Here is a 288,358-nt window from a genome sequence, read left to right as displayed (position 1 = left end):
ATTGCATTTGTGTAGATAATGGTTTCGTGTTTACTATTCTAATAAAAACCACTTCTCATTATGATAATAAAAGTGCCACAAAGCTGACCTAGACAGTTTCCAAATGATGGGTGAGACAGAATCAAATTATTCTGAAGAGCTTGAGAATATTTACTTACTAGACATGATCCTTCCCTTTCTGTTCATTGATACACTCAACGGTAATCATGGCCCAGGTATTACGTTGAGCACTGACATTTTTCATAAGGATTATGTGGTCCCAAAGGCCAAGAAGCTCAGAAACTCAGCCTCTGTGTATTGTCTGATGAACCTCACAGGATCCACTCCATTGCTGGTTTTATTTATTAAATGGAAAACTATGTGCAAATCCTTGTTCCGTGTCCTCTGGAGGAAACCCAGAAATGAAGGTAGAGTTCCAAATGGTAGGGAATAAACAACAGGTGGTCTGGGCTTTGTTCAAAATGTGAGTCACACCAAAAATGAGTGTGGGTTTTTTTTTTTTTTTTAAGAGTCATTTCCACTCCAGATCTGAATGTATGCTATTCAGCACAAAGTGAGTATTTAATAGCCACCATAATAGCTGTCTATTAAGGCAAAGCTCTATTGAACTGATATTTTTTTTAAGTGTGAGCAGCATTTGCAGGGTTGAGCTGGGAATGGAACCTCTTTCAAAGTCTTTTATCCCCTACAGACAGAAGTCCATCAAATCAAAAGTCTGAAAACCTCTGGTTTACATTAGAATCACTTCTCAAATAGCAATGTCAAGACAGATGAATGATATTAACATCACTTGAAGGTATGTGTTAAGCACCCACACACAAATTCTTTGTGACAGGGCTATGCTGGAAATGATTAGAGAGAGAATGTGAGACCATAGGAAGAAGTGCAGAGTCAGGACAAGCAGCGGAAGCAGGACCATCAAGGAAAGGGCAGAAGGGAAGGATGTGTTGACACAAGCTCCAGGTAAGAAGGTACAAAAGCTCATCACCAAAAAAAAAAAAAAAAAAAGCTCATCACCAGCACCTTCAGAGACTGAAGAAGAAAGTAAAAGCATCACAAGGAATGTCACCTTATTGGAAAGGCCTGCCCTGACCTATGCACCTAAAATAAACATTCTCCTCTCTACACAACATTTTCCATGCATTGATACTGCTATATTTTTCCCCATGATGCTTTTTACTACTTGACGTTATTTTATGTGCTATGAATATATATTTGTTTATCTTATGTTTTCAGTTACAACATAAGCCCTATGATGTAAGGAACCTGGTCTTTTTCACTGTTGTATCTCTAAACCTAGAGCAGTGCTTCGCAATTGCAAGCACTCAACAAAATATGTATTAAATGCACTAAATGAATGAAACCAGTAAAGGGATTTGAGGAGAAGAAAAGGCTAGTACAAGTTTAATATTATAGATGAAATGAATAAGGATGGGGAAGAAAGAAAGAAAAGAAAAGTGGAATATTTTATCAAATTTCTTGAGATTAAAAAGATAGAGGAGATCCTAAACTCACCCTGAATCCAATCTAAGCAGCCTAGAAGCACTGTGAAACGTTTGTGAGCGATCCCATGGACTGTACTCTGCCAGACTCCTCTGTCCATGGAATTCTCCAGGCAAGAATACTGGAGTGGGTAGCCATTCCCTTCTCCAGGGGATCTTCCTGACCCAGGGGTTGAATTTGGGTCTCCTGCTCTGCAGGCAGATAGTTTACCATCTGAGCCACCAGGGAAGCCCACGTTAGAATAGAAGCATCAGATAATTCTCGAGGAGAAAAACCAAGCCCTTGATTCTGGGTAAAACGGCTCATAGACTGCAAAGACCCTCCAACCCCACTCATCATAGCAACTTGACTTGCCCCAAGGGGGCATCAGATCCTCCTGGGAAGTAGAGGGGGCATCGAGTGTCACTTGGAGGACTTCCCTGGTGGTCCAGTGTTTAAGAACCCACCTGCCAAAGCAGGGGACACGGGTGTGATCCCTGTTCCAGGAAGATTTCACATGTTACAGGGCAACTAAGTCCATGTTCCACAACTAATTAGCCTGTGCACCCTAGAGCCTGTCTCTGCAACAGGGGAAGTCACCACAATGAGAAGCTCGTACACCACAACTAGAGAGTAGCCTTTATTGCACAGCAATAGAGACTCAGTGTAGCCCCCCGCCACCGCCCCCAAAAATGTCACTTGGGAGCTGTTCAAGAAAAGAGGCACGCAGAATTAATAAGGGGGAAATGCTTTATAAAGTTAGTGACTAATCAGAAAAGAGAACTTGATTAACCATCCCTCCTACCGCCCCCTGGTCCCTGCAGACAGTGTCTCATTGTTGGGATTATGTTTACTCAAGAAAAGACAAAGCCTCAGCTGAGTCTGTGGTTGTGCACGCCTAGTAGTTATTTTACCAAATGTCTTTGTGCCGGCAGGAGTGATGCGCTAGGGGCCAGTTTCGGCAAAAGATAAAGGAGCGTCTTGTGACTCCACCAAAAAGAAAAGGCATCCCCAAACACCTTCTCCATCAGAATCCTGCGTTAATTTGTTCTTGCCTTGTGTATTGGCAGTGTACTGGCAGCGTGCTGACTGCCAGCCCTTAATCATTCTCAGACCAAAAGGATATACACACAGCAGAATGTTTCTTTCCTGAAAACAAAATTCAAACACAAGTTGATTTGGAAATGGGGGTTACCTCTGAAGAGTGAAGGGGAAAAGTGAGGGACACTTTATTATTTCATGAAAGCAATAACATGATAAAATTTGTTGCTTGTTTCCTTGCTTTATTTGTTCTACTTAATATTTTTGAAACTGTAATTTTATTTTTTAAAAGTGATGCATTTGAGTACTTATTTTACTTTCTTTTTTTTCCATTTGACATTTTGAGTGTACATATTTTTTTAAGTAAATCAGATTATAAGAGAGGATCATGTTAATAAAGGTGATGGCCTTTAGATTTAAAAACTATTTTAAAATATAGCTACTAGCACATTCCACACCAGTCAGAATGGTCATCACCAAACATCTACAAATAAGGAATTCTCTGGTGGTCTCGTGGTTAGGACTCAAGGCTTTCACTTCTGGGGCCAGGCACAATCCCCCACCCCAGAGCCTATAAATGATAAATGCTAAAGTGGATATGGAGAAAAGGGAACCCTCCTACAATATTTGGTAGAAATGTAAATTGATAAAACCAGTATGGGTAAACAGTATGGAGGTTCCCTATAAAACTAAAAATAGAATTACCATATGATCCTGCAATCCCACTCTTGGACATATATCCAGAGGAAACTTTAACTGGAAAAGATGCATGCACCCTAATGTTCATAGCAGCACTGTTCACAGAAGCCAAGACACGGGAGCAACCTAAATGTCCTCTGACAAATGAATGAGTAAAGAAGATACCGAATATACAACATATACAGTGGAATACTATTTGGCCATAAAAAGAGTGAAATAATGCCATTTGCAGCAACACGCATGGACTCAGAGATTATCATCCTAAGTGAAGCAAGTCAGACAGAGAAAGACAAATATCATTATATCACTTCTATGTGAAATCTAAAATAATGATACAAAAGAGCGTATTTACAAAACGGAAATGAACCCACAGACAGAGAAAACAAATTTGTGGTTACCAAAGGGGAAAAAGGCAGAGGGATCAATTTGGAATTTGGGATTAACAGATACCAACCATTATATACAAGACAGAGAAACAAGGACTTACTATATTCAGTATCTTATAATAATCTATAATGGAAAAGAATCTGAAAAAGAATATATATATATATGTATAGCTGAATCACTTTGCTATTTGCTATGTGTCACATCTGAAACATTGCAAATCAACTATACTTCAATTAAAAAAGAAAAAAGATATAACTACCAGTCAGATATGTTTTACAGTACTATATAAATTTTAGCATAGGTGTGTCATAATAATAAGCAATTCTTACTTATCACTATGTCTTATGAACTGTTCTGAGTTCTTTGTTTCATGCTTATTTATTTAATTCTTACAACCTGATGAGGAAAGTACTATTTAATCTTTGTTTACAGATGAGGAACTGGCAGTGGTCGGGGAGGAATGGAGGATGTAAGAAACATCAAAAGTCCTGTGGTTGTTCCATTCATAACTTCACAGTTATAACATAGAGATGCAATGTAAGCTGACCTGGATTCTTTTTTTGAACAATATTTGCTTATTTATTGAGATATTTATTTATTTGACTGTGTTGGGTCTTAAATGTGACACATAATAGGATCTTCATTGTGGCACACAGATTAAGTACACCAAACTTAAGTGTATAACAATGATTTTTTTTTTACACATATATTCACCAGGAAATTATCACCTGATCAAAATACAAAATATTTCCAACACCCCCCAAAAAGGAGTTCCTTTGTGCCCCTTCCTAGTCAAAGGCTCCCCAAAAGGTAACTGTTATTCTCTTATCATCATAGATCAGCTTTACCTGTTCTTAAACTTCACGTAAATAGAATCACTCATAAGTATCAATCTGGGGCTTCTTACACTCAACATTATGTCCGAGAAAGCCAACCATGTTGTTGCATGTATCAGTAATTCGTTCTTTTTTATTGCTGTATAGCATTCCATTTTGGGCTTCCCCAATGGCTCAGGCAGTAAAGAATTCACCTGCAGTGCAAGAGACACAGGTTTTATCCCTGGGTCAGGAAGATTCCCCAGAGTAGAAAATGGCAACCCACTCGAGTATTCTTGCCTAGAAAATGCCATGGACAGAGGAGCCTAGCAGGCTACAGTCCATGGGGTTGCAAACAGACACAACTGAGCACACACGAGTATCCCAATTCTATTATATAAGTATTCTACCATTATTTATCCATTCTTCTATTGATGGACTTCTGGATTGTTTCCAGCTTTTGAAAGTGAAAGTGAAAGTTGCTCAGTTGTGTCCGACTCTTTGCGACCCCATGGACTATACAATCCATGGAATTCTCTAGGCCAGAATACTGCAGTGGGTAGCCTTTCCCTTCTCCAGGGCATCTTCCCAACCCAAGGACTGAACCCAGGTCTCCTGCAATGCAGGCAGATTCTTTACCAGCTGAGCCACAAGGGAAGCCCGTTGTCACAATAGTTGCACAATTCTTTTTCTTGGCCGTGTTTTGAAGCTTGTGGCATCTTAATTCCCTCACCAGGAATTGAACCTAGGTCCTTGGCAGTGAAAGTACCAAGCCCTAACAACTGGACAACCAGGGAATTTCCTTCCAGCTTTTAGTTCTTATGAATAAAACTGCTATGAATATCATTTTCCATGTCTTTTTAAAAAAAAGTGCTTTTATTTCTCTTGGGTGTATACTTACGAGTGGGATTGCTGGTTCGTAGAGTTGATACATATTTAGAGTTGATAGATATTGCCAAACTGTTTTCTAAAATGGTTACATCAGCTTACACTCCCACTAGCAATGCAGGAGAGTTCCAGTTGCTCCACATCCTTGCCAACTCTTTGTCGTTCAGGTAGGTGTGTAGTGGTATCTCACTGTGGTTTTAATTTGCATCTCCCTGTTAACTAAGAATGTCAAGTGGCTTTTCACATCCTTGTTAGCCATTGGGATATCTTTTTTGCAAAGTGCCTTTTAAAGTCTTCCACTTATGTTTTTTAATTAGGTGGTTTGTCTTTTTCTCATTGAATTATAGAAGCTCTTAACACATACTTATTAGGATTCCTTTGTCAAATACATGTAATTTGAGAATAAATTCTCACAGTCTGTCTTCTCTTTTCACTCTCTTAATGGTGTCTTCTAACACCAAGTCCTTTTCAGGAAATAGGTAATAAATAAATTTTATATGACACAAAGAAGGAGAGAGCTTATCTTATTAGGTTATCAACATGTACAGTGTATTATAATTTATGTCAATAACACCAAATTAAATCTATTTCAAATAGGCATTTTACTCATTCAAACATACACTTCAGTATTCATCCCAATTTAATTATGTGCAAGGAAACACACATGGCTGAGATTCTTCCTGTCCTCAAGGAACTCCATGAGACTGACAGGAGATAAGTTGCAATAATGTCATGAGAGAAATGAGAATGGATACATGTACATTTCCATGAGATCAGGCTGGAGTGAATGAATGAACTACTTCTTACTGGGAGACCAGTAGGAAGAACATTAAATCAGTATCACCCAGGGACATTGCCCAGACCCTTGAATGAAACGGAAGGAGGCAAACTTTCCAGAAGGGGCATGGAAGGCATGGAAGGTCAAGTGTAAATATTCTGCTCTCTCTAAAGCACTGATTTCCAATATGTGGTTTTCAGACCATCTGTACCAGACTGACCTGTAGTACTTGTGAAAATTGCAGGTGACTTACTGTCTTTTCTCCTAGAACTTTGTAACTCAAATCTTTGGATGTAGGGCTTTATAACCTGCATTTTAAACACACACCTTTAGTGGTTATGGTTTTTCTTACACCCTTATGTTTGAAAATCACTGATATAGGGGAACAAATAGGATACAAGAAATGGTGCCTAGTACCAGTTAGGAAGAGCCTTTCCTGGAATTTATTGCTGAAGAGTTTGGATTAAACCTAGAGGACCATACAAGGACATTAAAGGGGTTTTTAAAGAGAAGAAATTTTAAAAATCAAGTTGACTCATGCATCCAACCTGGGCTGGTGATCTGTTTCACCCTTGATAATATACTTGTTTCAATGCTGTTCTCTCAGAACATCCCACCCTCGCCTTCTCCCACAGAGTCTAAAAGTCTCAGGGCTGGTGCACTGGGAAGACCCAGAGGGATGGGATGGAGAGGGAGGCGGGAGGGGGGATCGGGATGGGGAATACATGTAAATCCATGGCTGATTCATGTCAATGTATGGCAAAAACCACTACAATATTGTAAAGTAATTAGCCTCCAACTAATAAAAATAAATGGAAAAAAAAATTAAACAACTAAAACCAAAAAATAAAAATAAAAATCAAGTTGAATGATCTTGATTAAATTTACTTTTTTTTACTTCAAGAAGTAGAAAATCATCATCAAGGAGATCTGTATGATCTTCCTGATAGTATTTGAATTATGCCTTGATTAAAAGCCAAAGGAGAAAGTCATGTTCATATTTCTTATTCTAGATCAGGGATCAACAAACTTATTCTATAAAGAGCCAAACAGTAAACACTTTATGCTTTGCAGGCTATGCATTCTGTGTTATACCTACTGAACCATGCTCTAAACATGAATGCAGCCAACCAGTCACAGAAAATAAATATAAATGAATAGGCATGACTGAGTTCCCACAAAACATCCTTTACAAAATCAGGCAAGCCAGAATTGGCCCATGGGAATTAGTAGTTTGTTTTCTTCAGTTCTATAGCTTCTCTTAGTCTAGTTAAAGGCTTAACTTCAAGTTTAACTCACAGCTATCTTCTCCCCTAAAATCATATGCAGCATCTGCCATTTCAAGTAAATATAAGTCTGAAACAAATTATGAAGAAAAAAATTAGTAAAAGCTAGATTGTCATATATTTTTAGAAGAAAATGCCCAATCAGATGAAAATGTAATGAGAAATAAAGGTGAAAAGCAGGGAGACTGTTTTAGTATACAGTTTTTAAAAATTGAGACTTTACCACCAAATATAATGCACGAAAGTTGATCCAAAAATAAAAAAACAGCTACAAAACAGCTTTAAAAATATATATATGGGACATCTGGGGAAGTTTGAATATGATCTACATATTGTGTGCATGCTCAGTCATGTCTGACTCTTTGCAGCCTCATGGACTATAGCCTGCCAGGCTCCTCTGTCCATGGAATTTTCCAGGCAAGACTGAGTTTACATCGCCTCCTCCAGGGAATCTTCCTAACCCAGGAACTGAACCTAGGTCTCTGGCATTGCAGGCAGATTATTAGATGATATTAAATCAATGTTACATTTCTTAGATGAGATTATGATAGTGCATAAATGTAGAGAATGTCTTTGTTCTTGAAGATATGGCCCTATATTTAGGGATTAAAGTGTTGTGAAAAATGGTTCAACAAAACAGAGAGAAAAGGACAAAATCTCATCAAACCACAACTAAGGTTAAGGGCATATAAATTTCACTGTACTATTTTTGCAACTTTTCTGGGGCTTTGACTTTTTAAAAAAAAATAAAATTGGACGAACCAAATATTGCAGAGCTGAATATACAGTAGGCTCTTTTCTCTTTTGGAAATGTGGAAGAAGACTTGTCTATGTCACAAAAGTTAATTCCGTATTAGGATTCTATCCTAAAGTAGTGGAACGCCAATAGACGCATTCATTTTTAGGCCCCGAGTTGTCATTTATAACTTTTGGCTCCTCATTGCCACATCCCCACCTCAGCCCATCCGCCTTTGTTTCCTTTCTTCCCCCAAGTTGCCTGAAGGAGGGGCGGGGGAAAAAGTTCACATTCCAGAAGGGTGTATGAAACTGTGGCCGGAGCACTGCCCCAGGTCTTTTCTGGCAAGGGTGTCCCTTGGTGTGGCCCTAACTCTGTCACTGTTGAGATTTTGAGTCTCTTCTGTGTGGAGTGTGGGAAGGATCGGAATGGGGTGATAGGGGGAGAGCTGCCAAAGGGGACAGAATCATCTGTTTACACAGTTCTCCTCTGTCTCCGGTTTTGAGTCCTGTCCTCTTTTATCTCGCTCTTCTTTCTGGCACAGCCCCAGCTCCTCTGGGGGTCATTTCCGGAGTGGAACCCTTGCAGTCACTGGGCCTGTTTCTGTTTCCTTCCCCTCGGCGGTTACAGAACCTCCTGTTTGAAAATTGCTCCAAGGGGGACAGGGAGGTTGGCAGTTGCAAATAACTAAAGCTTACAAAATGTAGCAGGCTGCAGTGTAAATTTATCCTGAAAAAAAAAAAAAAATATATATATATATATATACATATAAAACATGAAAGGAAAGACAAGTAAAGTGCTGTTTAAAAAGAATAGAAATAACAATAGCAACAGCAAAGGCATGGTGCATTTGAAAAAGCAGGACCTTTACTGTTAGATAGTGAAATGAAAGTCGCTCAGTCATGTCCGACTCTTTGTGACCTCATAGACTTTACAGTTCATGGAATGCTCCAGGGCAGAATACTGGAGTGGGTAGCCTTTTCCTCCTCGAAACAGAATACTGGAGCGGGTAGCCTTTTCCTCCTTGAGGGGATCTTCCCAACCCAGGGATTGAACCCAGGTCTTCCATATTGCAGTCAGATCCTTTACCAACTGAGCTACCAGGGAAGCCTTCACTGTTAGGTAGATCTGAGCTTGAATCTCTGTGATGCCACTAACTGGCAAGATGATCTTGGAAGAATTACTCAACTTCTCTGCACCTCAATCTCCTTACCTCTAAAATGGGACAAATAGCACCTAATTCTTGTCAGGATAAACTGTAGCAATGTAATTTTTGATCCAAAAATAAAAAAACAGCTACAAAACAGCTTTAAAGAATATATATGGGACATTTGGGGAAGTTTGAATATGGTTTACATATTATGTGCATGCTCAGTCATGTCTGACTCTTTGCAACCCCATGGACTGCTGAGAAGCTTCTAGACATGTGAACATTGGTCTAGTATAATTGCTGGTTTGGCCTTAAAGTGACCCTTTATTCCATAAGGATGACTGAGTTCACAATCCAAGCCAGCAGAAAGGGGGCAGTTGGATGTGTTTCCCCAGGGTAAAATGGGAAACCCTTCTTTGAAGTCTTTTTACATTCAAATACATTTAGATATTCAAATACATTCAGGTATTATCAGGGTTTCTCAAAACTGTAATGTGAAGAGGAATCACCTGGGGCTCATGTTCACATGCAGATTTTTATTCCTAAATCTGGAGTGGGGCTGGAGCTCTGAACTTTCATTAAGCTCCCAGCAAAGTTGCTGCTGTGCTTCTCCAAACCACACAATGATGAGAAGACCCCCAGAGTCTTCTCTGGAAGACTGAGGAAGCAGAGCTCTCCCAGACCAGGAGCTCCTAGGACTTCTGCTGCTGCTGTTTAGCCGCTCAGTCCTGTATGACTGTTTGCTTCCCTATGGACTGTAGCCTGCCAGGCTCCTCCATCCATGGGATTCTCCAGGCAAGAATACTGCAGTGGGTTGCCATTTCTTTCTCTAGGGCATCTTCCCCACCCAGGGATCGAACCTATGTTTTCTGAGTCTCCTGCATTGACAGGTGGATTTTTTCACACTTAGCCACCTGGTAAGTCCTCCTAGGACTTCTAGCCGTCTAATTCATCTTTATTCTAATTCTTGTTTCATGGCAGACACTCATTTTAATGCTCTTTTTTTTTTTTTTTAAGTTTTCTTTCTCTTAAATGTGATGTTCTTTTCATGGTATTCTAATGAAGTAAAGCTCTTTTTCAAAAGGAACTAAGACAACATTGTTAGCTGCCCATTGAAGCCTCACTATGGAATTAAATAAACCGTGAGTGTCTCCATGAGCATGAAGGAATGAGTTTTGCTGTGGAAAGATGGGAATGAGAAAGAAAGCTTGGTGAACAAGTCCCCATGTGCAACCTTGACCCCCCGGGTCCCAAGGGTGGGCAGGAGTTCTACAGTCTCTTGCAATTGTGAAAATGAAAAAAAAAAAAAAAAAGGAAAAAGGAAAGCTTCTGAGACATGAATCCTTGAATTTGTGCTTTTAGGCTTCTTTCTTCACTTCTTTCTCCAGCCTACAAGTCAGTGCATGCACAGCCTTCCCTCCTGCAGAGCGACTGGGAGCCCAGGACTTGCCCAGCAGGTTCTGACCCATTCAAGGCCTCCCTTTGTGAGTCCCGGTAGCTCACAGGTCCCAGAGCTTTTTAAACGGCTTGACTTAGCATATGTTTTAATGTCAGGGAGTTGTTAATGCAGGAAAGAGTTGGCTAAATTTCTCATCTACAATCACCAAAAGCGTTTTGAGGGTTGTTTTTTTTTTTTTTTTAAATCAACCAAAGCAACTAATACTTATGGAGAGTCCATTAAAAGCTAAGAATTAGGTTAAGGACTGTGGAAAATCAAGTTTAATGAGACACTCCATTGCCTTAAGGAGTTTTCATTTTATTAAAGGAGATAGACAAACACATTTTAAAAGCCACAAGACATTAATAAATGCTGTAACACTGAAATGAGAAAGAAGGTACAACTAATCAAGAGATTGGAATGATGGAGTCTAGTAGAGTCTGTTTTTGCCTAGTGAGTGCCACAGGGCTTGTTATATAAATGCATAAGTAGTCAGAATAAATGAACTGATGAGTATGAATGAGTGAATGCACGCAGAACAAGACCTTAATTTCTTAGAAAACTCAATCCATTTTTTTCCTGTATTTTTTTTTTTTTTCTTTTTCTGAACTATCATCTGGTAGCCTTACCCCTCATATGGCCCACACACTGCTCTCTATCCTCTCCCATGACAGAAGTTGGGCTTAGAGAGTAAATTACCCCTCACACAGCCTTCAGAGTCTGAAGGGGGATTAAGGGGATGGGGAGTGGGGGGTGGGGTAGGGGGATGCTACTTGTATATTGGTAGCTGTATGCGCCAGCTAGAAACAACTGTTACCAGTTTTCTCACTGGAGAAAACAGGAGGAGGAGGAAGAAACAAGAGACAGCATGCGGAAGGTGCAATCAAGCAAAGGACTGACCCTTTCTGGAACGATAGTTACCCAGCAACATGCCAGTGACCGGTCATGCCCCAGAATCCCATGCAGCTGAATGAGGCCAAAGGCCACTGCCTTGTCCAAGTGGGAAGGTGCCTGCCTGTAGAGTCTGCTCAGCTGTACCTCACTTTAATATCTTCAATAGCAGAGAGATATTCTGGGTATGAAAAACTGGGAAATTAACACTGTGCAGAGTCTGTAGAACTCTATTCCAATGCTTAAACATTGCTCTATTCAATTAGCATTTATGGAGTGCCTTTTCAGTACCCACTCTCAAAACCTGTTGATTGTCTTTTATTGTGACATTGTGTGTGATCAGTAACAGTCTTTGATGAAAATTTGTTAAAGACTTTGAAATGGACAAATTAAGAAAGAAAATGATTTAGATTTCTAGATGTCTTTTTAGTGGAATACTAGGTGTTGTTTTGTAAACTCACCTTTCAGGATTTATCTCATTCTGTAGTGTCTATGCCTTTCATTGCCTTTGAGCTATTTCACAACTCTGTAAGTTGTAGCAATTGATAGTGAGGCCAACAATTCCTGTTCATAGAAATGTAATTTTGTCAAGGTGAATGTGCAATTCGTTCCACCATATGGAAGAGGCGAGTTTTGCTTCTACTGGCAAATTTATTTCAGTGCTCTTGAAGGCCTTTATATGGATCTGTTCTTTGAAATCTCCTTTGAACTGGTTTTTACATTTTACTGTTTCCTCATTAACTGAGTTAAAGAAAGTGTTTGATACATACACATTTTATTTATATGAAAGCCATGATATTATTTTTTTTTAATTATCTTTTACTGTAGGAAAACCAAGATAAGGCATTAGACATTTATACCTTAATGGCAATGGAGAAAATAGATCAAGTGGAATCTTGTAATTATGAAAACGTTTTGTATACAAAATAAGTGTTAAGATTGTATCCACTGAAGCTGATAACTATAAATATAACATGTTCAACCCGGGTAGTTCTAAGACAGAGAACAATTTGGTACCTTTCTTTTTTTTTCCTCAGTGGTTATCAATGCAGTACCATTGGTGTAGAGTAGGAAAAATTTTCCTCTACCCTCTTATTCTAAGTGCCTATGGCCTGCAAATTAAACTGACGAAAGATAGATGGACAGGAGAAAAGGTTTATTGGGCATGGACATTTTGTCACAGAATGAATAAGTGAAAACTAAAAGAAATGGTTAGGCAAGCAGAAACAGACTCACAGGGGAAGAAAACAAACGTGATTACCACAGGGGAAAGGTGGGACTGGGAAATAAATCAGGAGTTTGAGACTGACATGTACACACTACTATACATGAAATAATCAACAAGGACCTACTATATGTCACAGGGAACACTACTCAGTATTCTGTAATAACCTAATGGGAAAATAATTTGAAAAAGAATAGACGTATGTAGATGTATTAATATAACTGAATCACTTTGCTATACACCTGAAACTAAGGCAATACTGTAAATCAGTTATCAGTTCAGTTCAGTCAGTCAGTCATGTCCGACTCTTTGTGACCCCATAGACTGCAGCATGCCAGGCTTCCCTGTCCATCACCAATTTCCAGAGCTTACTCAAACTCACGTCCATTGAGTCAGTGATGCCATCCAACCATCTCATCCTCTGTCGTCCCTGTCTCCTCCCGCCTTCAATCTTTCCCAGCATCAGGGTCTTTTCAAATGAGTCAGTTCTTCACATCAGGTGGCCAAAGTACTGGAGCTTCAGCTACAGCATCAGTCCTTCCAATGAATATTCAGGACTGATTTCCTTTAGGATGGACTGGTTGGATCTCCTTGCTGTCCAAGGGTCTCTCAAGAGTCTTCTCCAACACCACAGTTCAAAAACATCAATTCTTCTGTGCTCAGCTTTCTTTATAGTCCAACCGTCACATCCATACATGACTACTGGAAAAACCATAGCCTTGAGTAGACGGACCTTTGTTGGAAAAGTAATGTCTCTGTTTTTTAATATGCTGTCTAGGTTGGTCATAACTTTCCTTCCAAGGAGTAAGCGTCTTTTAATTTCATGGCTGCAATCACCATCTGCAGTGATTTTGGAGCCCCAAAATACAAAGTCAGCCACTGTTTGCACTGTTTCCCCATCTATCTGCCATGAAGTGATGGGATTGGATACCATGATCTTAGTTTTCTGAATGTTGAGCTTTAAGCCAACTTTTTCACTCTCCTCTTTCACTTTCATCAAGAGGCTCTTTAGTTCTTCACTTTCTGCCATCAGGGTGGTATCATCTGCATGTCTGAGGTTATTGATATTTCTCCCAGCAATCTTGATTCCAGCTTGTGCTTCCTCCAGCCCAGCCTTTCTCCTGATGTACTCTGCATATAAGTTAAATAAGCAGGGTGACAATATACAGACTTGACATACTCCTTTTCCTATTTGGAATCATTCTATTGTTCCATGTCCAGTTCTAACTGTTGCTTCCTGACCTGCATATAGGTTTTTCAAGAGAGAGATCAGGTGGTCTGGTATTCCCGTCTCTTTCAGAATTTTCCACAGTTTATTGTGGTCCACACAGTCAAAGGCTTTAGCATAGTCAATAAAGCAGAAATAGATGTTTTTCTGGAACTCTCTTTCGTTTTCGATGATCCAGCAATTCCTAAGATGACCACTCTAATGCCATGTTAAAAATATAAAATGCCTCAAAACTTTGTCTTTGCTGTATTTGGAGAGAGGAGTGCTCTGTTTTGTGAGAGCCTTCAGCCTGGGCTTCGTTTGTTTGCTGGGTAACCCAACCATAGATTTGCTCTATATTGTTACAGTCAAAAACGTGCTTCATAGATGTTAAAAGTAAAGGCATGTGCACGCAGATGAGTTTGACTCCCAGCTCCACTATTTACCAATTGCATAATCTTGGGCAAGTCAGTTAGTTTCTTTAAATCTCAACTTCCTCATCTTTCACAATGTTCAAAATAATACCCACCTCTCAGGCATCTGCTTGCTGTTCACCAAGCCTCACTTTGAGCACTTTACAAATAAGTCATTTAATCATCAAAATGACAAGTAATTGTGTACTCATGTCAAACCTGAGAGGACTGAGGGACTTTGAATAATTCCCCAAAGTCACTGAGCTGGCAAGTGGCAGAGCCAGAATTTATACACAAGCAACCTAGATCCAGAATTTATGCTTTTCACCACCACAGGATGCTGATAATACTTCTGATGTTCAAGTATCACTTATCACTCTGCTTTGATGTGCTGACAGAGACTAAGGTAATAGTGGGTTATCTCAAAGAGAATTTCTTTCTCAACCCACAGTCTATGTATTAGAATTTATGTCAAGGACCCAAGCTCCTTCTTTATTTGTTTTCTTCTATCTTGATGAAATTGCTGTCAACCATCTAGTTCAGGAAGACTCATCATTAGACACACATTCCATTCGGCCAGAGGGCTGAAGAGGAGAGTCAGGCGTGTGTTCTCCCGGTAACAGTATTCCTCTGAACTCACACATCTTACCTTAGCATACTTTCCATTGCTTAGTATACAGTCATCTAGATAACTTTCATAGAAAAGAGGCTACAAACATATAATCAAGCAAAACGTTTAAAACTTAGAGTATCTGGGTAAAAGGTATACAGGTGTTATCTATACTATTCTTTGCATAACTTTAATATTTTATTTATTTTTTATTGGAGTATAGTTGCTTTACAGTATTGTATTCATTTCTGCTTGCAATTTTTTCCATAAGTTCAGTTTTAAAGTAAAAGTTTTTTTAAAGTCTATTTATGACAGGGAAAAAAAGATATCTACTACTTAGTCGGAATTTAAATTCCAGACCCTATGCCAAGTACCTGTGGCAAAACCTGCAGTTTTCCCAATATCGACTCTTCTCTTCGTCTGAAAAGTAATATAACCCTGATCTGCACAGGAGATTAGAATGTGGAGCCAAATCCTGCCACCTGTTTTATTTAAATGAATTCTGTTGGAACAGAGCTATTTGTTATATATATATATATATTTATATATATTATTATATATATGGAAGGGATTCTCTGGTGGCTCAGACAGTAAAGAATTTGCGCACAATATGGGAGGCCTGGGTTCAATCCCTGGGTTGGAAAGATCCCCTGGAGAAGGAAATGGCTACCCACTCCAGTATTCTTGCTGGGAGAACCCATGGACAAAGGAGCCTAGCAGGCTGCAGTCCATGGGGTCATAGAGAGTCGGACTCAACTGAGCACACACATATATATGAAATATACATTAGTATATGTATTTATGGCTGCTTTTGTGCTACAATGATAAGTAATCTGATCCACGAGGCACAAAATATTTGCTGTCAGGCCTTTTACCGAAAGAGTTGCTGACTCTCATAGTTATCACATATGAGATTTCCACATGTAGCTGGGTCTGTTTCTGGACTTTTCACTCTATTTCACTGGTCTGTTTGATTATGCATGTGCCAGCATCACATGGTTTTAATTACAGAGGCCTTGCTGTATATTTCAATAACAGGCATGCGAGTCTCTCCTTGTAGCTCTTTCTTCTGCCATGTTTTCCTAAATATTCCAGAATGTTTATTTTTCCATATGAACTTTAATTCAAATCAACTTGTTTAGCTGCAGAAAAAAAGTGTTGGTGTTTTTATTGGGATAACATTAAAATTCCAGATTAGGTACAAAACTGATATTTTGAGACGAGGCTAAGAGACCTTCCCCATTTGTTTTAATCTTCTTTTGTGTCTTTCAGGAATGTTTTATGGCTTTCTTTGTATGCATACTCAATGTGCTTTGTAAAGTCTATTATAAATATTTTATATTTTGGGGATGCCTCTGTAAATAGGCATTAAGAAATTTGAGGTTTAAGAAATTTAAATGTTGCATATTAACTTTAAATCCTGCTACTTTTCTGAATAACTTTATTGTTATCTAAGTTTTACAATTAATTATCTAGGGCAGAACTCTCCCATTGAAATATAATGTAGTCACACACATAATTTTAAATTTTCTAGTAGTTAAGTTAAAAATTGTTGAAAGAAACAGGTGAAATAAATGTTAACTATATCTTGTATTTAACCCAAGGTATCAAAAGTATTATTTCAATATATAAATCAATAGTAAAAGCAAAATATTTTTTAAAATTGTATATAGGATATAATCTTCAAAATCCAACATTTTGTATTTTATTTATGTACAGAATATTTCAATATGAATCTTAAGCTTTTATCAGAAATATTTTGTGAGTTTAGATTTCATAACTTTTACAATTGGAAGAGTATATTCTCATATTCAAATTATTTCAAACATGCTTAAAACTTTTCTTGCCACTGAAGTAGTGCCAAAAAATCATTTTCTTTTAATATTTGTGTCCTCACTGGCAAAACTTGTTCTTCCTTAGCAAAACTGATGTGAAATTTATAGCCAAAGCATCTATCTGTTAAATAAATTCACTGATTCTTGTGTCAACTCGGTATCACTAACATCAAATTTTAAAAGGTATTTCATAAGTTGAAATTCAGCCTTGAAGTAAGGAATTAAAATCTCCCCCAGGGGACTCTCACCCAGTGGGGATAAGAATCTGGATAACTACTCCAGCACACCATTGTTCAGGTGGACATTTCTGTGGGCTTTGTGGATTACACGATGTATCCTATTAATAGGTTTCCCTCCTTCCTCAGCTCATCCCCTCACTCTGGCTCCCTGGGATCATCTCCTCCAAAAACAGCCTGCACCTAAGTCCTTATCTCATACTTTCTTTTTCCAAAAGGAATTCAAGAAAAGACAGAGATCTACCGAGTTTGGAGCATAGGCATGTGTAAAATGTGGCATGCTTGTAGAAAAACAAATTAGAACTATCTGATAAGTCCTCAAAATATTATTCTGGGTTTTGATTAAAAAGTGACATCTAGATGTATAAAAGTATGATTTAAATTTATCAAATTAAAAAGGGAGAAAGGCAATGTTAAAAACTGTAGTCTGTTCTGTGGCCATGTAAGAGAATATTTCTTTTTCGGCACATACAGCTTATTCTTAAAAGTTCAGAAAAATATGTATATCATTTGTATATGGATGCAAATGCATATATGCATACATATAAAAATGGTATGAATATATGCATATACATACATATATACAAATGATACATGTAGGTTTCTAAACTTTTAAGGATAAATTGAAGAAAAGAGAGGGAAATAGAGAGTCTGGGGAAAGAGTATATGGGTGTTCCTCATACTCTTTATGGAGATTTTCTGTAATAAAATTATTTCCAGATAAAAAGTTCCAAAAAATCTATTATCAGGGGTCTCCTGGTGGCTCAGTGGTAAAGAATTTGCCTACCAGTGCGGAAGACACGGGTTCGATCCATGATCTGGGAAGATCCCACATGCTGCGGAGCAACTAAGCCTGTGTGTCAGAACAACTGAGCCTGTGCTCTAGCGCCCAGGAGTCACAACTGCGGCCCATGCGCCCTAGAGCCTGTGCACTGCGACGAGAGAAGCCGCTGCAATGAGAAACCAGCTCACCGCAACTAGAGAAAAGCCCGAGCAGTGATGAAGACTCAGCACAGCCAAAAATAAGTAAATTAATTAAATTATTTTAAAAAATCTATTACAGAGTTTCTTTTCAAAAACAGCAAACTTGAGTCATATAGCTTCAGGGTCAGCAGGCTTCTATCTTTTTTACTGCCTACCTATAACAAAGTTTCCCAAAATGCTGACAAGCTAATACTATCGAAGACTCCACATTTAGGTTCACTAAGAAAAAAGAGGAAATATTCACTCGGAAGTGGTTATAAACAGCCACACTTTCCCCCACTTGAAAACAAAAGGTAGTGTTGGCTATTGCCTTTGAAAACTTGGCTGGCCCTTTTCTTACCGTGATGACCTGGTTTACAGAGGCGCTGAGGAAATTCATTAGAAAATGGTAAAACAGCTGAGATTTGGGATTCAAAGGTCATGGGCTGACGTAATTTCTTTCCTGAATTTCTTGGAAATTTTGGTCAGGAAATCTCTTGCTGAGTTAGTAAGTAGACACAATACAGATAAGAAGGGGGAAAGGTCTGTGAATGAACACTGGCCAGCAACTCACAACTGTCAATCCATTCTAACTGCTCATTCGCAGTTTTCCGCAGTCTCTAATCATCCCTGACAAGTCATCATCTGGTCTATGCTTCAATAAGTTCATTATACATGAAACAGCACTATTAATCTGTCTCCTTGTATTAACAACGATGTTCCTGGCATTAATTTTAATAGAAATGTAAAAATTAGAAAGACTTTAATATGTCAGTAGAAAAACTCAATTCATTGAAATTCTGATTGATTAAAACGGGGAAGTTGGATTTATTTATATATACTTATTTGGAAGAAAAAAGTTTATAAATTATCATTAAGCAAAAAAAAAGATTGTAAATTAGTTTACTTAATATTGGTCTGATTTTTGTACAGAAAGCTGTAAACTTGATCCTCACCTGCCCCCCAAAACAATCTAGAAGAATAAATTCCAAACAACTCCAAACCATTAACAGTGCTTTCCTGCAGGGAGGGTGGTGGAAACAACTTATTCCTACTTCTTGTGTTTCTTTGTGGGCAGAGTTTCCCTTACACGTCTGACCTCTGGATGCTAATTCCTTGTTCCACACCTTGGAGGTGTGTGGAAGATATGGTGGGATATGTTTATTCTCTCCAACTCTTATTTCCAGGAAAGGAATAGGTATTACAGAACTACCACTCCTGGGTGGAAGGGGTAGATTGGTAGGTTTGAAGAAACGAACAAGTGTGACTCAGTCACACTATCTCTTCCCCTCTGGAAGCAGACTTCAGCAGAAATCATCCTTCATTTCAGGCTGTAAGTTATGGGGGGTAGACCCTCCGAGGAGAGGAGGCTGTGGTTGTGAACGGTTCCCCCTGACTCACTAATTGGCACCGGTAAGTGCTGTCCTGGGGTTTGGTGTTAGCAAACCTGCAGCTGTCTCCCATCTAGACTACAGCTTCTCCAGTGGATCCAGCAGTAACAAAGCTGATGTGCTATCTGCCTGATTCCTTATTTCTCACTGGTTCTGAACTTGGATGAGTAACAAGTATCATTTACTGGAGGCCCTCGAACATGAAAACAATTTTCTTTTTATTTGTTATGCTTATATATGGTTTGAATATTTTATAAGGATGACATGTTGAGATACTGATATCTTTAGATATAGAGGTATAAAGTCATAAAATCTATATCCTTCATTTTTACCTAATGCATGCACATGCTAAGTCACTTCAGTCATGTCCAACTCTGTGACCGTATGGACTGTAGCCCAGCAGGATCCTCTGTCCATGGGGTTCTCCAGGCAAGAATACTGGAGTGTTTTGCTGTGCCCTCCTCCAGGGGATCTTCCTGACCCAGGGATCAAAGCCACGGCTCCTGGGTTGCAGGTGGATTCCTTACCGCTGAGCCACCAGGGAAGCCCTTTTACCTAATATCAATATTCTTATGTCCTCTCTGATATGTATGGTCCTTTATACTTCAGTTGCTTTAAGCAGCCACATTGCCTTCCAAGCTTAGAGGGGGTGTTTTCCTTGATCTGCTTTCTACTCCCTTGGTATTGGACACTGATTCTCTAGTTCTGTACATACTTTCTGTTATGATATAAACTGCTTAATTTGACTTCTCTCAAGAAGGTCATTGCCTTTCTTTTCCATTAAGTCATTCCTATTCTGACTTGGGAAAAAGCTCTCCCTATTTTTCCAGACTCCCAAAATAATTTTTCTTTGGTGACAGTCTAAGAGTGGTCTCCCAAGAATTTATGGAATGCTTTCTTTATTTTCCACATCACAGACTTCAAATATATAAAATACTATGTCCTCTCAAATCTTTTTCTTTCCAGGCAAAATGTTCCGACTTTTTTAAAGCTATCCATCACATGACATGATTCTGATTCCCTCTAATGTATTGGCGGCTGAGTGGTGAAGAACCCGCCTGCCAATGCAGTAGACGTGGGTTTGATCCCTGGGTTGGGAAGATCCCCTGGAGAAGGAAATGGCAACCCATTCCAGTTATTCTTGCCTGGGAAATCCCATGGACAGAGGAGCTTGGTGAGCTACAGTCCATGGGGTCACAAAAGAGTCAAGTACGCCTTAGTGACTAAACAACAGCAACCATATATTGGCCGGTTTCCTCTACATGGCTCCCGGTTTGTTGATAAACCCCCCAAAAGATGTTAAGTGATGACACCCATGGTGGAATATAGCTCTCTGGGTGTGATCTAACTGGTGCTGAACAGAAAAGGGTCACAACCTACTTGTTCATGGGTGGTTCACTCAGCACAGTGGGGAGAGTGGTGGTTACTCTTCCCATATGCATGATATTGATGATCATATCAAAGGATCCACTCATATTGGGCTAACTATAATATGTAACACATAATCACTTTCATCTATGCTGTTGGTAACACAGGTTCATTCCTGTGTTATATACGTTTCAGTCACTTCCACACTAAGTTATAAACACCCCTATTTCTACTATAGTGATCTTCTCTTCACAACCAAATATCCTTCCTCCTCTGTAGTCTATCGCCACTCGAACCTGGTGACTCTGATCTGAGTAATTTTAAGTTACTCTTGTAAATACCACTAATAACAAAAATCCAATAGTCCCTTTTCAGGCCCAGTACTGCCCTCGAGAATGTTAACACTGACGGCCATCCCCTTGTTCTTGGATTCTAGACACTTCAGTGTTCCAGAAAAACATCTATGTCTGCTTTACTGACTATGCCAAAGCCTTTGACTGTATGGATCACAATAAACTGTGGAAAATTCTGAAAGAGATGGGAGTACCAGACCACCTGACATGCCTCTTGAGAAACCTGTATGCAGGTCAGGAAGCAACAGTTAGAACTGGACATGGAACTACAGACTGGTTCCAAATAGGAAAAGGAGTGCGTCAAGGCTGTATATTGTCACCCTGCTTATTTAACTTCTATGCAGAGTACATCATGAGAAACGCTGGGCTGGAGGAAGCACAAGCTGGAATCAAGATTGCCGGTAGAAATATCAATAACCTCAGCTATGCAGATGACATCACCCTTGTGGCAGAAAGTGAAGAAGAACTAAAGAGCCTCTTGATGAAAGTGAAAGAGGAGAGTGAAAAAGTTGACTTAAAGCTCAACGTTCAGAAAACTAAGATCATGGCATCTGGTCCCATCACTTCTAGGCAAATAGATGGGGAAACAGTGGAAACAGTGGCTGACTTTGTATTTTGGGGCTCCAAAATCACTGCAGATGGTGATTGCAGCCATGAAATTAAAAGACGCTTACTCCTTGGAAGGAAAGTTATGACCAACCTAGATAGCATATTAAAAAGCAGAGACATTACTTTGCCAATAAAGGTCCATCTAGTCAAGGCTATGGTTTTTCCAGTGGTTTTATGGATGTGAGAGTTGGTCTATAAAGAAAGTTGAGTGCCCAAGAATTGATGCTTTTGAATTGTGGTGTTAGAGAAGACTCTTGAGAGTCCCTTGGACTGCAAGGAGATCCAACCAGTCCATCCTAAAGGAGATCAGTCCTGGGTGTTCATTGGAAGGACTGATGTTGAAGGTGAAACTCCAGTACTTTAGCCACCTGATGTGAAGAGTTGACTCATTTGAAAAGACCCTGATGCTGGGAAAGATTAAGGGCAGGAGGAGAAGGGACGACAGAGGATGAGATGGTTGGATGGCATCACCGACTCAATGGACATGAGTTTGAGTAAACTCTGGGAGTTGGTGATGGACAGGGAGGCCTGGCGTACTGTGGTTCATGGGGTCACAAAGAGTCAGACACGACTGACACTTCTGCCTTTCAACTCCCAGAGTGCTTTCAAGGTTCCCTTCCCATTTTAAACAGCTTCTCTTCAGGCTCTCCCACCCAGATATCTGTTATTAACCCACTTAAAACACTTCAATATCTCTTTAGAGCAATGGTTCCCAAGCCAGTTGTTTGTTGGAACCACTTGTGGACCTTTTAAATACAGCTAAGCTCAGGCTCCATCCCAGAAAATTGAATCTGAATTAATAGAGAGGCCTGGATTTAAACCACCAGAGATGACCCCTATCTTTTTGTCCTGCTTCACCTCTCATCCCTATCTAGTGATGTGACCATGTTAAATAGATTTCTTCAACATGAACAGTTTTCTCTTTTAGCTTATACATGCTCAATTTAGGTGTCATCTCCTCTGTGAAGCCTTCCCTAGGTCTACATCTCCAGAGACACCCTATTTTTCCCTTACTGTTCATTTCCTTCGATTTGATAGTGAGACAAAGTTTAGGTTGACTCAAGTTGGTAAAGCTGTAGGCATGGCCAAATTAAAGCACCACTCAGAGTAGGGAGGAGCAGAAGGTAGGGTATGCAGAAGGGGTGGCACTCATATCCCTTTATTTTATTTTTTTACTCATATCCCTTTTAAAACCTTTACACCCGTGTGCACAGATACATAGATACACACACACTCACACACACTTACACACACATTCACACACACACAGAGTGAAGAAAGACCTCAGATTGCACAGAAGGGAAAATAAAGCATTTGAGGAAGAGACTAGGGATATGGGAGGATTGTTTTATAATTAAAGGATCAAAAGAAAGAAGGATGTAGGAGGCTGGGTATAATAGTGAGACAGAACAGCTTGTTTTTTGACAAAGGGCCTGGGGTGACTGAAATGAGAAGTCTCCAGCAGAGGTGGGGGACTCATGGGATTTACATAGGTGATGGAATGAGAGGTGTGTAGTCTGGGCAGTTGTCTGCAGCTTCTCAGGACCAGTTTTTTATTCTAAACTAGGATTGATGTCAAGGTCATTGGTCTGTTGTTTGTGGTCAAATTTCATTCTAGTTTTGAATATTTCTTGTTTTTTGGATTGTTTCAAAAGTTGTCTTGTAATTTCCCTCCTAAACTATCTTAGTATCTTAGTATCAGAAACTAATATTGCTTGCCCTACCCAACATCTATTTCCCATTTACTCCTTAAATAACTTCTTTCCCATGCCATATGTGCTTTAAAGAAACGTGATTCCATCCCCGCCTCCTTATCACAGTTAGTCTAAAGTTTAGAGGGATTCATGCATGGTGTTTCCCAGGCAATTGCAATTGGTTTTTGGGGGAATACCTAACCCAAAATATGACTGGTTAGCAGATAGGGTTTCTCTTATGGACACATAGAAGAACATTTGTAGCTCAATAACCACAGACAGGCATCTCCCAACAAAGAGAAAAACCAAGGGATAAAGCCACTCCTGAAGAAAGCAAAACCAAGAGATGCAGAGACATCAGGCTACTACATCAGGTAAACTTGGATCCTGCCCCACCTCTGAACTCTTTGTTATATGAGAAAATAAACATTATAAGTGAAACCATATCCAGCAATGATTTCTGTTATTGTAGCCATAAGCATCTTTAATCTTCATCTGAAAGTAATTTTAAAAGATTCAATGTCTTAAACTCACTTAAGTGAGATGCTTATCGCCTCAAAGTTTCTTCAGCCTTCTTGAATTTTGGGCTTACTTCTCTCTTTCCAATATTTGTTCTAGAATAATGGTTCAACATTTATTTTCTTATATAACAGAATCCAGAAGTAGGGCAGGATCCAAATTGGGCTGATTCAGTGGTCCAATGATGTCATCACAGGCTTAGATTCTTTGCAGCTCTCTGTTCTGTTCCACTTAAACAGCACATAGATGCGCACACTCATGCTATCACTCAGCTCACAGACTTTCTAGCAGAGTGAGGGAGAACTAATATAACTTCTTCCCAAGGCTTGGAAGGAAGTCAAAACTGATTTTAACTCATCCAGTACAGCAAGTGAGTTGTTAGGGCTTTTAAAAGTATTATTATAAAATAATATGTGCCTCTGAGATGGCCCAAGAATGGGATTCCCAAATGATAGAGCTGTTTGATTTGAAAGAGGAAAAGAAAAAGTGAACTTGTCATCCGGTGTGTGAATATTTTATTGTCCTTGGGAAAAAAAAGTTACACGTCCATTCATCACACTTGTTTGCTACTCTATATCCTTTTCCTGTTCTTGAGAGGAACACAGAATAGTTTTTTTGTAGCCACAACAGAGGCACATCTGTTAGTTCCTGAGAGTTTTATAGAGCAGAAGCAGGAAAGAATCCTTTCCAAATGATCTCACAGTTGACAAAAAGTTATGATTTTGTTTCTCTTCAAGAAGGTGGTTTTTCAGCAATTGAAAGTATAAGACTTTTTAAAAGTGATAATACAGAAGAGATCAACTGACACTTGGCTGATGATTTATTGTCTTTGCCATCACTGTTGGTAACACAAGTCACTTTTAAGGTGGTTTCCCCAAAACACCTAAGGGACAGCTATAAAAACTGCGAACTAATCAGATGAATTAAAATTTAAGGAATAGAAAGTTCAAGTGTTCTTTCTAGTTAGAAACTATAGACCAAGAGTAGAGTATTTCACAGTCAAATTTAGCATACAAACAATCAAGGAAACATATATTTTGAATTATTTGCATGTATAAATATAAATTTATTTATTAACACATTTAAATTATTATTTATTTATTGGCTCTGCTGGGTCTTCGTTGCCACTTGGGCCTCTTACTGCGGCAAGGGGTTAACACTCTCCAGTTACACTGCACCAGCTTCTCATCGTGGTGACTTCTCTTGCTGTGGGGCATGGGCTCTAGAGCACAGGCTCAATAGTTAAGGCACACAGCTTAGTTGCTCCATGACACATGGGATCTTCCCTGACCAGGGATCAAACCTATGCCTCCTGCACTGACAGCCAGATTCTTTACCACTGAACCACCAGAGAAGCCCCTAAATATAAATTTAAATATAAGTTTAAAATATCTTAGAGTCTTCTTTAAGTTGATAAAAAAAATACATTCAGAAACTATGGCTTGTGGAATCACTGCTTCTCTCTCTTTGTATCCAGAGGACTCTGCGATAAGATTAGGCTGTCCTCCATTTGCCTGTGTAAGTTAAACTTCCCCTAATCACTCTCTATCCAATTAACGTTTTATTTTCTTTAGAGCACTTATCATCACTCTGTGAAATGTTCTTATCTGTTTTCTAATTCCACTAGAATGTAAACTCCACCAGAGCAGCCACCTCATCTGCTTTATTTGCTCCTGTGTTCCCAGCCAGTCACTTAGAACATCTGACACCTTTAAGGGACTTGATAAATATCTGTTGCATACATAAATGGATGAACAAATAAATCTTGGTGAAAATGTGTTTTAATTTATATAGGAAAAGAAAAGACTCTGTACAGTATATTCTAAGTAATTCAACTAATTAGGAAAATTTTCCCGGAGAAGTATTATGTGACATTGTTAACAGATAGATATGGTATTTAAAAGCCATTTATTGGAGAAAAAGAATGCTAGATATGTACAGATTCCTTCTTAATACAAAAACATTCATGGCATGATTTGGATTCTTTTAAACCTTTCTAAACTTAAATTTTACTCTTCCTAAGTTGTAAGGTGTTTTCTTATCAAGATGAACAAATTTCAACCTGAGAATATTTGTAATCAGAGATTTCTGACCCTGCCTGAGACCTAAGGCAGCAATCACCAAAAGTATTTCTTCTAATTGCCCTAACTAGCTAACTATTCTTTCACACATAGCCAAAATCTCTGAAATGCTGAAAACTTGCCAAACAGACTTTACCAGTTCATTCAGATTGTATAACACAATGATATAAACTGACTAGCTTTTAAAAAACAAACATCTTTTTCTCATGGTTCTGGAGGCTTGGTGAGAGCCCAGTTCCTTTGATGTTTATTCTGCTGTAAACTCACAATGTAGAAGCATGCAAAGATCTCTCTGTGGTCTCTCTGATGAGATAAACTTACTGATATCATTCATGGTGGCTCAGATGGTAAAGAGTTTGCAATGTGGTAGACCCAGGTTTGATCCCTGAGTTGGGAAGATCTCCTGGAGAAGGAAAGGGCAACTCACTCCAGTATTCTTGCTTGGAAAATCCCATGAACAAAAAAGCATGGAGGGCTGCAATCCATGGGTTCACAAAGAGTTGGACACAACTGAGCGACTAACAGTCACACCACTCTCATGGACCTAATCAATTCCCAAAGACTCCATCTCCTAACACCATCACCTTGGTGGTGAGGATTTCAATATATGCAGTCGGGGGAGACACACACATTCAAACCACAACACAGCTAGATTTAAAGTGAATTGAAATTTCAGGTGTCTAACCTCAAAGCCTGTGTTTTTTTCAACATATAATATTTTCCAGTAGGTCAGAATTTGATGACATGTCAGACATGAAAATGAGATAGAGAGAAGGAAGGATTTAGAATCTTTTGGAAAAAAGAAGCCTGGAATATACAAAATACCTGCTTTTCATGATCTTAGAATGTTTGTAGTTAATCAAAAAGTGAAAGTGAAAGTGAAGTCGCTCAGTGGTGTCCGACTCTTTGCCACCCCATGGACTATAGCCTACCAGGCTCCTCTGTCCATGAGATTTTCCAGGCAAGAATACTGGAGTGGGTTGCTATTTCCTTCTCCAGGGGATCTTCCTGGCCCAGGGATCGAACCTGTGTCTCCCCCATTGCAGGCAAATGCTTTACCATCTGAGCCATCAAGGAAGTGAAGGTCATGTTAATAAGAAACTAGATGCAGTCAGGTATCAGGTAATACCTACAAACAGCATCCATGATATTCCATCCAGGGAGGACCATTTCTATCATCATCATCATCTAACAATTCCAACTGAAGAATCTACTGAAGACAAAGCAGGTGTTATACGAAGGATTTAAACAAGGATTTGAAATAGTAAATTTGATACTCAAAAGATCTCATTTCTTGAGTTAACCACAATTAACTGAAAGCTCAAATGTGTTGACAGTATGTTAACGTGAAACAATTAAGATACTGATCTTTGTCAAGGAAATTTCCTTCTTCCCATTTCCATGCACTAGAAACCAAATGCTTCTAGATTAGTATGGGTTTGTTCAAAATGTATAAAGTGGCAAGAATGCTGAATTAGTAACTGAATATATTGAAATTAAATGGCACATACTTACTCTTTTGCCTTGAACATTTACAGTAATATTTTGTTTCCTCTGTGAGAGTCTTACTGCGTGTAAAATAAGTGAAGATAAAAATGTCACGAAATACAGGAGAATCTATAAGGTTATTTGCAATACTTGTGAAAAGCTTTGAAATGTGGCCTTTAAAAAAATGTAAGTTTTAAAACATTTCATCTAACAACACTTATTTCAAATCTATTCTAGCACAGACCAACATCTGATATAACTACAGCTTTTTTTTCTCAATGTAAATGCAAAAAAAGAAAAGAGAGAGAGATAGCTCCAACTAAAACAAGCCACATAGCTCCAAATTTTTGCTAAGTTCTACTGGTGGCTCAGATGGTAAAGTGTCTGCCTACAATGCGGGAGACACGGGTTCAATCCCTGGGTCGGGAAGATCTCCTGGAGAAGGAAATGGCAACCCACTCCAGTATTCTTGCCTGGAAAATCCCATGGACGGGGGAACCTGGTAGGCTACAGTCCATGGGGTCGCAAATAATCGGACATGACTGAGTGACTTCACTTTCACTATAAAGTCTAAAGGTTTTGTTTGGACTTCTAGCAGGACTGGGAGTATAGAAAACTTTACATGTATGCACAATATCCCTGGTTACCTTTTGCCCAAAGCTAAGATTATCACTTTCCTAATGAATATTAATACTTCCTTTAAAGCAATCTGCTTTACCACCTGTTGTTGAAAACATTCTATTTTCTTTCACAGCTGCTAGAAGATTGTTTATATTCTGATTTCACACAGCTTCTGTGAGTCCTTTGTCAGAAACAAATCAATTCTGTAACTAGATTAATAGAAAATGTTTGTTTATATTCTAAACAATCTGATCAGGGGTGGTTGAAAGGAGAGCTAATATTAGGTTGTTGGAAAAATACTTGTAGTTTCAGACCTTTTTTAAAAAAATCATTTAAAATTTTTAAACCATTATAACTAGGCTCAAACACATCTTTATTATTATCAATCAAAATAGGAACCATTACAATCAACACATTTTTGCCAATGAGAAATAAGTTGGTTTATCCCTTAGTGTAAAAATCCACACTTCAGGATTTGACGACCTCTTGGAAAGCATTTTCTGCCTCCTGCTGATTGTGGAAGCGTTTTCTCTGCAAAAAGTTGTTGAGATGCTTGAAGAAGTGGTAGTTTGTTGGCAAGAGGTCAGGTGAATGTGGCGGATGAGGCAAAACTTCATAGTCTAATTCGTTCAACTTTTGAAGCGTTGGTGGTGTGACATATGGTTGGGCGTTGTCTCAGAGAATAACTGGGCCCTTTCTGTTGACTAATGCTGGTTGCAGGCATTGCAGTTTTGGGTGCACCTCATTGATTTGCTGAGCATACTTCTCAGATGTAATGGTTTCACCAGGATTCAGAAAGCTGTAGTGGAGCAGGCCAGCAGCAGACCACCAAATGATGGTGGTTTGTGACTATGACCTTTTTTGGTGCAAGTTTGACTTTGGGAAGTGATTTGGGGCATCTTCTTTGTCCAACCACTGAGCTGGTCATTGCTGGTTCTTGTATAAGATCCATGTTTTGTCACACATAGGAATCTGATCAAGAAATGGTTCATCGTTGTTGCATAAAATAAGAGAAGATGACAGTTCCAAACAATAATTTTTTGATTTGTGATCAACTCATAAGGCACCCACTTATCAAGCCTTTTCCAATTTGCTTGAAATGTCAAACAACCACTGAATGGACAACGTTAAGTTTTTTGGCAACCTCTCATGTAGGTTTAAGAGGATCAGCTTCGATGATGGCTCTCAATTGGTCATTGTCAACTTCCAATTGGCCGGCCGCTGCACTCCTCATCTTCAAGGCTCTCCTCTCCTTTGCAAAACTTCTTGAACTACCACTGCACTGTATGTTCGTTAGCTGTTCTTGGGCCAAATGTGTTGTTGATGTTGCGAGTTGTCTCCACTGCTTTACAACCCATTTTGAACTTGAATAAGAAAACCACTCGAATTTGCTTTTTGTCTAACATCATTTCCCTAGTCTGAAATAAATATAGAATACAATAAACAAGTAATAAGTCGTTAGCAAAAAAAAAAAAAAAAAAAAAATGAACCAAGAAATGTGCGTCATAATGATGTATAAACACATTTATTTAAGAACAGATTCCAATATCAAATAGTAAATTTCAACAATGCAGAACTGCAATTACTTTCTGCAATGCAGAACTGCACCAACCTAGAACTTGAAGTTTCCAAACTACCACTGGCCAAAAGCCAAATATATCCTGGGACTTCTTAGTGGCCTGCAAGACATAAATTGATCTTGGTTGTAGTCTCAAAGTGCAACCAGGTGCTTTTGGACCCAAACGGGTACATTTCTTGGCCTTCTCAGTTCTGGCAGCATCAGATGTAAGGCCAGGTAGCAGAAGAGCCTGTAGGACTAAACTCTTTACTGTAAGTGATTTGATTCATCTGGGGAGATAATTCAGCCCTCTCTTGGATTTCAGCTGATAATTGCTGTGGCACCATCTTTTATAAGCATGACACTCAAGAGAAAACACATATTAAATTTCAAAAGGCTGTTCTTGGATCTTTAATCTCCATATTTATCTTTGAAAATCATGCTTTCCATGAATATAATAGAGCATCATGAGAAGTTAAATAATATAAATACTGAACTATAAATTCTTATTAGGAAATGAAATGTAGCTAAATTTTTAGTTCTGGAGAAGTATTTTCTGTTTTAATGGAAAGAAAAAGTATGCATTTAGGAAAGAGATATAGAATAGACCCCATCTCAAAATTTGTACCAATTTTTAGGAGACACAGAGTAATTTTTTTTTTTTTTTGACACAGAGTAATTAAAACCCATAGCTAAGCCTGTGCTGTACTGTGCTCAGTCGCTTCAGTAGTGTCCAACTCTTTGTGACCCCCGTGGTCTGCAGCCCGCCAGGCTTCTCTGTCCATGGGATTCTCCAGGCAAGAAAACGAGTGGGTTGCCATGCCCTCCTCCAGGGGATCGTCCCCACTCAGGAATCAAACCTGGGCCTCCTGCATTGTAGACTGATTTTATACCACTGAGTCTCTGGGGAAACCTACATAATTACAAATACATGAATTCAGCCAACAAAGTAAATTCCATAAAAATCAATAAAAGCCTCTTTAGTTTTCTTTTCAATTGCATAGGTGAGATAAACAGTTGATTAGCTGAGGATATTTTTAAATCTCTAATACAGCCTTTTAAATAAATATCTGTTGTTATTTTATTTAATCAGAGAAGTAATACATGTTTATTACAGAAATTTTGTAAAATACAAAAAAATTTGAAGTACAAAATAAAATTATCCACAAAGCCATGTTCAATAATAAAAATCATTATTACATTTTTATTGTATGTCTTTTGGACTTTTCTATGTATAAATTATGTATGTGTTTACACAAAATTGGGTTGAAATTGTATGTGTTGTCATTTGTTTTCTCCCCTTCAATATTATACACAGTTTTCCTTTATTCTACTACATTTAATCTCTTATGATTGATATATAAATCATTGCCAATGTTTTGTTATTACAAATACAGCTGCAATAAATATCTTTGTAAATAAATTTGTACATCTACTTTCCATTCATTATTTCATTAGGGAAATAATAGCACTGGAATTCTAAGATAAACATTTAGCCTTTAAGAAGCATTGAAATAAATTATACTGTCACAAATAGTGATAAGAAGGCTAGTTTGCTTATGCCCTAGCTAACACTGTGTATTATCAACCATCTGTCTTCATATAGACAGAGCATCGTCAAACACATGCAGGAGATGGACAAATACTTGTCCTTCTAAATGGTCCAGAGATTTCCCTGGAGTTTCCCTTATGCTCAATTATAATATGAGTCAGAATCAAGTCTTCAAAAGCAGGACAGAGGGACTATATTGACAAAAATTTGGGCCACCGTGTCCATAATTCCCTTGTCTGACTCATTTGTTCCTGCATATTCATGGCCCTTAGCTCTGAGGCTGCCTTTGTTTCAAGTAACTCAATAAATTACAAAAGTCACATCAGCAGCAACAGAAGTGAGTTGCAACACAGTCCCATGGAGGGCCTTTTTTTCTCTGAAAATTCAGTGTTTTATTAAAGTATATTTGTCTATTTATCCATGAGACTAAAAAGCTGTGATTTGATCAATCTTTCATTACCCACAGCAAAATTAGTATATTTAGAACAAGCAAAATCAAATTAGTTTCCTAAGAAAATTCCAAAGGAATTATACTATCCCAGGCCTCGACAATGTTTTCTATGAAGGACCAGATCATAAACGTTTCAGGCCTTGCCAGCCATATGGTCTCTGGCACAGTTATTCAACTCTGCCCTTATAATATGAAAACAGTAATAGACAATAAGTAAACAGATGAGTGTGGCTGTATTCCAGTAAAACTTTATTTACAAAGATAAGCAGCTGGCTAGATTGGACGCTTAGGCTCTACCCTCAGCAGAGCTTCAGTCTCCCAACACTGGCTCCATCTTACTGTTTGATTATAAAGAAAAAATACACTGAGGAATGTTTGTATAATTATCTCTCCTAAATGAAATCATTATTTATGAAGTGAAATCATTCTTTTCATTAAGATATAGTTTTTATTAAAAATCTGTTAAGTGAGAGGGAGCATGTGAACCCTTGACACTGTAAGAAAGGCCCATAGAAGAGACGAGTCAAAGAAAGAGGCGAAGGCGAAAGGGTTGCCACAGGGTGTCCATTGTCTCACCCAAATAAAACTCAACACTGCAACTCTTCTGAGTTATTGGGTGGGCAAAGAAATTCATTCGGTTTTTTTTTCATGAGATGCTATGGAAAAACGCAAACAAACTTTTTGGCAACTCAATAATTCAGAGCTTACAGATCTTCATAGATAAGAAGAAAGACCCCAAAGCCAAAGCAGAGCTCTACATGGGTGAAAAGGCACAGCCCTATCATCTCCAGTGAAGAGCAGCCATGATCATCTTGATCACTGAGGGGTGAGTATTGGCAGGTTTGGAGCACCTTATCACTTACGGTGGTGCTTATTTGGAGATAGTTTTCAAATCTGAGCTATCATGGCTAATAAGAGTAAATAGGGAAAGAATGACAGAACAGCTTAAAAGTGCTTCAAGAGACCTAAAATGACAGAAGAAATGTTCAAATGGAAAGTCAGAACTAACATACAGCTTAAAGAAAACAACTTAATATAGATGTGTCATGTGGTATATGTTTTTACAGTGTCCTGTTGGCTTTATGAATAAAAAAGCTTATGTATCAAAGGGCTAACAGTTCAAATGTCCAGGGGAGAGTTTGTATTCTTTCCTTCATGACACAAACCCACCTGACAAAGAATTTTAGCCTATGTTCAAGATCAGTGATGATGGTCACAAATACTTTGGTACCTTTCCTGAGAGCTGGGCACTATGCTATCTCAGATTCTCTGACTAGTAGAATACGTGTGAAAGAATGGATGCCCCTTTCTCAGTTTTCGGGCCCAGACCCTAGGAGCCCACGTTTTCTGTCTCTTAAAGGCCAAGTAAGAAGCCAGTTACCCCCTGGAGAGTAGAAGTCTAACTACCCTAGGACAAAGAGAGGTCCTAAGACTACATAAAGAGGGACAAAGGCTCAGCCATGCCATCAAGTTGTCAGCCATGTAGGAAAGTCATCTTGGACTCTCAGGAACAATTCAGTTGCCAGTAAGTTGAGCAGAAGAATCACCCAGTTAAACCCTTGCCAATTTCCTGACTCACAAAGCTGTGAGATACAATAACAATTTTGTTGTTTTAATCCACTCGTTTTGGTGTGCTTTGTAATACAGCAATAGGTAACTTGATTATATACACTAATGACAAACAGCAAAAGATACTTATGTGCATTCTAGCAATGAATTACTTAGCGTTTCTCCCTTTAATTTTTCCAGTTACTTTCAATAAAATACACATCCCCAGTTTTGCCTTTCTGAGTGTCATCGTCTGAGACTTTTATTTCACTTCCTAAACAATGACCTTCACTGAGAAATTTCCAAGATTGATGTTGACACATGATTACCAACTAAAAAATTACTTTTAAAAAATGTTAAAACCTGCCACAGAACCCATGTGAACTAGCAATAGATCTTAAAAATAAGCAATTGACTAAACAGTTGAATTTAGTAATTAATTTCATAACCAAACCCAACTTAATTATTAGAGACAATGATTTCCAATCCCAGTTTTAAATAATGCCAGGCATCATTAATGGATTCAAGCAATCACAAAATTCTCCGTAATATTTCAAAAACTCCTTTTCCTTCATTTCTCATTGGAATAAAAATGTAAAGTATGTCAAGCAACAAGAATTTGGGAAAGGGGTAAATGGTATGTTTCATGCATAAATAAACTCCTTCAGAATGTAGAATATGTACCATAAGAAAATGTAATACTTATTTATGTGCTTTTTTTGTATTCCCATTTGGTAGTCTCGTCTGTATAATTCTACAGCAACATTCTATTCTCCTAGGTAAAGAGCCAGGAAGTTTGTTAAATTGCTGTAACCATCTGGCTTTCAGTCTCATGAGATCTACTAGTTAACTCATGGGAAAATATATTTTTTTAACATGAAGAGAAAGGATAGCTTATGATGAGAATTCTTTTCTATTGAAATTACTTTCTAATATGGGTTGGTGTGGTATAGTATCTCTCAAAGGGGTATACAGGATTTGAATAACTCATGATATTAACATGTGTTAATTGAATTAAAAAGTGCCTTTGCAAAAAAAAAAAAAAAAAAAGTGCCTTTGCAAATAAGCTTAGGGAAATCTAGGAAGGAAATTGTTAAACACATTTCCTTTCCAGAAATTTCTGAGAAACTTGAATGTGCTAAGTGCTACGAACTTCTAAGGAATCCCACTGTGTGCTGAATCGAACTGTGGCATTCTTTTTTGGAAAAGGATTTTGGGGAATGAATGTGAACTGAAACACACTTTGGGAAATACTGGCAGAGTGGGAAGATCTGGAATGTGGAACCCAAAGGCCTTGGTCATAATCTTGACCTTCTACTTACTGATTGAGCAAGTCATTTATCCACTGTGTAAGAGAATAATTATACATACATTAACTGGTGCTTCACAGAGTTCTTATGAGAAATAAATGAAAGATTTTAAGTAAAAGTGACTAATCCGAAGTTTGGTATACAGCAGACCCTAGTGATTGTACGCTGGAGGAATGACTGTCTTTGTATAATAACATCTTTGGAAATGTTATTCACTCAATTGTGTCTGACTCTTTGTGACCCAAAGGACTGTAGCCCGCCAGGCTTCTCTGGCCATGGAATTCTCCAGGCAAGAATACTGGAGTGGGTGGCTATTCCTCTCACATCTCCCTCATTGCAGGCAGATTCTTTACTATCTGAGCCACCAGAGAAGCCCATCTTCAGTTTTTTTAAGGTACTGATGAGAGGAGAGAGGTTCAAGAGGGAGGGGACACGTGCATACGTATGGCTGAATCATGGTGTTGTACAGAAAGCAATACAACATTGTAAAGCAATTATCCTCTGATTAAAAATATATTAAAAAAATAAAAAAGTAAAAGTACTGGTGAGAATTCTGGTGCTGATTTCTTACCAACTTCCAAACCTTTACCCTTCTTGGTAAGCCTAGGTCCAGTTCTCCAAAAATGAACCCCTGCAGCCTCACTATATCTCATGGCAATGACCACAGTACATGACACATTGTCTGCTGAATTGAAGGTCAATTCGATCTTGTTTTCAGACCCATTTGAAAGACAACCAAGCTCAGAGATTTTAAAGTTAATTTCTCAAGAAAATATAAAATGGAGATAAAACCTATCTTAGAGCAGAGGGCCAGTATCAGAAATTCAGAACATGGCTTATTTAATTTCTTTGACCGTTTGTTTCTTCACTTATAAGTAAAAAATAATAATTTCCCCATAGGATTATTTGAAATTATGTATGGTAAGCACATTGTATATTATAGGATATAGTATACAGTTAATAGGAGGCTTTCCAGGTGGCACTAGTGGTAAAGAGCCTGGCTGCCAGTGAAGGGGACACAGAGATGCGGGTTCGAACCCTGGGTCGGGAAGATCCCCTGGAGGAGGAAACGGCAATCCACTGCAATATTCTTGCCTGGGAAATCCCAGGAGCAGAGGAACTTGGAAGGCTACAGTCTCTGGGGTTGCAAATAAGTTGGACACGATTTAGCGACAAAATAACAACAATGTGGTTAATAAACCATTCTACACTGGCATCAAAAGAGATTTTTCATAAAATTATATAACGTTATAACAGGTGATCTGTTAAAGATCACCTCGTCCAATTCCCTCCTTTCTAGAATTAAAAAAAAAAAGCTCAGAGGGTTGAAGTAATTCTGCCAAGGTCATGCTGTTCTTAATGGCAATGGCAGGCAGGGAGTAATAGCTTTCTCCAAATAGTCAAAGGAGAATGGATTTGTCTTGTATGACTTCAGGGGACAAAAGCAGCAGTGGTGAAAGGTAGAGTAGATGATGTGAAGAAGACATGTCTAGAAGTCTCATCGTTCCCCTGTTGAAATGGGCTGCATTCCCCTGTTGAAATGGGTTGCCTCCGGTTGTACTTTCCCCTCTATTTATCTACTGAAGCTAGCTCTAGGAAGATAAAGCAGGCCAGATGTACACTGATCACTCCCTGGGGTATATGCATCGGAGAAGAGTTGTGTGCATCATGGCCTGGCCATAGTCATGACTTAGCTTCATAGTTGACACATTACCTGAGATGAGCCCAGACCTCTGACAGAGCTAGCTCTAGAACTTCTATTTTACAGGAATGTAGGAACCACCATCTCATTGGAAGCAAGGACTTGAAGCTTTGATTTCTCAGTTCTTTATATAAAATTGAGAATATGTCAAGAATATGTCCATACCAAAGGATAGGTTTTCAAGGAGATTATAGGGAGACTAAATTCCTTTAACTAGATTGGCATTGTCACTGGGTGCATATTGACGTTTGACTCAACTCTACTGGATGGTTAACCATAATTTTAGGATCATGTAATTTTCTGTTATCTGGACCAACAACTTTTTATGTGGATAATTGAAAATTGGCTGCAATGATGAAATCTGACCACTGAAGACACACTTGTTGAGCATCACTCTTGAGAAATAATGTGGATTGAGATGTTCCACCTACTAGGCAACCCAAGTAATATTTGCTCATGATGGAAGAAGGTGCTGTCAATCACAATACCCCGAACCAAAAACAACAACAAAGAAAGTCCTCTCTTAGAAACAATCTTAGCGAAACAGGACTGACATTAGCAACAAAAGAGAAGTGAGACGTGATTTGAGGAAGTAAAATAAAGTTCAGTAAAGGCTGGGATATTTCTGTGGAACCGATGAAAAGGGGAACTCCAAGAGATGCCTTGCATTTGCTCAGATCTGGACCTGAGTTTGCATATTTTGTGATTTCAGGGTAGGCTCTGACTAAAACAGCAAATATACTTAGTACAAGTGGTTAATGAGGCCGGCAGTTAAGTGGGCACATCCTGTTACAGTGTGCGTAACAACACAGAGCTGACATTAACCAGCGCTCACCATGGCAGACACTGTGCTGAAAAGTTTCACATGAGTTAACTTGTTTAGTCCTCTTAATAGGCTTCTGATGCAGGTACTATTCTTAACCCATTTTCAGGAAACTGAAATTTAGAAAGATTAACTACTTTCCATAGCTGATAGGTGTCTAACTTTAGGTTTGAATTAATGCTTTCTGATGCCAGATCCATACTCATCATCATAGTGCCCTGTAGGCTACACGGTCATTTCCACTTGTGACATCTGAAATGAAATCCCATCTTGCTGCCTCAGTGCTGCTGCTTTAGCCCCTAAAAAAGCCCATAATTTTCCACCTCTGGTGGCCAGGGCATGACAGGCCTCATTTGTGTTAATCCTTGGAAGAAAACTACCCCCAGATAAGTTCTTTTCCCATCAGGGTCATGATAGTCAAAGATCTACTAAGGATGATTAGCTTTGATCAGAAGTGGCATAAACTGAAATATAATCAGGAAAACTGTCTGACCATTAGTTCATTTACAGTGATAGTTAAGTGTGGTCCTCAGGTGCTGCTGAGAAAACCTCTCAAAGGTCCAGACTATCTGTGGCAGATGTAACTTTCCTTGATACAGGAAGGTTGAGTATAGGACCAGCTCTAAGCATATATAAAGCAGGTGGACTTTCAGGATGCTGAAAAGGGCACCAGCATCCACATTGATTTCCCCTAGAACTGAAAACTCGTCTGAAATTCTCACTACTCCTTTCACATTTTGGTTAGAACATGCCCGTGTTCTTGAAAAGATGAATACATTTATCCATCTGCATCAACTATAGACCAGTGAGATATAATGTTAGAAAAGAGAACTGGGATTCAAGGGAATGAGACTATGGTAGGTAAGTTTTGATGAATAAGACAGCTGGAAAGTCACTACATTGGTTTCCAAACACAGGTCTGTAGATTGAGGTTGGCACAAGGTGAAGTTTTCGTTGATTTATGGTGAAACATGAGCAACAAAGACAATGTAGTAACTTTTCAAATTAAAATTGTAAATTCTGAGGTCATGTTCTCCTTTTTGGATGGTACTATGTCATTTCATTTATGAAATGATTGTGATAGTCGATGAAGGTTCTGCTTTTTCCTTAATGTCTTTACTTAGCAAAATAAAAAGCTAGCCAACTTTTTGTTAATCTTTAACGTGTACATACACATATGCTAAATACTTCACATTCGATATTTTATTCAGTCTCCATGGTGACTATATGCAGAATATACTGTGATAATTTCTACCTTATAGATGAGGAATCTCAGGCCTGGAGGATAAATAACTTACCCAAGATTAAATAGCTACTGAGCAGCAGGAGTTTGATTTGTCCTCCTTATTCCTCCCTTTTAGGGCATGGATACTAAAGCCTTTGTGGGAAGTATGGGTGCTGAAAAGAGAGACAGAAATGTCAGAGGAATGCAAGAAGAGAAGATACATTTCACCTACTTAATTTTACCATGCATGAGTGCTCAGTCATGTCCGACTCTGCTGCCCCATAGACTGTAGCCTACCAGACCCCTTTGTCCATGAGATTTCCAAGCAAGAATACTGAAGTGGGTTGACATTTCCTTCTCCAGATTTGCCCAATCCAGGGATCGAACTTGTGTTTCCTGCATCTCCTGTGCTGGCAGGCAGATTCTTCACCACTGAGCCACCTGGGAAGCCCATAGGCTCCCTAGAACTTTGCTTGCAAAAACATTTCCCCTTAGAGTCAGCATTTATAAACTAACAGCTAAGCAAAAAGAGTCTTAAGGTTTATCTTCTTTTTAGTAAATGAGAAAACTTAGAGGTAGTGTCTGACTTAAAATTCTAAATGCTGGTATTGCACTAGCACGAGAAGTGTTTGCTTAAAGCAAAAGCTAGGACATAGCCATTATTGCCAATGTAGAAAAAGAAATAGAAGAAACCGCAGCCAGATCAAACCAGCAAAGTGTCTGAGTGTGATAAACTCTAGTTCAGTCAACTCAATCATCCATGACAAATGAAGAACCAACAAATAGGAAAAAAGACCCCATAATTCAGTTTATTTCATTTCAGTGTTTTGTATGTAGTAAGCACTCAACAATCAAGTACTAAAAGAATGAATGAATCCCTGATTTTATGTTACTCATTATCACATAGGAAACATGCCTCTTTTCTTGTTCAAGAAATGAACATTGAAGACCTGTGAAGATGCTTAACCATGAGATAACTAACAAAGTTACATTTTGGTCAACTAAGTCCTGCCATTAAATATAGACGTGAAATGAAAATGTGCAAAAATGCGACTATGGACATAGTACATGTAGTGATTAAGTTTTAAGAATGAGTATCATTCATTTGGCTTTTTTCCAGACTCAGTATTTGAAAAAAATTTTATGTTACTGAGTCTTTTTGCCACCAGGATGCTCAGCTAAGTCCAGAATTATGCTAACTTCATGGAGGGAGGTGGAATTCTTATTAACCACAATAACCTTGGCAGATAGCTCTCTTTATGCATGCACTGGAAAACACTTCCAAGAATTAGAAGTAAGACTAAAGGATATGCTCAGCATGTCCAAGTATAGGGTTGGCCACAAAGTTCGTTCGGGTTTTCCTAAAACAGCATATGGAAAATCTGAAAGAACTTTTTGGCCAACTCAATACTTCTGTATCTGTAATTGCATCTCCTGTTGACTAGAAAAATGAGTAAGGAGTCATTTATTTTTTTTTGGAGGGTGAGGAGAACAGAAAGAGAACGGTATCCTGTGGATTCAGTCCTAATGCTGAAGAAGTCCATATAATGCTTTTGAAAGGCAGGCATGGAGGTAGGAACCTCAGAGACTCCCTCATCTACCCTGTAGACCAAGATACAACATATTACAGTGGGAACTCATGTACCATGTTGAGGAGTTGCCCATTAAGGCTTGGATTTGCATGAGAAACATGATCAAACTGAATTTGATTCCTGAAAATGTGTAGAGACAGGTAATTTTCAAGATTCCTTTCATTAGGGATGAAATGAGGACTTGGAATTGTGAGTGATAACCAGTATAGTTCACATGCTCTACTGAATATGGGGCCAAGTGATTCCTTACTTAAACCCCTGTCTCATACTTCACTCATCCCCCCAAATAAATGAGGTATTTGACATCATATTTATTTTTATTGGATTTTTTTTTCCTCCTGAAAATTTCTAAGCCAAGATCTAATTACATAATCTCATGATACATCTACCTTATAGGACATATCAAGGAGAACACTGTTAGACTATATACTAATCAATAAAAACTAGATCTATTTCAAATCAGCAAAAGAATTCTCTTTGGCCTCCAGTGCATAGCACAGGCTTATTCCATAGTGCACATTTCATAAATGCTTATTGCATTGAAAATAACTCCTATGGCAAGGAATTTTTACTTTCAGCTTTTTTGGCTGGATGCAGTTATTTCTTGGCATTTTCTCATTTGAAATGTTTTGAACCAATGAGTAGTAATACTGAGTACCAATAGAATAACAATGGATTTACTTAACTTTTAAGCCATAAAAACTTGCCCGCTTAGCCAGCAAATTCAGTCATTCAGCCTACTGAGTATTTGCTTGCTTTAATGCCAAAATTTCAGCTCCTATTGAGGTATCCATCAGGAGTGTTCCTCTGAAACTATTCTAAAACTATTGACTCTATAATTTTTGCCCTTTGACTCAACATTCCAGTTTGTAAAATCAATGTTGTAGCTGCCTATTCCCTAGAAACAGGTAGTTTTGTGAGCTACCAACTAGATATTACTAATTACCAAGTAGCAATTACATGTAATTGCTCTTACTTTCAATGCCAATGATTCAACATGCAAATGTGTTGGAATAAGTTGTATATTGCAAGCAATAAAGGACTACATTAAAAAAAAAAATTAGTCCCTCAGTTGTATCCGATTCTTTGAAACCCCATGGACTATAGCCTACCAGACTCCTCTGTTCATGGAATTCTCCAGGCAAGAATACTGGAGTGAGTAGCCATTCCCTTCTCCAGGGGATCTGATGTATTTTAAATATATATTCAAATCTAAGACTATCCCAGTAGCATATATTCTCACTCATTCTCAATGACATTTGAGTTGCTTTTCCTGAATGCAAGGTGGAATTATAGCCAGGTACCAGGAATTACTTATGGCACACACGAAGTCTCACTCGTCACTGGTTTACTTATGGGAGTGTGTCACACATATGAATGTCATTAGTCACATGTACCACAGTGGAGAAAAAGGTTGCAAATTCCTGTTCTATAGCCATAGTCTTTTATGGAGAATTATAAGTACCTTTGGGCAACTTGGAGAAAGAAATGGCAACCCACTCCAGTACTCTTGCCTGGAGAATTCCATGGACAAAGGAGTCGGGCTGACTGCAGTCTGTGGATTGCAAAGAGTCAGACACGACTAGTGATTAACTAGTAACTAGTTGGAAAACTTCGGAGAAGGCAATGGCACCCCACTCCAGTACTCTTGCCTGGAAAATCCCATGGACGGAGGAGCCTGGTAGGCTGCAATCCATGGGGTCGCTAAGAGTCAGACATGACTGAGCGACTTCACTTTCACACACTGGGGAAGGAAATGGCAACCCACTCCAGTGTTCTTGCCTGGAGAATCCCAGGGATGGGGAAGCCTGGTGGGCTGCTGTCTATGGGATCACACAGAGTTGGACACGACTGAAGTGACTTAGCAGCAGCAGCAGCAGCAGTTGGAAAACTTACATTTAAACATGTTACAGTGTGATTATTCACCATTATAAATAAGACAAGAGTTTCCCTGCTGAAATTATTTAATAATGCACCTAACTAACCTACATTCCTTAGTCCCCTTTTCTGCCTTTTTCTCCATAGCAATGATCTCTATCCAACATGCTACATATTTCAGTTACCTGTTTCCAATTTTCCTTCTAGAATATAAATACTCCATGAAGACAGGAATTTTTTGTCTTGTTTTCTACTGTTTCCCCCACCTCTAGAATAGTGCCCAAAATAAAATAGACACTCAGTAAACATTTTTTGAATGAATGAATAGTATGGAAAGTTTTGCTCTTATGAAGACACTGCAGTAGTTTTTATTTCTATTTAGACTCTTGCTTTTATTGAAACAAATTTGGATGATGAATGAAGTAAAAACAGCCAACAATCTAAAACACGTTAGTCCAAAAGTAAAAACAGAGCAGTGATAGAAGACAAACCATTGAATATGGTGGTTCTTTTCTCTGCCTGACAAATTAGAGAAAGATACAATATTTTTCAAAGACTTGCATAATATATAAATTCCAAGAGCTTTTGAAGATAGGAGCACTTCTCAAATCAACATCTTTTAAAGGAAAACTAATCAACTGTCAGATTAGACAGTTATATTAGCAAACAAGAGAGTAGTAATTCTACTAAGTAATAAAACATTCACCTGAACTATAGCATTAAGAATGAAAGGATGAAACTAAGATGAATTCATTTTTATTGATCAGCTAGAAGCTAAAAGAAAGTCCCATTTTATTTCACAAAAAATCCTAAACTTAAATAATTCTAATGCTGAACATGAATTGACTCATACAATTGCTTATTTTTAGTTAAACTTGTATAAGTGTGAAATTACAGGCAGTGGTAAGAAATAATACTGAGAAATCCCATATATCTTTTGGTAACACCTTACAAAACTATAGTAGGATATCACTGACATTGATCCAGTCAGTTCATACAATATTTCCATCACCACAAGGAACCCTCAGTAGCACATCTACCTTCATCCTACTCTCAACTCTCCTCTACTCCTGGGAACCACTAGTACCGTCTACATTTCTATAATTTTGTCATTTCAATAATGTTACATAAACACACACATACTACACACATACACACACTTAATTTTGTTCACCTGTGCCATGCAGCTTGTGGGATCTCTTCCCTGATCAGAGCTTAAACCCAGGTCCCAGCAGTGAAAGCCTGGAATGCTGACCACTAGGCTACAAAGGAACTCACAGTAATGTTACATAAATAGAATAATGTGTTCTAAGGTTACAGTTTGCAATTTTGGGGATCAGCTTTTTTCACGCAGCATTTCTTTGGAGATTCATACAGGTTGTTGAATGTATCAAGAATACCTTATTTTTTTTATTAAATAGTACTCCTTGCTACGGATGCATCATAATTTGTTTAACCTTACACGTTAAGTGAAAGTCGCTCAGTTGTATCGGACTCTATGTGACCCAGTATCCTGGTATTCTCTAGAGTGGATAGCCTTTCCCTTCTCCAGGGGATCTTCCCAAGCCAGGGATCAAACCCAGGTCTCCCACGTTGCAGACGGATTCTTTACCAGCTGAGCCACAAGGGAAGTCCAAGAATACTGGAGTGGGTAGCCTATCTCTTTGCCAGGGGATTTTCCCGACCCAGGAATCAAACCAGGGTCTCCTGCATTGCAGGCGGATTCTTTAAAAACTGAACTATCAGGGAAGCCCTGACAGCTTCACATGTTAAAGGACATCTTTAACATCTGGTTGTCTCCAGTTTCAGATAATATGAATAAAGCTGCTATAAATATTCATGTACAGGTTTTCACGTGAAGTCCAGTTCTCTGGGATAGTTGCTCAGGAACACAAATGCTGGGTTGTATAGTAGTTGCATGTTTAGTTTTTAAAGAAACTGCCAAACTGGTTTTCAGAGTGGCTGTACCATTTTACATTCCCACCAGCAATGTATTGAGTAATTTACTTTCTCTGCCTTCTTGCCAGCATTTGGTGTTGTCACTATTTTTTAATTTTAGTCATTCCAGTAGGTAGGTATTTACCTACATTGTGGTTTAAATGTACACTTCCCTGATGGCTTATAAAATTATATATCTTTTCATGTGCGTGCATTTTCATATCTTTTTCATGAAATGTCTGTTTGTATCTTTTGTTCATTTTTCAATCAGACTATTTTGTTTTTCACTATATTGAATTTGGAAAGTTCTTTATATATTTTACATATTAGTTCTTTATCACATATGTGGTTTACAAATATTTTCTTCCAGTCTGGAGCTCATCTTTAACAGGGCTTTCCCCAAGCAAAATTTTTTAATCTTGACAAAGTCCAATTCATCAGTTTTTCATTGATTTATCATGCTTTTGGTATCAAATCTAAGAACACATTGCATAGCCCTACATACCAAATATTTTCTCCTACATTTTTTTTAAGTTTTATAGTTTTAAGCTTTCTATTTGACTCCAAGATCCATTTTGAGTTAACTGTTGTGTATTATGTGAGACTTAGCTCCCTGTGTGTTCTTTTGTTGTCCCTTATTTACAGTACACATATCTTAAATATTTCCTATGTAGAACCACAACAGACAGTGTTATAATTTTTGGCTTCCACCATCAATCTTAATTTAGAACCAAGAGGAGAAAGAAAACCTACTGTATATTTTTGCTTATCGTTTTCTTCTGATGGTCTTTCTTTTTTTATCATTCCCTTCCTGTTTAGAGAACTTCCTTCAGTCATTCTATTAGAATAGGTTTGTTGATGATAAACTCTTTTAGTTTTCCTTTATCTGAGAATTTCTTGTTTTTCCCCTAATTCCTGAAGGATATAAAAACATTCTGGATTAACAGTTCTTCTCTTTTAGCGTTTGAAATATGATATACTGCTGTTCCAACTTCTATGATTTCTGATGACTTATTGGCTATCACTTGAAGTGTTTTCCCTCTACAGTAAAATGCCATTTTCTCTGGCTGCTTTCAAAAGTTTTTATTACTAGAAGCGTAATCTTTCTGTGTGGTGGTGTAGGTTTCTTTGGGCTTAGTTTGTTTGGGGTTTGCTGAGCTTCCTGAATCTACAGGTTTTTGCCTCTTCCAAATTTGGTAAGTTTTCAGTAATTATTTCTTCAAGTCCTTTTTCAGTCTCACTGTGTTTCTCTTCTCCTTCTGGGCCTCTAATGACACAATGTTATCTTTTGTTTTGGTCTCACTGGTCCCTGAGACTCTGATCATTTTTTTTTTTTTAAAATTTATTTTTCCCTTGCTGTTCAGATTGAATAACTTCTACTGCTCTATCTTCCAGCTCATTAATTCTCTCCTCTGTGCCCTTATTTCTGCTGTTGAGTCCATCTACTGTGTTTTCTATTTTGGTTATCATATTTTCCCACGATTTTCTAAAATTACCAATTGGTTCTTCGTTATCTTCCGTTTAATTTCTGAGACTTGTTTATATCCTTCCATCTGTTTCGAGTGTTTTTAATATTTTAATGTTTAATGTTTTAATGTTTCATTGAAGCTTTTAATTATGACTGTTTTAAAGTCTCTGTTAGATAATTTTAATATCGTTGTCACCTTACTGTTGGCATCTTTTGTCTCATTTTTCAAATATGAGTTTGAGATTCACTCAGTCAACTTAATTTCATTCATTATGGAACCTCTGAAAGAATAGTATCAGTTTGAGTTCTTCCCACTCCTTGGTGTGATAAGTCATTTCTAAAAAGTGAAACTTGAATATTTTTGCATTCTGGAGCTTATTTAAACCTGTGCTCAATAATGGCCATATGTGTCTAGTGGCTATCATATTGGACAGTCAGATACAGAACATTTGAACATCTCAGAAATCTACTGGAAAAGGGTGAAATAGACACTGAGCAAAATGGCTGATGATACCACTAAATATTGATTCAAATGCAGGGGAAAGAAGAAAAATATGAGGAAGATAAATAAATGAACCTATGAATAACTTCCCTGGTGGCTCAGAGGTAAAGAATCTGCCCACAATGTGGGAGACCTGGGTTCGATCCCTGGGTCAGGAAGATCCCCTGGAGAAGGAAATGGCAACACACTCCAGTATTCTTGCCCAGACATTTCCATGGACAGAGGAGCCTGGTGGGCTTCTACAGTTCATGGGGTCACAAAGAGTTGGACACAGCTGAATGATGAACACTATGAATTACAGGGATGGAAAAATGTAGATTTATTCACAAGGAAAATCTGCAAAATAAATACCAACTTATTATATCTGCAGAATAGATACCAACCAACCTATCATACCATGGACTGAATTTTTAGCGACTCTAGTTGCATGGGTCTGTCCCTAAAAGAGAAAAAGAATCTCTTTTTCTATGAGCTGATGCAATTTGGAATAGTAAAGCTAATTGTGGCAGCTGAGATCAGTGTGTATTGACCCTGACATTGCATGTTATGTCACACTGAGATATATCTGACTTTAGCAAATGTTGGACATATTCACTCAACATCATTTTATTGACAGAGGGGTTGCATCTACTTCATAGGATTGTTTTTTTTTTTAAGATCATGTGACTTCCTTTTAATTTTATTTATTTTTGGCTGTGCTGTGTCTTCGTTGCTGTGAGGACTGCTCTCTAGTGTGGTGCAGAGGCTTCTCGTTGCAGTGGCTTCTCGTTGCAGAGCATGTGCTGTAGGGCGTGTGGGCGTCAGTAGCTGCCGCACATGGGCTCATGCGGTTCCTGGGCCCCAGAGCACAGGCTCAGTAGTTGTGGCCAGTGGGCTTACTTGCTCTGCGACATGTGGGATCTTCCCAAATTAGGGACCAAACCCGTATCTCCTGCTTTGGCAGGCAGATTGTTTACCACCAAGCCACCAGGGAAGCCCTAGGATTCAACTTTATAAAACAATAAGCTGAAATGATATAGAGATGACTTTGGCAAGAGAGTACAGTTTCAGGGCAGCAAAGCCCAAATAAAGATAAAATATATACAAATAAATGTAAAATGGCTAAAGATCATAAAGATTTTAGAACTAGAGCTTCTTGCTGTATGATTTATTCCACAAGTATTTATCAACTCAAGTTATTAGAATTTAACCACTAATTTCTCAGGTGAGAAACTGAACTACAGAGAAACTGCTTCATTACTTAATGGGAAAACAAAGAAAAAAAAAAAAAAAAACTTAGGCCATTGCATTCTACATCTAGTTTCTTTTTGATTTACATCATGTGGCTATTAAATGTCTTTCATAGTCATGTCAGCCACATAACTTTGGAAAAAAAGAAAACCTTGGACTTTCTGCCTCCATGATTAACTTCTATTTTCCCCTCTCATTCATTCATTCCACATTTATTTACCAAGTGCCTACAATAAGCCAGGCACTAAAGTACATCAGTGAACAAAACAAAGATCTGTGTCTGAACACTTATAATCTAGTGATGGCAAAAAAAAAATATATATATATTATATATATATAAATATGCATATAAATATGTATTTATAAATACATATAAATATGTATATATATATATACACACACATAATAAATTAGGAGATGAAAACTACAAAAAAAATGTAGTACAGGTTAAAGGGGAATGGGATGGGAGGTAAGTCATTCTTAAAGGATCTATTATCACCATCTGATGAAATCTCAACTCTTCTCCAACATCCATTTCAAATGCCACCTCCTCTATGAAGCCCTCCTTAATACCTTGGCTAAAATTTATCTTTTCTGCCATGTTCCTTTAACTCTCCCTATCTCTATCCCAGCACTTAGCATTCTGCCTTGTGTAAGATATAAAAGTATCTTTCTTTTCATTAGGCTGTAATTCCTGAATAAAGAGAATGTGCCTTATTAATCACATCATCTCTTAAAAGAATCATATGTGGTGGTAGGCATAATAAGCATTTGCTTAATAGTGAAGCCTAAATTAAATGAATTGACAAAGACCCAGATTGTTTATAAAAGGTAATCCTGATATTAGAATTCGGAAATATAAATTCAGCATGCAGATATTGGGTGTCAATTTTCTGTCCCTGCTAATTTTATGCCCTTCTGCTCATACCTATGTGGCTAAAGAGAAGGTTTTCAGTTTTGTTGGAGAAAGCCTTTATTTTCTACTCTTGCTGGATTTCTAATAAAACAAATACCACATATTAACAGACTTAACAAATCAAACAAAATAGTGGCATCCTGAAAACCTTAAATTTGTCTTCAGAGCTGTCATGCATTATGCACAATCCATAAATTAACTGTTATACATTAGAATTTAGGCAACTTAACCACACTATAGCCCTTATATAATATCACACACTTCTCTGAGAAAATAAGATTTATGTAAAATTGTCAATCTTCATTTGTTTTTTTGCCAGTCAATTAAAAACACAAATAATCAAGCTATATTCTCTGTTTCTTTCATGAAATATACTGTTTTACATGTCCAAGAACCAGTAGGGCTTGTTGGTTAAGAAATGTATTTCTTACAACATAATAACATACCATCTTGAATGTGCTGTTATAAACAATATTTACTACATTCATAAGTATTGAGTAAAGCATAGAAAGCTAAGAATTTGATTTTGATTACATTCTGTAGGTATTCTAATCAGTAGGTATGAATAAAAGACATCCCCTAAACATTCATATAACTAAAAGTACATATAGTTTTTGCATTTTAATTCTTTTTAAAAATCAGTTTTAGTTAGTGCATAAATGTAAGGTGTTTGTAAAATCTCAGTAATTCAGATATATTGAATTGGTTGAATTAGTGTCACTTTTTTGAATAGAGATGTGACGACATGAAATATTAATGAATGTTCTACTGGAATTGCTAATGATGGATTCTTCTGATGAGGAAGAACTTAAAAGAAATCTCTTTTAAATAAGGGAATGTGCTTATATTTTTGAAATTTTTATTAAACTGAAACATTGATGTTTCTCTTAGAGGTCATTTTTTTTATCTAAGATGCACATATAGTGTACATTTCAGTTAAATTTTACCCTGATGTGCAGGCCATTACTATAGAGGATAATAATTAGAATTTTCATTATTAGAGAAACAGGGATTGATTACTCATTATGACTATTATAGGAAAGCTGATGGGTGGTAAGTGAGGAAGGTAACAACGGTCAGTCAAAGAGAAAATGTGCAGGTCAGAACAGAAGAAATGTTTTAAAAAAAACATAAACGACGAGCATGAACACAAGAAAACATGCCTATACCCACTAGATTCAATGTCTGTTTGGCTTAAAGTTTGGATCTTAAGTGTTAACTCTCTTTTCCCGTGTGAGTACTAAGGTTGTGTGCATGTGTATGTATGTATGTGAAGTGAAGTTGCTCACTCGTGTCTGACTCTTTGCAACCCCATGGACTGTAGCCCACCAGGCTCCTCAGTCCATGGAATTTTCCAGGCAAGAGTACTGGAGTGGGTTAAAAACTTCTATTTAATTAATTTTTTACACAAGGACAGCCAAGTTGCTAAAGTAACTCTTTGTCTTTGAGGCTGTGTGTACTGCTATCAAAACAAGTGATAAATTAAAAAAAATTGTTATGTAAAATTATTTGTTTTAATTTTTTAAGGTTTTGATAATTATTTTTTGTCATATCAACATAAAAAAGTTCCAAGTTTAAATGGGCCAAATTTATAGTTGGTTAACCCTCTTTGGTACAAAATATGAGCATTAATATCTCTTATGATAACTATTTTGCTTAAAATGTACTGTTAGACATATTTCAAAGACCAAGTGTATTTACATATGTGTGCAAAATTGGAGTTTAATATTTGTCAATACCAAATGAACATTTTAGCAAAAAGCTGCTTAAATACACACACATATGTCAAATTTATAAGTTTAGATTTATAGAAATGTACTAGTTTATGAAAAGGATGTAACATGGGGACTTAGAAAAAAATTTTCATTTGGATAAAAATAACAAGAATTTTAATAAAATGTTAACAATGTATAAATTTATTTTAGTTATATTTTTTCCACTTTTGAGTTAAAGTTTTTACTCAGTAGTGCTATTTCTTCTTGCATCTTGTAGATGTTCTGACTTGCTACTAGTTTATCAGCAAACATGAGCTGGGTGTTGTCATGGTAAATGGAAAAAATGTTTTTAATCGGTCCCTATAAGTAGGCCCAGTGCTGTCAGCTGATAAGACAGAGAACAGAAACAAGGTGTCTGTTGAAGTACGAAAAATTAAAAGGTTAAAAAACTACACTTATCCTTTAAGAATGATTTTCTTGAATATTATATTCAGAGCAAAAGGCAAATTATATAACTGGATAAGGTCAACAAAAAGCAATTTATAAACATTATTACTTAAGAAGTGGGTACATAAAAATTTTCCATGTTATCTTGAAATATGCACTAAGGTGGTGTTTGATATTCTCCATGATGAAAATAAATGATAAAAAAATAGCTTTTATATAATATCTATTATAGGAAACCTTTATTTTACTTTTAAACCAAAGTACAAATTTATCTTTGTTTACCCATACACTGATAAATTGCAACTCTTCCCTCATAGCATCTGTCTTTTATTCCTTTTTGTGAATCCAAAATGTAATTTAAAAAACACATTTCAAAATACCAATCCAAAGTGGCATTTATTTTCCAGGTGCTTTGTTTAATTCAATAAGTATTTTTTTGTTCTTTAAAAAATTAAACAAATTATTTATTATTTTTGGCCATGCTAGTTCTTTGATGCTTTGCGTGGACTTTCCTCCTATTGTGGTGAGCAGGGGCTATTCTTCATTGTGATGGACTTGCTTTTCATTGCAGTGGCTTCTCTAATTATGGAGCTCTGGGTCTAGCCACATGGGCTTCAGTAGTTGCGGCCCACTGGCTTAGTTGCTCTGTGGCATGTGGAATCTTCCCAAACTAGGGATCGAAACCACGTCCCCTGCATTTGCAGTTGGATTTTTATCCACTGTGCCACCAGGGAAGTCCTCAGTAAGTATTTAGCACCTATAATGTGCCTGGTATTGGGTTATTTATGCAATGGAAACAAACATAAAAACTGTATTTTATTTGACAGTAAGATTTATATATACTCTGCAATTAAAGGACACAGTATGTTAGCCTTTGCTTGAGGAACTGATCCTGCGGCCATGCAGCACAGCCAAAAAATATCCCCCACAACCAGTATCCTTCCTATTTTAAAGATGAATAAGACTCAGGTGTAGAACAGCTAAGACGCTTGGGATTTCAGACAGACCTGACATTTGAGCCTGGCCTCAACCCCCTAACTCTACCACTTACTAGATTTTTGGCTAAGTTATTCACTGATTTATTCAAAACTCACTATATCTCAAGCATGTTACTTGGATCTGGGTTTTAAGGAAACAGTGTGACACAGTGCCTTTCGCTAAACCTCTTGAACTGCAGCAGAGGGTAACAGGCATGGAATGAAGCCTTTATAATTAAGTGATCAGTGTGGTTCTAGATGTCTGTGAAGAGTCGTGTGGGGGACAAATGAGTCCCTTCTACCTGGGAATGGCAGATGGCAGAGGACAGGAAAGCTTTCACAGGGACATGGCCCTCGAGTTTCATAGAGTCATCCTCTGAATCAGGTGATTGTGAGAAAGAATAAGACATTCTATCTTGTGTGAGCCTTGGGGCCTAAAACAGCTTGGGAAGAAATGGAAATGGTTCAGGGTGGCTGAAGTGAGAGAGCTGTAAGTCAGGCAAAGTAATACCTACTTCCCTTGTGAAAGGATTGAATATACAGTGTTAAGCACAATGCCAGAGACATACTGGATGCTCAATAAATGTTCCTGTTCCTTCTTCAGTTTTTCCATTTATTATATCGCCTTCCAGCTTGAAATTCCATGACTTACCACATTGTATATGTTATTGTATGTTGGTTCATACACTATTTAGCATATTGTATAAATAAATAGTCTCTATCACAGATGACAGAAATGTGGGTAAAATAAGAAGTGAATTTTGATAACAGACTGATGCAAAAGCTGACTTTAGCTTCAACCCTTTCTTTCTCTGTGTTCCTCTATAGTAACTTACAGTGTTGCTTGAGTAAATCGGAATATTGTGCAAATGCAGAGATTCAGCATCAGTTCAATACATGGGGACAGGATTTAGTATCTGTCCATAAGAATTGCCCACCTGCTTCCAAACCCAGAAGAGCAGTTTTTCTGTTTCCAGAAGTTTTGATGATCATAACATCAACCATACTGTCAGGAGATTTGAAGGCAACATCTCATCATTGCACAACCTAGAGACCATGATTTTTGTCCAGAACTTACAGTCAACTCTACCTCAATACACAATCTTTCCTCTCTGCCTCTATTATGGCTGTGTACATGTCTCCCCCACCCTCCAAGAGCGTAAACTCTGAAATCTTGACTTTATTCAACTTTGCATCATCTAGTTACTCCCCCAATACACAGTGCTTTACCCACTGGAGATGTTCAGTGGACACTTGTTAACTTTTCAGTATACCTAGTTAATCAGAAATTGTCACTTATCATAGCAGGGTTCCCTGAACCTAAGTAGCACACTCTTGTTAAGTGAGTGATATGGCCCGAGGGCATAGGAGGGTATCTTATCACCTTAGACTGTAGCAATCATAGTTTATTGTGTGTTTTCAAGGAGAGTCTCCATGGTGTGGTGATTAAGAGCATGAGCTATAAAGCCATACTACCTGGTTTTGAAACCTGTTACTAGTCACAAGACAGACTTTGAATGCGTTAACACATCTCTCTTCGAATTAGTATTCTCCTCTGCAAAGTAGTAGTAATTTGAAGTGTTATTTCATAGTGTTATGAGGAATTACTGAGTTAATATATGCACTTTTAAATAACACTGGTACATTGCAAGTGCCCAATAAGAGTTAGTTGTTATTTTATGCTCTGCTAAGTTTTATATGAATGTAACTGGGAGCAGGGTAGTAACTCGGCCATAGGAGCAAAATACAAAGGCTAACAAGGAGAAGGAGGGCAGGAACATATCCAGACATGTGACTGTAATCCATTTCGAGGACAAATGCTTCCTGGGGCAGCAAGATATTCCTGACATGAGGTTTGAGCCTGAGGTGCTGTCTATCTGGAGGACTGCTCCCCCACCCCCTCCCCAATTCAATGGGGTCAGGGATCAAAGTACCTCTCTTGGTTGTAAAGTTGCCTACTTCTTGCAGTCTTTTTAAAAACCATGGTAAAAGTTATAGGAAAAATCCTATCACAGAAAAATAATTTATGTCACATGAGTCACGTCTCTTATTAAGAATATTCTTGAGCATCTTGGTATTTTAAGCCATGAGAGTGATTTTTCTTACATGCATATATACATATTTTACAGGTATATTAATGACGTTGAATAGTCTTAACAGAGGATTTAAATATTACTGATACTTTAAAAGAATTGCTTTTTAAATGGATATACCCATGTGCATGTGCACATGCACACAGTCATGTCGACTCTTTGGATCCTATGGACTGTACCCCACCAGGCTCCTCTGTCCATGGGATTTTCCAGGCAAGAAGACTGGAGTGGGGTGCTATTTCCTTCTCCAATATATATATGCACATGTTCTTTTAATGAACTTTAGGACTACCTCTTTTGGAAAGCAAAGATACAGGCATAGGTATAAAGTAATTGTTAGGCAGGGAGGATAATTTTTCCTGCTAGTAAAACATAATGAGGCTAATGATGATTGAAGACACATCATCAAAGGAAAACATTGACTCGGGAGGAAAAATGATCAATCAGGCTTTGGACGAGATGACTTATAAAAGTAATTAAGGCACTGGTATGAATAAGCCTTTTGGGATGAGCATACTTTGTTCACGGCAGTCTTTCTTCACATGTCTTTGAGGGCCACCTTAGTGCAAAAAAGAGGAGAATCAAAGTAACAAGAAGCATTATAACTTTCCAGTAGAAGACCAAAATATAACAATAATCTCCCCCACCCCCATCCATTGTCAAACTGATCCATTTGAGGATCTCAGGATGCTTCATTTGGCTACAATGATTTGTTGACTTTATAGGTATACTGTGACATGAAACCTTGCAAGCTGAAACCACCTGCTTTTTAAAAAAGTCTTTGTTATGTGGCTAGTTTCCAACTATTTTCATTGCAGTACAACTACAGACATTTGAAAGATTGACATACATATCTGAGAAACCTGAAATGTAATTTTTTACTTGTATTAAACTATACCTGTGTTAAGACACCTCAATGACAGTGGGTTAGCATGGTCAGAATGTATGGTATCCACAGTTTTTTTTTCCTAGAGATTTTCTAACAGAAAGCCCAAGTGAAAGGAGTGCAAAACTAAGACTAGAATTCTCACTATAGTTTTTCCACTGATGAGTATCTCATTTTCTGCCTACACATTGGTGTAAGGACACTCAATTTTAACTTACAGAGTTGCCAGGATACAATCTGACAGTTAATATCAACATCTTTTGGTAGTGTTTGTAAATGTTGGCATTCTTATTAGTAACACAATGTCTTTAAATTCTTATTTGTCACAGAATATTGTGGAGTAAACAGAGAAGATCAAACAATATTCCTATTTTTTATTATGTGCTTGGTGAAAAGTTAAAGGATACATTGCTTAGTGTTACCCATAATTTTTGAGACGGGGGCCTTTGTCTTTAATTATCAACGTCCACGTCAGAAGTCACGTTATTTGGGTAGACAGAAGTGACTTCTTTTTTTTTAAACCACAGCAATTGTTGTAAATTGGCTCCCAAATTGATCACAGGAGACTTCACTTACTCTTGTATGGTCATCAGGTGAAGCTGTATTAGGCCCAAACTTTGCATGTTAGGCTGACTGCATTTTGTCATTGTACAAAATGACTAAATCTCTCAGTTATTCGACTTGAAAAACTATAATTCGAATACGGTAGGAATGAGACTTCACAGTGAATCCCCACAGTTAGGAGAATGATCTGCTTATTTCTAAATGGAAATCCCCCATTGTCACACCACATCAATGATCTGCATATAAATCTGACTTCCATACAGCTGGAATGTGCTTCAAAGGTCACATCTCTAGATGAAGAATCTTAGTGGGTTATGCAGTAAAAATGCCCCAAATCCAGAGCACTGTGTTGGCAGAAATAGCTTCTCTCGAAATAGCAGACGAGAAAAATAAAAAAGGAAGATTTTAAGCCCAAAAACTTTTGCCTAAGTACATTTCCTAACGTTTCTGCCTGTATCTCATTAAAAAGCTGGATTAAGAAATGGGGGGCGGGGCGTGGTGGGGATAGAACCACAGTACCTACTTTCACAGAAGGTATACATTGGAGTCCTGCAGGCACAATTTATTTGGCCTACACTTAAAACTTGGGAAATGCCGTATTAGTGGGGAAAAAAAAAATCTAGATGTCTGCTTTACAAATGGAACGTTTGGCCACAGTGGGCCTGTATTCATACAGGGTGGTGGTGGCGGGGGTGGGGATGGATGGGAAGCAGGCTTGGTTTGAGAATGAGCTCTGTGATTTCCCATTCCTTACCATTCTGAACGTCTTACACCAACGTTCACTTTGCCTGCCTCACGCCGCAGGCACTGAGATTCCTGCAGTTTATGAAATGGATGCAACGGGTCTTTTTTTTTTTTTTTTATGGGCAAATCTCTTTGTTATGGGGCGGGGGGCCAATGGCTGGTTTGGCTTGCAAACAGTCCTAAATCTGCCGTTTTTCAACGATCTGAGCCTAACCTGCTTTTCCCGAATGGCCCGAGGTATGAAACTAAGTATCCAAGGATGGCCCTTGCAGTCGCAGCTCTGTCACAAGCCAGCCATGTGACCTTGGGCAAGTCCGTTAAACTCTCTTGCCCAAAGGTGATGAAAGGTCTTGAAACGGACTGAATACCTCTTCTGATTACTTCGCAGGGTTGTTGCAGAGCACACACGAGATTCTGAAAGTACTCTTAAGTCATTTATAAACCGCAAAACGCTCTCAGCACAAGCGGCTGTTACCCAGAGTGCGACACCACGGCTTTAGAAGTTATGTTACTGAAATCCGCTCTACTTCTCTGCTGCTCCCACCTCCCACGCTCGGGGTGGGCGAGCGGAAGAAGGTTCTCAGGGGAGAATTTCTGGAAAAACGACTTAGAAATGCAGGGAGAAAAGTCCCTTCGCAGGGGTGAAGTTGTTGGCGGCATTTTTAAGCCCCCGAGTGACATACCAACCTCCAGCGGCGATGGTAGACCTCGCCGCACAGCCAGAGCCAAAACCGGTCCCCTGACCACCTCCCTGCTCGAAGCGGGGACCCCAGGAATCAGGCCTGAATCCTCCCGGCCGGGACCCCAGACCCGGGATTCCGGACCTCGCCCTCGTCCCCAACCCCCACTACCGCCTCCCCCGTCCTCCCCCCTCCACGTGACAAGAGCCGGAACCGTCACTTCCGGCGGCGCAGGCAACGCGCCTGCGCGGGGCGCCTTGCCTCAGTGAGCGGTTGGCAGGGGCGCCGCGCCGCCAACGGCCGCGAGTGGCGGGCGGCGCGGGTTCGGCCGGGGCGGCGGCGGCGCGGTCCAGCGGCCGTGAGGCCTGAGTGGTCCAGCCCACTCCTCGGAAGGGACCGGCCGCCCCGCCCCCTTGGCCCTCTCCCCCGCTGGCGCCCTCCTCCGGGGTTCGCGCTCCGGGCGCCGAGCGCGGCGGCGAGGGCGCCCGAGGCACTGGCGGAGGCGGCCGCGTCGCTCCCGCACTCGGGCCCGCCCCCTCGCGCCCCGCCCCGTCCCCGCCCTCCTCACCGCCCTCTGCGGGAGCCCGGCAGCTGCAGCGGAGCCGCGGAGCGGGCGGCGGGGCCGGGGCAGTGCGCTCGGGGCGCGCGGAATGTGAGGCTCGGCGGGCCGCAGCGCGCACGGACGCTCGGACAGGCGAGGGGCGCTGACCCCTCGCGGACGCCCCGGCCGCGCGCGCCGGGCCGGGCACTCGCCGTCTCGCTCGCCCTTACGCGCGCCCCGCGCCCTCCAGCGCGCCGGCGGGACCATGAAGAAGTTCTCTCGAATGCCCAAGTCGGAGGGCGGCGGCGGCGGCGGCGGAGCGGCGGGTGGCGGGGCCGGCGGGGCCGGGGCCGGTAGCTCGTCCGTGGGGGTCCGGGTGTTCGCGGTCGGCCGCTACCAGGTCACCCTGGAGGAGTCGCTGGCCGAAGGTACGGGCGCCCGGGGAGGCTCGGGCAGGCAGGTGAGGGAGGGCTGGGGTGTGGCGGTAGCTTCTCCCGTTCTCTCCCGCTTCTTTCCGCGCCCTCGCGGCTCACTCTTTCCTGCTGCCTCGGCCAGGCCGGCGGGGGCTCGCGCCTAAGTCGGCTTTTCTCGCCGCCGGCAGCTCTGACCCGTGCACAGTACTTTAAGTGCGAGTTGTCATTTTCACTCCCTCTTGAGGCTGGGAGACAAATAGGAAACATCTTCGCGAGGGCTGCGGTGTCATGATTGAACCAGTGACTCATTAGAGGTTCAGATCGAGCAGGATTGGGGCTCCCCGCTCCGGCTCAGGCGGCTGTCCTGCACTAGCCTCTCCACCCGCGCCGCAGGGCTCAGGACCCCGCAGCCCCGGGTGTTCGCCTGGGTTTGCTCCTGCTCAGTCATCTGTTGAAAAAGAAATTTATTTCTGTGTGCGCGCGTGCTGGAGGTGATGCTTTGCCCCAGATTTCAGTCAGTGGGTTGCCATTGGGGGAGCAGGTAAACTTGAAGCTCGCTTTGTTATTTAGAATCTTCTCTATGAGACCAGTTGCTGGTCATGTCCTTGCAGGACGTCTCTTTGATAGTACTTGAAAAGGCGGTACGAAAGGTTAACTTTCACTTGAGAAGTTTTGTTCATTATCAAAATGTTATGTCAGCAGTTGCAATGCTGCTTACAAAAACGTTTATTCTGTTAAAAAAAAGACAAAGATCCTACACTTTAGTTTTGTGTATCGTGCATAATCGGCTTGTAGGAGATAACTCTTGTTTTGTCGCGTGTTTTATTGGCTTTTGAGTTTTTAATCGCAGAATGATATTACGGAAAAAATACTTAAATATTTCTCAAGAAATCATTTGTTGGTGTGCTTAGCCCCTCACTTGTGTCCGACTCTTTGTGACCCCATGAACAGTAGCCCACCAGGCTCCTCTGTCCATGGGATTGTCCAGGCAAGAATACTGGAATGGGTTGCCGTTTCCTTCTCCAAATTTGTTGGTAAATGGCCCTTTTAAGTTCCAGGATTAAGAGAGAAGAAATCAAAGACAGTAGTTTTGGTTCTCTGAGAGCTAGTTGTTGATGTGGTTTGGAGACAGTAGACTGAGATTCTACTTGTGCTTTTTGAAATGCTGTAAACAATAGCAAATGAGTACAAGAGGAAAAATGGAAGGTTATTGTCTATTAAATACTCTAAAGAGAAAGAAGATTTGAATGGTTCAGGGATGGATGCATTGTTTGGCAACTATTGCCCCTAGTAATGAGCCTGGCTGAACCTTAGACAGGTGGGAGGAGGATCCTTAGCTTGTCAAGTAATAAGTGTATGGTAATGGGTGTTGACAGACAGATTTACTACGCTGTGAAAGTTCCTATCGCATTATTTTACAGGAATTTCAAATGTTTGAGTTGTAGCTTGAGCTGTAGGTTTTCAGAAGACATGGCTGTTAACTCACATGCTGTACTTCTGTCTTTTGAACTGTAGTAACTAATTCAAGTGTGACGAGTAATATTACACTCACTTCATTTCACTAAACCCCAGATGCGTCTTTATTTAATAGAAGGAAATCATCAACATTTCATGAAACTAGACTTCGGATTTGTAGCTTTTGCCACTGCTCCATGCATGTCCTATGATTACTTCTGAGCAAGCTATTTTCAACAGAAAGTAATTTTGGAAAAGGCAAATAAAAAAATTTCAAAAGGGGAGTGCTCAACCACACACAAAAAAATTTAAAAGAAAATTTTTTTCAATCACTAATGTCACTGTTAATGTTCCACTGCCTTTTGCCATAATTTGTCATTTCTCTTGGAAAAATCTGCAGTCAGTCAAGTGTTAGGAGGAAGCAAGCACTGAAAAACTCTTTTGAAAGACTGGCACTCCCCCCCCCCCCCCCCCCCCCCAACATCCCAGCTCCTGGACCTAGGCTTTTGGCCTTCTGTGGAGGGAAGGCTGAGTCCTTGGTCTTGTTCTCTTGTGTATTTCTTCTCTTTCCAGCACACACACAACTGAAATTATCTATATTCGGTTTACTCTTTGATTCTGATGATATATTGTCATTTCATATGCTTCATATCCTCTCTTCTTTCCAAATATGCCACAGTGTAGATGTTTAAGTACAAATGTGGTTTACATTCAAGAATGATCATTCCTTTAATTTACAGATATATTTGCCCAGTTGTAAGATTATGGCAAGTGCTTATGAAAAGGCGTTAGAGTTTAGAGCACCTGAACTGGGGAGAGGTTTAACCATTGAGTGGGAAAAAGGTAGAAGCAAAGATAGCAAAAAACAAGCTTAGTAGGTTTTATGTTTTTGTTTTCTGTCAGTGTTGTTTAAATGGAGCCAGGACTCCAGATGCTCTGTCCTGAGTGTTTTGCCATGCTGCTGCTCAGGATGACTTCTGCAGTGTCTTTGAGTCCTCAGTCAACCTGGTGGGAGGGCTACCTGTCTCCCTCCCCGTGTACATATTTGATTCTCATTATTCATAGAGCTTATGTTCTATAACGTCGTCAACAGTGATTTAGCAAATATGGAATCATTGTGCCTAGGGGAAATACAGTGTTAGGGTACCACAAGTCTCTGTTCACGTTTTTGCTAGTCAGTCAATATAAACTTTGTTTTATGTGTGTTTCTGTTTCAAGACACCTTGTTTAGTATAGTTCACTCATTAACATTGAATTCATGGCCAACAGTACTGTAGTTCGTGCCTAAATGAAGCTTAGCGAACACACAGATTTTCTCTGTAAGGGACATCATAGCCTTCTTGCTCTAAGGAATGCTAGGTGGACAACATTTTGGCACTAAACAACAGAATCATCAGTAAAAACCACAAAAACAAGAAAAACATGACTCGGTATAGACCTTGAAAAGGGCCCTTGCTTACAGTATGAGAGCTGAAAGAAGGCAGAGTAATACCTCTTTGATGGCAGCTGGCCTACTCAAAATTTTTGCCACTGCGCAGTCTGCAAATGACTATGAAAATGCTATTGTTTTGATTTTGGGATATTGTATTGATTTCAGGGATACAAATTTTGACAAGTAAGCATGTTTACAAATATGAACTCAAGTAATGAAGATCAGCTGTATATGAAGATACACATGCACATATATGTTTTATATAGTCTATTATAATTTTAGAAACCTAGATTCTTAGGGGTATACTTATGTTGTGTGTTGGTGTAGTTTCCTTTCTGAAATGTTATACACTTCATATCGTAATCTCTTTTTAGTTAAGAATATATGTGTTGGAAAATACTGAGAACTTGCACCTTTTTAGTTCTTGCTAAAAGTTGAAACAACTGATACGACAGGCATTTTCATGGTTTTCCTCAAAAAACAGTTTTGTTTAGTTTCAGGAATGCAAGTTCAGTTTTAGGTTAGGCTGTAGAAATGAGCTAGAGCTATATGTAAATTTTAGCTTGAAATAGTATCAAATTGTCAAGCACATGTAATTCAGTGTCACCTTCTAAGTTTTTACCAAAACATAGGACCACTTTTGGATAACATGCCTTCAGTCTAGTCAGAAGAATTTAATGTTGATTGATAGTGAAAAGGGTGGGTTCTCCAGTAGGGGACTTTTCGCCTTAAATGTCTTTGGTAAAAAGTGGACTTAAATGGGGAGCAGCGTAGAGGGCAGGACACCATCCATAATTTGTTGACATAATCTAACCATGAGGTTATGGGGCTGGATAGGAATGATATTTTGAATATGATTGGGTACATAGGACTTTCTGACATGGGCATGGGGAAGTGGTGTTGGCACTGTCAGAAATTGGAAAAAAAAATTTACTACAGATTTCTCTAAAAGTATCTTGGTAACTCTTTCAGAGTTAACTGCTTGGAGTAAGGTGAATATAGTCTAGGTGCCAACTAATTCTCATTGTTAATTTTACAGAAATTACATCATTTCTGTAAAATGAATGTAAAGTACTTCTGATTTTGCAATATAAATCAATAAGAAAAATGATGTATTTAAGCATGATGTTTCATGCAGGAATTATCTGTAGCTACCCAGTAACATGTAAGTTAAAGTTTCTAAGAGATAAGAGAGACAGCAGAAGGGGAGGATTTAATAAAGATATCAACAACTGTTCCTATTCCCTATTTATGAAATGCCTTCTTTAAAAAAATGCCAAGCTCTGTACTAGGAGAACAAAACAGATATTTCTTTGGCCTTATGGAACTTATAGTCTAGTGTAGATGATAAAATCAGTCAGGTTAATGTAGTTGGCAGTTTAGATAATTGTTGTGACAAGAAAGCATAGGGTTTTATGAGCAAATAACTGATTCAGTTTATATTGGTGGATTAGGAAGGCCCCTCACTCCCCCCCTTTTTTTTGACGTTTTAGCAGAAATCTGAAGTTTGAGGAGGGTTAAATAAAGGCAGAGGTGTGAAGGTGGGGGTGGTGTGGAGTATGTTATGAAGAGAGAAATTCCTCTGTAGGGAAGAGTTTCAGAAATTGAAGGAAGTCTGGAGCCATCGACCGAAGTGAATGAATCATGTGAAAGAAGGACCAGGATGATATTGGAGCAGAGACTAGGATCTAGGTCTTTGTATGACATGTTGGGCATTTAGATTTTATCTGAAAATGCGGTGGGAAGCCAGTGAAGGAGTTAAATTTGGGCCGTGACATGCTCTGATTTGTGTTTTCGTAAGATCATGGTGTTTGCCCTGTGGTGTTTGAGAGGTATACAAATTAGATGATTAGTTACGAGGGTGGCAGTGGGGACGGAGCCTAATGTTACTAATGCTTGAATGGGAGGACCTGGTGTGGATACATGGAGATGGGTGTTGCAGGAAGTGTGAAGAATGACTTGCTCATGCACCTCTTGGATGGAGGTGCTCTGAGATTGAGATGGGAAGAGTAGAGAAGGAACAGAATTTGGGGGCTGGGGGTGGAGGTTGGAAGAATATTCAGTAATTCCGGACATGTTTAGTTGAGAAATCTGTGAGGAAATACTTGTCAAGTGGGAGGCTGAATATATGGTCTGGTACTCAGCAAAGGTGTTGGGCTTAGAGACAGGTACTTGGGATTAGTGAGCATTTATTTGACTGTTATTTTCAGCTCTGGGATAGGATGGGTGTAGGAGAGCGCGCAGAATGAGAAGGGGAAGGCTGTCATGAAGGACTCCTGTGGATCATTGGTTTCAGACATTAGAGTTTATTAGAATCATTTATTTGGAGAGCTTGGTAAACCACAGATTGCTGAGCCTGACATCCAGAGTTTGATTTTGTATGGCTGGGCAGAGCCCATAATTTTCATTTCTACCAACTTGCTCATCAGTGCAGATACTGCTGGTCCAGGAAGCATGCCTTGAGAACCATGCCTTAAGAGTAGGCAGAGACTGAGAAGACGAAAAAGGAGCTGCCAGAGAGGCAGAGGAATACAGGAGAATCTGATGCCTTGAAACTGAGGAGTGAAGGGAGGGAGGGAACAGTTGTGTCGCTGAGAAGTCATCTTACTTGGTTACATTTTTTGGCCAGGCATTTGTGATTATAATGGGCTTCCCTGGTGGCTCAGTGGTAAAGAATCCTCCTGCCAATGCAGGAGACAAGGGTTCAATCTCTGGGTTGGGAAGATCCCCTGGAGGAGTAAATGGCAACCCACTCCAATATGCTTGCCTGGGAAATCGCATGGACAGAGGAGCCTGGCAGGCTGCGGTCCTTGGTGTTGCAGAAGAGTCAGACACAACTTAGCGACTAAACAGCAAGTTCATGATTGTGCGTGCTCAGTCTTTCACCTCCCTGGTGAAACTTAGCTGTGATTGTTTTCTGGTAAGGCTCTTTGCTCCAGCCACAGGGTGCTTCCCTCCTGGTTCCCGGGTTGAATCTCCTGTTTGCTTTTCACTCTGCGTCTCTAACCCTAGCTTCCTAACTGCTGGCTCTGATCATTCCCTTCTTCCTGTGGACATTTGTAGCTGTTTGCTTTTTCTTCTCTTATCACATTTAATCTTTTGTCTTGAGATATAATTATGTAAGCACTTGGAAACAGGTGATTAATTATTGTTCCTGTCTCAACACCCCTAGCAGATAGTGAAATTCTGGAGGCTAGGACTCTCCATTAATTGTTTTTTGTGTCACAAAAATTGCGTCATCAGAGGCATTCAAATACTTTTCAAAGGAAATGATTTTTCACTTTTTTTTGGGAAACCAGAATTTTTCAGTAGAATTTAGGATCTAATTTGCAAATTAAGAAGTACCAGTGGAGGACTCTTTAGTTCTTGTCCCCTCACAGGTCTTCTGCTTAGGCCTGGGAACCCTGAATTTTCTACTTTCGGTGAAGACAAATTTGCAAAGTGGCATTTCATTTAGCTTCCTTGAAACAGCAAAGAAAGAATAACATGGATGCCCCCTTAAGTCATCTTTCTCTGTTGACATTATATTTTTCTTTATTTAGCAAAAGTGGCCGAGTTAAAAAAAAGAAAAGCATTTTTACATGCCATTGTGAAATTGTTTTATATTCTGCAGTTGGTTTTGACAGTCTTTTTTTTTTTTTTGATGGAGAGTATTTTGAGGACAGGGTCTTATTTATTTATCTCTGTATTTTTAGTCCTGTGCAGTAATTTTCAGTTGTTGTTGAAATTAAACTGTAACACATAGCTAATACCTAGTATGAAAATCAGTAGGTAATGTGTGATATTGACAAGATAATTTGTGATGGTACCTAACAGCGCATGCCAAATCTCTCAGTAAATATGGATTAGTTTCTGGTTCAGATTTAGTTGTAAGCTTTCAGTGAAATTTGATTCTGGCATTGTAGTAACTTGCTTTTACATTAGGTGGTACATTTATCCTGAAGTAAGTGTCACATGTTTGTAAAAATTCCAAATCATTTTGATCAGATGATTATTATATGGCATTCAGCCACATATAATTTGTAGGTTCCTGTTAGTTATATAGAATTTTGACCTTGATAGCAGTATGTGCTTTCCCAATAATGTGAAAGTAATTTGCAGCAAAGGGTGTTACATAGAATCCTGTTAACACATGCTTCTGTTTTGGGTTCTGTTATCATTGTAGGGACAGCTCCTAGGATGTAATTTTGATCACTGATATATTTTCTTTAGATGTGGCAGTTTATTCAAGGACAAGATACTAACACTAAATTTCCAATACTTCAAAAATATGTAGTGGAAATTGTACACCTACCTCCAATGTGTGTGAGCTCAGTCGCGGTCATGTCTTTTGAGACCCCATGAGCTGTAGCCTGCAAGGCTCCTCTGTCCATGGGATTCCTAGGCAAGAATAGTGGAGTGGGTTACCATTTTCTTCTCTGGGGAGCTTCCCAACCCAGGGACCAAACCCACGTCTCCTGCATTGGCAGGTGGATTTTTTACCATTGAGCCACCTGGGAAGCCCATTTATCTCCAGTAAAGGTGCTAAATTTGCACTGATATGTCAAATTTCTGTGATTTTTTAGCTGTAGTCAACTTTGTGGGGTTAGTACTGACATTTTCATGCTGAGCAAATTGGAAAGGTTGTCTTTGGTTATTTTAACAATAATGGGAATAAATTAATATTTGTTACTATCTTTCCATTATGGAGTTCGCAGGAGGGAAAGATAGAAAATTGGTGTTAGAAGTATTAAGGAACATACTAGAAGGTAGAATTGATGTCTGTCCTTACTTTGATTCCTGATCTTTGGTGTTCTTTACTGATCTTGTGTATTATCTGGGGTTCTCTTTTACCCCTTCTCTCCTTGTTTTCTTTTTTTTTCCTTTTGTTGTCAAAACTCAAAGTAGAACATACACATTATTAGAACACATTTGGTAGCTATCAAATGATTAAAGCCTTGATCTGGAATTCTGAAATTAAGAGTATGGACGGCAGTTTCAAAGCTGCACGAGGTTTCATCTGCAAGGGCTTGAGGCTGCTCATTCCTTGATTTTTATCCTGCATCCATCTGGTGAACCATTTATGTACCCACAAGCCACTATTTTTAGGGGACTTGGTTGGGATGTTGAGTGGTTAATGACTGAGCTGTTTTAAATAGTTGGGTGCTTAGTTAATTTGGAGATTGTCTCAGTCTGTATGTATCATCTTTACAGTTGAGATCAGTCAGCACATTTCTGCTAGGTTTCAAGACTTACGAAAGTGGTTGTCAGGCCTTTTCATAGAGGGACTTTGTTTATGGAATTTTAGGTTTGTCCTAGAATTCCAGTAACCTTGAGGGCATAGTTGGGATGTAACCTTTTGAGAGGCACTTTGCAATGGATATTGTTTTAAAATGTGAAATATTTGTTGCTACTAGTTTTCCTGTTTTAAATTTAAATTTTGAAATGGTGCCTTCTTGGAGGCAACTATTAAAAAAAAAAAAAGGTGAAACTTGGGAGTTAGACCATCTGCTAATCCCAGTTAATGCCACTAACTCACATTGTGACATTTTGACCTCAGTTTCCTCAAGGAAAATAATGAAGTGGGTCAAGATAAAGCTGTAACATCTTTTTCTGTTTTGACTTTCGCTGATTCTGCCTGTGTAACTGAATCTTACTGCTCCTGCCGATAAGAGCAGAGCGTGGAAAAGGAGGGCTAATGAGCAGTTTTAGGATTGAGATCGTAATGAAAGGATTGTGTGTAGTTATCATACATTTGTATTCTTTGGCAAATTTCAGTATAGGGTAGCGGTTTATTTCTTATTACATGGTATAAAGCCATTTCTTAATCATTGGAAAAGAGTCTTTTATAAGAAGTTATCTTGTGTGTTAGCCTCAAGGTAGAGGACCAATGCTCAGGTAAAATACCATGGCATTTCAGAGCCCAGTTCAATTTCAAGGGCCTTGGCACCTTAGTTGCTGCTTTTGTCATTTTAATGATTTGTTTTCTCCCAGTGATTGGTCTATATATGTTTTTTGAAGGGTATCTGGAAGTAAAAAAACTCCTTTTACAAATTTTTGCTTAGAAAGAATATATGAGGAAGGGTTATAGTAATATTTTCTCTGAGCAAGTTTATGGATAGAAAGTTTAACTGTGTTACGTGTGAAGAACTAGTTACTTTTTGTTTCCATTGCTGTCAGCTCTAGTTTGGGTCCCTAATACTTCTTAAAGAAATACATTCTCATGTGGACTATTCCTCCCCTTTTAGGCTCTTTACTCATCAAAGCAACTCTTATATTTCTACTAATTTGTTCTTCTGGAAGTGGACTTCTGATTTTGTCACCCTCTTATATGCTTAAGCAAGTGAAATGCAGACTCAGTACTGTGGGATTCAAGGTCCTCTGTAACGTGACTCCAAACCCCTTTCCAGCCTTCATCTCTCACTCCACCCCTGGGTGTATGTCGCTATTGCACATCTGCTTCTGTCTCCTACACTTCTTTTGTGCTTTATCATTCCTGATTTTCAGTTTATGTTGTTGTATTTGCCTGAAGGCAGATACCTGCCTCTCCAGGTCTGTTGAAATTGGATCTTGCAGCACTCATTTAATATACCGTTAATTAATTGCAGTCTTTATTTTTCCATGAAACCCTGTGTGCAACCAAATGAGTGCAGTTACATCTTCCTTTGATGCCTTGTGTAGCAACTGTTTCTCATGTTGCACTTACTTTACATGGTTTTGTTCTATTCCAAGAAAATTCCTGATAAAAAGTTTCCTCTGCTGCAAGATTAAAAGCTCCTTTAAAATTTGGCTTATATTCATCATTTATCTCTTGCAGTGCTATACTTGTGATACATGTAAGAGATTGAGGTATTGAACTGAAAACAGTCCGAAGGCCTGTAAAAATTTATTGTTAAACAGTTGGATAGCAAACTAGACTTGATGTATCCTGTTGTTCAGTTGATATTTAGGAACAGATTAGCCCTATTTTTCAAGTTATGTCCCTTTATAGAAATTAAAATAAGTAGATACATTTATAATGATGTAGGTACAGTGTTGTCTAGATAGATTAAAAAACACAACCAGATTTATTTGTGAATTTCTAGCCTATTTTACTTCTGTTATGATTACACAAATAGTGCATCTTTGTTTTGTGGGTACTGCGTTGCTCTTATTAGGTATGACTCTCAGAAATACTCTAGCCTAAATTCCCCTGACCCATGTCATCTTTAAGAAAGCCACAACTGTGGGACAGAGAGAGTGAGCTGAGGAGGCCTAGTGTATGTGCTCTGAGTAACGAATCTTAAGGAAGTATCAGAGTTGGAAATGATCAAGTGGCTAAGGCTTTCTCTTCAGTGACTGATAGTACCAAGGTTTAATGTGACAGCTGGAATCTAAGAGAAGGAGAGATTAGCAAGAGAGGCATCTCCTTAATGCTTTGCTTGGAGGAACATATGACCATTTCTTTGGAGGACCTCTCTAATTAGTCTGTGATATTGGAGGTGCTCATTTTCTAGCGGAGAGACATTGACTTTTTTTTGATTGGAAAATTTGTAAGCCTTAGCATAAGAGATCAGAGGGTAGCAAACTAAGTCTTTATGCAGTTTTCTTAGTAACTCATCATTACCACCCTTAGCATTCTTGTATTTCTTCTTTGGTTTTCTGGAAGAGAGGTTTCTAACACACTCCTTCCCTTGCCTAATTGCTATATTTACTTGTTTTCCTTAGATTTAAAAAAATTTCTTTTTTGGTGTGCGTGTGCGTGACTTGGCCATAGTTCGAGCTAATGGAGATTTTTACATACTTAACTATTGTCTTTTGAATGAGGTGGTCAGTGATTAGTCTAAATTTTGATATTCATTCTGGAATCATTAAGATATTAGTACTTATAATACAGTAAACTATTTTACTTAATGAATGTTTTCAGGACTAATTTTCTAGGGAGTAGGATTATGCATCACTGACCATGACCCACTTTTTCATTCTCTTTCCTGCATAACAGAATCTCTCCTTCTGAATATTAATGGTCTGTCTGTTCTTTGTGTAACAGCAACAAAAAAGATGCCACTGACTCATGATCAGTAGGACATGGATTTTGAGTTATTTTTCCAGAAGTAGGATGAGTATGTGTTCAGCTCTGCTCAGGTTTTTAATGGTCTGTTTTGTGATCTGTGACAGAAGTTTTTAAGACCGTTAACTAGTGCTGGTGCTGTAGTGCAGAAATGTAGACCTAAAGAGGATTTTGTTTTCCAGCTAGCCTAGTTCAAATCCTGGTGAATAGTTAACCAGATTGTTAAACCTTTGTTTATTTTTTATCTTTTAATAAAATATTATTTATAAAATTCTAAGGATCTCAATCCAAATTGATAGTTTATATGTATGTATTTAAAATCCAGTGAACTAGCTGTTACAGCTTTGTTCTTCAGCTCACTGAAGTGGGACTTGAGAAATGTTGCAAATCCATGGATTGAAAGAAAGCATGTGTTTGTGTATGACATTTTGCCCGTAGTATCATGTTAGAAGTGAGTTTGCAAGGTGCTGTATGAATTCATCTTATTCAGAGTTGGATGTAACTATTTTGATGGCCCATAAATTTCTAGCATGAGAAACTCCTGTTTACAGAGTTAAGGTTCAAATTTGTCCTCACTTTAAAATAGTAGCTGTCTTAATAAAAGCTACATGTATTTTAAAAGGTTATGGTGGGCCATTATGGATATTCTGAGGTCAATTCTGTTGAGTTTTGCTTTTTTGGAAGACTAAATATAGGGATGGAGTGGTGGGTGGCGTACAAGGATCTGCATGAAGGCAAAGGCCTTCCCAGCTTCCTTCAGAGAATATCCCCAGTGGTCTATTAAATGGAGTTGGTGGTGCTGGACTAACAGTCTATCTTTTAAAATGCTAGAGCCTCATTAAATCTCCTGTAATTGCAGCAATTATCCAATTTTAGTTCCCTTATTTAACTGTGAGAAAATAGCGTAAGGGATGAGCCCGAAGTCACACTGTTAGTGTTGGTTGTGGAGGGCAGACTTCAGGTCTCAGGACTTCAACTTAGCACTCCTCCCACTACATGTGGGCTCTTTAATTGGCTCTTGTACACATTCAAATTTTGGCCTTTGGTTGGAGTGGGACTTTGAGCAGACTTAAGGGATCAGAGGACTTTTAATATTCTGGAGGCAGCTGGAGTATTAATGGGTACCTGAGGAGTCTGAGGTGGAAGGAGGTATTCCCAAACATTTTTGAGTTAAAGTTTTTTCACTTTCCTAAGGCCATGAAACCATGTGTTGCAGTTGTTTAAGGTGTCAGAATTAACATTAAAAGGTTTAAAATTACACCTTTCCCCCAAATTAGTCTTATCTCAGTTTAGAAAGATTCAGCCCTGAGTGGAATAATGTGTTTGTGAAGTGTAAAGTAAGATAAAATCACATCACTTTAGCGTCTTCATGTGAATCTAGCTTAGCAATATCTGGGACCTCCTGGTAGGGAGGAAAGAAAGTGAAAAGAAGAGAAACAGATGAATTCTTACCCCCTACCTCCTTCTGTTCCTAGTTCAAGGTTATGGGAACTTTAAAGCTTAGAGTCTAATGTACTATAATATCAAATCCCCTTTTGCATTTCATTTAACCAATTTGTGCTATGTTTATTCAAAATAAAAAGAAAAGACACAGGATCTTTCAAATTTTTATCTTTAGATCGTAGCATGTATACATTTGTCTTAAACCTGAAAATACTACACTTCTGAGTCTTTGCAGGAAATAAGGTCATGTGACATCATACGAATTTTCTTAAAAATGACATGACATGACATTCTGTGATATGTGGCATATTTTTATACACATGCAAGTGGAAAGTTAGAATGGAATGGTCCTTGATCTATGATTTAAAAATATTAAAAGAAAATTTCTTAATATTTTTATTAAACTATGGGATTATCACCATCATTATCAAGAAACATTTATTTAGTGTTTGTATTTTTTTTAAGTAGAGAGGTTTTTTTTAAAAAAATTGAGATAGAGTTGACATATAACATTATATTAGTTTCAGATATACAACATGAGTCCACATTTGTATACATTGTGTTAAGTCTATCCATCACCCCACAGTTATAAACTTTTTTCCCTCTGATGAGACCTTTTAAGATCTATTCTCTTGGCAACTTTCAGATATACATACAGGATTATTAACTATTGTCACATGCTGTACATTACCTTTCAATCACTTAGAGCCTTTTTAAAGGCAAAATACAACCTTGCCCATCCCCCATCTACCTCTAATATGGATCTCTCTTTTACTTCCAACTTTAGACTGTCCCCCCCACCTGTTTCTACTTGTGCCTTATTACTTATTCTATCCAACATATCAGCTTGTTTCTCTCATTTTAAAAGACAAAACAAAAATAAAGCTTTTTCATGGTCCTTTGTGTGTCTTCCTTCCGTCACTGACTTCTGAAAGAATAGGCTTCAGTAATGGTTCTCCAAGTGTTTTTTGTGGGCTCCAGGGGGATGGGTCCTCAAAACGTTTTGGTGGGGTCTATCAGGTCAAAATTATTTTCATAATACTTTTAAGACATAATTGCCTTTTACACTTTATTGGCATTTTCACTGGCAGTTTGAAAGCAGTGGTAGTTAAAACTGCTTTACCATGAATCTGCACAGGTGGCACCAAAATGTATTAGTAGTCATGGTGTTCTTCATGGTCACATGTGCTCAGGTTTGTTTTCTTTTTTTAAAGCCATTTTCTCCTAATGTTTTTGATGAAGATGTAAAAAGTCTTTTCTCAATCTCAAAAGTACGTGTCTTTTTTTTTTCCTTCTGATTGTGGTAAAATATACATGAAATTTACCGTTTTAACTATTTTTAAGTTTATAGTTCAGTGGCATTCACATTGTTAGGCCGTCATCACCACTATTCATTTCCAGAACTTCTTCATCTTCCCAAATTGAAACTCTGTATCCATTAAGCACTAACTCCACATTGTTCCTTTTCCCCAGTCCCAGTGACCACTATTCTACTTACTGACTGAATTTGACCATTCTAACTTCCTCATATAACTGGAATCATACAATAATGGCCCTTTTTCGTTGGTTTGTTTCACTTACCATAATGTTTTCGAGGTTCCGCCACGTTGTAGCATGTATTAGAATTTAAGTCTGAGTAATCCATGAATCCATGAATGGAATGTCACATTTTGTTTAGTCACCATTGGTGGACACAGTTTGGTCATTTCCACCTTCTGACTATTGTGAGTAACACTGCTATGAATATAAGTGTATAAATATCTGCTCAAGCCCATGCTTTCATTTCTTTTTGGTATGGACCCAGAAACAGAATTGCTGCATTATGTATGAAAGATTCTATGTTTAATTTTTTGAGGAATTGTCATCCTGTTTTCCATAGTGGCCAGCTATATCATTTTAAGTTCTCATGTCCTCACCAACACTTGCTATTTTCTGTTTTTTTCTTTTTAAAATTTTATAATGACCATCCAAGATGGGTGTGAAGTGGTGTATCATTGTGGTTTTGATTTGCATTTTCCCAAAGATAAGTGGTGTTGAACATCTTTTCATGTGCTTATTATTGGCCATTCATAAGTTCACATCTTTTTAATATGTGAAGAAATGGGAAGTATACATAAAGCACTTGCTTCATGGTGAAGTATATGGTGGTATAATTGAGGAAAAGCACTTAGGTGATTGAGTTGTGTGCTGAACCTGCTGCTTTTTTCATGGAACACTATTTTTATTTGAAAGTGACTGACAAACTATGGTTATTCATTTAGATCTGGATATTTGGCTCACGTTTTCTCAAAAAATAAAGTGAGACTGTCACTTCAAGGAAAACAAGTGTTATTGACAGTTTGATTTTTCAAAAGAAAATTAGAATTTTGGAGAACTTGTATCTGTTGCTGTGAACTTGATAGCCTCCTACCACTTAAAGGATTTTCTTAGGAGATAGGTGATAATGTTTACAAATACAATTTTTAAAAAGGGTAACATGATTTCTTAAACTCGGTGAACTGTTATTTTCCTAATATATGTTACTAATATAAGATTGACCACTGGATTTTAAGTGTGCAAAAAATTCAGTGATGTGGTTTGAGACACCATGTTGCATGACCTTTAAGAAATGAGTAATTGTTATGTTTTGTTAGAATAGCAGAGAAGAATATTCATAGGTATCTGAAAGGACTATTAAAATAGTCTTTTATCTTTACTTCATTTCAGTCTTATGAGCAGGAGTTGTGATGAGGTGTCCGAGGGACTGGTGACAGAGCAGGGAAGTTTGAAAGGAATATTCCTTTGTACTCGAATGCTGGTTCACATGAGAGTGTGTGTGTGCATGTTCAGTTGTGTCTGACTTTTTGCGACCTCATGGACTGTAGCCCACCAGGCTCCTCTGTCCACAGAATTTTCCAGGCAAGAATATGGGAGTGGGTTGCCATTTCCTTCTTCAGGGGATCTTCCCAACCTAGGGACTGAACCAGTGAACCAGCATCTCTTGCGTTTCCCGCATTGGCAGGTGGATTCTTTACCAGCTGAGCCACCAGGGAAGCCTGGTTCACATTAAGTGTATTAATTTTTTAAAAGTAATTTTGGGGAGCCTTATTCTCTAATGCACTCCTTCTCAAACTCTTAATAAGTATATGAATCACTTGGGTATTTGTTAAAGAGTAGTTTCTGACTCAGAGCATCTGGGGTAGGGGCTGGGGTTCTACATTACCAGCACGCTCTTAAGTGATGCCAGTGCTGCTGTTTCCACAGGTCTCGTTCTCCGTTAGCCAGTCTCCTAGGAGAGGGAGAGAGAAAAAGACACCCTCTGAAGTGATCAAAGCAGTTCATGATGAATATCTGTTTTATTAATGGCCTTCAGATTGATCATTAGGAGACAGCAGGACTAATGCAGGGGTTCTTAAATTTTACCTGGGGTGCTATTGAACAGATTTCTGGACACAAATCCCAGAGATTTAATCTTAGGTTTAGAGATCTTTTGGGAAAACATCAAGTTTAATAAGCATGCCATATAATTCTGTTGTGTTGGGATTTTGATTGGCAAAACTGCCTGTTAACTTGGGGTTGAGCATATTGATAGTATTGAGCATTCCTTTCCAAGAGGATAGCATCTCTATTTGATTGAAGTTATATGTGTGAGGATTACTAGAAACCTTGTTAGATTTTGTTTGAAAGAAATAAAGGAAAGGGGGACATAGTACTTGTTGGGTGCCTGTGGGAAACTTGCCTAGACTGTTTGAAAGGCTGATCTTTATTACATAGGTCCTTTAAGATCAAGGGGGACAGTGCATTAAGTAATTTATGGTTTATGGGGAAATTTTTTAGAACTATTGTTAGTATATATAGAACCTCACCATGGAAGGAAATAACTGGTTTTACTTGTTTCCTTAGCTTTCTTCCTATTGCATTTCTATAAATTATTTCACTTTGAAAAGAATTTGTTCTTAGAAAAGCTGTGATCATATACTTTCAAAGGTGTGACTTTCTAACAGTAGTCTCTGAACAGATTACTTCAGGTGGGAATATTTTTAGGAAAGTTCCAGTGGGTATCTGAAATCTCTTACCCGAGAGTTTCACTTTAGTCATTGTTAACCAGAAATACATATTATTATGCTCTTTCAGATAAAGTATATTCTAATATAAACCTACATGACTTAAAGATCCACAGGCTGAATGAGAAGACTAAAGTCTTGGTATCAGTGCTTTTAAGACAAAACTTGTTTTAATTTTTTAATAGTACTTATTCTGAATGAAATTTTAAATATCTTTATATAGACCATTGTAACAGATAAAAATACCAGTGATAAACATTATAAAGTTATTGCATATTGACATATTTTGTTAGAGACTTCTAATTATCTAGAGAAATTTCTTCTACATTGTCAAATTTAATGTATTCACCAGTTCTTAAGTAGACATGACAACAAACTATGTCCATTTTTAAAGAGAAGGTATGTGAGGCTAACAAAGGTCAGGTACCCTTAGAAGCCAGTTCATACAGTGTAAGGAAGGGGAGATATATACACACACACACACACACACAGTGTGTGTGCCAGAATTTGGAAGAGTTATAGTTGTTGTATATTTCAGTAGAAGTAGTAAAAAAAAAAAAAAAAAAAACTTTTGGATAGCATATTTCTTTGAGAAGTTATAGATACTTTCCTCAGGAAAATTTGCATATATACAAATTGTGCAGATTTCAGAGAGTGTGTATGTATTATGCAAATTACCCCTATGGTATATTCCTTGATTTTTATAATTTAAAGATGTATTCAAGCTTTTGTGTTTTAGTAGCTTAGATAGTAGTGGCTATACATGTATTAGTAGTGGTACTAATACATGAAAATATAAGTCAAAGTATATAGAGAATTCATTTTTCTAACCTATATACACTTACGTGATTTTGGGGAGGAGATTCTGCTGCTGATGCCAATATTTGTGTGTGTGTGTGTCTGCATTTAAAGAGTTTTGTGTACAGTTTCTATCGCTAAGATTGGCTTTTCTCTTAAAAGTGCATAAAATGTTTGTAAGGCTGTGTTCAGCCGTTATCACTGAGTATCGGAAGAGTTTGACCAAATTCTTCCTTAATGTTCTGTGGTCGTTAACAGTATGCACAGATGGGTTGTAGGTGTGCCCAGATGGTTCCCCTCAGTCCTCAAAGTGGCCCTGTTGTGGTTGGAGGTCCCTGCTGGTCAGCAGCTCAGGCTGAAAGCAAACTCTGTCATTCACATCATTTCCCCAGGGCGCTGGCCAGGTGGTTGGGAAGCACTGAGTTGGATAATAACACTGGATGGTTTTCTGTTAGTAGGATAAATACGGATTCAGTCAATGGAATATTAAGCCCAGGGAGTGTTAGAGGCCTGTGAGAAAAATATGCTCCACTCGACCTGACAGGCCTAATTAATCAGGAAATAAATTTGATCTGTCTTTAAAAAGGAGGAATTAACACCACTAGTCTTTCAGTTTGAGTCTTATTTTTGTTTAGTAACATCAAGATAAACCAACTTGAAACTTGTAGAGTGTGCTTTTCTTAGGCTTACACAGAATGTTTAAATATGTATCTGTTTTCTGAGCCAAGGTTTTGCTATCAGGCCTTGAAGTAATAGATACTGGCCCTCTGCTGATACTTTGGCTCCATGGGGTGGTTATTCTCAGCAGTTCCCTCCCCCTTCTGAAGTAATTACAGAAGGCGCTATGTTTACTTGGCACACTTTGAACTCGTTAGACAAAGTGCATGCATAAGCATCAACATGTTAGGGCCAGTGTAGTGATAAGGGATAATGCCAGGAGAAGTTAACATATCCTGTTCAGTACACTCTATCTTCTGTGACTTTAAAGAAGATGTTTCTCTTACTTGTTTTGAATGACTTGGAATTACAATGCTTCCCAGCTGTCTCATGCACAGTCATAACCATTTTTTGTGCTTTTTATTTGCTAACCATAGCTGTTATGTATGATTTTAATTCTGCTTTAATTAACCAGATAGTGGAATGTAGTTATGGATAGAAGTTGTGTAGTGTTAAGTTAGCTTAATTTCTATGTGTTGAAATAAATGGGGTTTGCCTTCTCTCATCATTTCATGTTAATGTCTTAAATTGGAATGGCTTGAACTGCAGCTGTCTTCAAAACTTGGAAATAATGCTATTTTCATTTAATAAAAATATAATTTATATTGTAAATATCTAAAATAAAAAATGGGGAAGAACTCAATTGCTAATGGAATTTAGATTGAATTGCCTTGCTTATCTCCAATAAATATCTGATACTGAAATTATAAAAAAGTTTTTGGAGGATGAGTATGTTTTAAAGACTTTGTAAACCTTTCAAGATAAAGAATCAGCCAGCAATGCAGGAGACCTGCGTTCGATCCCTCGGTTGGGAAGATATCCTGGAGAAGGGAATGGCTACCCACTCCAGTATTCTTGCCTGGAGAATTCCGTGGACAGAGTAGCCTGGCAGGCTATATAGTCCATGAGGTCGTAAAGAGTCGGACATAATTGAGCAACTAACACACACAGTATTTCAAAAGTTTTTTTAAAGAAGAGTTTTCTTTTAGTATTTTTTTTCCTAACGGCAGTTGTCCATAATATTTTAAGATAGAGTTAAAACATCCCATAGAGCTCATTTTCATTTGCCTAGTGTTCATGTTTTACCTGTCCTTTACTCCCCCTCAGTATCTGTGTGATGGATTTATTCACAAACCCGGATTCCCCAAATCTCTATCTCTGGTAGTATACTCCTCCTTGCCTCTGTTGTAGACATGATCTAAAAAACCTGAACTTCTCACCAAATCAACAACTTCCCTGACTCCATTGGAAGGGAAGCCCACTCATGGTCACACAGGTGGGAAACAAGAGATGAGTTTGTCATCTCCTTTCTATAAATGTCTTTTTTTTTGCCTGGACTGTTAAAGTAGCTCTGTGGGGGTGTGAGAGTGTATGTATGAATGTCCCAGTAACCTTGTGTTAATCCTCTTCCTGTATCTGTTTGAGACTTTTTTCCTTCATACTGAAGTTCCTTTCTAATTTGGCTCCATACTGAAATTCCTTTCTAATTGGTCTCTTCTTCTGCCCTTGACTTCTCTTCACTCATCAAACAATGCTGGTTAATTATTATCTTTTATACAAATTCTTTTTTTCCCCCTCTTTTTGGATTGATTAAGGTTCTCTTTATCTTATTATCCCACCTCCCATTAATTGGAAGCTATATATTTTTTTCCCTCTATTTTTTTAGTAGTTGTTTAATAGAAGACTACTTCCCAGGTGGCACAGTGGTAAATAATATGCCTGCCAATGAAGGAGACGCAAGAGATGCCGATTGAATCCTGGGTCAGGAAGATCCCCTGGAGTAGGAAATGGCAACCCACTCCAATATTCTTGCTTGGAACGTTCCATGGACAGAGGAGCCTGGCAGATTGCAGCCCATGGGGCTACAAAGAGTCGGACATGACAGAGGAACTGGGCACCACAATAGAAGATTATAGTTAATATTTCTTTAATGCACGAATATTATGAGAACTGTAGAATGCTCTAACTCCTTCATAGCATCACCATTCTCTCTTCCTGATTTATGATGTCATTGTCCAGGATTTTGCAACTATTGTCTCTTTTCATTATAAATTGTAATTATACTTAGTGTTTTATGTTGTTGTTCAGTTGGTAAGTTGTGTCTGACTTTTTGTGACACCGTGGACTGCAGCACACCAGGCTCCTCTATCCTCAACTATCTCTTGGAGTTTGGTCAAATTCGTGTTCATTGAGTCGCTGATGCCATCCAACCATCTCATTCTCTGCTGCCCCCTTCTCCTTTTGCCTTCAGTTTTTCCCAGCATCAGGGTCTTTTCCAGTGAGTCAGCTCTTTGCATCAGGTGGCCTCGGTATTGGAGCTTCAGTATCAGTTCTTCCAGTGAATGTTCAAGGTTGATTTCCTTTAGGATTGACTGGTTTGATCTCTTTGCAGTCCAAGGGACTCTCAAGAGTCTTCTCTAGCACTACAGTTCGAAAGCATCAATTCTTCTGCACTCAGCCTTCTTTATGGTTCAACTCGCACATCCATACATGACTACTGGAAAGACTATATCTTTGAATATACAGACCTTTATCGGCAAAGTAATGTTTCTTCTTTTTAATACACTCTTCAGGTTGGTCATAGCTTTCCTTCCAAGGAAAAAATGTCTTTGAATTTCATTGCTGCAGGCACTGTTCACAGTGATCTTAGAGCCCAAGAAAATAAAATCTGTCACTGTTTCTGCTTTTCCCCCTTCTGTTTGCTGTGAAGTGTTGGGACCGATGCCATGATCTTTGTTTTTTTAATGTTGAGTTTTAAGCCAGCTTTTTCACTCCTCTCTTTCATCCTCATCAAGAGGCTCTTTAATTCCTCTTCACTTTCTGCCATTAGAGTCATATCATCTGCACATCTGAGACTGTTGATGTTTCTCTTGGCAGTCTTGATTCCAGCTTGTGATTCATCCTGCCCCGCATTGCACATGGTATACACTGCATAGAAGTGAAAAAAGCAGGATGACAATACACAGCCTTGTTATACTGCTTTCTGAATTTTGAACCAGTTAGTTGTTCCACATCCAGTTCTAACTGTTGCTTCTTGACCCACATACAGGTTTCTTAGGAGACAGGTAAGGTGGTCTGGTATTCCCATCTCTTGAAGAATTTTCCACAGCTTGTTGTGATCCACATAATCAAAGGCTACACTAAAGTGTAGTCAGTGAAGCAGAAGTAGATGTTTCTCTGAAATTTCCTTGCTTTCTCCATGATGCAGTGAATATTGATTATTTAATCTCTGGTTCCTCTGCCTCTTTGAAACCCATCTTGTATATCTGGAACTTCTTTGTTCAGGTACTGCTGAGGATGTTGAGCATAACCTTGCTAGCTTGTGAAATGAGCTCAAATGTCTGATGGTTTGAACATTCTTTCTCATTGCCCTTCTTTGGGATTGGAATGAAAATGACCTTTTCCAGTCCTGTGGCCACTGCTGAGTTTTCCAGATTTGCTGACATATTGAGTGCAGCACTTTAGCAGCAGCATCTTTTAGGATTTGAAATAGCTCAGCTGAAATTCTGTCACCTCCACTGACTGTGTTCACAGTAGTCCATCCTAAGGTCCACTTGACTTCAAACTCCAGGATGTCCTCCTCTAGGTCAGTGACCCTGCTGTGGTTATCCAGGTCATTATGACCTTTTTTTGTATAGTTCTTGCCACCTCTTAATCTCGTCTGCTTCTGTTAGGTCCTTACCATTTCTGTCCTTTATTGTGCCCACCCTTGCATGAATGATCCCATGATCTCTCCAGTTTTCTTGATGAGATTTCTAGTCTTTCCCGTTCTGTTGTTTTCCCGTTGCTCTGCATTGTTCATTTCTTACCTCTCCTTGCTGTTTTCTTGAATTCTGCACTCAGTGGGTCTTTCTTTCCCTTTCTCCCTTGCGTTTAACTTCTCTTTTTTCCTCAGATATTTGTAAAGCCTTCTCAGACAGTTACTTTGCCTTCTTGGGTTTCTTTTTCTTTGGGGTGATTTTGGTCACTGCCTCCTGTAGTGCGTCAGGAACCTCTGTCCATGGTTCTTCAGGCACTCTGATTGCCAGATCTGATCCCTTGAATCTAGTCGTCACCTCCTCTGTATAATCATCAGGGATTTGATTTATGTTATACCTCAGTCGCTTAGTGGTTTTCCTTCTTCAGTTTTAAGCCTGAGTTTTGCAATAAGGAGTTCATGATTTGAGCCACAGTCAGCTCCCAAGTTTTGTTTTTGCTGACTGTATAGAGCTTCTCTCCCTTTGGCTGCAAAGAACATACTCAGTCTGATTCAGTATTGATCATATGGTCATGTCCATGTGTAGAGTCCTCTCTTGTGTTGTTGGAAAAGAGTATTTGTTGTGACCATTGTGTTTTCTTGACAAAACTCTGTTAACCTTTGCCCTGCTTCATTTTGTACTCCAAGGCCAAACTTGCCTGTTAGTCAGTGTTTAACAGTTACCTTCTTTTTTTCCCCCTTCTTTTCTTTCTTGTATGTCAGGCTTTCCATCCAGACTCAGCTGCTTTTACTCTGAAACATCCTTCCTTTTAAGTTCTTTTAATCAAGGTCATTTTGATAGCTTGAAAAATTTTTTATTTTGTCTTCATTCTAAAAAGACTCTTACTTGATACAGAATTATAGGCAGATAGTTTATTTCTTTCAGCATTTAGGTATCATTTCTCTGCCTTCTTCCTTTTATTTTTGAGAGGTTGGTAGTCACTCTGATCATTTTTGTGGGTAATCTGCATTTTCTTACTGGTGGCTTTGATATTTTGTTAGTTGCTGTGTTCTTTTACTGTGATAGTGTAAGTTTGGTTTTCTGTTATTGTAGAGTCCTTGAGTTTTCTGAATCTGCTGATCAGTGTTTTTCATCAGTTGTGGACAATTCTCAATGATATCCTTTCTAATAAAGCCTTTTCTCAGTTCTCTGAGGTGATGGATGTATGTTGAATCTTTTCACCGTGTCCTGCAAGTCTCATAACTTCTCTTTCTCATTTCCCACCTTTGACCCTTTGTCCTGCATTTTGTTAATGCCATCATTCTATGCATTCAGGTTCTCTTCCCGGTTCTGCTCCTTCATGTGTATTTCATCTGCAGTTTACCCTTTTCAGTTATTGTATTTTTCATATTAGAAATTCAATTTGTATGATAAAATTGCCTGGTCAGTTTTTTTGGCCTTGTCAATCTTGATAACCTCTTAATCCCTTTTTATACTTTTATTTTCCTATTTTGTTTCTTTAAATCTGTGGAACATTGCTATTTAGTATTCTGTGTTTGGTAATTCCAGTATTTTTTAATCTTTTCTGGTCTCATTGTGTAGTTTGATTGTTCCTTCTGAGTTTTGTTCATGGTGGCTGGTTTCTTGAATGCTCAGTGATTTCCTTCCTTCTTTTAAAAATGTTTGTTTGTTCTGTGCTCACAGTCCGTAGAGTCTCACCAGCTAGAGTTTTTTGAGGTTTGAGTGCCTTCCTCTAGAGAATATGAGTTTCTCTCTACCAGAAGTCTGGGTGTACCCACCTGAGCTATTAATAAATTGTTGGATTAGAATTTTTTTTTCTTGAAAAGTTTCAGGCGGCTCTCCCACTTTATTCAGAGCTGAGGCTAAGGCCGGTGCGTGTATGTCTTTAGCACCGTTTCTGGTTTCTGTGTTACACTGAGGGTGCTTTGTGGGTCCAGGCTTTATGTGGTGGTCCCATCGTGGCCTTCTGCCTTATTCCAGTGTTGACCTTTGTCCAGTGAAGCTTATGGGTTCCTGCATCTTTCTTGTTTCTTTTTGTTTCAAGGGATTCTCTTGATCTGTCTCCATGATTATGTTCTAGCATTTTAAGGACTACTATACTAGGAAACATACTATACTATACTAAACATACTATAAACTGTACTATACTAGGAAACTAGGATCACAGCAAACTGTGGAAAATTCTTAAAGAGATGGGAATATCAGGCCACTTGACTTGCCTCTTAAGAAATCTGTAAGCAGGTCAGGAAGCAACAGTTAGAACTGGACATGGAACAACAGACTGGTTCCAAATTGGGAAAGGAGTATGTCAAGGCTGTATATTGTCACCCTGCTTATTTAACTTATATGCAGAGTACATCATGAGAAACGCTGGGCTGGATGAAGCACAAGCTGGAATCAAGATTGCTGGAAGAAATATCAATAACCTCAGACATGCAGATGACACCACTCTTATGGCAGAAAGTGAGGAATAACTAAAGAGCCTCCTGATGAAAATGAAAGAGAGTGAAAAAGTTGGCTTAAAACTCCACATTCAGAAAACTAAGATCATGGCATCTGGTCCCATCATTTCATGGCAAATAGATGGGGAAACAGTGGAAACAGTGTCAGACTTTAATTTTTGGAGCTGCAGATGGTGACTGCAGCCATGAAATTAAAAGATGCTTGCTCCTTGGAAGGAAAGTTATGACCAACCTAGACAGCATATTAAAAAGCAGAGACATTACTTTGCCAACAAAGGAACATCTAGTCAAAGCTATGGTTTTTCCAGTAGTCATGTATGGATGTGAGAGTTGGACTATAGGAAAGCTGAGTGCCAGAGAATTGATGCTTTTGAACCGTGATGTTGGACAAGACTCTTGAGAGTCCCTTGGACTGCAAGATCATCAACCAGTCTATCTTAAAGGAAATCAGTCCTGAATATTCATTGGACGGACTGATGTTGAAGCTGAAACTCCAGTACTTTGGCCACCTGATGCGAAAAACTGACTCATTCGAAAAGACCCCAATGCTGGGAAAGATTGAAGGTGGGAGTAGAAGGGGATGACAGAGGATGAGATGGTTGGATGGCATCACTGACTCAATGGACACGAGTTTGAGTAAACTCTAGGAGTTGGTGATGGACAGGGAATCCTGGTGTGCTGCAGTCCATGGGGTTTGCACAGAGTCGGTCGGACACGACTGAGTGGCTGAACTGGACTGATGACTAGGAAAGGTGATCTACCTTGAATTTGTAGTCTGTCTAACATGTTACTAGAAGCAGAAATTGTCATTTAAATTTTAATATGGTAAAGTTTATTAGTTTTCATCTTTTTGGTGTTTAACGTAAGAAATTCAATCATACATACCTTTACTTACATTTTCTTTTAAAACTTAATGTTTTATTTTTTAATATTTATATCTTTGTAATCAAGTTTCTACTTGATGTGTTATGGGATAGTGCAGTAATTGATTTATCCTTTTCCCAGTGATATATATGCAGTGTTTCTGATGCCATTTATAAATTTTTTAGATGGCTTTCATGTTTAAGTAGATTTGTTTCTGAGTTTGTTATTCAGTGGTTCTTTGTTTCTATGCTATTACCATATAATCTCATCAGAATTTATAATTTTGATAATTGGGAAAGTGACTAACCCCATTCCTTTTTTTTCCCCCCCCCATTCCTTTATCTTATTTCTTTAAAAAAATTGTTAGCTAGTCTTAGTTCTTTGTACTTCCATGTGAGTCTTAGAATCAGGACATCCAATTCCATGAAAAACTATTAAGGTTTTATTTAAATATATTGAATTTATCAACTCTGTGAGAAATTGAAAACTTTGTAACATGGCGCCGCCTTTTTTTAAATATATAGATATAGAAAGCTGCACTTATTTAAGTTTTCTTTGTCTTTTATTAATGTTTTATGATTTACCTCATACATCTCTCATACATTTTCTAGTTGATTTATTCCTTGGTGCTTTTGTTGGTGATGTTATTGCTATCATAAATTATATCTTTTTATTTTTTCTTTTAGTTGCTCCTGTATAGGAATATAATTACTATAGAATTACTTTCTGATGGACATCTGATGAATCTAAACCTTTGCCTAAAATCCTTCTGTGGTTTCCTCATCTTCTGCAGGACAGAGTTCAAGCATCTCAACGTATGATCTTAGCAATAATCATTCATGATTAGGATTATTTCTGACTCTTTACCATGCCTCACTAATGACTTCATGTTTTGGGACCTGTGTTTCAGCTGTAAGGAGCTAGTTATAATTCTTTGAATTTACTCTGGTTCTTAAAAGCTTTATTGGGATATAATTTACATATAATTTAAATTAAAATGTATGATTTAATGAAGTTTAGTATATTTTATTATATAGATCTTTCTCAACTGAGAAAAGGGATATGTCCCAGTAAACCTATTGTATGTTGAAAATATAAGTTGAAAGCACACTTAATACACCTAACCTATCAAACATCATAACTTAGCCTGCTTTACATTGAACATGCTCAAAATACTTACATTTGCCCACTTACAGTTGGGCAGAATCATCTAACACAAAACCTGTTTTGTAATAAAGTATTGAATGTCTCGTGTAATATACTGAATGGTTGCAAGTGTTTCAGTTGTTTACTGCTGGGCTGACTGGGAGCTGTGACTCACTGCTGTTGTCCTACATCACAAAAGAATGTCCTACTATATAACCCTACCTCAGGAAAATATCAAAGTTTGAAATTTGAAATATGTTTCCTACTGAATGTCTATTGCTTTTGTACCATCATGAGTAAAGTCATAAGTGTAAGTCAGGGCCTGTCTGTATATTTAGTGTATTTGGACCACCACAACTGTCTAATTCTAGACTGTTTTCATCAACCCCAGAGAAGCCCTGTGCTCGCTGTCAGTCACTTCCCATTTTTCCTTCCTGGTTCCAAACCCTTGCAGTCAGCAGTCTGTTTCTTTTCTTTATGGATTTGCCTCTTGTGGGCATTTCATGTAAATGGGATCATATGTAGCCTTTATGTCTGACTTCTTTCACTTAGCGTATTTTCAAATTTCATTCGTGTCTTAGCACGTATCCTATGTCATTTATTTTTACGGCTGAATCATATTACATTCTTTGGGTAATACTACATTGTATTTGTGTATCAGTTGATGGGCATACATGTTGTTTCCACTTTTTGGCTATCATCAGTAATGCTTTTATGAACATTTGTGTACAAATTTTTGTGTGAATGTATATTTTCAGTTTTTCAGGGTATATTTTTAGGAATAGAGTTATTGGCTTGTATGATAACTCCACGTTTAACTTCTTAGGGAACTGCCAGAGTTTTCCAGAGTGACTGTATTCTCTTGAAATTTATGAAGGTTTCCAGTTTTTCTGTGTTTTCACCAATGCATTGTCTTTTTGATTAAAGCCATCCTAGAGGGTGTGAAGAGGCATCTCATTATGGTTTTGATTTCCATTTCCTTAATTACTGATGGTTCTGGGCAACTTTTCCTGTGCTTATTAGTCATATCTTCTTTTGGGCTTCCCTGATGGCTCAGCTGGTAAAAAAATCCACCTGCAATGTGGGAGACCTGGGTTCGATCCCTGGGTTGGGACGATCTCCTGGAGAAGGGAACCAGCTACCCACTCTGGTATTCTGGCCTGGAGAATTCCATGGACTGTATAGTCCGTGGGGTTGCAATGAGGCAGACACGACTGAGTGACTTTCACTTGGGGAAATTGCTGTTAAAATCTTTTGCTCTTTAATTGAATTATTAGTCTTTTATTGTTCAGTGCTAAGAGTTCTTCATAGATTCTAGATACTAGATTTTTATCAGGTGAAACATTTGTAAGTATCTTCTCCTTTTCTTTGGATTATCTTTCACATTTTTTGAGAGTTTCATATTGAATATTTTATTAACAGCACAGTTGTCTTTTTCACTTTAATAGTGTTCTTTGAAGCATAAACATTTAAAATTTGATAAATTTCCAATTTTTTTTTCTGCTTTGGTTGATTGTACTTTGGTGTCATGTTAACACCATTGCCTAGTCCAAGGTCATGATGACATACACCTATATTTTCTTCTTTTATTTTTTGAGCTTTTTTTTTTTTTTAAATGAAGTGATTTTATTTATTATTTAGTTATTTTTTGACCACACTGTGCAGCGTATTCTCCAGCTAGGGATCAGACCACACCCTCTTGAGTTAGAAGGTGGAGTCTTAGTCACTGGATTGCCAGGGAATTTCTTCTGTGTTTTATAATTTTTACTCTTATGTTTAGGTCTTTGATCCATTTTGAGTTTTATGTGGGGTGAGGTGGAAGTCCAGCTTCATTCATTCACATGTGAATATTCAGTTGTCCTAGCACTGTTTATTGAAAAGACTTTTCTCATTCTGTTGTCAGTCATTCTTACTGGATATCAATTGACCATAAATGTATGGGCTTATTTTTGAGTTCTCAGTTCTCTTCCATCGACCTATATGTCTATCCTTCTACCAGTACCACATTCTTTTGATTGTTGTAGCTTGGTAGGTAGTTTTTCAATTTTTTCATTATTTAAAACTTTTTTTTTTGGCTATGCTAGGTCTTCATTGTTGTGTGTGGGCTTTCTCTGGTTGCCACGAGCAGTGGCTACTCTTCCTTGCCATGAGCAGTGGCTACTCTTCCTTGCCATGAGCAGTGGCTACTCTTCCTTGCCATGAGCAGCGGCTACTCTTCCTTGCAGTGTGCAGGCTTCTCTTCATGGTGGCTTCTCTTGTCGCAGAGCACGACTCTAGGTGTGAGGGCTTCAGCAGTGTGTCTCACAGGCTCTAGAGGGCAGGCTCAGTAGTTGTGGCACATGGGGTTAGTGCCCAACCACATGTGGAATCTTCCTGTAACAGGGATTGAACCTGTGTCCCTTGCATTGGTAGGCAGATTCCCAACAACTGTACTACCAGGGAAGTCCAGTAGTTTTGCATTTGGAAAGTGTGAGTGAGTCCTCCAACTTTTTTCTTTTCGAGACTGTTTTTAAGTCCCTTGAGTTTCTATATAAATTTTAAGATCAACTTGTCTAGCTCAGAAAAAAAAAAAGGAGGGGGGACTTGATAGGGATATTGGGAGTTTGTTTTTTCTTTTTTAATGGGGATTTTGGGAGTACTTGGGGAATATTACTGTCTTAAGAGTTCATTCTTCTAGTCCATGAATGAGGGATGCCTTGACATTTATATCTTTAATTTCTTTCAGTGATGTTCTGTACTCTTCAGTATATAAATCTTTCATCTTTTAAATTTACTTTTTCTTTTTTTAAAGATTATTGCTGCTGTTGTCAGTGGAATTGTTTTCTTAATTTCTTTCTCAGATTGTTCATTGCTAGTGTATAGAAATACAATTCATTTTTATAGTAATGATCTGGTATCATGTAACCTGCTGAACTTGTTTATTAGCTCTTTTTTTGTGTGGGTGTTTCAGGTTTTTCTGTATACCAGATTATGTCATTTACAAATAGGTAATTTCACTTTTAAATTTGAATGATCTTTCATTTATTTTTTTTTTACTAAATTACCCTGGTTAGAGTCAGTACCATATTGAATAGAAGTGGAAAGAACAGACGTTCTTGTCTTGTTCCTGATTGCACAGGGAGAGTCTTCATCTTTCTCTCTTGAGTGGATTTTTCACATGGTTTTTTCTTTTTTTTAATCGAGATGATGATGTGCTTTTTGTTTGTTTATTCTCTTAGCATGTTTTGTTATGTGATTTTTATATGTTGATCCAGCCTTCTGCATTCTTGCCCACTTGGTCACAATGTATAATTCTTTACATTCCTGGATTTGGTTTGCTATTCTTGTTGAGAATTTTCACATTTGTATTTATCAGGGACATTGGCTTGTAACTTTTTGTGACATGTTTGGTTTAATAGAATGCTTAAAAAGTGTTTCCTCCACTTGGAATTTGTGAAGGATTGGTGTAATTCATCTTTAAACATTTGACACAATTCACTAGTGAAGCCATTTGGTCATGGGCTTTTCTTGGTTGGATGTTTTTTGATTACTAATGCAATTATCTTTGGGAGCTTCCAGGTGGTGTGGTGGTAAAAAATCCATCTACCAATCAATGTAGGAGACCCAAGAGACTCGGGTTTGATCCCTGGGTTAGGAAGATCCACTGGAGGAGGAAATGGCAATCCACTCCAGTATTCTTGCTGGGAGAATCCCATGGACAGAGGGACCTGGCAGGATACAGTCTGTGTTGTCACAAAGAGTCAGACATGACTTAGTGACTGAGAATGGACGTGGATGGATGGCGGTATCTTTACTTGCTACAGTTTTTTATTTTTTTTGGTGCTAGGTCTTCGTTTCTATGTGTGGGCTTTCTCTGGTTGTGGTGACTTCTCTTCATTGCGGTGTGCAGGCTTCTCATGGCAGTGACTTACCTTGTTGCAGAGCACAGACTTTAGGCACCTGGGCTTCAGTAATTGCAGTTACGGTCCAACTTTCTCATCTGTACATGACTACTGGATAAACTATAGCTTTGACTATACGGACCTTTGTCAGCAAAGTGATGTTTTTGCTTTTGAATAGGTTGTCTAGGTTTGTCATAACTTTTCATATGGGCCATAATTTCCTGTTTCTTTCTATGCTGATGAGTTTTTGTTGAAAACTACATGTTTTAAATGACATAATATGGCAATTCTGGAAATCGAATTCCTCCACTCCGTAGGATTTACTGTTTTTTTTTTTCTTCCATTTAGTGACTTTTCTTTAGTAATTGTGTAAAGCCTGAATTTTTTTTTTTTCTTTAATGAAAGAAAGACTGGTCTTTGCTCTGTTATGTAAATAGTCAGATAATGATAGAACAGATATTTCCTTAAACACCTGGAATCCATAAGTCTTCCAGCTTTTGCCAAAGGACTTTATGTATGTGTTGGCATAAATTCAGTTCTCTCATGCAGTTTACAACTACTTTATGCTGGTCTTCCTTCTTCTGTAGAACCTCAGTGTTCTAGAGAACGCTAGGGCTAGTTGGGGATAATAAGGGCTGAGAGGCTAGGGCCGTCTCAGTTCTTCCCTGGGTGTGCCATTTTACCCTATGTATGTGTGGCCTTCTCAGTTCCCATGAATGTGTAATAGCTTTTCAAAGCCCCCTGTAGACATCTTATTTCCAGTTTTTCTATGCAAATATTTTTGGTCAACTTATTATTCCCAACTTGTGTCACTGCCAAGCATGGCTGCAATGTTATACGATTGCTGTTGATTGTTTTAAACAAGCTCTCTAGTTACAGAACTAGAATGAGTCAGGTTAAATAAAAACAAACCCTGAGAATGAAGCTTTTCCAGAGAGCTACCTGACAGATCTGATAGTGAGGAGTCTTGGGCTTTTTGGTAGCTCTAAGCCTGTTTTATTTCTTCCATTGTCTTCAAGGCTGCAAGGCTTGTTTTTGCATTTACTGTAGTTGTGAGCTTTATGTTTTCAAGACTGCTATGGAACTGGAAGAGAATAATGAGAATAGGACAAGTTGTCACAAAGCTCACTCTTTTTACTGAGATTGTCATTTTTCTTGAATAAAAACTCCTTGAATTGTTGCAAGTCTGTGTAATTTCCTGAGTTGTGAAAATATAGGTGTTGCCAGTTTTTACCAGTGTTCTTATTGCTTTTATGGAGGTATAGATTTTTGAAGGTTCTTAACTTTCTATTTTGGAAGTGTCCCACTTGTTTTTTACACTTGTTTTTGGGGAACTACTACACAGCTCATACATTACTTCTTTCTTCTGCTTAGTTGCTTCAGTCGTGTCCAGCTCTTTGTGACCCTGTGGACTGTTGCCTACTAGGCTTCTCTGTCCATGGAATTCTCCAGGCAAGAATACTGGAGTGGGTTGCCATGCCCTTCTCCAGGGGATGTTCCCGACCCAAGGATCGGACTCTGTTCTCTTATTCTCCTGCATTGCAGGTGGATTCTTTACCGCTGGGCCACCAGGGATGGAGAAGCCAATGGCAGCCCACTCCAGTGCTCTTGCCTGGAAAATCCCATGGACGGAGGAGCCTGGTGGGCTGCAGTCCACGAGGTCACTACCAGTCAGACACAGCTGAGCGACTTCACTTTCACTTCCCTTTCATGCACTGGAGAAGGAAATGGCAACCCACTCCAGTGTTCCTGCCTGGAGAAGCCCAGGGACGGGGGCGCCTGGTGGGCTGCCGTCTCTGGGGTCGCACAGAGTCGGACACGACTGAAGTGACTCAGCAGCAGCAGAGCCGCCAGGGAAGCACTGTTCCTCCTTCAGTGACGGCTCTTCTGGTTTTCCTCCATGTGCTACAGCTTTATTGGTTTCCATATGCTTTGAACGTAGTGTTTTTATCCCACTTGTTACAGTAGTTTGTTTATCCGTATTTCTTACAAGCTTGTGGGATATTTGAGACTACTTTTTATCTCTAGTTCCTGAGAGTTGAAGAATCTCTGGAGATTATCTGTAATTGTTAATATAATTTTACAAATGATACAGGCCTAGAAGGGTAAGAGAGTAAATGCTTAACTAAGTATGTTTCTAAAACCCACTTCTGCTATTTGTGCAGTATATAATCATTATGCACTTAACTATTAATATTATATAGGATTATATAATGTTATGCATTGCTAGATATTTGCAGGTGAAAACAAGTCTATCTTATTAGAATTTCATATATACATGTGAAGTAAGATTAAGAGATGACAAATAAAAGGCTAGTTAATTTTAAACATAGTAGGAGCTTCTTTCTTTCTGAACTTAATAAAAATAGTTTAGAAATTAGTGTATATATATGTATAAGTAATGAGTTTGATTTTTTTGATGAAAATTACAAATAAACGAGTATTTTTATGAAGTAATCTCTTTTTTGTCCATTGATAAGTAATTTTCTTTTAACATGTTTCAGAAGTCATTAAAAATTTTAGGACCATTTTATAAAATACATAGATTGATTTTTTGACCTTTCATGTACTGGCTTCCACATACTGTTTTTTCTTTCCATGTCAAAACATTGAAACCTATCAATAACTTTTATCTAATTTAGTTGAGTAGGTTAGGGGCAGGTTGTAACTATTTTTGAAATTCTGTTCAGTCTCAAAAAGTGGTAAATTTCCCATATTGTAGTTATCAAAAAAAATTTATGATGGGTCTCTGAAGTCTTTTTCAAACTGTGTTAGGGAACTGTTAAATTTTTAGCAATGTTGTGGAAAAAATCAGTGTCAATAACTTTGGTGACAATATTCATATTTTGAGTCTGTTTATATAATGTCTATACCTGCAAAATATAATTTCTTTTGTTTGGTATAAGCTAGATCCTAAGGTGGTGTTAAGTATTGCAGGGAAATGTGTATGGTGGGCTTCTGTTGTGGCTCAGCTGGTAAAGAATCCACCTGCAGCGCGGGAGACCTGGGTTTGATCCCTGGGTTGAGAATATCCCTTAGAGAAGGGAATGGCTACCCACTGCAGTATTCTGGCCTGGAGAATTCCATGGACTGTATAGTCCATGGGGTCGCAAACAGTTGGACACAACTGAGTGACTTTCATTCACATCATATGGTATTAACCCACTTTATCTTACTGTTACCTAACACCCCAAACGCAGGAGTATCACAGTGCTAAATCATTGATTTCTGTTTGTAAGCTTCTGCTTTGGAAACATTTTTTGTGGTTCTTAGTTAATGAGAAGTACATGATATTTGCATTCTATAGAAATAACCTTACAAATGAGGGCTAGCTTCTAAAGCTTGATCCTACTGCTCATGTACTTGATGCCTATGTAGGACTCTCTTAACTACAAACAAAAGTTTACAGTTGAATACATCTCAACTTAGTGTACTAAAAAAAGGAATTTTATTCTTTGAAAGGCAAGAGACTCTGTCCTGAAAGCAGTTGTACCTGAAGTCAATTGAACTTGCTTTGTATATATAATAATCCTTTGGTACCCACAGGAGATTGGTTCCAGGACCACTTGGGGTCACTAAAATCTGAGGATGCTCAAGTCCCTTATATAAAATGGGATAGCATTTGCATGTAACCTACGTACATCTTGTAGTCTTTAAATCATCTCTAGATTACTTATAATACCTAATACAGTGTAAATTCTGTGGGAAAAGTTGTCAGCATGTGGCAAAGTCAACTTTTGCCTTTTGGAACTTTATGGAATTTTTTTGGGGGGCGGGATGTTTTCAGTCTGTGGTTGGTTGAATCTGCAAATGTGGAAGCTGTGGATATGGAGGGCCTACTGTAGTCTATTATATGTTTAAACTTATATTAGTGTTATTACAAGCACCTTTAATGCTTCCACAGACTGTCATCCTATATGACATTATTTGCATATTTATTTGCATGTTGCTTGAAATACAGGTTTCTGCTTCTTCACTAATAATTTTTATATGGTAGAATTCTATGAATAAAATCATGAGAAGAAGAATATGAATATCTTTAAGGCTCTTAATACATGATATATAATCTTAAAGTATGGTTATAGTGGAAATATTTTACTAATTTCCACATCCACCAAGAGCATATAAAAGATTATTGGTTTTAGAGCATCCTTGATGACAAGTTTAATGAGGCTTTACTTTTTAATAACCCTTTTTGTGTGTGTGGGAAATTTTTTTAAGATGCAGGAACACAACTATAGCTAATGATAGATTGATTGAAAACTAAGGTATAAATAAGGATAGCTCTTAAATATATCTCTTTCCCTTTGATCGCTCCTTTGGAGTTTATACTTGGAAATCTAATTGCCAATTCCACATCCCAGCTGAATGTCCAACAGGCATCTCTAACTTAACATATCCCAGACTGAGAACTTACTTTACCCCAAATCTTCCCTGTTGTCTATTAAGAACTGTTAAGATTTTGAGATTTACCTTACTTGTAAGTTGGAACTTCCCTGGTGGCTCAGTGGTAAAGAGCTCACCTCCCAATGCAGGAGATGCAGGTTCAATCCCTGGGTTGGGAAGATCTCCTGGAGAAGGAACTGGCATCCCACTCCAGTATTCTTGCCTGGGAAATCTCATGGACAGAGCCTGGTAGGCTACAGTCTGTGGGGTTGCAAAAAGTTGGACATGACTTAGTGACTAAGCAACCAGTTGAGTTAGCCTGCTATAGTTTCATAGATTCTGGCAGAAGACATGGGAGAAAAGATTTTGGTACTGTAGTATCTGTATCCAGAATACCAGGGTTTGCTCCACTTTCTAGAGCCTCAGTTCCCAGAGCGCAACGTGAAAGGGCCGCGTGATGCCTGTGCACATAGTGGGATTGAATTGAGTTGGCAAAGGTTCAAAACCCAAATGAACCTTTTGGCCAACTCAGTTTTACAGGAGAGGAACACCGAGTTTGGGAACCAGATGTTTTTATAATGGTTATTATATTTGCTCCAGGAGAGTTGGGGGCCAGGTATTATCATTATTATGCTAGGCAGTAAACAAACCTTCCCTTTGCTCCAAAGGGGATACAGGGGATCTTGTCTTCTAAGGCATTACGTAGGCAATCTTGATAAGATCTTCCAGAGCAAAGACAGCCAGTGCCTCTGCCTGCAAATAGGCAGAAATATGAGAGATGCATGTTAAATTGTTTTCCAGCACAGTCTTCTCCATCTCAGTGGTGACTTCATCCTTCCAACTTCTCAGTCCAAAAACTTGGAAGTCATTTTTAGCTCCTATTTTTCTCACATCCAGGGTTATCAAGAAATCCTGTCAGCTCTATCTTAAAATTGTATCCAGGTTTTTTTTTTTCCTTTCATTTCTCACTAGTCCCACTGCCCTGCTCAGATTTACTGTTATCTTTCTACAGAATTAGTGTGGTAGCCTACCAACTGGCTTCCTTGCCTCCAGTGTTGCCTGTCTTCACTGTTTTCCACACGATAGCTGGAGTGGCCATATTGAAATACGAATCCAGTTATGTCAGTCCTGCTCAGTGGCTTCCCATTTTACTGAGAGCAAAAGGCAAAGTCTTTACTCTCATCCATACCCAAGAGCCTCTGTGATCTGGCTCCGTTTTAATCCTTTGACCTCTTTTTTGTTACACTTGCCTTTGCTCATTCTGCTGCAGAAATTCTGGTCCCTTTGTTGTTGTTTTCCGTTTCTGAGTCGTGTCCGACTCTTTGCGACTCCATGAACTGCAGCACACCAGGCTTCCCTCTCCTTCACTGTCTCCCGGAATTTGCTCAGAATCATGTCCACTGGTTCAGTGATGTCATCCAACCATCTCATCCTCTGTCTCCCACTTCTCTCCTCTTGCCTTCAGTCTTTCCCAGCATCAGGGTCTTTTCCAGTGAGTTGGCTGTTTGCATCAGGTGGCCAAAGTGTTGGAGCTTCAGCTTTAGCATCAGTCCTTCCAATGAATATTCAGGGTTGATTTCCTTTAGGATTAATTAGTTTGATCTCCTTGCTGTGCTAGGGACTCTGAAGAGTCTTCTTCAACATCATGGTTTGAAAGCATCAATTTTTTCGGTGCTCAGCCTTCTGGATGGTCCAGCTCTCAAATTCGTACATGACTGCTGGAAAACTCGCTTTGACTATATGGACTTTTGTCAGCAAAGTGATGTCTCTGCTTTTTAATATGCTATCTAGGTTTGTCATAGCCTTTCTTCCAAGGAGCAAGCATCTTTGAATTTCATAACTGCAGTCACCATCGACAGTGATTTTGGAGTCCAAGAAAAGAAAATCTGTCACTTTTCCCACTTTTCCCCACCTATTTGACATGAAGTGATGGGACCCGATGCCAGGAGCCTGTGTGATCTGGCTCTCTTTTAACCATTTGACCTCTTTTTATGTTACACTGCCCTTTGTTCATTCTGCTCCAGGCTTTCTGGTCCCTTTGCTATTTTTCAAACATCAGTAGGCTTCTTCCTTAGGGCTTTTGCACACCTTCTTATATCTTCCTGGAATGAACTTGCCTTGTTATCTCTGTGGCTCATTCCCTTACTTCCCATCTTTATTCAAAGTCACGCCAGGCCTTCTCTAGGCATCTAGCATCTAGATCAAGCATTCCTCCACTGGACACAGTTTTATAGTCTACCATCCATCTCCACTTTAATTTTTTCTTTCCTCAGAATGTGTCATCATCTTTTACATGGCATATATTTTACTTGTATATCTTGTTTCGACCTCTCTAGGACATAAGGTCACAAAGGGTACAAGGGTTTCTCTGAATTACTTACAGTTTTGTTTCCGGCACGTAAAACAGTGCTTGGCACCTTGTGAGCAATTAATATGTATTGTCCAATGAATGAATGATTTACATGGTAAAGAAGTGAAATTCTTTTTTCTAAATTTGTAGTGTATATTAAAAGTCCAGTCAACACCAAGGGAAAATGATGAATCAGTGGTTAATTGCTTTTTATTCATAGAAGATCAATGTAGTAATTGTAATTTGTCAGTTAAAAAACTATTTCCAGCAGAACCAGTTTATTAATGTTAAGTCATTCAATCAGTAAATATTTGAGTGCCAGGCAAGGTGGTAGGCATTGATGATACTGGGATAAGTGAGGTGTATGTAGTTTCTTCCTTATAGAGCTTATGACCCAGTTGAAGGGAGAGGCACTAAATAAGTATAATAGATAGAATTACTGTGATGGGTAAATTTTTAAAAGTTCATGTTGCAGGGGTTGCAAATTCAGATGCCTACACAAGCCAGGTGCTTAATGTAAAAGAGCAAGGTGGGCCAGTACCTCATTGAAACTTTAAGAAGAGAGGGAACGGTGATGAGCCGCAGAGCACATGCCCTGTATGAAGGAGTGGCAACTGACTGACATCATATAGGAATAAAAATCCTCTTGCTCCTCATTTCCACGTTTTTCAAGAAAGACAGAAAAATCAAGATCGTCATCTGAAATATGCCAACCTTCTGAGGTACTGTGCAGTCTAAACCACACCTGGTTTTGACCTACAGGCCTCTTCTGTGTAAGAAATACTGCTTATTAAGGAAGGTATATCAAGAAGAAAACTCTGGGTATTGGGAGGGAGGACATTGTTCCCTCTCAGTAACCCCATTTTTCTTGTTCCTTCTAAATTGTAATATTATTCCCAGATCCTACATAGACTTTTCTCCTGGAGTAACAAAGACAGGTGTGGATATAAAAACATCACACCATGAGATTTATGAGAGAAAACCCCTCTGGCTTCATCTTATCAGCATTGTGTAATTGGACTAGCTGCTTACCTTCTTTCTCAGTGTTAAGTTTATTCCTCATCTGCAGAATGGGCTTAAGTTAAATTGCTTCATAACGTTACGAGAACTAAATGAGATCGTGTACTTAGCAATGCTTTCTGTGTAGTTAGGGCTCTGTGAATGTCGTGCTCTTGCTTTTTCTCTTTCCAACTCCCCCCTCCTTTTTTCTCCAGCCAGTCAATTGTAACTGACTTATTCTTTCATTACCTTGTACCAGATAGTACAAACGGATAAGATAACTTTAGCATGAATTTTAAGTTAGTAATTCTTTTTAGAGATATTTTCACTTTTAAAAATAAAACTCCTGGAGTTCTTGCTTTAACCTAGAGTAATGAAAGTCTGATGTATCACAGGCCAGTGGTCATTGGCTCAAATCCTGCAGCCAAATAAGTGCCTGTTCCACTTAACTTGAAGATAGTTTTCAAATGACATTGTTTTCTTTGGCAGTGGTTGAAACCAGAAGTTGCTGACGGCTTAGTATTTTTTCTGTCTTGTTGACTAGCGTGATGTCTGATGATACACACAATACAGAAAAAGACCATGTGTAACTTTATCCATTCCTCTCATCTCTCTTCATTCCCCAGGGAAACAAACTTGATAGAAGTAAACACTACTAAAGCCCAGACTTTCATAAACATGAAGTGCTTGTGTGTATCAGGATACTGGAACCGTAGGTATCCAAGATACCATAAACATTTTCTGTGGCAAGAGACTTACGGTGCCTTTGGGGAAGTTGTGAGTGTGGCTAATCAGCAGCAGCATTGTTATTCTTGTAAAATAATAATTCTCAGTGGTGGTGGTGGGGTTGTTGGATGGCAAGGGAGAGAGGAATTACTTGGAGAAAAACATCCTGAGACTCTTATTCTTTTTCTTTCAAGTTTATTATGAAAGATTTCAAAATGTACAGAAAGTTTGGAGGAGTAGTACTGTGAATAACTATATGAAAATCATCTAGATTCAACTACTGATAACATTTTATCATTCCATTATTTATACATTTTTTAAAAACGTGGATAATTTTGAGTCAGGACTATGCATTAGAAGAATTATTGTTCATTTTCTTAGGTGGAACAAAGGTATTATATAGGATAGTGTATGTATTTTAAGAATGTATATGTGTTTAAATACTCATGAAATATTAATACTAAGAATAAACTGACATGAATCCACAACTCACTTTCAAGTAATCCACTGCTAGCCAAAAGCACGTTTTATGGTTTCTTTCAAAATAGACTTTAATCAAGGATTATTTTTTGATTATAATCTCATTTAAAATCTAGGATAACCTTACCCCCCTCATTAAAAAAATTTCAGTTTTTTTAAACTAAGAAAATAAAGCGGTTCACCCAGTTCTCCCAATCCCCCGCCCTTCACTTCTGGCAGCTACCAATTTATTCTGTCTGTGAGCTTAGTTTTTTTTATATTTATTTAAAAAATATTTTTAGATTCTACATGTAAGAGAGATCATATGGTATTTGACTTTTCTCTGTCTGACTTATTTCACTCAGCATAATGCCCTTGTAGTCCCTCCATGTTGTTACAGATGGCAAGATTTCCTTCTTTTTCATGGATGAGTACTGTTCCTCTCTGCGTTTGTGTGTGTGGCACAGATTTTAAATCTATTCATCCGTTGATGGCTAAGCTGTTTCCATATCTTGGCTATTGTGAATAATGCTACAGTGAACATGGGAGTACCTGTGGTGTGGTGGTTTAGTCGCTAAGTTGCGTCCATCTATATCTTTTCAAATTACTGTTTTTATTTACTGCCAATAAATACCCAGAAGTGGAATTGCTGGCTTATACTGTAGTTCTATTTTTAATCATTTGAGGGCCCTCCATACTGTCTTCCATAGTGACTGCCCCATTTTTATTCATACCAACAGTGCACAAGGGTTCCCGTTTATCTGCATTCTTTCCAGCATTTGCTGCTTCTCGTCTTTTCGATAATAGATGTCCTAACAAGTGTGAGATGATATCTCATGGTTTTGATTTGCATTTCCCTTGTGATTAATAATGTGAAGCGTCTTTTCATGTACCCGTTGACCATCTGTGTGTCTTCATTAGAAAAATGTTTATTCAAATCTTCTGCCCATTTTCAAATCAGATTTTTTTAAACTATTGAATTGTACAAATTGTTTATGTATTTGGACATTAGCTTCTATCACGTGATTTGCAAATATTTTCTTCTCTTCAATATGTTGCCTTTTCCTTTTGTTTATAGTTTTGTTTGCTGTGAGAACTTTTTAGTTTGATATAGCCCCACTTGTTTAGTTTTGCTTTTGTTGCCTTTGTTTTTGATGTCAGGTTCAAAAAAATCATTGTCAAAACCTATATCAAGGAGGTTACTGCCTGTGTTTTCTTCCAGGAGTTTTACGGTTTCAGGTCTTATGTTCAAGACTTTAATCCATTTTGAGTTAATTATTGTGTACGGTGTAAGATAGTGGTCCAGTTTCATTCTTTTGCATGTGACTGTTCAATTTTCCCAACACCATTTATTGAAGAGACTTTTTCCCATTGTGTATTCTTGTTTATTTTATCATAAATTAATTGACCATGTGTGTCTAGGTTTATTTAATTAATCTGGGCTCTCTATTCTGTTCCATTGCTTAATTTGTCTTTATGCCAATAACATACTGTTTTAATCACTATGTCTTTGTAATATAGTTTGGAATTAAGGAGTCTGATGCTTCCAGCTCTGCCCTTCTTTCTTGAGATTGTTTTGGCACCATGGGAAACTTTTAGGTTCCATACAAATTGCAGAATTTTTGATCCTATTTTTGTGAAAAATGCCACTGGAATTGATAGAGATTGCCTTGAATCTGTAGATTGCTTTGGATAGTATGGATCTTTAAACTGTATTAATTCTTCCAGTCCGTGAGTATGAAGTATCTTCCATCTATTTGTGCCTTCTTCAGTTACTTTCATTAATGTCTTGTAGTTTTCAAGATACAGATATTACACTTTCTTGGCTAAATTTTTTTCTAGGTATTTTATTATTTTTTATGCAGTTGTGAATGGGGTTGTTCCCTTAATTTCTCTTTTGGTAATTCATTATTAGTGCATAGAAATGCAGCATATTTTTGTATGTTGATTTTGTATTCCACAACTTTACTGAATTCATTTATTCTAACAGTTTTTTAAATGAAGTCTTTATTAGGGTTTTTATATATATATGTGTGTGACTCTTTGAAACCTCATGGACTGCAGCCCACCAAGCTCCTCTGTCCATGAAATTTTCCAGGCAAGGATACTGGAGTGGGTTGCCATTTCCTTCTCCAGGGGATCTTCCCAACCCAGGGGTCAAAGCCAGGTCTCCTGCAATATATATATATATATATAAAATATGATATATCATATTATATATATATCATTATATATATATATATATATATATATATATATAAATAATATCATATCATCTGTGAATAGTGACAGTTTTATGTTGAATAGGAATGGTGAGAGTGGACATCCTTGTCTTATTCCAGATCTTAGTGGAAGAGCTTTTGACTTTTCACTTTTGAAGTGAAGTGAAAGTCCCTCAGTTTTGTTTGACTCTTTGTGACCCCATGGACTATACAGTCCATGGGATTCTCCAGGCCAGAATACTGGAGTGGGTAGCCTTTACCTTTTACAGGGGATCTTCCCAACCTAGGAATTGAACTGGGGTCTCCTGCCTTGCAGGCAGGTTCTTTATCAACTAAGCTATGAGTCATCTAATATTATTTTGTTACTGTCTGTTTCTCCTTTTAAGTCTGTTAATATTTGCTTTATATATTTAGGTCTCCTATTTTGGGTGCAGAAATATTTACAAGTGTTCTATCTTGTTGGATTGACCCCTTTTCATGTAGCACCCTTCATTGTCTCTTATTACAGTCTTTGTTTTAAAGTTTATTTTATCTAATGTAAGTGTAGCTACTCCAGCTCTCTTTTGGTTTCCATTTGCATGGAATATTTTTTTAATCCCTTCACTTTGATTCTGGGTGTCCTTACATCTAATGTGAGCCTTTGATAGAGAGCATATATGTTGGTGTTTTAAAAAATTTATTCAGCCACTGTGTCTTTGATTAGAGAATTTAGTTCATTAACATTTCAGTTAACTAGGTGCTTACTGCCATTTCACTATTTTTTTTTTTTTTTTTCATGTTTTTTGTTCTTTGTGCCTGTCTTCTCTTGTTTTCTTTCTTTGGTGGTTTTATAGTTTGATGGTTTTCTTTAATGGTGTGCTTGTATTTCTCTTTATCTTTTCTGTCTGTATTTACTACAGGCATACCTTGTTCTATTGTGCTTTATTTTATTGCACTTCCCAGATATACTGCCTTTTTTTTTTTTTTTTTTTCTTTTTTTTTTTTTTAACAAATGGAAGGTTGGTAGCAACTTCGCATTGAGTAAGTCCATCAGGACCATTTTTTCTAACAGCTTTTGCTCACTTTGTGTCTCTGTGTCACATTTTGGTAATTCTTTCAATATTTTAAACTTTTAAATCATTATTATATTTTCCTTGGTGATTTGTGATCAGTAATATTTGCTCTAAGACTCCCTGAAGGCTGAGATGGTAGTTAGTATATTTTTGCAATGAAGTATTTTTTTAATTAGTGTGCACATTTTTAAAAGACATGATCCTACTGTACTATTAATAAACTATAGTTTAGTAAACATAGCTTTTTATATAATGGGAATCCAAAAAATTTGTATGACTAGTTTTACTGAAGCATGCTTTGTTACAGTGGTCTGGAACTGAATATGCAGTATCTCCAAGGTGTGCCTACATAGGCTCTTTGCTGGGCTTCCCTGGTAGCTCACATGGTAAAGCCTCTGCCTACAACGTGGGAGACCCGGGTTCGATCCCTGGGTCGGGAAGATCCCCTGGAGGAGGAAATGGCAACCCACCCCAGTGTTCATGCCTGGGAAATCCCATGTACCAAGGAGCCTGGTGGGCTACAGTCCATGGGGTCACGAAGAGTTGGACATGACTGAGCGACTTCATTTCACTTACCAACTCTTAACATATGACAACTTATATCTGCAGTAATCTATTTTAAATTGAAAACACTGAAGTTTAATCCCATTGTGAAGCTCAATGTTATTGCTCCCTCCCCTCCACATTTTATATTATTGATGTCACATTTTACATCTTTTTATCTTGTGTATCACTTAACTAATTATTGTAATCATAGTTATTTTTACTACTTTTTTCTTTTAACCATCATACTAGTTTATAAATGACTAAACCTTTACCTTTACTATGTGTTTGTATTTCCAGTGAGACTTGTTCATTTATGTACATTTTGTACTAATGTACTTTATGTACTAATTTACTAATTAGTACCCTTTCTTTTCAGCTGAAAGAAGTCTGTTTAGCAAATTTCTTCTAAGACCCATTTAGCAGTAATGAGCACCTTTTGCTTTTGCTTGTCTGGAAAACTCTTTATCTCTCTCATTTCTGAGTGATAACTTTGCCAGGTAGAGTATTATTGGTTAGAAGTTTTTTTCTTTCAGCACTTTGAATATATCATGACACTCCCTTTGGCTTGCAAAGTTTCTCCTGAAAAATCTGCTTATAGTCTTATTGGAGGTTCTTTTGTACAACAACAGGTTGTTTTTCTCTTGATGCTTTTAATATTCTCTCCTTGTCTTTAACTTTTGACATTTTAACTATGTGTCTTGATGTGGGTATCTTTGGGTTCCTTTTATTTGGAACTCTGGGCTTCTTGGATCTGAATGTCTGTTTTTTCCCGTAAGTTAAGGAAAATTCAGCTATTATCTCCTCAGATAAGATTGCTGCTCCTTTCTGTCTCTCTTTTCCTTCTGGGAGCCCTATGTTGTGAATTTTAGTCTGTTTGATGTTGTCTCATATACCCCTTAAACTATCTCCACTGTTTTCATTCTTTTTCCTTTTTGCTGCTGTGGTTGGTTGAGTTCCACTGCCTTGTCTTAGAGTTGACTGAACTCTTTGTTCTACTTTTGTCCAGTCTGCTGTTGAACCCCTCTAGTGTATTTTTCAGTTCAGTTATTATATTCTTCAGGTCTTTGACTTCTGTTTGGTATTTTCTTATATTTTTTAAATCTCTGATGAAGTTCTCACAGTTCATCTATTCAATTTGGTGAGCATCTTTATGATTATTACTCTTTATCAGATTAGCTACTTATCTCTCTTTCATTAAGTGTTTTTGTTTTCCTGAGATATTATCTTGTTCTTTTATTTGGAACATAGTCCTCTGTTTCTTCATTTTGCTTGTGTCTCTTGTGTTGGTTTCTATACTGTAGATGAACAACCAGTCAGTTTGGAAGGCGTGGCCCTGTATAAGAGATGAACTTTGTGATTCAGTCCTGCCTCAGCTTTTGGTTATCTTTTAAACATCTGTCCTTGTCCATGTAGCCTGTTACATTTTTAATACCCACCAGTAGTTGTGGATGTGCTATGACTTATCATTGTCCCAAAGGGTAGAATCTCAGCACCTGGATGCAGGTTTCCTGGAAGTCGAATCCTCAGACACCAGCTTTTAAAAGTATGCAGATATGTAGAGGCTTATGAAACTAAAAGTGTTAGCTCTGCTGGCCACCAGAACCAGGTGATCTGGAGGTCTCCCCTGAGCAGCAGTGTCAGAAACTGGGACTCCAGATGAGGGAAAAGCTCTTCTCTGGGTGATACCGGTGAGCTGGAGCAGGGCAGAGGGAGAGTGCCAAGATGGCATCCAAAGCCTGTGTTCCTCTGTAGGCCACCAAATGTGGATCAAACCTGAGGAGTGCTCCCTAGGGTGAAGCTCCAGAACAAGTAACGAGGCTGCCTTGGGTGTGCCCATTACCTGCTAATGAAGAAAATGACCTCACTTTGAAACGGGCTTCCCTGGTTGCTCGGTGGTAAAGAACCTGCCTGCCAGTGCAGGAGAGGTGAATTCAGTCCTTGGGTCAGGAAGATTCCCTGGAGAAGGGAATGGCAGCCCACTCCAGTGTCCTTGCCTAGAAGATCCCATGGACAGAGGAGTCTGACAGGCTACAGTCCATGGGGTAGCAAATGAATTAGACACAACTTAGCAACTAAACAGTAACAGCAACAACTTTCCAATAGTTGAGCAACAAAAATCACATTTTATAGTTTCTTCTAAAACTAGTAATTAATCAAAAACGATGTTTTAATTTGATTGTAACGTGATTCTACTCCATTTTTGTACTCTACATGTGGAATACTGTACAAGACAACTAACCAGCGTCAGTATCTCAGACTTTGTCTTACTGTCACTTTGTGTTATTTTCCATATTCTTTTAGCCCCTGTTATCTGTAAAGTGGAATTTAGGCCTTTAAGGTTTATTAGGTTAAAGGTATTTCACAGGTGATGCTGTTTAATTCATTTTCTATCACTTCAGGAAGCATGTAATGTCAATATTAATGCCAATATTAGTGACCCCCAAATTTCTTCTTTGAAAAGAAATGATTTTCCTTTTGATGCTTTGACACCATGTGAATATCCTATTTTTCATAAACATTTCATCTAGAATTTTGCCATACAATGATGATCCTTGCTGAATCAGTTTCATAATATTGTATTTCTCAGCTTTGATGCCTTTCTCCCAATTCCATTGACAATCTCTGTCACTTAGGGAATGAGTAGAGTCCATCAATGTGTTGGGCAAGAAAATGAGTTGAGGATCTCGGTTACAGGAAACAGATAATGGCATCTAATTTTATGTCACTTTTTTGAAGTTGGATTTTCAGTTCTTTGGAAAGAAAATGCTGATTAGGAGCTGAGAGACATAATTAGCAAATTATGTCTGATGAATGACTTCTTGTAGTGATTGGGAAATTTTTTTACTTGTAATCAGGTTATGTCAAATAAATTAGTGTATGTTAAGATTTCAGTTTAGTTCAGTTCAGTCACTCAGTCATGTCCAACTCTTTGCGACCCCATGAACCGCTGCACACCAGGCTTCCCTGTCCATCATCAACTCCTGGAGGTAACCCAGACTCATGTCCATAGAGTCAGTGATGCCATCTAACCATCTCATCCTCTGTCGTCCCCTTCTCCTCCTACCTTCAATCTTTCCCAACATCAGGGTCTTTTCAAGTGAGTCAGCTCTTTGCATCAGGTGGCCAAAATATTGGAGTTTCAGCTTTAACATCCGTCCTTCCACTGAACACCCAGAATGGATTTCCCTTAGGATGGATCTCCTTGCAGTCCAAGGGACTCTCAAGAGTCTTCTCCAACACCACAGTTCAAAAGCATCAATTCTTCTGTGCTCAGCCCTCTTTATAGTCCAGCTCTCACATCCATACATAACCAGTGGAAAAACCATAGCCTTGACTAGACGGACCTTTGTTGACAAGTAATGTCTCTGCTTTTTAATATGCTGTCTAGGTTGGTCATAACTTTCCTTCCAAGGAGTAAGTCTTTTAATTTCATGGCTGCAGTCACCATCTGCAGTGATTTTGGAGCCCAGAAAAATAAAGTCAGCCACCATTTCCACTGTTTCCCCATCTATTTGCCATGAAGTGATGGGATCGGATGCCATGATCTTAGTTTTCTGAATGATGAGCTTTAAGCCAACCTTTTCACTCTCCTCTTTCACTTTCATCGAGAGGCTCTTTAGTTCTTCACTTTCTGCCGTAAGGGTGGTGTCATCTGCATATCTGAGGTTATTGATATTTCTCTTGGCAATCTTGATTCCAGCTTGTGCTTCTTCCAGCCCAGCGTTTCTCATGATGTACTCTGCATATAAGTTAAATAATGTTAGATGTTAGATTTAACAAGGCACTAAAAAATACCACCCCCCTGTCCCCGCCTAGAGCACTTAGTTAATTCAAAAGTGACTTAACGGTTATGTTCTAAACACATTAATTACTTGTCCTCTGTCCATGGCGGTTCTCCAGGCCAGAATTCTGGAGTGGGTAGCCACTCGCTTCTCCAGGGGATCTTCTCAACCCAGGGATCGAAGCCAGGTCTCCTGCATTGCAGGCGGGTCCTTTACCAGCTGAGCCACAAGGGAAGCCTTGTTTTAGAAGGACTATCAAATTGATGAAAGTGACATAAAATATCCTATGCCAAAATGAGTTTTAAAAACTTAAGGTGGAAATCTTTGTTCAAATGTAACAGAATTGTTCTTTAGAATACCTGTATATTTCATATATGATGCTTTCTTAGGTGCAGTGAACAGACTGTGGCATAAATAATGAGGACATTTGTCATCTAGCATGAGAGATCCCAAAGGCTTGTCTAATTCAGTAGCCTGACTATGTTAGTATTCTGGGTCATTTTCTCTCTGATTCTTTTTTCTGTCATAGCCACATATGGTTGTCCTAGGTCTAAACATTATGTTCTTACACTGCAAAATCCAAAAGCTGGAAGGAAGAGCAAGGCCTTCTTCATAAAACTCTCTCCCCCTGCCCCCCTCCCCCGGATGGAAAATCTTTCCTGCAACCCTCAGCAGACTTTCCTATATGTCCCATTAGCATAGTCAGTCTGAAATCAGTTGCTGACAAGAGGAAATGAGGCTCTCCTTACCGCCTTAATACGGTGTCGGTTCGGGATGAGGGACCCGCCCATCTGAGCCTGCTGGTGGTTTGTCGTCACAGGGGAGGGGGGGAGCTGATGGGTAGACAATCAGTAGTATATGCCAGATATAGTGATATGTTGTAGTATTTTCCATATCCCATAGAAGAAATATTCCCATTCAGATACTATTTTAATATTTTAATGTTTAAAAGAGAGACATGTAACCTGAAAAGCATATTATCCTATATGTGCTGGTTTGTGGTTGGTATAGCAAGGCAATGTTTTGGCTGTAATTTAATATATTAGTCACTTACTGTTCTTATTTTTGTCTTGTGTACAGTCACTTTATGTCCCTCTGAGATTAAGCTCCTCAATGATGTTACATGATTTTAGCAGTAGTTTCAAATTCTTTATATTTAATTGGTACTTGTTCTCATAGGTGGCTTCTCAACTGTTTTCCTGGTGCGGGCTCATGGTGGACACCGTTATGCATTGAAGCGAATGTATGTCAATAACACGACAGACCTCAACATTTGTAAAAGGGAAATTACAATTATGGTAAGTGAAAGAGTAATTCCATTTGAAAAACTTGTATCAGCATAACATTAACCAGCTTTTAGGCAAGCTGCTTATGCACATCCTGACAACCTTTGAAGTGTACTCTTTAAAACCACACTTAGGGCTAAATACAGCCAACTCCTACCTCTCCTCCCTTGCTTATAGTAGTTCAACAGGCAGGCTTCTCTGCTTTCTTTTTTTCTATTTAAAATACATTTTAATTATGGAATGTTCTTAGAATAGAAAAATTGAGAGGACTAGTGAATGCCACTTCATCACCTACTCAAGGATTGAAAGCTTACAGATACAGATGAAGCCTTCTGTGTATTCCTCTCCAATGTCATCTTTATACTGTTATCCTAATCCAGAAAGAAGCCCTTATCCTGAATTTGGTGCTTACCATCCCCGTGGGTATTTAATAAAAGTATGTGTTTGTATTCACAGGCAAAACTTAGTTTTGCTTTTCATTTAAAAAATCATGCTGTAGAATTGATTTTTTTCCATAGGTGTGTACTCTAGTTATATGGTAAGTTATATGAATACTAGGAAAAGTGAAAAATACTTTACTAGGCCATTAAAGAAAATTTCAGTAATTCAGTTAACTAGACTAACCAGTTCAAGAAAACTACAGAATAAAAGTTTCCTTTTTGTCTCGAGTTGCTTATTGTCAATGCTCTGGGTAGTTTCTTATTCTTGTTCCCCCCTCCTCCTCCTCCTCTCTCCTGTTCTTCTCTTCCTCCTCCTCATCCGTTCTTTATCAAGTCTAATATGTATATTTAATATTTTTGTTTTATTGTGGCAAAATTCACACAATATAGTTTTTATAATTCACATTTTAAAGTGAACAATTCAGTGGTATTGAATGTATTCACGGTGTTGTGTACAGCCTGCCCCTATTGTTCTAAAGCATTTCATCCCTCCAGAAGGAAACGCCTGCCATGAAGCAGTTACTCCCCATCCCACTCTTGTTCAGGGCTTGGCAACTATCCAGTCTATGTTATGTCTCTGGATTTGTGTCTTCTGGATATTTTATATCCATGGAAGCATGCAGTATGTGACCTTTTGTGTCTGACTTCTTTTCACTTAGTATATTTTTAAGATTCATCCGCATTGTAGCACTTAACAGCACTTGATTCCTTTTTATGGCTGAATAATATTCCATTATATATGCTATGCATGTATTGTTTATTCATCTATTGATGGACTTTTAAAAAACCATTGTGATGGTCATTTGGGCTGTTTCTACTTCTTGGCTATTGTGAGTAAGTGTTGCTATATATATGTGTGTGTGTGTATATATATATATATATATATATATATTTGTTTGAGTGTTTCTTTTCAGTTCATTTGCTATATATCTAAGAGTGGAATTGCTGGGTCCTATGATAATTCCATGTTTAACTTTCTAAGGAACCATTAAACTGTTTTCCACAGCAGTTGAACCATTTTATATTCACACTTGCAGTGTAGGAAGGTTCTAGTTTTTTCACTTCCTTGTAAACGCTTGTTATTGTCAGTCCTCCCCAGCTGCTAAGAGGGAGATTTTCTTATTTTGTATCAACATCTCTATCAACACACATGTGGTTTGATCCTTTTTGTTTTAAGACAGGCGCATTTATACAATATGACTTACCTGAATTCTGCTTTTATTGTCCCTATCCCTCAGCTAGACTAGAGTTGATTAGACTTTGAGACCTGCTTTTTTTCCAGGTAAGGCTGTTAGTCAAAGGGGGAAAAGATTTGCTCCGAGATAATAGGAAACCTTAGACAGTTTTCTAACTTGAGCCCTGATACGTTACTATTATATTGTAATAGTTCCTTCAATAGAATTTGTTTACATTTGAGATATATAAAATGTAGTCATCATCAATCTCAGTTAACACTCAGATCTTATGCTTTGAAAGAAGATAGTTTGGTGAGATGAGCAGTTGTCTTCCAACTGTTTTTGATGACCAGTCCTCCATTATTTATGTTTATTTGTGAATTATTCACATGTTCAACTGCCATTAGCTAACATCTCAAATTATATTGCATAGTTAAAACTAGATTTTTTCCTTTAATGATAGTGGATGTAACTTACTTTAAACTTAAAGACAAAATGAATTTAGATCATTATTGTTTTTAACCTTATTATATATTAATGATTGTTTTATACTAGGAGCAAAGTGTCAGATTTCCCATTTTCTTCTTATTTGCATGTACTCATTCCACTAGTACTATATTTAATCTATAGTTTCTTTATAGGAATCCTATTTAGCTACTTGTTTATTTTTTAGGTTATTTAGTTGAAAGTACATACATTCATAAATTCTTTTAACTAGGTGGATATAAACTGCAGTCTGTTGCAGAGAAAACAGACAAATGAGAGTATAGCTGTTAGTTTAGGAACTAAAAATTCATATTTTAAAATAAAATACAAATTTAAAATACCATATAAAATCTGGTATTTTATTCTTGCGTCCCACAGTGTTATCTTGTGTATTCACTTTTGAAGAGTATTGTTTTGAATGAACAAAAGTGATGTCTTTCTTCTCCATTGAATTTAAAAATGAGCATTCATTAACTTTCTGTCTGTTACAAAATGACAGTCATGTGTAACTAAACTTTCCATTGAAACTGTAGAAATTTTTTTAAACATGTCAGATTCCATACTTAAATCTTACTTTTTGAAATTCTTTAAGTATATTAGTTTAAACTTCAAATCATTAACAATAGATGTTTAACATACATGTTTTCCAGTTTTTAAAATTTTGTTTATTTTTTGCAGAAAGAGCTATCTGGTCACAAAAATATCGTGGGTTATTTGGACTGTGCTGTAAATTCAATTAGTGATAATGTATGGGAAGTGCTTATCTTAATGGAATATTGTCGAGGTAAGTATTTCTCTGCATTTGTTTTATGCCAAAGGAATTTGCTCATAAATTGGGTTATTAGGTGTCTTGGTTTCTCCCTGAGCAGCTGTTACCTAATTGTGGACACTCATTGCACCTCAGCTTTAATTATTTGTCTAATTAAGGAATGCTGTTGAAAAATAATTTATAATATTGTTGCATTGGTGATATGAGCACATGTAAATGGACAATTAGAAAAATGCCTTTGGGTTTAAGATAGGGAATCTAAGCAATCACATTTCCTGATCCCTTTATGTTTCTTTTATGGTCTAACCAAGAAGAACATGCTGTGTCCATATTAGTATTATAGGATTTTTCCAGAATGCTACTATGTTATCCTTGAGCATATTGAATGTAATAAATTTAAAGGATACGTTTTGATGTATAATTCTTATAAATTTATGTGGTCTTTTGTAAATATCAGAAGATAGAAAACCACTTTTTATTTGGATTTAATGTGATATTTTCAAAGGAAAAATTAGAAATTGTAGCATATGCTTAAGAATTATAATCAAAGTGTTGACTTTTTTTTTTGAACTTTAACATGTGTGAAGGGGTCAACTAGTCAATTTCCTGCAGACTTGCCTTCTTCTCCCCATGCACACCTGCCTCCCCCACCACCTCCCCGAATGTAACTGGCAGTTTGGGTTCTAGGGAGACCTGTTTTATATTTAGATTCTCTTAAGACAGCTATGATTGTTAACTATCGTACCAGGAACTCTAGTCAGTTCCTGAAGTTTGGAGGAGGAGGAAGATGGTGATGGTAATTGAAAAAATTTAGTCTTTATTTTACTCCAGTCTTGTAAGAAGGGAAGGACAGAGGAAAATGAAGTGAATCAGTATTATAATATCTATTGTGATATGTTTGTAACTTATTTACATATATAATAGAAACAATTAGATATTTTTGTGATTGTTCTTCCTTATTTTTATCTACTGTAAAACATTATGATCCCTTGAAGGAGACAATACTGATTTTCCTTACTTTCCTAGCGTTTAAGGTGCTAATTCTTAGCTCAATTAGAGTTGACTAATAGCCCTTGACTATTGATAACTTTTTAAAAATAATTGAAGTGAGCATAATCATAACCCTGAATGAGTTTAATTAAAATTGTCATTCAGAAGACATTTTAAAAGGGGAACCAAACGAGCTTCAGTTTTTAAGGAAGTGAGTATTTGGGGGCCAGTGGTACAGTCTGTGGCAGATGAAATTTAATTATCTTGTAAAAAATAAAGTCATATCAGCATTTAAATAAGATGGTAGGTTGCACTGTATGGCATTTTAAATTAAATGGTAATGAGTGCAATCTCAGAGATATGAAGATTGTTGAGGCTAGAAAAATGGTGACTTTTAAAATTTTAATCCTGAAATAGGGCAGAGTATAGAAGTTTTGGTTTAGGGGTTGATACCTGTTTGAAAAATATGTAAAGATTTGGAAGTTACCCACATCTTACTTTAAAAGGCCTTCAGGCTTCAGCAATATTTACTTTTTGGATATGATTTAAAAAATTTTTCATTTAGAATAATTTTACTTTAATGTCTTGTTGTCGCTCAGTTGTGTCTGATATTTTGCGGTCCCATGGACTGAAGCACACCAGGCTTCCCTGCCCCTCTCCATCTCACAGAGTTTGCTCAAACTCATGACTGTTGAGTTGGTGATATCATCCAACCATCTCATCCTCTGTCGTCCCCTTCTCCTCCTGCCTTCAGTCTTTTGCAGCATCAGGGTCTTTTCCAATGAGTCAGCTCTTTGCACTAATGCAAAGTATTGGAGCGTCAGCTTCAGCGTCAGTCCTTCCTATGAATATTCAGGGCTGATTTCCTTTAGGATTGACTGGTATGATCCCCTTGCTGTCCAGGGGACTCGAAAGAGTCTCCTTCAGCACCACAGTTCAAAGGTATCAATTCTTTGGGCTCAGCCTTTTTTATTGTCCAGCTCTCACATCTGTACATGACTACTGGAGAAACCATAGCCTTGACTGTTCGACATTTGTGGGCAAAGTAATGTCTCTGCTTTTTAATACACTGTCTATTTAGAAGACTTTGGTTATGAGTTTCTCCATTAGTAAGTGCGGCTCAGATAGAGCTTTTAGCTTTTTCTGGGAACTTAGATTTTGTGATTCAAGGCTTCTAACCCAAAGATCTCTAAAGGGAAAAAATATTGACTAACTCCTTGTTTAAAGTTTATTCTACTCATTAAAACATTGAAAGTTTGCAAGAGGTAGAATGAATTCAAGGTTATGATTTCTTTAGCTGTGAAATGATAGTTGAATAATGGTGAATGTTGTTGTTCAGTCACTAAGTTGTGTCTGACTCTTTGTGACCCCATTAACTGCAGCATGCCTGATTTCCCTGTCCTTCACTATCTTCTGGAGTTTGCTCACGTTCATGTCCATTGAATTGGTGATGCAGTCTAACCATCTCATCCTCTGTAGCCCTCTTCTCCTCTTGCCCTCAATCTTTCCCAGTGTCAGGGTCTTTTCCAATGAGTTGACTCTTCATATCAGGTGGCCAAAGTATTGGAACTTCAGCATCAATCCTTCCAATGAGTATTCAGAATTGATTTCCTTTAGGATTGACTGGTTTGATTTCCTTGCAGTCCAAGGGACTCTCAAGAGTGTGTGTGTGTGAGTTGCTCAGTCATGTCTGACTCTGTGACCCCATTGACTGTAGCCAACCAGTTGCCTCTTGTTCGTGGAATTCTTCCAGGCAAGAATACTGGAGTCTGTAGCCATTCTCTTCTCCAGGGGATCTTCCCGACTCAGGGATCAAACCCAGGTCTCCTGCATTGTGGGCAGATTTTTTTTCCCATCTGAGCCATCAGAGAAGCTTGAATAATATGAATAAACACCAATAAACCACTTCTTTTACTGTTTAATTTTTGTAGAAAATGAGTCAGGACATCTAACAAAGTATGGAGAAAATTGCTGCATAGTCAGGTGCCTCAGTCTTATATGAGATACTTTGAACAAATTATAACCAAATAGACCTGAATTTTCTGAAAATTGAGGATTCATGGGCAAAATTAATGTTTTTTCCTCTGCTTTAAAGTTCTAAGGAAAAACTAACTATTTCAGAATACATATGAGAATGCTGTTTAGACAGTAATAATAGAAGGAACAAGTGTGTATACACCTTCTTCAGTTCAGTCACTCAGTCGTGTCTGACTCTTTGTGACCCCATGGATTTGAGCACACCAGGCTTCCCTGTCCATCACCAACTTATGTCCATCGAGTTGGTGATGCCATCCAACCATCTCATCCTGTGTCGTCCCCTTCTCCTCCTGCCTTCAATTTCCCAGCATCAGGGTCTTTTCCAATGAGTCAGTTCTTTGCACCAGGTGGCCAAAGTATTGGAGTTTCAGCTTCAGCATCAGTCCTTCCAATGAACATTCAGGACTGATTACCTTTGGGATTTGATCTCCTTGCAGTCCAAGGGACTCAAGAGTCTACTTTAACACACAACTCGAAAGCATCAATTCTTCGGTACTTGGCTTTCTTTATAGTCCAACTCTCACATCTATACATGACTATTGGAAAAACCATAGTTTTGTCTAGAGGGACCTTTGTTGGCAAAGTAATGTCGCTGCTTTTTAATATACTGTCTAGGTTTGTCATAGCTTTTCTTCCAAGGAGCGAGTGTCTTTTAAGTTCATGGCTGCAGTCACCATCTGCAGTGATTTTGGAGCCCCCCCAAAATAGTCTGTCACTGTTTCTATTGTTTCCCCATCTATTTGCCATGAAGTGATGGGATCAGATGCCATGATCTTAGTTTTTTGAATGTTGAATTTTAAGCCAACTTTTTCACTCCTCTTTCACTTTCATCAAGAGGCTCTTTAGTTCTCCTTTGCTTCCTGCCATAAGGGTTGTGTCATCTGTGTATCTGAGGTTATTGATATTTCTCCCAGCAATCTTGATTGAGGGCAGCTTGTGCTTCATCCAGCCTAGCATTTCGCATGATGTACACTCTGCATATAATTAAATAAGCAGGGTGACAATATGCAGCCTTGATGTACTCCTTTCCCAATTTGGAACCAGGTGTTGTTCCATGCACCTTCTTAGACATTACAAAATAACAGACATTCATTTATTCAAACTTGTTAAAGGAAAATTTCAAACACAAGCTTGCCTTTTTAAATTTCCAAACTTTATTTAGGTTAGAATGTTTTCTGAATGAATCATATATTTGTATTCTGAGAATATGATAGTAAACTTTCTCTTAGTATAAAAATTGTCACCATTATGCTATCAGTTATTGTAGTCCACTCAATACTTATTTAATAACTCTCTCAGGGCTTGTTGGTGTGGCTGTTTGACTTTGGTAAGTTACTCTGCCTTGGTAAGTTATCTCTTAACCTGGTTTAGAACATTAGTCCCTTATACATCTCTTTTTCTCTCTTGTGATTCCTCCATCCCCCTGTCAAGAAGATCTTTTCAAAATCTGATCAGGAAGTTTCCTTGATTCTCAAGACAAAATCTTAAATTTCTCTCTCTCTTGTCAGTATCATCTTTATTTTACTCTCTTCTTGATGCTTTCTAGACCATACTCAAATTGGTTCTCTTTAAGTTATTCAAAATCATCAAACTGTTTCCCAAACTAGAGGCCTTTTTACATGTCACTTGCTGTCACTAGGGTGTTCTCCCAAATCTCTGCCAGGTTAATTTCTAGTTAACCTTCAGTTTAAACATAAATAATCACTTCCTTAGACAGGCCTTCTCTGCCAGTCTCTTCTTCCCATCCTTCACCAATTTAAATTTGGGTTTTTCTCATATTATCCTTGTTGTTTGTAACTTTGATAAATATTTATGTGTGTGATTGTTTAACAATTTATCTCTACCTTTAGGTATAAATTTTGTGATAATAGATACTTTATTTTCGTTCACCACTGTTTACCCCCATAATTAGCATAGTTGAATAACTGTTGCTTCAAATTTGTGATGCCATCAGTTACAAGATACATCTTGATTTTGGGATTGTTAAAATGTTAAATTGTTAAAATGTTAAAATCATCAGATATTCTCATATCAAAGATATAAAATGTGAAAAAAAATTATGTCATTGAAGCAACAGAATATGGTGTATAATAAGCATTTTTACGTGAAAATAATGAGAAAGCCAGTTTTCCATTACCTGAGACTGTAAAGTCATTTCTTAATTTCTTTGTCTGTGGTAGTCTTCAGTTATTAAAAATGTCATCAATATTACTTTTTTTGGTTAGCTGGGCAGGTAGTGAATCAGATGAATAAGAAGCTGCAGACTGGCTTTACGGAAGCAGAAGTGTTACAGATATTCTGTGATACCTGTGAAGCCGTTGCAAGGTTGCATCAGTGTAAGACTCCGATAATTCACCGGGATCTCAAGGTAGGAACTTTAGACTCGTTATGGATTACTACCTTTTAAACTTCGGAGTTAAAATGTCCTTGGTCTGTCTTCGTCTAAAGCAGTTCTTGTTACCAGCACTCAGACTGGTCTCTCCGTTCTGTGCTGTGTTCCCTGAGGCCATGTAAAGACTGACTGTAGAATTGAAGCTGTGCTTTCCATGACCCTGACAGCTTCTCACATGGTTGTAGAAGTGGATTTTGTGCTCCCTGCTCTGCTTCTGTTGTACTGAGCAGGCTTCTTTAAAAGGTTTCACGTGAACAAGAATGTGAACGTCACTGACGCAGGTGGGGTGTCTCTCCATACTGTCCTTCCAGCACTCCTCCTGTTTCCTGTAATTCATTTTAAGCATCAAGGAATTTTCCAGAGATATTGGAGCTCACTGTAAATGGGTCTCTTTACTTATTTATTTATAATTTACTACAGTTTTAGGTAATTTCTTATAATTTGGTGGTGATTGTCACTTTAAGGTCACTTTGTCTTTCATATTCATGGAATCTGACCTTTTGTATATGGTACACCTGTTACACTGGAAAAAGTGCCCAAAGGGGATTGAAGATTCCTGAAATTATATTGCTTGAGCTGTCATTACATTCTTTAGAAACATAGGTATCTTCTTTGATACTTGGAACACTAAGATTACAAAAATTCCTCTTCCTGAAATGTTCTATGCCCAGATATCCCAAGGTAAACCTTTCCCCCACTTCAAGTTCACTCAGATTCACTTTCTCAGAGTCCTATGCTTGTACCACCTTATTTATAATTACAACATAACCTTTCCATTTTCTACTTGTTCTACCGTTTATTATCATTTGTCAGTTTCTCAGATACTATGTAATTTGCTTATGTATTAAGACTGTTGTTTTATTTTCTGTCCTCTTCCATTGGAAGGTAAGCTCTCTGTGAGCAGGGATTTCTCTCTTTTGTTATGATGTATCCAAGCATTTAGTACAGTGCCTGGCACATAGCAGAGTCTCAGTAAATATTTACTGAATGAATGAATCTCAATTCTGGCTTATTATTGGGCTTCCCAGGTGGCACTAGTGGTAAAGAACCTGCCTGCCAGTGCAGGAGACATAAGAGAGGTGGGTTTGATCCCTGGTTTGGGAAGATCCCCTGAAGAAGGGAATGGCAATCCACTCCAGTATTCTTGCCTGGAGAATCCCCATGGACAGAGGAGCCTGGCAGGCTATAGTCAATAGGGCCGCAAAGAGTCAGACACAACCGAGCGACTGAGCACTCAGCACAGACGACTGTGAAAAGTGACAATAAAATGCTCTTAAGATACAAGAGAATAGAAGATGTTACTCAGAATATAGGTTGTTAACCATGAAGGCATCTTTTAGGGAAACTTATGCTAAAGAATACAAGCTAAGGTAAGATCACAGTGTTTGACTCCACATCTCTGTCCCTTAATTTGGATAATCAGTGTAGCATCTTTCATTTCAGTTCTTCTGGATATGCAGCTCTTTTACATTTTGCCTAATAATTTGATCAGATGTTTTTTTGCTATTTTAGCTCATTAACTTTTTTAATGTAAAGTTGATGTTTTCAGCCAAGTTTTCCTTGGTTTTAAAACAGACATTGAATTTCATACTATTATATAGACCATATTGACTAGAATTAGTTGTTTTTATGTGTGGAAATTTATTCAAACCTGCTTAAGTAGATATTTTTAAGTAGATTTCTTGTATAAATCCTTATTTTCTACAAGTATGTTTAAAAGTAAACTAAAATGAAGTGGGTTTTGTCATACATTGACATGAATCAGCCATGGAGTTACATGTATTCCCCATCCCAGTCCCCCCTCCCACCCCACCCCCCACCCGATTCCCCTGGCCTCCAACTAATAAAAATAATTGGAAAAAAAAAAAAAGTAAACTAAAATGAAATATAGAAGAAAAATTATAAAGAAACTAATGTGAGTATTTTGGTTGAGTGGAGAGAAATTTAATCACTCATTCAAGGCTATATCATAAAAATAAAAACACTAAAAACGTTAATAATAATAGTGTCATTTATTGTATGCTTACCTTATTTTTGTTGTATTCTAAGCTTTTTACATGTTTTAATACATTCAGCTTTTACAGTTTCTACAACAGTCTCATGTAACAGAGGTCATTTCCCCCAGTTTATAGGTGAGGAAACTGAAGCTCAGAGGGGTTAAGTAAACTGCCCAGGGTACATGTGATAATAAGTGGCACAGTTGGCCTGTGAACCCACACTCTCCTGTTTTAGAAACTGTGCGCGTAACTTTATTTAAGTTTATTTCGACTCTGATCTCTAAGTTAAGACACAAAGTTAGATCTGTGTTTTTCAGTGTAGTATTTTAGATAAAAATGGAATTAGGAGTTAATCAGAGGTAGAATTGAAATGGTTTTTGTTTTTTCTGTAGAAAAACTGAAGTGTCAGAAAAGGAGGAAAATGGAGGTAGGGTATAGACTCACTGCTACTAGCAGTTCTTTTTTATAGAAGCGTTAGAGAGAGGACTTATGGTTACTTGAGGGCTTCCCAGGTGGCTCAGTGGTAAAGAATCCACCTGCTAATTTAGGAGATACGGGTTTGATCCCTGAGTTGGAAAGATCCCCGAGAGAAGGAAATGGCAACCTGCTCCAGTAGTCTTGCCTGGGAGATCCCATGAACAGCAGACCCCGGCAGGCTACAGTCCATAGGATCACAGATAGTCAGATACAACTTAGTGACTCAACATGTTACAACAAAAAGGGTTACTTGGCTCTTGTAAAACTCATCCTGGGATGGAAGAAGCACTCCTGTGTTCTTAGAGAAGCAGTAGATAAAGTAACATGTATTTTTGTTCTGAATCATTTGCCCTTTCTCACAGTTTGAGGTACCTTTTCTCTGTATATACTTGTGTATGTGTGTGTGTGTAGGGTGTGTGTGTGTGTGTGTATGTGTGTAAAACAAGTCCTTTGGTATTTATTGTATAAAAACATTGTTGTAAAAAGACAATTTTCACTTTGAAAGTACTACTAATTATTGATTTTCTTTTCTGAAGGTAGAAAATATTTTGTTGAATGATGGTGGAAACTATGTACTTTGTGACTTTGGCAGTGCCACAAATAAATTTCTTAATCCTCAAAAAGATGGAGTTAATACAGTAGAAGAAGAAATTAAAAAGTAAGTGTTAATTTTTGTTTTGTCTCATGAGAATTTTAGTTAACTTGAGTCTGTGACCAGCTCTGCTAGTTTAAACTTTAGATATTCCATTAATAGATCTCTTTAAGATATTTCTGTGTGATAAAATTGATTAGTTTATGTTTCATCTAGTTCAGTAGGAAATAAATTTTACCACGTAAGCAAAATTTTCATCTACATTGTAAACAAATTAATCAAATTTAACAAATTTGTTAAATAAGCTGTAGTAATTAATGGAATCATTAAAGGGAGTTTGAAGTTATTATTGAGTTCAATTAACCATCTTTGTGTTTATTGATACTGAGTGAGGATTTGTGCTTGTTAGGAAAAATAATTAAACTTTGGCCTCGTATTTACTATTAAGAAATTGATATTATTGCATTGAAAACTGTGTGGAAAACTTGTTACTTAATAATACTGTTTTGGAGAACTCTTTGGTAGAAATATAAATCATATCTGCCTTATATTTTCTTAACCTTGTATTTTCCATGGTTGCTAGAGTATTGTAAGGACTTTCCCCTGGCTTTTCTGTTTTCTAGTTTTAAAAAATAGTACTGTTTGTAAATCTTTGATCATCTTAATAAAATGATACAGAATGCAGAAAGATCTGTCAGAATAGGAGTTTCTAAGTAGCTCCCTTTTCCTAAGTTACTTTTCTTCACTTTCTCACAGATTCTCAGTGGTTTAAGGCTGCCTACGAGCTTTTGTTTGAACTGTGACATGTATTTTGAAATAGGCTCAAATAGAGCTGATATTATTCTGGTCCATTTGTATAAAACTATGGTTTTGTAGACTTGTGTATTTCTACTCAGGAACAGCCTGTGATGGTTATGTTAAGATTCCATAAAAACAAACTCCTTAGGAAACTTATAAACATCTTGAAGAACACCAGAACAATGAATTATTGAATTGGCTTCTTATGGGTATATGTATATACATATAAATTTAAAAGTTACTGAGTTGTGATATATAATGACTGTTACAGAATTCTGCTCAAGCATCTTTGGCTTGCTAGAAGTTTAGTTTTTTGCTGTTAAGATCTGAAGTATAGCTAAAGTTTAGCAGAATTTTACACTAGTGGTGAACGTAATAAGCTCATGGGTTCTTGTACTTAGTGGCTCATAGGAATTAATGGTCTAATTGTTTATTCAGTTAACAGGGCATACAACATATTGGACACTGTTGTTGATGCTATGGTATAGCAGTAAACAAAAAAAAAGGCCTGTCCTTATGTAGTTTACATTCTGGTTTCTTAGATCACGCCTCTGCAGTAGTATCATTCAGAATGTATCACGTTAGGGTGATTTGAAAAAAATAAGATGGTAGAATATTGAGTTTTTAAGATACTTCATGTAAAATAAAACACTTAAAGTGAATCTTAAATTATGTCATAGTATAGGAATTCCTTTGATATTCTAATAATTTCTCCCATGAAATTGAGCAATACTTTATTCTGTTCATAGTGGATTTGGAGTTTTTATACTTGTAAATATTTATTCACCTTATCTTTTAATTCCAAACTACTTATGCTAACAGTTTTGGAAGTGTACTTAATGTAATTAATAATAATTAATTATGACAACTAGATTACTTTTAAAAGAATAATTATAAAAACAAACCTCGAGATTTACTACCATGTGTAAGAAATTATGTTAGGATTCATAAAAACAAACTGCTTAATAAACATATAAATTAATTTTTTGAGAGGGTAGAAGTTTTACTTTTAAATTAGTAGACTAAAATATTTTGATAAGGATATTTTTATAGTCAAATTGTCTTATTTCATTTAAGAAATTCAAGGAAAACCATGTTTCTAGTACATTGTCTTTATTTAATTTTTTCTCTTAAAATTTGTGTTTATGATCACAGATGCAATTGCACTTGTTAAAAACGTGTATAATGCTTTGTATTGTTTAATACTTGATGGGCTTTTAATGAGCTTTTAAAGCAGTATTATTTCTCTATAATGTTATTGAACCTAGAAGTTTTTGTAGTGTTTTATGTAGAAACAATGCAGTATGTCTTTTTTTTTATATCTCCGCTCCATTTTACTTATTTACTGCCAGGTATACAACTCTGTCATACAGAGCCCCTGAAATGATCAACCTTTATGGAGGGAAGCCTATCACCACCAAGGCTGATATCTGGGTAAGGCCAAGAAAGGCTGACATTTTCACTAACCAAATTAACAAGATCTGAATTCAGTTGATTATCTTCCCCCTGTCCTCCACAAGGTTATTTCCTAATAAGTAGAAGAGAGTGGTGGACAGTAAAGCTTACTAATAGCAGAAGAAAAATATTAGCACATATCTTCTTGATCCAGAGATGGAAAACTTAGGTACAAAAAAGCAAGTAAACAGTTTCCACATAATGTAACTTTTTACCACAGTATTTTTTAGAATTTAGATTATATATGACGGTTAAAATTTTTTTGATTTGAGTGCAGTTTTGGAAAAGCTGGCCATAACTCTTAACTGGTTATGCTTATAGTTTTCTCAAGTATTTTAGGATCTTTTTAGTGGAAACTAGCATGAGTAAAATTTTTAAAAAAATTATAAACATACCGTTGACTAACCTCTGTATATTGAGGTTCTTTAGCATCTATATATAGATTGAATTATTGAGGTATAACATGTTTCTATGGCTTCCCTTGTGGCTCAGATGGTAAAGAATCTGCCTACAGTGCAGAAGACTCAGGTATGATCCCTGGTCAGGAAGATTCCCCTGGAGAAGGAAATGGCAACCCACTCCAGTATTCTTGCCTGGAGAATTCCATGGACAGAGGAACCTGCGGGGCTACGGTCCAGAGTGTCTCAAAGAATTGGACACGACTGAGTAACTAACACACACAACATGTTTCTATAGAGTTGAACTTTATGTTAGAGAGTCAATATGTCTTTTGAGGTTATTTCATAAGTAAAATGTGTTTTGTCTATATTTAATAAACTAGCAGGAAACTATTTTAAATGTGAATTCATTTAAATTTAACAAGCATTCAGCCATATCTGCCACCAGTGGCCATATTCGGAACTGAGGAAAAACATTCAGAAGTATTTCTAGAGTTTACAAGAAAAGTCATTTGATTTCATTTTAAAGCATAATATTTAGAAAGCAGTCAAGCGTAATGGGTGAAACAAAATGAATATCTTCTTGGTGCTCCTTTCCTGACCGAATTCTTTTATAGAGATTGGGCAATATTCTTGCAAGGTAATAAAAAAAGAGTATCTACAATATTTTTCCCTCTGTCTACATATTATGCACTTTTTCATCAGTGGTTCTTAAATCTTGTGGTAGTTGAATTTTTAACTGTGTATGTAATTTAATGAGACCACAAATAGGTTTCATTTAGTCAATTTGCTCCTGCTTACAGATTCCCAGCTTGTATAACTCAAATTCAGTTGGCTCTTCTCAGCATTGACATTTGATTCATTAATTGGCTTATAGTAAATAGCTTGTAGTATAATGTAGAAAACAAATTCAGTTGAATCTTAATTTATAAAATGAAGGTATTAATTAGAGGAGGTGATTGTGGAAGTCTTTTCCTGGCCTAATTTTGTGACTATTGTTGAAACCCACATTACCTAAAAGAGTGTTTCAACAGCAGAGGAAACAACAGATTCATATGTTGACTACTGTTTTGAAATCATCAAGGGTTGATTTAAAAAAAGTCTTTTAAGAACATGTTTGTTACCCAGTGTCTTAACAAAAAGGAGGGAGTCTTTGTTGTTTGTTTTTCCCCAAGCTTAAAATTTGTGCCAGGATGGCTAAATTGTCAGCGATAGGTGGCTCAGTGGTAAAGAGTACATCTGCTAATGCAGGAGACATGAGTTTGATCCCTGGGTCAGGGAAGCTCCCCTGGAGAAGGAAATGGCAACCCACTCCAGTATTCTTGCCTGGGAAATCCCATGGACAGAGGACCCTGGAGGGCTGCAATCCATGGGGTCACAAAAGAGTAGGACATAATTTAGCAACTAAACAGCAACAAGTTTAAAATTAATTCCATTTACAGGTTAGTTATATGGAGTGGCATTTCTATAATGGGTAACTGGATATAGCTGTGGGATGACAAATAGATACTCAAAGATAAAAAAGAAGCCAGAAAAATTATCAGAAAACAGAATGTATTTATATGCTTGACTGAGATAGAGTTTCAATTTCCTTGATACCATTTTTATGCTTGTCATAGCTCAGATGAAATGCCTACAACATTTTAGGTGTGAATTTGAGAATATCCAGAAAAAGAAATCAGTTCATATCAGTTAAGAGCTATATTTTGATCTTATTTCAGAGCAGTATTTAGAGAGTTATGATATTGAGGTTAAAGTATTCATTTAGCATATGTATTTTGGAGAAACTTATTTTTTACTTTGAAATTTCTATTGTAGGTTATTTTTATCCTGAGAACTAGGATGCTGATTTTATTGACCAATAGGAAGTTCAGTGAGAGATGCTTCATGTTATCTTTTAATGGGGAAAATGGAAGATGGTAATACTCAACCCTCAGAATGAGGTCATTCATTCCCTCCTGTTTCCTGAACAGTTCTCATTGTATCAAATGGAAAAAGAGGGAAATGCCTTTGGTGTGAAAAAAATTAGGACACCTCCTTGTGTTCACACTCTGTGAAGCAGAGTATTTTAGATTAATGTTTTTGAAGTACACTGGCATTGCTATCTAAAATTGTTACCTGGGAACTCCCACAACATATACTCTAACAAAAGACACATTACTGAAGGTTTGAGTGACAAGATGAAACTGGCTAAAAAGCAGATCTCCTTTGCTTCACTGTCATCTGGGCAGAAGAAAGGTATAATTTAATGCAGACATTACACCATTAATAGTCATTTTTTTAGTGCTGTTGAGGAAGCCTTATGCTCAGTTTGCAGTATAGAAGCTGAAAATAGCTTCCTTAGAGAAAAATGCATCATAAATTTTTTAAAGCCACATTGAACTCGTTACTTCCATTCAGAATCTTTGTAGTTGTATTAGTCACATAGTAAATAATCTAGTAATGTTTTTGAACTAATATATTGAAATTTCTAGAGTCTCTAAACTTGTTTCATTAAAGGACTGTTGTAATATTGAAAATAAAGTTTTGTAAATTAACACTGTTGAACTTAGAAAGGTATTTCTGTATTTTGTGACCTTCGTAGCAGTTATAAAACTAGTGTATTTGTTAATTGGCTTGCCAGGTTGCTGTGTGACGAAAAAGCCAACAAAGGCCAGCTGATGTGCTAATGTTTAGATAGGCCAGATTTCAGTTATTGCTGATGTCATTGTGTAGTAACTACTGGATAATTTTAATCAGTTTAGAGTTAGAATTGTCCCTTACACTCATAACGCTTTGTAGCGACACTTCTTGTGACAGCATAATGATTTCTTGAGCAGAAAATCACATTTTATTACCCCGCCTCAGATTTGAGCTGCTGGCAGTTTAGCTAAAACTTTCCTGCGCTACTTTTCCAGACACAATTTGTGTCTTAGGGTGTTTTGTATTCATTGTCAGAAAGTAGATTTATTGGCACTGTGATGTCTATGAATCCATACAAGCAAAGCAGACAGAGCCCTTTCTTTCTGAATTTTACATACTCAGGTACAAATATGACTAGTATAATGTAGAATGAAAATTGTAGGATTATGTTTAGAAGTAGAGAACTAATTTTTATACTATGAAATAATGACATGTGCTCAGTGAATAATCAGTGTTGATGGGTGTCTGATAAATTTAACTGTGCTGGCTAACTCCTATTTGAAGCTTGGAGTTTTAAAATGTGTTTTATAGTGAATTTTTAAAATATTCTGCTACAAGGAGCTTTGTGCTTGCTTTGTTGGTTGTTACATGCTAGCTGTGTACTAAATATATATTTTCTTTGTGAAAGAAATGAAAATGTAATTTTTCTCCCAAAGGGAACCAGTCACTTCTAATTTTAGTTGTCATTCATGATTTAGTGTTCTATGAGAGCATTAATTCATCCATCTAGCCACACGCATTAATTTAAGTTGTAATTTGTGAAAAGATTGAGTCAGTATAGAAACATTAGGCTTTTGTTTTCTTAATAACATATTTAGTTTTTCATTTGTGGCTTTTTTTTTTTTTTTTTTTTGCTCTTGTGATCAAGTTGGTACTTGAGTTCTGATGATATTCATGCTTCTTTGTTTTCCAGGCCCTGGGATGTTTACTGTATAAACTTTGTTTCTTCACTCTTCCTTTTGGTGAGAGCCAGGTTGCCATCTGTGACGGCAGCTTCACCATCCCAGACAACTCTCGTTACTCCCATAACATACATTGCTTAATAAGTAAGTACTTGGAAATTTACGAAAAGAATTGTAAGGTACTATACGTAGGGTCTGCTATTTCCGTTCCTTTACCTAAAACTAGTCTTTTAATTTCATGTTGTTATAATTTTGTGAAACTGCTATAGTCAAGAAATACATTTAAAAGGATGTTCAGGGCCTTCCCTAGTGGTCCAGTGGTTGAGACTTTGCCTTCCAGCCCAGGGGGTGCTGGTTTGACCTCTGGTTGGGGAGCTAGGATTCCACATAACCTCACCGCCATAAAACCAAAACATAAAAACACAGAAGCAATATTGTAACAGATTCAATAAAGACTTTAAAGTTTATCTACATCAAAAAAATCTTTAAAAAAAGATGTTTATAAGACTTTTATAGGAATAAAAATAGATTAATTACTGATTAGTACATGGATGTTTTTAAGCTCTAGATAAGCTTTTATAGAACATAGAGGTTATGTAATTAAGGAAACTGGAATTTCTGGAAAAACTTTCCAGCATAACATTTCATTATTCAGTCTTTGTACTTTTGAAATCAAAATAACCTGATCTGTTTCTTCTTTAGATCAAACTATTTCTAATTTAAAATTGTAGTTTATTTGCTACATTTTTTACTGTTTATTCCTTGTTGATTATAAAATCAGAAAGCAACCTAAGTGTAATATCAGAAGAAGTAATCTTGTGGACCTTTCATTCCAAAAGAATGCCTCAGTTTTTCTTACAGTCTCTTTTCAGAGTTTTTTCTTCCTTTTTGACAGATCCTGTAACTTAATTTCTTGAATTTCTTGAATATGCACATGGTATAATTTCTGCAAAAGATGATTTGTTACACATTTGGTGATTGACTAACTTTTGTAATTTATGAGGCTCCTGTAACTAAAAAAAAAAAAACCCCAAAACACAGAGCAAACACTCCAAAAGAAAAACAATCAAAATGGAGCATAAAAGGATATATGCTGCTTCACTTGGCAAACTTATTTAAAGCATTATCTTCTTTGTTTCTTTAAAGAAATCCACATTTCTTTAATGTGGATTTGCCCATACATGTTGGGAATTAGAGGATTATGTCAGCTGAACACAAAAAATACACTACTTCACATAGAGTGTATTTCCTAGGTGAGGGGAACCAGAGTAATGGCGTGGGGGAGGTGGTGTTATAACTTACAGGGGAAAGGAAATAGCCCTAAGCTTGGCTGCTTCATTGCCAGCATGAACTTTCAGCTCTAATTGGAGAATATTAAACATGAGTGCTTGTACCTGGGGTTTCCTTCCCAGAGAGGTCTACCTCTCAGCTTTTGTGTAACTCTCTGCTAATGGATGGCCGCCTGAATATCATCCTTTATGGCTCAGAACTGCACTTTTATCTTTATTGGTGGATAACCTCCTAGTCTTGTTTTGATATGTTTTTCTGTCCTTCTGACAGCTTTCAGCCAAATAAGCTACCTGCCTGGGCAGTCCAAGTTACCTTTTCAGATACCAATTAATGTTTTTTTCAGTGTTCTGGTGACTGAGCTATATAGGTTTTCAGTGGTTTGTCCCATCTCTCTTTTCTCCATTAGCCTTGTTATTTTTAGCTTGCCATTTTGCAGAATGTGTATTTTTTTTTCAAAGAGCAAGCATACCTTTTGAGTATATATGAATAAACATCAGACCTGTCAGCCACTCTGTTTTAACCAGTTGCTTTCTTCCTTCATTGCAAAATTTAGGACATCAGAAGCATGAAAGAACTCTGATTAATTGGAATGCTCAAAAAACAGATTGAGGAATTTTCTTTGGCTGTTGAGTGTTCTAGCCAATTGAAATTTAACCTTTCTTTGAAGCTTTTGTTATAAATCACCATATCAGTGGCATGGTTTTGTTGTTAAGTATAATGTTTTTTTATCACAATTGGACTAAGGATTTTATTGAGGATCTTGCAGTGTCTGCTGATTGCCAAAGGTGGGAGATGGATGAAAGAGATGAAGGTGGTCAAAAGGTATAAACTTTGAGTTATAAAGTAAGTCCTGAGGATGTAATATACAGCATGTGACTATAGTTAAAAATATTGTACTGTGTACTGTATATTTCAAAGTTGCTAAGACAGTAGATCTTAAAGAGTTCTCATCCCAAGGGAAAACAATGTTTAATTCTGTGAGGTGATAGATATTTACTATATCTACTGTGGTCACCCATTTCATAATACATATATACATAAAATCATTATGTCACTCACATAATGAACTTCTTGTCTGACCTGGGCTTTCCTGGTAGCTCAGCTGGTAAAGAATCTGCCCGCAATGCAGGAGACCCTGGTTCGATTCCTGGGTCAGGAAAATCCTCTGTATAAGGGATAGGCTACCCACTTTCCTGGTGACTCAGTCGGTAGAGAATCTGCCTACAATGTGGGAAACCTGGGTTCAATCCCTGGGTTGGGAAGATTCCCCTGGAGGAGGGCATGGCAACCCACTCCAGTATTCTTGCCTGGAGAATCCCATGGACAGAGCAGCCTGGTGGGCTACAGTCCACGGGGTTGCAAAGAGTCAGACACGACTGAGTGACTAAGCACAGCACAGCACTGTCTGACTGACTTTACTTAGCGTATATGCTACCCTCATGTTTATCCATGCTGCAAATGGCAAGATTTCGTTCTCTTTTTTTCAAATGACTGAATAATATTCCATTGGTATATATATATACATACACACACACACCTCTCACATTTTCTATATCCATTGACCCATTGATGGACACTTAAGTTGCTTTCATGTCTTGGCTATTGTAAATAATGCTGCAGTGAACTTGGGGGTGCACATATTTTTTTGAGTTAGTGTTTTTGTTTCTTTCAGATATATACTCAGAAGGAGGATTGATGGATTATATCATAGTTCTTTTTTCAACTTTTTGACATACCTCCATACTGTTTTCCATAGTGGCTGCACCAATTTACATTCCCACCAACATTGCACAAGGGTTTCCTTTTTTCTACATTCTCCCAACACCTGTTGGGCTTCCCAGGTGGCTTAGTGATAAAGAATCTGCCTGTCAATGCAAGAAGACACAGGAGATGCAAGTTCTATCCCTGGGTCAGGAAGATCCCTTGGAGGAGAAAATGGCAACCTACTCCAGTGTTCTTGCCTGGGAAATCCCACGGACAGAGGAGCATGGCGGGCTATAGTCCGTGGTGTCACAGAGAGTCGGATGTGACTGAGTGACTGACACACACATGTATATTTTTTAAAAGTTGATTTTATATTTGCAATAGAAGCGAAGTTAATGGGAGTGGTCTTGTGGTGACTAATGATCATTTTAAGTTGGGTAAACGGGTGTATTCTAGCTTTTTTGTCTTTTCTAAAAAACTTAGTAACTTGTTTCACTTTTAGATCAGTTAGACGTGTGTATTCATTAATCCAGCAGTCCCCAACCTTTTTGTTATCAGGGATGGCTTCCCTAGTGGCTCAGACAGTCAAGAATCCACCTGCCAAACAGGGGACCTGGGTTCAATCCCTGGGTCAGGAAGATCCCCTGGAGAAGGAGGTGGCAACTTACTCCAGTATTTTTGCCTGGACAATCCCATGGACAGAGGAGCCTGGTGGGCTATAGTCCATGGGATTGCAAAAGAGTTGGACATGACTTAGAGAGCAACAACAACAACAGACAAACTAAACAGCCTCCAGAAAATGTATTCCCACATGAAAACATGATCTAGGGGAGTTAGAGGTCCTTTTGTTTGCTTGTAAGATGATGTCAATACACCAACAGCCTGGTTACTTAATCATTAGGAGATGTGCCATGCTTAACTTGAGAGAGAGAGTTACCTATACAGATATTGGTTAGAAAACATAAAAGCTCAAATTTATTTATTTCTCTTCAATGCTTCTCATGTACTGTAAAAGAAAAAAAAAATACAGCATTGCCCAGAGGATTACCATTCCTCTCTAGATACTCAGAAAACCTTTCCCAAGATTATGCCATGCCAGGAAAGTGTATTTTCGTATCCTCATTGTTGTGTACTCCTGTAGAATTTCTTCTCCTGAGCTGCATTTTGTTGTTCTGTCACTGGTCTGCACGAAGGCGGGAATAAGACCTGACTGTGTGTCACTCATTGTAGTTTCTTAGGAACATTGTTCACTCAGTGTGAACCATCTTTAGAAAGACTCAAAGGGGAATTTTCTCTTTGCTTTCAATATTAGAAATGGTGCTTTTTCTTAGCACCTGGTTTGTTTTTAAGAATATTGCAATTCATATAATGGATCATGTTGCCCTATTTGTGTTGACAGCTAGAGAGCTAAATTTTTCCAGTTTTGGCCCTGCATTTGTAGAACCAAACATGTAATTTCTTTACTGACAACATTATCCCTCTTTTTTTTTCTTCCTTTTAACCATTATTTTTTCATTAGTCTTAATTTTCTCATATATTAAAAAAGAACTACAGTTTTGTATGCCACTTCAAGTCCTCTATAGGAAAAAGTATTTATAATTAGCTACTATTGAAATAAGATTTTAAAGGACAAATAAACTGAATTGTTAGGATAGAAAAGTTTTAAGTCTATCAATTTTATGTTTCTTGTGATTTGTTTCACTTTTACAAATTACATGAATAAGCATTTATAAAAGTTGGTATAAATGTATTCCCATATCATGTACTATTGTTGCTTCTAAAACAATGTATTGCTATCAAGATAAAATATGATTTTGGAGGATAAAATAAACCTTGTAGATTTTTCAGATCTTTTCTGGAATGAGGTTGAATATCAACTAATACTAGAATTAAATGTTTTGAGCTATTTCATTCTAACAGATGATAAAATAATAAAATATCAATTTTGTAAGTGGTATATGTTAGCCTTTTTAAGTGTATAAAACCAAGTGACGTGCAGAATATAATAAAACTGAGTTCAAAATCTCTCAAATAACTTGTTTGTGCTTAGTGGCACTTGCCATCCAACCATGTTTTTAACCAGGTTAACTTATCATGCTGTCAGCGATGTATTACACATTATTTGTTCAAATATTACCTATGATTGAAAGGAGGATTTAATTTTGACTTGTAATATTACTTAGGATTGAAAGGAGGATTTAATTTTGATTTGTAATATTAAGGTAGTTATTTATATACTTTTAGCTCAACATAATTTTGTTAGCAAATTTCAGAATATTGTCTAATTAATGCTGTAAACTTTATATCACAAGTAGTTTTAAAAATGATTTGAACATGATAAGAATTTAATCAATGAAGCAGAGTTAGAACATGAAGAATACCGTAACAAAATATGGTTTTTTTCATGTATAGGATGGAGTATAAATGTTGGCCTTCTTGTGAAATTGTAATTTAGCAAGTAGTTCAAGAAATGTAGTGGCCATTTTGGTTAGAAAAAAGGTCAGGCCTTTCAAGCAGTGCTGTAGGATTGGTGTGAAAACTGTTCATAATAGAACCGTAAGACTATGCTTGTACTTCTAAACATGTTGTGGATAGCATACTGAAATACAGAACTATGATGAATACTGCTGTCATCCGTGTGGGAGGAAAATGTGTTTTAAGAAAACTACAGTGCCGACCCTGTACTACTTCCCTATACTACTTTGTTAAGTAGACTGTAATGCATATAGTTTAGTCTTCTCTTCATGTTTCAGAAGCCCTTAAAAATTGATATATCTAAAAATATTAGCAGATACATAAAAATTATTTTAGATAATAGTGAAAATAAGGACCCCTACTATAGCCCAGAAATTTTCTTGAATAATTCCCCAGTGTTGACTAAACTCACTTTTTGTTTTGTGTCAGAGTCTCAGAAGAATATTCATATTTGTAATTCATGCTTTCAGTACCGATCTGTCTTAGGACTCATTTATCTTTAGCTTGGGATAATGTATAAAATAACAATTTTTGTATTTTCTATAAACATTCCCAAATTTTACCGGAAGCATCACTAACCTTAGAATGGAAGTATATATCTTTTTAATGTGCCTCTAATTGCTTCTGTGTTCAGTGAAACTTCTTAACATTTTGGTTTATTCTTGTAGGGTTCATGCTTGAACCAGATCCAGAGCGGAGACCCGATATATTTCAAGTGTCATATTTTGCATTTAAATTTGCCAAAAAGGATTGTCCAGTCTCCAACATCAATGTAAGTAGTTTTTGTATTATAAGTAAGTAGGATATGAATTTAAAATCCATTTCATCATGTGTGGGTATATATGCTTTCAGAGTCACTTGTTTCATAACAAGTGATGTAATGGTGTATTTGTAATTAGTATTTTTGATGCAAAGCTGCAGATATAAAGTATAAGTGCTGGGGTGCTCTGGGGAGCTATGGTGGATTTGATGGCACTGCAGGACACTTTACATCATTGAGGGGATCACAGTGACATCTCTGAAATAGCATAGACTATTATTAAGTTGACTATTGAAAAAGCAGGACTGTTAGATTTCTTAGGAGCATGGTTGGGCTGTGGGTGTCATGAAAAATGGCTGAGATACTCAGCATTCTGTAAACTGAGAAAGTTTGGTTGCCCTTGGTGTACAGAGCATAGGCATTATAAATGGAGAGAAGTGGGTTCAGTTCCACAGAACTGGAAAAGGTCAGTTTTCATTCCAATCCCAATGTTCAAAACTTCCACACAATTGCACTCATCTGACACGCTAGCAAAGTAATGCTCAAAATTCTCCAAGCCAGGCTTTAATAGTACGTGAACTGTGAACTTCCAGATGTTCAAGCTGGATTTAGTAAAGGCAAAGGAACCAGAGATCAAATTGCCAATATCTGTTGGATCACAGAAAAAGCAACAGACTTCCAGAAAAACATCTACTTCGGCTTTATTGACTACACCAAAGCCTTTGACTGTGTGGATCACAACAAACTGTGGAAAAATTCTCAAAGAGTTGGGAATACCAGACCACCTTACCTGCCTCCTGAGAAATCTGTACTCAAGTCAAGAAGCAACAGTTAGAACTGGACACGGAGCGACAGACTGAATTGAAACAGTTCCAAATTGAAAAAGGAGTACATTGAGGCTGTATATTGTCTCCCTGCTTATTTAACTTCTATGCAGGGTACATCATATGAAATGCTGGCTGGATGAAGCACAAGCTGGAATCAAGATTGCTGGGAGAAATATCAGTAACCTCAAATATGCAGATGACACCACCCTTTTGGCAGAAAGCAAAGAGGAACTGAAGAGCCTCTTGATGAAAGTGAAAGAGGAGAGTGAAAAAGCTGACTTAAAACTCAACATTTAGAAGACAAAGATCATGGTATCTGGTCCCATCACTTCATGGCAAACAGATGGGGAAACAGTGGAAACAGTGAGAGACTTATTTTCATGGGCTCCAAAGTCACTGCAAATGGTGACTGCAGCCATGAAATTAAAAGATGCTTACTCCTTGGAAGAAAAGCTATGACCAAGCTACACAGCATATTAAAAATCAGAGACATTATTTGCCAACAAAGGTCCGAATAGTCAAGGCTATGGTTTTTCCAGTAGTCATGTATGGTTTTGAGAGTTGAACCATAAAGAAAACCAAGTGCTGAAGGGTTGATGCTTTTGAACTGTGGTGTTGGAGAAGACTCTTGAGAGTCCCTTGAACTGCATGATCAAACCAGTCCATCCTAAAGGAAATCAGTCCTGACTACTCATTGGAAGGGACTGATGCTGAAACTCCAACGCTCTGGCCACCTGATGCGAAGAACTGATTCATTGGAAAAGACCTTGATGCTGGGCAAGATTGAAGGCAGGAGGAGAAGGAGATGGCAGAGGATGAGATGGTTGGATGGCATCACCAACTTGATGGACAGGAGTTTGAGCAAGCTCCAGGAGCTGGTGATGGACACGGAGGCCTGGCATGCTGCAGTCCGTGGGATTACCGAGAGTCAGACACAACTGAGGGACTGAACTGAACTGGACTCAGTTGTCTATATCAGTGACTGGTTTTGTATATTTTGGGAAGTTGCTTAATGTTTGTTACTTTTTCTGTAAAACAAGGATGGTAATTATGAGGATTAGAAATAATAACTGTAAAACCCAGCGTGTAGTTAAGGGAAGATGTATTATAGCTGATACCATTAAAAGGCTTTGAATGTATCTGTTGTCTGCACCCTGTACTTCACTATATCAGATTAACAGTACATGGCAAGTCTGCTAACTTTAATAAAGGTCTAGAATCAAACACTGATTTTTAAGCTTTTTCAACTTGAGTGGCCTTACTTTTTCTTATAGGTTTCCTTTGTATGTAACTTAATCCACTCCACTAAGAAAAAAGAAGGAATTTGGTCCCTTTCCTTTTCATTTTTTGAAATTCTTGTTATGTCAGTGTAATATATTCTTGGTTGAAGCTGAAAGTCATTGCTCACATTCTAGTAATGAATTTTATTTGACATTTGTCTGGATTTTCAGCTTTTCACTCTGTAAACATTTATTGAGTACTTACTGTGACTTTTTTTGAGTAATCATTATAAACTGAACACTACAGAGCAGAAGCAAATGAGTGAAGCCTCTGTTCTTGTTTGCTGGACTTGACAAGCAGTGTCATGAAAATTACCTTCAGTCTGTAAAACAGCACTTAATTCATGTACTTGGTGTTTGCTTCTTTTTCCAGTGTGTGAAATAGTCGTTGTGTGGTCCTTTATACCCCAGATTTACCCATTTGTAAAGTGGTTATAATATATATATGTATTATATAATCTAATATTGTTCTGTTTTCCAAGGGTTTCTCTGGAATACAAATAAGAAAGCGACACTTGAGTGTAACACATAGTGATATTTGCGGATTAGATTGGGCAAATATGTGTCAACAACTTGTAGGTATCTACAAAGTGAAGAGGTGAAGAAATAGTTTCTCACAGACAGTGCTGTTAAAGTTTAAGAATATATTTGCAGTGTTTCAATAAAACTTTCTGCAATTGAAACGAAAACTAAAATGAAATGTTTTATTTTTTTCTTCCAAGAATTCTCCTATTCCTTCAACTCTTCCTGAACCGATGACTGCTAGTGAAGCAGCTTCTAGGAAAAGCCAAATAAAAGCCAGGTAAGCAAAGCTATGCTGAAATTTGAAAAGGCATTTATTAAAAAAAAGCGGGGGGTGGGGGGTGTGGGAAACAGTACTCATTTTTAATCCTAGCAGATGTCATTGGTTAAATAGCATCTTCACCCACAAAGAACACTGTATTCCTCACTGCATGTAGTGTGACATTGAGACAGCAAGTTCAAAGTAAGCCTTTTCGTGTGAGATAACAGGGTTTGACAGTAGTCACACTTGAACTGCTCCCTCTCCGCCTTCATGAAGTGATTGTGTAACTGGTGATGTTGCATTGGGTCATCTTACAGGTGGGACTTGTCATTATTTCATCCCATGACAACTAATTTAGGAAATACTGTGTTTTATTTTACTGTTAGTAATGACCTTTTATTGATTTATGAAAAGAAGAGCTGTATGTAATTTACAATGAATAGTTACAATGGCAACATTTTTAAGACCAATAGAGGAATATTTGTTGTTGTTCAGTCTCTCAGTTGTGTCTGACTCTTTGAGACCCATGGAATATTATAGTGTTTTAAATAATTTTATAGTTATTCACTACATTAATGTTTGATACAGATTATGTAGGTTAAGGCCTAAATCTGAGTAATGGTTGAATTAATGATAACCTTTTCTCCTCATTTTTTTTTTTTTTTTGAGTTTAAAAGTGAGTAGATAGGACTGTATTTTAGATTATCAGGTATAGTTTTATATTTGGGGAGATTTCTTGATCACAGCTGTTTGTATTGTATTTCACTTAGGCAAAGTGTTTTGACATGAAATACGTAAAACCATCTGTCACACACTTGTTATATGCAGGATATAGATGTGGAGGACCCAAAGAAAAAGAAGTGGTGTATTTCTAAGGAGTTCCCATTCAAGTGAAGATACACCAGTGAACAGTTAGAGCCTGCAGGTGATGAGGCTGTGAGCGTGGAGGGAGAGAGGACAGGGGCTCAGGCTGAATCCTCTCCTGGGGGCGGGCGTTGCTGGACTCTTTCTTGAAGGATGAGTAGTCTAGTCACTTGGAGTGACGGGTGGGAAGCTATGACAGGCAGACCTTTCAGGTAAGAACAGCCTTTGTGAGCTGCAAGATGGGAGCATGATAAGGGCACATCTACAGGAGGTTGGGAAATGAAGCTGAGGAGGCAGGTGAATGTCAGTCACAGCAACTTTATTCTCTTGTCATGCTGAGAAATTTGGATTTTGGCCTTTAGGCAGGTGAATTTTCAACCTTGTAGTCAGTTTGCTGTTTGGAACTTGGTTGTGAGATGTGTTAGAAATAATCTGCTATTTGTAAATTGTTGAAATATCAATTGGGAATGACTTAATTTTTAAAAATAGCATCACTCTAAAACTGTTATCTTCATTCATTTGAATTTAAAATACTCTTGAATAGGAGACAAAGGAGTAAAGTTACATCTAACTTGCAGGGATTCAGCATGACTGACTGTCTTACTCATGATATAGCTGGAGTTAACAGCTGCTGTTATAGTTGAATGGTCATTATGAATTATTGTTAGACTTGTCAGCTAGTTTTATTGTTACTTGTCTTTTAAAATAATTATTTTGTCAATGATTAAATCTTTAAGTAAGTATAAATTTTTTAAAAAGCATGAGTCAATTGAAAAATAATGCTTTGAATATCTTTTCACCATGACACAAGCTATAGCTATACACTTGCAAACAAATGAAATAGTTAACAAAAATTCACAGTGCTATTTATAGTATGTTAAACTATATATTATGTATATTGAATAATAGGGTTCATTGATCCTTACTGGTCAATAATATAAATTTCCTTTTTGTTGATAGTATCAGTAAAGAACTTGAAAAATTATAAATGGTAAAGTAAAAAATTAATCTTATTTTTCCATGTGAAAGTCATATTTCCAATGTGGGGGGAAGGGGAGTCTTTAAATAGCCAGTATCATTATTTACATGTTTTAAAACCGTGAATATTATCTGCCTGCCCTACCTTCAATCTGTGAATTTTTTGTTTTACTTCTTAAAAAGTTCCCTTCCATCCCCCAAAATTTGCATCTGCTCTTGGGACTGTTAAACATGTTAAACTTAACGTGATTTGTATCTTCAAGATGGCAGGGTTGAGAATCACTGTCCTGGCAGGTGGAAAAACTGAAGAATTTTAAGAGAAGAGAGAGCTTATATTTTAGGAAGATTGTTCAGGTTAGCAGGAAAGAAAAGAAAGCAAAACAAAAAAAATCAGCTCTGTGTTGGCTACAGTAGTGCGAATGAGGTTTTATAGCAGTGTTGATACCAGTAATTACTCAGTTTTTCGTTTCTGTTAAATTTGTATTTTCACTTTGCCTAATTCTTTTTTTTTTGGGGTGGCATGATACATTTTACTTTGCCTAATTCATCCTGGCATTTTCTTCTCATTTTTTCACAGGCTGCTTAATGTCTTTTACTGTCTGATGAAGTCATATTTATTTTTGTACCTCCAGTTCTCACCTGAGCCTTCTCTAGCCAAGTTAGGTTAAAGGTAGAATAACTCCTCTGTCAAACTTTTGACATTGCTAGTGTTAGTGCTAATTATTTTTTTCTGTGTTTTATTTTTGTGAACATGCGCCATATCTTCCTAGGTAGCCTGTAAGCTCTTTGAAGACTGGGCACTGTCATGTTTGCAGGGTATCAGTAAAGTAATTGTATGGTAGATATTGGTGCATTAGGGAAATAAATGAGGCAACACTAGACTAAACAACTGAGCCACCAGGGAAGTCTGCACAGCTTTTCAATGTGGTTTTTAGAGGTTTGCTGTGCTTGTGTGTGTTGTGAATCCTCTGTGGAGTGATATATAATAAAATAAGAACAAGGCAGGATGAGGCTTTGCCTGTACTACCCACTGAATAAAAAATGGTTAGACAAATGGAAAGACTGTATATAATGTTCCCCCCAGATTGCTTGAGTTTAGAGAGTATAGCATGGGCTTTAGTGCCATATCCATAATTTGGACTCAATAAATACTTTTTTAGATTAAATGAGATAATTGGTTATATGTACATGTGATCTTTTATTGCCTTAAATTTAGTTCAGTTTTCATTGTATCCTCCGCATTCCGTCTAAAACATAAATATTATTTTCAGAAAACTGCCCATATGCGATGTATTTCTATGATTTTCCAAAGTCTTTCTATTCAATTTCACTTCCTTTCTTTCTGAGAAGATATTTGTTGACAGGGCTCCCTCTTGTGGTGTCTACAGATAGAGGAGAGAACGATAAATCTGTGCAGTGGACAGATCTATAGATCTGTTACGGTAGACAGGACTTTCTCTACATGCCGCAGATGTCTGCTTGATGAATCATACATATGCAAAAATTTTAAGTGTCAGGTCATTTGAAAATGTGCTAAGGGAACTTGGTAAAGAGATTTTATTGTAGTCCTTTTGAAAAGTGAACTTAGACCTATTAAAAAGTATGAGTTTTTGTTTTGAATTTATAAAAAGCAGATTTGATAACTGTGAAAGTTAAACATTTTTTGTGGCTTTTTTTGAAAGAGAAGTGTCTTCTCAGATTATATTTAGCGTCTCCTGATTTCCATTTGACCACTCACATCTATGACCTAAACTAGATCCTAGTGTGAAAACTTTTATATAATTTCCATTCAGTGTTTCAAGTCAAGCAAAGATAAAGATTCAAGAAGTTGAAGGTGAGCCGGTAGCTCCACCTGTTAAACATTTTGGTTTCTTTTGTTTTATGTGCCCTAGGACATAGTCTTTCTTTCTTAGGCCGAGTCCAAGCTAAGGAAGACTGTTATTTGTTGTTTATTTTTATGTTTCTGATTGGTTTAGAAAGTTGGCTCTCACTTTTGTCTACAACCTTACTGAGAAGGCTTCTGTGTGTTTATTTTATCTCCTTAAGAGCAATCCTATACTCTTTTTCTGCCGGCTTCAGTGGCAGACTATGTGTGGAAGCAGTCTGGTTTGAGGAAGTTGGTTCATTTTATTTCATTTACTTCCTTATCTATATTAACATTTGATACTTGATAATGAGACTTAGGAAGAAGCCAGGAGGACTAACATGATCATCAATAAATATGCATCTGCTTAAATAGATGCTTCATAAATTAGAAATAATCCCAGTATTTGGAGTGACATGTCTTCTTCTTCTATTGTAGAATAACAGACACCATTGGACCAACAGAAACCTCAATTGCACCAAGGCAAAGACCAAAGGCCAATTCTACTACTGCCACTCCCAGTGTGCTGACCATTCAAAGTTCAGCAACACCTGTTAAAGTCCCTGTTCCTGGTGAATTCGGTAATCAAAGACCAAAAGGTAATACAGCCCTGCCACCCTCGTCCCCTTTATAGTTGATTTACATAAACCTTTTATGGCTTGGTTACCTAGCAGTGTAAATTATTGGCAGACTTATTGTGAAGCAGGTATATTACACAGTACTTTAAGAAACATAAAGCTACTAATGTGTAATAAACTCAGCTAATTATTTTCCTAATGTTCTCAGCAAAGGTAAGTTACTGGCAGTATAAAAGTATGGTATAAAAACCTCACAACTTGCTTATCCCTAGAGTCATCTTCAACTAGTAGGGGTTCGAAGTTGATACTAAAGTTCAAGAGTATAGAAAATTCTGTGTTGTATTGGAAAGGAAGAATTTGAAACTCTAGCCTTACAAAGCATTTGTGTAAAATTGTTTTCAACTAGTATGTTTTAAATTAGAATACTCTTAACGGACTTCCCAGGTGGTGCCGTGGTAAAGAATCTGCTTGCCGATGCAGACGGGATTCAATCCCTGGGTTGGGAAGATCTGCTGGAGTAGGAGATGGAACCCACTGTAGTATCCTTGCCTGGAAAAGTCCGTGGACAGAGGAGCCTGAAAGGCTATAGTCCATGGGTTTGCCGAGTCCAGCATGACTAAACAACTGATCAGTCACACACGATGGTTAAAAACCCACATGTTGAGTCTCTTGAACCTGAATTTCAGTACTGTATCTTCTGTTTTTTTTATAATAAGTGAAGTGAAGTTGCTCAGTCGTGTCTGACTCTTTGCAGCCCCATGGACTGTAGCCTACCAGGTTCCTTCGTCCATGGGATTTTTCAGGCAAGAGTACTGAAGTGGATTGCCATTTCCTTCTCCAGGGGATCTTCCCGACCCAGGGATTGAACCCGGGTCTCCCACATTGCAGGCAGACGCCTTACCCTCTAAGCCAGCAGGGAAGCCGCATATGTATTATGAGAATATAGGATTGTTGTGAGGATTAAATGACTGCTTACTGTAATGCCTGCCACATAATATTCCCTTCAGAAATGTTCACTCTTAACTATTATTACTACTATTAAGTAAAATACATGCTCAAGAAGACAGTATATTATCTGATGTAACATATGCCTGTGGTGATCAGGCATATCCGATGGAGGAATATTCTATGGAAAAGGGAACATAGGGAAGTATGAAGTCTTTATGTCTAATTCCCATTTTACCATCTCTTAGCCTCACTGTTCTCTTTTGTAAAATGGGAAAACAGCTATTCTGTTTTAAAGAGTAAATAACAAGGTGTATTGTATCTTGGAAAATTCTGTTTCATGGTGGGTAAGCATTCAACGTGAATTTCCCTTTTTATACCTTTCTGGGGCGGGGATGCTCTTACCTATCGTGTATTTCAGCCCTTCAGCCAGAGACCACTAGGAACACACTTATATTTGAGTAAATTTGGTTTATTACTCAGAAACCCTGGAAATCTGTGGGAGTATCTCAGTAAGAAGGTGTCTGAAAAAGACTTATGAAAGGGTTTGGGCTTGTTTTTGGTAATTTGGGGGAGGTAGGGGTATAATATCATTATGTAGAAGGAGAGATGGAGAAGCCTCATTTGGAAATGAAGCAACATTCAGTCATATTGGCCAGGATTGAGAGAAGTTTGGTCATTTTTGTGGCTTGGACAATGTTCCTGATTTTGCTAGTGTTGAGACATGATTATGGAGTGGGCTTGTCATGATCCATCACTGCCACAGGATGGCCTTGTCTGATGCTGGTGTTCTGTAAAACTGTTCACATTTATCAGGAGACTCCTCCATGCCATGACAGGGGCAGCGCTGCTGCTTCTTCCATGCTTGCAGTTTAAGTTGGGGGAAAAAACAACCTCCCCCGCCCCCCCCCCCCCGCCCCCATATGTATACATCTCTTAAGATTTCTTTTCCCGTTAAATCTTACATAAAAGTAACACATGAATAAAATTAAAAAAAAAATTCATACAAAGCAGTAATATTCAGAAAACTGTAGATAACTCCATTCTTTTTCTTCCTAGAGTAGACTAGCAACAGTTTGGTGTACCTCCTCCCAGTCCTTTTTATGTTTTTGCATATATAAACACAGATATAAATAATTCATGTTGGGTTAAACACAAATGCATTCATACTAGATACAGTTCTCTACAGCTTGATTTTTCTTAATATGCTTTGGGGGGCCTCCCAGGTGGCTCAGTGGTAAAGAATCTACCTGCCAATACAGGAGACGTGGGTTTGATTCCAGGATTGGGAAGATCCCCTGGAGAAGGAAATGGCAACCCGCTCTAGTATTCTTGCCTGGGAAATCCCATGGATAGAGGATCCTGGCCAACTACAGTCTATGGGGTCACAGAAGAGTAGGACATGACTTAGAGATTCAGTAACAACAATAAACTTTGGAGAGCTATGCATAAATCTGTATGCATGGTGCATATCGTATTTTTATAAACACTTTCAAGAATAATTTAAAAGGAATATGCGTTTTCTTATAATTGTAAGAGTTGTTGCTCAGTCATGTCTGACTGTGACCCCATGGACTGCAGCACACCAGGCTTCCCTGTCCTTCACCATCTCCCAGAGTTTGCTCAGACTCATGTTCATTGAGTCGGTGATGCCATCCAACTATCTTGTCCTTTGTCGTCCCCTTCTGCCCTCAGTCTTTCCCAGCATCAGGGTCTTTTCTAATGAGTTGGCTCTTTGCATCAAGTGGCAAAACGTGCATACAGATTCCTTGTATTTTGTAAACATTTTCAAGAATAATTAAAAGAAACATGCATTTTCTTATAACTGGAAGAGTTAGAAATAGTCGTAAAACTTATCTTCATAGAGATGCTATATTTAAGGCCTGTGGAGGTTTGAAGACATTAACATTGATGAGAAAGAGTCCTCTTTCTCCACGCTCCCTCCTTTTCCCCCTTTGGATTAAATAGTCACATTTGATTTTACAGTAACTTGTTGGAAGAGAATATAGAAATTATTGTATATTACATTTCCTCTTTTTAAGTTGTGTATTTCATCCTCTTGGTTATTTCTGAAGTTTATTTGTAGGGTTTTCCTGTGGTACAGTTTATAAAGCTTATAAATAAATTTCTATTTAGGAGCCAGTGTTAGTAGATTTTCTACAGTAGCATTTATTGAACATCTGTTATATATAAAGTTAATTGGGGTGCTAAAATAAATAATAATAAAGTCTTCACCCCATCTCTCAGGAGTAATAGTTAGGAAATAGCCATGTAAACAGTTAATGTGTGCAATGCCGAGATAAATGTTATAAAACCAAGTGGAAGCTTTAGATGAAAGAACAAGGAGAGATTTGAGATAAATTTTAAAGGATAACAACAGTTGCAGTGCGTGGAAACTGGCATTTTGATTAGAGAATCCTGTCAGCAAACATGCAGACTCAGGATGGAGCATCATACAGTTGAGAAATGTGGAACATTTCAAACTGGCCTGGCTGGTGTGTCCATGGAGAGAGAGCGTGGAAAATGACTTGTTCATGAGTTGTAACTGACAAAATTAACTTTCATGAATACTTTTGCTATAGTAAATAATCCATTTAGACTACATTCATTTGGAAGTTTCTATAAAATAAGGATATAAATGCCTTGGTTAATGAGTACTGAAATGAATGTTTTGAAATCCAACCATTTTATTGAAATCATGAGTTTTTAATTTTCACTCCCTGAAATGGAGCACATTTGCCTTGCAGCGTTGTGTTTCTGCTGGGCAGTGAAGTGAATCAGCTCTACCTTACATGTGTCACCCCTTTTGGACTTCCTTCTCATTGAGGTCACCACAGAGCCTTGAGTAGAGTTCCCTGTGCTGTACAGTAGGTTCTCATTAGTTGTCTGTTTTATTCGTAATAGTGTATATATGTCAGTTCCAATTTTCCTATCCATCCTACCCCCTTGAAATCATGATGATGCTAATGTAAGTTTTTGAAAACCTCTTCTAGGAGCACTGAAGCCCGGAAACGGCCCTGAGGTTTTGCTGGGTCCGGGGCCCCCCCAGCAGCCCCCGCAGCAGCACCGAGTCCTCCAGCAGCTGCAGCAGGGGGACTGGAGGCTGCAGCAGCTCCACCTGCAGCGCCGTCACCCTCCCCAGCAGCAGCAGCTCCTTCAGGACGCTTACGTGCAGCAGGTGGGTCTGCCACTTGAGATGCAGAAGTGTCTGTATCTTTTGTATATATAGCCTCTATAGCTGTGAAGTTCATGCCGGTTGTAAATAGCAGTGAGTTCTCTTTTGTCTCATGGGACGTTGAGCTGTGGACTGAAGTAAACGGTTTGCTCAGTTTCTTGCTTATTAAAGAAAAGGCGTTCTGTGTGCCTTCTGTGAGATGCTTAAGGATGCTCTGTGGAAATAGGCTGCGTTGTGGCTTTATGAAGCAAAGAATGTTCACCCAGTCATTTGGCACCACAAATAAGTATTGCAGTTTATGATGAGTAGTATCTTTTGAGTTACATTTTGAGTTCGTATATATATATAGACTAATAATGTTGTTGAAAAGGTGATATTAAGTTTTCAGAGGTAGCATTGTCTTGGGTTCTTGTTCTTATTTTGATGTTTTTCTTTTTTTGCCTGTGTTGGGTTATATGTGTGTTATGTGTGTGTGTAGGTGTATGGGGGTCGGCATTTAGAAGGGACATAGAAGAAAATGACCTTAAGTTCTATTCTGTCCTTGGCCTCATCAGAACCTGCAGATTTCTAGTGTCACTAAACTATTTTAAATTTAATGACTGTTGTTATCATCCTTCCATCATTTTCTGAACTATTTTTGAGCCAATTATATGCATGACACTTCTTATGGGTGTACTGGTGCCCTGCTCTTGACTGATAGACCCAGAGTGAAGAGGAGTTAAATAGGGGTGCCGTTGGATGGCCAGAAGATATCATTGAAGGGGAGACAGAGGAGAGTGGGAATTTAATGTTGTAATTCCTGCAGACAGATCACTTCAGGGGCTTTCATCAACAAGTAAACAGGTTTAGGTTTCTTCCAGACATCCTTAAACTGTGCTGCAAATTGCTTTTAGTTGCATCTATTATGTTGCATTGATAATTTTGAAACTAGTTCCAATAAGCAGATGTAAGTTACAGTCACTTACTGATTATAGGTATTTCCCATTAGTGTTTGACTATTGAGTACCCAAGTCATTGTTACGGTAGGATCAATACTTCACAATAAAAGGCTATGGAACAAAAACGGCAGGAGTAATATCGTTGAATTTGTTTTTCAAACTGTAGTATCAGCATGCAGTGCAGCAGCAGCAGATGCTTCAGCAGCAGCTGTTAATGCATTCGGTGTATCAGCCACAGCCTTCTGCATCGCAGTATCCTGCAGTGGTAAGTGGTGCATAACTTTTAGAGGTTGCTTTTGGAGTATACACTGCAGTGTTGGAATTCACAGTGTGAATAGTATTTTTTAGAATTTAATAATTCAGAATTAGCTCAATTAATGATAAATATTTTATCAAAGCCAGTTATGTATGCTCAAGCAGTTGTACATTGGGTTGAACCTGGATTTGGCAGATCATAATAGACTGATAGTATTTTTCTCTTGTCTCATAGTATAAGGAGATGACTGCTTACCCAGGATATCTTGTCATATGTTTCATTCATTTGATAAATGTCTATTGAATAAAGAAAAGTAAGAAAGGAAGGAACCCCAAAGGAAAATTGCATTTGCTTCAGAGAATAGTTTTGACATTTTTTTATAGCAACCACCATACCAAATGACTTTAAACTACTGTATTGTTTTTTTCTTAAACTATTTAAAGGAGAATTTTTGAATCCTGCTAGATGAGCCTAACTTTCCAGTTTCTTAAAAATTGAGGTATAACTGACATAAGATTATGTTAGTTTCAGGTAGATAATGTAATAATTTGTTGTGTGTCTATATTACAAAATGATTGCTACAATAAGTCCAGTTAAACAACTTCTTAAATAGATTTATTTCACCTTGTTGTGGTGTTCTGTAGAAGCTGCTCCTTCAGATAAAAGTTGTTTTTCCAGTGTCTGATTTGTTGCCAGTGTGAAAAGGAAGGAGTGAAGTAGCAGGTGCAGTGGAGTAAACAGGCGCGCTGCTGACAGCGCTTCGTGCCCTGAGCGTCGCTGTGTGACGGCATGCTTTGTTTCAGATGCAGCAGTATCAGCAGGCTTTCTTGCAGCAGCAGATGCTCACTCAGCATCAGCAGTCTCAACCACAGGCATCACCAGAGTATCTCACCTCCCCTCAAGAGTTCTCCCCAGCCTTAGTGTCCTACTCTTCATCACTTCCAGCTCAGGTTGGACCCATGATGGACTCCTCTTATAGTGCCAGTAGGCAAGTATTTTTCCACTGAATACAAAGGAAATCATTGTGGGAGTGGGTGTTATCATGGAGTGGAGTCATTTCATCGGTTGAAGTGGCTCCTGAATTTGGAGCCCATCTTTTTGTCGAGTTCCGCCTTTTCTCTTACTAGTCCTCTCTTCTGGTCCCTGTGCGTCTCCATCCTTCTTTCCGTTTTCATCAGTTAATTCTGCTAACTGCTGTCTGCAAGTAAGGCTTAGCAACATCCAGCAGTGTTTAAGGCTAAAGGAAAGGAAAAGGAAAATTATTGTCAAAAGGAAAGCTATTGTGGTGTCTTAGCATAACCAGGACATAAAATCACTTTATTCAGTAGTGATTTTAGAGTGGTACTATTTGTTATGGCAACTGATTTTCACTTTAAGGTTTATTCACTGTGATGATAATAGTTAATATTTATTGAAGGCTTTTTTATTTATATTCTTTGCTTTACCTGTATTAAATCATTTACTCTTCTCAGTAACCCTGTGAGGTAGATACTGCTTCTCCTGTTTCACAGATGAGGAAGTTGAGACCTACAGAGGTCAGGGAACTTGCCCAAGGGTGAACAGCTAGTGACCTTTCTGGAGGTGATTCAGATCCCGTGTGGTCCCTCTCCCAGTGCATGTCCTTATCTACCACCTCCATCATAATAAAATGATCTGCTTTATCAAGTATTTATAAAGTATGAACCAGGCCACTTTAAAATTTTCAGTTATAATTTTTTTTCCTCTTTTAATTTTTACTCTAGGTCAATTGCTGGTAAAGAGGCAGTTGCAAATATGACACATCAGAAGAACATCAGTAACCCACCTGATATGTCAGGGTGGAATCCTTTTGGAGAGGACAATTTCTCCAAGTTAACAGAAGAGGAACTGTTGGACAGAGAATTTGACCTTCTCAGATCAAGTAAGGGACACTTGAAGGCTTATTTTGCTTCACAGTAAAATAACAGCTCTATAATTACTCAGCAAGGCCAAAGACTGTTTTGGAATGGTAAAGAGAAAATTCTTTTTGCGCATTTGAGGGCAAAATTCAGGCCATCTTCTTTTACGTATACTATCGTACTATCTTGTGTGCATTAGAAATCAGTTGCTTGATAGTAGCTATTAAACCTAAGATTACTGATATTATGTTGATTCCTAACACTTAAATACTGCGTATCTTTGAATGTTAATTCAGAAACCTCCAAAAAATGGAAAGTTAATGTTCAAATAAAAAGGGAGACATTAGTATCTTGCCTTACTAATCATTTTGCAGCTCTGTTTTCTTGCACACTCGTTACAAGATTTTGTGGGTCTGAGATGCCCTTTGAAAGTGCCTGAAAGAAACATGGGCTACTACATTATGTTAATGTTTTGTAATGCCCTTTGAATGAGTGGTGACATAAAAGGGCTGCTTTGTTATCCTGGTATGGCAAAGTGAAATAAATTCTTTTCCATCTTAAATCAGATATCTCAATGTTTTTACTTGCAGTCATTGCCTTTTATTAAACTACCTAATACATATGTCAAATCTCGCCATACATATTTTAGAAATTATTTTTTGGAAAAGAGATGCGTGGAGTGTTTTGAGGAGCTTGCGAAACAGTAGCAAAAACTCACTCCTGAAATCAAGATAATTATCAGTTTTCTGAGTCTTGGGTGTGTGTGTGAGCATGAGTGCATGTGCCAAGTGCTTTTCCCCGTTTTGCATGTGAAAAGGTCATTAGTTACAGTTCCTAGTTTCTATTTTGTTTTTAGGTAACTGGCCTTATGAGAACATTTGTTAGGTGAAGTACTTTGTTTCAGATTGATATATATTTTATGTTAAAGCTTATAAATGCCCTGAATTCATGTAAGAATAGTTGTTTGGAATTTAAATTTGTATTTTACTTTTTGGTTATATGATTATGAAAAATTAAATTGATTAAATACAGATATAAAAATGAGTTCTGAGCCTTTAATAAAGGTTTGTTAACTTTGATAAAACCAATCTTACATTTTTTTTCATTAAAAAAATTATTTTTAAACCACAACATTTTTTGTTTGGCATTTTTCCTACAATTTATGTTGAGTGGTCCAAAAAGCAAGGTTTTTGAAAAAGAAAAGTATCTCTTTCCTTTAGGGAGATGGTAGGGAGATATAGGGGGTAACCAATCATTGTAATTTATAGGATTATTTTTAAAGCAAAAGATAAAATATTCATTTTAATGTATTCTGACCAGGATAGTAATTAAGGTTTGCTAAATCAGTATTTTCTACTCTTTGGGTGAAAACTCCTCTTCACACTGTTCTAAAAAATAAATCAGTTTATGGGATGGGTAAAGTATTCACATTATTCTGTACCTTATAAAAATGTTATTCTAAGCTCTCTAGAATTTATGATGACACCAAGTGTTAGTTACTTTGCATAGGGAGGAATGGCATACAGATATTCATGTATACTTTATAAAAATTGGATTTAGTTTGTAAAACGCTTAACCAGCCATTTGCTTTCAAACTTTAAGGTCTACTCACATGTGTAATTTGTGTATGTATTTGAATACACATGTGTATGCCAAAGAGAGTCAGAGTTCACTGCAGTGTTAGTTATGAAAAGATACTAGGTTCCAAATGAAAGTGCAAGAGGAACTTTATCTAAAGGTCAGACTTGGAAACAACTCAGCCATTTGGAAAACCGCCTAGTTGGTCCCTGAGCTGTTGAACTCATTGTCACAAGGATGATTTACTGAAATTAGCACATCGCAGCAGAAAGCATGAATTCTGATAACCTGGCCATGCCATTTAACTAGATCTTTAACTCTGTGAAGTCACTTAACTGCTGTTCACCTGATCATTATATTATAAACTGGTTATAATGATGCTTATCTCATAGGGTTGTCAAGAAGGTTCAATAATGTCTTTCAAGAGTCCTGGCACTCCATAAATGCCACTTCCACTTTTCTTACCTTCTGTGTACGTCTTTGGGGTCTTATTTCCGAGGTTATTTTTCTATAACAAGCATTTTAAAATCATATCTAAACTGTTGGGTTTCTCAGCTGGCAATTAAAAGACAAATGGAAGGGGTTTTGTGGGCAACATGTCAGCAGCCGAAGTGATTTATGACAGCAGGGAGAGCGACTGAATTCCTCAGGCAAGAACACTGGAGTGGGTTGCCGTTCCCTGCTCCAGGCAGTCTTCCCAGCCCAGGGATCTAACCCAGGTCTTCTGTACTGCAGGCAGATTCTTTACCAACTGAGCCACCAGGGAAGCTCTAATAATTGATAGTCACAGTAATGGGGTTCAAAAAAAGTGAAATGTCTTTAACAAAGTTTATGAAGAAATCAGTAATGTATAGAATATAGTTTAGAAAGATTTCCTCCCAGATTTGACTTAATTGTAAAGCTGAGTCATCGTTAGCACGCCTTTCACTCACAAGCAATAAGGTATCTAATGTATGATATACTTGATAAGATTTAAATTACACAGATGGGTCTCTTCTAGAACCTTGAGTTTCAGTACACTAATGGTGGAGTGGAAATTGATTGTCGGTCATTACTGCAAGTTGGTTCCTCTGTCTCTATCAACATTTTCCAAAATGAAGAAATAAATTACCAATGAATTTGAAATACCAAATTTATCTTTTTATCAGCACAGATATTTATCAACAATTTTTCAAAGTCTTTTTTTTAAGATTTTTTATATTTGACTTATGAAAGCTTTCCAGTGAGAAACTGTATACTTTATGTTTGGACCTTAAAAATACTGGCATTGTCCATATAATGATTGTTTAGAATAAAACATTGCCATTTGAAGTTTTATTTTTAAAATAGTATGTGATTATTTATTTTTTAAAAAAGAAAAAAAAGATGTACTGTCTAGGAAATACTCTACTTGTCTGTATTTTGCAGGCAGTAATTCTAAAATTTTGAGATATTAAAATTCTAAGATATTAGTAATTGGTAATTAAAAAACCCGTTTTTTAATCATTTTTAAGAAAACAGTGGACTCCAGCTGGCCAAGGAGGTTAAAATATGAGTCAGATTCTTCTTGCTCTTGCTTTCAGTGTAACAATACTTATGGTTTGGAATTTTTAACCTGTTCCTATTTAAAGACCAAAATATTACATTGAAATTAAGCATTGTTAATAAAGCTAGTCTCAATATTTTTTTAAAATTTAAACTTGTATTTTTCGTGGTCTTTTGTGTCAAAGCATTCAGATTCATATGTTAACTTTAGAAATCTAATTGTTGTAATCTTTAATACACTAAGCACTAATTAGAATATGGGTGTTTGCTTTGGGAAAATTTAACTTGCCTTTGAATAGTTGTGTAGCTCTACACATTATTTAAAAGTAATACTTGATGATATGTTTTCTTGTTTATGAATTTATTGTTTATTTCTGTTTAAAATTGCATCAAAATAAAAGGAAGAGTCAAAGAAACTAAAATCTGTGGCTCCTTTGCATATTCTACTGAATGTGCATTTTTTCCCTCTGAAGCCACAGTATGAAATAGATATTAGTATGAAATACTAATATGAAATACTAATTAGTATTAGTATTAATTAGTATTAGTGTGAAATACTAATATGAAATACTAGATATTAGTATGCAATAGATATGAAATAGATATTAACATCAGTATAAAACATCAACTCTCACCATTTTAACCTGATTCAGACCTATTGCTGTTCTTTTATGGCAGAATGACAGAACTTTTCAGGCATATTAGGATGGTGTCAAAGTATCAGATGTTGACTCTACTTTTAAACATTATTCTTTAACTTTTTTGGCTGTTCAAGCCATTATCCACCCATATAAGCTGTTGAATTAACTTTTTAGAGTATATTCATTTTCTGATGATATTATGGAATATAATTTGATTCTAAAATTTAAAAATTTTCTATTTTTGCCATCTGTATCTATTAAAATCCTTGAAAAGATACTGTCTTCATTCAGCAGAAATATTTTGGGAAGGCAGGAAGAGGTAAGTTACAAATCAAGCTTAAGTTTTACGCTAATGAAAAGAAAACAATTCAGAAAAAGAAAACAAAAGTTCTTTTAGGGGTGACTTGGTATTTGAAAAGTAACTCTACATACCATTTCATTAGTTTTTATTTATATGTAGTTGATAACTTAAAAAATTAATGTCTATTTTTTTATTTTGTGCCCTGGGATTCAGATTATCATGTGAACTTTAGAAATTGAAATGATTTTAAAAAAAGTCTTTCTTGGAAAAATTTATCCTGTTTTGTGGAACAGTGGGAACATGATTCACTTGAATAGTGAGTTTATTCTGCTTTCTGTTTTGAAATAATTGGATACATGAACTTTGTACAGAACAGTATTTTCACATTTTTAATTATGGGGATGCCATATATAAAAAAAATACTACTCCTTCATGGTAGTGTTTGTATTTTTTCATAGTATAAACAGTATTTGTTACTGATTTCCTGAATTAAGGTTACAATGAATATTTTGAAAGAACATCTAAATTGAATTTTCATTGCTTTCCATTTCTATATTGGATTTGAAAATAACCTCTTGAGTTTTGGAAGTTTTATTTGTACATAAATCAGTTGTCAGGTTTGTTGCCTTAAAATATTAGTGTTTCATTCAAAATTTTAAGTAAAAATTTAAATAACCTGAAGTTTCATGTGGATATTAATAGAGTTAGTTTTAGCCATAAAACTGATAATTGTATCATAAAGGTGTTTCAAGGATCAGTTGTCCATAGCAATGATTAAGTATTTTCGAGATACCATAGACTCTAGAGCCTTGCCTTCTCAAACCTGTACTCCCTGGACCAGCAGTATCCTGGCATTTGGGAGCCTGTTGAATTGAGAATCTCAAGATCCATTGCAGAACCATCCAGTGCGAATCTGCATTTTAACAACTCCCCAAGTGTTTAGAATGCACATTAAATTTGAGAAGCTCTGTCCTAAGATTGCTGCTTTAACTTGGGGCTTTTTACCTCACTCTGCAGTTACAAGTCTTTTTAGAGAAGTCTAATTCTATCTGGATTTTCCCTCCGCATCCTGCCATCCCTTAGAACTCACATGAAATCAGGATAGTTTACCCATGTGTGTGTGTCTGTGTGTGCGCATGTGCGTGGACGATCAGTCCTGGCTGACTGCAACTGCATGGACTGTAGCCAACCAGGCTTCTCTGTCCGTGGAATTTTCCAGACAAGAACACTGGAGTGGGTTGCTATTTCCTTCTCCAGGGGATCTTCCCGACCCGGGGCTTGAATCCAGGTCTCCTGCATCTCCTGCATTGGCAGGCAGATTCTTCACTGCTGAGCCACCTGGCCTGGGAAGAAGCCAGTTTACCCATAGAATTCCTAAACATGAAAGGAATAGTCCTGGGAATGCCTAAAATGTCTGTTAGAGTAGAATGGGTCTGATTATCAAGAATCAGAGGATAAAGAGACATTTTACAGAAGTCCAGAAGTTGTCAACTGATAAAGAGCCTGTGTTGTGCAGAGTTTAGGGGCAGGGAACAATCATCACCACTAGGCAATCAGGATACACTGGAATCTTCAAACATACCACACCTGCTCCTGCCTTTGAGCCTCTGCTCTGGCACTTTCTTTGCCTGATGTGTTCTTCCCCAGGATTCCACTTCGGCCTCCTGGGAATCTTTTCTCACCAGGCACCTGTTAGCATCACTCCACTTCACTGTGTTTATTACTGCAACCTGTGCCCGCTCCCTTATTTCCTTTTACCTCGCTCTACATATTTCTCTCTAGCTTTGTTTTTAAGTCTGTATTCCTCATGTTTCTTTCTTATTAGTCGTTCTTCCATGCCAGCATGTGACCTCCATGAGGGCAGGAATCTTTTTGTTTGCTGTTGTATGCCCATGCTCTAGAACAGTGCCTGGCACATAGGAGATGCTCAACTATTTATTGAATGAAAAAAAAAATGAATTCTGTTAAGGCTTTTAATTTAGTAGAGAAATGTCTATATATTTGTATGTATGAGGATGGTTTAACCAAGTGATATGAGAAATGAACAGTAACACAAAATAAATTAAAATATAGTGAATTACATTTTATTGCTATTGAAAAATATGATTTACCTCTTTTATGAATAAATGACTATTTGTATTTTTTCTATGCATATTTTTAGAGAAAGTTTGCCAAATATGTCTCTGTTTAATAATTGGGGTTTAACTTCAGATCTAATATGTTACAAGTTAAAGATAACTGTTGTTTAGATAAGTCAACCTAAGTTATTTGTTAGGTTAATTATATTTAGTGAAATCTAGAACTGTGATTATATTGTTAAACTTGCCTTTGTAGAAACAGATACATATTTAAACTCAGGACTACCCCCTAATACTTAAACAAATGAACTTTGAATCTCATATTTTTTAAGAAGGCTGTTGCTTTGTTTAATTTTCACTTTTATTTGTACTGTGTGCCACTTTTTTTAAAATTTAAAGATCATTTTGTTTTTATTTTATTTTTTTGTTCATCTTATTTTTGCAGACAGGCTCGAGGAAAGAGCATCCTCAGATAAGAATGTAGAGCCACTTTCTGCTCCATATAACCATCCTCCAGAGGATCCTTTTGGTTCTGTTCCTTTCATTTCTCATTCAGGCAAGTTACATATGTAACATCATCACTCTCATTAAAAAAAGCACACAAGAACAACAGTAGTAACAAAGGCAAAAACCCTTATTATAAAATTGAAGTAGAAATCAGATGTTAGTTACAGAAAATAGAACAGAAAATTATTTTAGCCTCTAGCTATCCTAATTTTCCTAATGTTCTTTCCATTGGGTTATTTAATTTGTGCCTTTTGCTGACACGTAAAAATGCTGATTTGCATAGTAGAATATTAACTGTTTCTTTCTACTTTTACCATTGGATACTGTTTTCAACCATTGGATACTGTTTGCATGCATGAAAATATCTCCCCCTTTTATATACTTGAAATACTTTTTTTTTTTTTTTTGCTTTTTTTTGAAATACTTTTAAAGACATTTTATACTTAGCTTTTGCCTAAAAATCCTCTTTTCCTAGTTTATACATGCTCTCTTGTAGCTGCATTTTAAAAGTATTAGTAATCTTCTGTTTGTCACAACTTGTAACAAATTACCTATTCTTTTCTTCTTATTCCTTCTTTGATTTCAATCCAGAATTTAAATATTGTTATTATTCACCTTTTAAGAATACTTGTAATAATATTTTCAAAGTAATTGCCTAGTTAACACTGTTGAAAATACAAGGATGGAATTAGGATCCCACTTTGGCATAAATGGATTTGTGTGTATGGTTATATTATAATGGAAAAACTGAGTTTAATCTTAGAGAAAGGGAGTGCGGTGGAAGAAATCATGCTTTACCAGAAGGTAAAGATTTTGTTTAATATATTCAAGGTAATTGTCTACCATGTTCTTTGGTTCTGTTTTGTTTATTTCTCACTCAGGCAAGTTACATGTGTGACTTCATCACTACCATTTAGAAACATTCATACAGAGAGAGCAATAACAAAAGAAAAACGTGAATGTAAAACCAAAATAAGATATAGGTGTTCAGGATTTCTGATAATGCATCAAGGCAGTGTTACGGCCTTTCAGATTTGGTTATCCAGAACACAGCACAGTAGCTAAGTGTTTGCCTGGAGGGTTTCTTTATCTTCAATTGGGGATGATATTAAATACTTGGTGAGATTATTGAAAGGATTAAATGAGAACATGTTTATAGAGAACACAAAGATCGTCACTGTTGGTTGCTGTTGTGACTGTTGTTATTGGTAGTGTTATTAAATAGTATTTTTACTACTTAGTACTGAATTCCAAAATCTTAAGTGTTCAGTAAGTTTTGTAGCTGCTATCCAGCTAGTAGTAGTACAGAGTTCCAGTAATAATAAGCTAATTAACTACTGAATGAAGTCTTTTCATGAAGTGTAGACCCAGTTTATGAAGCTGTTCCCCCACCAAGGACAGTTTTAACAGTACCATTTCTATTTTTATTAAAGCATTCACTACCAGTATTCAGTACAGTATACACATATACATATCTGTTAAAAGCATATGGTATTCATTCCTGGTCTTGAAATGCGCCCAGCCTTCCTTCTCCCTGAGACATCGTTATTAGTTTGTATACTAACATGGGATGTGTGGCTCTGTGAGTTACAGCATGGAATATCTAATTTTAATAAACACCCTCAACTTCTGAAACATAGAGAGTTTAAACAATTCTGTCAATGAAATTCTAGATTTCTTGTGTTGCATTTCATTTTTAATTAGGTTTGGTGAACTTCCCTTACTCTCCCTAACTGTAACCTACCTCTTGGATCTTGTTATCTAATATGAAGTTAAATTGAATTTAAGGATGGGAAAGGTCACATTGTATATAGCAAATACTTATTGAAAATAAATTATTACAGATTGTCAGTCCAAATGCTGGATCATTGTATAAGCCATGATGAGGTGTATCGTTTATACCTTTAGAGTCTAGTGATTCCTTTTTTTTAAAAATTTTTTTTCTTGAAATTGTTGTTGTTGTTCAGTCACTCATTCGTGTCTGACTTTGTGACCCCATGGACTGCAGCACGCCAGGCTTCCTTATCCATCACCAGCTCCTGGAGCTTGCTCAAACCCATGTCCATCTGGTCGGTGATGCCATCCAACCATCTCATCCTCTGTCATCCCCTTCTCCTCCTACCTTCAATCTTTTCTCAGCATCAGGGTCTTTTATAATGATTCAGATCTTTACATCAGGTGGCCAAAGTATTGGAGCTTTAGCATCAGTCCTTCCAATGGATATTCAGGACTGATCTCCTTTAGGATTGACTGGTTTGATCTCCTTGCAGTCCAAGGGACTCTCAAGAGTCTGCTCCAACAGCACAGTTCAAAACCATCAATTCTTTAGCACTCAGCCTTCTTTATGGTCCAGCTCTCACATCCATACATGACCACTGGAAAAACCATAGGTTGGACTAGACAGACCTTTATTGGCAAAGTAATGTCTCTGCTTTTTAATATGCTGTCTAGGTTTGTCATAGCTTTTCTTCCAAGGAGCAAGAGTCTTTTAATTTCATGGCTGATGCTTTTAATTTCTCCACATATGAATATGAGTTATGCAAGTTATTCCATAATGAATAAGTTTGAGCAACTTTAAGAAATCAAGCACAGTCTTTTATTGTGAGCACTTCCTTGGGATGCTCCCTACCTTCAGGTTCTAATTAGAACTTGTAGATTCTACTGATTCTTGAAGATCAGGAATTTTCCTCTTCTAGAGTTTCAGCAGTGGTTCCTACTGGTGTTCCTACTGTATACACACAGAGGAAACTGAGGCTCTAAAGTGGGGGCAAGTGACTTTTCTAAGGTCAGATAGTTAGAGTCCAGCTCTGGCTAATGCTAAACTCTGTTCTGTAAAAATAGCAAAATGAAACTGTTGCATGAATTTTTTTTTTTAACCAGTGTTCAGTATATATTCTGTTCTGTGTGAATTGTTCCACTTGTAGATGGGTTTTTGATGTATTGTGGAAAGAAGTGAACTCCATGTCCTAGTTCTCCACCATCTTGATTTCCCAAGTGTCGAGTGTCTTGTTCTAAATAAAAACCTCCAGTAAGAGGAGTAACATAATAGAAATGTCAGTTCTATGGCATTTTTAATCTAGCTGGCAAATATTACCCACATCTAGTATGACTCTCTTCTTATACTCGGGCCTTGTTGCTTGGCTCGTGTTCTGAGAAATTGTACAGATTTTGATAAAACCTTCTAATCTAGTAATCCTTGGGTCTGGTGGGGTAGATTGCTGAGAAATGATGGCAGGCAGTATGCTTCCAATTCCCAGTCTCACAGCCCCTCCCTTATACCCTAAATGATGAGACAGCAGAAGGCATGTAATTACAATAGCAGTTTCAAGCCACTCATCCTCTATAATCCGATAGCAAGGAAAAGAACATCAAAATCTTCTTGAAACTGGAAGCTTCTTACATGATTAAAAATGTACCACCTGCTTTATAAGTAAAAGAAGTGTCCTCTCGAAGATGGAAACCTGATTAAAAGAGTGGTAACATGAATCGTAAGATGCAAATATTCCCCTTTCCTCACACTGTTTTGGACGTATTCTAAATATTTTAAGTTTTAAAAATTATTCATATATATTCATATATATAAATATATATGAATATTTATATTCATATATATAAAACTAAAGATAAAATTTATATAAAGCTTCATTTATGTGGTTTAAGAATACATTTGCAATATTTATTTAAAATAGTGTGGCATCAGGACTTTCCTAGCAGTTCAGTGGGTTAAAACTTCACACTTCCAATGCAGGGCGTTTGGGTTTGATAACTGGTTGAGGACCTAGGATCCCACATATCATGTGGCTCAGTCAAGAAATTAAAAAAACAAAAAACAAAATATATATAAATGTATATATAGTGTGGCATTAACTAGGATTTCATTCTTTATACAAGTATTTGTTTAAAAAATACTAATAAGTGTATGAAAGTCTATGAAAATTGAGAAATTTTAGCTTTTGAGTTTGGAATCTTCTTCTTTTGGACACTGAAAGACTCTGATGTCTTTGAAATTTTAATATCTAGAAATATCTTTTTATGAAAATTCAAGCTTGGAATAGATGAATTCATGTTCTTAAATTCATTTGGTTGGTAAGCTTGTTTTTCAGAATCTCCAAATAGTTTTTATCTTGTTCAGTCATTTTCCAGATCACTAGAATCAGATTGGTATGTGTTTTTCACAACTGTTGGCTTAGATGGTAAAGAATCTGCCTGCAATGTGGGAGACCTGGGTTCAGTCCCTGGGTTGGGAAGATCCCCTGGAGAAGGAAATGACAACCCACTCCAGTATTCTTGCCTGGAAAATTCCATGGACAGAAGAGCCTGATGGGCTATGGTCCATGGGGTAGCAGAGAGGTCTGATTCAACTGAGCAACTAACACACTTTCACAACTGTTTAAATGAATGATAAGTACCTTGAAGTCAGGAAGTAATGATATCTTTGTATGCTGTATAATACCTTGTTGAATGAATTCACTATCAAAGTGTACTTTGGTAATCTAATATAAACTTTGTATCACATACCGTAATATTTAATGAGTTTGCACTAGATAAGATGGATTTTATAAATGTTGGGCTCTATCAGGTAAGTTCGATTATTGCCTTTATTTCCTCATTCCGTATATGAGAAAATGGAGACTTTCTTGGATGTCTCTCTTCCATGGATTTTGTAAAGTTGTATGTGCTTTTCATTTGTTGATAAAGCCTTATAGTATTTCTAGAACTTAACCCTATGGTGAGTGAAAGTTGCTCATTTGTGTCCAGCTCCTTGCCACCCCATGGACAAGATAGTCCACGGAATTCTCCAGGCCAGAATACTGGAGTGGGTAGCCATTGTCTTCTCCAGGGGATCTTCCCAACCCAGGGATCAAACCCAGGTCTCCCACATTGCAGGCAGATTCTTTGGCATCTGAGCCACCAGGGAAGCTCAAGAATACTGGAGTGGGTAGCCTGTCCCCTCTCCAGGGGATCTTTGCAACCCAGGAATCAAACCAGGGTCTCCTGCATTACAGGTAGATTCTTTACCAGCTGAGCTACCAGGGAAACCCTATATGATTAAGATATTTATCATAGTGTTCAACAAACACTGTTTGCTGAAATAGAAGCAATACCATTCTCATTCTATTAGTTTTTTGTTTCTTTTTAAAAAAATTTTCAGACATAGGTTTGTAAAGGGGGATACAAAAGAAACATAAGGCAAGCCTGTGGTTATATTTTGTAAAGGATCGGTTCTAAGCTGTACTGAATGTTAGCTGGTGTTGATATTCTCCTGGTAGTTTATAGAATTTACAGAGAGTTTTAAACTAGTGTCACCAGCAGAGAAGTAACTGGGCCTTAAACTTGGACAAGTCATTCAGCTTTTCTCTAATTTCAAATTACTTTTATGTTAAAAGAGATTGGACTTGTCTTTAAAAGTCTCTTCTTGTTTTTTGCTTTCAACATATAGTTGAAACTGAAACAGGATTAAGATCACCAAAAGAAAGAAACAAGGAGAGAAGCGAGAAAGCCAGGGAATGAGTGTCGGTAACGTGGCATATCTTCAAAATGGTAGGAAGTCATGACAGTGACCTGATACAGAAAACAAGGGGAGCATTTCTGAAGATGTGGTTCATAAGACTGAAGGGGAAAGATTGTAGCAAAGCTAGCTTACAGAGCATTTTCACCCTAATGTTACTGTGGGAGCTTAAATGGTGGGAGTTAAGAGATAATGTATGAAAACCCCTCAGCACTTCATTCGCACTCAGGACAGTATTAGTTACTGTCTTCTCCGATTTATTTCTCAGGACCGTTAGTAGTGTGTAGTAGGTACTCCATAATCATGAAACGATGGTGTAAGACGGCACAATAAGCCCTTTACTGAGCACCTACAATGTGCCGGCACTGTTGCAAGCACTTTACCTGTACTCTCGCTTTAATCTCGGCTGCGGTTCTCTGAGGCGGACACTGCTGCTGTTCCTACTTTACAGATGAGGCAACTGAAACGCCAAGTAATACCTGACTCCAGATGAGAACACGAATCACCAAAGGACACTTTGATGAAGGGAGGGAAGTATGCTATATATTTTGATATGGGCACTTACCAAATGGTTAATTTGGTATTTAACTGATTTAGTAAATACTTATTTTATTCATAGTACTAAATAATTGAAGCACCGTCTTGTTAGCTTTGAATTACTGTTTTGACATTTTATACAGAGGTATATTAAGCCATAAAGCAGTGAGAATTTATGTGTGTCAATAGGTACTGGTTCTGTTGACGCTTCGGTGACTTCCATGGTTTGTTTTTTTTTTCTCTCCAATACATGGAATTTCCCCGAGGAGATAAGTTCATATGCCACACGAGAATTTAGACTTCATAAAGTCATTGCTGTTCTTCATACTTTACCTGCATCTGCGTTGTCTGCCTTAGTCACTCACCCTCTTCTCAGGATTTGGCTCCAATTAGATTTTGGCTTGTTTCCAGTAATCAAACCCAACCTCAAAAGATGAGGATTACTCAAAAAGCTGGAATTTTTACAGTTTGTAGTTCCAAGGCACAAAGTGGAGAAAAAAACACCTTGACTGGAAGCCAGCAAATCTACTATATTTAGTTTAAGAAGACGGTGCTGCTAAGAGCCCAAAATAAAAATTAGTCAGTATATGACATTTTATGGTGTATTACCGATATCATTAATGGAGAAGAAGGTAACTGAGATGTGATCCTGAACACATTGTAGACATTTGTTTATGCTTTAAGTACATGTTCCTGGTGGTTATTGAAAATACTGTAACTCACCTTCTACCTACCTGAAAACCAGCCATTTTTACATTAATAATACAAATCTCAGTAAATAAAGGGATTATCAGGGTTTGGGATATTGAATTGTAAAGCAACATATTTAGGCTATCCTTTTGGGAAATTAACTTAAGCCGTGAAATAATCCTGATTTAAATTTTATAGCAAATCAAATGTGTAATATTTGCTCTAACAACTTGGAGAAAGCAATCTGGCACCAAGAGCAAGCAGTAGGAATATCTGAATTTTTTTAATTACAGGAATATGTTTAGGCAAAGAAATAGGTTGAAAAAGTTGATGGCACTCAGCTATGAAGTTACATTTTAAAGCACTATAAATTGTACAGTTGGTAACCAATTTTATAACTTGGTAATTCTTATTTTGAGTCTTTTGTGCCTGTGGAACAGGACTAAAAGTCTTAGAATACATTGAAATTATTTTAAAAAAATTTTCATTGAATTATATTTGAATTACAATGTTGTATTACTTTCTACTGCACAGCAAAGTGAATCAGTTATACGTGTACACACATCTACTGTTCTTTAGATTCTTTTCCTATAAAGACCATTACAGGGTATTGATAGTGTTCCCTGTGCTATACAGTAAGACGTTATTAGTTATTTATTTTATATATAGTAGTGTGTACATGTCAATCCCAGTCTCTCCTTTATCCCTCCCTCCTTCAGTTTCCATTTCTTTCTCTCTCTTTTTTTTATCATTTTGCATCAGAGAGAGGACAATTAAGTAGATGGCTGTTGTTACAGAGAGTAAAACCTTATCTGGGATGGTTGAAACTTGCAGGTTTGGAATTTACCTTTTCCCTAGCAAGGGGTGGTGCAGAGCAGTGACCACTTGTGTTTAACTTTGGGCTTCATGGTGCTTAGTATTTGCATTGCTCTTAGGATGCTGGCGGAGAGGCCTGTTGCTGCTCTTGTCTCCGCACTAGGTTATGAAGGAATGGAAGGATGAAGAAGCAGAGAAACATTTCAGCAGGGTCAGGGTGGGTTATGATCATATGGGAGAAAAAAGGAATTTGGAAAATATTTTTGATTGCTTGTTTTAGCTTTCTGAAGGGGTGACGATAAAAGAAATAAAACCAGTCTACACCAACCAGAAATTTCCCCAGTTGCCCATACTTTTCAGAAATGTAATCTGAAACCATAAAGCCAGGATAGATCATTGCCTGTGTCTTTTCATGTTCTTTTTGGAAGCGTTCCTTTCAATTTCCTATATTGTGCTTTTAACTATAGCTGTTTAAAAACCAGAGATACAGTTTCCAGGATCCAAAATGCACCCTTGTGGTGTGTGAATATACATTTGTTTGCCTGGTTATTTGTTTGGACCTGAGTCACTCTTGAATTAGCCATAGAATTGCACCCTCTTGTATCCTGTCCCTATTCTTCCCTCTCATTTAAGTCTGTTTTCAACCATTGAGTCCAGAAAAGTAGGTGGGAAGTTGGAGTATGATGTGTGAGATTATTGAGTTTTGCCTTGTCCTGGATATGACAGTTAAACACTTTATCAAGTACTTTTGTGTCAGGCACTATTTTAAGTCCTTTCTTTACAATAGTCCTATAAATAGAACCTGTTATTATTGTATTATTCTCTTGTAATATGATAATATGTATTCTTTCATGTATGAGGGAACAGATTAGAGGATTTAGCTGTGGTCTTAGTAGTTAACAGTTAGCCCATTAACTAGGTTAACTTTATTAGCTGTGAATTAATCATGCATAAGGAAGGAATAACAGTAAATCAATAAACTGAAATTATTAGTAAAAACAGGCTTTTTTCTCCCCCTCAAAAGTGCATGATCATAGTTCTATTTAAAATCCAAAATACTAGAAACAGCCTAGAGGTTCATTCTATAGGTTTATAGTTAAATGTTATACATACAATGTTTTATTACATCTCTATCAGAATTACTAATGGACTGTATTGAAACCTGTAAAGATGCTTTAAAAATGGTAAGTGGAAATCCCCACAAATTTATATCCATACTGACGATTTAAAAAGTAGATCTGTATAGCGCTTTACAACAAAGAGATGCACAGTCTGTATTAATGCAACTTTGAGAAGCTGACAAAAGGCAGAGTAGGAAGTAGAAAGTGACAAATGTGTTTTGGAAAGCAATGTTGACAATTTGGGTAAAGGAAACAATTTAGAAGACTAGAATTAATATAAGAATACCCAAAGAAGGTCAGTTGGAGGATCTCTGTCCTGAGGTAAATGTTCCAGAAGACTTCTAGGAACAGAACTCTGTGCCCTAGAAAGGGAAAATTTTCCAGGGGAATTAATAGAGCAACATTTCCCCTGAGTGCTTTGTGCAGAATTGTATATAAAGCTTAATAGGTGTTAATGTGTAAATAAAAGTGTTGGTAGTGAAGGAAATTGGGGGAAACTAGGTATCATTAAGTCACATTCTTTTTGTGTACGACATGTCCGCACCTTTGGTTTGATGGGCATTGTCCAGATGAGTGGTGCTGGTGGTGGCGGGGTTACATTATAAATGTGTACTCAGTTGCCTGAGACCACAGAACTGTTAGGTTCTTATGGGAATAGCATTCTGCACTTTAGGGAAGATATTGGACTGTTCCTGGAGGTGTGCGTGAGCAGGAATGAGGGGTGCATGTTATAGCTGTCTGTGGTAGGCAAGTCACCTGAGGAGTAATATGTTAGCATGTCTCTTAGAGGGACTATCCCACTAAAGATAGTGAGGGATGGTTGCAAGTCTTTACCATTACATTTTTGCTTTGAGATGAAAATTCATGAAAATAAATGCTCTGGCTAATCTAAAAGCACCCTTTTTAATATCAGAAGTCTGCTATATGGAGAAGTCAAGTGAGAATCCGCATTTGACTTGATTTTAATCTGTTAGGATTTAAGATAAGCTTATTATGAATATGTAAAGATACAGCATATAGCTCTTGGCTGGTTTCAGGGAACTGGCAGATGAATAATGCATGAAGATTATGTTTGTGTTTAAGTATAACTGATGGAAATCTCCGCATCTTCTCTCCCCCTCACTAGGTTTCCTCCCCTCTCCCCGCTTCAAGGTTGTCAGCAACCTGCGTGAGCTGACTAGAGCCAGTGGCCACTTCCATTGTCAGTTTACTGGACCTCTTTGCATCACCCAGCCCTGTGGTCAGTTCCCTCCCCTGGGAACACTCTCCTCTTTGAGCTTAGGGGACATGGCACTCACCTGGCTGTGGTCCTCCTGTCTGGCACTTTCCTGTTTGCATTGCAGGTCCTTCTGTTGACTTCTGAATGTTTTATACCCGAGTGATGGATCCCTTCTTGTACTCTCTTCCTCAGCGATTTCCTTCATACTTGTGCCTCTCTCTGTATAGTGATGCCTCCCTAGTCTGTTTTCTCCAGCCAGAAACTAACCATGGTGCCCAAGCCACAGATACTTTGCTCACACTTAAATGTCTCATAGATACTTCAAGCTTTGTGTCCAGACCAAATTCTTGATAATCTCTTCTACTTCCCAGTGTATTCTTGCCTCTTTTCCTCTGTATTAAAGGTATTACCATCCATCCAGAGTTTTCCTCTCCAATTTCTAATTCTGCCACTTCTGTTGTCCCTGCCACCATAACTTCTAACTTGGTGTTAGTCGCTTAGTTGCATCTGACTCTTTGTGACATCATGGACTGTATCCTGCCAGCTCCCGGTTCATGGAATTCCCCAGGCAAGAATACTGGAATGTGTTGCCATTTCCTTCTCCAGGGGAATCTTGCTGACCCAGGGATCGAACCTGGGTCTCCTGCATTGCAGGCAGATTCTTTACCATCTGAGCCACCAGGGAAGCCCAACTTCTAACCTGAATGACAATTTCCTCTCCCTGATTGGTACTTTTGCAGCCACCCCCTTCAGTCTTTTTTCTGTATGGCAGTCACTTAATCTTTATGAAATCTAAATCTGATTATTGCACTTTAAATAATTTATGACAGTTCCCTATTACACAAAACCCAGATTTCTTATCATGGCCTTAGAGGGACCCTCACGATCTGGTCCTTTCCCCTTTCTTTCCCTCCTCTTGAGCAGCATCACCCTTGATCACTGTGCTCTGAGCACACTGATCTATTTTCAGTCCTTCAAACACGCCAGCCACCCCCGTTCTTGACTTGGTCTTCACACATGCCGGAGCTGTTACTGGAGCACCTCTCTGCCTGCCCTTTGGGTGGCTGGCTTCTCCTTACATAACTGGCTTTAACTGTCATCTCCTTAGGGAGGCCTTGGGCAACTGTCCAGCCTAGCTTCATGCACCCTTCCCCCTGCCCCACGACTTAACACCTCTGCTGTCTTATTTCAGAGTGCTAGTCACACTTACCTGGTGGCTCAGAGGTTAAAGCGTTTGCCTGCAATGCGGGAGACCGGGTTCAATCCCTGGGTCGGGAAGATCCCCTGGAGAAGGAAATGGCAACCCACTCCAGTGTTCTTGCCTGGAGAATCCCATGGACAGAGGAGCCTGGCAGGCTACAGTCCATGGGGTCACAAAGAGTCGGACATGACTGAGCGACTTTACATACTCTCTGAAACTCTTGAAGGCAGGGGCCGTGTTTATTTTATTCACCAGTGTTATGCTCAGTACATATCATATAGTAAAGAGCTTCCCTGGTGGCTCAGTGGTCAAGAATCCACCTGCCAATGCAGGAGACATGGGTTCAATCCCTGGGTTAGGAAAATCCCCTGGAGGAAATGACAGCCCACTCCAGTATTCTTGCCTGGGAAATCCCATGGACAGAAGCCTGGCAGCCTATGGTCTGTGGGGTCACAGAGAGTGGGGCTTGACTTAGCAACTAAATAACCAACTACCCTATAGAATGTTTTGTTGAATCAAGAAAATGTGACTGGATTCTAAGCTAAGAACTCTGAAGGCGAAGTTTCTTTTTCTGTGTAGCTTTCTTGATTGCATTCTGAATGTATTAGGTTTGTATGTCTGTAGCTGTGAGCTTACAGTAGTTACTTGTTTTGCTTAACATATATTGATTGATTCAGCACAGCACTAGGGAATGATCTATGAGGTAAATGATAAATAGGACTGTCTAAAGTAGGTGCTACAGTTAAGGCTTGTACGAGGTTCATTAGGAGGACCAAATATAGGTGTTTTTTGAGGGGTGCCTCAAAAGGGCTCTGACATGGGCTAGGTTTTAGAATACAGCCAGGTACCCTGGGCAAGTCAGGTGGGAGTGGAGTGCTAGAAGGGCATTCACGCTGAGGGCCAGTATTACGTGTGAGAGGCTAACAGCACAGTGCTCCTTGATCCCCAGATCTATTAATTTCCTTGGTTTTTGAGAGTAAACCTTAACAGTTTAGATAGCAAGAGAGCCCCAAAACCCTTGTCCACATCTGTTCAGTTCCTGAATTTGAGCAGGGAGAGTTTCAGTGTGGCTATAATGAGGATACCCATGGGAGACATCAGGGTTTGAGGCTCACGGCGTCGGAGGACAGAGGCCAGGTAGAGAAGGGCCTCTGTGTTGGGCTATGGGTGGAGATTTTAGAGAGACACTGAAGGGTTTTCAGCAGTAGCCACGTGATGAGTACTTCGACAAGGTCATTCTGGTGACAGTGTAGAGGATCTGCCTTGAGGGACACGGGACTGAAGGCAGGCAGGCAAGCTGAGAGCCTGCGGAGTTGCTAGGTGAAGATGATGAGAGGGTGGGATCACAGCTGGTGGAGGGGAAGAGGGACCAGACCCCTGAGATTTTAAAAACACTGGTGGGAAGGGGAAGATGGTTTCCAGATTTGTGCTAGTTTGCAGAATTTTGTAGGTGGAGATAGTATTCATTATTCTAGAGGGAACTGGTGAGGAGCACATTTTAAGAGAAAAGATGGTCTCCTTTTAAATTACTGAGTTTAAAGTAATGGTAGAAAAAATATATATATATTCATGATAAGAGTATTAGGTGACTAGGGTAGGTGAGTATGCATGGTAACTATTAGAGATCCAGTCATTACGGTAAAACACTGATTAACATACAAGTAGTTAGGACCCAGGGGAGGACATACAGAGGGAGAAAGGCAGTCAAGGTTAGGACCCTGGGGAACATCTGTGTTTAAGGAGATGTTTGTGAAAGGGAAGTTGCTAACAAATTTGAACAAGATTGAATAGTCAGAGAGGTAGGAAGACAACAGTGCTGACTTTCAAAGAGAAGGAAATAACTCAGATGTGTCCTGGGCCATGAGGACCACCATTTAATCATGGGAAAGTAATAGCCCATCCATCATAAGGTATTTAGTTTTCATGACTAAAGACTATACTTCCAAGCCTAGCTAATTGTTTTGAAAATATCTGATCTTAGAGGGGAAGGGATGAATGGATATGTGATTGGATCAATTCAAATTGTTTACTACTTCTGGAAAATCAATTCAGTACACCAGTGTATTGGGAGGGCCATATATTTTCATATAAACTAACATACTCTATCTTTACTATGTATGTATCCTGCAGTGAAATTGGAGAACACTGTGTTTGATGCATTTTTGTCATCTACCATACAGTAAATATACTGACAGTTAACATTTTCATTAAGGTAGAGTGCTTTTAATACAGGGTCTACTAGTACAGGTATGACAGTTAAAGGAAGATGTGTCCTCTTGGGAAGGCAGATGTCCTTGATACCGTCTCAGTTCAGTAACTGGTCCTCAGCTTGGATCAGGCTATGAGGATGTGCTCATGTTCACCCAGCCTATAAGATACTTATTCACAGTAAAATCCCAGAATGCCAATTTTAAATAGTATAGTGAAACATATCTAAGCAGATAAGCTATTCATGCTTGTTGATCTCCATAGGAAAACTTTATAACAGAGTCAAAATAGAAGCATAAGGTTGGGGTGACTGGGGGATCTGAGCAGGGCAATTGGCTGGATAATCTTATTCTGAAGCTGGGAGAAGAAAATTTGCTTGTGTACCATATTCAGAGTCCTATTGTGGGTACTATAAGACAGCTGTCAGTGGCTGCCTGTGGTGAGTAGGTGGTGTGTAGGGTAGAGACACAAATCTGTCAGTCTGCACTTGAAGGACCTAACCATAAACTAGGGGCCAAGTGCTTTCCGCCAGTGCCTCCCCCGGCACCCCCTCCCCACCCCCAAGCCTAATGACCAAGAACTGCCAATAAGTCTTCCTGTAAGGGAACTGATATGAGCGATCTGTAAGGCTTTGTATTAGTACATGATGTTTACTGCAAATGATTTTTGAGATGCATTGAGATGATACAATTTTTGTTTGAATTGGCAGGTTCTCCTGAAAAGAAAATTGAACATCCCTCCATGAATCAAGAAAACGGCACTGCAAACCCTATCAAGAATACAAAAGGAAGTCCAGTCCCTAAAGACCACCGGACTGGAAAGAAAACCTCAGAGAATTCATTAGTACGTGCTCAAGTGCAAAAGGGGAACGACGAATCTGAGAGTGATTTTGAGTCCGATCCCCCTTCTCCGAAGAGCAGCGAAGAGGAGGAGCAAGAGGATGAGGAAGTTCTCCAGGGAGAACAAGGAGATTTTAATGACGACGACACCGAACCGGAACACCTGGGGCACAGGCCGCTGCTCATGGATTCTGAAGACGAGGAAGAGGAGGAGAAGCACAGCTCCGATTCGGACTACGAGCAGGCCAAAGCAAAGTACAGCGACGCCCCGGGCTACAGGGACGCAGCCGGCGCGGGAGCGGTCCAGGGCCCTAGCGCAGCACTCCTCACGCCCGCCCGCGCGCCCTCGGACGCGGGAGCGGGGACTCCCAGACCCGAGTTTGATGTCTTTGGCGCAGTCCCCTTCTTTGCAGCGCGGGCTCAGCAGCCCCGACAGGGGGAGCTGAAGGACCTCTCTCCGCAGAGCCGGCTTCCCCCCGCGGGGCTCGAGCAGGAGGAATTCGATGTCTTCACCAAGGCTCCCTTCAGCAAGAAGGTGATGGCGCGCGATGCGCACGCCGCCCCGGCTGGCCCCCCCAGCGTGGATGTCTTTGGCTCCACGCCGTTCCAGCCCTTCCCTCCGTCCGCCAGTAAAAGCGATAGCGGCGAGGACCTTTTCGGGCTGGTGCCCTTCGAGGAGATAACTGGGAGTCCGCAGCAGAAAGTCAAGCAGCGCAGCCTGCAGAAACTGTCCTCCCGGCAGAGGCGCACGAAGCAGGACGCGGCCAAGAGCAACGGGAAGCGGCACCACGGCACCCCGACCGGCGCTAAGAAGCCGGCCAAGCCCGCCTTCCGCACCCCTGAGCGGGCCCGCCGGCACAGGAGGGTGGGCCGCCGGGACTCGCAGAGTAGCAACGAGTTCCTGACCATCTCGGACTCCAAGGAGAACATCAGCGTGGCCCTGACCGACGGGAAGGACCGCGGGCACGTCCTGCAAGCCGATGAGGGTCTGTTGGACCCCTTCGGGGCCAAGCCCTTCCACCCTCCGGACCTGCCGTGGCACTCCCCGCACCAGGGCCTGAGCGCCGACCACAACCCGGTCCTGCCCGGGAGGCCCCGGCCGAATTCACTGCACGGCTCCTTCCACGGGGCGGAGGCGCTGAAAATGGATGATTTTGGTGCCGTGCCCTTCACAGAACTCGTGGTGCAGAGCATCACCTCCCATCAGCCCCAACAGCCCCAGCCCGTCGAATTAGACCCCTTCGGTGCTGCTCCGTTTCCTTCCAAACAGTAGAGAACTTCTGACGGACTCGTGGTATTAACTCCTGTTTCAAAGAAAAAAAAAAGTATGAATAGTTTTATGAATTTGAAAGAAGATTTATTTGTATAGCTCTTTATATCATTCATTCTTACAGGTCAATCGGAATAGGCGATTTTTAAATAAACCAAATAGAAAAAGGAAGTATCTGCACAGGGTAATGACTCCACATCTCTTCCACGCAGGCGCAAAGCAAGCGAAGGTGGCAGGTTCTAACCTGGGGTTTCAGCTACCCACCTGACGGCACAGTAGTCTAGGGAGGGCGTGTGGCCCCCGAAAAGGGGCCGGGAGCTGTGGTGTTCTTTTTAAAACAGGAGGTCACTTTTGTGCGCACGTCCCAGGCTCATTCCAGAATCTAGCATTTAAAACTAAGGTTACTTGTATATACACAAATTGCATTTGTGGATTTTTAAAAAAAAATATCTCTTCTAATCCACGTGGTTAAAAAAAAAAAAAAATATATATATATATATATATATATATATATATATATATATATATCAGTTTCTCATAAAGAATGAGAAAGTTATTCGGAGAGTGCAGAGATTTTTGTCCTTACACCTTTCTCTACAAAGAGGAGCCAGAAGTCACTGACTGTTGTGCCTAAAACTGTTTCATTAAAAAAAACAAGTGCCATTAATATGGACTATTACATAGAAGCCTAGAACAAAAACTAGAGATAGCTAGCTGATGGGTGGAAAAGCATAGAGAAAAAAGGAATGATACAGAGGAGAGGAAAAAATGCTCAGTAGTACTTCAGGAACACTTTATGTTCTGACTTTGAATGGCTTCTTGAATGGCTTCTAGCTCAAAACTTTTATCATGCCTCTAGTAAAACAGATTATTGGAAAAACTGGGAGTGAGGACAAAGGTCATAGAGAAATATTATTCTAGGGAAAAATATGTAGCTGAAACCCTGAGTTTCTGAGACGTTTACAATGTAAAATCATGTTGCATTTAATAATGTGCTTTATTAAATAACCACCTTCACCAACTATTCCCCAAGTCGTCTGGTGAGCAGCAGTTTTGGAGTTAGGTCTGAAGGGTGGAGTAGTTTTAATAAAGAGGACAGAAGAACGAATCCCACAAAGCCTTATGGGCAGGCCTTGCACATCCTGCCGCAAGTACCTCTGCACTAATACCCGAGATCTGAGAGTGGCTGTAAGGTGTCAAGGTGATGAGGGGCTAGCATCTCAACTCTGCTAGTTAGCTGATGGTATCTTTAGTGAAAAGAACCCAGCTACCAAATTGCCTTTTGATTTTTATATCACAAATCCTAATTAGAAACTTGAGATTTTATAGAAATTGTTTAATAAGGTAGAAATCATTAATGTGAATACAGTCTGTTTCTCCTATGTCTCCATTTTAAGTTACAGTTAACTGTCCCTGCCTTGCAAGTGAACATTTAGAAGTTTCTAGAACCATTAAAGCTATTTACAGAAAAGGGTAGAAACTCCTATCAGCTGGCACTCTCCTTGATTGCTGTATTTTAAATTAACGCTTTAAGCCCAATTAAAATCTATTTCATCAGTAATCTTATTAGAATCTCAATTATAGTGCCCCAACTGGGATGAGCTATTTGCCTGTTTTCATAGTTCTAAACTTGGAAAAAAACAAAATATCTGTAACTAAACTGTCTGTTTTCTTGCTTCTCTCTTCTATGTTTTAAATCAGATACAGATTTGTGGACAAACAGGGAAGCAATATGTGAATGATGTGTAGCAGAGACACATCAGTCATGACAGTCATTACTGCGTAAATGTTAGAGCCCAACCGCACCAGTTTTACTTGTCCTTGTGCCAAAGGCAAATGTTATGTTTGCACCTTGTTTTTTCTTTCTGATTCTCAGGTTGATTAATACTGCTAATGCAAATGCTCAAGTAGATGTTCTTTAAAACTTTACAAAGTAGATTCAAGTGATACTTTCTTTTAAAAGTGAAGAGTTGATGATTATACATAGTCAATTCATGAACTACAGTAGGTTTGTATCAAACAATCTGTTAATGAAAATCTGTTGGTTGATGTATACACAAGATGCTTCTTTGACTATTTTAGTCCTTATTAGCCTTTGTCTCTGCTAGACCTCATGAGTTTCATAATTTAGAAGGGGTACAGATGAATTAGTGTGGTCCCCTTGGGATGTAAATATGAAATACCTAGAGTCTGTCAGATACCAAGGCCTTGCTTACACTTGTTTTTAATACACTGAGTAACTTTAAATGATTTAGGCACTGACAGATGCTCTGGCTTATAAGGCTGGGTACATTCTAAGGAAACACTTTGACATTTTGTTTAAAATACTGACAGTCATATGTTTGTTATATCACAGTGACTTTCCTCTTGAGATTACAGCCGAGAGGAAACATTTAGTACTTATAGGGGACCCAATGGGATAGAAATGGGGAGATTCCTTTGTGTTCAAGTGGAGGAATTTTCCCAAGGAGTATAGGATTAGGGTCGCTTTCCACTTCCCATCGTGTTTTCCCACTACTGTTAGACTATATAGGTCGCTCTACACAGCTGAGGCCCCGCTAATTCCCTCATGAGAATTATGAGAAGAAAGCTCCCAAGACGTGTGAAAGAGCTTAATGCATGTTTGGCACACAGCACTCGGTCTGGCTCTGTCATGTGATGGTCCAATTCTTGTATAAGGAAGGAACGCTGAAAAGAAATCATGTCTCTATTAATAATCAGTTGTCTTCTGGGCTTCTCTAGCATGTAAAGTCGTCACAACTCTAAACCTGTAATACTTGAACATCACAAAGGGAAGTGAAATATTACAAAGCTAGCGAAAGTCTGAGGCCAAAGTTATTTCTGTCCTAACAGCTTTAATCATGCTTCTTGGTTTTGAATTATCTTTTAAAATGCGGACCATTTGCTTAATTATTTTAATGATACCACTTCAGCAAAATGTTAAGTGTTGAAAAGACCAGCTTCTATGGCCCTGAGAGGAATGTAAGACATTCTGCTAGGACACAAAATTGCTTGGTATATGTGTTTTAGGTGGAGGCGGAAAGGTGGTGGGCTGGGTGAAACTGACTATAATATTTATTCAGAAGTATCCATCAGGAAAGTGTGATTCTTCCACTGATGTGACCTCCGCCGTGTGTGTGCGTGTGTGTGTGATTCTTTCACTGATGTGACCTCCGCCGCGTGTGTGTGTGTGTGTGTGATTCTTTCACTGATGTGACCTCCGCCGTGTGTGTGTGTGTGTGTGTGTGTGTGTGTGTGTGTGTGTGTGTGTGTGTGATTCTTTCACTGATGTGACCTCCGCCCTGTGTGTGTGTGTGTGTGTGTGTACATGCTCGGGCCTAGTTATGCCATTATTTGGAATCGTAGACAGAAGCAGCTTTGGACCCTCCCCTGTTTATCGTGTGACAGGGACCCTAGGCTGGTGTCCCTCCTCTACTCTGGGGTTCAACAGGCAGAGCCCTTTCCTCCTCTCTGCTTGGCTTATTTTAGGTTGTGGTACTTCATATCAGCATTGCGAGAAGGTACACGTGTATTCTTATCACTGGTTCTGAGAAGTTTGGGTACATTTGTTTTAATATATGTAGACTGTGCAGTAAACATTTTCTTCTTTTTTTTTTTAAGCAAAATTACTTATCATTTATCATTTTAGGTCCAATGTTAGGCTGACAGATCTACTGTGAGAATGAGCTGACAGATCTACTGTGAGAATAACATAACGATAGTTTATATGAAAACTTTTATACACAGTGGGGTTTATACATTAGGGTAAATAGATAAACCCACGCTTGCATGCACATGTCACATCTCTCTAGTGTGGAGTTAATGTGAATTTTTACATTTTGAATGGAATTGCAACCACAATCATTGCTAAAAGAACATTCACTCCTAGTGAGGGTTTACAAAAGCCACTAAAAAGAATAAGGTAGACAGATGAAAATGCAAAGGGCCATCATTTGGGGTTATTTTTATTTAAAAATGTATTGTGCTACTTTTGAAAGAGAATTGTTTTTATGACTATGCTCTTTTTGTGATTGAAAGTCATCTAATAGTAAGCAGTATAGTAATAATAATAGGCTACTTTTTAATTGCTGGCAAACAGCTTTAAGTGCACTTTCTTTGATTACACTTCCATTTTTTGTTAAACTTGAATTTTCTGAAGCCTTTTATGTACCACTAAGCAAATAACTTTAACTTTTAATAAACCTGATTTTCATCTTTATTATATTTCTAATTGTTAAGACCATACTTTCTAAAGTTAACTTCAATCCTCAGATACAGCTGGGAAACTGTTATGAAATAGAATCAGTTGCTTTTTTTTTTTTCCTTCCTATATCTAATTAAGCACTAACTCATTTTAGTACTATATTGCCTTTACATTGCTTATTCTTATTGACTGAATCCTATCCCTCATTCACTTTGTTTTGTTTGAAATTTAAAGTTATTTTCTTACTGTATTTATCATACCTACTGTTTTAATAATCTGCTTTCTTTAAATGCAATAAATCCCAAATGGATTGCATATTCTTTATAATCAGTGACTTTGAGTTTTTCATTATTTGTCGTCTTATTAAAACTTTTGGATGCCAACTTCTAGTCAGTTCTTTCATTCACACCACAGACATTTAAGCACCTATATAATAGGTGCATGAGCTAATGGGAGAGAAAAATGAGTAAGATTAGATCTCTGGTCTAAGGAGCTCCCAGTTTTGTTTTTAAGTAAGAAAATACATTCTGTGTTTGTACAACATTTGACCTAGCATCTGTGCAACCAAAACGATCATACAATTTGTTCAGGGATTACAATTACTGATACTTACAGTGATGAAGATAAGGTAAAAACATAAGACTCTGAAGTAACTTTTGAATACTTAGCATAGTTTTTGCATTATATAAAATTTATTTTTTAAACTCTTTAAAAACTGATACCATTTTTCACTGTTAATAAGTATTTTGTTAAATAAAAATAACTTGATTACAGATGTGAGGCTTCGGCATGTTAAACAGAAAACCTATTTATTGGATTGATGGACTAAGTTTGGTGTTGAGATCACAATATTATGTATTAGTCCACAAACTGGAGTTTCAGATTGGTGGCTTGTGGAAAGATTCAACTTATTTGTTAGAAATGCACTTTGTTCCCCCGCCAGAAACTGTAACATTTATCTAAGGTTACATGGAAAAATAAGGGCCCTGTTTCTTTTTAATAAATTAATGGTACAAAGGAGCAAAATATCACATATAAGTTATATAAAATGCATAGTGTGGACTGTGCCACTGTGCAAATTTGGTTATAGTTTTAACTTTAGAGAAGAATATATGCTTCAGTTAGAGCTGTTTACTTTGAGCAAGCTAATTTTGTTTTAAGAAAGTCCAACTCCAGCATTGTATGAAAGATGAAGTTAATCTTTTCCTACTGAAAGCATGAGGTTTTGAAGTTTTCTTTGTTGGCACATTTGAAAAGACAGTCCACTTTTTCTTCAGATTGTCAACGCTACTGAATTTATGTGTGTGCTCTGCAGTGTTTTTGATCCCGGATTTGCAGAGTGTAACTTGACTTCAGTGGCTATCATGCCTGCCCTCTAAGGATGGAAGTTTCACTGTTCACAAGAGACCACCGCCCACAGTGTTACTGCTTCTCCTTCCTGAAAATGTTTTCTCAAAGGTAGTTTCAAGTCTGGTATCATTCTCTCGCTCTCCTACTCAGCAAGTATGGTAAAGAATTTCAGGGGATGTTGGTACCCAATTGCATCTGTACCTCTTTTCGGTATAAACACAGTTATTGTGATAACGCACATACATAAAAGACACTTCTGCCCCTCCCCAAAGAGCTGAGCTGACTCTTCATTGCACATATTCTGGCAGGGGTGAAATTGCCCAGAATGATCATTACAAGTGAATACAGATCTACTCGGCTCACCAGAAATCTAGACGTGCAGGCTATGCCCCTTAATACTTAATGCAGGGCAAGCAAAGATATCTCTAGGTCGGTACCTGCCGAGTGGAGAGTTGTACAGCTTTATGCCAGTCAATGCCAATCTTCAAATCGGTTACTCTGTCCGGGTGGGATGCCATAAGATGGGACACACACTCCCTGAAGCTTCATTCCTGATTCTAAAACATGATTGTGAAGCTGTTATGTATCATAAAGAAAGACAAACAGCACTTATATATTTATAAACCCAGTTTATTTACATAATACACATTTTGCCATGCAGCTCACTGAATTGCTCTTAGTGTAACAACAAAGAAGACAAGCACAATCTTGCTATTTGAAAGCAGTTTTATGTAGAAAGATAATCCCCTTAAATGAGTTAACTACTACCTTACAAATCACTACAGACAATTTAAAACAGCCATGAATAATTTTAAAATGTAAAGTCTATAGGTAAAGAGCTTTTATAGTTTATACATTGGTAAAATTAAAAGCAGTCTTTTTTAGTACTTTAGTACTGTAGCTGAATAGTGTACTTTTAAAATCTTATTTTAATAAATCTACAAAAACAAAAATATACATTATTACAAGGCTCAGATTCATAGGCAATTTTTAAATATTCTTTAATGTTAACAATGTCTTAAAATTTTTGCCAGTAGTGATGTGCACACAGTAGGTGGTCAATAAATGCTGATATACAGAAGTGCTTATAGTTGACAGCAATCCACATTTGTTCATTCCCTACTTTATAATAAGTACATCATAGTCAAGATAAAAAAAGAACTTTCTTACAATATTTAATATTTTCATGAAAAGATGAAATGTTTACAGTGGTATAATTTAGCTCTTTCAGTCAGACCTGTATGCTTTTTAAATTCAAGAAGTCTTAAAATTGGTCATTTTTATCAATCAATTCAGATGTCAAGGATTAAATAACTCATACACTATAACAAAAAAGGACTTTTTCTAAAAATTGGAAAAAAATGAATAATGTTTTTATTTTGAGATTTTATAATTAAAAATGGTGCCAGACCTAAAATAGACTTTTCCTTCATTTTTAAATTAATTATAACTACTCAGTATATTCTGTTTGGCAAAAACAACAAAATATCTATTTAAAAGCAATAGTATCATGTAAGTCAATAGGGATGCTTTAGAGAAAATATATCCTATTTTTCATTTCCCCAAAATCTTCTTTCACTAAGCATACAGATCAAATTTCTGGCCATTTTCTTTTGGCCAGTTCTTTTAAAATAGCCATTTTCACAGTGGTGTTCCATCAGAGTAATGGGTAGAATGGGGTGTGCCCTTAGTCTACTGGGGGGAATTCGCCTTGCTGAGATACTCGCATGGGAATTCATATTCCAGCAACACTACACTGAGAAGGAACACAAAATTTTACAGATGCATAAACTAGGGCAATTAAAGTAACATTCTAAATATTGAATGTTTAAGTGGCATTTTGGGAATAAACTTCACTATCAATCAACACCTCCTGATACTTAGAAAGGCCAATGTTTTAAATATACACCAGTAATTAAAGCAGCTCACGTCAACCCATTCAGAAACTTGGATAATATTTTACATTCCAAAAAACAACATGTTTTTATGAATGACTACTTTAAGGGATTTAACTTATGCATATGAGAAGACCAGAAATCAAGGGTGCTAGGCTGTGGTACAGGGCAGCGAGATCTATTTTTTAATATATACAATAAAGTATCAGACCCAAATGTTAGCTAGTGTGTATCAATACTGGGAGTTCTCAGTGCAATACTAACACATGCATACAGAGAGAAAGGCCAGAACGCAGGTGAATTAGTCATGTCATCAAACGGGGCATCTGCATGACTTTGTTCTAAGGCTTAAGGTTCACTTCAGTGTCAAGAACTGGGCCATCTGGATTCTGTGGCCTTTAAAAAGTAGCACCATGTACCTGGGAATCCCCATCATCAAGAAATTAAGACCGCAAACGCAGAGAGGTGAAAAGTCTGCTGTTACAGGAATTCTGGAGCCCCAAATCTGCCGTCTGTGGGCAGGAGCTCAACTCTTCTATATGGGATTAAATCATAATACTGGAAACCGAAAAGCTTAAATGGCCGATAACTTGGTAATTAGACCACAGAATTTGTCACCTGTCATGTAATTGGTTCTTAGTATGATTTTTATTGGATGGGAAATGACAATGAAAGTTCTTTTCCCTTTCTCAACACCTCTCTCAACTTGAAGAAGAGGTTTTAAAGTTTTGTTCTGGCAAACTAAAAAGTCCAGCACTCCTAAGAAGAGAACCTACAGGAAATAAGATCTGAAGTGCTGGTTTCTCACAAACCAGCCATGGAAAGGCCAGTGATTACTCAGAATCGATCAGCTTGCTTTGAGCACAGGCCATCACAAACGCTGCCTTCATCAGGCACTTAAACTTGATCGTCTGCTCTGTCTTCTGTTAAAGGAACCACACCCGAGAACTCCACTTTGTAACAGAGGTGAACTCTTCCTAAGGAAGTTAAGCTGGTGCTTAGGAAAAGGAGTACTGGCTTCACATTCAGGTTATTCAGATGATTCTTAGGGAAAGCCAACCAAAATTTTCACTTTCTGTACAAGCAGCAAGTTAGTAGTCTTAAGGGCCCACAAAGGAGTTACTATTACTGATCCCCAAGTATATTTTTCCATATTTATAAAATATTACTCATGATATTACCCAATCAGAGGGATAAAGGAAAAACGAATGGGAATCTAAGAAATGATGGGGTCTAGAGCTCCCCATTATATATTGCTTAACAACTGAATACACCCAGGCTGCCATACCTGAATTCACAAATGTGAAACATAGTCAGGACAGGGTTTGCTGTGTCTATACTGCATAACATACACCGTCGACTGATGCCACCAATATAACATCACTACTGCAAGGATGTGCCATATTTGGTGGCTTGATCCGAGGTAGTTTAGTTGTCCTGCAAGGGAAGGCAGAGAGAAAAGAGTACTGATTAGTCTAGAGTCCCCTGGACAGCAAGATCAAACCAGTCCATCCTAAAGGAAATCAGTCCTGAATATGCATTGGAAGGACTGATGCTGAAGCTGAAACTCCAATACTTTGGCCGCCTGATGCGAAGAACTGACTCTTTGGAAAAGACCCTGTTGCTGGGAAAGACTGAAGGCAGGAGGAGAAGGGGATGACAGAGGATGAGATGATTGGATGGCATTACTGACTCGATGGACATGAGTTTGAGCAAGCTCCGGGAGCTGGTGATGGACAGGGAAGCCTGGCATGCTGCAGTCCATGGGGTCGCAAAAGTCAGACAGAACTGAACGACTGAACTGAACTGATTTTGATGTTAAATAAAAATATACTTCCATCTCTGGCCTTGGAAATGTGACTGAGCAGCAAAAAGATTTTGGCAGTCTCAGAAACTGACTGAAATTAATTCAGACCCAAATGTTTTCTAAAAAAAAGATTAATTCATATTGAGTCTGACTTTAAGGTTGTATTTATGAAGAGTACTGGTGAATTTCAGAAATACTATTCCAAATGTCTTTTCAAAATCTAGATGTGGTTAATTTCAGGACTTTGACCTTTTGTCTCCCATGTCTCAACATATATATCTGGTGAGGAAAAGACATCACATGAAAGAAGCAATGGAAATTAGTGCTGCAAGTCATGGAGTTAATTAGGCATGAAGCAGAGACACAGCTGTGTTTGGGTATAAGTCTGTTTGAAGCATTTTAAATTTTAAGCAGGTGTGTAAGGAGACAGCTCAGACCTGCATCTTGTACTATCAGATAAATGGAACAAATAGAAAAATGTAATTAGTGATGCTGAAGCTCTAATACTTTGGCCACCTGATGTGAAGGCAACTGCTTGGAAAAGTCCCTGCTGCTGGCAAAGATTGAAGGCAGGAGGAGAAGGGGACGACAAAGGATGAGATGGTTGGGTGGCATCACTGACTTAGTGGACATGAGTCTGAGTAAGCTCCGGGAGATGGTGAAGGACAGGGAAACCTGGCGTGCTGCAGTCCATGGGGCCATAAAGAGTAGAACATGACTGAGCAACTGACCAACAACAACAAAAAATAGGTTAATTAACGAAGGCTGGTTAGTTCATATATGGGCTTCCTTGGTGGCTCAGATAGTAAAGAATCTGCCTGCAGTGCAGGAGACCTGGGTTCAACCCCTGGGTTGGGAAGATCCCCTGGAAAAGAGAATAACAACTTAGGAGAATTAATTTCTCTCTGGTTACAGTATAAATTCCAAGGAGATTAAATAACTAACAGGTAAGAAGCATAGTGAAAAATAACAAAATACAGAACTATAGAAATTGAAATGTAATTCCTGGTGCATCTATGGTCACATAATGTAAATATTCTCTAACCTCTGTCTTCTCTACCAAGAACAATAATCAGTATAGGGTGTAGATTTTAAAGTGTAAGTCAACAGAATCCTTTCTGTTCTTAGACTTTCATTTATTTTTTTTGGTGCCATGGAATCATTTGACAGCCCAGTGAAGTTCACAGACTCATTTTTAAAGCATAAAATACCGAGGATCATAAACCTGATCAGTTGTAATGCAGATATTACAGATTCACTGAGTTCTGTCCATGGAGAACTTGGGGATCACTGAACCCAACAAATGCCACTGTGATGTTTACATTAAAAAAAAAACAACAAAAAACTGACATGAGCTGAAACTAAGTTCTTAGGTTTGAAAAGGTTTTTGATGTCACAGTATTCACCCACCATCTCCCTACCACAACGTACTTCTCTTTAGAGCCAGGTCACCAGTGAGGACTGACCAGACAAGGTTTCCAAGCCATGCATTCATGAACACCTGACACTATCTATCACTTTTATCTGCAGAGACTTTTCATTTTTCATGGACTCTGTTATCTCCCCTGCACAAATGTACCACACACTCAGCTACACGGGGCACATTTTATGTCAAGCTCATCTTGAGAAAAGTTACATAACATTTGACCATTTATAGGTGTCCTGTATTAGACAACTGAGAACATCTGATCTGAATATTTTAGGGCCTAAAAACATGATGGCTATAATCACGAGTGTAGAGAACTTTCAATAGTTAATTTTCTACCTGTATGTATGTGTTTTCTGAGGAGAATTCTGACCCTGCCTAGAACATGGGTGGGTCTTCAATTCAGGCACATGTCCCAGTTATGTTCCCAAATCCTAATGTTTATACAGAAGTTCTTCTCTGTATTCCATCCTTATTTAAAACTCAGTAGTGAAAGATCACGTGCACAGAAGAATGCCTGAGGTTCTGCAGTCTATTCATTCTCTAGTTCAAGGTTTCTCACCCTTTTTTCTTCCCCAACACAGGTGACAAACAGCACACTATCTTCAATTCACTGTGGAAGAGGTTCTTAACCCAAGAGAGAGGGAGGACAATTTTCAATTTGAACTTAAACAGCTCCCTACTTCCAGCCCCCACACCGAAAAACCACTACTCTCTGTCTCCTGGTACTCTTGCCTGGCGCCCAAGCTCAGTCTACTGCTGGGCTTGCTCCCCTGTCCCTTCTTGAGTCACACACTCATTTGTGAACTGGGGCTGGGGGCGCTGTAGCAAGAGATGCAAAGATTTACTGAGTGCTCACTGCTGGTGAGGACCTGAGCTAAATGCTTCACGTGCACGTTCTCATCTAATACCCAGGAGAGAAAAGCATTACCTTCACATTTCAGAGAAGGAAACTGGCCTGAGAAGTCTTGTGTAACTTCAGTGCATACAGCTAATGAGGGGCTGATGGGGGATTTGAACCTAAGTCATCTGACTTTAGAGCTGAAGCTCCAAAACAAGCAAATACATGCTTTGGAGAACATTATTCTCTTTACCCAGTGTCCTCTTAGTTCTTTTCTATCGGAAGGCTTTTTTACCTAAATTGAAGCAGGGAAATCTGTCCTTAAGTTTCTGGCTTGTGTAAATCTTGGGGACATGAAGATCCTTAACTTAATTTCCTCTCACCACTGGGTGCCAGGAAGCTGAAAGTCAGACTGATGGGCCTTATATATTTTACAGAAACTTACCACACATACTTGTGAAGTAATCCTAAACCTGTCTTATTTTCATTATCCTATTATTTTCCTTTGCTTCTAGTTTTGTTTTATGGATCTCGTACATATAAATTAATTTTTAAATATAAGCAACTTTTGTGGAACAAAACGCTCCACAAAAAAGCAGTGGTTGAGAACTCACTACTGAAATGGGAAGTGAAATGGTGGTAACCCTATCTACTGGACTCAACTTCTATTGGGACAATGAAAGAAAAAGTTTGTGAAAGCCATCTGAGAGTTCAGGTTTTAGCTAACATTTGAGAAAAGCCATTCTATAAACAGTAAATTGGAAAAAAAATCTGTTTTGATGCTCTGACATATATATCTCCACCACTTATTTAGACTAAAGTCATAAAACCATTATAAAAACATATACCTACCTGGAAAATACCTTTCTGGAACTTTGGAAATGTAGAACAGGAAAGCAAGAAGAGCAATCACATACATCACAACTACACGGGGTGCAAAGTCCTGAAAAGCAAAACATAGTTTTTCACAGATCTTGCTACTGTGACTCAACTTCCAACTTACTGATATTATAAATCTAATTAATATAATTAAACACAGAGAATTAGAATTTATAGGTGGGATTTAAGTCTATTAAATCTTACAGTCTCCAGTAATAGAAACCTAGCTCTCAATACTTTAGGAAGTGTTTCATAGGAGTGGAACACAGAGACTACCCTAAGGGTCATGGTGAGCAGCTGAAGCTTCACCAGGGTCAAAGTGCAAAGGGCAGCCAACTCTAATCTACAACGTGGGTGCCTGGGTGGAATACATGCGGGAATGGAGTTACCAGCTGAATAAGCAGAGAGACTAAACAGGGATCTGTGGCTGGAAAAGACCCAAGACGCTCAGCCCAAGAGTGGTATCTGTTCCACCATCCCAGATATATGATTCTCTTGAACACTACTGTGCAAAGCTCTCTTGGAAAGCTTTTCCTTGCCCTAAGAAAATCAGCCAGCTCTAATTTATACACCTTGTTCCTAATTCTGGTTATAAACCTAATTAACTAAGAAGCCATTTAAGAAATAAAAAAAAATGACTTTTCTTCCATCTACATATATTTGAGAATCATCATGGAGCCCCTCTCCCCTAAATCCTATGTTCTCAGACAATCAACCCCAGATTCTACAAACATTCTAGAACAAAGCTCCACCGTACCTCCAGGATTAGCTGTTTGGAACTTTTCATCTTTGGTCAAGTGCCTCTCTCTCCATCTTTTTAAAACTAGACCTTACTGGAGAATTTCTCTGCAAGTCTCCCTTTGTTTCTGCACTGGTATGATCTCTGTTCACATTAGATTTCCATCTTAGAGAACCAGTCTTCCTAAGCCGTATTTCTATTTTAAGATTGCTGAACACAGGAAAGTTTCCCCCACACACCCCCCCATACTTATTTTTTTTCTGAATTTCTTAAAAATCTACTGGTTTAATAGATCTGGTTCTCTTTCTTTTATAACAAGATAAGCTTATGATAAGCTTGAAAGTGAAAGTGAAGTCGCTCAGTCGTGTCTGGCTTTTTGCGACCCCATGGACTGTAGCCTACCATGCTCCTCTGTCCGTGGGATTATCCAGGCAAGAGTACTGGAGTGGGTTGCCATTTCCTTCTCCATATGATAAGATTAAAAAGATGCATTTCCCTCATCCCAAAACATTCACTTCTGTGTCAACAATTATTCACTTCTGGTTAGGACTGAATCTATTAAGAGAGTAGCACTTCCCCATTCTATTTTCTGGGCATCAAAACTGTCACAAAAATGATGTTTTCAGATACCAGGATCACTGAAGTTACTCATCACCACTATCACACCTTTATGCCAATTTTTTAGTCTTATAAAGAAAGCATCACCTTCACTCTCAAGTTGGCAACACAGCCAAATCATATCACTCAATTCACTACACCAGACTTCCTTTCTTTTTAGCTTTGTATGCAGATGATTTCCACCATGCTGTTACCAATAGTATGTAGGCGTACCATTAGTCTCTTCTCTTCTAAAAAAATATAATTCTTTTGAATAAAATCTGCATTTAAATCTCCACATTCCAAAGGTCCCACTGCAACAAGTATATGCAATTTCTTCTAGATTTCTCAGCATAATTAGGTTACGTTAAAAATTCTCGTTTACTCCCTAGCACATACTTAGAGCATTTATATACAAATCTCTAAGAATTTAGGTCTAACTTCTAACTCCCTTCTCCAGAATGCTGAGGAATTCTCACTGAGGCTCTTCCTTATGTACTCCAATTCTCCCCATAACAACTAATGGTCTTTTATTTCTCAATATATTTTCCTTGAGGGGTAGAATATGGTCCCATGGCTCTGGCTGTCAAGAGATTTTCAAATCTCTATTACTAGTCTCAATCTCTGAGCTAAATCCACACCCGATCTCCACATTAACATCCCACAGGTACTGCAGACTCAAGAGGTCCAAGAAGAAATCCTTCCCAACTCCTCTTCCACAAACAAGCAAATCAGCTGCTCCTCCTGGCACTGACCTTGCCCCAGCTGCCAAAGCTGGAAACTTAGGAGTCCTCCTTTACAGGGAGGACTTGGATATTTACATTCCAAGGTGAACAGAAAGAAAGTTAAGAACGTATGATCTTACAGAAATACATCTCAGAAGAAAAGAGGAATTAGAATCTATGCTGCAGAGTATGTTTTATTTATTTATTAACATATAGATGTGAAAAATTACTGCATCATTATGCAATTATAAATGACAAAGACCCACCCGCTTGGCCAGAGTACACTACTTTACCCAAAGGAATGAAATTAAAAGGACAAAAAGAACAGGAACATACTGACCACACTCAGCATACCTGAACTATAGGAGCACCGATTCCTCCATTGAGCCACACCCAGTGGAGAGTAGGGATGACTCCATACCCGGAAACAGAACAGAAGATGATAGAACGGAGCCTCTGCCACTGCTGCGTGAGGTAATTGGGATGGATCTGAGCAAAGAACACGGCCAGGATCATAGCAAGCACGGTGATCAAGTATACTTGACGCCAATACTAGAATGAAAGGACATCGCATTTTAATTGTCGTTGACAATAAGGGAAGGCAATGAGCAATTTTTTATTTTGGCTTCTACGGGACACATTCCAAACTGTATTTATTTTGGTATTTTCACTTCCAAACATGATTACCTTCCTTCCTTAAAACAGCGTACACTGCACACAGTTTTCAGGTCTCTTAGGATGACAAACCAGGCCCCAAAGTGAGGTGGTAAAGAACACATTTATTCACACAAAAGCATTCTCTGAGTACCTATTATATGCCAGGGGCAACTGAAGCCCTGTGGAAACAAAGACACTTATGACCTGAGCTCGCTCAGTGGGTGAGCTCACAGGCTATGAGGGGGCCAGATGTGTAAAGAGATAATTATAATCAAAGGATAAGGACTGCAGTTGAGTTATGGAGGGAGCTCTCGAGGAAAAGGCAGTGCGATGGAGCAAGGCAGCTTTGTGAAGGGAGCCTGAAAGGCAGACACACTGGTGGGCTATGTATTTGTAACTTTTCCAAGCTGGCGCTGAAGGAATAGCAGAGCTCTTGAAGAAAAAGATGATGTGGTTGTTTTTCAAACTATCTTATTAGAATAACTCTGACATCAGTGTAAAGAAAAAGAAAAAAAAAAAAAAAAAGAGGTGACAGGAAGCTAGCTAGGAGGGTATTAAATATTTGATTCAAGGAGAAAATAGCTTGGACTGTTGCTGAACAGGAAGACAGATGTGAGCAGCAGATTCAGGAGACATTTTTGAAATAAACTAAAATCTTAATGGTTGATTGTCTATGGGATAGGGCAGCAGAGGATAGGTCAACTGTCTGCTGTAGAAAAGGCGGCGCAAAGAGCTTCTACGAGTGGAGCAAAAGAACAAAGGTGATCCAGCATGAGGGGGTGTGTGTACTGGGGGTAGAAAATGGTGAAGCATGAAATATCATTCATTTCAAAATATGTCAAGTGTGAAGGACTTATAGAATATTTAGGTATCTAAACGAGAGGCTGAAAAGCAAGTCCTGAAGCTCCTAAGTTGTTAGTTGTCCTCACAACTCAGTTAGGACAGAATTCTTAACCTGGGCTCCAAGGACTTCTCTGGGACCATTACAACTTCCTGAAACTCACATGTCAAAATGACTGATCAGTCTGTGCCCAAATGCATATTATCTGGGATGGGAGGGTCCATAGTTTTCAATCTCATTCTCAAAGCAGCCTGTGTTCCTTAAAAGGTAAAGTGTCATTAGAGCAACTGAATATTTGGTTAAATGATGAGATAGCAGAGTTAAGAAAACAATTTTTCCTTTAACTGATTATGGACTGTATTAGCTCTAACAGATTTTTGTTTTTTTCCTCTTTAATCTACCTTGGAGTTCTGGTTCTTCTGAAAAAAAAAAAAAGATTTACAGTTGTCCCACTAGTCTATTTGATTATCAGATATGCTTGGGAAGAGGTAAACAAAAAACCGGTTTCAGAGAAATACATAATAAGATCAGCAAAATACTTCTAGTATTACATACTCAAAAGCCTATTTTTAAAGATGTCAACATTTTCATGTAAAACAAATAAGTTGTGAAAGGTGAGCAGACATGCACAGTTTACTACTGAAACCAAACTACTTTACAACAGAGTAAATGACATATATATTTAATTATATGCTTCTATTCCAACGTAATCAGGCCTGAAAAACAAATGGCTTATGAATAAGTGGCTACCATTAATAATGTTCTTACATTCAAACCATATCATGATTTTTCACTTTGCTAGTTTTATACTTCAGCATGTTGCCATTTTTCTCTATTATTGTGGAGTGACAAAGATCCTACTTAAGAATTCCCAACAATCAAAGGACTCCTGAGCTGCAGCCCACCCTCCAGGGAGTGAAGGCTGGGGGTACAGTCTGGACCCCCATTCCGCAGGGAGGGCTCGGGCAGAACAGACTCATCCAGTGACTAGCAGGCCCACTGCTCCTGGGAGAGTGGCTCAGTTTTGGCTCTGAAAGGATAAAAGGAAAAAAGGAAAAGAGAAAATAGTGTGGTGGGGGGCAGGAGAAAGAGAGGCAGGTTGACGGGGCCTTTCTGAATGGGAGGCCTTAGACTGACTGGGCCCATGGAAGGTTCAGTTGCCTTCTTGACTGAGACATGAGATGAGGGAGTTGGCCAATATATTTAGGTCAGCTGCTGTATAATTTGATCACTGTGTTTCAAATGCTGCTTACCCAAGGCAAAAACTGACTTTTGTAACTTTAGGCTCAGAAAGCAGCGCTGATCAAGAATTCAGAGAGTAGTAGCAGCATTAGTCGCTCGGTCGTGTTGGACTCTTTGCGACCCCATGGACTGTGGTCCGTCAGGCTCCTCTGTCCATGGGATTCTCCAGGCAAGAATACTGGAGAGGACTGCCATTCCCTTCTCCAGAGGCTCTTCCCAACCCAGGGACTGAACCCGGGTCTCCTGCATTGCAGGCAGATTCTTTACTGTTTGAGCTACAAGATATGTTAGAATTCAGAGTAGACACGTTTATTAAAAACACTCACCACCCATCTGGTCTGTCTCTAGGTCTGACTCTAAATATAAGACTAAGGAAAGGAAAATATATTTCTTACGTAAGAATATGGGTCAACACATTGACAGATATACTTTCCTCTTCACCACGCCCCCCCGCACTGAGAGAGGAGTAAAGGATAAGAAGGGAAAATGGAAAGCAGTAGCTAGCTTGAAAATTTTAATGAGTGCTAACTTGGTCTTCAACTCCAGCAACACAAAAATAAAAGATGTGTAATGTGCGTCTGAGGAATCGGGTAGCTATACGGTTTTAGAAGGGAAATAGTAAAATTTAATGTTTAAGTTTCAGAAGATAGCATATACATATTTTCCATGGAAAATCAGTAAAAGGAGTAGGAACTGATAACAGATGTTAGAGATCATGGGGCCCTTTTGAAAAATGAGTTTATGCCTCCACTAGACTTTATTGTTTCTTCGAGAAGTTAATTATGTGTCTACTCATGAGTTCAAGGGAATCATGGAAAGATAAAAGATCTATACCTGAAAAGGAATATGTAAAATGTTTTTAAGTTACTTACATTATTACAATAAAATGCATAAAATACGCCGGAGACATAGCAGCCCAGTATTCCAATAGAAATTCCTGCATAATCTAATGCCATCCACCTCCGACAGGTTTTTTCTGATCGGTGGCAGGAAAAGAGATGATAGCCCACAGAGCAAAGCATACAGACCTATTGGGGAAAATAAAGCAAATTTCATCAAAGTGAAACAGACAAAATGATAAAATCAGCTCACTCATGACGTTCAGGGAGTGGTCAGGTGAAGCCCAGGTTTTCAGCCAAACAGACCTAGACATGGACCCTGGCTTTGTGCCTATATGTCATTTTCTTAAGCCTCAGTTTCCTCATGGGTAAAATGGGACAAAAATCATAAAGAAAGAAATCTATAATGATAGCTATTTTTATAAGATAAACAATTTAAATGAGTAGTACAATAGAAGGAAATCTATCTACTACATCTTATTTTGATACAAGAATAAGTTTCCTTTTAAAAGCTGCTTACTACAGAAGATATGTCCTTAGAAAGAAGAAAAAAAAAAAAAAAACCAAAACACCATGGAATTTGATGATGTAAAAAAATAAGCCCTACCCAGTCAATCTATGCTCCAGTGATAGCCACTGATAACATCTTTTATGTGTCTGTCCATACATTTTCAATGAATATATCAAACACCTCATGAAATAGAAGTCTATACACACATACATACAAGAACACATTTTAAATTAATCAAACGAAATCATATTGTATAGCTCGTTCTGCTATTTGTTTTTTTCCACTTAATATAAGACCTTTTATGTCTGTATGAGACTTCATTGTACAGAGTTTACTTTTAAGTTAAACACGGCTTTGGTGAATTCAAGGAAAAATAATTGTGACTTATGCTGACTATACGTTGCCAAATTGAGAGCAAAGCTTATCTGATTCAATCAGCTGCTCTGAAGACTGATAAGGTTTCTATAGCTGAACTCCCTCTAGTCATTAAATACCAGGTGCATGTCATGCACTGGGGATACAAAGATGAAGCCTCTGCTATCAAAGAGGTTTTTTTGGACAAGTGAACAGATGGTGATGTTGGAAGTCCTGCAGGAACGGTGCAGAGCACAGTTAGAAAACAGGAGGGAGGAACTGGGCCTGTGGGCGCATGTGTGCACCCGTCGGAGGGAGCTGCGGGAGGAAGAGGGTTCCTGTTTCATCAGAGGGCTCCCCTGAGCCGCACCTTCATTGCCCTGGCGTTCATCAAGGACAGAATCACTGGTGTGCACAGGTTTACTGGTGGGACCACAGCAAAAGCAGCTATTCAACACAGCACCCTGAACGACGTCACGCGGTCTTCTTCATGCTGTGATTAGGACAAGTCCTACACATCAAGGAGTTTTAACTTCAATATGATGGACTCTATGTGATACTACTGAAGATTTTAAATGCACCTTTACAGAAAGGTTGACATGAGCGGTTACAGCTCTAGCCTTAGGAAACAATGACTAGAGCCTAGACCAAGGCAAGGACAGTGGGGATGGGGAAAGTGGGCCAGGTAAACGGTCATCTAGCCATTCTATGCAGTTCCCAGGTGGTGCTAGTGGTAAAGAACCCGCTTGCCAATGCAGGAGACGCAAGAGGTGTGGGTTTGATCCCTGTGTTGGGAAGGTCCCCTGGAGAAGGAAATGACAACCCACTTCAGTATTCTTGCCTGGAGAATCCCATGGAGAGAGGAACCTGGTGGGCTACAGACCATGGGTTCCAAACAGCTGGACACAACTTAGCGACTAAAAACAAACAACAATATACAAACCAGTCCCCACAGCCTCAATATCAACGTTCAAAGCAAGGTTCCTAACTAGAGTCTCATTTCTTCTGCTATCTAAAATCTTTAATGCTCTGTGGCTTTGGCTACTAAACTGCAAGTCAGAGTGCACCTGACTCAATTAAACATAACTTTAAGAAGTTATGTTTTCTATTATCCTTGAGATAAAAGGATAAATCCAGAGAACATGAAGGGGTACCTTCTCACTGACTGGAAAAGATCTCATTGCCACAGTGCTGAATGACATAAATAGTAAGCGGAGTCGATGCAGCTCAGAAGGAGGTAGACAGAAAGGTAGGCAGGCAAGAGTGAGGCAGGTGTGCATTCACAAACATCTGGAGGGATTTTAACCCAAATGTCCAACGTGGAAGTGGAATTTCAAATGACTTTTTGTAATACTTTCTTCCAAACACCACTTGTTTGCTCGAATTTCTATATGAGTGTATCTTATAGTAATAAAAAGAAAGTTAGTAACAAGGAAGTTAATTTCATTGTGAAAAGGAAAATAAAAGTGAAAAGAGAAAAATAACAGTATCAAGTGGAAAGGATTAATAAAATATATGGTATTCATAGAGGACATGTGAATTTTTGAAAAGTTAACCTAGACTAAGTATGTTCTGTTTTGAAAGGGACATGTTGTTAGAGTTGCTTAAAAAAAAACTGGCTGAAAAATTATCTGACATATTGAGTATGTCTGTTTTCTGGAAACTTTCCTTCTGTGGAATATCTCACTTCATCCAGGTAGACATAATCAGAGCGTTATGTCTACATCCTTGCCATAATAACCAGATACCGTGGGACCTGGCCCCTGCCTATCTCTCCATCCTTGTTCTCCACTTTCCTAGGGTCTAACACAAACAACACCACCTACAAGTCCAGAAAGTGCTAAGCTGTCTCCTGCTTCCGGGCCTGTCCACACATTTTTTAGGCTTCAATGCCCTGCCTCACTCTCCCTTCTGTGATGCGATCTTGATGACAGGCTGGCTTGTTCTGCACCAGATTCCCCATAACTGGCTTAGTGCCTGGCTATAGACAGGAGATATGAAAAAATATTTCTTGAAATGAATGCTAAGGATCTGAATCTTGGGAAAGGCATTCTCAAATTCTATTTTTCTCTAAGACAGAAAGACTTCTGGGAAAGTGCAAAGCCCCTAAAATTATACTCTACTATTCAGAATGGACTCTGTTATCTTGTTGGTAGGAAAGTATGAGCATTTAAAAAGCACAGCAAAGAGAAAAACATGTTATATATCTTTAAAAAGTTAAATGTACATCAGTATTAATACATACAGTGATGATTTACCATGCTGCCTGCTGACTCGAAGAATCCAGGGAAATCGGGTGAACAAGTTATAAATATAATATTATAAAAATAACAAAAATGGTATTTGTAAGTAGGGCAGGCATGCTCATGTGACTTCAGCAAGCTGTGCTGTGTGTACCAGAAAGATCACCGCACTAGCAGTTAGGAGGACAGGACTTTACTGTCCTACTGAAGAGCCTTGAGCAAGTCACTCTAACACTTTAGGCGTTTCTTCATTGGCAGGAGTTTTAATTATTTCATCTTCTCAGTTTTGCAATGCAGTGCTTTCTTAAACCACAATGAAAATAAACATATATTCCCTGAACTAACATCAGCTGGGGCTGGGAGGATAAAGGGCAGGCCAAGGGTCAGAGGAAAGCTTGTGGGATCCTCAAAGGAGATAGTATCCAGATAACTAGCAGTAGAGCATAAACCAGTTTTTCTGATTATTGATTATAAGAGCATCTTAGTCTACAGTGTGCGTGTGTGTTAGTCCCTCAGTCGTGTCTGACTCTGAGACCCCATGGACTGTAACCCACCAGGCTCCTCTGTCCATGGAATTCTCCAGGCGAGAATACTGGAGTGGGTTGCCATTCCTTTCTCCAGGGGATCTTTCTGACCCAGGGGTCAAAGTCGGGTCTCCTGAATGGCAGGCAGATTCTTTACTGTCTGAGACAGGTAAATAGATTCATTTCCATTTTAAAAATGGAGATAGGTTTTTAAGAGATGTTTAGGCTCCAATTGGGACAAAAGTTAAACCTGAGAAAGAGTATTCTGAAAAAAATACTTAAAAGAAAAAATAATTTCCTAATAATAACACAAAAATACAGAGTATTCTTTCCCTCAAAGAAATTAAAAATCTTATTCTAGAAACTAGAATTAGAAGAAAAGGGAGAGGGGGATGTTTCCATTGTGTTTCTTAATCATTTAAGTCCAAAGTTTTGAGTCAGATGATGAAGGCCTGAAACTGATTAATACACAATGAAAGCAACAACTGTGTGGCTGACATGGATTCCCCTTTCAGGGCAGCTGCAAGTTAACTGCTGGAAGCGCTGGCCTATGTGTGGGGGAGGAAGGATGATACTTTTTCTTTCCATTTTTATCTTTATCTGTACTTTGCATTTTTTTTTTTAATTTAAAAAATATCAACTGGATTTTGGTCCGTATTAGCTTTCTTCTTTAGAAACTCCTGTTTGAAAAATTATTTAAACATAACTTTTAAAGGCCCTTTTACAGATTCCTGAAGAAAAGTGAAAGTTCTGAGGGACTATCACATGTTAGGTCAATGGAGGAAATGACACAGAGAAGAAACTGAAAGTATTTGAAATCAGGAAAGTGCAAAAGGCCCAAAGGAAATTAACATTAAAGTGAGAGAAAAGATTAATATCAGCAAAAGGAGGCATCAGAATTAAGACAATAGGGAAACAAGTACAAAAGTCATAGACCTATAAAAGGTGAGAAATGTTCCCAAACAAGTTTTCAGCACACAATAGGGTTCTGCTTCAGTTGGCAAATAGAATACAATCAGAGATTTCTATCTCTGTGTTAATCCTATAGCACAGAAGTCTAGAGAAAGGAAGAAAAAAGAAAGAAATTTTCTCAATCTTTAAAACTTGGTGGATTTCATATACACTCTCAGAAAAACATACTTTGGGTGCTTATATTAGGAAATCGAATAAGCTAACTTATCTGCTACTCTGGGGCTCTTTGAAGCAAGTGGTGGGTGTGGAGTAAGGTCACCTGCCCAAGCCTGTCTGACCAAAGTTCTCTTTATCAATAATAGTGCTTGTGAAATGAGACTTACCTGGAAGCAGAAGAGACAAATAGAACAAATTACAAAATCTTCTCTGGATGCACTTGCTGAAGGTAACACAGATGTCATGTCATATATTCCCAGCGTGAAGAAGAGGAAGAAACCCAGCAAATGACTCCAGATGTTTACTGTCTCATTAGATAAAATGAACAAACTGAAAAAAAAAAAACAAACAAACAAACACACACACCAAACATGCAGCTCAGATTCAGATCTGCTGGTTCAGTGGAGGCATTTATAAGGGTAGGGACAATTTGGTTGGTGGCGGACGTTATCTAATACTTGCTACTTTAAGCCCTTAACTCCATCTTGGCCTTTCTAAATTTAATGTACCATTTAGTTTAAGTTTTTCCACAACTCCATCAATCCTGGGATCTTACAGTTTTTTTTTTTTTTTTTTTTCCCTTCTCATCTCTTATTATATTTACCATTTCAGTTATTTATGTATAAATTCCATCTCATTCTCCAGCATATCAACTCCCTGACAACTGGCACCATTCATCTTTATGATACCACTGTTCTCAGCAAAGGGTCCTGCTCAGATCAGATGCAGAAATAAACGTATCTACAGAAATAAACATGCAGATTAAAACTGGGTGCTAGCTAACACAGTCTGACATTCAGTAATAGGTATTTGAAAACCTGCTAAGCTTAAGCACACTTTAAAATACCTTTTTAGTATATACCGGGTTTCCCTGGTGGCTCAGATGGTAAAGAACCTGCCTGCAACAGGAGAGACCCAGGTTCAATCCCTGGGTTGGGAAGATGCCCTGGAGAAGGGAATGGCTGCCTACTCCAGTATTCTTGCCTGGAAAATTCCATGGACAGAGGGACCTGGCAAGCTACAGTCCATGGGATCACAAAGAGTCGGACACGACTGAGCAACTAACACTTTCACTTTCACTTCAGTATATATAACATGCAAGTGCAAAGTTAAATGGACTTGAGAGAAGCAGGACAAATACAAATGGATCCTCCAGAGATGTCCTTTAAGACAGGCATGCTGCAACAACTTTGCTGAGGCTGTTTTGAAACCAAACTAGTTTCCAGGTGGCATGAGTTTATTCTTTGTTGGAATAATAGGTTACTTTTACTATCAGTACTAGTTGCCCTCTTTCAATATGCCCTAACTGGTTTCAGTTTAAATAGGGCTTCCCAGGTGGCTCAGTGGTAAAGAACCCACCTGCCAATGCAAGAGACTTGGGTTCCATCCCTGGGTCAGGATGATCCCCTGGAGGAGGAAATGGCAACCCACTCCAGTACTCTTGCCTGGGAAATCCCAAGGACAGAGGAGGCTGGCAGGCTACATTCCATGGGGTTGCAAAGAGTCAGGTATGAGGGAGCATGCACGCAAACGTATAACTCTAACAGAATTTGCAGCAGTCACCATGGTTCCCATTTTCCCATGTCATAAACATCCTGGAGTCTCACACAATCAAACGCTCATCAAGGATAGAATGGATCTCATATCATTAATGTCAGGCTTTATCCTGTACAAGCTCCAAGTATAAACACTACTTATATTGGGGAGGGGGAGAAGAGACGCAGGAATGTGAGGAAACATAACTAAACCCAGGACTATCTGACAGCCAATACACATCCGTTACACCTCAGAACTTTTCATGTGGTAAAACTCAGTGTAAGCTGGTTAAGTGAGCAGAGAGGCACAATCATGGCATGTTCCTTCCAACTAACAGAGTACTGGCAGAATAGCTGTGACATACTAAACCCCTCCGTATATCTATATAGATAGAGACATACAGCTGGCCCTCCGGGCAGCTAAAAGAAGAGAGGGCAAAAGCTGAGCCTGGAAAACACCAAGCTGGTAGCAAGGACACTTAGATGAACATCCCTAGGAGTGGATCTACTCTTAATCAATGAGAAGTTAGACACATACTCTGATCAGCTGCAAAATCAACAATTTCTTCATCATCATCTATCCGGCTTCAAATTTGATGTTCATGGTGTTAACAAGTCACCACTTACTGAGTGTTTATTATGTGCCAGGCTGGATGTAGTATTTACATACACAGGGACTCATTTAATCCTTACTACTTTCTGAAGCAGCTTCTGTAAATACCCTCACTCTTACAAAAGGGGAGAATGAGGCTGGGAGAGGCTAACTTTTGTTCAAGGTCCCATGGTTCTGAAGTGGCTGACCTGCATACTCAAGTCTTTTTCACTCAATGGCCTGAGATCTAAAGCACTATATTTCCACTCCTTGATCTATGGGATTTGGACCCTAACATAAGAATGCAGAGGTGGGTTTAAAGCTATTATTTAAGATAATTCATTACCCCGCTCTATCCATGTGGAACTTCACATCCACAGCAGGGGCTAGCTCTGATTTCTTGTGTAATACCTTATGCAAAGAAGGTGATGGGGAGGAAATGGCACTCAGGATTCAAACTGTCTAATGCCGTGGGCCATTCATTGAAGCCAAGCAGAGATGGACAGTGATGTCATCTTACTTTAAAGGCAGGGTAAAGGACAGCGGGAAGACGGTGCCAAAAAGAAGATCAAGCATCAAACATGTGGTTGCTCCTTGAGCAATTCAATAGCTCACATTCCAGCAGTGGGGTTTGTCACTACACTGACCTAGAGCTAGCCAACATCAGTATGTCAATTCTCCTAAAGTGGGGTCCTGAAATGAAGTACATATAGTGAGTTTTAGGGCTTCCCAGGTGGCTCAGTGGTAAAGAATCTGCCTGTCAATGCAGGAGATGGAGGTTTGATCCCTGGGTTGGGAAGATCTCCTGGAGAAGGAAATGGCAACCCACTCCAGTATTCTTGCCTGGAGAATTCCATGGACAGAGGAGCCTGGTGGACTCCAGTTCATAAGATCACAAAAGAGTTGTATATGACTTAAAGCCTGAGCATGCAGGCAAGTGAGTTTTAACAGAAATCTAGTCTAAGAACTAGAACACTAATTTTTCAGTTTTGTTTTCTTTTTAAACCCAGGCTTTCAAGGGACTCAACTTTAAGAATGTAGATGATGAAGACATTCCTTTTTTAAAGATGTTTCTATAGTGCTCTAATGGAGGGCAGCACCCCGTTATAGGCCCCCTTTGCTATAGTGCTTTTCCCACACAGCGTTTTTCACAATGGTTATTACATAAGAGTGTAATTAGCTCTTTAATGTGTCACCCAGGCTAGACTTCAGTAGATTCATGAGAACAAGGGCCACACCTGCGTTCCTCTGTAGGACCTGGTAGGGAGACTGGCAGGGGCTCCATACTATCTACTAAATGCATGAATCAGGAATTTTTAAAAATTTATATGCCCATGTGAACTTGTTTCCTATTATACCGGCATTTACCTGGCTCCAAATATCTGAATTTCCATAGGGCTGCCTTAAAAATAAACAAACCTTAGGTATACACAGGAGCAAGTATGTCCTGGCCATTGCCAGTGGGGTCGATTCCAACATGTACCCCCAATAAACGCCGAATGGAATAAAGGATGGGAACCTTTTGTAAACAGCAAAGCCCCACTGGAGTTAGTGATTATGGTCATTGTTACCGTCATTAGTCCATGGATCAAGTACCCCGGAGGGGGAGAAAGAAAGATCACGAAGAGAGGAGAGGTGGCAGATAAGGATGAAAAGGATGGAGCAGCTAGGGAACAAGGGGCGCGGAGAACAGCGGGGAAAGCAGCAGGCGGACCAGACAAAAAGGGTGTAGAGGAGGAGGAGCCGCCGGCGCGCCCCCCTGGCGCACCCAGCGGAGGCGGCCAGTCTGTACCTTTTGATACACAGCCTGGAAGGCAGGTAGGCCCGGTAGCCGTCGGTGATGTAAGGGTTGTCCTTGAGGGACACGGGGATCTGCTCGTAGGTGTAGAGGCGGATGCCGCGGGGCACCAGGACGGGCCAGTACTGGTAGCTGCCCAGCTCGATATAATGTGCGCTTTTCAGTAGCTTCTGATGCATCCTTCCCGGCCGCCGCCGCTCCCCAACCGGGGAACTCACCCAGGCCCCGCCTCCCCGGGGAGGGGGCTTTGCCGCCGCCGCAGCCCCCGCCCCGGAGCCCGCGGACGCCGCGCGAGGTCCTACGGCCCCGCCGCTGCCCAGGCCCGGCTCCGCGAACTGAGCGTCCACCGCCGTCAGCGCCCCGGCGGACCGGGCGGCGTCGCAGCCCTCTCTGACGTCAGCACGCTGCTGCGGGCCCCGCCCCTCGGCCCTGGCTTCGATCGGGGTGGCTGGCGACGGGAGGGGGCGTGGTTGGGGAGTGTAAGGGGCGTGGTTATGGAGGGGAGGGGGCGGGGCCGGGGTCCGCGTGGGCGCGCATGTGTGCCCGGGAGGCGGGTCTCCGCAGGGGCTTCGCTGCCGGAGCTTGTAGGCAGCGTCTGCTTATCGACAAGAGTGCGAAGCTGTATAGCAAGTACAGCTGGTTTTTTCTTATTCTCTGTTTAATTAGAAGCAATATGTGTTTCATTCTGAAAATCAAGGAGAAAAGACTAACTGGAACAAAAATAAGAACTAGAAGTAACTCTCACCGGTTACTTTATTCTTGGAATCTCACACACTTGGTGTCAGAAGGGACCTTCGAGGTTTTCTCGACTAAGGTCAGTCTTTTGAAGTAGTTGGAAATAGAGAAATCTGATGTACATAGAATTTCACCAAAATCGAGCGTACACTGAGCCGTAAAGAAAGCCCTAACACATTCAAAGCACCAAAATTTTCTCTGACCGCGGTAGACTTAAACTAGAAATTAGAAAACGGAAAATCCCCAAATGTCTGGAATTGAAACAAACGCTTCCAAATATTTAGTGGATTGATGAAGAAATTGCAATGGAAATGAGAAAATCTAGTGAAATGAATGATAAAAGGTGGAATATATCAAAACTTGGGGTGTAGCTTATACAATGCTTAGAGCAAATGTTATATCTTCATCACCGACTTTGAATTATGATGCAAATGCTTAGTCATAATGGCAACTGGAGAGAATGTCAGTTTTGCATCCATGTATGTAGAATCGTTAGCCTGTGTTTTGCTACATGTATGGTAACAGTCACTCATGATGCCTATTATTTGTGTATTGTTATTGTGCAAGTAATATTAGTTGATGTTTGAGAGGCAGTATGGTTTACTTGTAACTTCTAGGCTTTGAAGCCTTTCTGAACTACCTGAGTTTGAATTCAACCATTTGCTAGCTATGTGTCCTTGTACAAGTATTTAACCTCTTTGTGTCTCAGTTTTCTTACTAGTAAAATAAGGATAATAACAGAACTTTGTGTTGTAAAGGTTAAATCAGTGAATCCATAAAACACTCTTAGAAAATTGCCAGACATACTGTTAGCCCCAGCAAACTTTTATCTATTGTTAGGGTTCAAGGGGAGATATATTAATAGATAAAACTGGAAAAATTTAGATAAATCCTAAATGGACTTAAATATCGTGTAACAGGAAACACTGAGAATCTTCTTTAAGCCATGAAGCTAAAACCGATATTTAAAAGCTTACTCTGTGGCCAGCACCTTAGCTCTGCTGAAGTTTTCTGTGTATTGTTGGTATTCAGTCGCTAAGTTGCATCTGACTCTTTGCAACCCCATGAACTGCAGCCCACAAGGCTTCCCTATCCTTCACCATCTCGTGGAGTTTGCTCAAACTCATGTCCATTGAATCAGTAATGCCATCCAACCATCTCTCCTCTGTCACCTCCCTTGTGGGAGGCTCTTCTGAATATATTCATGCTGGTGCCACATGAGATTACTATGTGGTCACCGCTGACCCAAAGGTGGATCAGTGGCCCATGAGATGTCGTAACGCAAATGTCCATGCAAGTGTCATGGAAATTAGCTTTCTTCAATCAGTTTCTTTCTTGGGAATTTGACCTGGAGATGTGGGAAGAGTGCTTGCAGCCCGGTGTTTGAAACAGAAGTAGGAAGATGCCCAGAGATCATCAGAGGCAGAGGACTGTATCATGGTAATGGTGGGACCACTGGAGTGAAGAACTAAGAATGGCAGCTCCTTTTATTGTCATGAGACCTGCCACAAAATGACTTCTGGACTGACTTCAATAATCTATAACTCATGTCAGTTCTCTCTAATTAAATAGCTATGTGGTTTGATTTTTAAATTAAGCCTTCTTTAATACTAAATACTTAACCCCCCCCCCCCCCCACTTTTGAAGTGAATGGACAAATATGAAAAGATAGGTATAGCAACAATCTATGTCTGAATCCTAGAGAGAAAAAGAAGTCTATGAATTAAAAAAAAAAAAAAGGAAAAAGTTCTTTCACTCAGGTCTGTAAGGCAGGGGACACAGGCAGCTCTGCATTGGAGGCACTTCTAACAGGGAGGGGAGACGGCACAGCTCCCCTCGTGTGGCAGTGGATTTTTAGTACTTTGAGGACTCTGGCTCTTTAGTTATGATGCTTGATAGAAGGCTTCAGTGGCATGCCGGATGGAGGAATAACGCCTGGTGGGGACACCCAGAGCTGCATCTAGCTGAAATCTCAGTGCCCTTAAGGGACAGGATGGGAAATTGTATCACATGGGTATTTGAAGTTTCGGGAAACTCAGATTGTGCCTTATTTTACAGGATGACTTTCTGTGATCTGGAATGGGGAGATGCGGGGGCTCCATGAAGCATTGTGGATAAGTGAGATGTTTTTTCCTTTCCTTCCCTCCTTCCTTCTTGTATATTCTTACAAACCTAGACAGTGTATTAAAAAGCAGAGACATTACTTTTTTGTAAGTGAACGGGTTCACTTAAAAATGAAACATGGAATCCACTTAACAGAAAATAATTTTATCAGGCAGCATATAAATTTTTTATCCTACTGGAACCTGTGAATATGACCTTATTTGAAAGAATGGCCTTTGCAGATGCAATTAAATTTTAAGATTTCAAGAGGAGATCAACCTGAATTGGACTGGGTTCAAAATCTGTGATGCCACCATCATCACCATCTTTTCCAAGTCTCTGTCAATAGGTTCTTTTTAGTGCTATTTTGCTGACTTATCTGTAGTACTTAATTGCTCACTAACTTTCCTTTTCTTTCCTTCTTCAGTTTCAGTAACAATGCTCTCCCGGTTTTCTTATTTTTCTTAACATACTATCTTAGTCTCTTTTGTAATCACTTCATTTGTCTGTTGCATAAGTATCCTTTTTTTTTTTTTTTTCTTTTTTTGCCACACTATCATATAGTATCTTAGTTCCCTGACCAGAGATCAAACCCATGTCCCCTGCACTGGAAGTGTGGAGTCTTAACCAGTGGACCTTCAGGGAAATTCCTAGATCCATGTTCTTAAGGGTTCTGCTCTTAATCTTTTTTCTTGTCCCTTTATATACTGTAGTTAAACTGTAATTGTCTTGATTTAATATCCACATATATCCTATTAATACCACATATATGCTATTACAATGCCAGGACCCGATTTTCATCCTAAGTTATATACCAAAATATCCAGTTTCTTATTACATATTTCCACGTGGATGTGTCTCATGACACACACTGCACCCAGGTCAGGAAGATCCCCTGGAGAAGGGCATGACAACCCACTCCAGTATTCTTGCCTGGAGAATTCCATGGACAGAAGAGCCCAGTGTGCTACAGTCCATGGGGTCGCACAGAGTCAGACATGACTGAGCAACCAACACGTTCACTTCTCAACACTTTCATGATTATTAACTAGGGATGTCTGTTCTGGGCTGAGAAGCAGCATTCTCATCCTATTCATCTGCAGTCATGCCTTTGAGTCTTCCCTTATCACACTTATTTACCATATACTGTTGGATTATGTCTCTGTTTAGTATCTCAGATCTACCCTTTTCCTGCATTCCTGTTGTCACTACTGTGAAGTGAAGTGAAGTGAAGTGAAGTGAAGTGAAAGTCACTCAGTCATGTCTGACTCTTTGTGACCCCCATGGACTATACAGTTCATGAAATTCTCCAGGCCAGAATACTGGAGTGGGTAGCCTTTCCCTTCTCCAGGGGATCTTCCCAACCCAGGGATCGAACCCAGGTCTCCCACATTGCAGGTGGATTCTTTACCAGCTGAGCCTCCCAGGGAAGCCCAAGAATACTGGAGTGGGTAGCCTATCCCTTCTCCAGGGAATCTTCCTGACCCAGGAATCGAACCGAGGTCTCTTGCCTTGCAGGTGGATTCTTTACCAACTGAGCTTTCAGGGAAGCCCTGTGGTTTTTTTTTAAATTTAATTTTATTTATTAGTTTCTTTGGCTGTGCTGGGTCTTCGCTGCAGCATGCGGGCACGTCTCTCGTTGCAGCTCACAGGCTTGTCTTGGGGACCAGGGCTCTGGGGCACGTGGGCTCAGCAGTTGTGTTGCACAGGCTCTCTGGTTGTGGCATATGCGCGACTTTAGTTGTGGCGGGTGGGCCTGGTTGTCCCGGCAGCATGTGGGATCTTAGTTCCCCGAGCAGGAATCAAACCCACATCCCCTGCTTTAGAAGACGGATTCTTAACTACTGGACCACCAGGGAAGTCCTGTCACTGCTGTAGTTTAAACCTTTATCACGTATCACTGGCTACTTCTGGTTCCCACCATCAGCTCACAATTCAGTCTGCACCTCCATGGCCTTTAAAAGCTACATCTTATTTATTGCTATAAACAGACAGAGAGACAGACAGACTTATAATCTCTAGCTATACCCTACAGCATATACTTCAAGCTTTTTAAAATAATATATCTCAAGACCTGGACCGTGCTTTAGGACTCACATGAGCCTTGTCTCTCTCGGCAATTTGACCGGCCAGACACAGGATATACTGACCTTCATAGTTTCCTAAAGGCATCACGTTGTTTCCAATCTCCTTGCCTTGGCACTTGCTGCTCCCTCTGGCTGGAATGCCCTTCACCAATTTCTCCCCTTTCTTTGCCAGAATACCTCCTAGTAATTTTTCAAGCCTCTGCTGTAGCATCACCTTCTCTGGAAATCTTTTCATTTACCCTATTCCGTGTATAGGTTCAGTGCTTTTCCTCTGGGTCTCCTTGACGGATATGCAGAATAGAGAATGGAATTTGCCACAGGACAGTGGAATCACCTTCTTTCTTGTAGGTATTTAGTGTCCTTTGAGGAATCTTTATTCTTTCTGCAGTTCCAGTGCCTTAGGCGCTCAGTATCTTTGTTTTCAATCAACTTTTTTTGGAGACTGGTGAAGACTCCCATGCAGTTGTAAGAAACAATAGCATTATTTCCTTCAGTGATAACACTGGTTTATAATATCAAAGCCGTGCAGGTATGGAATGGTTCCATCTCCCCAGGGGTCTCTCCTCTTGTCTTTGAATGCCACACCTACTTCACTCTTATTCTCACCCTCTCCTTAACCTCTGGCAACCCCGAATCTGCTCTCCGGCTAAGTAATTGTGTCATTTAAAGTATATTATATAAATGGAGTCATACATTGTGTAACCTTTTAGAGTTGCCTTTTTCAACTCTGGGTAATTCCCTGGCAATTCATTCAGATTGTTTTATACAGCAATAGTTTGTTTCTTTTTACTGTTGAATCGTACTCCATAGTATGGATGTACCACCATTTGTTTAATCAGCCGCCAGCTGAAGGACATCTGGGATTTTTCCAGTTTGGGGCTATTACAAATACAGCTGGAGGAACAATAGTATACAGATTTTCAGGTAAACATATTTTTTTGTTTACTGGCGTAAATGCTCCCGAAGGCAGTGTTTGACATGGTCATATGGCACTTGCATGCTTATATGGAACTCCAAACTGTTTTACAAAAAAATTTAATGGATAAAGCAAAGATCTAATAGCATTGTTCAAAATCTTTAAAGATTAGGATCAAATAAATCTGTTTTTAACTAATTGCACAATCAATCATATATTAGTCACAAGGGCAATATTCTAAGTACACTGAAACATACTGTGGAGCAGAAATCAATAAAGCTTAAATGTGATAAGCTTCTTCATTACTCTCAGAGTCAGGGTTTTTATCCTAAACTGTTTATAGCAATAGTGAGGTTAAATTTCTCACCAATGATGTGTACACATTGCACTATAATGTTTAATCTCTAAATGGCTGCTCTTTGAAAATTACATTTAAAAGCCCCCACAAATGATCAACAGTTTGTTAATCACTAATGTACATTAAATGTGTAACCACAAAGCCCTTTATATTTTTTTTCTATTTTTATTGTGTTCCACTGGATACCATAAAGGTGCTACCTCCTTGATAGCATTCTCATTTCATACCAAGTCTGTCTTTTCATTTGAAGTTCATATCCGGGGCTTAGAATAATGTTTTTCAGGTGTCATGGAAGGTGCTTGTGATTTAGACCCAGATGGACATGAGGCTGAATATGAACAATGTCACTTGCTGACAAGTTTCAGAGTCTCTCCTGGCTTTTATTTTCCTCATCTGTTAGGTGAAGATAATTCTAAGCAATCTACCTGATTTGACAGGGCTCTCAAAAGAGACGTGAAATAACGTGTACAAAGTGTACTATGTAAACAGCATCATTACTATTCAGTTCCTTTGTCTTATGGCATTAAAAAAAATTTGGATTTATCTTTTAAAAACTTTTTTGTTGAAATACAGTTGATTTATAATATTGTGATAATTTCTGCTATACAGCAAAGTGCCTCACACACATGCATTCTTTTTCATATCTTTTCCTTTATGGCTTTTTACAGGATATTGAATATAGTTCCCTGTGCTATAGAGTAGGACCTTTTTTATCCATTCTATATATAATAGTTTGCATCTGCTAATCCCAAACTCTTTTATGGCACTTTTAATTTCCTGAGGAATAAACTACTAAGGTTTATTTATACACTTTGTTCATATTGTCCAGGAGATATGAGAGTAAGTTAAAAAAAATCAAATCCAAGGAAATATTGATGGGTAGCTGGTATAATCTGCTAAAGGGCCTTCTTAATATTAAAGGTGGATATTAGTATGAAGAAAAACAATTATGTACCATTGAAAAAGTTGACTTCTTGGGACACAAACCCTATTTTCATATTTCTTTACTTCTTTTTCTTGTTAATGAATATACATCCACTATAATTCAGTTCAACTAAGTGAAGGAATTGTGTTTCTTAATTTGGACTAATCTATTTTTTATTTTGAATAATTACATGCTATCAGAAACAAGATCACCACTGACAGAGCCAAAATTTTAAACAAACACCCACTTGGCAAATGGCCAAGAGCCCAGATCAAGAACTGCTTGGAGTGATCATGATGTATAACACGCAGGAATAGTAGCTTTCTGATCATTTTGTATCTGATTTGAACTGATATCTTCGATAGTGGTAGCCGTTCCACCTGACTGCTTGCTCTGCAGAATTTAGGAAAATAAGTGTAATTGATGAAAAATGCAAGTTGACCTCATTTTGTATTTTTCAATGGCAGCTTTGCAGTACTCTGAGGGGCCTCTGTGGTCATAAAGAAGAATGAGAGAGACATTGACCAGGAACAGAAAGGAGCTACTCTACGATAAAAAGTGATTGGGTGTTTCAACTCTATTGAGGCTAATGAGGAAATAGATTTAAACAGTGGCATTAAACCAAAAACATCAAGGTTTGAGTCTGTCCTTTGGCAACTAGTTAGCACCTGGGTGAGATAGGACTGCATCACTTGTCTCCATGAGCCCAACACAAAGGTCTAAATGATTTTAGTCTTCTTCAGGAAGACCCCATTAAAATGTGTGTTCAGATCACCTTGGTGATAGGATCCATTAGCCTTGACCTGGAGTAGTTTACCAGGTCAGCTAGTTTCTGCCTAGATTGGAGCCCTGTGAAAATGAAGCACAGGAAGTTTAGTATTGTTGAAAGTGAGGAAGATTATGGGAAATTCCTGGTATCAAGTGCTTATAAGGAAAAACAAATGAGGAGCTAAAAAAAAGAGGTGGGAGACAGGGAAAAGGAAGCAGGAGCCCCCTGGGGTCTTGCAGGATCAGCAGACTGGAAACTTTTCAAAAACAGGAGATACGTCTAGTTCCCATTGTACACCATGCTAAATACCATAGACTAAAGACCAGAGTGCCTGGAACATAGCATGTGCTAAGTTGCATCAGTCGTGTCCGACTTGTCCCCATGGACTGTAGGCCGCCCGGCTCCTCTGTCCATGGGATTTTCCAGGCCAGAATATTGGAGTGGGCTGCCATTTCCTCTCCAGGGGGTCTTCCTAACCCAGGGATCAAACCCAAGTCTTTTAAGTCTCTTGTATTAGCAAGTGGGTACTTTACCTAGTGGTAACTGAGAAGCCTGGAACATAGTAGGTACACAACACATGTTTATTGAATAGATATTCTAAAATTGTGCTCAGTTGCTAAATTGTGTCTGAATCACTGTGACCCCATGGACATAACCCGCCAGGCTCCTCTATCCATGGGATTTCCCAGGCAAGAATACTGGAGTGGGTTGCCATTTACTCCTCCCGGACACCTTCCCATTCAGGGACTGAACCCACATCTCCTGCATCTCCTGCATTGGCAGGAGGATTCTTTACCACTGAACCACCTGGGAAGCCTGTTCTAAAATTGGGGTGTGTGTCTATTCTGAAAGGAGAACTGGAGCTTCTTAGATTGAATTTATATACCTAACAAAAGTTTGCCTGAGCCTGGCCCTGCTGGAGATTGTCGAGCCACAGTATGGATAGGCGAGGTTATGGAATTCTTTCAGTAATATCTTTAGAAACAAGACAAGATTCTTGTCTGGAAGGGTTTCTATGAAAAAACAGAAGAATGATCAGAATCATTTGACTAACCTCTGACTCTTTTCATCTTTGAGCTTTTTTAATTTTCGTTTTTTAATTTCAAGAAGTGCAAAAATGCATTTACGACCAACATGACCATCTCGCAGATGACAGCCATCATTTGTTGAGAGTCTGTTGTATGCCAGGCAGCACGCGAGTGTGAAACCTGTACGTTGGCGGAACTGGCTGATTTTTGAGAGTTCCTGTGGGTTCTGCCATGTAGTGACCCAGTACTCCTGCAGGTGTCAGCCTTTCCCTGCAGAATGTTACCCACTGAGTCCTTGACTTGAGCCCTGTTCTGAGATAGGGCTGAGAAAACAGTGGTTTTTAAAGTTGGTACCCTAAGGTTAAAAAAAAAAAAGAAAGATTTATTTATTATCTATATCTGAGCTGATTTCCTAAGTATGAATCAGCCTGACAGTTAGTAAGTTAAAATTAAAAGTTAAGAAAGTTAGTTGCTCCGTGGTGTCTGACTCTTTGTGATCCTGTGGACTGTAACCCACCAGGTTCCTCTGTCCATGGAATTTTCCAGGCCAGAATACTGGAGTGGATTGCTATTTCCTCCTCCAAGGAATCTTCTTGACCCAGGGATTGAACCCAGGTCTCCTGCATTGCAGGCAGATTCTTTACCATTTGAACCACCAGGGAAGTTAAATTAACAACACTAAAAAAAAAAAAAAAAAAAAAAAAAAGAAACCTTGATGATTAAATTCACATACTTTTTGAATAGCTTTGCAGTTTGACCTTATCTTTCGCTTAAAAGAAGGTAATTTGTTGTACTATTTTCTTTAGGAAAACTGAAACAAAGACTTTTTTTGAAAGGCAAGCTTCAGCTCAGAAGATCAATGAAAAGCTTCTGGCCTCTGCTTATGCCTCATTTTGAACTGTCCTCTCCACCTCATTTATGACTTTTCCCCCTTTTCTCGGAAGGGCTGGTGTGACTGAGCTTGGGGAAATGACTGGTCAAATCAGACTGGTTCCTGGGTGGAGGCACAGTTCATCAGCCTCACTCACTTCCACCTGGGCCTCAGCTTGTCCTTCCAGCAGGTGCTCATGCGTGCATGAACGGTCACTCAGTCGTGTCCGACTCTTTGGGACCCCATGGACTGTAGCCCACCAGGCTCCTCTGTCCATGGGATTTCCCAGGCAAGAATACTGGAGTAGTTTGGCATGCCCTCCTCCAGGGGATCTTCCCGACCCAGGGATCAAACTCACGTCTCCTGCATTGGCAGGAGGATTCTTTACCAGTTGTGCTTAGATTTATGTGTGTGTGCTAAGTCGCTTCAGGCATATCTGACTCTGCAACGCTATGGACCCACCAGGCTCCTTGGGCCATGGGTTTCTCCAGGCAAGAATACTGGGAGTGGGTTTCCATGCCCTGATCCAGGAGATCTTCTCAACCCAGGGGTTGAACCCTTGTCTCTGACATCTACCTGCATTGGCAGGGAGGTTCTTTACCTCTAGTGCCACCTGGGAAGCCCCACGCTCAGAGTATAGCCCTTCAGAGACATGCCAGGACAGGATGGAAGAGTGAAGCAGAATTAGCAGCATGCCCAGAAATAGCCATTTTAAAATGACTACCCCATGGTATTTACAAAAACACTCTTCTAGGCTTCCATCACTTTCTCGTTGCTTCTGGGCAAACGCGCAAAATATTTTTACCCCTGCAGCTCTGGTGAGTGTGTCATACACAGTGACAGCATCTGATTTTCTTGTACACTTTGGAAACATTTAGAGTTTCATATCTCAGAGCTGTGGAAATTTTACCTCTTCCATCAGACCCCTGGGTCCAGTACTAAGGCAATACTTCTTAGACTGTGGTCTGTTGATCATGTGCATCTGAATCTAGGGGATGTTAGTTAAGGGAAAAAAAAGAAAAAGCAAAGTCTTTGACTTATCTCTCTCCAGAACCATAGAACCAGATTCTCTGGAGGATGTGCAAGAAATGATATTGATTTTTTTCCTGCACTGAAGTTTGAGAAGTACTCAGAAGCAGTGCAGGGCTTCCAGATGGCTCTAGTGGTAAAGAAATTGTCTGCCGATGCAGGAGATGCAAGAGATGCAGGTTCAATCCTTGGGTCAGGAAGATACCCTGGAGAAGGTAATGGGACCCCACTCCAGTATTCTTGCCTGGAAAATTCCATGGGCAATGGAGCCTGGTGAGCTACAGGCCGTGGGGCCGAAAAGAGTCAGACACGACTGAGTGACTGAGCTCACGCCCCAGAAGCAGTGCTCCCAGGAGCCATCAGTTCCTTGAGCCCAGATTACAGGTCTGATTTGGTCCTAGGTGCTCACCGCTATCCCTGTTCCTGTGGGTATCTTCAGAGCTTTCCCCCATTCCTTTTTCTCAATTGAAATTTATCCCCAGAGTCCTTATTCACTAAAGATGATCTGAGAATCTCCCAGAACTCAGTGGTTGAATAAAGCCCCCACTGCTAGTGTCAGGGAAACCTAAATTCCAGCATGTTTATGCTAGGTGAAGCCTGGCACAGTCAGGACCTTTTCTTAACCTTTTTCCTTTTCTGCCTCATTTGTCAGGTGGTATTCTTGACAACCCTTCTTCTCTTCTGTTCTTTACTGAGTAAGAAATGATCTCTTAAGATCTGATCCTGTGTCCTTCTTCAGCGACAAATTCAAATCCACCAGGGAAGTGGTTGATCGGTCACAGAGTTCAGCACTTATTGCCTTGCTCTCTAATTTGTTTCCTCTCAGCTTCTTGGAAGTAATTTTTATCTTTTTTGTATTCTTGGCATCCAGCCTAGTGACTTGGACATTGTAGGTGCTTCCTATGTGCTGACTCACAAAACAATGTTTCAAAAATCCCACTCTCACTTCTATCTCTAAATCAGTGTAAACCAAATGTTAATAATAAGAAACTCCTTGAGGATAAGGCCCAGGGATGCTTCATCTTTAACATGAAGAAATGAATCTATGAATGGAAATGCATGTCTTTCATGTCTGTTTCCATGTATCAATTTGAGATACTATGATAGGGAACTCTAAGGGGAGGGGCTTTGTCTCACTCCTGTCCAGTTCTTGACATGATATCTAGCACATAAAAGCACTTGCTAAATGTTTGCTGAAAAGAACTTCAAGAAAATCCCTAGGAATCCCTTTCCATGAACTCATGTGGTACGGAAAAGTTACCCTCACTTTTACAGATGCACCTGGAATGTTCTCCCAGCCAGAGTTAAAGGACTTTCCTGGGTGTTGCACAGGGTAGAAATGGATTCAAGACTAGAACCCAGGGTTTCTCAGGTCTTTGGAGGAGCCATTCTGCAGCAGAACAGAGAGATGGAGTGCTCTCCTGGGTCACTGGCTGGGGAGCTTCCCAGTGAGGATTTGAAGATAGTTCTCACTTTCCAGAAATGACCATTCAACACATACGTATCATCTTTCACAGCTCAGATGGTAAAAATCCACCTGCAGTGCAGGTGACCAGGGTTTGATCCCTGAGTTGAGAAGATCCCCTGGAAAAGGGAATGACAACCCACTCCAGTATTCTTGCCTGGAGAATTCCCTGGACAGAGGAGCCTGGTGGGCTACAGTCCACGGGGTCGCAGAGTTGGACACAACTGAGCGACTAACGCTTTCACTTGGTTTCATTTTCTACCAAGCAGTTTTGCTTGCCCATTCTCTAGCTGTAGTCTAGGCAAAGAACCTATGAGGTCTTGTAAAGATGAAAGTTCATTGTATGATATCTTTAATATGTGCATTACTCTGTCACCAGTGGAAAAAGCCCATCTTTTTGAGCAGGTTGTAATGTAGCATATAAGTGGGTAGAGGGCAGTGCTGGAATACAATATATATGAAAGAGGCTGAATTACAAAAGAAGTGACTCAGGCAAATGTAAGGGGTTCTTTGGAGTCAGTTGATTTAGTTTTCTTGCTCTGACAGCATTCACTACTAGCACCAGCACCAGTATTAATGACCATCTAGTTCATGGTTGCTGAGTGACAGCATTGATTTTTTGAACCCAAAGCTTTCCTGGTGGCTCAGATGGTAAAGAACCCACTTGCCAATACAGGAGGTGCAGGTTCAAGCCCTGGGTTGGGAAGATCCCCTAGAGAAGGGAATGACAACCTATTCTAGTATTCTTAGTATTCTTGCCTGGAGAATCCCATGGACAGAGGATCCTGGAGAGGTGCAGTCCATGGAGTCACAAACAGTTGGACATGACTGAGTGACTAAGCATGTGCTACTGATTTCTAGTTCAGTATGTTTTTTTATTACACCATAATATGATTTCTTTGAATAGGTTTTGTTTGTTTGTTGAAAATAATTACATATTTTTCCAGATTACAAGCCATAGTAAAATTATCCTTATAAAATTCAAACTTAGAGACATGGATATTTAAGATGGTAAAAGTTTCTATTTTCCCAACTTCCTTCCATGTACAAATAAGGATAACAGTTCAGTATTTATTCTTATATGGGCTTCCCAGGTGACTCAGTGGTAAAGAATCTGCCTATGAAGCAGGAGATGTGGGTTCAATCCCTAGGTCGGGAAGATCCCTGGAGAAGGAAATGGCGGCCCACTCCAGTATTCTTGCCTGGGAAATCCCATGGACAGAGGAGCCTGGTGGGCTACAGTCCATGGGGTCTCGAAGAGTCAGACATAACTTAGCAACTAAATAACAACAACAATATATTCTTATACTTTTTCTTATGTATAAACATATATATATATTTAATAGAAATAGAAACATATTATGGATACTTTTTTCCATTGGAAGGTTTGTGCAAACTAGACCAAGACTTGCTTGATGCATATTGGACTAATATGTTTATGCACAACTTTTTTGTGCTTACCTTTAAATGCTGGTCCTGCATCCTCTAACAATTGTTTTTCTCCTGTTCTTTTCTAGATTAGCATCATGGTGATTTTAGCCCTTTTAATTTGTAACACATGGTGTGATTCAAACCACTGAGTCTTAGCATCTGTCAATGATAAGATCATTCTTTTTAGTGATATAAGGATGGTTGCCAATAATGTGGCAGAATTTGGCTTTTCATTGTTGTGTTATTAATGACTACAAAAAAGAGTTCGTGGGTAAAATTGTTTTTTTTTTTTTCCCCTACTTAAGCTTTCAGTTAGTAATCTGAAATCTCTTTTAGATTTCTGCACAAAGTTAAAACTAAGGTGGCTTTGGATTTTCCAAAGCAAAACTATTTTTCTCTGTCCCCCCAATTTTATTCGAAGTCATTTTATGTAGGACTGGCTGGCACTACTCCCCCACACCTGGGCATCTTGTAGGCTGCAGTCATCATGATGGAACAGGGCAGACTGGCATGAGCAGTGGCTGGGACCAACGTGGATGGAGCCACACTGGGGCCACTGAGGGCTTGGAAGACCTCGAGTCAGGACTACCTTTGTGAAAGAGCAGTGATAGCCCCTGCTGGTTCTAACTCAAGGGTATGTTTCTTTTCTCTGAACTCTCTTTTACTCTGTTTAGAACTATTTATTTTTCATTTCATTCCTTTTAATGCTGATTTCATATTTATTTTTTATATAATTTATCTCTCTAGCTACATATAGATATATATTCTGTGACTATAGTAGTATGTATTATATATACACACATACTTTATTACTGCAGTATTACTTGTTCATAATTTATCAATTAGGAAATACACATTTTTGGTACTGGGTATATGTGCTCAAATTTTTTTCCTGATGGTTGTGTTCCATGAATGCTCAGTCGAGTCTGACTCTTTGTGGTACCATGGACTGTGCCTGGCAGGCTACTCTGTACATGGAATTTTCCAGGCAATAATACTGGAATGGGTTGCCATTCTCTTCTCCAGGGGATCTTCCTGACCTAGGGCTCAAACCTGCATCTCCTGCATTGCAGGCAGATTCTTTACCTCTGAGCTACCAGGGAAGCCCTTTCCTGATTGTGGTGTATGACAAAAAGTATTTGAGACCAGTGTACAATATTATGAATTTCTCATGGACTTGGATCATTTAGTTTCTTATTGATATCCCTAATTGCTTAGCACAGTGTCTGGCATATAATAGGTGGTTAATAAGTATTGTTGGCTGGCTGGCTTGCTGGATTGATGTATACATTAATAAATCATGTGAGTGTTTCTCTTTTTGAGTAGATGGTTATCTTAAGTTACCATTTAGTAAATACTTTGGGTACTAAGAACACATTTGGGGTGATCAAACAACTAGATGCTGGTAATTGATCTAGAGGTTATGTTTGCATGAATTAAAAACTTATTCAGCTTGCCGCATTTTTCAACAATCTACCAGACTGATTGATTACCACAAAATAAATGGTGAATATAATTGAGAAATTTTATGTAACTCTGTTCCCCAGGATTCATTACTGTTAAATATTATCAGAATCCTGTCTAAGGTTTATCAAATGATATGATTTCCACAACCATCTATGTTTCTTTATATGATTTCTTTATATTTCTTTGCCCTTTGGTGAGAAAATCATGTGGTTAGAACAATACAGTGACGTTATCAGGGATGAAGAAGTAGGGGGAGAAGAAAAGTCCTTAAAAGGGTTTCGTGGGGGACTTCTCTAGCAGTTCAGTGGTTAAGACTTAGTGTTTCTAGTGCAGGCAGCAGAGGTTCAATCCCTGGTCAGGGAACTAATCCCACATGTGGTGTGGTATGGTGTGGCCAAAAATAAACAAACAAAATTTTTTTAAAAATGAAAGGTTTGAATTTAACAGCTAACTATTTATGATAATACAAATAAACATTTTAGTTAAAAAAGGTTCGTGTGGCTCATATTCAACTGAAATATTGACCCCCCCAACATTAGTCTTCTCACCCCCAACTCTTTAAGGTAACAGTGAGGGGATTCAGGGTCAATGCCAAGTAACAATGTCCCCAGCTCAATCTTCATACCACCTCTCCTGTGGCTGATTCTTTCCTATGTTGCTGTCATCCTTGATATTCACTTTTACAGCAATGTAAACAGAGCCTAGTACATGGTAGGAACTCAAAAACTTTTGTGTGTGAAGCATATCTTCTCTGTGTAGTTTGTGCCCATGTATATACAGATGTACCGTGTCTTTGGTGGTGGAGGTGTTAGCCACGTGCCAGCCAGGGCAGAGCTGGGAGGGGACCAGGATCTCCACATCCCTCAGCCACGTGGCTCGGTCAGGTGGTTCTGCTCAGCACCGCCTGTCTGCCTGTTGGTGGGGGAATGACGGTTGTCTTCTTCAGCCTTGTCTTCTTTGTGTCCTCTTCCTCTGTGCAAACAGATAAACAGAGAAAAAGGATTTGACTCTTCTAGGTACCTTGAATTAGCGGAATCAAACAGTATTTGTCTGCACCTAATATATTCCCTGCCTAATGTATTGCCTAGTGTTGAAGAAGACTCTTGAGAGTCCCTTGGACTGCAAGGAGATACAACCAGTCCATCCTAAAGGTAATCAGTCCTGAATATTCATTGGAAGGACTGATGCTGAAGCTGAAGCTCCAGTACTTTGGCCCCCTGATGCGAAGAACTAACTCATTGGAAAAGACCCTGATGCTGGGAAAGATTGAAGGCAGGAAGAGAAGGGGACAACAGAGGATGAGATGGTTGGATGGCATCACTGACTCGATGGGCATGAGTTTGAGCAAGCTCAGGGAGTTGGTGATGGACAGGGAAGCCTGGCGTACTGCAGTCCATGAGGTCACAAAAAGTCAGACATGACTGAGCGACTGGACTGAACTGAATGTATTTCCTGGTGGCTCAGATGTTAAAGAATCTGCCTGCAATGTGGGAGACCCAGGTTCAATCCCTGAGTCAGGAAGATCCCCCGGAGGGGGGAATGGCATCCCACTCCAACATCCTTCCCTGAAGAATCCCATGCACAGGGGATCCTGGCGGGCTACAGTCCATGGGGTCACAAAGAGTCAGACACTACAGTGACTAGCACTTTCAGTGTATATTGGAAGCATTTTTAGGGACTTCCCTGGTGGCTCAATTGGTAAAGTATCTGCCTGCAATGCAGGAGATCCATGTTTGATCCCTGGGTATCCAAGTTCCATCCCTGGATCAGGAAGATCCCCTGGAAGAGGAAATGGCAACCCACTCCAGTATGCTTGCCTGGAAAATTCCAGGAACAGAGGTTCCTGGTGGGCTAAAGTTCATAGGGTCCCAAAGAGTTGGACATGATTGAACAACTAACAATTTTCACTTTTTTTAAGGTGAACTTAATATGTGTTCTCTTCATAGATGATACCTTCTTTTTTTTTCCCCATGTGCTATGTAGTACATTCTCATTAGTCATCCACTTTATATATAATAGTGTGTATATATGTCAGAAAGTACTTTAGCAAATGCCAGGGGCTGGGGGATGGGCGGTTGGGAGGGGGAATGGGGAGTTTGTGCATAATGGGTGGGGACGGAGTTTCAGCTTAGGAAAATGAAAAATTCGGGATGTGCATGTCGTTGAGAGTTGTTCTATCTTGTGAATGTACTTAATGCCACTGAACTACACAGTTAAATATGGTCAAAATAGTGTGTTTTATATTATGTGACTTTTACCACAATAAAAAATTTTAAGAAATAGACAAAAAGACAGGTTGGATACTGTAATAAACCCTGTGTTTTTTCCATTAGAATTTTCACATCAAATTCAGCTTGGTACGTTGCTGACATTCTCTTAATTGTGCATGATTTTTTTTTAATGACATGGGTCAAATAGAAGGAAATACGAATTTCTGTAAATGTGGGCATATTTTTGAGTCCACCTATGAATTATTTGAATGTATAGTTTTTGTTAATAGGACCATTTTCTGTGTCTTGCTCTTCTCTCCTCCTTTTGGCCTGGCTCAAAATCGCATATTAGATGTGAATGCCCTCTCTTAGTGCTATTACCATGATATTCCCAATCAGCTTTGCAGGAGAAGAAAAGCACATTGAGGCAGAAAAGTTTCTGCTAGCAAGTGAGGGAAAGTTCTTCATACTTTCTTCTTTTTATTTTAACTCAAGTTAGTTCATTTTTCTAAAAAGGTTTTAAAAGTCAATTTTATGTGTCAGTGATTTTCCTTTATTAGTGGATGGTTTTAGCACATGTTCAGATACACCTGTCTTTTATGCTGGAAGAAGATTCTAAATTTTCCTCAGAGCCATAGTAGAGATATAGTTTATTAGTCAAGATCTGGAATATACAGTTTTTAGCCATTACTTTTTTCTTTATTGATTGTGATTGGTACAAACTGTAAGCCACAAACTCAGGCAGACAAAAGATATAATTTCATTTTTCTAAAGCTTGCTTAACTACTATTATAACCTGTAACTGAGTTGAACCCTCTGTGAAGATAGGGTGTTTGCAGATACAATTGACTTACCATGATGTCATATTGGATTAGTTGTTGTTTTTCAGTTGCTCAGTTGTGTCTGACTCTCTGCGAACCCATGGACTGCAGTACACCAGGCTCCTCTGTCCTTCACTATCTCTTGGAGTTTGCTCAAATTCATATCCACTGAGTTGGTGACACTATCTAACCATTTCATCCTCTGTGGCCCCTTTCTCCTTTTGCCTTCAATCTTTCCCAGCATCAGGGTCTTTTCCAGTGAGTTGGCTCTTCCCATCAGGTGGCCAAAGTATTGGAGTTTCAGCTTCAGCGTCAGTCCTTCCAATGAATATTCAGGACTGATTTCCTTTAGGATTGACTGGTTTGAGCTCCTTGTGGTCAAAAGACTAGGGAAGCTCTAATAAGCAGAGTAGAAGATGTGAACACAGAGAAGTAACGTGCTTGGAGGTGGGGAGGGGAAGAGGCTGGAGAGATGCATCTACAAGTCAAAGAAGGACAAGGCTTGCTGGCCACCATCAGATGCTGGAAGAGGCAAAAGAAGATTCTTCCCTGGAGACTTCAGGCCTGCTGACATCTTAATTTCAGACCTTTAGCTTCCAGAACTGTGAGAAAACGTTTCTGTTGTTTTAAGTTACTCAGTTTGTGGCAACTTGTTATGGCAACCAAGGGAAACTAATAGTCAGCCTCTTTTTAAAGTTGGAATAGCAAAATAAATAAATAACCTTATAAAATGTGGGAAACTCCTTCTCTTTTTCTGGAGCTGCTTTAAGTAGCAGCAAGATGTGGTGTTAAAGTGGGGACTCTCAGATCCTTGCCATCACCAAGCCACACTGGTGTCCCTGAACCATCTCCCAGTTGGCCTGGTTCCCATCAGTGCTAGTTTCTGGTTGCTGCAGAGACTTTGGTCCCAGCTAGTGGCCCCTTCTGGTCTGCCACTTTCGCCACTGTTTCCAGCCCACTCTCGAGTGACCAGGAATCATGCTGTTCTCGCCAGGCCATGCTGTGGTTTATGAAGGTGTACTGTGCCCTTATTTCCTCTCTGAGATGTTAACATCTTGCAGGACTTTACTAGGACAATAGATTGCAAATCCCCTTTGTCCTTGTAGGTTTTACTACCCACAAAGATGTTTGTAGGTTTTACTACCTCTCCAGAACTGGGCACATGGAATGGCTCAGAGTTTATTACTAATGCAAGTTCTCGTTATTGAGGATTATTTTTCTAGCCTACTTCAGTTCTTGTTCATTCTTACAGCTTCCTCTGAGATCTTTTGTCCATGTCCTGCTTCTTTTTAACCCCTCTAACAGGCTCAATTCGGAGACGGCAGTGGCATCCCACTCCAGTACTCTAGCCTGGAAAATCCCGTAGATGGAGGAGCCTGGTGGGCTGCGGTCCATGGGGTCGCTAAGAGTCGGACACGACTGAGCGACTTCACTTTCACTTTTCACTTTCATGCATTGGAGAAGGAAATGGCAACCCACTCCAGTGTTCTTGCCTGGAGAATCCCAGGGACGGGGAGCCTGGTGGGCTGCTGTCTATGGGGTCGCACAGAGTTGGACACGACTGAAGTGACTTAGCAGCAGCAGCAACAGGCTCAATTAGTGACTCTCTGCTGGAGGTAATCTTCTCCCCCGCGGTCATTTAAAAACGTCTGGACACATTTTTGGTTGTCACAAGTGGGGAGTCGCAGGGTTGATACTATCATCAGGTGGGTAGAGGCCAAGGATGCTGCTGAATGCACAGAACAGTCCCCAGTCCTTCCCAAGTCCTCTTTCATGTAAGTAAATTATTTACATTAAAATATAAAATATATAAATGCATAGCATTTATTGGATCTTCTGAATTTCTTAGATAGCCAAACTACTGAATTAGGAGGAAAAAAAATCTACTCTGGACCTCGGCCTTTTTTGATTGACTAGAGGATGTGAGAGTTGGATGGTGAAGAAAGCTGAGCACCGAAGAATTGATGCTTTTGAACTATGGTGTTGGAGAATATTCTTGAGAGTCCCTTGGACTGCAAGGAGATCCAACCAGTCCATCCTAAAGGAGATCAGTCTTGGGTGTTCATTGGAAGGACTGATCTTGAAGCTGAAACTCCAATACTTGTGGCCACCTCATGCGAAGAGTTGACTCATTGGAAAAGACCCTGATGCTGGGAGGGATTGGGGGCAGGAGGAGAAGGGGATGACAGAGGATGAGATGGCTGGATGGCATCACTGACTCGATGGACGTGGATTTGGGTAGACTCTGGGAGTTGGTGATGGACAGGGAGGCCTGGTGTGCTGCGATTCATGGTGTTGCAAAGAGTTGGACACGACTGAGCGACTGAACTGAACTGAACTGAGAGGTGTTCAGATGACTTGTGTGACAGTGCTAAGTCGCTTCACTTGTGTCCAACCCTTTGCAACCCTGTGGACTGTAGCCCTTTAGGCTCCTTTGTCCGTGGGATTCTCTGGGCAGGACTACTAGAGTGTGCTGCCATGCCCTCCTCCAGGGGATCTTCTGACCCAGGGATCAAACCTGCATCTCTTAAGTCTCCTGACTTAATCAAGTGCATATTTTAGCTAATTCATGCCATTCTCAGAGGAATGTTGGGCTGAGAATGTATGAACATGGATTCCAGTATGTTTTTCTTACCAGCTACTTAAGCAGGGAACTTCACACCTCTGGGCCTCAATTTCTCATGTGTTAGAGATTTAAACTTGGTTATCTCTGAAACTCTTTCCATTGAATTTTTCCCTATGATTTAGGAATAGATTGTGAACAGAATTAATTTTTTATTGATAGATTTTAAAAGTACAAATAAAATTCATCTTGTTTTCATGCTATTTTTGTAAATATGGGGATTTCTATTTGTTCAACAAAATTTATTCTCTTCTTCTTTCACATGCCCAGGAATTAGAGTAAAAGGATAAGTTTCTATAATGAAGAGATCCACAAATAATACAGTGACTCTAAAAAACTAAGATCAGACCACATTTCCCATATTCCCTTGTGTTTTTATGTGATTAAGTTCTCACTAACAGAAGGTAAAGAAGGGTGAGGTGTCTAAACTCTGACCCCAGTCCTGAAGTCAGTGGGGTACGCCTCTTTCATGCCCTCGCTCTTCCTCCGACTGGAATCCCAGGTCATCCAGCTTCAACCATACCAGGTAACAGTGATGCCCAGGAGGATGATGAGATAGCAGAATGAAAGGGGTCTGGAAACTCAAATGATGGAATGGAACAGACTGTCCCATCAAAATGCATTTCTGTCCTCAGAGCAGCTTAATGGAAGACAAATGGCTATTAACTGCTGGGCGTTTTTATTGGGCTTCCCAGGTAGCTCAGGGGTAAGGAATCTGCCTGTCAGTGCAGGAGCCGTAGGAGACGTGGGTTCGATCTCTGGGTTGGGGAGATCCCCTGGAGAAGGAAATGGCAATCCACCCTAGTATTCTTGCCTGGGAAATCCCATGGACAGAGCAGCCTGGTGGCCTGGAGTCCATGCAGTTACAAAGAGTTGGACATGACTGAGCAACTGAACCTGCAGGCGTTTTTATTATAGCAGCATAGCTTTCAGCCATAATAAATAGAGGAATTCTCCACATAATGACTAAAATAGCAAATTTCAAAAATGCTGTTATACCCACTATGAGGTGCTAGCATTGACTCTGAATATTTCATCACCAAAATGTAAGTGAAACATTTTAGAGCAAAGAGAGAATGTGGACACGATTAGGTCTGTCTTATTCATAATCTCTTTATTTTTGTCCCCTGACTCTGTACCATTTTCTCTTGTGAGTACTGTACTAAATAATCCTCATAGTCTACTTTGAGTTAATGTTTTCTTGTGTTAAACATGACCTCTGTGGTCAGAGAATTATCATTTTCTCTACCTGCAGTTGCACAAGTTTTAGGCTTAGTGTATTGTCTTTCCTACCATACAGTTCTTATAGCTCTCTCATTTTCTGGCCTTAATGCATGACTGATGTAGGGCATGTGGCTATCGCCCATTGTGTCTAGCACAATTGTCTACTATAGCCGTTTGGAAAGAATGCCAGGGAAAGTTTTCTTCTTTATGATGTAGGAAGGCGGAAGCAGAGGTAAAGGGGACTGGTGGTTTAGATCACCTTGGCTTTTACTGGGAAGGCAACAACATCTTGCCAGTATTCCAAAAAAATCACTACCATCTCACAAATGTTCTCTTTGGCTATTTTCATTGTGACTCCTCTGTAAATTATAATATTTGTAATTATTAAGTATTAGTTCAAGTGTTCTCCTAATTCTAACTCTGAACCATTGTCATGTTGAATGAGAATTTCATGTTTAACTATGCATATTAATTGATATGTTGGGATAGATATTCATTGAATTATAAGATCATGTATAAGAGAAAGACTATAAATTGAGTATTTAATTTTATATATGTTCAAATGGACTTTCCAGGTGGCGCAGTGGTAAAGAGTCTCTTTGCTTATGCAGGAGATGTGGGTTCCATCCCTGGGTGAAGAAGATCCCCTGGAGTAGGAAATAGCAACCCACTCCAGGTTTTCCAGCAACCCACTGGGAAATTCCACAGAGAGAGAAGCCTTGTGGGCTACAGTTCATGGGGTCTCATAGAGTTGGATGTGACTGAGCATGCATGCATGTGTGTGTTCAAATATGGAAAAATAGATTAGTCTTTCTCCCATTGATTTTTTTTCTGTCTTAAAGGCAAAGTTGATTAGCTCAACCATGGCCTAAATGAAAATGGCAGTGATCATCTTATCAATCTTTATCTTTATCAATCAATCGTTCCTATCTTTCTTTAAATGGACTTATGTACTTGGCATAGGATGGCTTGCAATATGACTGCTATTTGAAATGAATATCCTTCTAAGGTTTGCAAGGTGATTTGGGTTAGAATGTTAGTTCAGTGACTTTTTTAAAAAATGAACTTTCAGATATAACTTCCCCTAATATCACTTCTTGGCAAATAGGTGGGGAAACAATGGAAACAGTGACAGACTTTATTTTCTTGGGCTCCAAAATCACTGCAGATGGTGACTGCAGCCCTGAAATTAAAAGACATTTGCTTCTTGGAAGAAAAGCTATGACTAACCTTGACAGCATGTTAAAAAGCAGAGACATTACTTTACTGACAAAGGTCCATCTAGTCAAAGCTATAGTTTTTCCAATAGTCATGTATGGATGTGAGAGTTGGACCATAAAGAAAGCTGAGTGCCAGAGAACTGATGCTTTTGAACTGTGGTGTTGGAGAAGACTCTTGAGAGTCCCCTGGACAACAAGGAGATTAAACCTGTCAATCCTAAAGGAAATCAGTCCTGAATATTCATTGGGAGGACTGATGCTGAAGCTGAAGCTCCAATACTTTGGCCACCTGATACGAAGAATTGACTCATTGGAAAAGGCTCTGATGCTGGGAAAGACTGAAGGCAGGAGGAGAATGGGACGACAGAGGATAAGATGGTTGGGTGGCATCACTGACTCAATGGGCGTGAGTTTTAGCAAGCTCTGGGAGTTGGTGATGGACAGGGAAGCCTGGCGTGCTACAGTCCATGCGGTCGTAAAGAGTCGGACACAGCTGAGCGACTGAACTGGACTGAATAATTTTAAATTGATTCTTTGGAAAGAAAACTTTGTGCACGTTTTAACTTGCTGTTAGTTCATGGGGGCCTACATGATGATTTTTGTTTTTCAAGTGACACAGTGAGACTACTCCATACTTGCTTGCTGTGACTTCATTTGGATTTAACTGGGAGACCCATCTTTCTTCTGCTGCTCTGAGTAGGCAGCTGTGGCTGGTTTCACAGGAAGCAAATCCCCAATAGGGAACTTTCTGGAGTTGCTGCCTTTGCGCTGTGCTCCCTCTGTTTTGATACACTGAGCAAGGAATGTTGATGAGACATGAGGCAGAACAGCTTGTTCCTCCACAGCTATTTTGACTTTGCAATGCTGGCAGTAGTAAAAAGAAAAAAAAAAAAAAGTTGAGTGTTAACTAAGCAAACACATGGGGCTTGGAAGAAGGCTAGGGAACAGCTAGGCTATTCTTGGTATCAAGAACCCTATTGCTTAGGAACTTTGAATTCCAGTTCATGAATGCATCGTACTTGGAGTTCTGCATTTCTTTAGCTGCCCTTTATCTCTGGGGGTGTTAATAAGAACAAATGGTGTGGCTAACGAAGAAAAATTCAAGTTGTGTTCAGTAGTCAAATTTCAGTACCAAGAAGATAACGAAGCGATACCGCAAAGGATTCAGAATGTGATTATGGAAGCCAAATTTGTTAAAATAAATACCCATGCAACTGTCGGTATTAATAAATAACAGATTATTCTGAAGAAATAGGAAATATCAAAGATATGGATTGGTTTGATTAGGGGCACTGCTAGGGATTTTAGAAGGACAGTGTGGATTATAAGCTTGGTTTTGTGAGTTATCATCTCTGTTTTTCATAGAAGCTACAGTGTATTGGCTTTGAGCCAGGGCTTTAAGAGGCGTGGCAAGCTTCCTTCTGCCTCCCTTAAGCCCCTGCAATCTGCCATGAGAAGAACAGGTCATAGGTAGCCACAGCCTTTTTGCTTGGGTCCAATAATCAGAACTATGAGGAACTAGCCTTGAACGTTGGCCAGGCTGAGCTTAATTGAACTTAATTTACTGCCAGCCTGTAGACTTGTGGAAGAAATAATTTTTTGTGTGTGTTAAACTTTAGTGATTATTTGTTATGCAGCATTATTGCAGTAAAGCCTAACTAATGCACTTTTATTAGAGGTATCTAACTTTATGCTGTTGATATGTGAGAACCAGAGATGATCTGACATAGATTTTTTGTACAGTCTCAGATAGAAACTGCTGTCACAGCCTGTGGTTGCTGCAGTGTAGTCAGGTTTTCTGGCTGCAACTCAGAGTTTCTGACTCCTCTCATCACTTTAGACTTGAATGGAATCCCACTGTCCTGGGTGTGGCATTTCCCATCTTAAGTGGCCACCTAAAGAGCTGGGTGACACAGTCCAGAAGTGTGATGTGCTAATTCCTACGGAACAAACTTTGATCCGTGGGAAACTGAAGGTGGGAAGGAGAAAGTAAACATCCCTGCCCTCTTCTTCCTCTTTCCCATGGACAATTACAGCCACACAGCCACATAGCTCATCTGAAGGAGCCTTGTATGGCTTTCACTGCCTTGGTTTTAATTTTTTATATCCCAAAGAAAGCACCAGCACTTAATCTTGATCCAGGATCTGTCTTCTAGAGACCCAAGCTAAGGCGTAGACCTTGATCACCAAGGCAAGATTAAAATGATAAAAATGGTGATGATGATGGTCTCAGCCAATACATATTGATGACCACTTAACTGTGTATCAAGCAATATGATCTTTGAACTCATTTCACTTAATACTCATGACAACTCATAAACTGGGTAACATTGTTAAACTTCATTTTATAGAGGAGGAAATCAAAGCTTAAAGAGGTGTGGTTATTTGGCCAAGATCACATAGCAAGTAAGTGGAGCCAGCATCAAGTTCAGATATTTCGAATGTCGTATGAGTTAAACCACTAAGTAGCACAAATAAACTGCAGGGTAGGTAATAGGTGCCAAATTGCAACGTCTTTGTGCTCCAGAGCACCCAACACAGTGTTACATATAGTGTGCATTTAATATGTATTGGGTTGGCCAAAAAGTTTGTTTGGGTTTTTCTATCAGATGTTATGGAAAATCCCATTTGGGTTTTTTTTTTTTTTCCTGAAAAATTTGATCAAACTTTTTGGCCAGCCCAGTAATTGATTGATTTTATAAATAATTCATTAAATTTTCACTTAGGTAAGGTAAATCTAAAACTATTCTACAAGTATTCATGGATTGTCAATTTTGAAAATTAAACTGAGTCATGGTTAGTAATAAAACATGCTCTGAATCAGAAAATCTTTTAGAATTTTATAGGGCTTTTTACAAACTTGAGGTGTAGTTGCTTGACAATGTCGTGTTAGTTTCCACTGTACAACGAGGTCCATCAGCTACATGTATACATAGGTCCCCTCCTTCTTGGACCTCCCTCCCCCGCCCCATCCCACCCTTTCGGGTCTCCCCAGAGTGACTGAGCTGGGGTCCCTGTGCTATTCAGTAGGTTCCCACTGTGGTCGTTTAGTCGCTCAGTTGTGTCTGACTCTTTGCAACCCCATGGTCGGTAGCCTGCCAGGCTCCTCTGTCCATGGGATTTTCCTGGCAAGAATACTGGAGTGGAATTCTCCAAGGAGGAATACTGAATTGGGTTGCCATTCTCTTCTTCAAGGGACCTTCCCAGCCCAGGGATTGAACCTGTGTCTCCTGCATTGTACGCAGATTCCTTACTGTCTGAGCCCCTAGGGAAACCCAGGGAAGGTTCCCACTAGCTATCTCTCATGCACATGGCAATACACGTGCATCAATACCAGTCTCCTGGTTCATGGCAACCCTCTCCCCCAACCGTGTCTGTTGGCCTATTCTCCACGTTGCATCTCTATTCCTGCCCTGCAAATAGATTAGCTTGTACCATTTTTCTGGATTTTACATATATGTATTAATCGATGGTATGTTGTTTGAAAGTAGTAGTTTTTGAACCTGATGAATTTGGAATAAAAGGATATTTATTACAGAAGGAGTACTCTTTTTTTTTTTTTTTTTTAAAGCACTCTTTGTTGCTTCATGGTGCTCATTGTAGTGGAAAAATAGTGAGCTTAAAATAAGTGAACCTGAATTCTGCCCTTGAGTTTTTCACTAACAGTTTTACTTGTGATTTGGGGAAAATCAATTTGGGCTTGAGCTTCAGACACATTATATGTAAATTGCAAAATTGGTTGAAGGATATTTCTACCCCTGTTAACATTTGTGATTTTCCTGAAGTTTCTGGGGAACCTGTATCCAGGTGGCATTTGAAGACAAAATTATAGGCACCCTTTTCATGACATGTTCTGCCCTCTCCGTCTTCCAAGACTTTTTTTTTTCTTGCTGTTTCTCAGTATTTCCCTTGTTTTTTAGGATTCAGTTCAGATACCTTTGTGTGTGTGTGTGTGTGAAAGAGAAACTTCCCTGGCTTTCTTAGACAGTTTCCTACTTTTTACTCCTACTTCACATGCCTGTACTATAATTTTTACTCTGTCATATGTGATCATTTGTCTTTGTCTATCTCTCACTAAATTGTGGACATTTTCAAAACCACAGGCTCAGAAGGTTTAGTGTCTGCCTGCAATGCAGGAGACCCAGGTTCAATCCCTCGGTTGGTTAGAGCCGATGGAGAAGGGAATGGCAACCTACTCCAGCGTCTCTACCTGGAGAATTTTCATGGACAGAGGAGCCTGGTGAGCTACAGTCCACGGGGTCACAAAGAGTTGGACACGACTGAGCAACTAATACTTTCACTTTTCAAAGCCACAGCTAAGCGTTTATTATACTTTAAGAAGGGAATCAATGGCAGTGGTATTACAGAAGCTCCATCTCCACCCCCCAACAAATACCTGCTGTACTCATAGACTTTAATTAGGTATAAGCTCTTTGAGAGCAATTTTCGTGATCCCTAAATCCCACTTTTGTAAAGATATAGTAGCTCAAATGTGCAAGGAAACATGTACAAGGCTGTTTATTATAGCCTGTTTGCAATAATAAGAAACTGTAATTATTTGCAATAATAAGAAGCTGGAATTGTTAATAATCCTTAGAGGAATAGCTGAACTCCTGTTTTCTCCTCTGTATCCTCCTCTGTATCCTCCTCTGTATCCTCCTCTGCTAGTACTGCTTTCTTCCCTACCACCAGTGCTATGGCCACCACCACACAATATTGACGCCACTACCAGCAACGATTAATTATAAAGAGCTTATTGTATTGAAGGAGAGAGTGGGGAGACGGTATTGTGGATGACGGTAAAGGGACTTTTAACATAATGTTTCTTACTTTAAAAGAACAAGGCGTTCTTTTTATGGTTAGCAGTTTTATTTGTTCTATGAAATCTTTACCAAGTCTAAGATTTTGAAAATATTGTCCTAGGCTTTCTTCTAGAAGCTTTGTGGTTGTAGCATCTACGTGAGGATCTGTGGTACATTTCATGTCAATTTTTGTGCATGGAGTGATGTAGGAGGTGAGGTTTACCTTTTTATTTCTCACATGGATGTCTAATCATTCCAGTATAATTTGCAAAAAGAATTTCTTTCCTCGGTAAATTTCCGTGCCACCTTTGTTGATGGTCAATTGCCCATATATGTTGTAGGTATATTTCTGAACGGTCTGTTCTGTTTGTTCATGTTCACTTTAAGTCAGACTGTCTTGATACTTTCTGATCAATGTATGTGTTATCTCTTTCTATTTATTTTGTTTTTCTTTAATTCTGTTCAATAATGTTTTTAAGGTTTCAGTGTTTGTGATTTCTACATTTTTGTGTGATTCATTCCTAAGTATTTTGTATTTTTGATGCTATCATAAATGACATTTTAAACATTCAGTTTCTGATTACTTGTTGCTGGTGTGTAGGAATTCAATTGATTCTTATATGCTGATCTTAAATCCTAAAACTTTCATAAACTCACTTATTAGTAGCTTTTACTCTATGTTTCATCAAACTTTTACACAGATGATCATGTTTTCTGTGAATAGAGACAGTTTTATATCTATTTATTCTGGTTTACATGCTTTCTATTTCTTTTTCTTACTTTATTTCACTAGCTAAAATCTCATTACCGAGTTGAATAGAAGAGATGAGAGTGAATATTCTTGTCTTTTTCCAGACTTTCATCTTTAAGTATGATGTTAGCTCTAATTTTTTCATAGGTGCATCGTATAAGGTTGAGAAAATTCCCTTCAATTCCTACTTTGCTGCTTGATTTTATCATGAATGGATGATGAGTTTTTTCAAATGCTTTATGTGACTATTCTGCGAATATCTTATTTCATTTGTTTATAGACTGATAGATTTCTCATGTTAAAGCAATGTTACATTCCTGGGATAAATCTAAGTTTGTCATGGTATGTAATCTTTTTTAATATCATTGGATTCAATTTCTAAAGTTTCCTTATATTTTTTACATCTCTTTTCATGAGAAATATTGGTCTGCAATTTTCTTGTAATGTTTTTTTATTTTGATATCAGGGTAATGCTGATCTCATAGTATAAATTGGGAAGTATTCCCTCTTTTTCAATTTTCTGGACAAGTTTATTTAGGATTGGCATTCTTCTGTCTTAAATACTTGGTAAAATTCCCCAACGAAACTACCTGGAACTGAAATTTCTTTAGACAGAAGGTTTCTAACGACAAATATAATTTTTTTAATGGATATAGGGCTGCCCATGTTATCTGCTTCTTATTGAGTGAGTTTTGTTGTTCATATCTTACACATTTTTTTTGTTTATTTCATCTAACTTGACAAATTTATTGGCATAAAGTTGTTTAGACTTTCCCAAGTATTATTTTAATATGCATAGCATCACTGATAATGTCACTTCTTGATATTTAGTGTTTTTTTTCTATTTAAGTCATTTTATTTTAGCTTTTTTTTTTTTTTGGTTCTTAAGGTAGGAGCTCAGATTATTGATTAGATTATTGATTTCTAATATACATATTAATTACTTTAAGTTTCCCCCAAGTTTTGCTTTAACAAAATTATATAGTTTGTACTCTTTTTTTTGGTCTGGCTTCTTTCATACAGTATATTTTGAAATTCATCCATGATCAAATTTCCTCTATACTTACCCTAATCTTCAATATAATTTCCCTTTCTGTTATTGGGAGTGGAGTATTTAAATCTCAGTCTGTAAGTATGTATTTGTCTAATTCCCCTTGTAGTTTCATCAGTTTTGCTTTATGTATTTTGGCCTCTGTTATTAGATCTATAAATAGGATTAGGATTATTATGTCCTTTTGCTGATTGGACCCACTTATCATTGCAAAATAACAGTTTATTTCTGATAATTTTCTTCCCTCTAAATCCTATTTTGTCTGATATTGATGTATTTACACAGCTTTTATTGTTATTAGTAATTTTATCTTATTACATTCTTTTACTTTTAGCTTATTCAAGTCTTCATATTTAATACATTGTTTCTTGTTGGCAATGTTTTAATTTGGTCTTGCTTTTTCTTTTTTTTAAATTCAGTTTGACAAACTTTGTCCAGATCATTTATTTTCAGTAAGTTTGTTGATATGGTTAGATTTAACCCTATTATCTTGATATTTGCTTTCTATTTGTCCCACATGTTCTTTGTTCTTCTCTCTTTTTCTGCCTTCTTTTGAATTAATTGAACATTTTTTCTTAATCCTATTTTATCTCCTTTTGTTTGGGCTTAAGGCTATAACTCTTTGTTTTGCAATTTTAGCTTTGCTTTAGGGTTTATAGTACACATCTTTAACTTATAAATGTCTGCCTTTCAGTGTTATTAGACCATTTCACATATAGTATAAGAATTTGAAAATAGTATATTTCTTATTTTCCCCAAACTTTATGCTATTGTTATCATGTATTTTGTTTTCATGTATCCTGTAAACTGCACACTACATTGCTATTATCTTTAACAATTATCTTTTAAGAAGATTTAAATAAGAAAAATGTCTCATATCTTCAGTTGAGTAGTTACTTTTCTTATGCTTTTCATTACCTTGTGTATTAATAGAACCATACTTCCATATTGTATCATTTTTCTTCTTACTGAAGGACTTTCTTTAACATTTCTTATGGTGTGAGTTTGTTGGTGAAGAATTTTTTTCATCACCAAACTTTCAGTTTGTTGGTAATGAATTCTTTCCTGTGTCTGAAAAAGTCTATTTCACCTTTGTTTTTGGAAGATATGCTCACTGGATACAGAATTTAAATTGACAGTTTTCTTTCATACTTTGAAGATATTGCTTCACTATCTTCTTGCTTCCACTGTTTCCCACAGAAAATCTGTCATCAGCTTTATTTTGTATCACTCTTTCTAATGTGTGTGTGTTTGTATGTGTGTACATTTACTCTTTTTTTTAAAAAAGTTTCTCTATAAAACCAATTTTGACCAATGAGATTCTGATGTGCCTTGGTGTAGTTTTTCATGTTACTTATGCCTGAGTTTATGTTTCTTGAGCTGCGTGGAGCTATAAAAGTATAGTTTTTATCAAATTTGGAAAATTTTTGCCATAATTCTTCAAACTATCTTTCTGACCCATGCCTTTCTCCTCTCTTTTGTGAACAACAATTTTACATGTACTAGACTGCATTAAGGTGTCTCACAGCTCATTATTGCTCTATTTGTGTCTTTTAAAATTCTCTTTTCTCTCTTTTCTATTTTGGATAGTTATCTACACCTTCAGGTTTCAGTTCAGTTCAGTTGCTCTGTCGTGTCTGACTCTTTGCGACCCCATGAACTGCAGCACGCCAGGCCTCCCTGTCCATCACCAACTCCTGTAGTTCACCCAAATCCATGTCCATCGAGTTGGTGATGCCATTCAATCATCTCATCCTCTGTCGTCCCCTTCTCCTCCTGCCCTCAATCTTTATCAGCATCAGGATCTTTTCAAATGAGTCAGTTCTTCACATCAGGTGGCCAAAGTATTGGAGTTTCAGCTTCAACATCAGTCCTTCCAATGAACACACAGAACTGATCTTTAGGATGGACTGGTTCTATCTCCTTGCAGTCCAAGGGACTCTCAAGAGTCTTCTCCAACACCACAGTTCAAAAGCATCAATTCTTCAGCGCTCAGCTTTCTTTATAGTCCAACTCTCACATCCATACATGACCACTGGAAAAACCATAACCTTGACTAGACGGACCTTTGTTGGCAAAGTAATGTCTCTGCTTTTTAATATGCTGTCTAGGTTGGTCATAACTTTCCTTCCAAGGAGTAACTGTCTTTTAGTTTCATGGCTGCAATCACCATCTGCAGTGATTTTGGAGCCCCCAAAAATAAAGTCAGCCACTGTTTCCACTGTTTCCCCATCTATTTACCATGAAGTGATGGGACCGGATGCCCTGATCTTAGTTTTCTGAATGTTGAGCTTTAAGCCAACTTTTTCACTCTCCTCTTTCACTTTCATCAAGAGGCTTTTAGTTCCTCTTCACTTTCTGCCATAAGGGTGGTGTCATCTGCATATCTGAGGTTATTGATATTTCTCCCGGCAATCTTCATTCCAGCTTGTGCTTCCTCCCGCCCAGCGTTTCTCATGATGTACTCTGCATATAAGTTAAATAAGCAGGGTGACAATATACAGACATACTCCTTTTCCTATTTGGAACCAGTCTGTTGTTCCATGTCCAGTTCTAGCTGTTGCTTCCTGACCTGCATACAGGTTTCTCAAGAGGCAGGTCAGGTGGTCTGGTAATTTCAGAATTTTCCACAGTTTATTGTGATCCACACCTTAAGGTTTACCAATCTTATTTTTCCCTGTTATGTTTAATCTGCAATCAGTCCAATCCAAAGTACTTTTATCCTACACATTTTTCATCTCTAAAAGTTTGATTTGGTTCTTTTCTATATTTTCCATGTATCTGCTTAACTTTTTCTACATATGTAATGCATTTTAAATAACTCTTGTAATGACCTTGTCTGTTAATTCTATGATCTATGTTATTTTTTATTAGGATTCAGCTATTTCCTCATTATAGGTTATAATTTCCTACTTTTTTATATGCCTGGAAATTTTTTATTTTGTATGAGTTTTATCCTGTTGCATGATATGGGTATTTTTAAATATACCTGGGTGTTGTTCTGGGATGTCATTAAATTACTTGGAAACTGTTTGATCCTTTGGGTCTTTATTTGTTAGGTATGACCTTGAACAGTGTCCATTCAAGGATTGCTTTCCACTGCTTAAATAAGACCTTCTATATACTCTAATGAAAGCCCCATGAATCTTAAAGTTTTCCAGTCTGGTTGGTGGGAATAGGCATTTTTATTTACAGTCCTGTGTGGGTACCAGGCATTCTTACCTCAGGGTGGTTTTTTCCTGGAACTTGGGTAGTTTCCCCATGTGTCTGTGCTGGTAAGTACTTTGCTAAATACACGAGAATGACTCATGGTAGATCTCTTAGGTCTTTTCTTCGTGCAGCTCTCTCCTCTCTGGTGTTCTGCAGCAAACTCTCGCTGCCTTGGGAGTCTTGAACCCTCAGTACTGTCTTCCTACTCAGTGAATCTCTTAGTCTCTGCCAGAGGTCTCTCTTCCTAAAAACTCTGAGTCTTAAGACATAGCCCAATCCTAGGGCATGCCTCATTTCCCCCTGTAGGATTCCTTATTCTTTATTACCTGATGTTGAGTGTCTTTCAAACCATTGTTTCATATATTCGTATATTTTTGTCTATAGTTTGTTTCAGGCAGGAGAATAAATTTAGTCCTTGTTACTCTCTTGGGGCTTCCCTGGTGGCTCAGTGGTAAAGAATCTGCCTGCAGTGCAGGAGACTCAGGAGGCATGGGTTCAATCCCTGGGTTAGGAAGATCCCCTGAAGGAGGGCATGGCAACCCACTCCAGCATTCTTGCCTGAAAAATGCCATGGACAGAGGAGCCTGGCAGGCTACAGTCATGGAGTCACAAAGAGTCGGATATGACTGAGTAACTAACACTTGCTACTCTATAATGGCCAAAAGCAGATGTACGCTGATTTATTTTTTAAATATAAAACCAAGTTTGATTTTCTTGGATGTACCCTACTTGACTATGTTTTTTTCTAATGCAGGTTTCAGGTTTTTTTTTTTTTTTAATAGTTTATGAAGGATCTAGACCTTTGGTTTTCTTTACCTGTAGTATCTTTTTCAGGTTTTTGGTCCAGAATTATGCTGACTTCCCAACTCTTCATAAAAAGAGTTGGGAATATTAACTTCTATTTTCTGAGTTTTTGTATTTGTATTTTTTTCTTCCTTGAATATTTGGTAGAATTCACCTGTCAGGGAAACTTTGCTTAGAGTTTTTTTTGTGGAAAGATTTTGAGTACATATTTAATGTCTTTAATAGATATAGGCCTGTTTAGATATTTAGTTTCTTCCAGTGTAAATTTTGAAGTTCGTGTTTTTATAATATTCCAGTATCATTCTTTTAAAATCTAGAGCATCTATCCTGATAGTCCTTTTTTAGTTCTTAGTGGTAATAATATATATTTTCTCCTTTTCACCTGATAAGACTTGCTAAGCACTTATCGATTGAATTAATCTTTTCAAAGAACCAAGTTTGACTTTATTTTTTTAATAGTTTTTATTATTTTAAGCTAGTTTCTCCTTTTCCCCTCTGTGAAGCATTCTGCCTTCTACTGCTTCTCCACAGATGAAAGCATTTATTGGTCTCCTTTCTCTTAGAATGGGGTCATACTTACTTTTAATTAATTTAGCTTTATGTTTTCAGTTCTCATGATAGGTTAAAAAAAGCTATGATTTTGTGTATTATCTGGCTTTTCCCTTAATCTTAAGTTTGAGCAGTCATCTCCGTGATTTCTAAATTTCAGTCTTCTTGATTAATTAAAAGATGCATGAGACAAGTGCTCGGGCCTGGTGCACTGGGAAGACCCAGAGGAATTGGGTAGAGAGGGAGGTGGGAGGGGGGATCGGGATGGGGAATACATGTAACTCCATGGCTGACTCATGTCAATGTATGACAAAACCCACTACAATATTGTAAAGTAATTAGCCTCCAACTAATAAAAATAAATGAAAAAAAAATTTTTTTTAAAAGCAAGCATTGTATTCAAGTCAGAAGAATGGATTTTCAGACAGAGTTCTACATGTATCCAGGGATTGAGCCTGGGTCTCCTGCATTGCAGGCAGATCTGTTATCGTCTGAGCCACCAGGGAAGCCCATGTATGAGGCACTAAATGGATAGTTAGTGAACTAATGAAAGAGATTTCAAGGAGAAAATTGAATCTGATTTTATAAATCTTAATTAGCTCTAATTTTTAAAACCAGTTGAAGTTTTTTCGCTAAAGTTTGGGATATGGCTCTTAAACAGAAGTCCATAAAACTCTGTAGATTTGCATATGTATTCATGTTTGATAACCATTGAGTTAGAAGGTGGGTAAAAGATTGGTGTTTGTGTGTTTATTAAAAAATATGAATAGAAAGCTTCTATGCTCATAGGTGGGGAAGGCAATGCACCCCACCCCGGTACTCTTGCCTGGAGAATCCCATGGACAGAGGAGCCTGGTGGGCTGCAGTCCATGGGGTGGCTAAGAGTCAGACATGACTGAGTGACTTCACTTTTTCACTTTTCACTTTCATGCACTGGAGAAGGAAATGGCAACCCACTCCGGTACTCTTGCCTGGAGAATCCCAGGGATGGGGGAGCCTGGTGGGCTGCCGTCTATGGGGTCACACAGTCAGACACAACTGAGGCGACTTAGCAGCAGCAGCAGCAACAGCAGCATGCTCATAGGTTGGCCTCAACTGAGAAGAAAAGCTGAGGCTGCTGCTTCGTATTCTGCATTGAAAAGATGGTAGTGATTCCTGGCTTGATACAAGATGCTGTCTTAAAGGGTTAAGAGTCACACTGAGGGACAGAGCAACAGGTTGAGTCCTTGGGTTTGTACCAGAGCCCCATGAAAAGGACGGAAACAGGGTGTACTTACTATCTAAAAGTGTAGTGATAATGTGAGGTGGGGAAAAGAGATCATGATATGTGTATGTGTGGGTGTGAACACAACATATATTTGGAGAACCCTCTTTACCAGTCCTTTAAGATAATGGAGAAATATCTGTCCAGAGTTTAGTTAAGCTACTCCATTGTATTGCTACCTTGGCATTCATTTCGTTTGCCTAAGCAACCTATGGGGGACTTAAACTAATACTTAGTCTCCTCACGCAAGGGCATGCCTGGATAATAGCCTGGAAATTCACAAGCAAATTAAGTCTCTGACATGACTTCCCCAACAGCCTTCATAATCAAGTTTCTCATTCCTCCCAAGGTCTTCACTTGGACCTCATTGGTGAACATTTTTCCATTTGCTTTATTTCACATGTTCCACCCAATAATCCTAGGAGGTGGATACTCTAATTTCCAATTTGCAAATGAGGAAACTGAGGCACCAGAGGTTAAGAAACCTGCTCAAGATCATGCAGCTAATAAATGACAGAGTTGATGTTTTAATCCAGGAAAGACTGGCTCCAGAACCTGGTGCCCAAATACTGTTCTAGTCTACTAACAAAGGCTGGCTCAACTGACATCTGTGAGAAGAGCTGCAGAGACAATGAAAGGATCAGGTAGGTTTTGAACTCAATATGGAGGGTCTTGGAAGCCTTGCATGATGAAGTGATGAGGAGTGCTAAAAAGACACTGCCAAGGGAAGGTGTGTATGTATGTGTGTGTGTGCATGTGTGAAGGGTAGGCTGGCTGGCAGAGAAGCTGAAGAAGCATTCCAGGCCAAGGGAGAAGCTCATTTATAGGGCTTGTTGAGAAGCATCTCTGTAAGCATCTTCAAACTCAGTGGCAACTTGTGATTTTTTAAAATGAAATTCACTTCATGTACAACTTTCAGATTCTGTTTTGTTGCATGATTCAAAATGATGCCAGCTGTTGAGCACATACCTCTTCTGCTTCCTGCTTTTTGGGCAGTGAATGGTAAAGAGGAGGCTTGGGAATCCTGGAAAGTGAAGTTCACATCTCAGCTTCATTCAGTTCAGTTCAGTTCAGTTGCTAAGTCGTGTTTGACTCTTTGTGACTCCCCATGGACTGCAGCATACCAGGCTTCCCTGTCCATCACCAACTCCTGGGGCTTACTCAAACTCATGTCCATTGAGTTGGTGACGCCATCCAACCATCTCATCCTCTGTCGTCCCCTTCTCTTCCTACCTTCAATCTTTCCCAGCATCAGGGTCTTTTCAAATGAGTCAGTTCTTCACATCAGGTGGCCAAAGTATTGGAGTTTCAGCTTCAGCATCAGTCCTTCCAATGAATATTCAGGACTGATCTCCTTTAGGATGGACTGGTTGGATCTTCTTGTAGTCCAAGGGACTCTCAAGAGTCTTCTCCAACACCACAGTTCAAAAGCATCAATTCTTCGGCGCTCAGTTTTCTTTATAGTCCAACTCTCACATCCATACATGACCACTGGAAAAACCATAGCTTTGACTAGATGGACCTTTGTTGGCGAAGTAATGTCTCTGCTTTTTAATATGCTGTTTAGGTTGGTCATAACTTTTCTTCTAAGGAGCAAGCATCTTTTAATAATCAGCTACATAGTCATGGTTGTTTCTTAATTATTTGGGATTGTGGCCTCTTTTTTTTATCATTAATAGAAAGTGTACTGAAAATGCATATCTGAAGGTTTTCATTGCTTGCAGCTGTTAGATAATCATCACCTCCTACCCCTCTCCCTACTAGTTAGCCAATCAGATTAGTTCTGGACCCTAGCCTTTAGCCAATGGGTCCTTAAAGAGGAAACTGTAGTTTAAGCAGAGACAAAGGGAGTTTGGATGGCTGTGGATTCAAGGACTGCGAAGACAGGGTAGAGGAATGTAAGAAAGGGAAGGAAGAGGAGACTGAAGCCCTGAGACTCCTTCTCTGCCCAACTTGATTCTGTTCTAATATGTAGAAAAAAGAGATTAACTAGGAAGCAACTAGAAATTAGATTTTTAACAAGCTTTTAGTGATCTCTCATCAAATGATACATGTGGTGCTTAGTGTTCCTAATGAGTTGCACTAAAATTATTTTTATATTTTTGGACATCTGTGGAGTGGTAAGTGCATTCCTGAATATTAGAAATAATTACAAGGAAATATGTTTATATAAATCATTTGGCAATAGGTTTTGAAGAGCTCTGTTTTAATCATGGTTTTGGTTTATATGCGACTTTGATTTTTGTCTCCCTTTATCCTTCTTGATCAAGAGCTGATGGTGTCTGAACTGGAGTGGACATACCAGATCACTTTGAACTTTGTTTTCTTGATTGATGAAAATTGAAGACAATAGCTCTGTCACTCAGGATGTTTGTAAGGATGACATAAATAATATGCAGAAAAGTGACTTGTGTGAGGTTTAGTACAGGGTGGATACCAAAATCATTTCAAATTCCAACTTCCCTTCCTCTCTCCATTATACTCTCCCCTTCTCCCTCCCTTCCTTCCTTCTGGCCTGCCTGCCTTTTTTCTTGCCTTCCTCCCTTCATCTCCTCCAGGCAGTGGAGCAGAAGCTATAGAGGCCATATCTCAGGTTTGACACTCAGAACCTGGTGAGCTGGACTTAATCTTTCTACTCCTTAGTTTTCTCATTGGTAAAATGAAAGAATTTGTTAAATAGACCCCTTAGGAGTCCTACAAGTTGTCAAATTCTATAATCCATCATTTTGATTCTTGAGTTATGCCTGAAAATGTTTGAGTGTAATTTTAGTCACAAAGTTTTTGCCTGTCCAGGAGAAGGTTGTGATCCTAACTTTCCACTCCTGTAAAGCTGGGAGAAATTTCCACAAAAACAGTTTGACTAAGCTCCCAGCTGAGTTCACAGAATCCAGGCAGCTGAATGGATGAGTTTCCATTAGCACAGTGATATTTGATTATGCAGCTGCAGCACTGGGGAGAAGAGACTGAACTGGTATTTATGAGGTGAAACTGTGACTTGAACTTTAAACCAAGTTCTCCTGGAGGATTTAGATCATGCTTTTTCATTTCCTTGGAAAAATGAAGAGCCATGTATGATCAGCCACATAATGCCCTTCCTCCCCCAAGATATCCAATTTTTTTTAATGCCTGAAACCTGTGAATATGTCAAACTTACATGACAAGAGTGATTTTATGTGTGAATAAGAATTTTGAGATGGGAAGATTATCTTGGATTATCTATTGACACTAATGTAACCATAAATGTCTCTGTAAGAAGGAACCAGAAGAGTCAGAGGAAGGAGATAATAATGTAATGATACAAGCAGAGAGAGAGGAAGGTTTGAAGATGCTACACTCTCTTTGAAGATGGAGGGTGGGTCCACAAGCCAAGGAATGTAGGCAGCCTCTAGAAGCTGGACAGGGAAGGAAATGGACTCTCTCCTAGAACCTCCAGAAAGAATACAGCTCTGTCAACACCTTGATTTTAGCCTGTAAGACCAATTGGAATGAAGTCTACAGAATGAACTTCTGAATGAATGAAGGCTTCTATAGAATGGCAAGATAATACGTTTCTATTGTTTCAAGCCTCTATGTTTGTAATTTGGTAAAGGAGTAATAGGAAACGAATCTGCCACGACTCCCAAAACAAAAACTCTACATGTTAAGTCATTTATTTTTCCTCCCAAATAAGTCTGGATGAATAACTCTGAGGATGAGAGAATAATTTTACTTACTGCAGCTTAGTGGCCTTCTCTGGTGGCTCCTACGGTAAAGAATCTGCCTGCAAAGCAGGAAACCTGGGTTCAATCAGTAGTTGGAGAAAAGCCTTGGTGAGAGGAGGTGACCTGGACCTTCCAACGCTTTGATGTATGAAAGCTTTGTAATTTCCATTCACTGTGGGGTCCTAGGTAAAGCAGAAGGCTTCACTCGAGGGAGTAACTGATTCAATGAGATGGAAATTGTTTGGAATCAATCTGTCTCCTGTTGGGAATCTTCATGAGTTATTCAATTTCAGCTCTGTTTCCTCTTCCTGTTTCAGGAATATGATCAAGCTTGCTCCAGAAAGGCTATTGAGTATTGAATAAGGTGATATTGAGACATTTACTGTTCTACTGAATTATTCCTTATATCCTTCTCCCAACCTGACTTTTCTATAAAGTTCAATATGATTTCTCACCCTTGGTAAGGGTTGGTGGCTGTTAGCAAAAGGGCGCCTCTTAGATGGAACAGTAGGGAGGGGCCAGGAACAAAAAAGTAGCCATTGGGTATTTCTCAATGAGGTTTTTCCTCTCTAGGTTTCAGTCCAGGTAGATCAGGTTCTAGGGAGTCAACTCTGAGGCAGAGATTTGTGTGCAGCAGATTTTATAAGAGTCTTATAAGAACAACACTTGTTTGAGAAGCAGGATTGGGCAGAAAGAGAGTTGAACTGGGATACAGTTTCAACAGTGCCATCAGCTGATGCTGCAGGAAACTCTGAGGCTTGACAGACCCTTTAGAGAGGTCCTAAATTGAGGTGTGAGGGGTGTAGTGTTAGTCACTCAGTCGTGTCTGACTCTTCGTGATCCCATGAACTGTAGCCGCCAGGCTCCTCTGTCCATGGGATTTTCCAGGCAAGAATCCTGGAGTGGGTGGCCCTGCCCTCCTCCAGGGGATCTTCCCAGCCAAGGGACTGAACCTGGGTCTCCCACATTGCAGGCAGATTCTTTATCATCTGAACCACTAGGAATGAGGGGACTGGGCCTTGGTACTCCCATATTGACCAGTTGCTGGATATGTGGCTATCCCAGGGAAGTTTGCTTGAATTGGGGTGATGCAGCTCCCTTTTTCTGAGGGCAGTACCCACAGCCAGCATATCCAGGGAGCAGGGGAAATGGGTGCTTCAGTCCTGAAGCAGGGAGCTGGGTGGTGCACCAGAGCTGTCCTTTGTCAATGAGTGAATGTGGAGACAGCAAAAGCAGAGGACTGAGATCAGCACCTAATCGAGCGCTCAGTTGGATTCTGGAAAAGTGATTTATAAGTTTCTATGTGCATGCGTGGTCAGTCGCTTCAGTCGTATCTGACTCTTTGTGACTCTGTGACGCTATGGACTGTAGCCCGCCAGATTTCTCTGCCCGTGGGGATTCTCTAGGCAAGAATACTGGAGTGGGTTGTCAAGCCCTCCTCCAGGAGATCTTCCAGACCCAGGGATTGAACCCTTGTCTCTTATGTCTCCTGCATTGGTGGGCAGGTTCTTTACCACTAGTGCCACCTGGGAAGCCCATAGTTTCTATGACATTGGCTTAATGAAAGTTGCTTGCTTACTTAGTTTCATGTTCCAGTAGTAACCATTTTCATTGCTTCTGCATCTCCGTGAGGGTGAAAAATAGAGAACTGAGTTAGATAGTTGAAAGCCAAAGTAAACCTGACATTAAATCTCAAATTTCAAACTTGTTGAACAAAAAGGTATCCATGTGCCTTGTCACATTTACCTTCTTTGAACATTTTCATCTCTGCCTTCCTTTGTCTATCCTGAAGGAAATAGCATTAAGCAAAAATAACAAAGTTGGATAGCAGAAAGAAAATCAGTGCAATTAAAGGACCTGGATTCAGTGTGACATGTTTATGAAACTCCTACTAAGTCCAGACCAGATACATCTTCATGAAATATTTATTTTAGGTATTAGAAAATCCATGGAGAAGACCTCCTTTTAAGTACAAGCAGGCAGCTGGGTTTTGTACTGATGGCACAATAAGGAAGGGGTTTCTCTGGAAATTAATTTTATGCAAGTTATTCATAGTTTGTTGCTGTCAAGTTGATGAAAAATCCATTTTCTTCTATAACTTAAGTTACATTGTGAGAGCTGTTGAAGGTAGAACTAGCTTAATTACACAAAGTTTTCAGCATTTCTAAATGTTTTTTTTTAGCACTTGTCACTTTGGTTGTTAGCTTTTTGTCTTTTTCTCATCTCACTTCTATATTTTACAAATATCAACCCCATCTCCTATATCTTTATTATTAATTCATTCAACTTCTGTTACAAAGAGATCAAACATTTATTCCTTTGTGAACATTTACTTCCCGACAAGCTTAGGAATAGTTGACTGACAGCAAGAGCTACCCCCATGGAGCCTGTGTAAACATGAGTTTATGGGCTGCTATGCAGGCACCTTTGGTGATTTACTTTCTGGTTATTGGAATTTATTTATTTTTTGATGGACTGGTAAATTATGAGGCTGTGGACCTTGCCAGGTTTCCAGGTATCAACTCAAAATGCCTTGCTGGAAAAACTGGTTGGCATTGCAACACAGAGAATGACCAATGATGCATCATATATTTTTAATAGATATAATGTTTTAATAAACATTCTCCTCCTAAAGCAATGGATTTTAAAATAGGCTTTTGCCTTGAGCCATGTAGCCACCCAGCTGTGAGTTTTATAAGGCAACAATCTCCACATCATTAGATGTTATGACTAATATTCCAGCAACTGAAATAATAGCTATTTACATGCGCATAAAAAGTTAAAATGACATTTAAGGTGCACCTACACTTAGAAAAGTGAGGTTGTAAAAGTTATACCACAGGTTCCTCATTCATTTTTCCCATATTGACTTATCCTGTAAAGATCCCTTGCAAACCAAAAAGCAGCTGACAAAACTTAATCCATACTGATCCTTGGGACCTCTTTAACCTTGAGAGCAAGGTGGGCTTGCCTTCTACCTCTAAACCCACCGCCCTTTAGGGTTCAGGCTTCCTGAAGGTATCTGCTAATTTCATTGACTCAACGGGTATGTGGTCTGTTCCAACCTTTGCCTTCAATGTTTGCAAGTTACTGTTTTATTCTTTCACTGGTTTCTATATGGAATCTGCTTACATTAAGCATTTGGTGAGGTTTTTGTGAGTTTTGTGGGCTTCTTTGGTGGTTTAGGTGGTAAAGAATCTGCCTGCAGTGCAGGAGACCCGGATTCTGTCCCTGGGTCGGGAAGATTCCCTGGAGAAGGGAATGGCTACCTACTTCTGTATTCTTGCCTGGAGAATTCCATGGATAGAGGATCCTGGCAGGCTACAGTGCATGGGGTTGCCAAGAGTCAGACACGACTGAGCGACTAACACACTTGTAGGTTTTACTAAGAATTTGGAAGACTAAGTCACTTGTGCACCTTACAGCCTTCTCTCATTTCTCTGGTTCTACCTGCTTCCCTTCTAGCCTCGTGTCCCCCCATCACTGAAACAAGCACATTTCTTTCCTTGTCTTTTTCAGAGCACAGCTAGGTCCTCTGGGGACTCATCTCCTATTCCAAGTACTTTTCAAGGTTTTTTTTTTTTTTTCCCTCAGACAAAAAGTCTGGTGCCAATTTAAATGAAAAGTTATTTTTCCCTTCTCACTGAAGACTTATATTTTCTATTCCTGCTAAGAATTTTGCTCACAGGCATTCACCAGTTATAATGAAGGGAAATTTCTCCTGAACTCTCCCCTGGTGGTCCCACTTCTGGGCAAGTGAAGAAAGGAAGGCAGGCGGGAGGGAAGAATAGCACTAGCAGGAAGTTTTGGATGGACAGCTGTTAGAAGGGGGAATGCTGGTGTTTTGGTTCCCCTCGCTCTAGGGGCGCTGCATGAGAATGTTCAATCAAGAGAAGTGATTTGTCTTTGGTCCGTCTTACTGGCTCCGCCCTGGAAACAAGCAATCCAATCTCATCTTTTTAATTTTTTCTTTGTTTTAAAACTTGTAAATCTCTATCATCCAAATGACAACCAGGTGGCTTCATTCTGTCTATCTCCCTTGCTACTTTGGCCCATCACATAGAAACTTTTGGAAATATAGAGCAGAGTGGTTTTCCCTATACCTACCGTTTTCTTCTCACATCTTACCATAGTGTGAATATTTGTGTCCCTGCTAGATTCACATGGTCAAATCTTCATGTCCAGCATGATGGTATTAGGAAGTGAAGTCTTTGGGAAGTAATTAGGTCTTGAGAGCCCGCATAAATGACATTAATGCCCTTATAAAGGAAGGCCAAGAGAGCTTCCTTACCCCTTTCCCATATGATGACATAGTGAGAAGTCTGTGACCTGAAAGAAGACCCTCACCCGATCATGTTGGTACCCTGATCTTGGACTTCCAGCATCCAGAATTGTGAGAAATAAATTTCTGTTGTTTACAAGCTATCTAGTGTGTAGTATTTTGATATAGCAGCCGAAATGGACTAAGAAGCATCTAAGTGATTTATGTTATTAGAATAATAAACTGAGCATATTTGGCTCTCATATTTCCTCTAAATGAAATACTCAAATATAGCATGAATATCTACTTGGGTTATGATATCAAGGGTAATTTATTTCCTAAACTTAATCTAGTTTTAGTTATATAATGTTGAAGAATGTACTTGTTATGAAGAAACTGAATTTTATTTAACAGCCAAGTTTTAAAAATGATAACTTAGGCTTCAGTGGATCTTTCCATGATAATTTGTTTTCAGTGTTTTTAAATGATGCTACTCAATGGTAAAAAGCTAAAAGCATTTCCTCTGAGATCAGGAACAAGACAAGTATTTCCATTCTCACCATTTATATTCAACATAGTTTTGGCAATCCTAGCCACAGCAATCAGAGAAGAAACAGTAAAACTGTTACTGTTTGCAGATGACATGATACTATACATAGAAAATCCTAAAGATGCTATCAGAAAACCACTAGAGCTCATCAATGAATTTGGTTAAGTTGCAGGATACAAAATTAAGACACAGAAATCTCCTGCATTCCTATACACTAAGAGATATTAAGGATACAGTTTCATTTTTCATCATAATAAAAAGAATAAAACACCTAGTAATAAACCTACTAAGAAGGCAAAAGGCTTGTACTCAGAAAACTATAAGACACCAATGAAAGAAATCAAAGGTGACACAAAGACACGGAGAGATATACCATGTTCTTGGATTGGAAGAATCAACATCATGAAAATGACTATACTCCTGTAGTCTACAGATTCATCCCCTATCAAATTACCAAGGGCATTTTTCACAGAATAAGAACAAAAGATTTACACTTTGCATGGAAACACAAAAGACCCCAGTGAAAACAATCTTAATAAAGAAGAACGGAGCTGGAGGAATCAGGCTCCTTGACCTCACACTATACCACAAAGCACAGTAATTAAAACAGTATGGTACTGGCACAAAACCAGAAATACAGATCAATGCAGCGAGATAGCAAGTCCAGAAATAAGCCCACACATCTGTGGCCATCTAATCTATAACAGAAGAGACAAGAATATCCAATAGAGAAAAGATAGTTTCTTCAATAAGTGGTGCTGAGGAAACTGGACAGGTATGTGTAAAAAAAATGAAATTAGAACACTTCGTAACCCCATACACAAAAATAATAATGAAAATAAAAACAAAAATAAGCAAATGGGACCTAATTAAACTTAAAAACTTTTGTACAACAAAGGAAACCATAAACAAAACAAAAGACAACACTCAGAATGGGAGAAAATGAGGCAACTGGCAAGGGATTAATCTCTAAAATATACAAATAGCTCATGCAGCTCAATATCAAACAAACAACCCAATCAAAAAATGGGCAGAAGACCTAAATAGACATTTCTCCCAGGAAGACCTACAGATGGTCAACAAACACATGAAAAGATGCTCAACATGACTAAGTATTAAAATGCAAATCCAAACTACAGTGAAGTATCATCTCACACTGGTCAGAATGGCCATCATCAAAAATTCTACAAATAATAAATGCTGAAGAAGATGTGGGGAAAAGGGAGCCCTCTGTTGTTGTGAATGTAAATTGATGAAGCCACGGTGAAGAACAGTATGGATGTTCCTTAAAAAACTAAAAATAGAGCTACTGTATGACCTAGCAATCCTACTTCTAGGTATGTATCAAGGGAAAACCATGCTTTCCTAGTGGCTCAAACAGTAAAGAATCTGCCTGCAATGCAGGAGACCTGCGTTTGATCCCTGGGTTGGGAATATCCCCTGGAGAGGGGCATGGCAACGCACTCCAGTATTCTTGCCTGGAAAATCCCATGGAAAGAGGAATCTGGCATGCTATCGGCCACAGGGTTGCACAGAGTCGGGCATGACTTTGCACACACAGCACATGCACCCAGAAGTTCATTATACCACAGTAGCCAAGACACGGAAGCAACCCACATGTCCATTGACAGATGAATGGATAAAGATGTGATATCTATAATATATATAATACAATGGAATGTTACTCAGCCATAAAAAGGAATGAAATAATGAAACAGTGCTATTTGCAGAGACATGGCTGGACCTAGAGTCCGTCATACAGAGTGAGGTAAGAAAGAGGAAAAAAAAGTATCATATAATACTGCATGTATGTGGAACCTAGATAAATAGTATAGATGAACTTATTTGAAAAGCAGAAATAAGATTCACAGTTGTAGAGAGCAAGCTTATGGTTCCCAAAGGAGGAAGGAGGGGTGGGATAAACTGGGAGATGAGGACTGACATATATACACTGCTGTGTATAAAATAGATAACTAATGAGAAAGTGTTGTATAGCTTAGTGCACTCTACGCACTGCTCTGCAATGGCCTAAATGGGGAGGAAATCGAATGAGGCACTTTTCTCTACAGCAAGAAACTAACACAACATTGTATAAAGCAACTAGACTCCGATAAAAATTAATAAGAAATAAAAGATGCTGCTATATTTCCCATCCCTGGATAATGTGGAATAAGTATCAGTGACTATCTCAAGAGTCTTCAAAGTGTTTATTCACCTTAAACTATAATTTTGGGTGTTTTCAGGATCACTTTGTTTTTAGGGTGCTTGTATATGGAATGAATGTGACTGGATTGTTTTCCATCTTTTTTTCCTGCATTCTATTTTGAAGCTAAATGCAGCATTCCTTTAAGTGGTCCGCTCCTATGCTCCATGATGTGTGTAAATTTCTCAAGGGACTGAGACTGAGTCTCCTTTATGCCCTTTCCCTCGTGTAGCCTTGCCCAGAATAGGTGATCAGTTCTCTCTGTAGAGAGGTCTTCCTCTCAATTTGGTAAGAGAATGTTAACCTCTGAAACTTTTTCATGTGGTTGTTGGTTAGTGCGGAAGAAAATATGGATTGGTCTCCAAATCTCCATGCTTATATACCAAAATCATCTTCAATCAGGCATCCAAGAATTTGTGACTACATTTGCTTAATTATAATTGGGCTTCCCAGGTGGCTCAGTGGTAAAAAAAAAAAAAAAAATCTGCCTACCAACCAGGAGACATAGGCTCGATATCTGGGTCAGGAAGATCCCCTGGAGAAAGAAATGGCAACCCACTCCAGTATTCTTGCCTGGGAAATCCCATGGTAAGCTGCAGAATGTGGGATTGCAAAGAGTTGGACAAGACTTTGTGACTTATCTGCATAAACAACTTAATTAAAACAGTGAATATCACTGCACACATCCCTTCCTTCCTCAGTCATTTAAAACTGCTGAGACATTTTATAAAGAATGGGAAAAAATCAGAGACCTTTTAATAGCTATAGTTTTTTTTAAATTAATATTTATGAAGCAGTGTGAAAAAGTTGCTTGAAGAGAAAACAATAAAGCAGGTACTGGATACCAAGAAAATGGAGTTGCCTTGTCAGGTGATAACTCTCCTATGACAATCTGGTTGCTTCAAAAATGAGGAGAAGTATTTCTTGTGATTTGACTGCCTCTCTCATCTTATCTGTAGGAATCCCGGGTTTCACAATAGAATCATCACGGCATATGCTTTCTTTTTCACTGTTTTGATACTGAAAAAGGAATACTGCATTGCCTATCACAATATTTGCACAGCCTGCCCACGGCTGTAGCTGAGTCTTGAAAGACTTTGCGGGTTATGACATTCCCCTAAATGTGCTGAGCTTTCTTTAACCTTTCATAAAACATTGTGATCTTTATGGACTGTATCATATTGTGCAGTAATGTGCTTTATTGTCCACAGAATAAGCTTTTCTTAAAGATAATTGGAAAGCTGGAAATGGCTGCTATCGGCTGATTTTTTAAAAATACATTATTTCTGAAATGGGGCTGGTGTAATAATGACCCTATCTGTTCAAGATTTAAGATTTGTCTTGGCAGGGAAAATTGATCCATTTCACCTTTGTCTAATGGAAATTTTTATCTAGGATTATCTGTTTATGTAAATGAATGTTCCTCTGAAAAGGGAACTTGAGGGGCTGTAAATCTTGGTGACACTTCAGTTTCATAGGGGAGAAATTGGAAAGGATTCTAGTATTTATCTGCCTGAAATTGGTTATAAAAACAAAATTATCTTCATGTACCTGCAGCATCTGATGTTTCCTGGATTTCATTATATTTTTGAATAATTCAGTGCAATAGTAAGAATGGTGATTCTATATTACCTCATTCAGAAGTTGTTTTGACTTTTTCTATTTTCCAGTTGGTTTCTGATGCTGACATTAAAAAGGAAGTGAAGCCTTTTGCTTCCCCACTCTTTTAGGGATGAGATTTTTTTCTGCATAATCTTAATAGTCTTCGGCTATTGTAGGCTTGTTATCTGCAGTTGTGTGAAATGTGTTAGCAGAACAGCCATCATTTCTCTTTTTAAAAAACTATGGCTTAGATGAATTCTGATCTGTTGACTGAATTCTGAGGTATCAGAATTGCTCTAAACAAATAAATTGGTTCTAAACAACATTGCTCTAAACCAAATATTTTGGTTCTTTAAAGTGATTTTTGGACCAAGCTTACTTTATCTATTGTACTTGGAAGTTGTGAGGTGATAACTTTGAAAAACCATCATGTCATAGCAAATTCTGTTTCGTCACATTGAGGGAAAATCAGAGAAAGAGATCGACTCATTTAAATGTCAGCTCATCAGAAAGTGAAAGTCACTCAGTCGTGTCTGACTCTTTGCAACCGCATGGACTATGCAGTCCATCTAATTCTCCAGGCCAGAATACTGGAGTGGGCAGCTTTTTCCTCCTCCAGGGGATCTTCCCAACCCAGGGATCAAACCCAGGTCTCCTGCATTGCAGGTGGATTCTTTACCAGCTGAGCCACAAGGGAAGCCCAAGAATACTGAAGTGGGTAGCCTATTCCTTCTCCAGGGGATCTTCCCGATCAAGAAATTGAACCAGGGTCTCCTGCATTGCAGGCAGATTCTTTACCAACTGAACAACCAGGGAAACCCAGCTTATCAGAGCACAGGGTCAGTAGTTGTGGTTCACAGGCTTGGTTGCTCCATGACATGTGGGATCTTCCTGGACCAGGGATTGAATCCGTGTCTCCTGCATTGGCAGGAGGATTCTTTACCACTGAGCCACCAGGGAATCGCTGCATTAACTTTTCTAAAGAAATGAATTATTTCTCTATAGAGATTATTATTATCAGTAGGTATCAGGATTATGCTATTTTTATGCTTCTCTTGTACTTGCTAGGAAGTCTTTCCTCTTTAGAAAATATTAGAGTTATTTCACCAGGATTTTTGGGGGTGTAATGGCTTTATTGATATATAATTCACATACTATATAGTTTACCCAGTTCAATTGTATAATTCAATGATTCTTTTCAGAGTTCTGCAACTATCACTGTAATCAAATTTAGAACATTTTCATAGCTATTTCACCAGAATTTGAAAAAGAAGAATATATTGGCAACATGTTGCATTCTGAAGATGACATGAATGTAATTATTAAGCTGTGTGACCTAGGGCTGAAAATTAGTAAGATATTTTATTTTTTCAGTATGAGTCCATTTATAACACAGAATAGAAAGGCTCGGTTGGTAAATAGTCTGCCTGCAGTGCAGGAGACCCAGGTTCAATCCCTGGGTGGGGAAGATCCCCTGAAGAAGGAAATGGCAACCCACCCCAGTATTCTTGCCTGGAAAATCCCATGGACAGAGAGCCTGGTGAGCTACAGTCCATGGAGTCGCAAAGAGTCAGACACGACTAAAGCGACTAAACCACCACCAGAAAGGCAGCAACTGGGAGTAGTGTTTGCTGCTGGGAATATTATAATAAATCATATTTTGACATCCATATTGATATTAATCATTGCAGCTGCCTTTCATTTTTAAGTGCACATGAGCAACAAAGAAAACAAAAATGACCTCTCTCTTTTAGGAAATTGAAGGAAAATCTAGCAGTATGGGATAAAAAACAGAGCACTAGCTGGGAATCACAGGTCTGAGTGGCTAAAGAATTGTGTAGCTGTGGAAAGGGCATTGCAGTTTTCTAAATCCCAGTTTCCTCAGTTTTAAGACAAAATGCAGCTGTTCTATGACAAGTCAGGACAGGAGTTACTGGGTGTGGAAGTGTCAGGAGACGCTTGAGTTGTTTTGGAGCTTCTGCGGTGCTGCCAGTGGTCTCTTACTTGACTGGGGCATGATTTCCACAGTTTTGTTTCCTTTGGGAAAATTCCTCAGGCTGCATGATGGCCCAATGATCTGGGTACTTTCCTGGTTGTATTTGTAGCTCAGTTAAAAAGTTCCCTCAAATGCCTGCTATTTCGTGAGATCACTGGGAGAAGTGTATTTGAAAACATTTAAAAAATGGTAACAGGTATTCCCATTTTAGATAGAAGTCTTTGCAAAAATGTGCAGCTTTTTTTTTTTTTTTTGGTATGGATGACATGTATTGCTTTGTGTATACCTCTAACTTGATATTTTATTTATTTTTACCATTATGAAAGTCCAATAGGTTTACTTTCTAATCAACTTTATCTTAGTTAGAGAATTGGTTAAGAAAAAAGGCCTGCAGGTACTATCCTTTGCAGAACTAGTGACATTATCACAATCATGAGACTCTTTAAATATTTCCTTTGACCTGGAAGATGCCCTGAACCCTCAGTCATTCATTCTGGGATTCACTCATCGACTTTTAAGGACACAGAAAACAAACTAACTGCACCTGTACTGACTTGCAAGTACTCACTGTATTCCCTACACAGGTGGCACTAGTGGTAAAGAACCTGCCTGCCAGTGCAGGAAATATAAGCGACTCCTTCCAAACTCATCAGACTGAAAAGTAACTTAGCCACCCGGCAGGAGATGAGGGAGATCAGAGATGTTACATGAATGAGTGTGCCTCCACTGGGAAGAAAATGTCAGCAGTGAGGATCAGGATTTCCCTCAACACAGGCACTGGGGGTGTGGTACAGGGTATCTAGGAAATGCATGTTTGATGGATAAATGAGTTTGCATTTATCCCTAATAAAACAAAATTTTATTGCATGAAGGCCATCATTTCAGGTGGTGTAGAACACTTTTAGATTCTGGTTTTCTCATCTATGGTAAAAATCATCCTATTTTCATGTGATTGTTAGATCAACATAATCAATACATCATCAATGTGCTAATTTGAGGTGCCAAAGGCTGAATATTTTACAATGTAGGGTGGCAGGGTGGGGGCGTGGCTTAGTCCCGTCACTAGGGACTTCCCATATGGCGCAGTGGTAAAGAATCTGCCTGCCAATGCAGGAGATGCAAGAGACTCAGGTTCAGTTGCTGGTTTGGGAAGATCCCCTGGAGCAGGAAACAAGAATCCACTCCAGTATTCTTTCCTGGAAAATTCCATGGGCAAACTTCTTGCAGGCTACAGTCCATGGGCTCACAAAGAGTCAGACATGATGGAATGACAGAACACACACACAACTTGCCTTTCAGGGTACCATCCTTTCATCAATTGTCACCACTACTCAACCAGTGGATGGTCTTCTTAGTTGCACTAACTCTCTGTGTACATTTCCATTGTAGCCATGAATGTATCATGAGATTTTTGGTCAGATGCTTTGCCAACATCCATTTATACTATGAGATAGACAATAGTTTGGTGTAATAGAGAATATAGAGGTGAACTCCCATTACTTATTTTGCCTTTAGCTTTTCTTGCTTTCACAGCTATTTGTAAGGCCTCCTCAGACAACCATTTTGCCTTTTTGCATTTCTTTTTCTTGGGGATGGTCTTGATCACTGCCTCCTGAACAGTGTCACGAACCTCCACCTATAGTTCTTCAGGCACTCTAACAGATCTAATCCCTTGAATCTATTTGTCATTTCAACTGTATAATTGTAAGAGATTTGATTTAGGCTATACCTAAATGGTCTAGCGGTTTTTCCTACTTTCTTCAGTTTAAGTCTGAATTTGGCAATAAGGAGTTCATGATCTGAGCCACAGTCAGCTCCCAGTCTTGTTTTTGCTGACTGTATAGAGCTTTTCCATCTTTGGCTGCAAAGAATATAATCAGTCTGATTTTAGTATTGACCATCTGGTGATGTCCATGTGTAGAGTCTTCTCTTGTGTTGTTGGAAGAGGGTGTTTGCTATGACCAGTGCATTCTCTTGGCAAACCTCTATTAGTCCTTTGCCCTGCTTAATTTTGTACTCCAAGGCCAAATTTGCCTGTTACTCCAGGTATCACTTGACTTCTTACTTTTGTATTCCAGTCCCCTTACAAATTGTTGAGAAAAAAAGAGAAGCTAAAGGCAAAGGAGAAAAGGAAAGATATACCCATTTGAATGCAGAATTCCAGAGAATAGCAAGGAGAGATAAGAAAACCTTCCTCAGTGATCAATGCAAAGAAGTAGAGAAAAAAAAAAAAAAAATGGAATGGGAAAGACCAGAGATCGCTTCAAGAAAATTAGAGATACCAAGGGAATATTTCGTGCAAAGATGGTACAACACAGGAAAGAAATGGTATGTACCTAAAAGAAGCAGAAGATATTAAGAAGAGGTGGCAAGAATACACAGAAGAACCATACAAAAAAGATCTGCATTACCCAGATAACCACGATGATGTGATCGCTCACCTAGAGCCAAGCATCTGGAAATGTGAAGTCAGGTGGGCCTTAGGAAGCATCACTATGAACAAAGCTAGTGGAGGTGATGGAATGCCAGTTGAGCTATTTCAAATCCTAAAAGATGATGTTGTGAAAGTGCTGCACGCAATATGCCAGTAAATTTGGAAAACTCAGCAGTGGCCACAGGACTGGAAAAGATCAGTGTTCATTCCAATCCCAAAGAAAGGCAAGGCCAAATAATGTTCAAACTACTGCACTATTGCACTCATCTCATACGTTAGCAAGGTAATGCTCAAAATTCTCCAAGCCAGGCTTCAACAGCACGTGAACCAAGAACTTCCAGATGTTCAAAGTGGATTTAGAAAAGGCAGAGGACCCAGAGATCAACTTGCCAACATCCTCTGGATCATCAAAAAAGCAAGAGAGTTCCAGAAAAACATCTACTTCTGCTTTATTGACTATGCCAAAGCCTTTGACTGTGGATCACAACAAACTGTGGAAAATTCTTCAAGAGTTGGAAATACCAGACCACCTTACCTGCCTTCTGAGAAATCTTTATGCAGGTCAAGAAACAACAGTTAGAACTGGACATGGAACAACAGACTGGTTCCAAATTGGTAAAGGAGAACATCAAGACTGTATACTGTCACCCTGTTTATTTAACTTATATGTAGGGTACATCATGTGAAATGCCAGGCTGGATGAAGCACAAGCTGGAATCAAGATTGTTGGGAGAAATATCAATAACCTCAGATATGCAGATGACACCACCCTTATGGTAGAAAGCAAAGAAGAACTAAAGAGCCTCTTGATGAAAGTGAAAGAGGAGAGTGAAAAAGTTGGCTTAAGGCTCAACATTCAGAAAACTAAGATCATGGCATCTGGTCCCATCACTTCATGGCAAGTAGATGGGGAAATGGAAACAGTGAGACTTTATTTTTTGCTTTCCAAAATAACTGCAGATGGTGACTGCAGCCATGAAATTAAAAGACACTCGCTCCTTGGTAGAAAAGCTATGACCAACCTAGACAGCATATTAAGAAGCAGAGACATTACTTTGCCAGCAAAGGTCTGTGTAGTCAAGGCTATGGTTTTTCCAGTAGTCATGTATGGATGTGAGAGTTGGGCTACAAAGAAAGCTGATTGCTGAAGAATTGATGTTTTTTAACTGTGGTGTTGGAGAAGACCCTTGAGAGTCCCTTGGACTGCAAGGAGATTAAACCAGTCCATCCTAAAGGAAATCAGCCCTGACTATCCTTTGAAGGACTGATACTAAAGCTGAAGCACCAATACTTTGGCCACCTGGTGTGAAGAATTGACTCATTTGAAAAGACCCTGATGCTGGGAAAGATTGATGGCAGGAGGGGAAGTGGGCAGCAGAGGATGAGATGGTTGGATGGCATCACTGACTTGATGAACATGTGTTTGAGCAAGCTCTGGGAGTTGGTGATGGACAGGGAGGCCTGGTGTGCTACAGTCCGTGGGTTCACAAACAGTTGGACACAACTGAGTTACTGAACTGCCCGTTACTTATTTAAATTTAAAAATCAAACATAGGTAACAAACCGTCCACTTGTCATGATAACAAAATGTTTATTTTAATCTCAAAAGCAGTCTAAAAAGACCTCATAAAATTTCAACCTACTTTTTCACTGTCAACAGACACTTGTTGGCAAATGTATTATATCTACATATACATCTCTATGGGCTTCCCAGGTGGTGCTAGTGGTAAAGAACCTGCCTGCCAATGCAGGAGACACAAGAGATGCAGGTTGGATTCCTGGGTTGGGAAGATACCCTGAAGGAGGGCATGGCAACCCACTCCAGTATTTTTGCCTGGAGAATCCTATGGACAGAGGAGCCTGGAGGGCTATGGTCCACTGGGGTTGCAAAGAGTTGGCTACTACTTAAGTGAGTTAGCGCTCACATACTCATCAGCTCTTAAGGACACAGTTAGAAAACAAACTTTTAATTGCAGCTGTACTGACTTGCAAGTGCTCACTGTATTTCTTACACAGAGCACCAGATGTTTTCAAATGCTCCTTACTTATCCCCTGCATCCCCCAAGCTTTGTCTCTTCACTCATTCCTGCCTCTGTACAGGATGGCTTGGGACTGTGCTTAGAGGATGCACAGAGAACCTGTCTGCAGGTGTTTGTATGGGAGGATGGTGCAGTTAGGGCATCAGGGCAGGTGGTACAAATTATTGGCTTGATTTGATGATGTTGAGTATCAGTCCACATCTGGCTTCATGTTTCTGATTTCAGCCTCTTCCTCCGAGTACAGAGTCTCCCACACCCCTTAAAACACTCACCCCCTTTTTTTCCCCCCACCAGAACAGTCCCTCAGCAGCCCTGACTATTGACCCTCTAATCTTAGTATCTAAGTTGATTGCAAGCACTGAATACTGGTAAAGCTACATTTCCTTGATTGTTGTGTTTCTCTGTATAGACCCAAAATTCAGTACATAAATTTCTATATGGTGGAAAGGTCTGGGTCTAGGACCTGAAAATGGTTGGCTCCAGGCTCTTCTATGCTGTAATTCAGTCCACATTGCAGAGTGGGTTGTAGCATGTTTTCTCATGAGGACCATGGAGATAATAAGTGCTCTCTGCCTAGTCAGGCATATTGTCAGGATTTAATGAGACGATACATTCTGAAATGTTTTGACAACTATAAACTGAAGAGTTCAGAAATTAATAAATATAATTTTTATCCTGGATGCAACCTTTTAAAACATCTAATTCAAGTCCAACCTTCTAACTACAAAGGTGAAAAAAGTTTAACACTATTAAGTTTTTCATAGCAAAAGAACTATGTGTTATAACTACATTTACTTCTCTGTAGGCTTCCCAGGTGGGATCTCTGGGTTGGGAAGATCCTCTGGAGAAGGAAATGGCAACCCATCCCAGTATTCTTGCCTGAAGAATCCGATGGACAGAGAAGCCTGGTGGGCTGTAGTCCATGGGGTCGCATGTAGTTGGGCACGACTGAGCACACACATACATACAACTCTAATACAGAGAAAGCAAAGACCCAGGCAAATTTCTCTGTAGATGGGAATTCACAGCAGGAATGCTAGAGGCTAGCTTGGGTGGGAGAGACACACTCTGCATGAACTCTTAATTTTAGTCAGCCGTGCTGAGAACAGAAGTCACTACCAACTGGTTAGATATAAAACAAACAAATATTATGTGCTTGGCAGAGTAGAAAAGTCATGCGCTGCAGTAATAAAATTCAACATATTTGTCACCCCAAATAAAAAGGGCACAGTCTAAAGCTTGAGGTTTGCCAGGTTGGAGGGAGCAGAGAAGTTTCCTATTTGTTAGTGTTCCCTTGAGGCAACTTTTAAATGACATGAGACATAGCCCTGCTGGATTTTGGCATGTGAGGTTTATCCAGTGTCCCCTTGGCTGAGTTTTCCTCAAAATGTCCTTCTGAGTGTAAAGGAGAGTTCAGGGGCCCAGTAAAAGGACAGAGGCCACGAACTGTCTTGAGTTTTCTCTTCTTTTTTGCTTCTCAAGCCTTAGGGAAGAACCTCACCATTTGAGGTCTGTCTGAGGAACTCTGCTCACTGCTGTCTCCCAGAATCTTCGTACATCGTGGTGGAAAGTGACTTCCTGTTGCCTATTGATCAGATATAACCTCTGGATTTGGAATCAGTCAGTCTAGCCTCTCCCTCTTAAATTAAAATGAATGGCAAAATATTTAATTTATATCAAAATGACAATTTATAGAATGCATCTGTACTCATCATCCACTTTAAGAAATAAAATATTATAAACCCCTGGGTAACCCTCCTCCATTGCATTCTCCTCTTAATCCCAAAGGTGGCTACAGTTCTGAAACTGAGGTTATTATTTCAATGCAGTTCATCATACTTTTACAACAAGTATATTTATCCATATGATATTTATTTATTTTTGGGTCTTTCGCTGCTGGGCCTTCCTTGCTTTGTGCGGGCTTTCTCTAGTGGTGGCGAGCTGAGGCTACTCTTTGTTCCCACGTGCAGGTTTCTCATTGCTTGTTCTCATTCTCATTTCTCTTATTGCAGAGCTAGACTCGAGGTGCACGGGCTTCAGTGGTTGCAGCCTGAGATTTCAGTAGTTGTGGCACATGGGCTTAGTTGCCCTGAGGCATGTGGGATCTTCCCAGACCAAGGATTGAACCTGTGTCTCCTGCATCGACAGGCAGTTTCTTTACTACTGATGCATGAGGGAAGCCCCCACTCTTGCATCCTTTAAAATTTAGTCTTTGTGTCTAATGTTCTAAAATCTAAAAATTCAGCTTCTCCCTTTTATTTCTAATTTTCCCCCCAATTCTGCTACCCCTCTTTTCTTTTTTTTTTTTTTAACCCCTCTTTTCAAATGTCCCTTTCCTTCAGTCATTTCATTTGTGTGGTTTCCTAATTCTTATTTGTTTTTCAAGCATATGTCTGTCCTTTCATTTAATTCCTTTTACTCTTTATTATGTTATATTTTTATCTCTTTTGTCAACATACATTTCTGGCATGCTTTCATTTTTGTAGGGATGTTATTTTGATTATTTATTATTATTTTTCCCTAAAATAACTTTCCATAAAAGAAATTTGAGCATGACTCTTTGCTGCTGCTTTTTAATGGTGTTTTCTTACAATTTCAAGACATTATTATGTACTTGATGTCTGTTCTAACTTCACTGCTCTGAGCATTCTTTCTGTTTTTTCATACTGGGATCTCTCCATACTTCCTGAGTTGTTGTTCTGCTCATCTGCCACGCTTTTATCTTGTCCTTCTTAATTTTTTGCCCTTATTATCTGTATCATGCTCAGTTAGATTCTATTCCAAGCAGTTTTTCTTGATGTGGGGTTTTTGTCCTGAAAGTGAGATTCGGTATACTCATTTTGATAGTTTGTTGAGCCAAGACTGTTTTAGCACTATCGGAACTTATTGCTGTCTGTTTGCATTAACCCTTGAGTTGGATTCTATAGCACATGCTTCCAGTTTCAGTTGCTGTTCTCATCTTTCCCCACTGCATTTACTGTTGGGAAAGTCTGAGAGTCTTGTCATCTAAAACTCTGAGAATCCCTATTGCCTTCCCTCTGCTTCTCCTTAGACTGTTTTTGATTCCACAGGGATCCTATAGCTGGTATCACAGTGATGGTGGTTCATCCACACCTATTCATCTTTTGGAGTTCCTGAGGATGCCTTTTCCTGTAGTTTTGTTGTAGATGTTGTCTATGGGCCTTTGGTTTTGCCATTCTATTTTCTGTGTCTGTTTTCATGGGAGGGGGGAGTAGATTTAAAAAAAACTGTCTTGCTTCATCTTCTTTCTTCTCAGAGTCTTTCTCATTCCTCATGTGTAATTATTTAGCTCTTTCCATCATTAGAATGATTTTTGGGAGCTTTTTGGAAAGTTCCCAAAAATCATTTTGAGAAAGTGATTGCTTTCTTTTAGAAAGTAATTGCTTATTTTGAAAAACTCAAATGCACAGTAAATTTAAAGCTATATACACCAAAAATAAAGTAACTGTCTGAGGTGGTGGATGTGTCTGTTAGCTTGATTGTGGTAATCATTTCATAAAGTATGGTGGTTTAGCCGCTAGGTCATGTCTGAGTCTTATAACCCCATGGACTATAGCCCTCTGTAACCAGTCTCCTCTGTCCATGGGATTTCCCAGGCAAGAATACTGGAGTGAGTTGCCATTTCCCTCTCCAGGGGATCTTCCTGACCCAGGGATCAAACCTGCATCTCCTGCATTACAGGCTGATTCTTTACTGTTGAGCCGCCAGAGAAGTCTATTAAATCATCATATCGTGTACCTCAAATATTCCAAGGATCTCTGGTTCTTGTTAGTAGAGAAAGATATTTGTAAACCAAGATCTAGGTACTTGTTACGGTTATTGCAGTGTCACTTATTTTTAAACGCATGTGTGTGTTTGTGTGTGTGTGTGTGCAGAATAAACTAGGAAATCTATCTCTTCTTCTGTCTCTCTTTATGATCCTCTTTCTTCCTTTCTTTCCTCCTCATATGGATACTTCTAATCCAGTCCAAGCCACTTCAAGATTATTCATTACTTTCCCCATTCCTTATTTGTGGGGGCTTCCCCAATGGCTCAGTGGGTAAAGAATCCACCTGCAGTGCAGGAGACCAGGAGACATGGGTTCAATCCCCGGGTCGGGAAGATCCCCTGGAGGAGAAAATGGCAGCCCACTCCAGTATTCTTGCCTGGAGAATCCCATGGACAGAGGAGCCTGACGGGTTACAGTCTGTAGGATCGCAGAGTCAGACATGACTGAGTGACTAAGCACGTGCGTTCCTTATCTGTAGCTCTTTTTTCTGGCCCTGAGGACCTTGGCTCCAGCTCAGATGGTAAAGAACCCTCCTGCAATGCAGAAGACCCAGGTTTAATCCCAGGGTCAGGAAGATCCCCTGGAGGAGGAAATGACTACCTGGGAAATCCCATGGACAGAGGAGCCTGGAGGGCTAGAGTCTATGGGGCTACAAGAGTTGGACACGACTGGGTGACTGACACATGCTCTGTTTACACACTTGTTAAATTATATCACACACTTAAAAGTAGTTTCAGAATACTCCTTTACCATCACTGACAGCAAATGTGCTGAATGGAATTCAGATTTTCTTTGTCGTTCATCTTTACACTGAGTGTATAATCAAATTGCCTTCTTTTTTCCTTCTTGTTCATGGCTAAATAGTATATATCTATCACATTTTCATTTATCCATAGATGGACACTTAAGCTGTTTCTTCTATGTCTTGGCTATTATAAATCATGCTGCAGTGAACATGGGGGTGGATATGTCTTTTTTGAGTTAGTGTTTTTGTTTCTTTTGATAAATACACAGAAGTGAGATCATTGGCTCATATGGTAATTCTATATTTAATTTTTTAGTAGCTTCCATACTATTTCCCAAAATGGCTATACAAGTTTACTTTCCTACCAATAGCTTACCAGGATTTCTTTCTCCATATCATCACTGTTCTTGTTTTCTTTTTTTTTTCATAATACATCCTAAAAGATGGAGGCAACATCTCATTATGGTTTTGATTTGTGTTTCCCTGATGATTAGTGATATTGAGTACCTTTCCATATGCCTGTTTGCCATCTGTATGTCTTTGGAGCCATGTCTATTCATGTCCTTTGTCCATTTTTAATCAGGCTATTTGTTTACTATTGTATTGCATGCATTCCTTATATATTTTGAATATTAACCCTTTGTTAGATATTTGCAGATTTTTTTTCTCTTTGTGTTGATTGTTTCCTTTGCTGTACAAAAGATTTTTAGTTTGATGTAATCTCATTGTTTAACTTTTGTTTTTATTGCCTGTCCTTTTGCTGTTATATCCAAAAAATCATTTCTGAGAGACCAATGTCAAGTAGCTTTTTCCTGTGCCTTCTCCTAGGAGCTTTATGATTCCAGGTTTCATATTTAAGTCTTTCATTTATGCCTTTTCAGTATCTCTTGAGATGATTATATAATTTTTATCCTTTATCCTGTTAATGTCATGTGTCACAATTCATTGATTTGCATATGTTGAACCATCCATGCATCCAAGGGATGAATTTCACTTGGTCATGGAGTATATTCCATTTAGTGTCTTGTTGAACACCAGTGTGCTAGTGTTTTGTTGAGAGTTTTGCATCTGTTTCCATTAGAGATATTGGCCTATAATTTTTTTCTTGTAGTGTTCTTGTGGTTTTGGTAACAGGGTAACAGGTACTGGCTTCATAAAAAGAGTTTTGTAGTATACCCTCCTCCTTAATTTTGGGGAAGAATTTAAGAAAAAATTAGCATTAGTTTTTTCTTTAGTGTTTGATAGAAATCACCAGTGAATCCATCTGGTTCAATGTATTTGTTAAGAGATTCTTGATTACTGATTCAGTCCTCTTACTTGTTAGTGATGTGTTCAGATTTTCTATTTCTTCATGATTTTCTGTTTATTCTATTTCTTTAGTATTGATAGGCTGTATGTTTCTATAAATTCACCCAATTCTTCTAGTTAATCAATTTATCAACATGTATTTATTCAGTTTTATGTTATATCCTTTGCATAGCATCATTTTATTTGAAGTGTAATTACTTTACAATGCTGTGTTGGTTTCTGCTGTAAAATGAAGTGAATCAGCTATCAGTTCAGTTCAGTTCAGTTCAGTCACTCAGTGGCGTCCGACTCTTTGTGACCCTGTGAACCGCAGCATGCCAGGCCTCCCTGTCTATCACCAACTCCCAGAGCTTGCTCAAACCCATGTCCATTGAGTCGGTGATGCCATCCAACCATCTCATCCTCTGTCATCCCCTTTTCCTCCTGCCCTCAATCTTTCCCAGCATCAGGGTCTTTTCAAATGAGTCAGCTCTTTGCATCTGGTGGCCAAAGTATTGGAGTTTCAGCTTCAACATCAGTCCTTCCAGTGGACACCCAGGACTGATCTTCTTTATGTGTACATGTATTCCCTCCCTCTTGGACCTTCTTTCCCACACCATCCTACCCCTCTAGGTCACCACAGAGCCCTCCCTTTGCTATATTGCAAGTTCCCACTAGCTATCTATTTTACACGAAGTAGTGCATATATGTCAATCCTGATCTCCCAAGTCATTCCACCCCTCTTCCCCCAGTGTCTACAGGTCTGTTCTCTACATCTGTGTCTCTATTCCTGCCCTTCAAAGAGGTTCATCACCATTTTTCTAGATTCCACATACATGTTTCAATATAGGATATTTATTTTTCCCTTTCTGACTTATTTCACTCCGTAACTCTCTGGGTCCATCCATGGCTCTACAAATGACCCTACTTTGTTCCTTTTTATGGCTGATATTCCAGTGAATATAAGTACTATGTATTCTTTGTCCATTTATCTTTCAATTGACATTTAGTTTGCTTCTATATCCTGGCTATTGTAAATAGTAAATAGTGCTGCAATGATTGTTGGGGTGCATGGTCTTTTTGAATTGTAGTTTTCTTAGGATATATGCCCAGTAGCGAGATTGCTAGGTCATATGGTAGTTCTCTTTTTAGGTTTTTTTAAGGAACTTCCATACCATTCTCCATAGTGGCTTTAGTAATTTACATTTCCATCAATAGTGCAAGAGGGTTCGGTTTTCTCCACACCTCTCTAGCATTTATTGTTTGCAGATTTTTTGATGATGGCAATTCTGACCTGTGTGAGTTGATACTTTATTGTAGTTTTGATTTGCATTTCTCTAATAATGAGTGATGTTGATCATCTTTTCATGAGTCTGTTGGCCATCTGTATGTCTTCTTGGAACAAATGTCTGTTTAGGTCTTCTGCACATTTTTTGATTGGGTTGCTTGACTTTCTTGATATTGAGCTGCGTGAGCTGTTTGTATATTTTGGAGGTTAATCCCTTGTCAATTGCTTAATTTGCAAGTATTTTCTCCCGTTCTGAGAGTTATCTTTTTGTTTTGTGTATTGTTTCCTTGCTGTACATGAGCTTTTAAGTTTAATTAGGTTCTATTTATTTCCTTTTCTTTTCATTACTCTAGGAGGTGAGTCAAAAGGATCTTGCTGTGATTTCTGTCAGAGTGTTCTTCTTATGTTTTCCTCTAAGAGTTTTATAGTGTCTGGTCTTACATTTAGGCCTTTAATGCATGTAGTTGTCCAGTTTTCCCAGTATTGCTTATTGAAGAGGCCATCTTCTGTGTTGTATATTCTTGTCTCCTTTGTCATAGATTATGTGACCATAGGTGTGTGGGTTTATCTCTGGGCTTCCTATCTTGTTCTAGTGATCTACATTTCTGTTTTTATGCTAGTACCATACTGTCTTGATGACTGTAACTTCGTAGTATAGCTTAAAGTCAGGGAGCCTGATTCCTCCAGCTGTGTTTTTCTTTCTCAAGATTGCTTTTGCTATTCAAGGTCTTTTGTGTTTCCATACAAATTGCAAAATTTTTGTTCTAATTCTATGAGAAGTGCCATTGGTGATTTGATAGGGGTTGCACTAAATCTGTAGATTGCCTTGGGTAGTATAGTCATTTTCACAATATTAATTCTTTTAACCCAAGAACATGGTATATCTTCCCATCTGTTTCTGTCATTTTTAAATTTCTTTCATTGGTGTCTTATAGTTTTATGAGTACAGGTCTTTTGCCTACTTAGGTAGGTTTATTCCAACACTACTATGTTTCAAAAAACCCAGACTTTACAAAAAGAAATATTTAAAAAATTGTTATTCCCTCTTCATCTCCTTTATCTTGCTTACCCCCCTCCTTTATCCCAGCATACACTTGTAATTTTTGGTTTTCCTTCCTTTTCTTTCTTTTTGAAAAACAAAGAGTACATATATGTATAGTTCTCCATCTTTTTTCACAGAAGGCAGCATATTTTATATAACTTATACATTTTTATATTCTATACCATCTTTCCCCCACTTAACATGATAGACAATAGATCTCTTTCTATAAGTTGACAGAGACCCTTCTTATTCCTTTTTACACTGTGTGAATTTATCATAGTCTAATAGTCTCCTATATATGAGCAATTAGGATATTTCCACATTGCAGAATTACAAGTAAGGCCATAACTTTTTATATGTGTACTTTTGTAGTGCTAGAAGTGTGTATTCTGGGCAAGTTTCTGGAAGTATGATTACCATGTTAAAGGTTAAGAGCATATGTAGCTTTTTTTGATATTGTTAAACTTCCCTTCTAATAAAGCAACATTCTGCATTCTCGGCAGTAATGTGTTAGAATGTCCATTTCTCCTTACTCTAACCAGTAGATTATGTTGTCAAACTTTTGAATTTTTTCTCTTTTGAGAAATATTCAGTGTAGTTTTAATTTTTCTTTTTTTATATGTGAGATTGAACATATTTTCATATGTTTGTGAGCCACCTTTCAATAATTTTCAAATGATTGCTTACCTATTTATTTTGTCTATTTCTTTCTATCAGGTTTCTGGGTCTTTCTTTCCTTTGATTTTAAGAGTTCTCTATTTATTAGGGACATTAGCTCTTTTCCCATTTTATGTATTATAAATATTTTCCTCTGATTTTTATTTGGTTTTTGATATTGCTTATGATATTTTCTTAAACTCATGTAGAAGTGAATTTTATCAGTATTTTCTTTTAGTGAATCTTGATTTTTAAGTCATAGTTAGAAAGCTTTTTCCCATTTATTTTCTTCTAGTGTATGCATAGTTTAGATCTCTGATTTATTATAACTTACTTTTGTATATGATGTTGGATATTCTTAGTTGACTCATTGGAAAAGACCCTGATGCTGGGAGGTACTGGGGGCAGGAGGAGAAGAGGACGACAGAGGATGAGATGACTGGATGGCATCACGGACTCAATGGACATAAACTCCGGGAGTAAACTCCAGGAGTTGGTGACGGACAGGGAAGCCTGGCGTGCTGTGATTCATGGGGTCACAAAGAGTCAGACACAACTGAGCGACTGAACTGAACTGATTCTTATTTTATCTTTTTACAAACAGATATTCTGTTTAACAAAGCAATTTATTAAAAACTATATTTGTGCTCATGATTTGAGATTTTACCTGTATTGTATAGTAAATATCCATGTGTATCTGAGTCTATTTCTGCAATTTCTATTCTGTTCTTCTTGTCTAACTATTCATGTACTTCTCTTTTATTTATAGTATGTGTAATATCTCATGTCTTCTCCCCAGATAGCTTTTTTCTATTATGTTTGTGATTATTTTTACATGTTTATTTTTAAAACGTGAAGTTTCATATAAACTTGTTTAGTTCCATAAAAAGTCTTGTTGGTAGTTTTCTTGGTATTGTTTTAAGGTTATCAATTTAAGGCCACCTTGAATTCTAATTATTGTTAAATGACCATCACCTAGCATGTTGCCAGGCTGATAACATATTTAACAAATACCTGTTGGATGGACAAATAAAGGAATAAATGAACACTTCTATTGTTTACAGGTTTTATAGCTGGACTCAAATAGTCATGTCCTTGAATATGTTATATTTTAATTAAAAGTTAAAAAGTACCTTCTTGGGATAAAAGGCTCAGTCACAACGTTGACAAGTATATTTTTCTACCCTAAAAAAGGTCTTTATGTATAATTATTAAAAAACAATCACTAACTCCTAAAGAAACTTTGAATATATTAAAAACAGCACCCTTTGTTATAAAACTTTACTACCATTTGATGGAAAATTATCATAATATCCTGACTTTTTTAAAAGGATACATTACTTTGTTATTTAAATAAATACACAGATATATGATCTCTTTCATGTGACTAGTTCCCCTTCATGTTGTCCTGTGTTCAACACTCATAGTTGTACAAGGCTGTCCTATGTAGTAGTGTTTAAAACAGATTTAATAATGTGACATGAACAATAATACATGTCTCATTTTCACCTGAAGATAACAAACCTAAACACTAGAAGTTGATACGCTGTTCTGAGATTTCCTCTGTAAGAATTTCCATTAGCTTGTCTATACTCTTTCTTAAGACATAATTCCTTTATCTTTGCAAGAGAAGGTTGATTTACACCCCTTTTCTATGTGTACACACACACACACACACACAACTCCTTTCATTTGAAGAAATCCCAGTAGACTTTTTCATCTCTTTGTACCTCTTTCTCTGCTGAAATGCAGCTGCCTTAGTTATGGAAGACCGCAGCCAACTGGCACAAAACAAGAAGTACAACATTTGGCAGAAAGGAAGTTTTGTTAATGACACCAACAATGTGAGTCAGTTTTCTTGTGAAAAACTGCATGACTAAATATTTGATGGGGAAATAGCAAACTTTTCTTCCAGTCTTCTCTTAGCATAATGTGTTAGTCCTTAGTATATATAATTTTTCAATATCAGTGATAGTTGTTTTTTAAACAAGAGCAGGGGCAACCACCCATGAACCAAGCATACCACTGTAAACATTGTTTGCCAAACTTTTTTTTCTGTTTGTGAATGTAACATATTTCCTGTATGTTAAACATTCTATTGTTTTTTGCTGTGCCAGTTGAACAATTAAGGATTTCCCTGGATTTATGGGAAGTCTTCCTCACTTGCACATGATTCAGTGTAGAGTTAAAAGTATCAGGTTTGAGAGCCAATGATTGGTGTAGCTTCTAGAGCATGTTTCTCTCTTGCATCATAAACTCCATGGAAATATAAGAAATCACAATATAGGTGTGCTCACGGATGCATTGTTTGGATATGCTTTCATGAGCTTTCATAAAGCATCTAACTCAGCAAGGGACAGTCTTCCATAGTCATTAGGGGCAGTGTTATCAGACAGATGTGGCTCCTGGCTTGGCTCTGGTGAATTATTTTAATAAGTTGATAAGCTAACTTCTCTCAGTGTTCATTTTCTCATGAATAAAATTGGGATGTGGGAAAGATACAAGCAATAAACCCATGTTGTGAGGATTAGAATAGGGAATGCTTAGCATTCTACTAGCTATTCTGTTTGTTAAGTAACGTAGAACAGGAAGCCCTTCTCAGTCCGTTGTTTGTTATGTGAACTGGGCAAAGTAGAGACAGTTACTGGAGCAATACCATTGTTCCAAGTCTACATGTCATCTCAAATTCTACAGAACTATCAAGAGTCTAAAAATCTAGTATTCAGTTTTTTAATTGTGTGGAGACAGTCACCAGAGGTTTGCAAGATATTTTAGAACAGTCATTCTGGTACCTCCCTTAAAAAAACAGAAGCCATTGATCCTGCTGTAAAAATGTCTTGTGGGATGTTTGTGGGACAGGAATAAAAGCACTGGGCAACTTCAGAGGTGTTAAGACTCAATAAAAATTATAGAAAAAGTATTCACTGTCAATAAAGCCATTTTCCTCAGAGATAGTGCTACCCAAAAGAAAGTTCTGTGATAACAGAAGGATTCTGTTTCTGAGTGGTCCAGTATGGCAGCCATGAATCACATGTGTCTGTTGAGTACTTTATGTATCTAGTGTTATGGAGGAACTGAATTGTTAGTATATTTAATGTTAGTTACTTGAAATAACCAAACTTGGCTGATGGCTATTGTATTGGAGGGCACAGCTTTATAGTGTCCAGGTCATAATTGGAAGTGTACATTATTCTGAAAGAAAAGCATCCTTTCAATCAACGATTTTTAAAGTTCAGTGATGTGCACTGCACCCAAGATGACTTCCTACGAGGTAGCATTTGTGCATATCCACAGAAGAATTCCTGGGACATGGTTTGCCAGCACTGAGTAAGTGTAGCCCTGTGAATTTGTTTTTTGGATGCACTGTAGTTCAGTAGGACTGAGTGCTCACCTGACTGGGGAAGCTTGGCTGCAAAACCTTCGTTCTCCCTACCCCCACCCCCAAGAGCTGTTATAAACACTGGAAAAAAATTGTGGACCATCTGTAGCTGCAGATGGGGATTTGTGGACGGTGTACAAGTTGCAGTCATGGAATCAGCAGAGATGCCCAAAATATGTCATCCAAATTGACCAGTCAAAATGGTGAGGAGAACATTATCTTGTTTGGATACTCGGTCTCACAAACACTCTATGGTGAATGGGCCCCTCTTGGGGTCACAGGCTCATTCCCTTTCCTCATTCTCTGATAACACTACTGCTTTGACTTGCAGCAGTCTGGACTCACTCAGGGACAGTTTTACTGCACCACCATCTGAAGCACCACAAAAGGCGTTGCTACTGGCATTTTCTACCATTTGATTTTTTTCCTGCACAAAATAGGTTAGGAGTATGTGATCTTTTGACTTGTTTGAAGCAGTAAGTACTGTGGGCAATGGATTATGTTGATTTTATTATGCTGGAGAAGTAATTAAAAAAAATTATCATCCTTGAGTTTTTCTTGCATGGAGTTTTTAACATACATCATTTTGCCATATCAAGCTTAAAAATCACATTGAAGTTAATACATTGAACTGTTTGAGTTTGCTGAGAAGGCCACAGTTAAATAGGCAGTTGTCAGTGTCAGACCATGAGGGCGATTTAAGGTAACTTGGTTTATTTGTGAAGCCAAGAGTCCCTTTCTCTCAGCCCTAGAATTTTATCCTTCTCTAAGGTTTGATACATTCATATATTGCATTTGAAATTCACTGTAACGATATTGACCATGAGCCAGTTTAAGCCTATGGATTTGGTAGAATGATCCAATAGAGAATGCCAATGTGGAGGAAAATAAACTAGAGCATCATTCGCCTGGGTCTTTATTGAGGATGTCGGCTTGAAGAGACTCTGATAGGGCATTGTTACTTGGAGAAAGATGTGGAATGTTTTGTAGGGATTCAGTGGGAGGGGACTAGCAGAAGTTCAGCCAGTTTCTGGAATGCTTGGTTCAGGACAGTTCTCAGAGGAGATAGAATTTATCCTGTGGATGAGCAGTGATTACTGAGCAATTTGGATTTTATCGAGAGGGCTGGAGTGGCACAGTTAGGGGCTCAGCCAGTGTACTAGAGGGTGGGGAGGAGTGACTGCCAGAGATGAGGAATGCAAGGACTGCCGTGAAAAATCTGCAGTCTTTCAGCATCCCTCACAACAGATTATGCAATTCAGTAGTATAATAGTGCTGTCTTTCAAGAAAGCAAAGTTAGGCAATGAATGCTGTAGTTCCATGGTTTTTGGTGGAAATACATATTCTGAAGTAGGATCTGAACAAAGCATTTTGTGGGTGCAGCAGCTGAGGCCATGCTAGGCAGGAACTCTTACCCCCGACTCCTGTCTCCAGGCAGAAGCTTGCTCAAGATCTGTGGATCCCTACTGGCTCCTCTCTACCCTGGAAAAGGAGGAGAGCCTGGCTTGAAAGGTGACTTGGGAGGAGAAGCAAAGAGCATGGCCCAGACCCTCCCAGGTCTGCACAGAGGGTTCAGTCCACTTGGCTCACACCACTTGGCAGTGCAGCTCTGCCCTGTGCGGGCCCAGCTGCCTGTACCCAGGGGTATGAGTCTGATCCAGGGGCACACCAGCCAGCTTGATGGCTGAAAGTCTCACTTGTGTTCTCTAGCCCAGTTTTACCAGTGAATGTTTTATGGTAAATGTTTTGATCTCCATCTGTCTGAGTTATACATCTATTTTTCCATTAGTTACAAACTCAGAAGGGGGAACAGGATGGTTTTATTATTGACCTCCCAAAGACAGGTCAACAGACCTAGGAGTTCTTGGGATAAATTTTATTTAAAAAAATTAATTTATTTATTTTAATTGGAGGCTAATTACTTTAAAATATTGTAGTGGTTTTTGTCATACATCGACATGGGTGCACATGTGTTCCCATCCAGAAACCCCCTCCCACCTCCCTCCCTATCCCATCCCCCAGGGTCATCCCAGTGCACCATCCCTGAGCACCCTGTCTCATGCATCAAACCTGAACCAGCGATCCTTTTCACATATGATAATATACACGTTTCAACGCTACCCTCTCAAATCATCCCACTCTCGCCTTCTCCCACAGAGTCCAATAGATTGTTCTTTATATCTGTGTCTCTTTTGCTGTCTTGCTTATAGTGTCATCATTACCATCTTTCTAAATTCCACATATATGCATTAGTATACTGTATTGGTGTTTTTCTTTCTGACTTACTTCACTCTGTACAATAGGTTCCAGTTTCATCCACCTCATTAGGACTGATTCAAATGCATTCTTTTTAATGTCTGAGTAATATTCCATTGTGTATATGTACCACAGCTTTCTTATCCATTCGTCTGCCGATGGACATCTAGGTTCCTTCCATGTCCTGGCTATTGTAAACAGTTCTGCAATGAACATTAGGGTACACGTGTCTCTTTCAATTCTGGTTTTCTTGGTGTATATGCCCAGCAGTGGGATTGCTGGGTCATATGGCAGTTCTAATTCCAGTTTTTTAAGGAATCTCCACACTGTTCTCCATAGTGGCTGTACTAGTTTGCATTCCCACCAACAGTGTAAGAGGGTTCCTTTTTCTGTGCACCCGCTCCAGAATTTATTGTTTGTAGACTTTTTGATAGCAGCCATTCTGACTGGCATGAGATGATACCTCATTGAGGTTCTGATTTGCATTTCTCTGATAATGAGTGATGTTGAGCATCTTTTCATGTGTTTGTTAGCCATCTGTATGTCTTCTTTGGAGAAATGTCTGTTTAGTTCTTTGGCCCATTTTTTGATTGGGTCATTTATTTTTCTGGAATTGAGCTACAGGAGCTGCTTGTATATTTTTGAGATTAATTCTTTGTCAGTTGCTTCATAATCAACAAATGATCAATATCCACAGTGTATAATATTTGTAAAGTGAAAGTGAAATCACTGTGTCATGTCTCACTCTTTGCAACCCCATGGACTATAGCCTACTAGGCTCCTCCATCCATGGGATTCTCCAGGCAAGAATACTGGAGTGGGTTGCCATTTCCTTCTCCAGGGTATCTTCCTGACCCAAAGATCATGAGAAACCCTGGCTGATCATGAGGAAGCACAGGCTGGAATCAGGATTGCTGGGAGAAATATCAATAACCTCAGATATGCAGATGACACCACCCTTATGGCAGAAAGAACTAAACAGAAGAACTAAACAGTCTCTTGATGAAGGTGAAAGAGGAGAGTGAAAAAGTTGGCTTAAAAGTCAACATTCAGAAAACTAAGATCATGACACCTGGTCCCATCACTTCATGGCAAATAGACGGGGAAACAGTGGAAATGGTAGCTGACTTTATTTTTTGGTTTCCAAAATCACTGCAGATAGTGACTGTAGCCATGAAATTAAAAGACGCTTACTCCTTGGAAGGAAAGTTATGGCCAACCTAGATAGTATATTGAAAAGCAGAGACATTACTTTGTGAACAAAGGTCCATCTAGTCAAGGCTTTGGTTTTTCCAGTGGTCATGTATGGATGTGAGAGTTGGACTATAAAGAAAGCTGAGCGCCAAAGAATTGATGCTTTTGAACTGTGGTGTTGGAGAAGACTCTTGAGAGTCCCTTGGACTGTAAGGAGATCCAACCAGTCCATCCTAAAGGAAATCAGTCCTGAATATTCATCGGAAGGACTGATGTTGAAACTGAAACTCTAATACTTTGGCTACCTGATGCGAAGAGCTGACTCATTTGAAAAGACCTTGATGCTGGGAAAGACTGAAGATAGGAGGAGAAGCGGACGACAGAGGATGAGATGGTTGTATGACATCACCGACTCAATGGACATGAGTTTGGGTAAACTCTGGGAATTGGTGATGGACAGGGAGGCCTGTCGTGTTGCAGTTCCTGGGGTCACAAAGAGTCGGACATAACTGAGTGACTGAACTGAACTGAAGTTGCTTCGTTTGCTATTATTTTTCCCATTCTGAAGGCTTTTTTCCCCCACCTTGCTTATAGTTTCCTTCATTGTGCAAAAGCTTTTAAGTTTAACTAGGTCCCATTTGTTTATTTTTGCTTTTATTTCCATTACTCTGGGAGGTGGGTCATAGAGGATCCTGCTGTGATTCATGTCGGAGAGTGTTTTGCCTATGTTCTCTTCTAGGAGTTTGATAGTTTCTGGTCTTACATTTAGATCTTTAATCCATTTTGAGTTTATTTTTGTGTATGGTGTTAGAAAGTGTTCTATTTTCATTCTTTTACAAGTAGTTGACCAGTTTTCCCAGCACCACTTGTTAAAGAGATTGTCTTTTCTCCATTGTATAGTCTTGCCTCCTTTGTCAAAGATAAGATATCCATAGGTGAGTAGGTTTATCTCTGGGCTTTCCGTTTTGTTCCATTGATCTATATGTCTGTTTTTGTGCCAGTACCATACTGTCTTGATGAATGTAGCTTTGTAGTATAGTCTGAAGTCAGGCAGGTTGATTCCTCCAGTTCCATTCTTCTCTCTCAAGATTGCTTTGGCTATTCGAGGTTTTATGTGTTTCCATACAAATTATGAAATTATTTGTTCTAGTTCTCTGAAAAATACTGTTGGTAGCTTGATAGGGATTGCATTGAATCTCTAGATTGCTTTGGATAGTATACTCATTTTCACTGTATTGATTCTTCTGATCCATGAACATGGTAAATTTCTCCATCTATTTGTGTCATCTTTGATTTCTTTCATCAGTGTTTTATAGTTTTCTATATATAAGTCTTTTGTTTCTTTAGGTAGATTTATTCCTAAGTATTTTATTCTTTTCATTGCAATGGTGAATGAAATTGTTTCCTTAATTTCTCTTTCTGTTTTCTCATTGTTAGGAATGCAAAAGATAGGAATGCAAGGGATTCTTGTATAGGAATGTAAGGGATTTCTGTGTGTTAATTTTATATTTTTGGGATAAATTTTAAATAATACTGTTGTACTGTGTTTAGTTGCTCAGTTGTGTCCGACTCTTTGTGACCCCAGGCTCCTCTGTCCATGGGGATTCTCCCGGCAAGAGTGCTGGAGTGTGTTGCTATGCTCGTCTCCAGGGGATCTTCCCAACCACATTGCAGGCAGATTCTTTACTGTCTGAGCCACCAGGGAGGCCCAAATAATACTGTTAGTACATGGAAAAAATATATGGTTGTGATCTGGGCTACTTTCTGAATTAATTCAAACTGAATAATAACAATATTGATAATGATAATCAGTGTTATTCATTAAACACTTAACATGTGCCAAACAATGGCCTAATCACTTTTTGTATGTTACTTCAGTTCTTACAGCAAATGTATTATGTATACATGATGATTGATCCCAATTGTTTTTTTTCAGGTAAGGAAGCTGAGGTTTAGAGAGGTTAGGTAGCTTACTCAGGGTCGTGCTGCTATGGGTGATCATTAATGCCACACAGTTTCTCATAGGCCTGAATGCTGCTTCTGTCTCCTTATGTTGGTTCAACTCACACCCTCAGTGTTCCATGGTGATTTATACACAAGGCCACTCTAGGGTATGGTCTTGAAACTGCCTTCACCTTCCTTCTGACTCCCTAACACTTTCTTTGGCTTTTATTTTTCTCTGGTTCCATATTCTGACTTGGATAGATGCCTCTGATCCCATTCTATTTTGGTGATCCTCTGAATTCTCCTTATCTCTTTTTAATGTCTTGGCTTTCCCATGCAGTATTTTACTTTGCTCATATCCTTGACTCTGTGGTCCCAGTTACCTTGGTTATAAATATCAGATGCAATTTTAGTTCTTTAGAACTTAGTCTCTTTCTCTCTTTCCACCAGAAGAATAAGATTCACAAACATTGAAGGAGGGGACTTAGACAGTAAATCTTATATATTCAGTGCTCAAAACAGCTATGTGGTCCTGTGGTCAGAAAATAATTATTTCTCTGAAGTAGCCTTTCAGTTTTTGCTTTACTACTCAGGGATGCCTTTTTGCCTTTTGGAGAGACTTGCCTGGATGATCACGAGTTGCTGTCAACACACACGGAAAAGTCGTCTAGGTGAGGTTGAGATATCTGAGCACAGAGTCAGGTTCTGGGAGAATGCAGAGGACACCAAACACCCACATCAAGGTGTAAGCAGGTTAGACACTGTGTTGGTGGATCCCCTAGAGAAACCTGCTTCATGTGGTATTGATAAATATGAGGACAAAGCTTTGGAAAATGTGAAATCAAAGTTGGCAGGGGCACATGAAGAGGAGAGGATCTGGGGAGATGGGGAGGCCCAGGGAGTCTTGAGATCTGAGGTCCACTTTGTCTTGAAGTCACAGCCCTCTCCTACTCAGTCTTGACAACTTAGGTACTAGGACTAGGATTCACTGAATTTTAATCCATTTTGCTCATCTGGGCAAGCAATGAATATCTATCAAGTCTTCATCAGGTCCACAGCACTTGCAGGGAGTAGACAATACACTAGTGAACAGACTCTATATAGCAGTGAGGAAATTAGGGAGGTTAGAGGTTGTTGTGGGATGGGCTGGAATTGTAAGGCCCCACTGGGACATCAAGGAGGGAGGGACAACCAACCAGCTGTCCTTGAGAGGTCAAGGAGAGCTTCCTGTCTTGAGGTAGTATTGTCTAGTCTTGGATTTGCAGGATAAGTAGGTGTCAGCTAAGTTTGGGGAGAGGAGTAAGAGTATTGGAGGCAATATGCTTGAGAACCCAAAGGGTAAGGAGAGCACAGGACACTGTCCTTACCCAAGGATGTTCATCGAGTGTGGTGCGGCGGATATTGGGAAGTGACTCTTGAGAGAAGGACAGCAAGAAGCTCATGTCAGGGGTTCTGGAAGCCATTGAAGGATTTTGAGCAGGAGAGAGATCTGGTCCAGAGTTTGTTTTAGAGATTGCTGTGGCTGCTCTGAGAGCAAAGTGGAGAAATATAAGTTCAGACACTGGCAAAACCAGGGTACAGGCTGTGGAAAAGTCAAGGTCAGGTGTGACAAAGTGCTTTGAATTGGCATAGTATTAATAGCTGCAAGGTTACAGCAGTGGATGGACTACAGGAAGATTTAGAAGGTAAGATCTATAGGATTCCATTGTTCATTGGTGCAGGAGTTGAGGGTGAGGGCTAAGAAGGATGATTTCTAGAGTGGTGCTTGGGTATTGCCAGTGACAGAGAGCATGGGAGGAGAATCGGGCTGCAGGGGTCTTTGATGACTGTAGGTACCACCTGGGCCGTGCTGAGCGTGAGGTGCCTGTGAGATTAGCAAATGGACCTGTGCAGTAAGCAGGTGGATGTGGGGTCTGAAAGGCGGACCTGGCTGGAGAAAGGGTTGTGCCCTCTAGGGTATGCAGCTCTCAGCTGAGGCCGCAGGAGTGGATAAGATGGAGAGCTAGTAGATAATTTTTTTTTTTTTAATTAGTTGGAGGCTAATTACTTCACAACATTTCAGTGGGTTTTTTCATACATTGATATGAATCAGTCATGGATTTACACGTATTCCCCATCCCGATCCCCGCTCCCACCTCCCTCTCCACCCGATTCCTCTGGGTCTTCCCAGTGCACCAGGCCCGTGCACTTGTCTCATGCATCCCACCTGGGCTGGTGATCTGTTTCACCATAGATAGTATACATGCTGTTCTTTTGAAATATCCCACCCTCACATTCTCCCACAGAGTTCAAAAGTCTGTTCTGTATTTCTGTGTCTCTTTTTCTGTTTTGCATATAGGGTTATTGTTACCATCTTTCTAAATTCCGTATATATGTGTTAGTATGCTGTAATGTTCTTTATCTTTCTGGCTTACTTCACTCTGTATAAGGGGCTCCAGCTTCATCCATCTCATTAGGACTGGTTCAAATGAATTCTTTTTAATGACTGAGTATATATAATTTTTAATTTATCTTAATAATAAGATAATTTTTACCTTTAGTAATGAAAAGTGATAGTTACTGTTTCAATAAGGTTTCAAAGTTTTCTGTGCTTTACTTTGAACAGAAGATCTCTAAACTTATTGATTTATGCCGCTTAAAAAAGATCAGTCTATCGGTCAATTTCTTTCATTGACTGTGGATGACTGAGGTCTTGTTTATCATTTGAATACTTTGAACATGCCTATTCCAATAAAAGGGCTTCCCTGGTGGTTTAGATGGTAAAGAATCTGCCTGCAATGCAGGAGACCCAGGTTTGAGCCCTGAATTGGTAAGATCCCCAGGAGCAGGCACCGGCTACCCACTAGTAAGCTGGCCTGGAGAATCCCACAGACAGAGGTGCTGACAGCCTACAGTCCATGGAGTCACAAAGAGTCAGACATGACTGAGCGACTGAGCAGACACACGTGAGTTCCAATAAGAACGGCCCCTTTTAATCATGAGATAAACTAAAAGCTGCTGTGAATAAACTTTATGTTTTATCATAAGACAATGATGATTAAGTATTTATTGGCTCCACCATGGGTGCTGACGTAAGAGCACTTAGCAGGAAGTATGCTTCTTGCTCTTTAGCAATCAGTCTTCAAAAGTATATCTGTTGTGGAAACTCACAATGCAGATTTATCAGCAAGAAGATAGAAAAGCATGTGGCAGGGCCACATTTCTCCCTGTCTACCCTCTCAGACATCCCAGAGGCTGGTCTTACCCCAGCAATCAAATGTGTTTCTGAACAACAGACAACATGCAGTGGTGTATGCTGGTAAAAGTTAAACAACCGACTTTCTGGGAAAAGAAAAAAAGATAAAAACAAATATCATATATTAATACATGTATGTGGAATCTAGAAAAATACTACAGATGAATGTAGTTTCAGGGTGGGAATAGAGATGCAAATGTAGAGAACAGATTTATTGGCAAAGGGGAGGGTGGGATGAATTGGCAGATTAGGGTTGGCATGTATACACTACCAGGCTTCCCAGGTGGCCTGAGTGGTAAAGAACCTGCCTGCCAATGCAGGAGACATAAGAGATGTGGCTTCAATCCCTGGGTCAGGAAGATCTCCTGGAGGAGGAAATATACCCCAGTATTGTTGCCTGGAGAATCCCATGGACAGAGGGGCCTGGTGGGCTACAGTGCATAGGGTCAGAAAGAGTGGACTCGACTGAAGTGACTTAGCGCACACACACATACACAAAATAGATAGCTAGTGGGAACCTGTGGTACATAGCACAGGGAGATCAGTTCAGTGCTCTGCCATGACGTAGAGGGCTGGGATTAAAATAAAAAACAACCCAGCAGCAACAACAACAAAACACACGCACAAATCTTGGTTTATAGCATTGCTGATTTCTGTGCTATCAATATTCCTATGTTGGTTGATTTCAGGATTTCAGCCTGACCTCCCTCACCACAGAGCTGGGAAGAGACATGTAAAATTAGCACCTGCCAGGTGGTGGGGGCCGGCTACACACCCTCTTCACATTTCTGCAGACATTTTAGTCAACTTCAGCCTGGCATAGAATATTTTGTAAGAGGTGTTATATTTTGTTACAATTTTGACAAAAAGCATATTTTATCTTGTTTGCTCCCAAATATGTTGGGAGTAGTTCCCAGCCAGGTGGAAGGCCTTGGATTGGCCAAAAAGTTTTTTTGTAAGAGATGTTACAGAAAAAACCCAAACAAACTTTCTGGCCAGCTCCATACTTCCAAGGGAACATATGTGAAATCAAGGAGAACAGGAGTTGTGGAAGGAAGCAGGTCAAAAGAGGAGAGATTAATTATAAAGATCAAGAGGTAGAAGGACCATAATGGAAAGGAATATGAAAAAGAATATACATATGTATAACTGAGTCACTTTGCTGTGTAGTAATAAGTAACACAATATTGTAATCAAACTATACTTCGATTAAAAAAAAAGAAAAAAAGGCAGGAGCATGTTGCAGTTTGTCCCTTGGTTTTGTTCATAGCGCCTGGCATTGCACCGGGGGTAAGGGGGTGGGTGCTGCGTCCTGCCCCTCTTCCTGGTGAGTTAACTTCGGTGAGGCTGAGAGGCTGCAGGAACACTGGTGGGGCTGTTAGAGCCCCATTCTTGGTGTGTTATTACATATAGTGTCCAGAATGCAAGGCATTTGCCCAAACTTCTACTTAACTAAAAAGTATCAAGGCCTCACCATCAGTGTCAGCATTTCTGTTGATGTTTTATTATTATTTTTTTAATTGAGCTATAAATGACAACTGTTGGTGTTAAGTCCCAGGTTTTGACTTTCAAAATCTTGAGTCAACTAGAATTCTCAATCAAACTTTCCCTTTCTGGATATTGAAGTTTGGAATTATTTGTGTGTGTGTTATTCACTTCGTCGTGTCTGACTCTCTGCAACCCCATGGACTGTAGCCCACTAGACGCCTCTGTCCATGAAATTCTCCAGGCAAGAATACTGGAGTGGGTTGCCATTCCCTTCTCCAGGGATCTTCTCGACCCAGGGATTGAACCCAGGTCTCCCACATTGCAGGTGAATTCTTTACCATCTGAGCTACAGGGAGCCTTTGGAATCAGGTGATTAACTACAAAACACGCCAAGCCAATCCACATGTCCCCTAACAGAAAACAAAGCACAAACTATTTCAGTTTAAAGGATGTTCAGGAATTAACTTTTAATTCTTATAATTAAGTTAAAAATCCCCCCAAAGCTTTGATTTAAAGTCTACCAAATAAACAGTCTGAGGAACTTAGTGGCTTTTTAGAACTAGCTTTGATTTAAGATAATACTGAGAACCTTACATTCATATTCTTCAAGCAGCAATCCACATAAGGTTCTACTAAGACCATCTGGCTACAGATGATAAAAACATTTTTTAAACAAACAAATTCCAAAGGAAACTTTTTTTGTCAGTGCAATCTCAAATACACAGAAAGATAAGAGAAAAAATAGTTATTTGCTTTGTTTAGTGAAAGATTCTTTGTGCCTGGATAGTCTATGTATTATTGTTTCTTAAAATATTATATTCTCTTTTACAACCTAAATTTCCTAGATAAGCGTTCTTGCCTGTTCAAGGTTTGTGCATTGAGTCATAAGTGTCTGTTTAAACACATGTGAATTTTTGTGTGTTTAAATATAATACTCAGATAGATGCAAAACATAAGTATGCTCAGGGGCCATAGTTAAGAATTGATTAAACAACATACTGGAGAGGAGTGTATGAGGTTTTCCCTCTGCCTCCTCTCTGCTCGCCCCCTCCATCTCTCTCTCTACCTACTATTCTTTCTCCCCACACCTCTCACCCTTACCACTGGTCCTGCCCTGCCCACTAAAGCCTCTGCACCTTCCTGCTTGTAATTTGTTGCTAATCAGCTGTCACTGTCATAGCCATGATGAGAGGTTCATCTCTGGCTGAGGGTAATGGCCTTAAAAGTCACAGAGTCAATGTCAATGGGATCGCTCCAATTCAATCACTGAGCTGAATGAGGGATGGCACCTGCTGACATTAGCACTCATTTTGAGCTCAAGCATCTGGGCCCCAGTAAATAACCATCAGTGGGTGGGTCTGGGGGACAGGTCATTAGCCCCACGAAAAATAAATATCGCTTCCCTTGATGGCTGCGAGTAATTTAGCTCAGACGAGGAAATTTCACCCTAGATTAAGTATGATGAGCCAATATCAGTCAGAGGAGGCCAAACAGTGAGAGCTTGATGAGATAGAGGGAAATTTATATTCAGCTGGCTGCATGCGAGATGAGCTCAAAGAAACGACTTACCCTTCCAACCCATCTTCCTGTGCCTGCTGGGTGGTGGGTTTAGCTTATTGCTTGCCTTTTCTTCTTTGATTTGTTGGGGGGTGTTTGAAGTAGAGATTCGAGGCTGCACTAGGAAGAAGAAAGAGGCCAGGATTCAAATTTTTCCCCGCCTTGCGTTTGTGAATTTTGTCCTCTAGCACGTAATGTCACAGCTTAGCCCTCGCGCCAGCACTTGGCTGGCGGAAGGGCTTCGCCGTGCTGCCGGCTCTGACACGCAGACCTCCCCTCCTGAGAAAGCAGACTCCGCTTTAATTGTTTTGGACGCCCTGGAGGCTCCTTTCCAACATGAGTAAATAAGCCAGAGAGGGAGGTAAAGTGGGACTAGGTCCCTCCTTTTTTGATTCTTGGGAAGGAAGAACTCCCACCCTCAATTCACAAGAACATCTTTTTTATTTGTCCCACTGACGTGATCCATCAAATCCAGAAGGATTATTAATAGAAGGTCCTTATTAGAAGCAGTTTAGCTCACTTTAGAATCATATTTTATATCTTTAGGGATCTGCCCTCGGCCCACCCTCTCCCTCATTGAACTACATGTATCTGAAAGCTGGGTGGATCAGGTTCCCAAGCAGTCTCTTACATTAGAAACTGGATACGATGTTATTTCTTTTGCTGCCTGCTTTGATAACAGAGGGTTCCCTTATGGCTCAGATGGTAAAGAATCTGCCTGCAGTGCAGGAGACCTGGGTTTGATCCCTGGGTTGGGAAGATCCCCTGGAGAAGGGAATAGTCACACACTTCAGTATTCTTACCTGGTCAGTCCCATGAACAGAGGAGCCTGGAGGGCTACAGTTCATGGGTACAGTCAGACAGGACTGAGTGGCTAACACTTTCACTTTCTTTTGGGAGGGGCTTTCAATAGCCATATATATCAGCCACTAAACCAATTTCTAAGTTACGCATACCTCACAATTAACCAAAAATCCCATTGCATTTTTTTGAAAGCAAGGTTTTGTTCCATGACTCGGATATGTGAATTTTGTTTTCATAGTTCTGGAAACAATTTCATTGCAGACAAATGGGTCACGGAGGCAACAGTCATGGAGACGTGGAAGATGGTGAAGCATGGATGCATGGATAATGGAAGGGAGATACTGGACACACTCAGGGGATGTAGGATCAGAGATTTCTGTGAAAGCTCTCCCTCTTATAAGAGCTCAATAAATTCTTCTTGACTGAATTCATAAATACCTGCTGAGATAGCTGAATGCATCTCTTAGAGGAACTGCTGGTGCCTCTTGTATTCAGAGGAATGATCACAATTGTAAATATAAAGATATTTGGGTATTTATTTGTTCTTGACCTACAATGAGTGCTCAGTGATGAATGAAGGTTAAACAAATACATGCTTTGTCTCCCCTTATAGGAGACATGGATTCAGTCCCTATGTGGAGAATATTCCCCTGGAGGGGGAAATGGCAACCCACTCCAGTGTTCCTGCCTAGAGAATCCCATGGACAGAGAGAGGAGCCTGGTGGGCTGTAATCCATGGGGTCACAAGAGTTGGACACAACTGAGCAACTGAGCAGAGATACACGCCCCTTGTAGACTGTAAAGTCCATCAGAGCAAAGCCCATGGGCTGTCTTAGGCCACTGTATTCCTGAGCAGAGCTCAAGGTATTCCGTGCAGTAGGTGATCAGTAAATATTTGACAGGTGAATAAAATTCTTTTGAGCACTTCTTATGTCAGGAACTACATGAGGGACTAAAATGTATGGTATATATAAGATGGAGTGTGTTATTTCATTGCAGAAAAAAGATCTATATATGAGAAGCTGAAAAAAGAAGCATGTGCCATACACAAATGTCTTCTATGAGATAATCTGATGTTGCTTCTGTTTTTACCAAAATGTGGAATGAATTAGAGAAGGAAATACCATGGTACAATGAAGGCTCTTGAAGAATTCCTATAGGAAAGAAAATGTACTCCTTGATCTATAGATATTCAAGCACAGTGATTTTATGTTGGTTCTTGCTAGGCAAATGCCCCCAGGATATATTCTTGTTGAACATGCAAGACTATTAAAGCTCTCCTGCCCCTTTAGCTGGTAGACATTTTTCAAAGTAAGTTGTGAGATTCCCAACTTTGTGATATATGTTGAGAAGGTATTTTATTGATTGTACAGATGAGAGAAGCAGAGGGATAAAGAGACTTGTACAATACCTCAGATAAAGCCAAAATTGATCCCAAGTCTTTATCACTAAACAAGTAAGGGGATACAGAGGGCAGCCTAAGTGTTAAAGTCTTTAATTTATCCACACAGTACAATATTATCATCATCCCCAGTAAAAGACCCTCATGGACAGAAATGCAAAAATATTCACTTATAAATAATTCTTTATGGGTTTTGTTATAGATACTTTTGTATGCTTCTGTCAGAAAAACAATTACTAATAGTCCAATACGTCTTGGAGCCACAGGGGATAGTTTTCTGAGTCAGGTTATTTTAATATACTAGGTATGCTCATGGCAAGCTAAGCAAAGAGGTAATTTAAACAACTGCTCCCATGATTCCTATTTCAGTGATCTGAAATCAAAGAAAATTTCTTCTGTGCAAAATCTTTGGTATAAACAGATTAAATTGATCAGGTCACTTTCATTTTTACTTTTGAGGGAAATTAGATAACTCTGATTCTATACTTTTCAAAAAAAAATATATATATACTTTTCATTCTTTTGCAGACTAAACAATTTTTAGAGTTGGTGTTTTTAAAATGTACAATTTAATAGTCCAATTAAGTTAAAAAATATACTAATTTTAGAAATTAGATTATTTCCTTGTTATTGGACAGAATATTTCCATAATGAAAATTCTCACTAGCAATATTTGTCTTACAAATATTTATCTTATCTTGTGCTAATATTTCAGATGTATTTGCATTGATTCATATATTTTATATATCAAAGTAGAAATTGTTTTAGAATCAGATGCTGCTGTTTTTGTGACTAGCAGATTGCTTTCTCTGGTTCTCTCTCATTCTAAGAAACTAGATGAAAAATATTGCTGTCTTTCTGTGTATTACTGTGCCCTGAAATGAAATCTGTAAAGGTCCAGGGATTTAATTTCTTGAATATTTATGTTTGGCTTTTAATACTCTGTATAATCACAACATGGTTTAGCCTCACTTGGTAGCTGAAAGGTGATTTTTCCCACGTGGTTTTCTTATTTTGAGGTTTTGTTGCTAAAGGTGAACGGTAGTAGAGCCAAAGGTTTAAGGCTGCTGACGGGGGTACGTGCAAAATTTGTGACTCAGATTCGGTTGCTTTGGTATCTAGGCCAGTGTTGTAGCTAAAACGGTCTTATGCTGGTCACTTATTTGAATGAATTGAAGTATCCAGTGTGCATGAGAGTGTGTGTGTTTGTGTGTGTGTGTGTGTGTGTGTGGTAGATGGAGAGAAGAGGAATGGAAAATTAATTGGCTGTTTCTTCAAGTTTTGAACATTTCCACCAACCTTCCTCATTGTTGCCATATTCCTCCCACTTTCACCCGGGAGAGCAAGCTTTGGGAGTGGGTGAAAAAAATAAGGAAAAGAAGAAAAGAAAGAAAAAGGCAGACTAGTGAAAGAAGAAAAAGTGTAATTAAAAATTAAAATTAAAAAATTAATTTTTAATTAATTAAATTATTAAAATTAAAAAATTAAAATTAAAAATTAAAAAAAGCCCAACAACAAACCAACTGGTGCAAAGGCTTCTATAGAGAATAGGATTACTCTGTGCTAGAAGTCAAGGAGCTGAAGGTAAGCACTTTATGGACATCATTCCATCTAATCTTAACAAAGATTATTTATTATTCACATACTATAAATGAGAAAAGTGAGGCTCAAAGAAGTTAAATAAATTTTCCAAGCTCACACTATAATAAAAGGTCATGTCACACTTGGAACCCAAGTCTCTCTGATTTAAACCCCCTGCTTCTAACCACTACATTTAGGAAGTACTTGTTCAGTTGAACTGAATGTATAGAGGTGCAGATTTTGTTTGAGGCTATGTGGTGTGTGTGGCCAGCAATGCAGAGCGTGGATGGAATAGGTGGGTCAGAATGGCTTTGGGAAATACCTGTTTTAGGCCTCATCATTGGAAGGAGAGACAGGTGTTGTTTGGTTTTGGTTTTTCAGAAAAAGTAGAATGCATTGTGTTTTGAGAATCTGGCAGAAAAGTTAGTGCAAATGGCAGAAAAGTCAGTGCAAATGGTGACTGTCATGATTTCAAACCGTATGAATGGACACCATCATGATAAGAGGTAAGGACTTTTTCCTTTAGTCTTAGGTAATAAGGGACTTCCGTTCTCTTCCTTTTGAGGAAATGCAAACTCTTTTTCTAAAGCCCCTAATTGAAGGCTGAGAATTCAATAGAGCTGTGTTCCAGAGAGTCTACTAACCTGTGGCCACCACTAGGTTATTTAGAAACTTTGGATTATCCATGCTCCTTGGGCTTCTTTTCACTCCTGCTCCGGCATTTAGGATGTGTGCTTTTGTTTCTGATTAGTCGCTGCAGAATAAGGAATAACATTTGGCTTTGCTAGTTATAAGGAATTAATAGCAGATGACAAAGGTCACATTCCATGATTAAAATGAAATTTAGAAGTAAATTGTGTATTAAAATATTCCATGTTTTTTTCTCTTCTCTGTAAGCATAGTTGAGAATACTTTGTAAGTTTGAAAATAAGCACTAGATGTTTGTCAGTCAACACTTGTAAGCATATGTAAGTGTGCACACACACACCCAATAACAACAGCCATTTGTCCTTCAGACTCACTTTATAAGACTGAGGTCATTAAATTTCCAGAGCTTGTCTGTCTTTCCTTGATCAAGTAGGCAAGACTGCTATGATGAAGTGATGAGGTGGTAGATAGGACCTAGGTCAGAGCTAAGTAAACCTGTAGATAATTGGACTAAATTGGGAATTTTAGTATTGTAGGTTTCAATAATAAATGTTTCCTAAAAAGTGATATTTTAAAAGTTTTTTAAATTAAACCTTATACTAAATCCATTGGGGTGATTTTTCTATTTAAAGCAGGTCCCCCCTGCCATAAACCAGTATGTAAATATCATAATTTTAAAGGATGTAATCTCTAAATCTATTTGTTTTAGAAGTACCATTTGCATTTATTTAGATTTTGTTTCAGTGGAGCGTCCTGTAAAGATGATGATATTGATGATAATGGTGGTGGTGGTGGTAGTTGTAGTTGTGACAGAAAAGAAGAGGATAAAGATTAACAGTATTAATACAAGGTTCATCAGCAGGATAATATTAGTAATAATAAATTACTGAAGCAGTTTTGTTATAGGTTTTTGAAATGAGATGAGATTTTGGGGTTGTAGAATCCAAAAGGCTTTATCAAAAGGAAAAGATTAAAAAATTTAAAATTTTCTATTTTTTACATTCCTTTTTTGATTTGGAAGTCTTATTTACATTGTCCCTCCTATTCTGTAATAACTGGCATTTATTATGACTCGATATCTGTCTGCAGTGTTTGTGCATGAGAAACTAATGAACAGTTGACAAAGTCATCATGATGAAGGGGTTGGTGATGAATTGATTGCCATCACACAGGTATTGTGTGCATTCTACCAGTTGACATTTTGAACTTCTTCCCTAATGCAGGTTGCTTTCTCTCATCTAAGAAACAGATCAAAGGCAGGCATTCCCAATTAAGCCTGGTGAGGTCCTATACCTCCTAATTACAGGCTAACTTACTGTGTCTAACTGTAACAGACATTTTGTTAGCAAAATGCTTTGAACACCCAAGTATGCCCAATAAAGCAAATAGGAAAATATTACAGTTACTAGTGAAAGTGTTCAATGTGTTGAATTTTACTGCTGAATAGTCGATAGTGATATTTTAGGGTCATGTACTTTTTTCTTTTGCTTTTCTTTTTAGAGGATGTTGTAATTTGAACATTAATAGCAAGCCTATGAATTAAAAATGATAGGAAGGGGAAAAAAAGACTGTTGTCAATTAAAGGACTTAGAAGAATTTGCAAGAATATCATAGGAGGGAATTCAAGTTTGCAGTGTTTAAAACATTGTGGGAGGAGACTGATAATTTAAAAAAAACTCACATAAATTTAGCCAAATGTTATAATCAGAGATTGTTGTAGAGTGGATTGGAGACCAAGTCTGTGTAAATAAGAAAAAAAGTTTTATTTTACTTCTTCAAGCTCTCCCTTCTGTTGCAGTTTTTTTTTTCCTTTAAAATTTTACATTGATGGTAAGCCAAAAGATTCAGATTTATATCATTGTAATACTGCTATAATGGCAAAATGTGAGATTACAGAATGTGGAGCTCATAAATGAACTATATTCTGGTTGTTTTGTTTCCAGACATTTTCAGAGACACAGATGAAGCAGTTGATAAACTAGAGAATGGCTATTGCTTAGCCATCCATCATGCAATGTAGTTTTTCTCTTACTTCAAAAATATTTCATTAACAATTTTTTTTTCTTGAGTTCTCTTTACACTTCTTATTAGGATCAGGGATACCAGATTATTATCTACTCCAGACATCTTTGGCAAGTTAATATTCCTTGGATCCCAACTGTAGAAAATTCCTTTTGTTTTTCGGTTTAAAATTTGTTCAGCAAACTCTTGGCAGTAAACCTGAGAGGGGGCCATCATAGACTCACTGTTATATAATACCCTTGTTCTGCCTAACTTTTGAACCCAAATCCTTTGGTTCAAATAAGTTGAATTTAACTAACGTCCATTGAGCACTTCCTCCTTCTCTTTCTGTTCTTTAGTTTACAAGGCAGTATACAGAGCCCTTTATAGTTTACCAGCATATGGAGTTTGTATAACTTTTTACAGTTTCCAAGGAATTTTGGTCCATATTTTCTCCCATGAAATTGGCTTTGTATACAGGTGGTGCTAGTGGTAAAGAACCCGCTTGCCAGTACAGGAGATGTAAGAGACACAGATTCGATCCCTGGGTCAGGAAAAGTCCCTGGAGAAGGGCATGGCAACCCACTCCAGTATTTTGGAGTATTCTGGAGAATCCCCATTGACAGAGGAGCCTCATGGATGACAGTCCACAGGGTCATAAAGAGTCAGACACGACTGAAGTGACTTAGCATGCAGCATGCATGCATAGATGAATGACATGATTCCTACTCTGGAGATGCTTCCAATCAAATTGAAATGGTAAACAGGAACATAAAGGACTTACTACTCCATTATGGAGCTTCAAAATAACTCTGAGTAGACATTTGAAAAAGATAATAAAATATAAGGACGTATTGAATTTGACACTTGCTTAAATAGAAATACATGGCCTCTCTGTTAAATATTTGGAAACTTTAGACTGCTTTCTATTTTAGAATTCTTACATCAGATACTTTGTATCAATAATGGAGATAATAATACCTACCTCTCATAAAGCATGTAATACTTCTTGAGGAGCTTTTAAATCTCAGATTTCATTTTATCCTCATTAATTTGATAATCTACTGAGATTCTTTTCTGTCCATTGATTTGATTACAATTGTTACACAGCAAAAAGAGAGATGGAATCCCAGTATATTAGATCTTGAAGGAAGTATAAAGATAATCTAATCTAATGCTTTTATTTTAAAAATGAAGCTCAGGTCAAGGTTAAGTGACTCAGCTTAGGTCACACTGCTAGTTAGAACCAAATCTTCTGACATTAAATCAATCACGTTTTCTACCAAATCACACCGCTCATGTCCATTATGGGTTTTTCGAGCCTTGTGCTCCAGATGACTGATGGGTTCAGGGGTGAATTATCCAGTTTGACTCTCTGGTCCACCCAAATGCACTGTTCCCTGCTTGCTGCCTCTATCCTGTGCCCTGTCTATTTCCCTTTTCTGTTTATTCAGACACGCAGTCATTCATCTACATCAGACAGTCTATTAGATCTGTCTCACCTGTGCTTGCCAGTGTACGTGGTGGCCGAAATGATTGGATCCTGATACCATGGTATCAGACGTGGTACCAAAATGCCTGTCCCTGGATATTTGAATATTAAAATGTGTCCATTTCTAGAGCTAGAAAGTAGCTGTTTCTACTAAGTGAGAAAGTAGGCTTATGAAATAGAGATAGAATTGGTAACACGTCACTGAGTTCCCCAACAAAGTTTGTTGCTTAAAGAGTGTATTAACAACGTCTAACCTAAGAGTGTAGACGTGGAAATATTTCTGATCCATGGTTACTCTAATGTGGTGTTCGCTGTCAAAGATACTAGTAGAGTCTCATGGTAAGCTTTAAAAGGTAAATGTAGACCAGACTGTATCTCAGGGGTGAGAAGAAGGCACTCTGGGCTCAGATCTCACATGCATGAAAGGCCCCAATTTAGTTTTCAAGATTAGTTGTATAGAGTCTCAGAGATCTGCCAACAGGATTTAAGGCTGTTCATCACAAACCATAGCCTTTTGTCCCTTTATAGGTCAATACCTATAAAGCCCTATGTACTTAAAAAAATTAATTGATTGATTTTAATTGGAGGCTAATTACTTTACAATATTGTGGTGATTTTTGCCATACAACGACATGAATCATCCACAGGTGTACATGTGTCCCCCCGTCCTGAAACCCTCTCCCACCTCTCTCCCCACCCCTTTAAATCATTTGATTCTCTTGTGGCCAGCCTAGTCTACACTGTATGCTTTTTCTGCTAAATGTGTTAATTTGTCAAATGTGTGCATTGTATATGTATATGCCAATCCTAGTTGTTTTGGCTTTTAAAAAAGATTTTTGAAAGCTCTTAGATCCTCAATAAGATGTGGCAGAGATTGTTTTAAACTTTCAGAATCCATTTATTTTGTATTTAACCTCTCTTACATCATGTTAGAAAAGGCAGAGGAACCAGAGATCAAATTTCTAACATCTGCTGGATCATAGATAAAGCAAGAGAGTTCCAGAAAAACATCTATTTCTGCTTTATTGACTATGCCAAAGCCATTGACTGTGTGGATCACAATAAACTGTGGAAAATTCTTAAAGAGATGGGAATACCAGACCATCTGACCTGTCTCTTGAGAAACCTGTATGTATGCAGGTCAGAAAGCAACAGTTAGAACTGGACATGGAACAACAGACTGGTTCCAAATAGGAAAAGGAGTGCATCAAGGTTGTATATTGTCACCCTGCTTATTTAACTTATATGCAGAGTACATCAAGAGAAACACTGGGCAGGAGGAAGCACAGGCTGGAATCAAGATTGCTGGGAGAAATATCAATAACCTCAGATATGCAGATGACACCACCCTTATGGCAGAAAGTGAAGAGGAACTAAAAAGCCTCTTGATGAAAGTGAAGGAGGAGAGTGAAAAAGTTGGCGTAAAGCTCAACATTCAGAAAACTAAGATCGTGGCATCCAGTCCCATCACTTCATGGCAAATAGATGGGGAAACAGTGGAAACAGTGTCAGACTTAATTTTTGGGGGCTCCAAAATCACTGCAGATGGTGACTGTAGCCATGAAATTAAAAGACGCATACTCCTTGGAAGGAAAGTTATGACCAACCTAGACAACATATTTAAAAGCAGAGACATTACTTTGCCAACAAAGGTCCGTCTAGTCAAGGCTATGGTTTTTCCAGTGGTCATGTATGGATGTGAGAGTTGGACTATAAAGAAAGCTGAGTGCCAAAGAATTGATGCTTTTGAACTGTGGTGTTGGAGAAGACTCTTGAGAGTCGCTTGGACTGCAAGGAGATCCAACCAGTCCATCCTAAAGGAGATCAGTCCTGGGTGTTCATTGGAGGGACTGATGTTGAAGCTGAAACTCCAATACTTTGGCCACCTGATTTGAAGAGCTGACTCATTTGAAAAGACCCTGATGCTGGGAAAGATTAAGGGCAGGAGGAGAAAGGGACGACAGAGGATGAGATGGCTGGATGGCATCACTGACTCAGTGGATATGGATTTGGGTGGACTCGGGGAGCTGGTGATGGACAGGGAGGCCTGGCGTGCTGCGATTCATGGGGTCGCAAAGAGTCGTACACGACTGAGTGACTGAATTGAACTCACTGACATCATGTTACAAATTTTATTTTATTTTTCAAAACTTTTACTGGAGTATAGTTGGGCTTCCCTGGTGGCTCAGACAGAAAAGAATCCGCCCACAGTGCAAGAGACCTGGGTTTGATCCCTGGGTTGGAAGATCCTCTAGAGAAGGGAACGGCTATCCATTTCAGTATTCTTGCCTGGAGAATTCCATGGACAGAGGAGCCTGGCTAGTTACAGTCCATGGGGTCTCAAAGAATTGGACCCTGAGCAACTAACACACATTTGTGGTTGCTTTACAATGTTCATGTTAGTTCTGCTATGCAGCAGAGTGAATCAGCTAAATGTATGCATATATCCATATATCCCCTCTTTTTTGGAGATTTATGATGTAAGTTGATCTGAACTGTTTTTTGTGTTTAGATTGAATTCTCATATGTTCTACCAAACATATTCTCAATAATACAGGTTGCAGTGCTACTAGCTATGTTGAAACGTATCTTATTTGTAAAAAAGGTGTCTTCCTTTTGCCTTTGGTGAGATTCAGTCCTGGTTTTTCAGAATATGGGAATGAATCAGTGGTCACCTACTTATTTATACCTCTTGTGATTTTATAGATTTAAGTGATATGTCCTCTGTGCTTCTTAGTTACAGAATGGAATATGCCAGTGCCTCTGGCCCTTGAGGTATCCATTCCTGAAACTTTAAAAATGTCATTAGGTTTACTTTGACATTTTTTGATCCACAGCCACAAACATTGCCCCAGAAATTAGCACACCATGACTGCAGAGGAGAGTGTCTTTTGTTAATTATCCTTTTTCATTGTGTGAAAGTAAATCAACCTGGTTTGGGAAATTATCAAGAAAATTTAAAAAGTTTAAAAAGAGCAAAAATCTCAGAAGTCTGATGTTTGAATTTCAAAGTTGACATAATTACAAAAGTAAGACATAGTTATTACAAAAATATGCAAGGTAAAACATTCAAGTTGTTTTCCATTCCCCAATATGACTTTTCATCATTGATAACTTGGTGGATATCTTGCCACATTTTTTCTATGTCATATATAAGACTTGACAGGATTTGCCTTTCAGTTATACTTATTTGAAAATGGTCAAAATGGAACATTGTGTAAGGCAAGATTTCATTACTTTCAGTTCAGTTCAGTTCAGTTGCTCAGTTGTGTCCGACTCTTTGTGACCCCATGGACTGCAGCGTACAAGGCCTCCCTGTCCATCACCAACTCCCGGAGTTTACCCAAACTCATGTCCATTGAGTCAGTGATGCCATCCAACCATCTCATCCTCTGTCATCCCCTTCTCCTGCCTTCAATCTTTCCCAGCATCAGGGTCTTTTCCAATGAGTCAGCTCTTCGCATCAGGTGGCCAAAGTATTGGAGTTTCAGCTTCAACATCAGTCCTTCCAATGAACACTCAGGACTGATCTTTGGGATGGACTGGTTGGATCTCCTTGCAGTCCAAGGGACTCTCAAGAGTCTTCTCCAACACCACAGTTCAAAAGCATCAATTCTTCAGTGCTCAGCTTTCTTCACTGTCCAACCCTCACATCCATACATGACTACTAGAAAAACCATAGCCTTGACTAGACAGGCCTTTGTTGGTAAAGCAATGTTTCTGCTTTTTAATATGCTATCTAGGTTGGTCATAACTTTCCTTCCAAGGAGTAAGCGTCTTTTATTTTCATGGCTGCAGTCCCATCTGCAGTGATTTGGAGCCCCAAAAAATAAAGTCTGACACTGTTTCACTGTTTCCCCATCTATTTGCCATGAAGTGATAGGACCAGATGCCATGATCTTAGTTTTCTGAATGTTAAGCTTTAAGCCTTTTTCACTCTCTTCTTTCACTTTCATCAAGAAGCTTTTTAGTTCCTCTTCACTTCCGGTGTCATCTGCATATCTGATGTTATTGATATTTCTCCCAGCAATCTTGATTCCAGCTTGTGCTTCATTCAGCCCAGCGTTTCTCATGATGTACTCTGCATGTAAGTTAAGTAAGCGGGGTGACAATATACAGCCTTGACATATTCCTTTTCCTATTTGGAACCAGTCTGTTGTTCCATGTCCAGTTCTAACTGTTGCTTTCTGACCTGCATACAGATCTCAAGAGGCAGGTCAGATGGTCTGGTATTCCCATCTCTTTAAGAATTTTTCACAGTTTATTGTGATCCACACAGTCAAAGGCTTTGGCATAGTCAATAAAGCAGAAATAGATGTTTTTCTGGAACTGTCTTGCTTTTTTGATGATCCAGCGGATGTTGGCAATTTGATCTCTGGGTCCTCTGCCTTTTCTAAAACCAGCTTGAATGTCTGGAAGTTCATGGTTCACGTACTGTTGAAGCCTGGCTTGGAGAATTTTGAGCATCAGTTTACTAGCATGTGAGATGAGTGCAATTGTGTGGTAGTTTGAACATTCTTTGGCATTGCCTTTCTTAGGGATTGGAATGAAAACTGCAGCTTTTCCAGTCCTGTGGCCACTGCTGAGTTTTTCAAATTTGCTGGCATATTGAGTGCAGCAATTTCACGGCATCATCTTTTAGGATTTGAAATAGCTCAACTGGAATTCCATCACCTCCACTAACTTTGTTTGTATCTAAGCATCACTTGACTTCAGATTCCAGGATGTCTGGCTCTAGGTGAGTGATCATGCCATTGTGATTATCTGGGTTGTGAAGATCTTTTTTGTACAGTTCTTCTGTGTATTCTTGCCACCTCTTCTTAATATCTTCTGCTTCTGTTAGGTCCATACCATTTCTGTCCTTTATTGAGCCCATTTTTGCATGAAATGTTGCCTTGGTATCTCTAATTTTCTTGAAGAGATCTCTAGTCTTTCCCATTTTTTGTTTTCCTCTATTTCTTTGCACTACTTTTAATGATTGTATTCTATAATTGTTTCCTTCTAAATAGTCCTTGAAATCACTGATTACAATACCAATGATGGAAACAGAAGTAATGTAATAGAAATAACCCCAAGTCTTGCAAAAACACTCAGATTCTGGCACTTAACTAGCCTCATTACTAGCATAATTTTTAGTAAATCATTTAATTTCCTTTTGTTCATTTCTGAGATTTTTTTATAATTCTATTATTTTCTTACCAAATAAAGAACATTTAAACATGGATTTTCTTTTAGAAAGAAATTATTTTATAAATAACAAAGAATGCAAAATTTAGAAAATTTTTACCTTAAAGAAATCACATGGGAAAAATAAATGAGTAGTTTCTAATAGGAAGAAGAGTTTAGTATTGACTATATTTTTGTTTAGAGTAGATAGTTTTATATTATGATCCAGTGTAACACTCAGAACTGTTAAACTATAAGCATAGCTTTTAATATACTTAACCTTTGAAAAGAAAAGGAGAAAAAAGTTTCGAGGTAAATCCAAACCTTACAGAAGAAATGTCATTATGTTGTAATTCATTCTGCCTGTATTGTTTATATTGTGCCTCTCTTTGCAAAGCCATTACATTCTAACTAAGGGACTGTAGATTATAAATTCGACTTATATTTAGAATTCATCTGTGATATGAATATAAAGTTTCAGTCTGTTTTATATTGCTAGTGTTAGAAAGTGAAATCAAGAGAAAGAAAATTTCTACGAATCTAAGGTCAAGTGGGTATGTCCAAAGAATTCCAAATAATGAAAAAGATATGTTTTATCTTGCAAGCAGACATCCCCATCAGTATTTTACTGAAATGTGAAGATGGGAACTGTATTATTTACTCTCAGATTTCTTCAGGGACAGTGTTAACAATCTTCTTTAGAGGCAAGTATCAAACTTGATATCTTTCAGGGTTGTAATAGAACATTGCCAATGTATTTTGGGGGTATTAAAAGCAGGGTGATAGCAACATGAGTGATTGCATGATGTGTGGCAAGACATTCTATCTTTATGGGTAGAAGAATAGCCTTGGAGAGTTGGGTTTTATTCTCCTTTCTGTCATGCTCCAGTTGTAAAACTAGGATGGTGCGCTGACCTTGATTTTTCCTTAACCAGTTTAAAGCAAAAGACACGTAGGCATTTAGATACCTGCTGGGGAAATTCAGTGATATACTGCAATACAGTTTTTAAAAAATGATTTATTATTGCTTTTTACTGGAGTATAATTGCTTTACGACGTTGTGTTCGTTTCTGTTGTACCACGAAGTGAATCAGCCATATGTATACATAGATCCCTTCCTTCTTGGACCTTTCTCCCACCCACCCGCCATCCCTCCCATCTCGGTCATGATGCTAACCACACAAAGTTAACATCAGAGACCATAGGTTTAAGGGCATGGTTCCCCCTGTAAGACTGCCCTCCCTTCAGATGCCAGCTGTAAATTTAGGGGTCCCAGGCCACCTGCACGTCTGAACAACTGGCTACAAATCTAAGGCATTTTCACAACTCTCCCTGAGATTCAATAATTTGCTAGAACAACTTCAAGAACTCAGGAAAGAGCTATACTTATGATTAAGATTATTATCAAGGATGTACATCAGGAAATGCCAAATGTAGAGACATTTAGGGCTGGCTCTGGGAGGGTCCTGAATGCAGAGTTTCCATGCTGTCTCCCCATGGGTCCAGGGCACATCAAACTCCTGCCACATCAATGCATTTACCAACCAGGACGGTGCTGCAAGCTTTGGTGCTAATAGTTTTCATTGCGGTTTCATTATGTAAGCATGGCTGATTGAATGATTGCCCACATAACTGGACTGAATCTCCAGACCCCAGAGGTTGGGAGGTCAGGCAGATATCACAGATTGAAGTCTCAGTCCTCTAAAAAGATAATCAGCTTTCATCCTCCAACTATCTAGAGCCCTAACATTTAATTAGCATAAACTCAGAATCAAGGGCTTCCCAGGTAAGCGCGAATGGGAAAGAATCTGCCTGCCAATGTAGGAAACAAGAGACATTGAATTAGATCCCTGGAGGAAGGAATGACAACCCTCTCCAGTATTCTTGCCTGGAAAATTCCCTGGACAGAGGAGCCTGGCAGGTTACAGTCCATGGGGCCGCAGAGAGTCACACAACAAGTATGAGTCAATGGTTGCATAATAACAAAGATACTCCTTTTTCTCAGGAAATAGCGAGGATTTGGAGTCACCCTCCTAGGAATAAGGACAAAGGCTAGTTAGATTCTTGGTTATACATGTGATATGCTCCAGAGCCCTACCTTTAAAAAGTTTGTAGTTTTTTCAGCTATATATATATATACTATGTATGTATATATATATACTATAAACTAGTCATAAAGTCAGCCCTGACTGTTTTTAACCCTGCTCTCTTCTAATCTGTTCTTTTCCTTTCCTGGTCTGATAGGGTATGAAATAATGTTCTCATGCTGGTCTTTTCTTTTATGGCAAAACTGTATGAATCAATATGGATTCTTATTTCTAGGTAATATCTACAGGGATTGAAACTGAGCATACCTTCTGATTTTAATAAATATTAAAAACATATCTCTTCTTCAAATGCATAGCTGTTGCAATTGCTACTATAAATCATAGGAAATGGTCAGTGGTCACAGTTGATCTGATTTGGCTTTACCTATGTGCATGTTCTTAGGGTGAGAGAGGTATGGGAATAACAGACCCATCACTTTCGTTTTTAAAGTACATCAGAGGAACACTCCAATAAAATCCAGTGGTAATTTGTAGTTTGAGCTCAGCTCCACCAATACAGCATATGGTATGGAAATAACATTTAAAAAAGCTTACTGACAAATTTGATTGACTACTGAATTCCATGATCTGATTCATTTCACTAAATTCCTGATCTTTTTTTCACTCAGGATTAGAGTTATCATTGTTCCCTTTTTCAGAGAAACTCGAAAGAGGGAACAACATAAGAATACCTAAGAGTCCTAATTTCTCATGGAATTTTTTAACCTTAATGGAACTAAATTAAAAATTTTAAATATGCAAAAATCATTTTCTATTTTTGAAAATAATTTCCTGACCATGTTTCCTGTTGGTGGTGGCTGGATGGCAATAATATATGCCTTTATCATTTGTGGAGTTCTTAGAAGTCTGAAATATGCCACATGTTGAGTATTATACTAGATGAAAATACATTAATCTTGATGTTAGTCAGGGTGTGTTAAATGCAGTGATTATGAAAAGCTTTTTTAGATTATGCAATAAACATTAGGACCTATTATCCATCTAGGGCTTGTTAGGGAAGTGGGAAAGAGATACCACATATTGAAATAATTTGTTGCTAGTAAGCAGCCTCAAATCTATTGTTTAGAATCATAGTCTATGTTGGCCAAGAAATTCCAATGAATCTCAAGGAGAAAAAGAGCGTAGAGAAAATATACAGTTATTTCAAGTTTTGAGAACCAATTCTTAATATTCACTTTCTGTTGTGGGTAAGAAATTAATATTTAGGTTGGAAAATGAGACTAAATATAGCAATTTGGGGGGAAGTACAGAAATGCATTTATTTTGTGTTGGGTGACTGTGTAACTCAACACTGTGAGCGTATTTTTTGGTGTGAAAATAAATATTTCCTTTGTGGGAGGGTGCTGTTTTATGTGGTGTGGAAATTACTCCCCTACAAACTGTATTTTATCTCGGGAAGTGATTGGTGTCAAAAGCATTGCGTGTATCAAGATATATGTACAGACTGGAGGTTGCTCAGTAATATATAGTGCCCTGATGGTTTATGTTGATGGTGTACTGGCACAATTTACATCAGCCATTCTTTCTTACCTTGAGCTGTAAGGTGCAATCACTTCTGGATTTATATTTGCAAGACTTTTAACCATTTAAGGAGTTATTTTTTAACCAATTCACACATATGTATGATATTCTAGTTCTGTCTGAGTAGAAAATAAATATACAATGGCATTGCTTGTGAGAACAGTGAATGGGGTAAGGACCTCTTTGACGAGCAGCATTGTTGATGCAAGATGTAACAAAAACAATGATTATTTTTAACAGCTTCTGCATGTAGGGTACCCTTTTGAAATAGGTTGGTATAATGATTTAGCACTGAGCCTCTGGAGTCAGGTTTGGATCTCAAATCCTCTGCTTGGCATGTGACCTTGGCTAAGTTGTTTAATCTCTTTCTATCTTGGTTTTCTTTTTTTTTTTTTAATGGAAAAAAGAATAGGGTTTTTGTTATTGTTCAGTCACTAAGTCATGTCTGACTCTTTGCGACCCCGTGGACTGCAGCATGCCAGGCTTCCCTGTCCATCACCAACTCCCAGAGCTTGCTCAGACTCAACGTCCATTGAGTCGGTGATGCCATCCAACCATATCATCTTCTGTCATCCCCTTCTTTTCCCTCCTTCAATCATTCCCAGCATCAGGGTCTTTTCCAATGAGTCAGTTCTTTGCATCAGGTGGCCAAAGTATTGGAGTTTCAGTTTTGGCATCAGTCCTTCCTATGCATATTCAAGACTGATTTCCTTTAAGATTGACTGGTTTGATCTCCTTACAGTCCAAGGGACTCTCAAGAGTCTTCTCCAGCACCACAGTTCAAAAGCATCAATTCTTTGGCACCCAGCCTTCTTTATTGTCCAATTCTCACATCCATACATGACTACTGGAAAAAGTATAGTTTTGACTATATGGACATTTGTCGGCAAAGGGATGTCTCAACTTTTTTAATATACTGTCTAGGTTTAATAGACATACTGACTTTCTGACATATTCACTGCAGAACTTTTTAGGATTACATGAGCTAAAATACAGAAATACATTGAATAGTAAACTATTACTTCAATGATGATGCTTTACAAAATCTCTAGTCCTTACAACAACTCTGACAAGTTAATTTCTCCTCCAAATTACTCCAAATTATAGATGCAGAACTGAGACTCAGAGAAGTTAAATGATTTGCCATGATCACAGATTGGGAATTGAAACATTAAGTGTATGATTTCCATTCTCTAATTAATTTCAGTAAATTTTGTTGCCTCAGGATTCAAGCTATTATTCTTCCTTTTTTTAGCAGAAAGTTTAAAAAGGGAACACTATAGAAATATTTAAGTCCTAATTTGTCATGGAATATTTTTTAATTCTAATGGAACTAAATATCATATAGTATGCAGAAAGAGCCCATTATCCAGGCTACAAATAAGTGTTTCAGGGGAGGGAGGATTAATATTATTACTGAGTCATAAGTATACAATTTATGCAGAGGGAATTTATAATTTAGAGAAATTTGGAGGCATTATTTGAGCATGGATGCTGCACACAAACACACACTGTCTACGGCCAGTTTTAGTTACATGCACATTGATTATCCAATGTATTATCTTGGTAAATCTTACTTTAAGTTCTTAT

The 288,358-nt window shown here is 38.7% G+C and overlaps 2 protein-coding genes across 5 annotated transcripts; one reads left to right on the top strand and one right to left on the bottom strand.

Moving 5' to 3' along the window:
• Positions 1 to 56,772: 56,772 nt before the first annotated feature.
• On the top strand, positions 56,773 to 169,284 carry BMP2K (BMP2 inducible kinase). Of its 2 annotated transcripts, XM_061145726.1 has the most exons (16): positions 56,773 to 56,972; positions 104,627 to 104,745; positions 107,513 to 107,618; positions 112,856 to 112,998; positions 116,033 to 116,154; positions 118,239 to 118,320; positions 122,335 to 122,467; positions 128,461 to 128,564; positions 131,382 to 131,461; positions 135,588 to 135,748; positions 139,666 to 139,850; positions 140,952 to 141,050; positions 141,845 to 142,029; positions 142,784 to 142,941; positions 149,486 to 149,596; positions 163,558 to 169,284. In XM_061145726.1, exons 1-16 carry the CDS (start codon positions 56,810 to 56,812, stop codon positions 164,958 to 164,960), a joined length of 3,354 nt encoding a protein of 1,117 aa, XP_061001709.1. In that variant the 5' UTR covers positions 56,773 to 56,809; the 3' UTR covers positions 164,961 to 169,284. The 2 variants fall into 2 exon arrangements, with proteins under 2 accessions (XP_061001709.1, XP_061001710.1); XM_061145727.1 differs by lacking the exon at positions 149,486 to 149,596 and having other exon boundaries at positions 56,795 to 56,972.
• Positions 164,942 to 192,016, bottom strand: PAQR3 (progestin and adipoQ receptor family member 3). 3 transcript variants are annotated; one of them, XM_061145730.1, is made up of 8 exons: positions 191,679 to 192,016; positions 187,927 to 188,089; positions 183,033 to 183,188; positions 179,775 to 179,972; positions 177,333 to 177,423; positions 173,695 to 173,843; positions 170,949 to 171,068; positions 164,942 to 164,991 (listed from the first exon to the last, which is right to left on the bottom strand). In XM_061145730.1, exons 1-6 carry the CDS (start codon positions 191,861 to 191,863, stop codon positions 173,701 to 173,703), a joined length of 936 nt encoding a protein of 311 aa, XP_061001713.1. In that variant the 5' UTR covers positions 191,864 to 192,016; the 3' UTR covers positions 164,942 to 164,991; positions 170,949 to 171,068; positions 173,695 to 173,700. The 3 variants fall into 3 exon arrangements, with proteins under 3 accessions (XP_061001713.1, XP_061001712.1, XP_061001711.1); XM_061145729.1 differs by lacking the exon at positions 170,949 to 171,068 and having other exon boundaries at positions 191,679 to 192,005; XM_061145728.1 differs by lacking the exons at positions 164,942 to 164,991; positions 170,949 to 171,068 and having other exon boundaries at positions 171,218 to 173,843; positions 191,679 to 192,005.
• Positions 192,017 to 288,358: the final 96,342 nt, after the last annotated feature.

This window comes from Dama dama, chromosome 6 (assembly GCF_033118175.1).
Source record: "Dama dama isolate Ldn47 chromosome 6, ASM3311817v1, whole genome shotgun sequence".
In the NCBI taxonomy this organism is placed as follows: Eukaryota; Metazoa; Chordata; class Mammalia; order Artiodactyla; family Cervidae; genus Dama; species Dama dama.
This window is presented reverse-complemented; position numbering and strand designations above follow the sequence as displayed.

Coding starts and splice junctions, on each gene's coding strand:
- BMP2K (XM_061145726.1), top strand. CDS start 56,810: ATGAAGAAGTTCTCTCGAATGCCCAAGTCGGAGGGCGGCGGCGGCGGC. Junction 56,973..104,626: donor GGAGGAGTCGCTGGCCGAAG/GTACGGGCGCCC, acceptor TTGTTCTCATAG/GTGGCTTCTCAACTGTTTTC. Junction 118,321..122,334: donor CCACCAAGGCTGATATCTGG/GTAAGGCCAAGA, acceptor TTTGTTTTCCAG/GCCCTGGGATGTTTACTGTA.
- PAQR3 (XM_061145730.1), bottom strand. CDS start 191,863: ATGCATCAGAAGCTACTGAAAAGCGCACATTATATCGAGCTGGGCAGC. Junction 188,090..191,678: donor TCCAGGCTGTGTATCAAAAG/GTACAGACTGGC, acceptor TTTTTTTTTCAG/TTTGTTCATTTTATCTAATG. Junction 179,973..183,032: donor ATGCATTTTATTGTAATAAT/GTAAGTAACTTA, acceptor CTTTCATTCTAG/TATTGGCGTCAAGTATACTT.